The 266846-nt window shown below is 42.7% G+C and overlaps 6 protein-coding genes across 8 annotated transcripts; 4 read left to right on the top strand and 2 right to left on the bottom strand.

Annotated features, from left to right (window-relative positions):
- The first annotated feature begins 12388 nt into the window (after positions 1-12388).
- Positions 12389-20775, top strand: LOC146701102 (sterile alpha motif domain-containing protein 3-like). The gene is made up of 10 exons (XM_085467426.1): positions 12389-12509; positions 13532-13616; positions 16221-16335; positions 16670-16858; positions 16943-17030; positions 17886-18047; positions 18159-18368; positions 18836-19001; positions 19849-19928; positions 20080-20775. The coding sequence occupies exons 2-10, from the start codon at positions 13535-13537 to the stop codon at positions 20380-20382; spliced, it is 1395 nt and encodes a 464-aa protein (XP_085323552.1). The 5' UTR covers positions 12389-12509; positions 13532-13534; the 3' UTR covers positions 20383-20775.
- Positions 20776-32785: 12010 nt separating this feature from the next.
- Positions 32786-70814, top strand: snx7 (sorting nexin 7). The gene is made up of 9 exons (XM_085467427.1): positions 32786-32979; positions 49301-49489; positions 51087-51197; positions 51682-51840; positions 51935-52133; positions 53387-53586; positions 54208-54294; positions 63460-63612; positions 69335-70814. The coding sequence occupies exons 1-9, from the start codon at positions 32896-32898 to the stop codon at positions 69407-69409; spliced, it is 1257 nt and encodes a 418-aa protein (XP_085323553.1). The 5' UTR covers positions 32786-32895; the 3' UTR covers positions 69410-70814.
- Positions 70815-77601: 6787 nt separating this feature from the next.
- LOC146701104 (zinc finger BED domain-containing protein 4-like) lies at positions 77602-80608 on the top strand. The gene is made up of 4 exons (XM_085469290.1): positions 77602-77805; positions 78768-79828; positions 79974-80290; positions 80499-80608. The coding sequence occupies exons 1-4, from the start codon at positions 77602-77604 to the stop codon at positions 80606-80608; spliced, it is 1692 nt and encodes a 563-aa protein (XP_085325416.1).
- Positions 80609-96285: 15677 nt separating this feature from the next.
- On the bottom strand, positions 96286-229115 carry plppr5b (phospholipid phosphatase related 5b). Of its 2 annotated transcripts, XM_085467430.1 has the most exons (7): positions 228222-229115; positions 199799-199931; positions 179918-180168; positions 121937-122113; positions 120289-120423; positions 111260-111366; positions 96286-99996 (listed from the first exon to the last, which is right to left on the bottom strand). In XM_085467430.1, exons 1-7 carry the CDS (start codon positions 228423-228425, stop codon positions 99900-99902), a joined length of 1104 nt encoding a protein of 367 aa, XP_085323556.1. In that variant the 5' UTR covers positions 228426-229115; the 3' UTR covers positions 96286-99899. The 2 variants fall into 2 exon arrangements, with proteins under 2 accessions (XP_085323556.1, XP_085323555.1); XM_085467429.1 differs by lacking the exon at positions 111260-111366 and having other exon boundaries at positions 99903-99996; positions 228222-229112.
- Positions 146177-148275, top strand: LOC146701106 (uncharacterized). Its single transcript, XM_085467428.1, has one exon. The coding sequence runs from the start codon at positions 146376-146378 to the stop codon at positions 147069-147071; it is 696 nt and encodes a 231-aa protein (XP_085323554.1). The 5' UTR covers positions 146177-146375; the 3' UTR covers positions 147072-148275.
- A 21311-nt stretch (positions 229116-250426) lies between the features above and the next one.
- On the bottom strand, positions 250427-257005 carry LOC146701107 (plancitoxin-1-like). Of its 2 annotated transcripts, XM_085467432.1 has the most exons (8): positions 256911-257005; positions 256416-256462; positions 256088-256189; positions 252855-253056; positions 252256-252334; positions 251905-252069; positions 251627-251809; positions 250427-251036 (listed from the first exon to the last, which is right to left on the bottom strand). In XM_085467432.1, exons 3-8 carry the CDS (start codon positions 256186-256188, stop codon positions 250597-250599), a joined length of 1170 nt encoding a protein of 389 aa, XP_085323558.1. In that variant the 5' UTR covers position 256189; positions 256416-256462; positions 256911-257005; the 3' UTR covers positions 250427-250596. The 2 variants fall into 2 exon arrangements, with proteins under 2 accessions (XP_085323558.1, XP_085323557.1); XM_085467431.1 differs by lacking the exon at positions 256416-256462 and having other exon boundaries at positions 256911-257004.
- Between the last annotated feature and the right edge of the window lie 9841 nt (positions 257006-266846).

Consider the following 266846-nt stretch of genomic DNA (forward strand, 5'->3'; position numbering starts at 1 on the left):
GAAACGGTATTAACTGCAGTAGTGGTTGATCACAGAACCGTCATTTATAATTGATTTTTGCGATAGTTAATTGTGGTTAATTGCTTAATACTGAACCAAATATAATCACATATAAGTTTAATCGCTATAAGGAAAAAGAAAGTATGGTTCTAATGGTTCTAGTGAGAGGCCTCCCCCTCAGAGTCCGTATGAAGACAGCCTTGGATGTGTGTTTGTGGAAACGTTGGGCAGTGAGTGAGCGACACCAAGGTGCAACTAATCTTAGATAAATGTCTCAATTTAAACGTATGATTTAATAAAAGAAATTGTATCGAGTATATTGTGATCATCAAACACAGAGTTTTGAAGGGAAAAGGTTAAAGAAAGTATTCCTGGATTAAAAAGAGCAGAAATGGATGTTCATGTGAAAATGAACTGAAGATAAATTACACGAGCTGAATGAAACGTGAAGTATTAATATGTGAATTATTGACAAATTACAATAAGTATAACACAAAATAGAAGAAAATGTAATGAAGCTAATTCAAAGTTTAAACTGTGTTTTAAATTATGTCTATAAAAAGTCATATAAGGAGAGGATTATGTGGTGTTGCTGGACATTGGAAGATTATATGTCGACAACTGTGATTGGATGTCCAGAGGGGAGAAGAGGGAGGGGAGGAAATTGGGCAGATGAGTATAAAAGATAGAAACAGCACCTAGAAACATTCTGGGACACTTCCTCTAATTCTCACAATGAGCAGACTCCAGAGAGTCCACAATTATATCAAACAACGCTAGAGGGGTTACCGAAACTGTAAACCTGAAAAAGTTTTGTATTCATTCTTTTTTCTGTCTGCTCATTTTTTTTGCTGTATTTAAGTATAAATTTTCATTGGATTTTCATTGTTCCCTGCTGGACTTGTCTTCTCTCCTATTGGACAAAGAGAAGGGCATTGGTGGCCAAGGCGTGTTCATTCTCTCAACCTGTCTCCTCACAACAATAAGAACAAGGTCAACACTGAGTCAGAGTAAGTTCATTAGATAAGTATAATTCAGTTCAATTTTATTTATACAGCACCAAATCCCAACAACAGTCACTTCGAGGCGCTTTATATTGTAAGGTAGGCCGTACAATAATAAAAAGAAAAGGAGGAATCTCAACAATCACATAAATATTAGAAAGAGATATCGGGAGCTGAAATTAGCAAAGATGCTCTATATGCATATATATAGCGGGAGGTGCCCACAGCAGCACCTGCTGCTTGTTGAGAGTAAGAGCAATACCTGCTTTCACACCAGAAAGTCATCATAAGTCTCCAATAACACCAGCAAAAGTCGCCAGATTTGTCGCTAGTTGCTTTTTAGAAAGAAAATTGCTAAGGGTGTCTGAAAACTCGCTAAAGATAGCGACAAAGTTGCTAAGTTGGCAACACAGCTTGATGAGTTCCAAGACTTGGACAATATTATACAGACCGGAAAAACAAAAGTCAAACTTTTTGGAGTGTTTGAATCCCATTAGGAGGAATGGGAATTTTGTGCAACAGAATGGTATATAACATGGTTGCATCACCCCCACCGAGGTCTCCTGTGCGGACTTTGCTGCTGTGCAGGACAGTTTATCTTCATCACTGATTATCTCTGTCTTTGGTATTTTGGATACAGAAAATAGGTGATTTCTTTTTCTCTTTTTTGCCATGCTCTTACACCATCAGTCACAAGAGACACACACACAGAAACACACGCACACTTGTGTGTGTACCCGGCCCCCAAAAGGACATTGTTGCCCTTAATCATCACTAGTGATGCAACTCAGCTTTCATATCTTTTTATATAACCATTTAAACCTATTTACAGGTCAGTCAGGTGTTCTGCATCAAATAAGCAGTCACAAATCTAATTTTATTTTGCCTAAAACGCCAGAATCGCAGGTTAAACCTCACAAAATTTAACCTAAACAGCTAAAACAGTAAATGAGAGCAGGAACACGGATTCTGCACAAAGATGTAAACGCAAAGCACGGACCCACTGACGGATCAGAATCAGTGAGATGTCGCCTTTCTCACCCGATGGCACGGACATGGTCGGGGCTGAAAGCCGACAGCTTGCTGATTCTGATCCGTCAGCAGGACCGCACTTTGTGTTTACTCCCTTTTTGTGATAGATTCTGAAGCTGCAGGTTTTTATCTCTCTCCAAACAATATTGACTGAACCAGCAGCAAAAGAAGATCCAAACTACGCTTCACATAAACATCGTCATGAATTCACTCTAAGTTTTGCTGTTTTGCTTCCACCAGGATAAAATCACACTCCATGCAGAGCTCGCTGTCTCTCTGTACTTCAAGAACAGTTTTCCATCTAAAAATCTGTTTTCTGCATTATTCTCTTACTTATTACGCACCAGTCTACCGTTGTTTACAGGCTGTCGGCCGCGTTTTTTTTTTTCCTTTTACTTAATTCCGAAAAGAAAGCCTCATTTCTGCTGTTCAATAGGCTACTAAACAAATTTTAACTTTTTAAAATGATGCAAAATTTCAAAACGCTCAGCTGTGTCTCTAATCAAACCTTTATAACTTTGCTCTGCTTCTCTTCAGCTGCATCAAGTCATGTTCATATGTTGATTAATGACTTTCTTTCGTTTTGATCTACTGCAGAATATTTTTAAGGTAATCTGCTATAAAATCCCAGGCAAGGAACGTCGCCTTCATGTTTTTCTGTGTTTTATCCTCAGTTACTTTGACACAAAAGCATCTGCTGTGATGTTTACACTTTTGATAAAGTCTTGCAAGTGTCAGCTTTCTTTTTATAGATATAAATATACGGAAATGTACTGATACGTGATCGGAATTATAATATTTCTGACCTTGTGAATCAGAATCGGATTGATTCTAGAAATCAGTGACAATACCCAGCCCTACTTGCGGCCGCAGCACAATGCAGCGGCTTCAGCAATGGAGATGCTGAACATGGTCTATTCTATGTCCCCAGTCTCCCTCGTAGTACTGTTGAAGCTCTGCTGGAGGTGTGAGTTGAAGATCTCGCGGACCAGGGCCTCTGCTAGGCATTCCCAGCACACCCTCACTGTACGTTTAGGCACGCCAGGTCTGTCCAGCATCCTCCCCCTCCCACCTGATCCAACTCTCCACCAGGTGGTGATCAGTTGAAAGCTCGGCCCCTCTCCAAGTGCCCAAAACATATGGCCTTAGGTTTGATGATACGATTATAAAATCGAGTGTCCTGGTGCCACATGCACTTATGGACACTCTTATGTTCGAACATGGTGTTCGTTATGGCCAAACTGTGGTTTGCACAGAAGTCCAATAACAAAACACCGCTTGGGTTCAGAGCCGGGAGGCCGTTCCTCCCAATCACGCCCCTCCAGGTCCTGCTGTCATTGCCCATGTGAGCATTGAAGTCTCCCAGTTGGTCAAGAGAGTCCCCAGGTGGAGCACCTTATTCATAATTAAGAATAATTAAGTCATTCATTACGGAAACAGTGAAAAACAGCCGAAAACACATGAGCTGCTGCTACCAGCGCAGCAGAGCACCATGGTAACTAATTTTATACATTTGTTGTATCAAAGTAATTGTAAATTGCACCTTTTCACCCACTTCCCTTAAAGTGTGAGGGGGCTCAAACAGCAGTGTTCAGCTTGCCTCTTCCTTGTCTTCTATAGCAGTCTTTTTCAAACTGTGGTACGCGTAACACTAGTGGTACTTGGGTTCTCTCTGGTGGTATGCGGGAAATCTCCAATTTTTTTAAAGATTCAATAATACACCATTGTGGAGGTATGCAAGGACGATACAAGAGTTCCCAAGACTCTTCTGGGTAAGAAGATGATGGTAAAAACACAACCCTTTTCCACTGTGCCGTCGTGCTGCGATCCCAGCCACCATCGATGAGTCGGAGGCCCCCAGGAGAATCGTGGGGCCGCGGGAGATGCCGTCAGTGAGTCGGGAACTATTGCCTGGATGCCGAAGCTCCTAGTATCCAGGAGAATGCAATCCGCTTCTTCTGCGAGTGAGCAGTAATCCTTCACGGCAAGCACAAAGCCATGCAAAAACCACAAAGGAGGGTCATGAAGCCAAAAATCCGGCAGCTTAACTGCCACAGCACAAATTAAAACGTACAGCTCTGCTATCACTTCCAACATAAATGAAGACAGGAAACTAAGCAGCAGTGACGTTTGTAGGGTTACTGAAGTTGGGCTAGCTGGTATATCATGATGTGCTACGTGGTGGTTAGCTACACAGCTATGTTAGCATAACATAAACACAGTGAAGCTGGAGGATGAACGCTAACGTTTTCCCACTCAGTGAGGGTTCTCGATGGTTAGGAACAAATGTAATCACATGGCAAGATGCTGTAAACGGACCAAACTTCAGTCAGGAGAACAACTGCAATATAAGGTTAGTCATTCATATACTGCTGCATTGGCTGGGCTGTAGTTACATCGTAAGGTTTTAAAAATTGAGCTTTAAAATGATTAGTAGAGATAGGCCGACAGTGATCACTGACTTTTTTAGGGGCTTGTTGAGATTAAATAGAACAAGATAAAAAGCATTAAAACATGTTAAAAACACAACAGCCTTAATAAATGCAGAGTAGTTTAGACCCGGAAGCAGGATTCATCACATCATCACTTAAAGATTGGCTATCCCACCTAATATGAATGTTTCAATGCAGTACAGTTGTTATTATTATCACTCGTCACATCCTGTTTATGACACTTCAAACAAATAACATTCATATAAGAAACAAAATTCTCTTGTGTAAACTGTATGTGGTGTTTATTAGGCCTATACTACTGTACTTTAATGTCGGTCATAAGCCATATATTTTATGAAGTGGAACCACTGCTCTACAGTATGTATGTCAGAAAGCCTTTCTCCTGGAAATCAGCCTTGCTTGCCCACGTTAGGGCCCTCCAACTCTCCCTTTACCCAGCAACTTAGAGATGCAGTGAGCAGGTGGTTGAGCATTTGGATAAGATCTTAAAATCTATCATTCATAAGTTCATTTATAACAACAAACACAGTCAGAATCAATTGCTAGACCCTGTGTTGTTTGTAGCAAAAGAGATGAGCTGGTATTCAGTAGAAAATTCAAATTCAAATTTTATTTGTCACGTACACAGTCATACACAGTACGATATGTAGTGAAATGCTTGGACAACTGCTCGTGACCTAAAGAAAACAAAAAAGGAAAAGGCTATGAATAAGATAGGAAATAAATATGAAAAATTAAAAAGGGTAAATTTAACTATGAAGGAATAAAATATAAATTAAGGTTAAAAATGAAATAACTGTACAACACAAATTAGAATGAAGGGTAAATTTAACTGGGAGAATAAGATAAAATATATAAATTAAAGTTGAAAATAAAATAACTGTACAACAAAATACACAATATAGAACTATATAAGAATGTATGAAGAAATCTAAATATAAATAAATATATACACAATAACAGCAGCTGTACAAGTATTAACTGGAAATGAAGAATATAGTGACCAGTGTTGTGCAAAACCAAAGTCCAGAAAGTCCAGTGTGTGTGTAAGAACCATATGTGTGGATCAGTACTGTGTGGTGGTGTGATTGAGAGACCGTATCGCCTGCGGGAAGAAGCTCCTCCTCAGTCTCTCTGTGTTGGTCTTCAGGGAGCGGAATCGCTTTCCTGACCTCAGCAGAGAGAACAGTCTGTTGTTGGGATGGCTGAGGTCCTTCACGATCTTCCTGGCCTTGGTCCAGCACCGCCTGCTGTAGATTGAGTGCAGGTCAGGGAGCTCGGAGCGGATGGTGCGCTCAGCTGACCGCACAACCCTCTGTAGAGCTCGTCTGTCCTGCATGGTGCTGTTCCCGAACCAGGTTAAGATGTTTCCCGCCAGGATGCTCTCTATGGTGCACGAGTAAAAGTTCCTGAGCACCTTGGAGGGCAGTTGGAAGTCTCTCAAGCGTCTGAGGTGGTAGAGATGCTGTCGAGCCTTTTTCACCACGGTGTTGATGTGACAGGACCATGACAGGTCCTGCGTGATGTGAACTCCGAGGTATTTGAAGCTGTCCACTCTCTCCACTGGGCACTCGTTGATGACGGGGGTCTGGTAGTTCCTCTCCTGCTTAGTGCTGAAGTCCACTATCAGCTCCTTTGTCTTACTGACGTTTAGAAGGAGGTTGTTCCTCTGGCACCAGTTCTCCAGATTCCTAATCTCCTTCAGGTAGGCTGTCTCGTTGTTATCAGAGATCAGGCCCACCACGACGGTGTCGTCAGCAAACTTGATGATGGTGGTGGAGCTGGTAGTGGCCACACAGTCATATGTGTACAAAGAGTACAGCAGGGGGCTCAGAACACACCCCTGGGGGGCTCCAGTGCTGAGAGTGGTGGAGGCTGAGACATGTCCGCCCATCCTTACTGCCTGTGGTCTGCCAGTTAGGAAGTTGGAGATCCACTGACACATAGATGAGCTGAGTCCCAGATGCTCCAGCTTGGTGGTGAGTGTGGAGGGAATTATGGTGTTAAATGCAGAGCTGTAGTCTATGAAGAGCATTTTAACATAATTCCCCCTTCTAGTGTCCAAGTGAGTGAGTGATGTGTGGAGGAGATGAGAGATGGCATCGTCTGTGGAACGATTTGGACGGTAAGCGAACTGTAGTGGGTCCAGTGTGTCTGGTAGTGAAGAAATGATGAAGTCTCTGACCAGGCGTTCAAAGCACTTCATCACTACTGAGGTGAGGGCTACAGGGCGATAGTCATTGAGAGAAGCAGGGTGGGGTTTCTTCGGGACAGGAACAATGATGGACTCTTTGAAGCATGTGGGGATCACCGACTGAGATAAAGAGATGTTGAATATCTCAGTGAACACAGGAGCTAGCTGGTATGCGCAGTCTCTGAGGATACGACCTGGGATGCCGTCTGGTCCTGCTGCTTTCCTGGTGTTCACTCTCTTGAAGGCTCTCCTTACTTCATGCTCGGAGATGACGAGCACATTTCCGGTGCTGGCAGTATCTTCCTGTCTGCAGCCCTTAGCGCCGCTAACACTAGCATTGTTGGAGACCTTAGCTGCAGCCTCGAAGCGAGCATAGAAAGTGTTCAGCTCGTCTGCCAGAGTCACGGCCGCGTTCGTCATACCGGTTGTTGGTGCTTTATAGTCCGTTATTGTCCTTAGTCCCCGCCACAGGCTCCTAGAGTCACTCTGTTGGAGTTGTGACTCTAGTTTCCTCCCGTAGCGCTGCTTCGCCTCTTTCACCGCCCTCCGCACGTTATATGACGCGGCTTTGTACGGGTCCATGTCCCCCGTCATGAGTCCCGTGTTGTAGGCAGCGGTGCGGGATCTCAGAGCGTCGCGGATGGTTTTATCCACCCACGGCTTCTGGTTGGGAAACGTTGTGATAGTCTTTGTCTCCACGGTATCATCCGCTAGTTTCCCAATGAATCCCACAACAGCTTCCGTAAACACGTTGACGTCATCGTCGGAGCTGTTTCTGAACATGCCCCAGTCTGCGTCATCGAGTGCGTCCTGTAACGGGGCCACCGATTGATCCGTCCAGCGCGCGACCTTCCTCTGAACCGGAACTTCCTGTTTCAGCCTTTGTTTGTATTTTGGCATGAGGAAGATGGCAGCGTGATCAGATTTGCCAAACGGGGGGCGGGATTGTGCCTTGTAGCCGTCCTTGACCGTAGTGTAGCAGTGGTCCAGTGTCCTTTCACCCCTGGTGGGGCAGGTGATGTGTTGATAAAAGTTCGGCGCTGCGCGTTTGAGGTTGGCGCTATTAAAGTCCCCCGTCACAATAAGCGCAGCGTCCCGGTGTTGTGTCTGGTGCTGTGTGAGTGCCTCATGCAGCTCGCATAAGGCGGTGACCGTGTCCGCTTGTGGTGGAATATAAACGGCACTTACAATGACCGATGTAAATTCCCGAGGTAGATAAAAAGGACGACACATGATGGACAGTAGTTCCAGATTTGGTGTGCAGGAGCGTGTGAGAGGAACAACGTTCGCACTGTTGCACCAGTTGTTGTTCACCATTAAACACACGCCGCCTCCCCTTGACTTCCCCGAGTCCCGTGTCCTGTCCATGCGGTGAACCGAGAAGAACTCGGCCGGCTGGATGGCGTGGTCCGGCACCGCTGGGTTCAGCCATGTCTCGGTGAAGCAGAGGAGATTGCAGTCCCGAATGTCTCTCTGGAACTTTACCCTGGCCCTGAGGTCGTCAAGCTTGTTCTCCAGTGACTGGACGTTGGCGAGCAGGATGCTAGGCAGAGGTGTGCGGTGTGCACGAGCTCTCAGCCTGTTCCTGACGCTGGCTTGCTTCCCTCTAGGCCGCCGCCGCGGTGGCCTAGAGAAAACCTCGTGGGGCCTTTTTATGGCCTCTGACAGTGGACTGTGCTTGTCCTGCTAGATCTCATTTCGATACTGTTGACCATAACATTTTATTAAAACGATTAGAGCACGCTGTAGGTGTTGAAGGTACTTCACTACAGTGGTTTGAATCAAATGTATCTATAACAGACTTCAGTTTGTTTTTGTAAACACAGAGTCCTCTTCACACACTAAGGTTAATTATGGCGTTCCACAGGGTTCAATCAGAATCAGAAAGACTTTATTTATCCCCAAGGGGCAATTAACATACAGCAGAGCAGCATGGCATTGAAGGCAAAGATGCTAGAACCAATGCTGTTTACATTATACATGTAAACAGAATTATACATGCAGTATCATTAGAAGGCATAGCGTACATTTTACTGCTATGGAGATGACACCCAACTTTTTCTCTGCATGAAGCCAGATAACACACACCGGTTAGTTAAACAGCAGGGATGTCTTGGCTTGACTTGAATGATCTCCAATTTTCTGCTTCAAAATTCAGATAAAACTGAGGTTATTGCACTTGGCCCTAAAAGTCTTGTCAGATGCTTACTCTGGTTCCTGTTTTGATAAAGCATATGGTTAGGGATGGATATTGTTGATCTACTCTAATAGGCTGCTGGGGGATCCCAGTGATGCAATGAGTGTTTCTTCTTCTGTCACCTTTTTCAATCACTATGTATTTATACACCTCTCTACATTTTATCATTAGTTATTATCAATCTCTGGCTCTGTTCCACAGCGTGGCTTTGTCTTCCTTCTCTCACCCCAGCTGGTCGGGGCAGATGACCACGCCGCCCTGAGCCTGGCTCTGCTGGAGTTTTGTGCCTAGAGCAGGGGTCTCGAACTCCAGTCCTCGAGGGCCGGTGTCCTGAAACTTTTCCATGTGTCCTTGTTGCAACACACCTGAATAAAATTAGAAGGTCATTAGCAAGAGTCTATAGAACTTGACTGCATGCTGAAGTGGCAACCTCTAACCCTGCTCAAGTAAATTTAAGTAAATGTACGCGTTTGGAAAAATGTACTTCTAAAAGTACTTTTATTGGACCATGTTCATTCACTCATGAGCTGCTATAACAGGAATCAAATGGCTGAATTGCCACCTCAGCAGTCACGTTCTATAGTCTTGCTAATATCCTACAAATCGTATTCAGGTTTGCTGCAGCAAGGAAATATGGAAAAGTTTCAGGACAGCGGCCCTCGAGGACTGGAGTTTGAGACCCCTGGCCTAGAGGCAACTGTTGTTGTGATTAAGCACTATATTAATAAAATAAAATGGATGGATAAACACAGTGTATAGAAATAATAATAATAATAACAAATGCATGCTCAATCATCCAGGTAAGTAAATCCCAAAAAATTGACTTTCTTTATCCATCCTTTAACTTGTCTTTATCCTTCAAGCTTGGGTCCTCTAACAGAGGAGTTCCTCTTCTTGCCAGAGATCTTCGATGACGACAGGATATTAGCTTGGTTGTTATCAACCACCCTAGGGGGCACACTCAGAAAAATTATGGTTCTTAAATGGTTCTTCAGATGTCTTCATGGTTCTTTAAAGAACCATCATACGTCAAAGAACCTTTTTATTTTGTGGATGGTTCTTCAGCTATTACAAATGGTTCTTTAAAGAACAAAAGGTTCTTCATCCTTAGCAATCTAAGTTTGATGGTGTAAATGGCATAAATAATATTCACTTTAATGAGGGTTTAAATTATACTGTGTGTTTTGTTTGTGTGCGGGGGGGGACAGATGGTGGGATACTGAATATTCAAATTAAAGTTAGAAACACTTGCTTAAAAATATTCTGGTGGCAGGGGTGGGGGCCAAAGCCTGAAGACCCCCAGCACCCACCCTGCAAACCCACTGATCACAAATAATGTGGTAACAGAATATAGAATTTATTATTAAGCCGTTTATGAATATGGTGAATTTATAAATTAACAATCCATTCGGGGGATATTAGACAGATTCAGATACTGATCTATATCAGATCTCTCTCTCTCTCTCTCTCTCACATATATATATATATATATATATATATATATATATATATATATATATATATATATATATAAAACACCCAGCACGCCCCTGCGGGCGGTTTATCCTTCAAGCTCGGGTCCTCTACCAGAGGCCTGGGAGCTTGAGGGTCCTGCGCAGTATCTTAGCTGTTCCCAGGACTGCGCTCTTCTGGACAGAGATCTCCGATGTTATTCCCGGGATCTGCTGGAGCCACTCGCCTAGCTTGGGAGTCACCGCACCTAGTGCTCCGATTACCACGGGGACCACCGTTACCTTCACCCTCCACATCCTCTCGAGCTCTTCTCTGAGCCCTTGGTATTTCTCCAGCTTCTCGTGTTCCTTCTTCCTGATATTGCTGTCATTGGGAACCGCTACATCGATCACTACGGCCGTCTTCTTCTGTTTGTCTACCACCACTATGTCCGGTTGGTTACCCACCACCATTTTGTCCGTCTGTATCTGGAAGTCCCACAGGATCTTAGCTCGGTCATTCTCCACCACCCTTGGGGGTATCTCCCATTTTGACCTCGGGACTTCTAGGTTATACTCGGCACAGATGTTCCTGTACACTATGCCGGCCACTTGGTTATGGCGTTCCATGTATGCCTTGCCTGCTAGCATCTTGCACCCTGCTGTTATGTGCTGGATAGTCTCTGGGGCATCTTTACACAGCCTGCACCTGGGGTCTTGCCTGGTGTGATAGACCCCAGCCTCTATGGATCTTGTACTCAGAGCTTGTTCTTGTGCTGCCATGATTAGTGCCTCTGTGCTGTCTTTCAGTCCAGCTTTGTCCAGCCACTGGTAGGATTTCTGGATATCAGCCACCTCCTCTATCTGCCGGTGGTACATACCGTGCAGGGGCCTGTCCTTCCATGATGGTTCCTCGTCTCCCTCCTCATTCTTGGGTTTCTGCTGCCTGAGGTATTCACTGAGCACTCGGTCAGTTGGGGCCATCTTCCCAATGTATTCTTGGATGTTCCTTGTCTCATCCTGGACTGTGGTGCTGACACTCACCAGTCCCCGGCCCCCTTCCTTCCGCTTAGCGTACAGCCTCAGGGTGCTGGACTTGGGGTGAAACCCTCTATGCATGGTAAGGAGCTTTCTTGTCTTTATGTCAGTGGCTTCTATCTCCTCCTTTGGCCAGCTTATTACCCCAGCAGGGTACCTGATCACGGGCAGGGCGTATGTGTTGATGGCCCGGATCTTGTTCTTACCATTCAGCTGACTCCTCAGGACTTGCCTGACCCTCTGCAGGTACTTGGTGGTTGCAGCCTTTCTAGCGGCCTCTTCATGGTTCCCATTTGCCTGCGGGATCCCCAGGTACTTGTAACTGTCCTCTATGTCTGCAATGTTGCCTTCTGGTAGTTCAATCCCCTCAGTTCTGACTACCTTCCCTCTCAGCTGGATAGCGTAGTGGTTAAACTACACGCCTTTGGAACAGAGGATCGCAAGTTCGATTCCTGCCTGGGGCGTCTGTATCCAGTAAGGGTCCTAAGGCTAGACCCCCTATGCTAAGCAAGCCTACCGCAGACATGAGCGAGACAGATAAATATGAAGGCATGCCGGCTCGGACGTCGCCCGGATCAACAAGGTCCGCGTCAGGTGTTGAGGAACCAGGGCACCCTGACGAAAAGTGGGCTACTGGAACAAGAAGGCATCGGTGGGCAAGGGACGAAAACAGGGCGTTGTTGGAATGCTACTACGCAAGTAACCCCGGCGGAAGGGGCTACATGAATAGGATGAGGGACCTATGGATATATATATATCATAATGATAATACTAGTTACTGTGAACTTTACAAACCACCCAGCAGTATGTAAAGTCAAATTATAAAATAATATAAGTAAATAATAATTGCACATGTGATCTGAGTACTTGTTTATCACTGCGCAATTTATTATTATATGTGTCAAGCCAAATAAATGACAGGGAGAGAGAGAGACATGGAGAGTGAGAGAGACGTTAGAACACGTAGTACAACCAAAGGGGGGGGGGGGCAACTGTAGGGATGCGCATGCGCACACAGATCGCGCGAGCCTTGAACTTTCTAACGGAAAGAAAACTTTCTCTCGGACGTTGCCAGTGGATAACAGTCTTCAGTACCTGCTGGTCTTTAAAGGATTCTGGATTCCTGGACTGTTGGAAAAGGTAAAACATTTTCATAAAACCTTTTTATTGTTTTGTTTTTGTTACTCGTCATTGTAGCTTGCTGTTAATGTTGTGCTAACAGTAATGGTTAGATACGTTAGCCTTTGACGTTAACGCAGTTTAGTATCTGGTATAAAGACCTGTTTTCCTAACAAAACCACTGTTACAATTAAGTGAAGGTGCTCCCAATTAATTTGGCCTGTAAAATATGTGGCTATATTGCGTGCTGCGTACATAAACTAATGTCAGCTAGACAGATATTAAAATTAATAATATGGTTAAAGTCACCAAAATGGCGCCTGAAGCCTGTTGTGTGAGCTCTGTGTCTGGTCTAGAAACTCAGAAATTCAGTAGCCTGTACTTTGAATTGTGGAGTAGTTGTATAAAATACAGCAATGCATAAGTGTTTTGAATAAACAGAAATGTGACACATGAGAAGTTGTGTCTTTGACTGTTACTGTATAACTTATTTTCAGAGTAGTTGACAAATTATGCTCCAGTCATTTGATGTTACCAAGATAATGTCCGTTTTTATTATAGTTAAAATTTTTTTATGTACATTTCATTTATCCAACATCATATATTAGGCAAAAAAGAGGTCATTATACTAACAAGACCAGATAATCCAAAGCATAAAATAATCAATATTTATCTGAAGAAGGCTTAAAAGTTAGAATAAACGGTGGTATAGTGGTTAGCGCTGCTCCCTCACAGCTAGAAAGACTCTGTTCAATTCCCAGGGTCAACCGGGTGCCTTTTTGTGTGGAGTTTGCATGTTCTCCCTGTTTCTGTGTGGGTTTCCACCCACAATCCAAACATACATATCTGAATGACGACCCTGCCATGGACTGGCAACCTGTCCAGGGTCTACCCCGCCTAAAAAAAACAGCTGGGATAGGCTCCAGCACCCCTCCGATCCTTATGATGATAAAGCGGCTTGGAAAATGAATGAATAAAAAATAAATAAGTTTTTGATGTCACAGAATAAAACAATGTAATGGCATTTTGTTTTGTTTTAACAGATCATGGCTCAGCAGTGGACTGTTGGAGAAGTATCTCTTTGGCTTGGGGAAAATGAATTGGCAGATTATCAACAGGTCTTTGTAGGTGAGCATTTCTATGGATGTGCCATATCAGTGTCCACAGTGCTCCACAAGAAAACCAACATATGAAAAACTGCTGAAACATCAACAGATATACCATGAAAGTGAATGTGGATTCTTCATTGTCTGCAGACTAGAAGACTGTCCCAGAAAGTTTTTGTCTGTGAAATCTTTGAAAAATCACACAAGGAAGAAACATAAATATCAGAAACAAGGATTAGAGTCTGCCCCAGACTGTGACCCTGTCATCCAGGAAACTGTTGAATTTCCCCAATCATCTGAACAAACTCTGAGTGAACTTGTAGAGAACTTTACAGAGACTGTGAGAAAACAACTGGCATTGTTTTCCTTGAATCTTCAAGAGAAAAGTATTGTAAATAGAAAAGTTCAAACATTTGTTCTTAGTGAAGTAGAGTCACTTTTCAAGTATTTCATTGAAAACTATAGGGAGATATTTTCTAAATGTTTGCAGACTCTTAATTTTGATATATCAAGTTTTCATTATATTGATGACAATAGTTTGGTAGAACATTGCTTCAGTGCAGTCAGCAACACATATCAACTAGACAGATACTGTGTTGAGAAATTAAACCTGATTGAACCTGTTGAATGTATCCTGGGGATAGATCCTTTTACTGGGAAACAGGACACTTTTCAGTATATGTCACTTCTAAAAGTCTTAGAATTAATATGTAATGATCCTTACATTTTAAGACAAATTTTTAGGCCAGAATCCCGTGCTCCTGAAACCTTAACAGATTTTAGTGATGGGAAAATTTACAAAGAAAGTGATTTTTTTAACACAGACAACCCACATTTGAGAATTCAGTTGTACAGTGATGAATTTGAAGTTTCTAATCCATTAGGATCAAAGAAACGTCTACATAAAGTGTCTGCATTTTATTTTACTTTGGGAAATATTCCACCAAAAGACAGATCTGTTTTAAGACATATTCATCTGTTGATACTTGTCAAACATAGATTGGTGAAAACATATGGATTTGAGAAAATATTAGAACCATTAATTTGTGACCTACAGGTTTTGCAAGAATGTGGATTACGATTAAAATTTGAAGACAGACAGTACTGCATCAAAGGTGGTCTGGCCACAATATCTGCAGACAACCTAACCTCTCACACACTTGCAGGTTTTAGCTGCTCATTCAGTAATGGTAGAATATGCAGGTTTTGTATGTGTCATTACAAGGACCTGTCTAGGATCATTAGTGAGGGAGATTGTGTTCTTAGAACAAAGACTGTTCATGCATACCATCTGCAATGTGTTGAAGATGACCCCCACTGTAGGTCAGTGTATGGTGTAACTGGCCCATGTGCCTTCAACAAGCTGTCATATTTTGATACCACAAATGCATTCCCACCTGATGTAATGCATGATTTTCTTGAGGGGGTCATTCCTCTTGTTTTGAAGTCTGTTGTAAAAGCCTTGCACGAGGACAAAACCGTTACTATCCAAGAGGTGAATGACAGCATAAGGACTTTTAGTTTTGGACAGAATGACTGCACCTCCAAACCTGCTCTAATATCTGAGAAGGTAGCACTGGATGGAAATATCTCTGGAACTGCTGTTGAGAAATGGACATTATTTAGGACTCTGCCTTTCCTCATAGGCTCCAGGATTGAAAAGGGTAACAAGTTTTGGCAGCTTTATCTTTTGGTTCGAGAAATAGAAGAGATTATTCTTGCTCCAACCATCAGCACTGACTGGATTAGTAATCTACATGAACTGATCACTTACTTTTTGACAGATTTCATCAATCTGTTTCCTGGTGTGTTTACACCCAAGCTGCATTTTCTGCTACATTATCCTCAGCTCATCCTTGATTATGGGTCACTCCGCTCTCATTGGTGCATGAGGTTTGAAGCCAGACATCAAAATTTCAAGACAGTAGCATGAATCACCAATAACTATATTAATATTTGGAGCGATCATACACAAGCAGCAGTTAATAACTTATCACTTCAAGAACTTCCAGTGAACTTGCAGATTTGTTTGCAAAACTTGGAGACAGCCGTTACTGTGGATGAGAAACTCTGGACAAGTAAATGCATCATTTTAAACTCTGTAAAATATGCAGTTGGAGATTTCTTCATTTTGGAACTTGTGCATGCAGAGCAAATTCCACTGTTTGTGAAAATAGTCCTGATTGTGTATATCAGGGCCAACTGGTTTCTTGTTGGAAGACTTTTCACAACACTGGAGTTTATAAGACACCTTCAATCATACCACATCAGAGAGACTGATGATCTGTTGATATTCAAGCCTGGGGATGAGGTAGACTTTCATGCTTTGGACACATACAGATGTGATGGTCAAGACTTCATTACACTGATCCACCGACCTTTTAAGGCAGTCCATACCAAAGTTAGGTAAGATACATCCTAAACCATGACTTTTTAGTTAGGAGTTGTCAACCACTGTTAAAATGATTTTAACCACTTTTTGGCTATTCCACAGGTCTGTCATCATCTATAGTCACTAATGAACTCATAGCTGTTTTTTTAGTAATGTTTTATAATATTTTTATTCTTTATCTTCGACATGCTCATTTCTGTTTTGATCGTGTCTTATTGTTTTTCTGTGCCACAGACAATGAAATCGATGGATCGACACTTCTGCAGATGACTGAAAGAATGAGTGAGCGTCTTTTTCCAAAAGTGAAAGACCAAGTGAAATTTTTGTCTGCTGTAGAGAAGCTGAAAGAGTGAGTCTTAAGTTGACTGGTTGATTCACTGAATTGTACATTCATACAATCCAGTGTTTCCCCTCCCCTAGGTTTATGGTGTTGGAGGGTGGGGGGCAAGGGGTTGACGCAAGCCCTGTTCTGTTTCTCCAGCGTTGATGTGCATCACACACCCATTTACTTTCAAATTGAAATGTCACAGCCACTCTTACTCTCTGTTATGATTCTGTTTCTGTAGTTCAGCAGCTGTTATTGTACGTTTTAAATATGCGGATATTCCTGATGCAGGACACAAGGACACGTATATTCATGTCTTGTAACAAACTCTAAACATACTTCTTACTTCTTCTTGCAGTGGAAGGCAACACAAAGAAAAGCATACTGTGTCAGCACTCCAACCTATGTTTAACTGCAAAGTGCAGTTTCCTCCAGCTGTGCTCACTGCGTTGACCAATAAAGATGCAGCACTAAAGTCACCCACCAAGAACAGACTCAAAAACATGCTTATTCAAGCACTGTTTGACCACTTGAGTAATGAGACAATGTAAGTCTATATATAATTAAGATTTGATTCATTTAAAATACAGTATGTACATCAGAATTTAAGTTCATCATTCAAAATTTGCAGGTATCCCTCTCATGTGCAGTATGTAGACCTTCTGAGGACTGTCCTTCTGAGTTTTCCTTTTTTGAAGGAGAGTTATGGCTCTGGATATGTAAGTATTCCTGAAAAGCAAACATTGATACAATTGTCCAACAAATTGTCTTTGAATTGCCCAATTATTGGCTAATGAGTGTAACATGCTAACATTTTCATTGCTACATATTCAGAGGTTATCTGTTCCCTTGTGGCCACTACAATACAAGTATTAGTATTGTGATTTTTGAGGCAGATGTCGTGCAGTATGGTCAAACAATAAATAAAATATCAATTGCTCTTTTAAATTAATTGTTTCATTTCTCTGTGAATTCTCAAGTGAATGGTGTGAAATTCAGCATTATATTAGCTCTGTTTGCCTTTGTATCAGGATAGTGTAGTTTTTGTATTTAAAAAATTAAATTTGAAAATAGGGCAGGGATAGCTCAGTAGGTAGTGTGGTTATCCCATGATCGGAAGGTCGGGGGTTTGAATCAACTGAACGGCTACCCTGAGGTACCCTTGAGCAAGGTACCGTCCCTACACACTGAGTGAATGGGTTAAATGCAAAGAGAGAAATTTCCCTGTGGGGATCAATAAAGTATACATTATTATTAAAAGGTAGAGGTATTAACATATAGACTGAAAGATCATGACGAGTATGCTTGTAGGACATATTGCCATTAATACTTTATCTACCTTTTATAGTGTATTTAGCCAATCTAAAGTGCTCCAAACCTTTATATCATGTGTTCGATCAACTCCTAAGAGTTAAAGAAGAGATCTGTAAATAGGAACTAATTAGGTTATGACATGATTACAGCAAACCTACCAGCTTTATGTCACTCAAAGTTTTCTGGTAAATGTCTTGCATAAAGGGAGGACCTAGTTGCACCTATTTATGAATAATTAGTTACATTTTTATCATTTGTAGGATGCTCTGCATGAGTCTCTCAGGAACAAGTTTAAAAAGGAAAGAAGACCACTAGTAGACGTAGAGGAAATTGGAAAAATGAGACAGAAATACTCAGTTCCAAATTCAGGAAGAAAAAGATCATCAGATATCCAGCCCTGTATCCTTTTGAAAAAAACCAAGGCAAGTTAAATATGCTCAATGTTTGTTTGCCATTTTAAATTGTACATAAAAGTTAAAAGTATTGTTTGTTTGTTTTTTCTCTCAATATTTGCTAAACTTTTTAATAACCAGGATATCAATCCTCTTGACGATGGGGAGGATGAAAGGAGCACCGACCAACATGTATCAGTGATTAAGCAAGAGTGCCAAAAAACTAGGCCAAATGTGGATGTCATTCGAACGCACCTCAGGAAAATACAGAAGTACAGAACACACTACATTCTTCAGCATACTACTGAAGAGGTTCTACGAGAATTCCCATGTCTCACTATCCCTGTTGTGGTGAGTGTTTTATCAAAAACTGCAGCAAAAAACAACAATAACAATAGTGCACAGCAAAAACACGAATATGTACTGATGTGCTGCACATTTATACAGACTTCTAATAATCATGTACCTACAGGACAGGCAAAGTGACTGACTCAGCAGATTTCATGAGTAATAAAAGTACACTAACAGAACACTAACAGAAATTGCCACATTGACTATGTCTTTCTCTTTGGTTTTATTTTCATGCTACAGGATAATTTTGGACTAATCTGATGCCAATGATAGTTTTTTGGGAAGAATAGTCTAAACATCCCTTTTGCACAGCAATGTGTACTTGAGAATTAAAGTAAACAAATGCAAAATTATAATTTCTTCTCTAATGATAATTGATGTGTGAAATAATGATTGTTCTGGTTTGCTATATAATGGTATATATTATGGTACAAAGCTAATATGTATATGTTTATCCTTTAATTTAGCTTCTTGAAGAGGCTTCCATGTTACTTAAAACTGATGTGGACAAAAAAGTAATCCGAGGATTCAGTAAGTTGGCAGCGAAGCTTGTGTCAATAGCCCCAAACAGCAACCTTAAAAGCCTCTGCTTAAAATCTGTTGATGAGAGCCAGACAGACACTGAAAGAAAAGGTGAGGGCACTTGGCAATAATGAGCAAAAACAATTTTAACTCCTATCTCAGATACCACTTTTTAAGGTTTCACATACAGCACATTAGTAAACACAGTGTCCCTTACAACAGAGGTCCCCAACCCCCGGGCCTCGGACTGGTACCGGTCCGTGAGTCGTTTGGTACCGGGCCGCGAGAGTTGAGGCTCAGGTGTGAAATGTATAGTTTTTCAGGGTTTTTATCGGTTTTCAGCGTTATTTTGTTATCGTTTTTATCGTTTACTCGGTTTTCCTGGGTCTTTTCACGTGTGTTATGAATAAATTTTCTTTTTTTCGGTACCGGTACTAGTTTTATTTTGTTGCATTTATCCGCGACACCTTAAAGGCCAGTCCATGAAAATATTGTCAGGCATAAACCGGTCCGTGGCGCAAAAAAGGTTGGGGACCGCTGCTTTACAATATCCACAGACTGACATTTCTCCTGTCTCGTCTCTGCAATGATGTACTTTAAGATTTAACTGATATACCCTCGATGCTATATGTATCTCTATGAAGATTTTCAGTAATTCACACAATGTTTATCCCAAAAAATGTTCAGTGGCAGCTAGACTTGCTCTGCAAGTTCTTTAGGACTCAAATTATTTAAAGCTAGCAACTTACAGAACTGAACAACATTTTGGGGGTTTTGTATAAATGCTTAACATTTACACTGAATTACACTGAAAAGTTAATTAGGTATACATTTACTGCACTAATGCTTATGTTCTGCAAGACATTCAACTCCTGATAAAGGGACTCATATGGCCTTTACACCTTTGTATTAACAAAATTGGCCAGAAAATACTTACATATTTCTCTTTATTTTTCAGGTCAGATGGTAAACACAGCTGTTCTTCTCCTGCCATCTATTTTCAAAGAAAATGCCTCTCATCTCTTCGTCATAAATAAGGTAAATTTATATATTTTTTGGTATGGTGAGAGGGGGGGGGTCTTGAACAAATCCAGTATTTTACAGGAGTTTTATACTTTCATTGGGACAGCTGTTGTTTATACTTATTTAAACTATACTCCTCATTTCAAGAATTTAATTTCTGTTTCAGGATCCACACAGCCCGATACCTACAATCGTACTCAGCAGCAGTGACGGCAAGCCCTTGAGTGATTCAACTGAGGTCAATGTCCAGATGGATGGACAAAAAATGATTCTGGACAGTGGGGAAATGGACATTTCATTGGCGATGGGTATTGTCTTCTCCCTGTACCATGTCTACAATGTTGCCTATCCAAGTGAACTAAAAAAGACATTTTGCTTTTTGGAGGCATTTGTTCTCAACTTGGGAACTCTGACTACACCTGTACCAGTAGCTGTGCAAAGAATGGCAAATGCATTAAAGATCTCCTAGATTGCCAGCATAGTGCAGGTGAGAGACTGAAATTGTCCCAGTGTGGACTAACAAAGGACCATGAGTCTCACATTAAACTTAACTTACATAACTTAAGGCTGCAGTTCATTGATAATTTAAATAAAAAGATTGTTCTTGAAATAGTTTTACTGAAAATGCAAACATGCTGATGAAAATGTGTTGTTTAATTGTCTGTTATGAAAGTATTGCTATTTCTAATGTAAAAATTGTTGTTTTATCTATAGTATAATATTTATATGTATTTATAGTAAAGATATTTAATTATTACTGTTTAAATGACTTATATGCTATTATTAGTAGTGGTGTTGTGCTTAGCATTAAAATGTCTTTTTCTGTAATACAAAGTGCCAATAAACCATTAATATATGTCTATGTGCTTGTATTTATTTTACCCTACTCAAATTCAATTTATGATACATTTTATTTTGAAAGATTTAAAATGGTTCTTTAAAGAACCACCCAAAAAAGGTTATTTAAAATGGTTCTTTTAAAGAACCATTTGAAGGATCTTTTTAAAAATGGTTCTTTAAAGAACCCTTTCTTTCAGTGGTTCATTGAAGAACCTTTAAAGGTGCCCCAAAGAACCATTTCTTGATGGTTCTTTGGGGCACCTTTGAAGGTTCTTCAATGAACCACTGAAAGAAATGGTTCTTTAAAGAACTTTTGTTTGAAAGGTTCTTTGTGGCACCAAAAAAGGTTCTTCTATGGCATCAGTCTAAAGAACCACTTTTTGTTCCAGTTGGCACCTTTATTTTTCTGAGTGCATATCCCAATTTGACCTCAGGTCTTCAGGCAGAAAAAAACAAGAAACACGAGGAGCAAGAAGCATGAAGATACCAAAAGCATCTTGCTGAGGTGTTACTTGCTATGGGAAACTTATTAGTGTGGGAAAGGTATATAGTTGAGCCAGTATATATTTGATCCCATGTAGATTAGAGAAAACCCAAAATAAATTCAAGCTTGTGCACCCAGTTATTGTTTTTTTTATAATCCCCCTGGAAAGAGAAGAGTAGGATGAAATCATTAATAGTGGATGCTCATAAATGGTAAATAGTCTGATTCCTATATACGGCCTTTCTACTCTATACAACATACCACATTCACCCAGTCACACCCATTCACTTCCTTCTATTCCTTTAAGTGCTTACTAAGAGGCTAAAACAGCTTGTTTCATACAGTGGATGGTCTAATAAGCGGCACCAAAGCACAGAATAGAAATCATACAATGCTCTTCTACTCAAAATAAATACGGTGCCCTAACTTAATCATCTTAAGTAAACTCTACTCAATTTTTTGGAGGCAACGAGTTTGCATGGTTTTTTCCAGTCCTGTGAACTAATTAGATTTTACAGTGCAGAGTACAACAACACAAATATGAATCTGGGAAATTAAAAACTCGTTTGGCTCTCGGCGAAGGCAGTCACACTTTTTCTCCTCTCCTCTCCCTTATCTTCCCTGCTTAGCTTCTTATGTCCTTGTCTTGTCTCGTGTTTTTACTTTTCCCTGGAACACTCTCTCACAGTCTGTGTCTAAAACCTAAAAGAGAATTATGGATTTGATCAACTGGTCTCTGAATGCTATTGACACCCTTTTCTCAATGAGAAGTCTGGGCTCGGGAGAGCCTGAGTGCCCTGGAGGTATTTTCCCTGTCGGATACACGATGGACGGGTGACAGACATGGAGGATCGTGTGCCTGGCGGGACTGTCGATCGAGGACGCTGAAGATATCTATCTATTCGGAACCATGATAACAGGGTTCTTGCTGATCGGAGCTGGCTTGGCCCTGGCTTATCGGAGAATTAAGAGAGCGGAACCGGCTGTTCAAACCCCCACAAGGCTGCTCGCTGGGATTGAAACGATGGGACGAGGCACGACTTCTCAGAACGGGCTCACTGAGTGCAGCATGGTTAAGATCTTGGAGAAGCTTACGGCTGCCGTGAATACTCAGAATAAGACCTACATTGGATTACATCATGGAGAAGTTCACTCAGAATAACACCTCTGAGTGAAAGTTGGATCACATCTTGGAGCAGCTCACTGCAGTCGTGAGTTCTCAGAATCTGCATTTGAGCACAAGAATGACAAGACCACGGAGCGCAAGTCTGATAACATCATGGAGAAGCTTGCGGCTCTCCAACGGGAGATGGAGAGACCAGTGTCGGGGTCAACGTGTTAAAGAGCAACTTTGAAATTCTCATGAGTTGTTTGCACAAAATAAAAACCACCATTTTATTGCGACTACCCCTTCGGCGCCAGCTGTGTGCTCAAGGCTGGAGCTGAACAAAAACTCCCTGATAACAACTGTGTTGAGTCTGTTCTTCCCATTCCACGCAAGGCCACCTGGGTTGGCTGGAAGACTGTTTCCTTAGCCTGGCAGGGCGAAGGACGCTGTCTCAGCTGAACTCTGGACACACACACGTACACTGATAAGCACTCACTCATCCCCCTCCCCTTCCAACGCCTTCGATGCTTGATGCCTCCTGGGAACATGAGGCGAGTCTGGGCCCGCGCTGGAGAGTCGGTGCAGTGGCAGGATGGCTGCTGTGTTGCCTGGGATTACTCCTTTTCCCTACCCGACCCTGTTGCTGGCAGTGTTGGGAAGGTTACTTTTAAAATGTATTCCATTACAGAATACAGATTACATGCCCCAAAATGTATTCTGTAACGTATTCCGTTACGTTACTCAATGACAGTAACGTATTCTGAATACTTTGGATTACTTAATATATTATCGTGCTTTTTACAACAACATGAATGTACTATTGCTGTGTGATTTATTACTGTTACTGAAGGTCCGCGACTCCGAACTGTAGTAAAGGGACCTCTGACTAATACGGCGGGGTCCCTGTCGGCTCGTAGCCGAAAACTAGCTTTACTTTGTTGTGTGGGTCAACTTTGCTAGCGAGAGACAGAGAGAGGCGTTGAAAGGCTGCTCCAACGGAGCTTATTGTTTCAGAGGAAAACACGAACACAGTGTACAGTCGAGTCTTAATAGCTTACTTACAGCTGGGCTCGTCAGGCACTCTGTTTGGCTGCAGTGGTTATTATTATATTTACATGCTTCCAGCTCCCGTTTCTGCTCGATGACAACTCGTACCTTTCCACTCCCCTTTTTCTCCCTCCTCGCGCTCACAGACCCATAACGTGTATGGCAGTCCATTCTCCCAGCAACACGGACTACACTGCCCATGATGCTACATTCTTTAGAGCTATGCTTGTAGCATTCTGCCTGTTAGCTTAGCACAACAACAACAACAACGAAAAGGCGCTCTCTCACCCAGGAAGCACACAGTCGCAGAGAGAGAGAGAGAGCGTCGCCCTGTAACCATGGCAACCGTAACGCTGCCGCCTGGAACAACAGAACGTAGCTGTCAAACAAACCCAAACAGTCCTGACCCGCGACAAAATGAAACAGGAAAGTACCGCAGTGTAATCCATTTATTTCAACAAAGTAACTGTATTCTGAATACCACCTTTTTAAATGGTAACTGTAACGGAATACAGTTACTCATATTTTGTATTTTAAATACGTAACGCCGGTACATGTATTCCGTTACTCCCCAACACTGGTTGCTGGTCACGTGCTCTATAATGTTGTACTGTGGACATTTATGTGCTTTCTGTGCAGAGGAGTTTTTTTGTTTCCTGTTCTGATGCTGTCCTCTTGTAGCCCAGCATGAGCAGAGGTCTCTTTCTTTCCTCTTGTACTTTCCCATTGTAGTGTACATTTCAGTGTTATACTGTAATGCAACCGTTCTCTGTTTCTGAACATGCCCCATCCCCATGTGATGTCTGTGTTGTGTGTGTAAGGTCGGGGGGCGGGTTCATTCCACTGCAGGGCAACCTGTCACTGCCTGTGGCGAATAATAATAAAATAAAATTTTAACTTGAACTTGAATTATAGATTATGTCTGTGAGATCAGATGATTTTCAGAGCTCACATAAAGCTCCTTTTTTGCTTTTCTTCTTTAACGTTTATGCATTTGTTACTGCATGTGGTCAGAGTTTATACTCTATCAGGCATTGTACAGTTTTGTGCTTTATGAGATATTGTCATCTCCCTTTGGAACAGAGATGGGGCCCAGCCCTGCACACCTGCTGGGAATCAAAACAAATTTCTGTCCGTTTGGGCAGAAACATTTAGGCCTATTGTACTACAGTGGGCCTGAATAATACACTATTTGCGGCTGCATTATCATTATGTGGGCTTGTAAGCAGAGGATGAAAAAACAATGGGATAGTTAGGGAGGGGACAGCAATAGGAGTATGAAACAATTTGGTTTAGGAGAAAAAATGCCCTTCAACAGAAAAGGCCCTGTGGTCTGCATGTGGTCCTAATTAGAAGGCAACATTTTTTGACGGTAAATTGATTTTTAATTGTTCAGTCCCTGATTCATCCAGGTGGCCAAGTTCTCCTATTTTATCCCTCTCTGTATGTCTGTCTCCCTCCCTCTCTTTGAGTGGAACATGTTTGGAGCTGCCTGCCACGCTTAGCAGCAATTTCCTGAACAAGAGCAATTCATTCAGGATTAGACAGAGAGGAGGGTGCTAGGAGGGGGACACTGGAAACACACAAAAACAAGAGTTCATCCATAATTGTCAGTGATGCTTTTCTACTTTAGTCATTTTGGATGTGGTACAGGGGAAATAGTCACAGTGGATGTTTCCATTTACCTTCATTTTGTTGCCTTCTTACCAAGAAGCCACTCAGACTTGTGCAGGCTAATGGCTGTGATGGTGTGTAAAAGCAGTTTGACTGCACTGATCTACATCAGCCATTGTTGAAGCAGGCCTGGGGATTTTCTGATCTGATTACACTGCCACTGGCTGCGCATGAAATCTGGTGCTGTGCCAGTTCATCTGGTGAATGGAGGGGAACACTGGGAGTCTGTGACAGTGGGGTGACACCAGTATCTCCCTTTGTCAACTCCGCTTTTTATTAAGAATCAGCTCTTGTCACAAGGTGATCTGTGGTCAATACTTCTATTTTTGTGGTTATATACACACTATAGCGTGTAACTGCAGCCTGCTCAGTATTAACTATGAATTACATGTATTTTGTCAGCTGCAGCATAACAAGTGATATTAGGATTCACAGCAGTTTCATAAATATATGAAACATAAAAATGTTAAGTTCATTTTAAAGACTGGCAGCTTTTCCAGTCTGAATGTGATGTTGTGCCAAAGACGTTTTGCTTTTCCAACATGAGCTCTATAAATTCTCTTAGGCTCCTCTTGTTTGTGTGTTACTTTTATTTGGTTATTTATTCAATTCGTGTTTCAATTTCAATTCGCATTATTTCTGTTATTACGGTGCATGTGCAATACGGCAATATCCAAGCTGACAGGCAGGTTTCTCATGTTTCTCCTTCGGACTAAACCTAGCTGTACGGTTCAAAGGACTTAGTATGACATGGCTGCATACTCTACATTACAGCCTGGATTCCCATCTACCCGGATGTATAACTCCATGTCACAGTGACATAGTAACACTGCAGTATATTGATTAATACAGCCGTGAAACAGACTGTAAAATGAGGTGCATGCAAAAAGCTCCAGGAGCAGCTCTCTGAATATCAAAAGTCTTACTTTGTGGTAATCTTCTCAGCCACCTGTGGAACAGTATGACTTCTATTTTTAGATACAATCTGCGCATTTTCTCACTTTCAGTCTGCAGCTCTGAATACCCATGTGTTCAGTAACTGTTGTTAAATATTTATCGACCCCAAATCCAACATCACCTGCTCAGTATCCATTGCAATGGCTTTAAGTACTCGAAGGATCGAAGGAGGTGTGACCTTTCCCTCTGCTCGGACACACCGTGGCACCAAAATGAGGTTCATGACATCTGTGATCACTCATCTGCATGCATTCCCTGGTGTTTAGGCTGCAAGTCTATTCTTAATATCGCTTTTATGTTCCCACCAAGTCAACCTCCAGTACAGTTCCTCATCTCTTATTATCGCTTCAAAAGTCACAGTTTCATAGAAATTCACAGAAACTGTAACCCAGGTGCATTTTTCCTAACATCTGTCTTGTTGAACATTAGTTTATATGCAGTGTTGCTCCATTATGATAGCAAAGATGTTGAAATGGAGACATGATTAAAAAGTGAGAAAATCCTTAGCAACGGCCAAGCGAATGACCCAAATCACCAGCTGCTGTCATCACAAAGCAATATACGCACAATGCACAAACAAAAGAAATGAGTTCACACAACAGTTGGGAAAAAATGTCTGTAAAGCTGCGTTTCCATCTTGTCCTTCCACCACAACACATCTCTCACTTTTTACACACCAGTGTTGAAGCCAGAGCGCCAACTGATGTGATGTTTGATTTTTACACCTGCGCTGACGACGTTTCGTCAGCGCAGGTATTTACAGCGAAACAGTGAACCCTGACAAAGCTCATCCACCCATGCAGCAGGGAACGGTCATCACTGTCACCATCACAGGATTTCCAGTCTAACAGCCACAGAGCTACCCCCACGCAGACTGCCTGTTTTCACTGTGAGAGAAAAGCAGCCACGCTGAGCCTGGGAGGACGTGCAGCTTTATTTTAAAAATCAATCAGACAGACAAACTGGTATGAAATGGCAGGGAGATAATGTGATGGTGTGGCGTGGTGACCTTTAAACACGGCCTGCCGCTACAGCCCAACCACCACAAAACCCTGACCTTTGTAGAAGCATTACAGAAGCCTCTAATCTGAGAGCTGGTTGGGGGATGGGGACACATGGACACATATGTACCTAATTTGCACAGGCATGGACACCACCTTGTATTTGTTTCATGCATATTTATGGATAAAGGCTGACACACGCGCAGCCATGCATTTACAGGTAGACACACGGAAACATATCGTGCAGACACACACAAACAAACACACACTCAGCAGCCTTCCAGTTGGCTGCAAAGGCCAGATGTGATAATGGCTTCCTGTATGTTAATGCTGCCGGCTGGAACGCCTCTGTCTGCTCCTCAGTATTCCGCTCAGGTGACGCTCACATCATTTTGAATTGCAAAATGCCAGAAGTGGAATGACACATTGTTTTTAATGCCATTGCCAGTGTGCATTTAGAGAAAATACAGAAAAAATATCCTGTGGAGTGTTTGAATAGATAATTATGTGCGGCACTGTGTGTGCATATGTAAGTACGTACGTGTGCAGAGTGCAGACTGAGCAATCTGACCCAGGCAAGTGGAAGACTCGTGGTAATTGTTGGAAATGAGAAAATGGATCCATATATATTGATTATCTTCGTCCATTAGGAAAAATTGGTGATGTTTAAGCAAGTGATGTGATGACACATCAATACAAGAGAGCCAGGAATAAAAAAAATAACATCTATGATTCCAAAGGAAGTGCACATTCTGGCAGTCTGGTTGAATAGAGTCTTATCGAGAACTGCTTTGCTGAAGAGGAAATATATGACTTTTTCAGCTGAGTTATTTCTGCACAAACCGTCTGCAATTAAGAAACGGTAATTTATGGTTGGATGTCATTTGGCAGAGGAGGGAGAAGAAAGAAGAAGGTGGAGAAATGTTGTTTTACTATTTAAAAATGGGGATACTGATGCACATTGTTAGACAGTCTCCAAGGAGACATTGATAGTGCTGCAGTGTTATTCACATGAATAGTGTCATGGTGAAAATGAAGCAGGATATACGACCCTGAGTGAACTGCATGTGATCAGTGTGTAGAAGTGTCTTCCTGCACATTCCTGGCGTCATGGCAACATGACGCCAGTGCACTGCAAAAATGCCCAAGTGCTTAAATACAAATAATCTGAAGTATATTTATTCGTAATGGAAGAACGAACAAAGAATTTCTTTGTAGTGAAGCGAAACTGTGAGTTTAAAACAATGAAAACTTTCTAGTGAACTCCACTGCAATCAAGCTATTCTGCACATACTCTGGATACCTTCTCCACTTTTAATATTAGGCTGCAAGCTTTACATATCAATGAAGCTCATAGTTGGTGCAGGATCAGGTAAAACTGTCATCACTCATTGCTGGCTCTTTGGTTCGTTGATCCAGTTCAACACAGGGCTGTGCATAGCTTTCCATTTACTTCTGGTAGCTGGTAGATCACAACCAGGAAGTGTGAGCAACTACGATGAGGATGAAGAGTGGAGATGACACACCTGTGGATGGAGATGCCTATGAGAGAGAGCATGGACTGTTTATGTCTGTGAAGGTTCTCAGTCATCCAGGTCATCGTAGTCAAAGGAGCTTGCAAAGAAAAGCGTCTGGACTTCTTTAAGTTGCTTGAAGACGTTTCACCTCTCATCCGAGAAGCTTCTTCAGTTCTAAGGTCAAGTCAGTTTCACACCTTGGCTCAGGCGATTAGAGGATCATCAGGGGGTCCTTTTGTCCCTCTGTGGGGGGAAACTCCCACTAGGTTTATATCTGGGACTCTCCACCATTTGACCTTAGAACTGAAGAAGCTTCTCTGATGAGAGGTGAAACGTCTTCAAGCAACTTAAAGAAGTCCAGACGCTTTTCTTTGCAAGCTCCTTTGACATGGACTGTTTAATTCACGCATGGAGAGAGTTTGCACAGGTGTTCCCCTGCCAGTAGGAGGTTCTCTAACATGAATGGGTGGGAGTAGATTGCCTGTGGCCCACTTCCCCCAGTAGATCATGCTCTCACCCCATTGATTGCACTCGCTAGCTCCCTTCTTGTGAAGGCCACATGCCCGAGCAGAGACTCTAGGGTTATGGATTCCCTGCTGGCTAGGCTACACAGGGCCATGTCAACTACCTCCCCATTGACTTTTCTTCGGGCCAAGCCGGCCAGCCCTCTTCCCTGTCTGCCTTACAATGCAAGGCAGCTTGGTCTGCTCTGGGGGCAGAGCCTTGGTTTTAATTTTCCATGAACTGGGAGACCACCTGCAGTTCCTCCGCAGACCCCGCCGTCATGTCCATCCCAAACTTTACGATCCAGCGTCGACCAGAGCTCAGCCACTCTCCCCAGTAGTTCCCCAGACAAGGCTGAACAGCAGCAGGTGTGTGCCATCATCCCCCTTAGGTGTGACCGGCCTCCCGGGGGAACACACTCACCTGTGAGGACTGCTAGCCCAAGGCAAACCCATCAAATATATTCAAGTTCATAAACACTCATGAACCCTGGGTCACCAGACCCAGGCCCATGACACTCAGCTCTCCTGGGGAAATGTGCAATATGGGAGGTGGATGCTGGGGACCACCAAGCTGGGCTTTTCTCACACTATCTTTTGGTTCCCAAGCAGGATGCAGGACTGGGGACTCTGCCTGATTTTGGATCTCAGGGGCCTCAACCACTATCTTCAGTACCTGAGATGCAAGATGCTGAAGGTCCCCAAGGTAAGGCAGGCCATCAGTGCCCTGCATTCCTACTGAAGGCCCTGTCTGAATTCCACCTGTTCCATTCAGGTGAGCTTCGAACAGCTCCCACTGAGAGGTTGGCCCAGGAGGCAGCTCAGCACCAGGCTGCCTTGTGCTCTGGCCATGCTTTGGCAGTGTAGTCAGTACCCGGCAGTCCATTCAGGGATCCTGAGTCGACAGCTTTCTAGGACCTGGTTGTCCCACTAGATCGTGGACACCATTTAGGAGGCATATGCCTCTTCAGGGTTTCCCTTCTGGAGTGCGCGCCCACTCTACCCAGAGGGGTGGCCACATAGTGGGCCTCAGCCATTTGTGCGGCGGCAACATGGTCATCTGCATCAACCTTCCCCAGGTTTAACCACCTGAATGTGGCAGCCAGCCCCTCTGTCGGGGAGAACGTCCTGCCTCTTAGTGGTAGGTGGATAAGGGATCATTTGTGTCCAAAGCAGTCAGTATACTAAACAATGAGATGCTGTGACATATATTGTTTAATTGTTGTATTAAAGTTTTGTATATTAAAACTTATATTTCATTGTGTTTTTTATTATATATTTATGTTATTTTTGTTGGTTCGTATGAAGTAACTTGATTGCTTTATGACTTGGTGAAGCGAAGACAATTCTCCATTGATGTGAATAACAACGTTATTCTATTCTAGTCCTTTAGTCAGGGGTGCTATGAAGGATGGTTTGGAGATGGTGGCTCTGACAGAAAGACAGGAGGCCAGCTGACGATGTTCATGGCTTCATGGGGTGTAAAAAGCATGGACATGACTAGTGTAAAGAACACACGGCAGATCCGTCCACACATTCATGCTATTCAGCATCTTGCTTTTATTCACTGGTTGCTGTTCACACGTGGCTGCAGCTTTCCAGCCGCCAGCCGAACATACACACCAACAACAACAATTGTCACGACCCAGTACAGATTTTAAAGCCGGCAAGGTGTGATTGCAGATGCCGCGCTGGTGCGTTCGCCTCACTCGCAGCGGCACCTCAGACCACGCCCCGCCACAACTAGAAATTAATACAAGAGCTGAGGCTGAGTGCTTTGGAGACAAAGTTAGAGAGGCAAGGCTGAGGTGGTTTGGACATGTGCAGGGGATGAATAGTGGGTATGGTGGACAAAGGATGGTGAAAATGGTGCTGCAGGAGGAAAAGAGGAAGACCTCAGAGAGGTTCATGGATCTAGTGAAGGAAGACATGCAGAGGGTAGGTGTAAAACAGAAGAAGATGGTATAGAATGAGATGTGGGGACTATTAAAGGGAGCAGCTGAAAGAAGTGGTTGCAGATAACATATGACTCTGGCTCTTCCTGTAGAGTGCTATTGTGTCTCTACACAGACTCCAGGGATGGGCACGGTTCTGGTCCTCTTCCTGTCCACAGCCCACTTAGTCTTTGCCAGGGTAACCTGCAGATGCTTCTGTTTGTATCATGTAACAGAGCAGACTGCAGCAGTCCTGCAGAAAGGTGAAATTTGGATATTGTGGTCAGTTTTTCTGTACCCTTAAATTGTGTAGTGAAAGTAGACAGTAAAGGAGAAAATCGAATCACAAAGAAAAAAAAAATTGCAGAGAAACTTATTTTTCATTGTGAATAAATGAAGATTCTCTCACATTCAAAAGGAAAAAATAACTCTTTGTGCAGGAGCTCCTTTGCTTCTTTCAGGCACAGCGTTTGCTGTAAAGTGTAGGGAAGGTGACTGTGTGAGCGTGCAGTGGTGGTCCAGCCTGAGGTGTGACACATTGTTGCACAGCCTTATGCAACACTGACATCTTTTGGTGCTGGTGGGGCTGACTGTCAGTGCAGCCTGTGCGCCAGCCACACTCCCCTAAATAAACACACAGTTTGCCTGTTTGTTGACAAGATTGCAGGTAAGTGGAAGTGTCGCTCAGCCAAATATGCAGGAAATACGACCGTGTTCTGGGCGTAGTGCGGGTGTTAATTTTCACTGGTTCCTAAACACTGGATCCATAGTTCATAGAGGACAGAGGTACAGGAATATCAGGAGTGGAAGGTCTAACAGTATATCAGAGCTCACAACCTTTCTTCAACAGAATGATGACTTGAAATATATTTTGAAGCTAAGGCTTCTATATTGTTACTTAAGTAGAGTCATGGATGCAGAACTTACAGTAATAATTGTTCTTTCATAAACCGTATAAAATTCAAATATGTATGCACTTCAAATAAATCTTTAAAAATGTTTAAAAATCCATGTGAATGAAAATATAAATGGTATAAAAGTGTAAAAAAGGCTAAATACACAGAGACACATAAGCAAAGAAGACGTCATACAAATCAGGAGTCAAAGAGAAAACCTCTCTCTCTCTCTCTGGTAGACATGCGACAGCCCTGACCTTTATTATTATTATTATTATTATTATTATTATCATTATTATTATTATTATTAGCACTTTATACAAATTGTCTTGTTTACCCGTTCATACAAGCCATCAAAGAACAACTCGGAGTCAGTATCTTGCACAGGGATATTTGACATGCAGACTGGAGCAGCCAGGGATCAAACAAACAGGTTGCTGTCAGTATTTTTCTTTCCTAGTTTTAAGTTTGAGTTCACTGGAATGAATGAGAATAAAAGGCTAAAACGATACTGCAGTGTTGCAAAACTATAATCACATTATGGGGCAGCGCTTTTACACTTTGACTTTGTTGGATCTGTTAAGCTTAACATTTAATAATACATAATAAATAGCACATATGTCATCATAACAGAAAAACAAACTTTAAAACAAACAAACAGAAAATATAAAATGAAAAGAAAAATTAGAATGACCTAAAAATAAAAGAACTCCAGTGGTCCTGTTCAGACACGTTTCTGGCTAAATCATGCTCATGGCCTTTCTTTATGAGACAACACATGTACACTCAGCATTTTGGCCAAAAAACATGAACAATCTACAGCCAACACTCAACTTTACTGCGAACAACAAAGACGCACAACGAGAACTCAGCTTCCGGGCCAAAGTCAAACGTGACCGGTCGCAGCTTTTACTTTGAAAGCCGTTAGAGGAAGTGGCATCCTCGGCGGGCCTCTGAGTGCGGCTGCTGCGCGGAGTTGAGGTGGAAGTTTGTGTTTAGTTAGTCTCCGGAGCTGAGAGCGATGAGCGGGCACACGGTCCCTGCAGACTTCTCAGAACACATGCTGGACCTGGACGAGGACGAGGACCTGGAGGTTTTCACCAAGGTAACTCCCGCAGCCGCGGGACTGCGCTTCCAGCCGCTGCTCAAGTTTACTCTTTCCGAAGGTTCACCGCCCACACTCACACATACACTCGTCGGGTCGAGGGGCAGCTCTTCGGCGCGTGTTTGCGCAGGCGCAAGAGGTGAAGAGCTCGAGCTTGAAACATAAAGGATGAAAGGTGGGGCTGCTGAAAGTTTTCGCTGTCATGTTGTCATCAGGTTAAAGAGTAGGAGAGCTGTGGAGCCGGCTTTACGCGACTGAAGAAAACTTTTGTGATACTTCTCTCAAAATGTCGAGTTAAGATCTCAGACTTGATAGATAATAACTCAAAACCGAGAAACTATCTTGAAGTTTCGATTTAGAAGTCGAAGCTTTCAGCTTGGCTCTGTGTGTGTGGAAGCCTGTGAGTTCACTTCATTCATGCGTGCACACTTCCGGGCTCAGTCATGTGACATCACTGTAAAAGTGTGTGATCGTCCACGCCGACACATAAAGTGCGCTCACTGTTAAAAATTCACTCGCATGATTGGAGGAAATCTCAGGTCCACGGAAGCAGCAGGTTCCATCTTCACTCAGCAGTCACGTGATCGGAACCTCCCAGGTGTGTGTTTTCTGACGATCAGCTGAGTTTTGAAGATTTAGTGCTGCTGTGTGATGACTGCAATGTTATTCTCACAGCCACGAGAGCCTGAGTGGCAAGTCTGAAAGAAGTTCTATAACAACTCTTAGTTATTGTGTTTGCAGCTCTCTGTAGATTTCATTTCAAATAAGAGTGAAGCAAGATGTGTGTGGTGGTCTGTGCTCAGGTGGTCTGTGCTCAGGTAAACAGGGCTGTGTTCTAGTTGTGATGAAATCCATAGTAATAGTAGAACCCACTCCAGCTGTAACAGTGATAGTGCTGTGCACTCCAACCTCGATTCGTTGTACTAACCAGGTTCCAAAACAGTGAGACACTGTGCAATCTGTAAATAAAAACCACATTTGAACATCTCATACGTCCACATTTTATTCACAAGAAAACATAACAGATGTTTAAACTGGGAATTTTTTTCTCAGGGCCAGGGGCAGATCTAGAGGGTGTTTTGCATATGACAGTGTTGTTTATTGAAATAAGATTGCAATAACACTTTGAGCCTAGCTACAGTTAACACTGAATATATTGCATAGTGTTACCCCCCTCCATCATTAACAAATGGTTCAGCCCACAGCGCAGACCGCCTTTATTACTTGTTGTCAGTAGCAACCCATGCCTATGATTGTGCCAGAGCACATTTTGAATGAACACCATGGACATTTCAGATTTCACACAGGTGGTTGGTTGTTACACTCTGAAAAAAAAACCCTATAACTACTTATAGGAATTTATGTTTTTTGTGTGATTTTAGATCAGTTGTGTTACTACAGCATGTCAATGAAAGAAGTGTAAATTTGACACGTGAGGTTGAGCTGAAGCGAATGAGACCAAACAAGGCAAAAAAGATAAAATAATAATAATAGTAATGGATTGGATTTATATAGCGCTTTTCAAGGCACCCAAAGCGCTTTACAAAAATGAAACAATTTAAAGATGAAATACAAAATCAAAATTTAGAAAATCAAAACTGGCCCGTTATATTTTGGACCTCAGAGAGTGAACCCAACAAATCATGAAAATTTAGGCTTCATTTTTGTTGACGGTGCAGATCTCTGACACTTTGTGTAAATTAAGCAACAATTTGATTGTTGTTGTTGTGGTTGTTGTCCCGTTTGGATCTTTAGCCATCAGAATTGTTGTCTTAAGGCCAAGAAAGACGCCAAGCGGATTTATTTTACCAAGTGGATCATCATGGCCTTGCCATATTGGTCCATTTGATTGACCTTTATTATAATTATGTATTTATTTTATTTTCGGTTGCTATAAATGGGACAAACAATTTGATTATTTCTAACAAACAAAGTGTGAACTTCCGCCCCATGTTGTGTAGCTTTCTGGATTTTATACTTATTGGGCTACATATTTATTTATTATACAGGCTGTACAGTACATAGCATCAAAATACACATTTAATGCAACTGAAATGTTTAATTATGTGGGCTACAGAGAATAATTAAGTTATTGACTGTATTTATATGTAACGTGTATGAGCGACATGTATATATGTACACGTTACATATAAATGCTGTAAGTATACTTACGGCATTTAAATCATTTTAACCACATGTAACACCTGCGTATGTGTTTGTTTGTTTTAAAAAGGCTTTGATTTGCCACCCCATCTGATCTCCATGCCACCCTAAGAAAATTTCTTTACATCCAGCCCTGTCAGGGCCATGTTTCCTACTGTGCACTAGGCAGTCCTGGCTGGTTTCATGATGCTCTGGATCAGGGCTGTCCAAACTTTTTGCAAAGAGGGCCAAATTTTATAAAGTGAAGATGCCCAGGGGCCAATGGTTCCGTAACAAAGTTGTATGAAAATATAATGAAGAACAATTTTAATGGTCACAATTACCTTTATTTTTAAAATGGAACTGTACCTAAATAAAAGCCACTCAGGCAAGCAGGAACAACTCTAAAGACACAATTGTGCCTTTCATTTATATCTGGAGAGTCAGATAACATTGAACAAACTGTGAAGAATACCCTACATTTCCATGAGTTTGCAATATCTTTGCCTCATGAACATTTTAAACAGGAGTTATAAGTAATGAAAAGTGGTCTGTTATCAATAAAGTTAAACAAAAAGTGAATTTTGCCCTTCACTTTTACAAGATCTTTCAGGAAGCCAAAGTTTTTCACATCTACAGGAAGATTACACAACTGGGAAGTTCACTTGCACAAGAAATACACATATTTACACATATGTAAATATACACAATATGTACACAACACACACAACTATGAGTTAAGAGCATAACATCAACAGTTAAAGCCAAATCTTAAATGTTTAATAAAATGAGCCATCATTTGATTCAGCTGTGCTAAACCCGAAAGAGAACTAAAACATGCAGGGTAGCAGCTCTCCAGTAATTTGGACATCCCTGCACTACTGAGAGGGGTGATACTGAGATCGAGATTTTAGTAAAGCGATCAGGTCTGGTTTGAGGGCAGTGGTTGAGATGCGTAAAATATCGTGGGAGACACTCATCCTTGATCTCACAGGGTTCTTCTTTAAGTTCATGAGAGAGAATTTTGCTCACACAAATATGTGAAACGCGATAGCTGTTGCGTAACTCTTCATTTGGGCATTAATGTCCTCTGGGAAACTGTCAGTAACCTCTTTCAAAGCTGGGAAGTGTGCGGTACAGGGCTCTGTTAGGGACAAGTGTCTTTGGAAAAGTTGCCGTTTGCTTCCAAAGGCCTTGATGTGAGCGTATAGTTGGCTCCCCACTGCGTCGTTTCCTTGAAGATTAACATTCAGCGCATTCCGATGCTTCGTGATGTCGACCAAAAAGCCAGATTTGCCAGCCATACAGTATCAGACAGTTCTTCCACTGGTTGTCCCTTCTCATCCAAAAACTGTCTGATTCTGTCTGAGAGAGAAAAATCGCTGTAGTGCAGACCACCTCACATCGTTGTGATAAATTATGTCACCGTATTCAGCCTGGATGTCATGCAGAATCTGCTGAAACTGTCGGTGGTACGGAGCTTTAGAGCGAATACAGTTGATTGTCTTTGCTACTGGTTTCATAACATCATCAAATTTGAGATGTTTGGCACAGAGAGCCTGCTGATGATTGATACAGTGAAGTTTAACAGCGTTACCTGCTTCTTTGCTGACTTTATTGCAGATCCGCCACAGCAGGTGCACCATCAGTAATGATGCCTTTACTCCATGGTAGCGTCACATCATCAACAGCTTCACAAACAGAAGCCAATCCTCTGGTTTGACCCTTAAGGCTTTTGAGATCCAGCGGCTCCTCTGTCACGTTCATCTTGTCGTCGACTCCTCGTAAAAGAATCAGCAGTTGCGCGGTGTCAGATGCATCGGTGCTTTCATCGCAGTCTAATGAGTAATAATCAAAATCCACTCCTCTGTCCCCCAGCTGCCTGTCGAAGTCTGACGATATATCCTCAACTCTGCGTGCCACAGTGTTGCGTGCCAAGCAAACATTCAGAAATTCTTGCTTCCTCTCGGAGCAAATGTTCTCCACCATTTTCATGACACAGTCTTTGAGAGACGTACCTTCAGTGAAAGGTTTGCCATGTTTAGCTATTAACACTTCGTAGCTGGCTTTCCTGATATCTTCATGTGTCCCACAGGCCCGCGTGATTAATCGCTGTTGCGAACCCAGAGCAGCTTGGAGCTGCTTCAGCTTTTCAGCGCGCTCACTCCCTGTTAGCTTGTTATATGTTGCAGCAAGTTTAGTCTCGTAGTGTCTCCTAATGTTGAAATCCTTAAACAAGGCAACAGTCTCTTTACAAATCAGACAAACACAACTGCCTCGAGTTTCAGTAAAAAAATGCTGCTATTCCCACCGCTCCTGAAAGCGGCGGCCCTCACTGTCAACCTCTTTTTTTTTTTTGTACTGTCGCCATGGCAGAAATGAGCAGAGAAGGGCGGGCTCACAGCACAGGTGCAGGTAGCTGAAAAATGTGCTGCCACCATGTGGTGAAAAAAGGAATTGCATTTTTAAAGTCATGATTTATTTATTCGGACTAAGGAAGTGAGCCATAAATAATACATAATTAGACTGAAGCTGCGGGTCACGTGAAATCTGACTGTGGGCCAGACTTTGGGCATGCCTGCTCTAGATGTTCTCAGCTGGTGAAACTGGACTCTTACTATGAAGTAAGTGAATGGTCAAGTGTTCCAGGTCCTGGACGAAAGCTGCATTGTCTCATGTACATGTGAGGTTCAGCTAACAGACAAACTCTCCTTTGCAGTACCCCAGCATAGCCTTAAGGGTGAACCAGTGAATCGTCCCACTCATCCCCAGACAGTTTCATTTAAATAGCGCCAAATCACAACAACAGTTGTGTCAAGGTGCTTTATATTGAAAGGTAAAGACTAGTGATGGGAATGGCAATAATTCCATTATTGATATTATTTATCGATTTGATATTTTGTCAATTCTCACTGGGATCTCACTAGGTCTGCTTTAACAGTTACCACCATCAGTAAGCAACATATCAAAGACATGTGAACAAATTAACTGCATGTTTTTGGTCAAATGTTTGTCCATTTTGGATGTGTTTCCTCTCTTCATTGTGATCAGTGTCATTATTCAAAAAAGTAATGAACAATTTTATTAAAAGTAATGCAGTACCTTACTTAATTACTCCAAAGAGAAAATTATTCATTATACTCCTCATAACACAACCTGAAAAACAGTGTCTCATAATTGCCATTTAAATCTAAACGTACAGTCCCACACACCAAAACAAATCCCTGTCCTGATGAGGATCTTTCTCAGTGTTTAGGTCTGAGCACAAAGCCAGCAGCACAGTACAAAGATGAAAACCAGCAGAAAGACGCTTCGACGCCACAGTGATTCCACACATGAACAGGTAGAAATGAAGGCTGCTTCGTGACATCTGTTACCCGATGAGGTGGAGTGACGGCACACTTGACCGCGGTCCTATGCTGGCATTTACTCAGCTTTAGCGTCACTCTGGATTTTTGGCTAGCTTTAGCGTTAGCATGCTGTCTGTGCAGGTGTTTGCAAAGAGCCGAAGTTATGTTAGCAGTATAATAGTTTCTGTCCGTCATGCGGTTTACACTTTACCATTACATTCTTGACCTTCTGTGCAATAAAAGTAATGTCCACGCTGTAAACTGCCCTGCAAGAGCCGATATGCGCGGTCGATAGACAAGCAGACTGACGATGACTACTCAAATTCTCGATTACTACAATGATACAACTAAGGAGGTCCCAAAATATTCCTTCCACCCCCGAATATATCCCCAGTTGAGGTCAGCAGCACCTTCACCCCCACTTTACACCCTCTGAGTAAAGAACTGCCTTCCACTCCTGAGTCACGTGACAGTTTGCCAGCCCCTATGAAAGGAACTAAATTATGTCTAAACCAGTTTACCCGAGCTGGGATAGGGTTACTAGGGCCCCAACCTGGAGCAATGCCTGGGGAGGGAGCTCCAAGGAGAGTGTCTGGTGGCCGCAGCTTGAAGAGACAACATGGGCCCGCCTTCTATAGACCCACCACAGGAGGCACTGTAAGGTCGGCTGCAGTGTTGTGTCGGACTGCAGTCGGGGAGGAGGCCCTAGCAGTCAGATTCCTATCGGGACATGGAATGTCACTTCTTTGGTGGGAAAGGAGCATGAGCTAGTGCGTGAAGTTGAGAGATACTAGCTAGATATCGTTAGGCTCACCTCAGTGTAATCCTGGCGACTAATTTGTTAGCCGATTAACTGTGGAAAAGAAATTTGACTAATTTTCAGTCTGAAATGAAGAAACACTCAGAGATTAAGTTAAATTCAAGAACTGTTTAATGGAAAACGTCGAAAACTAATACGAAAGGTGTTTAAAAGGCATTATTACGTTCTTATAATGACACATGATGCTTGGCTGAATATGACAGAATATGACAACCACTTCAATAAAAGCTGAAGTAACAAAACAATAAATCATCTAGCAATTTTCTCTGGCTTATCTGAATGACTGGTAAGTCTGGTACTGAATAGTGACAGCAAAGATTAGTCGGCTAGTTGAGTAGTCATGTACATCCCTTTGGGTCGGGGGACAGGTCCTGACTATCAGTTGCAGTCTTCTTGGAGTCACTGAGTGGGGTGATGGAGGGTGCTCTGCCTGGTGACTCCATCGTCCTACTAGGGGACACCTTGGCAAGGGCGGTGTGACCTGGAGCCTAATGATGTCTCCACAACTCCAGTTTCATGTAGAGTCCACTCTGGTGTACAGAGGTAAAATGACACAAAATGTGTCATTGTCCAAAAACCTATGGACTTACCTGTGTGTTGCTTCAGTTATTTCACATGGGCGTTACCCATGCAGGTATTCGTGTTGGATGCTGCAGAAAGAAAGAACAGCAGTTTGCACAGGCTCACCTATAAGAACCTTTGAGATCTTTGATCCCCAAAGGCGGCTCCTGTCTTCTTGACTCTACACGAGCGAAACTGTGATTGTGAGCTTATAGGAGAGATGACAGCATGCCGTAGAGCAAAAAGGTGCAAAAGAGCCTAGTCCTGAACATAAACACGAGTCGACATACACACTGATATGAAAAGCGGTTTAATGGAGGGATTTCAGTCAGGACGAGCTGCGTGCATGAAAGAAATGAAGCTACCAACAGTCCTGTTACTATGACAACTGTTGCTGTCACAGTCCAGTGCTGCTGATGAGGATCTGAGCGTGTGCAGATGCGTCCTGCATGTGGCTCAGGTATTTTTACACATTTAACACACTGCACAGCTGTACGGTCCCTGCAGCCGAGCACACATCTATGCTTCCACATCATGTTACCATAACAACCAGTTCACTCACAAAGACATACAGGGAAGTAGTTGTGAATAGATGTTAGCCGAGGGCAGAAGCATCGCTGCTGCTGTTTCTGCTTTCTGCAGATGGAGATAATGTAGAACTATCAACCATCCAGAGACCAGAGCCATGCCACGTTTGTCACCACACACCATCACAGGAGCCCGACGCTGACCTCAGACTGCTGTTAGAGGAAACACACCTGTAGGCAAAGCGTGTACGCTTCACTACTATTTGCATAAAGTGGATCATTTGAATGCAGAAGCAATAATATCCATGGTGAAAGGGCGGAGCTTACAGATGACATGGTCTGTTGTGAGGTGACAGTTTGATGGAAGTGTGTAGATGCTGTTGATGTTGTTGCACTGTGTGGCTGAATTTGAAACCGGGAGCTGCAAAGCTCACTTCGTGATGTGAATATGAGTTTGTTGTTTGGACACCAGCTTCTCTGGTCTGGTGTCTGAACTGTGCGTGTGGAGCTGTAAAGGTAGCCAAACATGGAACGATGGCTTCTGCCTCCACACTGATGTCGGCATGTTTCAGGGGCCAGCTGTAGTACCAAGGACGTGTCTGTCTACTACACCCAGCTTTATTGTCATTCAACTACTGGACAAGATATGAATGAAACACACTTTTTAGTCTCATTATATGCACTATGCTACTAAACATAACATTGAGCCCCCTGTCTTACCCTCTAAATAAGGCTGCCACAAACGATTATTTTGATAGTCGACTAGTCAGATCATCATCCATTGGAAACAATGTGCCAGGAGTCCGACCCAGAAAGAATAATAAGAGTAACATTAACACTAAGTAGCTGCGGCCATTGCTGGAAACTGGAATTGGCTGGGCTGCGCTATGAATTCTGGGATAGGTTGGTCCATGACGGAAGATGCTGACCTTGAATTTGGACACAGCTAGGATACCGGACTCATCTTCTTCTTCTTCTTTGGTGTTTAACAGCAGCTGGCATCCTTGTGCTGCCACACTCTTAAATCCTACTAGTTATTCCTGCGTCTTACAAAGCTTCAAACGACGCCTCGACTATTAAATTAGTCGTTGACGATTCGTGACTAGTCGACTAATCGTGGCAGCCATAAATATAAAGAAGGAATCATTATGAAGCAGAATATTGCACAGCTGCTGTCAGGTGTGGGTGACATCAACACTTCACAGACTCATGTTCAGTAAGTCGTGTTGTTGAGGTGGAAGGTGTTGACTATTGAGGGTGGAGCAGTTTAACAGTCGGGCTGAAGGTTTTTTACTGGACGCAGCGCGGCCTCCTCCTACTAGGCATTAGAGCAAGCACCTGTGCTTACAGGTGGTGCTTGTTCTACATCTAATGGTGTTGGTGCCACTGATGCGTGGTAAGTCTGCAGACTTTTACCGTCTGCAGCTCCTTCCCCAGTGCGTCTGCCATGCCACACAGTGAAGGCGTAGGTCAGGACGCGCTCCACCACACAGCTGTCGAAGGACAACATTCAGTCCAGCACATGCTAGGTCGTCTTCTTAATAGGTGTAGTGTTGATGGTGTTAGTCAGAGGTACGTAATGGACGGGCCGTCTACTCTATCTAATTAGAGAGCAGGGGAAGTGCCAGGTTTGCAGAAGTCCACAACTATCTGCCTGGTTGTCTGGATGTTGAGGATGAGGTATTTGTCCCCACACCATGTGTCAGGTCCTCCACCTGCAGCATGAACAACATCTCATCCTGTAGCTCTTTCAGTCACAGGTCATCGGTGTGGGCAGCTGTGGGCTGAGCACAGTGGCTGTGCAGGCTCTGTGGCCTGCAGCTCAGGAAATGCACAACTGAGCTCCATAAACTTATGAGTCATTGTTGTCTATGTGAGAGGGGGCCTGATGTAGTACTGAGTACTGATAGGAGTCCTCTGCCCCAGGTGCTGTATGCGCTTCCTTATGTAGTCAGAAAAGACGACGTGTTTTCCTTCAGGTCCTCACTGCTGCCTGTCTGAACACCTGCCAGTCTGTAGTCTCTAACATGGACACAGCCCCTCACTGCATGTAGTCCTGCAGCTTGGACACAGAACCCGTTATGACACCATAGTTTGATGAGGAGCCTGTCTACACCTATACATGGTCCTTTATCAGAGCACTTGATCAACAAACTCCAACATGAAGAAAAGTGAACTTTGTAGCTGCTCCATCCACCGTCGTTTGTTTTACACAGGAAAAATATATGTCAATGCTTTTGCATTCTTTCAGAAATGTAGCTGGGTAATTATGTCATTGGGTGAGCCACTGTCAATATGTGACATATTGAAGTCGCGTTTGAATTTGCGCTTGTTTTTTGCTTTCACTTTGCAATCGTGCGAACTGTGTATAGAGAGCGACAGCACTGATCTGTGAGTGATGATAATTTGCGCACCAATTCCTCTGACATCGTCTTATTAATCGTTAGCTTACTATGCAAACATGACAAGTGAAATCTCTCGCAGCTTAAACATGTGAGAGGTTGATCGCGCAGAGAATCGCTGAGCTTATGTGAGTCCGTGTGTAAAACCAGCAGGACATATATTTCAGTTCTGCTGAGCCAAATAAGACAGGTCAGGGTGAAGAAGTGACAGCCAAAGAAAAGCTTACCACAAAACTGAGAAGTTATGACAAATGAGACTATAAGGCAAAAAGAAAGTGCAGCTTTATGGTTTCATGGACAAAATAATTTCTGTGGCTGCCATATGACGAGCTAAATAACATGATGTTCTGCCAGGTGTGTTGTGAGTTTCCCTCGATTTCTGAGTCGACAAGCGCCTTTGTTACTGGGACCAGTAATTTTAAGAAAGACCCCATCAGACCCCATGACAAATGCAAGAAATGCATTATTGCTCAGTCTGCACTATCTTTCCCAGAACAAACACCAATTGCAAATAACATACTGAAAATAAACCAAGCACAACAAGAAGTCCTGAAAAAGCTGTTTAGAGCAGCGTGCTATGTTGCAGAGTGAACTACCTTTGGGACAATTTAGCAGTCTTTGCAAACTTCAAAAAGCAAATGGCCTCGATCTTGGTTCCACTTGCCTCTTACCCGTGACTTCAGTGGAAATGTCAGATTCAGGATCTGACACAGACTGATTCATGTTCTGCACAGTTCTTACAAGTTCATAGAAGTTTCTGTTCAATTAGAACCAAGTATTTGAGTTGATGATTGTAATTTTTATACAATGTTGTAATTTGTGTTTTAACTATTTCTTGATTAATTTTAAAGGAAACAAAACATTTTTAATTTGGGCTACTTTAATTTATTTTGGGCTAACAAAAACTGAAGAGTGCCTGCCAGAAGGGCTACCAGGGATCTTGAAATTTTGCGAGCCCTGAGTCGTATGTTTTTTATTAGGTTTAGCTGTGGATCACTGGGAACTTAGAAGCAGCATCAGCTCATTTGACCAACTGTCCAAATGAGCTGATGCTGGAGGCAGAGCACAGCCCCACACATGTGCACACACACGCACACTGTGATAGCTTGTGTGTCAGCTTCTTTGTAGTTTTGTAATTGTAGTATATAATGGTTTTATGTAACTGAGTGTTGTGAATGTAAAAGCCCAACAAGGGACAAAGGTTGAAAATCAGCAGCAGCTATAAACTCTGTGTGGCAGCTTCATGCTCCGTGTTAAACTGTGTTGTTGACTAAAAATATAAAGTGTAAAAGTTTGTGTTTTTACTGGTTAGAGGTGCTCCACAGTTTGTCTGTCCTTCTCTTCCTCTCGAGTTTGACATTTTGTCATGTCGGGGAGCTCAATGGGAGCCCCGTCCTGTTTGTCAGGACCGTGTTTCTACCTTTGCTGCACAACGAGGTTACTTCTGATTGGATCACTTCCAGATTCATCCTGTCTTTTTACACAACTTAATTAGTTCTGATTAGAGCAGGGCGATATGGCCAAAAATATTTATCACGATATATATTTGAAAATTTGCGATAACGATATAACTGACGATATAATTGATGCGAGACAAAATACAACTCCACAACATTACTAGTGCAAAAAGACAACCTTCCATTTATTTTCACGTAAACAAGAAGCTGGTTTTTATGTACATTAAAGCTTTATAAAAATTTAACAGTGTAAATGCAAATTCCTTGCTGAAAGTTTAACCAAAAGGCATTTCCAGTAGAAATGGGCTGACATATCCTGAGCATAACCATGTATAATATCCACTGAAGTTAAAAAGAGGTGCTTTGCAACTAGGGCTGGGCCATATTATACCGTTCACGGTAATACCGTTATAATGTTAGGCAACGATAGGAAAATGAAATATCGCGATAGAATATGAGTAAAACGCGCATGCGCAGTGCCTTTGTTTTCATACGCACATGGCCGATTGTTGAGTGAAACAGATGAACCACAATTGGTTTGTAAAAATGGTGCAACTTCAGTGATGTGGAACTGGTTTGGTGTTTGTCCGTTAGATACACGACAAAGCACATTTTTTTGCAGAACATGCAAGCGGCCATTGTTATTGTCGTATTTGTCGGACTAAGATGCTCTTAAATCTGGGAGTAATCTGGGTCCTAAACTCCATATACTTCAGGTCAAACGAACACTGCAGCATCACTGAGAGTTAAAAACTGTCTAAATTCATCTTTAATAAAACGATCAGCATTGCTGCTTTACCAGGTGTAACTATGAAGTTTAACTTCCAGGCATCCATGAAAACAAAATGTATTACATATATCGGAGTTAGAAGTTAGCAGGAAGTTAGCAGGAAGTTAGCTCGCTAGTTTCGCTAGTTACCCAAGCATGATATAGCATGTTCTGACTGAGAGATTTCTGAAAACATTCAAACGTACAGCTCTGCTATCACTTCCAACATAGATGAAGACAGGAAACTAAACAGCAGTGACGTTTGTAGGGTTACTGAAGTTGGGCTAGCTGGTATATAATGATGTGCTACGTGATCGCTAGCGACACAGCTATGTTAGCATAACATAAACAGTGAAGCTGGAGGACGAACACTAACACTTTTCCACTTATAAAAGTTAACGTGAAGGTTCCTGATAGTTAGAGACAAATGCAATCGCATGGCAGGATGCTGTAAACGGACCAAACTTCAGTCAGGAGAACAACTGAGATAATCCATCCACAATACGAGGTTAGTCATTAATATACTGCAACAACATGGGAATAGAGCAGCTGCCAGAGAATTCAACATTAAGGAATCAATGGTACAGAAATGGAGGAAGCAAGAAGAATGAGTTTAATAAAGTTTGATTTATCTGACTGCTTTGTTTCGCTTAATGTGCCTTATAATCCCGTGCACCTTATGGTCCGAAAAATACGTACGTAATAGTCGAGTGTTTTGACCGATGCATGAAACGATACATTTTTAGGCAAAAGTTGTAACGGTCGCTATTGTCTTTGTATTTATTACATGGCGTGCTGTAGGGCTGGGCCATATCATACCGTTCACGGTAACACCGGTACAATGTTGGGCAACGATAGGAAAATGAAATATTTTATGTGAAAGGGACACAAGGGATGTGTTCCACATGTAAGAGTCCAATGTATTTATTTTATTTAGCTATAGATGGAAAAACTCCATGTGCTGACAGGTCGGAGAGAATTACATTGGGGCAAAAAAGTATTTAGTCAGCCACCGATTGTGCAAGTTCCCCCACCTAAAATGATGACAGAGGTCAGTAATTTGCACCAGAGGTACACTTCAACTGTGAGAGACAGAATGTGAAAAAAAATCCATGAATCCACATGGTAGGATTTGTAAAGAATTTATTTGTAAATCAGGGTGGAAAATAAGTATTTGGTCAATAACAAAAATACAACTCAATACTTTGTAACATAACCTTTGTTGGCAATAACAGAGGTCAAACGTTTACTATAGGTCTTTACCAGGTTTGCACACACAGTAGCTGGTATTTTGGCCCATTCCTCCATGCAGATCTTCTCGAGAGCAGTGATGTTTTGGGGCTGTCGCCGAGCAACACGGACTTTCAACTCCCGCCACAGATTTTCTATGGGGTTGAGGTCTGGAGACTGGCTAGGCCACTCCAGGACTTTCAAATGCTTCTTACGGAGCCACTCCTTTGTTGCCCGGGCGGTGTGTTTTGGATCATTGTCATGTTGGAAGACCCAGCCTCGTTTCATCTTCAAAGTTCTCACTGATGGAAGGAGGTTTTGGCTCAAAATCTCACGATACATGGCCCCATTCATTCTGTCCTTAACACGGATCAGTCGTCCTGTCCCCTTGGCAGAAAAACAGCCCCATAGCATGATGTTTCCACCCCCATGCTTCACAGTAGGTATGGTGTTCTTGGGATGCAACTCAGTATTCTTCTTCCTCCAAACACGACGAGTTGAGTTTATACCAAAAAGTTCTACTTTGGTTTCATCTGACCACATGACATTCTCCCAATCCTCTGCTGTATCATCCATGTGCTCTCTGGCAAACTTCAGACGGGCCTGGACATGCACTGGCTTCAGCAGCGGAACACGTCTGGCACTGCGGGATTTGATTCCCTGCCGTTGTAGTGTGTTACTGATGGTGACCTTTGTTACTTTGGTCCCAGCTCTCTGCAGGTCATTCACCAGGTCCCCCCGTGTGGTTCTGGGATCTTTGCTCACCGTTCTCATGATCATTTTGACCCCACGGGATGAGATCTTGCGTGGAGCCCCAGATCGAGGGAGATTATCAGTGGTCTTGTATGTCTTCCATTTTCTGATGATTGCTCCCACAGTTGATTTTTTCACACCAAGCTGCTTGCCTATTGTAGATTCACTCTTCCCAGTCTGGTGCAGGTCTACAATACTTTTCCTGGTGTCCTTCGAAAGCTCTTTGGTCTTGGCCATGGCGGAGTTTGGAGTCTGACTGTTTGAGGCTGTGGACAGGTGTCTTTTATACAGATGATGAGTTCAAACAGGTGCCATTCATACAGGTAACGAGTGGGGGACAGAAAAGCTTCTTACAGATGACGTTACAGGTCTGTGAGAGCCAGAGATTTTCCTTGTTTGAGGTGACCAAATACTTATTTTCCACCCTGATTTACGAATAAATTCTTTACAAATCCTACCATGTGGATTCATGGATTTTTTTTTTCCACATTCTGTGTCTCACAGTTGAAGTGTACCTCTGGTGCAAATTACTGACCTCTGTCATCATTTTAAGTGGGGGAACTTGCACAATCGGTGGCTGACTAAATACTTTTTTGCCCCACTGTATGTCAATAGAATATGGGTAAAACGCGCATGTGCAGTGCCTTTGTTTTCATACGCACATGGCGGAAAAAGCATGGCGGCGACGGAGAATGAGAAGGGCGAAAGGGGATCGTTGAATGAAACAGATGAAACAGATGAACCAGAACTGGTTTGTAAAAATGCTGCAACTTCAGTGGTGTGGAACTGGTTTAGCTTTCGTCCGTCAGATACACAACAAAGCACCTTTGACTTTTCTGAAAGTCGACAGAGCCCCTTATAATCCCGTGTGCCTTATGTGTGAACTCTGGTTGTGTTTACTGACCTCGAAATTTTATGTGCACGGTGCTCGGAAATCTGTCAAATGTTTCAGTAAGACTTTGCTAAGCTACGACGCCGCACCGCTTGATGGATTGTCGGAACATTACGGCTATTGTAGGCGGAGCCTCGCGGAGTGATACGTACTGTGCTTCAACATAATGTTACCGTATTGTGTGTGTTTAACCTCTTTTTCAGTTTTGTGGATATTATACATGGTTATGCTGAGTAGAGCAGGGCGATATGACCAAAAATATTTATCACGATATACATTTGAAAATTTGCGATAACGATATAACTGATGATATAATTGACACGAGACAAAATACTTTACAACTCCACAACTTTATTAGTGCAAAAAAACCCAACATCAATGTATTTTCACTTAAACAAGCAGCTGTTTTTATGTGCATTAAAGTTATATAAAAATGTAACAGTGCAAATTCTTTGCTGACAGTTTAACCAAAAGGCATTTCCAGTGGAAACTGGCCGACACATCCTCAGCACAACCATGTATAATATCCACACAACTTATCATACATATCCTCATTAAGAAATGAATATAGACACCACAGTGGCCATCAGAACCATGAAAAAAATATTGCTGTAAACAGTTTATTTTGCGACACCACGAAAGAAATGATAGCGTAAAATGAAACAATAGACGTTTTCATATCGTCATCAGATATATATCGTTATATTGAACAGCCCTACCAGCATGTGCAGCGACGATGAGGCAGAACCAGGTCGCTCTGCAGCATGGACATGGTTTGGTTCTGAAAAGTCTGACACGGACCAGAAAACTGTGCTGTTGTACAAATGATGGCACAAACCGACCCCACCTCAGACTCGAACACAAACCTCTTCTACCACCTACGCAAGAATCACTTGGAAGAGAAAGTAAACCTTAGACTCAAAGGTTGGAGCAGGCTTTTCCCCGCAGCACGCCGTGTAATAAATACTCACAAAGAAACAACTAAAAATACAAAGTTTCCAGACTCGACTCCAGGTACACGACGCCCAGCTGAAAACACGGCACACAGGTCGAGTTTCCTGAGATTCACTGATTTCACACAAAAAGCACAGGTTTGTGATCTACCTTGTTATTGGGATGAGAAATGTTTATATCAGGATCTGAGATTTTGGTCACATTGCACAGCCCTGTTTCTTCAGAAACTGCATAAATTGTTTACTTTCTACAAACATTCATTAAGGCTTTCATCGAGCAAAGCCTTGCGTCTATAACAACATTCAACATAAACATGTTCACCAGTTAAAAACTTCAGATGCTTTGGTGAAGAGAAAATCTCTCCTGAATTCATTTACTGACAGGAGTGCACACACAGCTGACACTGATGTGTTGTTGACATATAAAGTGAGTGAGGCTGTGTTTGCACTTTCTCTGTGCTCCAGAATACTTCCCTGCCAGATGGAAGCCCCTTGCCCAACTCTCCCAGCTCCATGGTCAACCAGTACAGACTGGAGGACGATGATGAGGGCAAAGAGGATGCCAACACTAAGGACATCTTCGTCACCGTCGACCACCCAGAGAGCCAAGTGACGGCGATCGAGACGTTCATCTTGTACAGAGTGGTGACCAGGGTGAGGTGGTGGTCCTACATCAGCGTGGTCACATTGTGTCTCACACACACTACTGCTGTTTGGATGCTTCCTGCCGTTAAAAGCATTTAGTCTCTGTAGCGTGAACAGTTTGTAAAGGCAGACTGCACAGGTGCTGCATTTTATCTATGTGAGGGAGCGGGACTGAAAACAGTTGAAGAGTTGGCATAGTGTGGCCCACACCGTTAAAGGGGTGGCCCACACAGTTATAGGGTTGGCCCACACCGTTAAAGGTGTGGCCCACACAGTTAAAGGGGTGGCCCACACAGTTATAGGGGTGGGGTGTTTTCAAAGTGTTGACCACAGAAAGATCCTTACTGTGACAGTACTGTCCACCTCTGTGGTTTTTATGATGCAGTTTGATGTCTGATTGCACTGTGAAATGAAAGCATGGCATGAATAAGCAATTGGAGTTCAAAAAGAAATCATGGAATCAGTTTATATTCTAAGCTTTTGACTCATCAAAGTCGCACCTTTGCAGATATAACAGCTGAACACAGCCGTGGCTTCTTTCTACGACAGAAATCAAATCTTCTCCCATTTCTGTGCAGAAGTTCCCATAAATGTGGACCTTGTAGGCTGCTGTGCTTTCACTCTTATGTCCAGTTCATCCCAAAGCAGCTCGATTCAATTCAATTCAATTCAATTTTATTTATATAGCGCCAAATCACAACATAAGTCGCCTCAAGGCGCTTCATAGATACAGAGAAAAACCCAACAATCATATGACCCCCTATGAGCAAGCACTTTGGCAACAGTGGGAAGGAAAAACTCCCTTTTAACAGGAAGAAACCTCCGGCAGAACCAGGCTCAGGGAGGGGCGGGGCCATCTGCTGCAACCGGTTGGGGTGAGAGAAGGAAGACAGGATAAAGACATGCTGTGGAAGAGAGACAGAGGTTAATAACAGATATGATTCAATGCAGAGAGGTCTGTTAATACATAGTGAGCGAGAAAGGTGACTGGAAAGGAAAAACTCAATGCATCATGGGAATCCCCTCGATGGGGTTTAAGTCTGCAGACTGTGCTGGACCTCCATGTTTTCAAGCTCACCATCTTGTTCTTCTTTCCTGAGGTGGTTCTGGCACAGCTTGGATTTATGTTTTGGGTCTTTATCCTGCTGTAGGATGAACGTCTGACCAACTAGGTCCATACCAGAGGGTCCTGCATGGTGCTGCAGAACGCTGTGGTTTTGGTTCAGGGAGCCTCTCACTCTGTACAAGTCACCGACCCAGCAAACAGCCCCAGACCATCACACTTCCTCCTCCAGGAATTAGTAGCAGAAGCTTTCAAGGCTCGATCAGCCTCCATTGCTGCAGAACACATTTAAACCCAAGTTGTGTTCCCTGAAAAAGGGCAATTTGTATAATTCTGAAATGTACATTATTTTTCAGTTTTGGGTGACCTTTGTTTAACTTCTGTCAGTTCACCACTTATGTTTGAACCATTTCAAGTAATTCGTTGGACTTGAACAACTTGAATTGCAGTAAAGAATTGGCATGTTCAAAAAGCTTTGAGCAGTAAATGTCTGTATATGTGTGTGTTAACAGATACTGTCTGTACTCATGTCTCTCTCTACAGACCACTCGGAGTGACTTTGACTCCAGTGAGTACGAGGTACGGCGACGCTACCAGGATTTTGTGTGGCTCCGTAGCAAACTAGAAGAAAAGCACCCCACACTAATCGTCCACGTACGTATCAGCTCACCAGGTCACTGCTCTACACAGCTGCAGGCTGCTGCACACTACTGCAAGGCATGTGCATGCGTCAGTTCATTCATTCACAGTCACAGGCTGCAGGACCATTTCTTTGCTTTCTGTGCTGTTGGAACATGAAAGATTGTTGAGGTCTGAAGTTCAAGCAAAGCCACCGTCCTCATTTCCAGCTCTGTATGTGTATGTTGGTTAGCTTACTGCTCTGCCAGGACAGAGCTACTCTTAGGTGTGTTTGTCATAGAGAGGATATCTCTCATGTGGTCGCCTCAGGCGTGTAGCCCCACCCACCTGCTGCTCATGCAAAGCTGCTCTGCTAGAATTGACCAATGAAAATAGACTGCTACGAGGAGTCTAATGCATCTCGCCCTCTTCTGCACTTTTCTGGACAAAATGGGGCGACGTGGAACAGCTCCCGGTCTGATATCGCCGTCTCTCATGCTTCTCTCGTTTCTGTCTCCAGCCCCTCCCAGAGAAGTTTGTTATGAAAGGCATGGTGGAGCGCTTCAACGATGACTTCATTGAGACGAGGAGGAGAGCCCTGCACCGCTTCCTCAACAAGATATCCGAGCATCCCATCCTGTCCTACAGCCAGCACTTCCAAGTCTTCCTCACTGCACAGGTGTGTGTCTGATGCACGGATGCACACACCACACACACACACTTCTGGTTTTAGAATGAATTGAATTGTGACTCGTGGTATTTTGACCCTCCAGGATCTGGCACCTCACAGGAAACAGGGACCGGGCTTCTTGAGCAGGATGGGGGAGACGGTGAGAGCAGTGGCCAACTCAGTCCGAGGCCTCAGAAGCCGGCCTGAGGAGTTCGCTGTGATGCAGGAGTACGTGGACGACTTCAGTAACAAGATGTGCTGCATGGACAAAGTCAGCCAGAGGATCATCAAGGAACAAAGAGGTATCCGCTGCAGGCTCTCCTCCCAGAAGGACATGGCTCTTATTCCTCCATATCAGAGGAGTCAGACTCAGATGCTTCCTGGCACCCTCTGTACATCTCATATAGTGTACACAGTTTAAGCTGCTTTAGCCTGCATACAGCTGCAAGCTGCTTTACAACCCAGCACAGCTCCTCCCCTCATGTTGACCCAATGAGTGATGTCTCTGTGGTCACTGATGGAGAGATGGCTGAGCCATGACTGCACATGACAACACGAGTCTTCTTTGGAGGAGAGTTCCTCTTACTGAGGGTACATTATCTCTGTAAACAACATATTCATGTGCACATATTGTTCCACACCTTGTTCCTCTGTTACAGTGTCACCAGTATCCACGGTATCACTGATCAGCTGTGTAGGTGAATTGTGGGTAATACGTGTTTTTGGTCCAAGTGAAAAACTCAATTTCTCATGCTCTGTTCAGACACTTTGTACTTGTTCAAACCGGTTTACTCACTTTAATACAGATTTTACTTGCTGTCAAATCGTGTTTTGTTTTTTGTATTTTAATTTATTAGAAACTATTTTAATCTACTGTTTTGTTGATGTCATTTTCTCTTTGTAAGGTGACCTTGGGTTTTAAAAAGGCGCCCTCAAATAAAATGTATTGTTAGTAGTAGTAGTATGGCATCAAGCCAATTAAACTGGCGTAGTGATCTGGTCCCATCTGCAGGGCTCCTCTGTGGCAGGACGAGCAGTGCCAGAGCTACAAATGACCTCCTGCAGGCCACCGTTGTCAGTGCCTCTAACCACACAATGAGAAACTAACTTCATGAGGGTTTTCCTCATGATTCTGCTCCAGTGTGTCTGCCAGATATCCTTGGGCAGCACGCTAACCCAAGTTACTGTCTGAGTGTAAGCGTGTGCGTTAGAGGGAAAAAGTGCTTATATGAACAGATGTCAGTGGGTTAGTGAGGTAAGTTATACTACAGGCGTCTGTGGGCATCCAAACCACCGAGCAGCATTTTGCCGCATCGTTTTCTCGCTTTGATCTTCAGGCTGTCAGAGTTGGACTCAGCCCTCTTTTCCATTTGCCACCCTCCTCTCCTAACACGTTACCCGCTCCGTGTCAGTACAGACAGCAGCCGCTCACGTGATGTGTTCACAGTGTCTCACCCTTTACTTCTTTGCAACGCTTCCTGTGACCTGCTTCTGTGTAGCTAACAGCACCTCCTGGTCTGAAAACGAGTCTTTGTGTTTTCCCCTGTGCTTCCAGAGTATGTGGACGACTTGAAGCAGTACAGCCCCACCTACGCCCGGTGGGGGGAGTTGGAGGAGGAGCTGACGGAGCCGTTGAAGGGCGTGGCCAGCTGTGTGGTGCAGTGCAGCAAGGAAGCAGAAGAGCACATCCAGCATCTGTCTGAGGTCCTGGTCCCTGCCCTGCACGAGTATGTCCTCTGCGCTGAAACGCTCAAGGTGAGGCATGAGCACGCTTCACCTGTGATGGTGCTCTGCAGGTGGGGCTTGATGCAGAGCAGCAGTAAGACAAGGTGTGATGTCAAAGTTGAACACCGAACACTCGAAGCGCTGTGCGCTCATTCAGGGGCTCGGGGGAACCACGGGGTTCCCTGTCTGGGACCAGTGATCCAGACTTAGGGGGACAGGCATTGAACCGACAACCTGTCCGACCTCCTGAGCAGCAGCTTCTCCTCATTGTGTTTCTCTTTAAAAGTGCAGTGTTAGTGGGCCTTAGCATGTAGCATGGAGGCGACACTCCTGCCACTAACAGCAGAGCAGACACAGCACCGTGTGTGGAGCAGATGCTGGCTGTGACTCAGCCACTCCACAGGTAACATCTGAGAATCACTGTGGAAGTGGAGCATGCAGCAGTGTGACCTTTAACCTAACAACTTAACCTTGTTCATCCAGCTCTGGGAAAGCAGGTGTGTGACAGAGAATATGGAGACAAGAACAAAGTGCTGCTCTGTGATGCCATGTGTGTATTTGCAAATGTCACATTCTTTGTGTCACCTGAGTGTGTGAGTGAAAACGTCACAGCGTGTGCGCTGACAGCAGGTCTCTGGTGGTTTGTGGCAGGCTGTGATGAGACGGAGAGACAACATCCAGGCAGAGTTTGAAGCCAAGAACGAGGCTCTGCTGACCAGGAAAGTGGAGCAGGAAGCAGTAAGTTTAATTTGATCCACACATGCTGATAAAAAAGCACGCACACACTTTCCTCCTCCCCTGCACCTGTCAGAGCCAGCCGTGCGTTTGCGGTCATCTCTGAGATTAGCTGTAATAAAGTGAGGTGTGCAGTGGGCCTCTCTCGCAGGGCCGCCCTCACCTCATATTGGGAAGGAGGAGAGGGCTCCCTGGGAGGATTATCTAAATATCCCTGCTTGGCTGGAAGTCTGTGCCGAGCTCAGAGTGAGTAAAAGCTGCTGATATTACTTCCTGCCGCGCACTGACAGCTGATCGTGGCAGGAGCAAACTTCCTTCTCAGATGACGCTTCGCTTCGTAATGTCAGGACGCAAAGACCCGAGAAGAAAGGCATCTTTGTCTGTGTGAGACCTGCAGGTGTCTGTCCCCCTCATCAGGCCGACATGCAGCCCCATCTGTTAGATGTTAATTAAGAAGCTGTGCTTCCCCCACCGTTGTACTCGTGCTTTGTGTGAGCTCTGATTTAATCCAGCCCTCCAGGTTCTGCTGTGTATCAGCCCGCTAATGCCCATGACAGACCTGCACTAATGAGAAGTGAATGTCAGAGGAAGACATCAATCAATCAGTCAATCTTTATTTATAAAGCACTTTTCATACAGAAAAAATGTAGCACAAAGTGCTTTACATAGTTAAAAGCAGCCCACCCCACCCTCCAACTCAGTCCCCACACTCTCAATACACATATATCCCCCCACCCACACACACATACACACACGCGCACACTTAAAGAGTAAAAATTGGGTAAAAATTCAGCTTCAAGGTGCTGTGGCGGCGTTACTGGGAGGGAAATGGGTCTCGCTGCTCTGTGGGCGTGGACCCGGCAGGTCTCTGCGGCTGCTGTCAGTCGTGCTTGTGTTGCTCTCTGCTCTGTCTCGCTCACAGCATAGTGTAACAAACGCTGCCTCTGTCTCTGCTGGGGTCTACTGGTGTAATGGGCGATGAAGGTGAGGAAGACGGAGAGCAGGACAGATTGCTCGTAAAGTTGGCACCGCCCACAAATTCAGACAATCAAGTCATATGTGCAGAATGTGTCCATGTAATTCCAAACAGCCAGTGTTGTGTAGCAGTGTTACCTCCAAGTACACACTTTAAAGTGCACATCGTCTCTCAGTGCGGCCCACAGTTCTCAGCACCTGCTCAGCATGTCTACGACCATGCCACCTGGTTGTAGACATGCACAACCACATAAGCATCCACACAAACATGCTGTGTGAGTGTGTGTACACACACACACTCACACAGTGCATCGTAGTGGACATACTGGCGTTGTGCGTTGGAGAGAAAGGTTTGATCAGATCATTGAGATCAGGTCTAATCACGCTGTTCAACTTCCCAACATTTGCTGTTCTCAACAGGAAGCACAAAACAGTCTGTGCATGCTGGGAAAGTGTTGTTCTAAATGTTTCTTCGTGGCAATCAAAGAGGACGTCAGAAGGAGTCCAGCTTGTGCGGGCTAGCACTGATCTTCACATCTGTCAGCACATCTGGTCCTGACAGCTGCTGACCCACTGGCTGTGCTTCCTCCATGTGGCTGCTTTACATTTGACCTAAAGCCTGCGTCATTATGACCAAATTTCATCAGTTAGTTAGCTGACAGCTGTTATGGTAAGGACTAACTCAAGGGTTCATGCAGCACCCTCTGGTGGTTGTGCCGTGTGTATTGTATGTTGCAGTTTGGCAATAAAGGGAGTCGCCACGATAAGACAGAGCTGTCCCAGTGTCGTTTATGGCGTTGCTATTAAAGTCACGAGAGCTACCAAAACATGGTGTCAGAAGTGCTCGGGAGAGAAGAAGAACATAACGGAACACGGAAACTTCCTCACCGGAGAGAACTCGCCCTGCAAGGTTGCAATAACAGCCACAGTAAGAGCTAAGCTAACAAATTAGCAAGAAGCGCTAACTAGCATCTCGCGACTAGCAACATGGCGGCCGCACCAGCAGCCTTTCAAGTATCACCGCCGTCGAAGTTTGATTTTTCAAAGCCGGAAGAGTGGCCGAAATGGATCCGACGCTTCGACAGGTTCAGGATAGCATCCGGACTCGAGCTACAATCGGACGAAAACCAGGTTAACACTGATATATACAATGGGCGATGAAGCTGAAGACGTGATCACCTCGTTGAACCTGACCGAAGAGGAGGCGAGTGAGTACCACACTCTCAAAGACAAACTCGAGGCACACTTTGTAGTCAGAAGAAATGTTATCTTTGAACGTGCAAAGTTCAACCAAAGGCAGCAAGAAGCAGGAGAGACTGCAGACGGGTTTATTACATCCCTATATGCCTTGGCTGAGCATTGTGGCTACGGGGCGCTGCACAGTGAAATGATAAGAGACAGACTCGTTGTCGGAATAAGAGACAAGAGACTCTCGGAGCAACTACAAATGGATGCGGAGCTCACATTAGAAAAAGCAGTGATACGGATTCGCCAAAGTGAACTTGTTAAGAAACAACAGGATCTTCTTAAAAACAACTTCAAGCAGGAGAATCTTTGCAACGTGGACATCGTTAAAGCAAAAACGAAACACTTCAAACCACGAAAGACTGTACCACAAACCACGGAGAGGAATGTGAAAAGCCAATGCAACCGATGTGGAAAGACACCCTTTCACAGCAAACACCAGTGCCCAGCCAGAGAGGTACTCTGCAATCAGTGCAAAAAGAAAGGTCACTACGCAAGAGTATGTAGGTCTGGGGCAGTGGGAGAAATACGTGCAGCGGGTGGTAACAGAGAAGAAAGAGAAATAGCATTTCTGGGAACGGTAGCCTCAGATAGAACAGAGGATGCGTGGTTGACTAAAGTAAAAGTTAACAATGCAGACTGCTGGCTAAAAATTGATACAGGAGCGGACGTAACCGTCTTGCCTGAAAAAGAGTACAACACTCTAGCACAAAAACCGCAGCTGCAACCCACAGATCTGAAACTATATGGGGTGGGAATGTCTCCATTAACAGTTAGAGGGAAATTTACTGCTAACTTGAGCACTCCAAGCAAAGCTACAGTACAGCCTGTGTATGTAGTAGCAGACCTGACACAAGGATTACTAAGCCGCATAGCGAGCGTAGCACTCGGGTTAGTGGCTAGAATAGAAACTGTGTCACTCACTTCAGTAGAAACAGTGAAGCAGCAGTTTCCAACACTATTCAGTGGGTTAGGCCGGATGGCGGGGGAATACAAAATTGAGCTTAAAGCAGACGCCAAACCGTTTGCCCTGTCAACTCCAAGAAGAGTCCCGCTTCCCCTGTTACCCAAAGTCAAAAGAGAGCTTGCTCGGATGGAAGAGTTAGGTGTAATCTCCAGAGTAGAGCAGCCTACCGACTGGTGTGCAGGAATGGTTCCAGTACCTAAACCAAACAGAGATGAAGTGCGTGTGTGCGTGGACTTGACCAAACTAAATAATTCTGTGAAAAGAGAAAGACACCTGTTGCCATCAGTTGAGCACACCCTAGGACAGCTAGAGGGCGCAAAGTTGTTCTCAAAACTCGACGCTAACTCAGGGTTTTGGCAAATACCTTTGTCCAAACAGTCAGCTCTTCTCACAACCTTCATCACGCCATTCGGAAGGTTCTGTTTTAATAGACTTTGTTTTGGCATATCTTCGGCCCCCGAACACTTCCAAAAACGAATGTCTCAGCTTTTAGAGGGGCTGGAAGGAGTCGTCTGCCAGATGGATGACATTCTGGTTTATGCTGACACACAAATCCAGCACGACAAGAGACTGATCGCAGTCCTGGAACGGCTCACAAAAGCTGGGGTGACATTGAAAAGTGAGAAGTGTGAGTTTGCAAAGGCCTCAATCAAGTTCCTCGGACAGATCATCGATGCTGCAGGAGTCAAAGCAGACCCGGAGAAAGTGAAAGCAGTCAGCAACATGGAAGCGCCCACGGATGTGGGTGGAGTGAGACGATTCCTAGGAATGGTTAATCATCTAGGCAAGTACCTTCCCCACTTAGCAGAGAAAACACAGCCGTTGAGAGAACTACTCAGTACCAAAAACATGTGGTGTTGGAGTGAGGCTCAACAAACAGCATTTGACAACATTAAGGCAGAACTGAGTAAACCACCGAACTTGGCACTCTACAACCCCAAAGCACAAACAACAGTATCAGCTGATGCATCCTCCTATGGACTAGGAGCGGTGCTACTTCAGAAACAAGAGGATGACGCAACCAAACCAGTGGCCTTCGCTTCAAGAGCATTAACCCCCACGGAACAGAGGTACGCTCAAATAGAGAAGGAAGCGTTAGCCATAACCTGGGCATGTGAGCGATTCTCTGATTTTCTTATAGGCATTGAGTTCCATGTTGAGACAGATCACAAGCCTTTAGTACCACTTTTGGGCTCCAAGAACTTAGACGAACTGCCACCACGAGTACAAAGACTGAGAATGAGATTAATGCGGTACTCTTTCACCATCTCACATGTCCCAGGCAAACACATCGCAACTGCAGACGTGCTGTCCAGAGCACCAGAAAAAACTGTTTGTGACGAGACATTAAGAGACGAAATGAACCTGTATGCACATCAGGTGATTTCAGGTCTTCCTGCAACAGAGGAGAGACTACAACAAATAAGGGAGCAGCAAGACAAAGACGAAACACTAAAACAAATCAAACTCTACTGCAAGAATGGCTGGCCGGACAAACTCAAAATACCAGGTCCATGTTTCCCATACCACCAGCATGCAGGGGACCTGACTGTTGAAGATGAACTTCTCCTAAAAGGTATGCGTATAGTTATCCCAAAAATATTACAAAAAGATGTTTTGACACGACTGCACACAGGTCACCAGGGCATTGTAAAGTCCAGGGAACGAGCCAAGCAGTCGGTATGGTGGCCAGGACTGAGCTCTCAACTACAACAGCTGGTAGCAGAATGTGAGACGTGTGCAAAGGTGAGACAGCAACCCAGAGAAACACTCATGCCAACTGAGTTTCCTACACGGCCGTGGGAGTTAGTTGGTGCTGATCTTTTTGAGTGGAGTAACAGCCAGTATTTGGTTGCAGTGGACTATTTCTCACGATACATAGAAATAGCTAAGCTGTCCTCTACCACATCAGCAGCAGTGATTGACCACTTAAAGTCCATATTCGCACGCCACGGCATTCCAACAGAGTTAAGGTCGGATAACGGTCCACAATTCTCCTCAGAACACTTCCAAAAGTTTGCTTCAGAGTGGGGCTTTGCCCACACCACTTCCAGCCCGAGATTCCCTCAGAGCAATGGTGAGGCTGAAAGAGCAGTGAGAACAGTAAAGAGCCTTCTACAGAAAGAAGGAGACCCATATCTTGCTCTCATGGCATATCGCGCCACACCACTTGCCAATGGACATAGCCCTGCAGAGCTTCTGATGGGGAGGAAACTTCGTACCACAGTTCCCATACTTCCATCCTGCCTCAACCCAGGCTGGACAAACATCACTAAACTGAGAGAGAGAGAAGGGAAGGAGAGAGAAAAACAGTAGAAATGGTTCAACAACAGACACAGAGCACAAGACCTCACAGGACTACACCCAGGAGATCAAGTCTGGATAACAGACATGAAAACAAATGGAACTATATCAGGCAGAGCAGAGACGCCGCGTTCTTACCTTGTTGAGACCCCGAGAGGACTTCTACGTCGAAACAGGAGCCATCTCATCACACTAAAAGAGACCAAGACGGAACCGACAGAACAGCAGATCCCTGTCATACCAGAAGACAGCAGCAGCCCGGTTTCGAACCAGGCACAGCAGTGTCTTACACCACCGAATGACCGGATTACTGAGAAAAGATATCCCACCAGAGACAGAAACCCACCGAGGTACCTTAAAGACTTTGAAGTAGGTAGTAGGTACTCTCGAGCACCTGAGTGACCAGCCAGGGGCAGAATAATCCCCTCACTCAGCGGAAGGATTGGGAAGTCTACCCCACCTTCACAGTTGGATAAGTTCACACAGTTAAATAAAATAATTGTTATAAAGTGGAAACAATAAATGTCCGTTACAGAATAAAGTTAACGTAACAGCATTGAAATATTCAGCTACAAGTTAAGTTGCAGTGAATGTAGTGTTGACATAAATGTGGATTAGCACAGGAAACATTATGGTTATAATGTACTCAGAAAGGGGGATGTTATGGTAAGGACTAACTCAAGGGTTCATGCAGCACCCTCTGGTGGTTGTGCCGTGTGTATTGTATGTTGCAGTTTGGCAATAAAGGGAGTCGCCACGATAAGACAGAGCTGTCCCAGTGTCGTTTATGGCGTTGCTATTAAAGTCACGAGAGCTACCAAAACAACAGCCAAATGCTGTGAGCGACTGGGCAGCAGCTGCGATACAGCCGAGCTCACTGCATCACTGTGCAGCTGGCTGAGTGAATCCAGACTCCCTCTGAGCTTCTGTGCAGTTTTATTGGCCTCATAGGAAACGAGGCCTTAATGCAGTTATGAATGTGCTTATTGAAGGAGACTCTTTAAACACTGTGGTTGTTTTAAACTGCGGCTCATCCTGCTGTGGGGTTGTTGGGCTTTCACTATACGTTGTTATTGCTCTTACATTCATTAACCCACTTCCACTGATGGCCTCAGTGGAAGTGGAACTCCAGAGCTGCAGGTTGTGATGAGCTCAGACTGGTCCACATGTAATCTAACAGCCTGCTCCTTCACCTCCCTTCAGTCACACAGGATGCTGCAGGAGCTGGCTCTTCGTCACCAAGGAAACCAGAACCTCCTGTGCACCCACTAATAATTTGCTCAACCAGCACCAGCAAAAGCAGTGAGGTCAAAACAGAGGCTTGAGCATAGAGCTGGGCGATAGAACGATAACGATATGTATCGCGATATAACTTTTACTCGATAGAGAAATTAAGCTATCGCGATAGACCTCGCCGTTCTTGTCCTCAAAAAAAAAAAAAAAAAAAAAAAGGTCAGCCAATCCAAATTAAGTAGCGCAGAGCCGAACCAATCACAGCCGCAGCGTCACGTCGCGTGACTTGTTACGTACAGCACAAGTGCCAAGCAGCACGTGTGTTTGTTTGGGAAGCAGCCAGCGGGTAATGGAGGAAATGAGTGTGCCGACTAGAAAAATCAACCGAGCGTGACCGAAGAGAAAACAGATGATGGTTCCAACGCCGGAGAGATTGTCGAACGGAAGAGCCATAGAAGCTCCGTAGTGTGAAGGTATTTCGGCTATTTCAAGTCTGACAAAAAACAGAGTAGCGTTCACTGTAAATGTGCCGAAAGCAAGTCTGGAAATACAATAAACTGGTGCATGCGTCACACTGTGCGCCACGTTATTGTTTCGGTGAAATGAATTTCTACAATACTGTTAATTCTACTCTCTGCAGTGTTTAAATGCTTACATATACACACAGTTACTGTCCCTCCACACATACGACTCTGTTCTGCTTCTATGCCCCAGCTTTGTTTACTTTTTCCCACCGAGGCTTCTAGACTTCTGATTGGCCAATATTTCTGCACGGTTAGGAATCTAGCGCCACCTGCTGCTTTGGCATGTTCATAGCAGCGTTTTCCTTCATTTCTGCCTTTATGTGTGGACGAGATTATTTTTTAAAACGAAAACGGAAAATCTCCGTTTTCAAAAACACCCGTGTACGTGTGGACGTAGCCTCAGTCTCTGACTGGAAGCGCTAATTCGTCATTCGGCTTTTGTCAGACTAAAGTAACTGTTAAAACTGTTTGAAAAGCTCAGCTATACAACAAGGAGAGATTGAGAATTTCCTTTTAGTTCTCAGTTTATTTGATATTGACAAAAGTTAGTCAGTTTTGTCTGTTCTTCTGTAAAACAAACTAAGATTTATTTTTAGAATTAATATTTTGTTTCTAAGTGGAATTGACAATTTAGTCTGTTTCGTTTGTTCTATTTTGAAACTTAAACGCTTTAGCGGCTGCCTTTTGTGTAGTTTGCAATATTTGCCTTTATTTATCTGAAAAAGTCTCATGTTCCTTAAGTACATCTACCCTGTTGAACTTATTATGGGAAATAAATATTTAAATCAAAACAAGCTGCTGATTATTTCACATTTTACTTGTGAGCAACGGCACATTTAAATCTTACAAATATAGTTATTTGGCTTATATCGTGATAGATATCGTTATCGCCTGAAATGAAAAAAACATATCGTGATATGAAAAAATCTCATATCGCCCAGCTCTACTTGAGCATCCAGCTATCATAAGCAGGCCCTTACCTCTCACATCCTTTAGGTCTTTTATTTTGAAAGTGAATGCTGTTATGCTCTTGATTTGTCTACTGTGAACCCAAAACCACTAACAGCTTTGGAGCGTTGCTGTTTGAACCCATCATACAGCTGCAGCGCTGAGAAGGGATCTGATTGGTTAGTGGAATCTGTAGTCACATGTGACTGAGCTGCTGGACACAGCACGCAGTCTGTGTGTGAGTCTGTGTCAGCTGACTACGCTGACCAATAAGACGAGAGGCTCCTCAGACATTAAACTTCCTTCTAGAACGTCACCTTTGATGGGAAGAAATGCTCGACTTTATGAGTCACGTATTCCACAGGCTGTGTGTGTGTGTGTGTGCGTGTGCGTGTGCGTGTGTGTGTGTGTGCGTGCGTGTGCGTGTGTGTGTGTGTGTGTGTGTACGTGTGTGTACGTATTGTGGCCAGGAGAGGGCACTGTTATCTAAGTGAAGCGCACACACTGACCTCTGGCTTTCATGTGCTTCACTGAGAGGTGAGTGTCTGTGGCAGGAAAACTCCCAGCATGCACTCTGCTCCCACAGTAATGCACCTAAATATAATTTCACAGTGACATGAAGTTGTGCTGTAACTGCTTCATCTTCTACACTGGTGTGTGTGTGTGCGTGTGCGTGTGTGTGTGTGTGTGCGTGTGTGTGTGTGTGTGCGCGTGCGTGTGTGCGTGTGTGTGTGTGTGTGTGTAAACGCTTTGCCAGGTGAAAATAGGTGTGGAATAAACAGCTTCACACAATTGCATACAAGCACACACGTACACAGGTACAAGTACATGTACCTGCATAGGTAAGTGTAGTAGGTGCTGTTGTGTTAGCACAGAGGCGTGCTGTGGGAGGAGCACAGGGATACATCAGGGCGTCGTGCTTCCATAATGAACAGTAATATGTCAATAAGCATAATGTGTGTTTGGCGGCAGCTTCAAGAGGAGGTGGATGTCCTGGCAGATCGGATGGAGCAGGCCAACAACAGCCTGAAGGGAGACTGGGTCCGCTGGCAGCACAGCATGAAGACTGACCTCAGATCAGCCTTCATCTCTGCTGCAGAGAAGAACGTGGAGTACTACGAGAAGGTGAGCTCACGCGAGAAGCTTAGACGCAGCACCTGACTTTGGTTTGTATCGAAGAGCGTTGTGTGTTCAGGTGAGTGTGAGAGCAGCCTGAGCTGCTGCTGTTGCAGTGTGTGCTCAGCAGCTGAGGCTCAGAGTCCATTTGTACCTACATGACTCTGACTGTACTGATGACAGACTTCCATTCATTTTCACATCTGGAGTCATTAAAATGTGTGTGGTGTTTGCCCAAGAGTGCATGCTGACTGAGTGCATGCTTGTGTAAACTGAGTGAAGAGCACGGAGATATTATTGCAGATGGCTGAAGCAGAGACGCTGGTGGAGCAGAAAGCTCTTACAGCACTCACTCAGTTGGTTGTAGCCCTGCAGCCTCCACCCAGACACGCCCCCAGCTCCTCTGTGCTCCAGCAGAGGGCAGCAGCTCTGCCTGCAGTCCCCTCTGTGCTTACGTCAGCTCTTTGACTTCATGGTGCCACATCCTGCAGGTAGAACGCTGACTCCACCTCTTTCATAGCTTTGGAGATGAAACTTCTCCCACTCGTCAATGTAACACGTCTTCTGTGGATTCTTCTCGGCTCCACTGAGCAGTGGAACAAAGGCTGGACTGGTCTTACTGCTGTAGAGCGCCGTGTGTGCTGCTGAGCGGACCGTACTGGTCCTGGATCAGATACCGGGCTGGATTCTCCCACATTGTTTAGTGTTAGATTAGACACAAGACCTGGACCTGACCTGGCTTTATGATTATTACACCTTACATGAAAGTAGACCCGAGTACTGGGAGGCCCAGTATAGAGAGCTGACGTGTGTGAGAGCCTGGACAAAAGTCCTTTTTCAGAATCCAGTGGAACCAGCAAGTCTGGATCAGGTCTCTGTTTAAAAAGTCCTGATGTCTGATCCTATCATAGGCAATGCAGCTGATAGGTGAAAGGAGCTGTAACTGCCTCCTGTCATCTACTCTAAGCTAGGAGTGAAACAGGCGCGTCTCTGTGTGGGTGTAATCCAAGAGGGAAGGAGCCAAGTTATGGGAAGTTGTTTTGCACTCAGAAACAGTGAGCAGAGAAAAAGTGCGTCCACAGTCTTGGACAGTGTTTGCCTCTTTGGCTCACACGTCTCATTGGCCTTGTTTTCTATATTTATTCCACATCAGAGGCCTCTTCAGCAGAAGTGCTACATCACTGCAAGCACAAGCTCCGCTGTGTAATAGCTGAGGCACGGTTTGGTTCGGTGTGAGAGCCGTTTGTGTTGTCTTGAACCGCAGCACGGGGAGGTGTTGAGAAAGTAATGACAGCTACTCTTTACAGGGCGGGAGAATAGCCCGAGTGAGGGCATCAGTGGACACGCAGTAATCAGAGTGGCAGTGGGATAAGTGGGCAGGCCTGAGCTTCCTGAGCTGGGATCGTTTCACTGGCTCATTCGTGACTTTGTGAAACTCTGCACAGCGACGTTTAAAGAGCTTGGTGTTTGCACACCGTGTGCTCTGGGGTGCACATCTGAGCAGAGGCTGCGTGCACATATTGTTATTCAGGTGCATATGTGGGCCAGTGTGGCCATGGGGGCTGTGAATGATTTATTGGTCTGGAGCCCAGAGAGGCTATAAGAGTCTAATAAGAAACCTCCACCTGGGAGGATTTGATGGCAGCTAAGAGCGATGCAGGCAGGACTCAGAAATAGATGGAAGTAAAGGAGTGAGGATGGAGAGATCAAGGAAAGAAGGGGTGGTGTTGCTACATCAGGTCAAAAACAGTCGATGTGATCCTTTAAAGCTGGGCTCACACTGTGCGATTTTGAGCCGCTTTTTGAGTCGTGCGACCGTTTTGGCGATCGGCCCGATTTTGGCCTTCATCGTGCGTCGTGTAGTATACGCGGCGTAACGAGAAGCGATTAACACCTCACGACCAGCTCCCGATCATCAATCGCTTGGTCGTGGTTTGAAATCCTCACGACCGTCGTGAGGGTGTCACCGCAACTTCTCACACTGCGCACGCCCAAACACAAATATCAGCGAAAAGGACAGCGCAGCACGGCTGTGCAGCGTGTGATCTGGACACAAGCGATGGAGGCACAACTTGTAGAACTTTGGAAAGCTCATCCGAGCCTTTTCGATGTGGCCTTGAAAAATTATCACGACCACAACAACCGTGAAAATAGTTGGATCTACATGCTGCTCAATCACAGCTGCCTGATCATGTTTTTCATTAGCAATTTAGCAAAGTTGATGGTGGTGGTGTGTGTGTGTGTGTGAAAGACAGAGCGATTTTCTGTTATAACCTTCATGTTATGGACGCACAGTGTGAGCACTCGGGTCGCATCAGAGCATCGGGCCGTATAGTGTGCGACCTGCATCGTGACCTAACAACGTGCAGTTCGAGCAGAAGCTGAATACGTGACTGAAAAAACCGCCCAGTGTCTGCCCAGCTTAATGCATCGAGTCCACTCAGTCATATGCAGGACAGGCAAGAGAATATCAAACAGAACAAGTTCACTCACGATCTGTTCATCAGAGTCAGAAGAAGTTACGTAGTCACACTAAGAATGTGACTAACTAGTTAAAGTTATTGTCTTATTACTGATACGCTGACTGTCATGGTGATACACAGTTATGAGCTCTGCCTTCATTGTGGATGGCAGAGCCCATTTCTATGGTTACCTCATAGCAACAGTGTGCTGGAGAAGTGCTGCTGTAAATAGAAATATCATGTCTGAGCCTGTGGTACTGCTGCAGCGTCTCGTCTTCCTGATGCTGCTGTCACTCTGTATCGCTATGTTTGGCACGACGGTCGTCTTCCTCTACTTGTCCGCTACCCTTTGACCCGTTTTGACTTCGGGATGTCCAGACGTACTCTGCACAGATCGCCATAAAAAATGTATATACATAAATATAATATTTAAAAAAAAATAACACCCTGAATCCATGGTTTCTGTGGGAGTACAAATTGAGCAAGTGCAAGCGATTAGTTGGGTGAAGTGTGCGCAGTGAAGGAGGGGATGACCATGTGACCTGATGAACAAACGCATGGAGATATTGAGATGACAGTTTGGTTTCTAAGTAGATTATCTTATTGGGCATCCTCTCTCTCTGCACTCACCAGGCATCTGGACAGGATGCATGATGGGAGAAATGAGAAGAATCTGGCAGAACTGTACTAAGTAGAGAGGTCAAAGGTTGCACACAGGTGAGAGAGGAGCTTTGGTGAGGAAGCTGCAGGTGGCCGAGTGTCTGCGGGGCACGTACGAGGGCTGCGGTAAGCGTAACAAGTGGTTCACAGCGGAGGTGGGATTACACTGAGGGACATGTCTAATTCCTGCTTCCAGTGGTGATGAACAGGCTGGCGAGCAGGTGGAGAGTGAGTAGGGGGGCAGCAGGGTGATGACGGCTCACCAGCTGGCCCCACGTTTGTTCCTGACACCAGCTGAATACCAGCCCGCTCTGAGTTCTGGTTCTTCTCTGTCTATGTTTTAAAGAATTATATGTTTTTGTGCTACGACAGGACCAACACACCCTGCCCATCTCTGTGTGTTCGTCCTGATTCTGGTCACCTGCTGAGCACCAATGAGTGTGGAGGAGAGCTGTCAGCTGATCAGGCTTTCCTAATGAGGTCAGAGTTGAGTCAGGGCCGTGTTTCTGACTGTGCACCGTCCTCTCGTCCCATTCATCAGACTCAACATGTGGTTTTAGTGTCAGGGTCACAGTTGGGTTATGGTTAGGTTAAAGGTTAAAGGGTAAGTGGCGAGGGAAAGCGTCATGCCAATTACATGTCCCCACAAGCTATGAATACCCGACGTGTGCGTGCACGCGTGGACAAGGTGATGTGTGTGGAAGTAGAAAGCAGCAGCAGCCTGTTAGGATTGGTTGTCATGACGCCGTTTGTCTGAGGCGACGGCGTGCTGCGCTGTCGCGAGGCTCTGACTCTGCCTCGCACAAACTTTATGTCCGCCTCACACGGGCGTTTGAGTGTGTCTGCTCGTGATGGTGTGTGCTTGGCATTTTCACTGTGTGGTTTCATGGCTTCTTGCTATCAAGGTAACTGCTTTTTTTTAGGGGGGGGGGGGCTGGGCAATATGGCCTAAAATTCATATCTCGATGTTTTTTAGCTGGATGGCGATATACGATATATATCTCGATGTTTTTTTAAAGCCATAAAGTAAGAACAAAGAGTTCTTAGTCAAAGCTGTGATCCAGATGTCACACAGGCATGAAAAAATTACTCCGAAATAAATGATCAGCATTTATTAAATAAGAATTCTCCAGAAATAAAAGAAAACAATGTTATTTTTGTGCATAACAAAGAGCTCACAACTGTGCAGTCAAATGTAAACTAACAGACGCTGAGCAGAATAACAAAGATTTCACAGCTGCTCTGTTCCCAAAGGTTCTGCTGCCGACAGCCTGGAGTTTGAAACCGTGTCTCTTACAGGAGCCATTTGTGCTCCTTATACACACACAGTACGGTAATATTACGTTGAAGCACAGTACGTATCACTCTGCGAGGCTCCCCCTACTACTGCAGCTGTAATGCTCCAATCCATCAAGCGGTGCGACTTCGTATTTTACCAAAGTCGTACTAAACATTTCTGACAGATTGCTGAGCGCCGTGTTCCACGTAAAATCGGTTCGCGGTCAGCAAGCACAACCAGAACTCATACATAAGGCGCGCTGTCGATTTTTGAGAAAATGAAAGGATTTTAGTGTGAGGTTATAGTCCGAAAAATACGGTGTAGGAGTTTGTAAGTAGTTTGTTTCGAGGCAGGAGGCCGGAGACTTGGCGGTCTGGGACACAGCACGCAGTTTCACACACTCTTCATTTTGCACTTTATGGCGCTGTTGGTGAAAATACTAGCAGTGCTAGCTGCACGGTGTCAACGAGGTAACCGCTAAGCATTGACGCCGTGCAGCCCCACGCACGGGGCGATCCGCGGTAACTTGTTAACGGAGATTTGCCGCGTTAATACAGCTTTGGCGTTAACGTCATTTTAACGAGTGTAACGCTGCAGCACTGAAATAGTCATCTCCTAATGTTTTCTTTTTACCGACCAGCTCCTCTTTGATAGCTGCCGTGATGCGCACACACACACACACACACACACACACACACACGAAATGATGAGGGCGTTCATCACACTGTTGGGTGTGACGGGGCTGCCAAGAACCAACAACACAGGTTTACTTTGGTTTCACAAACATGATGCAGGAGCAGGTCATGGATGACGAGCTTGAGTATTTCTTCTCTCTCTTGACTGTGTTTAAAGATGGGACACACTCTGGGGTCAAATTGAAACAAAGGCAGGTGTGACTTGAGGTCAGAGGTCAAATGCGATATCTTAAATCCGTGTTCAGTATGTTGAAGGACATAACTAAAGATTATCTCGGTGATTACTCGATGATCAGTCCCTCTGTCCATCTCTGCCTCCTGTGGTGCGCTGGGCTTACAAAAACACATTTATGTGGTTTTACAATATGACATGTAAACAATAAAAATCCACGTCGACCAATTTTTATAGTTAATGTCAAAGTGACAGTGAATATGTCAGTCATAGTTTCTACGTTCACGCTTTTTGTCAGTTTTCCACCAACAATGATGAAGCTGACTTTGAAGGCCTCGTGGATGGAAGGACCGTGAGTACGAGCTGCCGCTCCCTGTGCGCTGAAGACAAAGTTTCGTTCTCCACCCAGCGTTCACGTGGCTGCTGCTCGTAGTAATATTAACATTGTCCGTCTTTATTTCAGTGTCTGGCGGTGTGGGAGTCGTTCCTGGTGTCACAGAGAGCAGAGGCCGGCGGAGGCCAGGAAGACGTTGCTTAAAATGTGGAGTTCAAAGGTCGACGCCGCCCCCGCCCCCAACCCCCACATGACACACACCGCTCTCTCCAGCAAAACCTTCAGATGTACGAATGTACCACTGCCCACTGCTTTCTGTCTCTGCTCCTCTGACAGCAAACTGCTGAATCCCAGTCTGACCATTCCAACATTACTAAAACCAGCACTGTAATCCACACACACACACACGCACCAACCGTGTGATTGGCACAGGTTCTCTGTGTCGTTGTTGTGCTGCATGTTCCCTACAGTGGCGGCCACAGCTAGCAGCTGGCTCCTGTGTCAGGTGACAAGGATGCCCTCGGGTGTCCTTGGGTAACTCGTGGATTTGGCAGCAGGAGGCGTTTTCACACAAAGCAGGGACGATCAGGTAGAGCCTCAGAACATCCTGCTCAGTGATTTTGCCACAACAACAAAGTTGAAGTTTAATTTGTAATAAATGGTACATTGATACTGATTTCTACTTTAATATTTAAAGTTTATAATGAAATTCTGATGTTTATTAGTCTTTAGTGATGCAGTAGTTTTAGTAAGTTCTGAATTGTATAGAAGTGATGGTAGACAACAACAGACACACGGCTCATGATGGTGATGATGAGCCTGTGGCAGTCGTATTTGCTACATCAGCCCAACGTTGTTGTGCAGATTCACCAAAGAGTCGTGTTTCCTCACAGCTGCTGCTGTCTGCACGTGTGCAGCAGCGTGTTTAAGCCAGACGGGCATCTCGTACTGAAGCGACCAAAGGATCTGTGAGCTGAAACGTAATCAGTCAGTAATTGAAAAGCAAAGCCGTTTTCAGGCTCCGTCTTTACTCACCTGCTTCTGTCCTGTTACTATCAATCATTAAGATGAGGAAATGATGGGTTTGCAGGAAACATCCATACATAGCACTACAGTTTTACAGCCCTGTGTTAAAATAATAATAATGATAAAGCGTCAGTCTTTTGGAGATTATAAACATGATGGTCTGAGTCATGTGTCCATGCTAATGGTAACAATAGTGAACCAGAGACATAAAAGCACAGCTGCGATGAACTCGTCTACTTTTATCAAGACGAGCTACTGAAAGTTGAAAATCTGAGTCCTCATTGCCAACTTCGACTGCAGGTCGGGAGACAGCTCTCTGCCAAAGTTATGCACCAAACAAATGTCTCACATTTCATTAACAAACCTCACGTGTGATGCAAGTTGAATCAGATGCATGTGAGCTGCAGACAACACTGCTGGAGATGTCTGGAAGCTTTAGTCAAGTTTACTCATCTGCCCCGTTCCAGCTGTTCCACCCACCGTTTCATACTGTGGACCTTCTGCTCACTGCTTTTATCATTGTGAAAAATAATATGTAATAACACGATTTGAGATACTGACAATAAAGACTGATGTGACGCTACAGAGTTTGTCTTCTTTTTGGAGTGTAGAGCAGCAGCAGGAGTTCTGTTGGGTCATCAGTCGGTGGACCGTCCATTGACAGCATGGTCCCTGCATCATCTGGGCGTGCTCCTAAGTAGTTTTGTTCTCAGCAAATTAAAATGCATATCAATAAAGATTTTCAGCGTGAAAGTTCATCGCGATCCGGTGTGTGATTTCAGTTTAGACATGCTGCCCGTATCACTGAGGGAAGACGTGCAGGTTCAGTTCCCTGCATGCTCTCATCTCACATTGCTGGAGTTGCAGCATATTGAAGATTAAACCAGTCAGCAAAGTTTGTTTCATTGTGAGCAGGCCACAAGCTGAGGTGATGCCTACTTCTGTGTCATCAGGCTGGAGCAGCATCGCACATGAATGACTTTCCTGTGTTTAAATGGAAACATGTAACACTGAGAGTGCTGATGATGTACAGATAAAGTCAAAGATTGATGTCTTCCTGCTCCTGACTTGTGAAGTTTTTTAAATATAGTATAGATCTCTGTCACCCTTCCTCTGACGATGTCATGATGAATTAGCAGGGCCCTCTTCCTCTCCGTAGCAAAGTCATTGCCCCCGATCGCAAGCAAGTAGTTATCGAACAACTTTTTCCATGCAGCAAATGGAATTTTCGGTTCGCCCGGACAATCCAGGAACACAGCCGGGGGTTGCAAAGAGAGCAGAGCCATAACTTAATCACCACTACTCTCGTCGCCACTTGTTGTGTGGTGTTAGTTCAGCAGGCATTACACACACACGCAGGTAGGAACAGAGGATCACCGGAGATAACTCCTTTCTTTCTTTTTTCTTCTTCCAAAATACCACCACGACAAAAACATACTCACTAGCGCCCTCTAGCGCATCTGGTAAATGCATCTACAGAACAAATGCAATAGTATGTGGACACAACAAGTGCTGAGTATGTTTCAGTTTCAGTTCCAAAATATCCTCGTTAAAATCAGATTTTTTTTTTTTTTTGCCTGTCCCGTTTGGCTCTTTTGCCATCAGAATTATTGTCTAAAGCAGGGGTGTCAAACTCAAATACACAGTGGGCCAAACTTCAAAACTGGAACAAAGTCGCGGGCTAACGTTAATATTTATTGAAAAAAAACTTCCTCCAGATTTAAGAATGAATCTTTTCTTATGGACTCAAATAAGTTTTGCTGGAAAACTGAATATGGAACAAGCAAAGCTTAATACTGTATAATACCAGTAGGCCTGCTCTGATAGTAATTTGGTATGGCTTCACAGGCCAAATGTAATTAGGCTGCGGGCCAAATTTGGCCCGCGGGCCAGAGTTTGACACCTATGGTCTAAAGGCAAAGAAAGATGCCCAACGGATTTATTTGCTAAATACGGGACAGATTTGACTGGGGAAAAGAAAGGGGAGAAAGAAAGGGGGAAAGAAAAACAGCGGGGAAGAGGGACGGGGATAAAGGGCAAAAAAACCCCAAAACAATAAAATAAGCAGACAAAAAATATGTATATCAATCACCTGGATCACCTGTTGAGAAAGAAAAAAAGAGAAAACAAGCAGAAGAAAAAAAAAAGCAATACAATAAACAACATCACGATGATATATGGGAATATAACAGTAAAAACTAAATATTAAACATTATTGTGCAGCACATAAGATCAACAGAACACAGTGTGCTTTGAGGTAGGAGCCAAAAAGGGTGTAGTTTGTGGGTGTGATCACCCGTGTGTACACCTGTGAGCATGGACGCGCTTGTTTTTAAAAGTTTCTTCATGTAGTGATCTGCTAGAGGGTGTGGGGGGGCCACAGCCCCGTCCTCCAGGGCATGAAGCAGGTATGGAGGAGATCAAAACTCCAGACATCCAGAGGCCCCCAGAACACAAGAGACCAAGGAAGACCAACAGAGGGGCAGCCGCGCCACTGTCCCAGAAAGAGCTGAGGAGAGTCCCAGATGAGGGCTCACTCAGCAGCCGCGGAGCAGAAGCCAAGGGGGGTTGCAGTGACGCGCCCGTGAGCTCCGCCGGCAGCCAGCTGTGCCTGAGTGACCGAGCCCCAGGCCGAGAGGCCGGGGGCACCCCACCTCCGAAGGGGCCCGAGCGAGCCCCAGGCTCCAGGCCCCGATAAGCGGCCGCCAAGGAGTGAGCCGGTGTGTACCTGGACGCCCATCCCCAGACACAAAGAACCACCAACACACCGACACCTGAGGGAGTCCGCCGCTGGCAGGGGGAGTGGTGACGTCTGATACCCAACCTGACATATAGACACAGACATACAGGCACACACAGATACAAACATCCATCCCCACCCTCATGCTCTCATATGCACTTACTCCACACTCAACCAGCGTGGAGACAGACACAAAGAGTGTCACACAACAATCTCCCCAAACATACTCTATACCCCGGGTCTAGGTACCTTTGCCCCTGGAGGGGGAAACTGCACCCAGACCCAGGTGGTGTTACTCTTTTCCCTGTGGTGGAGAGAAGCAGACCGCCCCGACTCGGCAGCAGGAGGGAGGCCCCACATTCCAGACCTCAATTGGACAGCCAACTCCTCCTCCTGGCCCCCCGCTCCAACAGGCCGCAGGGAACAGGGGTGTGTGAAGACTCCAAACCTCGCTCCGCCCACTCATATGTAGTGTTGATGCATGTGTGTTCTAAGGTGCATTTAAAACCCAGGAGGGCATGGAGCTACCTGCCAGAGAGCAGCAGGTAAGCGCATAGTCCCTCCTGCTCCCCCCGCTGACCCCAGTAGGCACCCCCATACTCTGCAACCCGCCAGGAAAAGGGGGCCCAGGCCCATCCGGACCGGGGCCCAGTACACCAGCGCCGCCTGGCCCCACAGTGCCCGGGACAGCCCACCCGACCCCACCACAGAGAAAACTGCACCCACCCCGTCATCCACTCATCTTCCAGACTACACGAGACAATAGACGCCCAGGCTGAGATCTTCCTCCACCTCTCCTATATCGCCCCCTCCTGCAGAGAGAGTTCCTGAAGAGAGGAGACCTCCTGCAAGATGTAACAGCCTCCCCCACCAGTTGAAGAGCCCCCCAGGTGGCTCGATGCACTGGCGGCACCCTGCGCCAGGGCTGGGCCCCCATACACCCACCCGCCCACAACCCCGGCAACACACCAACCAGGACCCAAGCCCCCGAGGCCCGGCCAGGGCCCCAGCCCAGAGACGGAGCCACATCCGTCAGCACAGACCCTCCCCTAGCCCCGCTGCACGCAGCCACGAGGAAACCGTCACCTAAGAGCCAACAGAGCCCTTAATAGGCCATGACCGCTACCCCGGGTTGAGCCCTCCAAGGAAGATGCTCCTGGGGAATCCCCCAACTCCCTAAGCCTGTCCCTACCCCCACACCAATCACAACAGTGAAGGTGGGACCAAACTATGACCCCCCTACCCCCACCAGGTGATGGAGCTGATCAAAGGAGCCCAGAGCAATTGATCTGATGTGGTGGCAGAGGCTGTATCAAGACTAATGTAATCTAATAGATAATTTCTATATTGGTTAGAATTAAGATTATTTTTATTTTTCCAGTTCATGAGGACTGTTTTCTTGGCTATGCATAGGGCAGTGAAAACCATATGGGCTATATTCTTTTCTGAAGTGACATTATCTAAGCTGCCCAACAAACACACTAAGGGGGAAGTTGGAATGTTACATTTCAGACACTTTGATAAGTCTTCACATATCTCGCGCCAAAACTTCTGAACTGGTGGACAGAACCAAAGAGCGTGGATATAATTGTCCGGTGAATTGGTTTGACAGTGTGAGCAGTTGTTGGTAGACGTAAAGCCCATCTTGAACATCCGATGACCTGTATAGTGCACTCTATGTAATGTTTTGTATTGAATTAATTGAAGACTGGGATTTCTAATTAGATGAAAGGTTTTTAAGCAAATCTGAGACCAGAAGTTTAGGTCTAAGTTAACTGATAAATCCGCTTCCCATTTTGCAATAGGAAGTGATATTGATTCATCTGTTTTAGAAAGCATTCTGTATATTTTGGATAGTAATTTGGGGGGTTTAAGAGTAAGAAATTGAACCACACTTGGTGGCTGTGGTGTGGTTTTCATACAAGTCCAGACAAACCCCCATTTTTTTCCAGCCAATTTGCTTTCAAGAAGGTTTTTGTAGCTCTGTTTTGCTTTCAGGATTTTGGTTTTCAGGTCTTTGGTGGCTGCAAGAAAGTTAGTAACAGCCCCCTCTTTAAAAAAAGCCAGTCTCTTTTTCCTTAAATAGGATTTAATGCTTTTGGTGACCCGTGGCTTATTGTTAAGGCACACCTTAACACGATTAGGGGTATAATCATGTCTTTACAAAAAACTGCAGATGAGCTAGTAGCATCCACCAAAGATCATCTCCACAAGACTGGATAAAAACTTCCCAATTTGTACATTTAAAACATTCCTGCAAAGTAAGCACAGATTCTTCTGACCACATAACAACAGTTCAGCGGAGGAAGTGGGAGGGATTTAAGTATTAAGTATTCTTCACCGATCCATAACAAAGGTCCAAGATTTTAGCCTTAAAGCGCCTGTACCCCCTACGATAACTGAGAAAGTTCAGGGTCTTGCCAGTCATCAGGATTTTCTATACAGGCGCTGTGGAGAGCATCCTCACACAGGACATCTCATCCTGGTTTGGGAACAGCTGTGTTAAGGACCAAAAAGCTCTTCAGAGAGTGATCCGTACAGCAGAGCGCTGCTGCAGGACTGCTTCACCCCCTTCAGGACATCTACACCAGGAGTTTCTGGACCAGAACAGCTCAGACACTGAAGGACCCGTCCCATCCTGGCAACAAACTGCTCCAACTTCTGCAGTCAGGCAGAAGGTTCTGCACCAACCGGGGAAGGACAGAGAGCCTCAAGAGGAGCTTCTATCCCCAGGCCCTAAACCATAACACACACACACACATGTGACTGAGACAGGACTCTCTTCTAGACACTTTAACACACTTTAACAACAATGTACATTTCAGATTTTTAATTTAAAATTTTCACAATTCACCCACTTGCTGCACATAGTGATCCCGATGTATATATTCACTTAATGTATAAAATGTTCTTCTCGCCCCTTTTGCACAGTCGAGGAGTGTGTCAGGATACATTTCACTGCGCGTTGTACTTGTACATGTACATGTGACTGTTGAATCTTGAAAACAGAAAGAATCCAAGCGTATATACCAAACAAGTGAGAAAAACAACTAAGAGAGAGCTGTGTGAACAGACAAAATCACACAATTCAATACATGATACACTTTAGGTAAAGTAATAGTAAAAGTTTCTCTAATGATTAAAATTTTATTTGTGAAGAAGTTCACGAAGTCATTACTAGTTAACGTTAAAGGGATGGTTGGCTCAACTGAGCTCTGACTGTTTGTCAGCCTGGCTACAGTGCTGAAGAGAAACCTGGGGTTGTTCTTATTTTCTTCAATCAGTGATGAATAGTAAGATGTTCTGGCTTTGTGGAGGGCTTTCTTATAAAGCAACAACTATATTTCTAGGCTACAGTTTTCTCTAAATTAGTGAGACACTATTTAGTTTCCATCTAATGAGCTTATAGAAGGACGTAGTGTGTCTGAGTTCTGTTCCCCACTGCTTTACAGTCCAGAAAAGACAAAACAGGGTTTTCATGAAAACTGTTAAATGTTCAGTTTCTATGCCAGATGTCAAAAAAAGTCTCATTACTGTGGTGGGTGAGCTCTTTTACATTTTGAAAGAAGCCAATTGAGTCTAATAACAGATTAAATGTCTTTCTGCTTCCTGTTCCCAACACTGGATAGTCATGTTTTGGGTTGTGTAATAAAATTGACCAAATTCAGAGGTGTGATGGATGCCATCTTTCCTAACAAAAACTGCGTTTTCCCCAGAAATTTCCTAATTATCTAGAAATAATTTTTTGGACACCACTCAGACAGCCAGCAGTTTAAGGAGAACATGTGGCTAAACATGTCACTCCTGGTCTGATTGGGGAGGAGACCAGAGAAAACATTGTTTTGGCAAGGTTGCACACCGATTCAGTATTGATTTTAGTGACTTCCGACTGACGTAACCGGGTGTCATTACTGCCAATGTGAATTATGATTTTACTGAATTTACGTTTACCCTTAGCCAGCAGTTTTACATTTCCCTCAGTGTCGCCTGCTCTGGTCCCTGGAAGACAGTTGACTATGGTTGCTGGTGTCTCTAGTGTCTTGATGCATGCTCAGTCATCAACATTTTGGGACTTGTGTCGGAACAGATGTGCCGATTACCAGAGTTTGTTCCTCAGCCGGTGTGTTGCTGAGTGGGGATTACACGACCGTTCACTGACTGTACCACTGCAGCACAGTAATCTAAAACATTTGATCTTAGTGCCAAATGATTGAATGATGAACTGTTTAAAGTTGGATAACATATTTCATAAAACCAGGGGTGGAAGTAACGAATTACAAATACTCACGTTACTGTAATTAAGTACATTTTTTGGGTACTTGTACTTTTACGAGTAATTTTTCAAGTGTGTAATTTTACTCATACTTGAGTACAACTTACACCATGTAATCTACTTCGCTACTTATAAAATCAAAAGTCACTACTGAGTACGCCCACAATTTGAATTAATATTCAAACCTTTCGTCTGCATTTTTGCAGCCAATAAGGCCGTGCAATCGCAACCGCGCCAATTTAAGACGTAAGCAAAGAATAAACTCCGCTGCAGCAGCAGGCACAGGTGTCTGGAGGTGCTAAATGGTGGAGTATAAACTACTTTATAGACGAAAGATTTGGAGACAAAGAAGCCAAAATGGAGACAGAGGACAACACTGTCAACCATGAAAACGACGTAGAAAAGACGGAGGACGCGTGCCCGTGGCCATACCTGGAGGAATTTTTCGTGTACAGAGGAAGAAAAGGAGACAGCGTCCAGATGCAGTGCAAACTTTGTTTGACCTCTTCAGTCATTTCAGCTTACAAGACTTCAGCATCTAATCTAAAAAAACACATTGAGGTAAGAGGTTTTACAACTATACGTGTATGATATTGCTTTCTTATTTTTCATGTGTGTTAAGGTTACTAGTTTGGCTAAGATATTGTCACCGCCATTGGTTAGCCTGATATTAAAATAAGACGGAGCTAGCTAATATGCGTGTGTGCATGCATAACTGAGCTACAATTCGTAGGAATGTTTTAGCTTATTATTTGGATAACCACCGTCATTACAATAAATTAAACTTGTAGTCATTTAAAACTCACAGGCCTACAATCAGCTGGCCTATTTAAAAAAACAAACAAACAAAAAAACAAACAAACTTGAACACAGTGCTGAGCTGCATCTCAAATTAATCTTCCAGCTCTCAGCTGACATGTACCAGAGCCCGATTGATGGATCAGTTGATCAGTATCATTGGCCTGATATAGGTCTATCATAGTGACATGGCTCTTAATCAGTAGGGTTATATGTTTCCCAATATGATATCTTTTTTTAAAGAACATAATGTGGATTGTTTTTATTTGTTAGCTGTATGGGCAGCATTTTTGTGTATGTGATCCCTTTTCTTAAATTAGATTTGCTAGATACACATATTTTGCTCTCTTAGTATTTTTAGGACCTGACTAATACTGAAAACTTTAGGGTGATACTGATAAAAAGGAGTTAAAAATTTAGATACTGATACATTGGTCGATACTCTTTTTACAGATAGTATACATATTACAGAACTTAGAATGTATACAGAAATTCATGTTTTTTGCAATGATCGTTCAAAATTGGTTTACACTTGTGAATAAATACAGCAATATATCTGCAAAATTTGACCAATTCACCACTCTTTTATACTATGCTCAACAATCAAAGATTAGCTCAAGTCTAGTTGAATGATGTTTTAAAAATGTGTTTTCTTTTAGTGTTAATCACAGTGAGGTTATGAAGTAATTTATGAACCTGACGTATGATAATATTTATCTCTACAGAGGAAACATCCATCGAAGACTGAGCAGTACAATATCACTGTGGCATCAACATCTCGACAGCAAAAGACCACAGCCACACCAAACAAGCTCTCAGCAAATACACAAGCCAAGTTACCAGACCTGATGTTGAGAGCTGCAAACAAACATGTTCCACAAGCAACTGTTGACAAGCTTGTCATCAATTTCATATGTGAGGGTCTACAGCCATTTGCAGTGGTAGAACAGCCATTTTTCAAAGAATTGGTTACCACATTACAACCTCAAGCCAAAGTCATCTCCAGACCCACTGTCTGTGCCAGAATCTGTGAAGCTGCTGATCACATGAAGATGACTTTGGTTGCAGCATTGGATAAAGTCAAATTTGTTGCTACCACTACTGATTGTTGGTCAGCTCATCAGAAAAGTTACCTTGGAGTCACATGCCATTGGATAGAGGAAGCGTCCCTGGAAAGAAGATCTGCAGCACTAGCATGCAAAAGATTGAGAGGGTCTCACACATTTGACATGCTTGCTGGTGCGCTTGATGATATCCATTGCCAATACAAGATTAGAGGCAAAGTTGTAAGAACCACAACTGATAGTGGATCCAACTTTGTCAAGGCCTTCCACATGTTTGGGGCACAAAATGATGCAGATGAAGCTGAAGATGAAGCAGACCCAGAAACTATTGACCTGACTGACCATAGGGACTACCATGAGGCAAGTGCAATTCTTGATGAAGACTCTGGTTTGGAGTATCAACTTCCGCCTCATCAGCGATGTGCATGTCACCTGCTAAACCTTGTGGCAACATCTGATGCTGCCCTAGCAGAGAGCATGAATGAAACCTACAAGAGGCTCTCCCGTGCAACCTTTGCAAAATGCCAGGCCATTTGGAACAAAACTGGCCGATCTCATTTGGCTAATGAAGTGGTAGAGGACAAGTGTGAGCTACAGATCATTCGTCCCAATGCAACACGATGGAATTCAACCTACCTTGCCATTGAAAGGATAATACGCATCATTGATGAGAAGGGGGAAGATGCCATCAGGAGCATTTGTGAGGAGTTCAAGGTGAAAATGTGAGTAAAATTGGACACCTACCAATATGGTTTCAAATTTTGTGAATTTTCCTTAATGGATGGTTAAAAACGTGAGCAGACTCTTAATATTAAATCAGAAGATCCCTATTATAGTCATGGAGGGTTTTGTTGTTGTGTCTTACAGGTTGAGTCCTGCAGAAGTTGCATTCCTAAGGGAGTACTGTACCACCATGAAGCCACTGGTGAAAGCTTCAAACATCCTTCAGTCTGAGTCCACTTCCTTTATGGGATGGCTCCTGCCAGTAATCCAACAACTACTGTCCAAACTTAGCAGGCTGGAGACATCAAGCAAGACATGCGTGCCACTCATCAGAGCCCTGCAAAATGGCCTTCAAAAGCGTTTTGGAGCGATGATGGAGGATCCAGAGTTGGCTGCAGCTGCAGTCCTCTTACCCAAGTTCAAGACTTCCTGGACTGACAGAGCAGATGTAATAGAGGCTGGTAAGGATTCATGTGATCCCATTTTTGTGTATTTTTACATTTGAACACATGCTTAAGTGAGTATTTCACCTAATACATTGTAAGTTATTGATGGTCTGTCCTGAATACTAAACAATCCTTTTTGAGAATTTGCCGATTTTAAATTTGTGTTCAGGAATAATCACTGAAATTTAAATAACAAAATTGTGTTATCTACTTGCAATTACAGCCTTGACATACATCAAACAACATCTTGAAATGACAGAGCATGAGAGTGAGGATCAGCAAAGAGAGTCATCTGATGAAGATGAATTCTTCTCCAGACCAAAGTGCAGTTGAGCTTGATGGTTATCTTGCTTGTGCCACAGACACCATGGAGCTGCTGCACTCCTCAGCCATCAAAAACCTCTCTCTTAAACTAAACACAGCTCTGCCTGCTTCTGCTGCGTGTGAACGACTTTTTAGCTGTGCTGGTCTACTCTTCACTGCCAAACGAAGTTGGATTGCCTCTGTTAATTTAGAAAACCAGCTTGTGCTGAAACTGAACAAAAGGTTCAGAAAGTAAAGTGTGAAAGAAATGCTAAGACTTTAAGACACTTACCTGCCTGTTGTTCAGTGTATGGGGAAAAGTTTAAATGGTTCTACGCATGTTCAGAAACATTTTTGTCATTGTTTTAACAAACAAAATTCCTCCTTTTATATCTACATTTATTTACAAAACAAGTTACCTTTCTATACCTTGTTCATCTGAAAAATGTGCTTTGAACATAAATATTTATACTGGTGAATCGAGTTGAATGCCTGCTGTTGACAACAGAATAAAACATCAGTCTGTTAAAAAGTAATTAATACTCTGAGTAGTTTTTGAGAACAGTACTTTGTACTTTTACTCAAGTATTTTTTTAACACCAGTACTTTTACTTGTAATTGAGTACAATTTAACCAGTGTAACAGTACTTGTACTTGAGTACACATTTTGAGTACTCTTTCCACCTCTGCATAAAACCTATAAAGATTTGATCATTATTTCTAGAAGGCAGCCTGTTGATTCATTTCAGGATATTTTCCTTTTGCTTAAACAGGATCTGCATGACACTGTGACACCTGCAGCATATTAACCTCCACAAACTGTTTTTATCTCACAAACAGAGCCGCAGTCTGCAGGAAAACCACCCCAGGTAATGTTAGATCTCTGTGATCTGTTCTACTGTTGAGCTGAATGTTTTTTATTTTTATCCTCACACCTGATGCAACATAGTGTCAGCACAGCCCAGCTCTAGAGCAGCCTAACAGCTGCACTGCTGAACAGGGTTACATAATGCATTCTGCTGCAACAAGCACGATGCATGAAAAGTGGTGACGCATACGAAAATCTAACAAAATCCCTGAAATGTGATACAGACATGCTTTTCTTCATGATGCAATCTATTCAGTCTGCACCACGAAGAAAAGTGCATGCTGATGAGGAATCAAGCATTCATCATCATCTTCATCACAGGAAACACAGAGTCTGTACATTCACTGAGAGCCGCAGCTGCTACAGGCGTGTAGAACTGTCAGTTCAACAGAAACAACAAACCTGAATATCAGGTAGGAAAACCATTCAAACAGCTCTCCAACCCCCATAGAAGCCAACGATGTCCAAACCCACAGCCCGGCTGTGATTTTACCACACGGCAGTCTTGCAGAAGTCAGTGACAGAAAATATTTACAGAACACTGATTTAAAATAATCCTCTTCCCAAACTTTATGACAATGTTAAAATGAAGGAATTTTTCTTGTTCAGATGGGCAACATTTGCATTACATTGTATCTGTTGTCACCTTGAATAGGCTTCCTTCTACAGACAGCCAGCATAGGGCTCAGTACAACTCTGACATCAGAATGTGAGCCCCATTAAGACATACATGCACCCCACAGTCTATGCCTGTTATGACTCTATACTGGAGATGGATTCCAAAGATGAATAACTTTTACTACAGAGGTGGTTTAATGAGCCTGCTCTAACCTGGCCGGCTTTAAAACCTAAGAAGATGGGACTGCCACCTTCTGGTGACTCGCTTGGATTCTCCCAGATTATATTACCCTAAAAGCATCTTGATAAGAAGAGAATTTTGTACCATCAAAGGCACATTAACCTCCTTTTGTCCATGGTATGCAGGTAGAATTATGTGTTCTAACCCATACTGAATATGATGTATAAGAAAACCTTACGGTGGTCATTCAGGAAGTTTGAACCACATCTCCTGTTCTCTATAAACGTGTCATGGTATTTTAGGTTTTGAATTTTTTAATCTTGTTTACTCAAATCACTCCTCAAGATCAAAACAAGACTGTACCTGGTCTCTAATGGTATAGTTTGTTTCAAAGTCAAGTCAAAGTCAAAGTCAACTTTATTTGTCGATTCTGCCACATGTACAGGACATACGGAGAATAGAAATTGCGTTACTCTTCACTCCCTAGATAAATAGCAAATGAACATTTAAATATATTTAAATATAAAAGTGATTAAAAAATGCAAGTAAAATAATTAAAAAGTAAAAATTTAAATAAATACAATTTTACATATAACAAGAAAGCTATATAATATACAATATAATGGGTAAGTGACATTGAGTGTAAACCAGGCAGAGTTTCCTGTGCTTTTGAGTTTTCTGATTGTATTATGTGAAATTTAAATTATTTTAGGTGTAATTTCCTTTAGCATTCCCCTCCAGGGCTCTAACTTTTTGCCACAGTTGCACTGGTGTGCCTTGGATGCACCAGCACAAAAGTTAGGTGCACCCAAATTTTTCAACTGCATCCCTTAACTCCACTGCTTTACCTTTTTTATTTTTTATTGCTGTCCATACAGACAATATTGATTTGTAAATGATTTACTAATAATCTTGTCAACACAAAGTTCTTTATTTGGAGCACATTTCTACAAAAAAGATAAGTTACTGAAAAACTGCTTGTGCTTAAAGTGCGTTGGCACTCTTTGGTAATATTGTAGACAATGTTAAACATTAATCATCACATCGGCTCCTCTGACGACCTGTTTGCTGCTGCCTGCTGCTGAAAGGCCGTGGGGAGAGGGGACAGTTGGGCAGTGCATTTATCACTGCATATAATCTGTTTTCTGGATACACTATATTGGCTCAGAGTCAGAGCATTGGCTATGAATTTCAGACAGATCACGCCTTAACAAAAAGTTATCAATAGTTCTTTTCATCTTTTCTTATTACCCACAGCTACATCCCTTTCTGTCAGGCTTAGGCTACTCAGTAGTGCTGGGTATCATCACTGATTTCTATAATCGATTTGATTCAATTTTGACAGTCAGAAACAATGTTCCCTCTAATCTGCGCGCGTGCGCAATTGCGCACTGCTGGCATGGTCTCTGCCCACAGAAAATCTGCGTTGCGTACAAAAAAAAAAAAAATCTAACCTGAATTGAAATTAAAATTAAAACTTTAACAATTCTGTTTTGCACGCTGCAATGCATTGTGGGAGCACGGCACCATTTTCGGGGTCTACAAATCAAAACAAACACACTGTGTTGGAACGACGACGACAAGAAACATGCTTAAAAGCAGCTCAAAAGACGTCACAAATTTAGAGGATCATCATTTAGCCTGGAGAAATAGTTTGCTGCTTTATAAGAAAGCCCTCCGCAAAGCCAGAACATCTTACTATTCATCACTGATTGAAGAAAATAAGAACAACCCCAGGTTTCTCTTCAGCACTGTAGCCAGGCTGACAAACAGTCAGAGCTCTGTTGAGCCAACCATCCCTTTAACGTTAACTAGTAATGACTTCATGAACTTCTTCACAAATAAAATTTTTATCATTAGAGAAAAAATTACCAGTAATCATCCCACAGATGTACTATTATCTACAGCTACTCTTAGTACCATTGATGTTAAGTTAGACTCTTTTTCTCCAATTGATCTTTCTGAGTTAACTTCAATAATTAATTCCTCCAAACCATCAACGTGTCTTTTAGACCCCATTCCTACAAAACTGCTCAAAGAAGTCCTGCCATTAATTAATTCTTCGATCTTAAATATGATCAACCTATCTCTAATGATCGGCTATGTACCACAGGCCTTCAAGCTAGCTGTAGTTAAACCTTTACTCAAAAAGCATCTCTAGACCCAGCAGTCTTAGCTAATTATGGGCCAATCTCCAACCTTCCTTTCATATCAAAAATCCTTGAAAGAGTAGTTGTCAAACAGCTAACAGATCATCTGCAGAGGAATGGTTTATTTGAAGAGTTTCAGTCAGGTTTCAGAGCTCATCACAGCACAGAAACAGCTTTAGTGAAGGTTACAAATGATCTTCTTATGGCCTCTGACAGTGGACTCATCTCTGTGCTTGTCCTGCTAGACCTCAGTGCAGCGTTCGATACTGTCGACTATAATATCCTATTAGAGCGATTAGAACATGCTGTAGGTATTACAGGTACTGCACTGCAGTGGTTTGTATCATATCTATCTAATAGACTCCAGTTTGTGCATGTTAATGGAGAGTCCTCTTCACACACTGAGGTTAATTATGGAGTTCCACAGGGTTCAGTGCTAGGACCAATTCTGTTTACATTATACATGCTTCCCTTAGGCAGCATCATCAGAAGACATAGCATACATTTTCACTGTTATGCAGATGACACCCAGCTCTATCTGTCCATGAAGCCAGATAACACACACCAATTAGTTAAACTGCAGGAATGTCTTAAAGACATAAAGACCTGGATGGCCGCTAACTTTCTGCTTCTTAATTCAGATAAAACTGAGGTTATTGTACTCGGCCCTGAAAAGCCTAGAAATATGGTATCTAAGCAGATTCTTACCCTGGATGGCATTACCTTGGCCTCCAGTAACACTGTGAGGAACCTTGGAGTCATTTTTGACCAGGACATGTCCTTCAACGCACATATTAAACAAATATGTAAGACTGCTTTCTTCCATTTGCGCAACATCTCTAAAATTAGGAAAATATCCTGTCTCAGAGTGACGCTGAAAAACTAGTTCATGCATTTATTACTTCCAGGCTGGACGACTCTAATTCATTATTATCAGGATGTCCAAAAAACTCACTGAAAAGCCTTCAGCTAATCCAAAATGCTGCAGCAAGAGTCCTGACAGGGACTAGAAAGAGAGAGCATATTTCTCCTGTTTTGGCTTCCCTTCATTGGCTTCCTGTTAAATCCAGAATTGAATTCAAAATCCTGCTCCTCACATACAAGGTCTTAAATAATCAGGCCCCATCTTATCTTAATGACCTTGTAGTACCATATCACCCTATTAGAGCACTTCACTCTCGCTCTGCTGGCCTACTTGTTGTTCCTAGAGTATTTAAAAGTAGAATGGGAGGGAGAGCCTTCAGTTTTCAGGCCCCTCTTCTGTGGAACCAGCTTCCAGTTTGGATTCGGGAGACAGACACTATCTCTACTTTCAAGATTAGGCTTCAAACTTTCCTTTTTGCTAAAGCATATAGTTAGGGCTGGACCAGGTGACCCTGAATCCTCCCTTAGCTATGCTGCAATAGACGTAGGCTGCCGGGGGATTCCCATGATGCACTGAGTTTTTCCTTTCCAGTCACCTTTCTCACTCACTATGTATTAACAGACCTCTCTGCATTGAATCATATCTGTTATTAACCTCTGTCTCTCTTCCACAGCATGTCTTTTATCCTGTCTTCCTTCTCTCACCCCAACCGGTTGCAGCAGATGGCCCCGCCCCTCCCTGAGCCTGGTTCTGCTGCAGGTTTCTTCCTGTTAAAAGGGAGTTTTTCCTTCCCACTGTCGCCAAAGTGCTGCTCATAGGGGGTCATATGATTGTTGGGTTTTTCTCTGTATCTATGAAGCGCCTTGAGGCGACTTATGTTGTGATTTGGCGCTATATAAATAAAATTGAATTGAATTGAACAGAACATGCCTAACATTAACTTATCTTGGTAAGTCATGTATAATTTTCCATGAATGTTAAATTTATTTAAATAAAAGTTCAGGTTTATGCACACAAAACACTGGAGATGATGCTTTTCTTCTCTGTCTCTGAATCATGGACCATATAAATGTAATTCTGTCTTGATAGAGCAACTCTAACAGGGCCACACGTTATCAAATTCCATTATAAGGGGAAGTAACAAATTCTCTTGTTTTCTGTCTGCTCATCTAGATTTTCAGTGAGGTCATTTGTCCCCAAGAGCTCTGAGGCTGGTGAGTCACAGGCTGTATGTATTGATCTCACTCAGTAACATATCCAGTCTACACAATCTCACTTGTTTTGTCAACTGTCAAGGCTCTGAGGCTGATGATTTTTGCAGACGAGAGATGCAAATCTTATCACAGCTAAGAACAAAAGGCACGTTTTAGGTAGTGGAGATAGAGACTCACACACAAATAACACTGACACATGAACAGAAGAGGCAAATGAAATGAAAAGAAGATAACAGGGAGAAGCGGTGCTGCCTGAGTAGTATCAGAGTGGGCCACGGTCATTAAGCCCTATTATGTCACATTTGTTCTCAGTCTGGAACTCCACTGGTCTCAGGGCGCAGTGCGTGGGATGCAGTGTTCACATGATGTCAGGAATAGAAAGAACAGGCTAGCCCATCAGTGTTTGCGCTATGAGATAAAAAAAAAAAGTGATCATTCATTTCTGTGAACATTTTATCTCGTTCAGATTTAGACAACAAAGAAATCATATAATATACCTTCTGTTAATTTCCCCTGCTGTAGTATTTCAGAATATGTTTATGTACAACACTGACTGCCATTATTCTAATAATTTATTTATAAGGAGAGTGTTTTCTTACAAATATTTCTTTACAAGATTAGATAATAAAATAAAAATATAAAAAATAGCACCGATGACAGACGATATTTCAGCAAAGTAGTCTACCACAGTTATCACTGTTTCATAATGTTAATCATTTTAATCAATCAATCAATACTAAAACCCTAACTGTGAAGATTAAAGCTATTTTTTTCACCTCCTCAATTAAAGCTGAAGTGACATTTAAAAGTTTGGGTTTTTATGTTTTTCTTGTTAGATATGTAATGATGATGTCAGAGACAATGTTCAAACTTCATGGCCATGAGCCTACATGTTTTTTCTATGGAGTTCACTGTAAAAAAAATAAATAAATGTAAAATAACAGAAATGTAACATCATACAAAATACTACTACTGTAATACAACATTACTGTATTTCATTTTGTTATATTTGTCATTAAAAACATTTTTAAATAATTTTTTTTTTTAAATATACCGCTGCTGTAAGATGACTTTATCACTCTACATATTTTTTTCATTCCTTAAAACTCCACTGTGGTCGAAGGACACAAATTAGAGAATGATTAGATTTTAGACAAATCACTACTACAAAAACAAAAAGTGAAAACAAAAAACAGGAAGTGAGAATGATTTGAAACAGGAAGACGCAGAGACAATAATTTTACAGAATAATTACACTAAAGAACACTGAAGGACCACACAGAGGGAAGAACTTCAAATCTATTATCAGGCAGGACTAGAAGGTGAAAGCTGATGGCGACAGCAAAGGAGACTTGCAACCTGCTATACGACATCCACGTTTCATGATGTGATCCGAGTTGGAGAGTTGCTCCTTATCTCATTGTACATCTGTATAGTGACAATAATGGCATTCTTTTCGGTTCTGTTGATAGACTTTTAGGAGTTTCCAGTGAAAGGGAAATTCCTGAACTTCCTTAAAATGCTTGTGACTATATTTTTTATATGCAGTCTTATTTTTCAGTGTTGCCCAACCCTTTGAAGCTACAACACATATTTCACATCAGAAAAATCACAAGACACACCACCAAACACAAATGTCACAAAAAGTATATTTATTGAAATAGAATGAAAATTTACTCTGTTTACTTTGTGTTCAACTAAACAATCCCAGGTTTCACACTAAGCTGATATTCTTGGAGAAAGTGCAAGGCCCATAAACCGGCAAATCAGGATCTCCCCCATAGAAAAAACGTGAGTAGCAAAAATACAGTCACTCATCTCACGCTGCTGTAAGGAGCAGTGACAACTGGTCTGATGAATCATGTTTGCATTTATATCATGTGAATAGTATGTGCATCACTTACCTGGGGAACACCTGGAACCAAGAAGGCAATCTGATGGAGACAGTGTGATGATTTGTGCAATGTTCTGCTAGGAAATCTTGGGTTGTGCCAATTATGTGGATGCTAATTTGATAGGTACCAACTACCTCAGCACCGGTTCAGGCGATGTACACCCTTTCATGGAAATAGTATTTCCTAATGGCTATAGCCTCTTTCAGTGGGATTGTGCATCCTGTCACAAAGCAGAGTTGGTTCAGGAATGATGAGTACAACAATGAGTTTAAGCTGTTGACTTGGGCTCCAAATTACCCATATCTCAATCCAATCAAGCATTTGATAAGTCCACGCCATGGAGGCCCCACCTCACGATTTACAGGATTTAAAGAATCTGTTGCTGACATACCAAAGCACACCTTCAAAGCTTTACAGAGACAGCTACTTAATGTGGCCGCCTCGTCCTTGACAGGACCATGTTGGATCCTTGGTCCTGTCATCTATCCATCCATGAATCCATCTCGAGATGTTAAGCATTATCTCGGGTGATGTTTGACAGTAAAATAAATAAACAAATAAATAACTGCAAAGTGGGGTGTGCATAATTATTCAGCCCCCTGAGTCAATACTTTGTAGAACCACCTTTTGCTGCAGTTACAGCTGCCAGTCTTTTAGGGTCTGTCTCTACCAGCTTTGCACATCTACAGACTGAGATCTTTGCCCATTCTTCTTTGCAAAACAGCTCCAGCTCAGTCAGATTAGATGGACAGCGTTTGTAAACAGCAGTTTTCAGATCTTGCCACAGATTCTGGATTGGATTTAGATCTGGACTTTGACTGGGCCGTTCTAACACATGGATACGTTTTGTTTTAAACCATCCCATCGTTGCCCTGGCTTTATGTTTAATAATAATAATAATAATGGATTGGATTTATATAGCGCGTTTAGGGTCGTTGTCCTGCTGGAAGGTGAACCTCAAATTCAAATTCAAATTTTATTTGTCACACACACACAACCATACACAGTATGACATGGGGGTGAAATGCTTGTAGCTGTACAATGCCCGACCTCCGCCCCAGTCTCAAGTCTTTTGCAGAATCCAAGAGGTTTTCTTCCAAGATTGCCCCGTATTTGGCTCCATCCATCTTCCCATCAACTCTGACCAGCTTCCCTGTCCCTGCTGAAGAGAAGCACCCCCAGAGCATGATGCTGCCACCACCATATCTGACAGTGGGGATGGTGTGTTCAGAGTGATGTGCAGTGTTAGTTTTCCACACACAGCGTTTTGCATTTTGGTCTCATCTGACCAGAGCAGCTTCTTCCACATGTTTGCTGTGTCCCCCACATGGCTTGTGGCAAACTGCAAACGGGCCTTATTATGGTTTTCTGTTAACAATGGCTTTCTTCTTGCCACTCTTCCATAAAGGCCAACTTTGTGCAGTGCACGACTAATAGTTGTCCTACGGACAGATTCCCCCACCTGAGCTGTAGATCTCTGCAGCTCGTCCAGAGTCACCATGGGCCTCGTGGCTGCATTTCTGATCAGCGCTCTCCTTGTTCGGCCTGTGAGTTTAGGTGGACGGCCTTGTCTTGGTAGATTTACAGTTGTGCCATCCTCCTTCCATTTCTGAATGATGGCTTGAACAGTGCTCCGTGGGATGTTCAAGGCTTGGGAAATCTTTTTGTAGCCTAAGCCTGCTTTAAATTTCTCAATAACGTTATCCCTGACCTGTCTGGTGTGTTCTTTGTCAGTGCGCCCCAGGGTGGCTGTGGCTACAATGTAGCTTACCATCACCAGTGTGTGAATGTGTGTGTGAATGGGTGGATGACTGGATATGTAAAGCGCTTTGGGGTCCTTAGGGACTAGTAAAGCGCTATATAAATACAGGCCAAAAATACAGGCCATTCTTTGGACTTCATGGTGTTGTTGCTCCCAATATTCTCTTAGACAACCTCTGAGGCCGTCACAGAGCAGCTGTATTTGTACTGACATTAGATTACACACAGGTGCACTCTAATTAGTCAAAGGAGCTTGCAAAGAAAAGCGTCTGGACTTCTTTAAGTTGCTTGAAGACGTTTCACCTCTCATCCGAGAAGCTTCTTCAGTTCTAAGGTCAAATGGTGGAGAGTCCCAGATATAAACCCAGTGGGAGTTTCCCCCCACAGAGGGACAAAAGGACCCCCTGATGATCCTCTAATCACCTGAGCCAAGGTGTGAAACTGGGTGTGGGTCCCAATCAGCCAGAGTTTCGGGTGAGTTCATTGTGAAACCTGGCCCCACCTTATCATGCGAATTCCTGAGGTCAGATGGCCCAGGATGTGAGTGGGCGTTAAGGCGTCTGGGAAAGGATCTCAAAACTGGATTATAGATGGCAGACAGTTGGTGTCGTAAACCCCGCCTCTGTTCAAAGATGGTCGCTCACAGTGGACATAGATGGCTTCTTTCACTCCTCTTTCAAACCATCTGTCCTCTCTGTCCAAAATGGGAACATTGGCATCCTCGAAAGAGTGTCCTTTATCCTTAAGATGCAGATGGACTGCTGAGTCTTGTCCTGTGGAGGTGGCTCTTCTGTGTTGTGCCATGAAGTGGCTGTTTGGTCTCTCCAATGTAGAGGTCTGAGCATTCCTCGCTGCACTGTACAGCATACACCACATTGTTAAGTTTGTGTTTTGGCATTCTATGGCCATCTATGGCCATCTATGTCCACTGTGAGCGACCATCTTTGAACAGACACCAACTCTCTGCCATCTATAATCCAGTTTTGAGATCCTTTCCCAGACGCCTTAACGCCCACTCACATCCTGGGCCATCTGACCTCAGGAATTCGCATGATAAGGTGGGGCCAGGTTTCACAATGAACACACCCGAAACTCTGGCTGATTGGGACCCACACCCAGTTTCACACCTTGGCTCAGGCGATTAGAGGATCATCAGGGGGTCCTTTTGTCCCTCTGTGGGGGGGTTACTCCCACTAGGTTTATATCTGGGACTCTCCACCATTTGACCTTAGAACTGAAGAAGCTTCTCGGATGAGAGGTGAAACGTCTTCAAGCAACTTAAAGAAGTCCAGACGCTTTTCTTTGCAAGCTCCTTTGACTACGATGACCTGGATGACTGAGAACCTTCACAGACACTCTATTTAGTCATTAGCACTCATATGTGCAACTGACTGCACTCAGACCAAAGGGGGCTGAATAATTACGCACACCCCACTTTGCAGTTATTTATTTGTAAAAAATGTTTGGAGTCATGTCTGATTTTTGTTCCGCTTCTCACGTGTGCACCACTTTGTGTTGGTCTTTCACGTGGAATTCCAATAACATTGATTCATGTTTGTGGCTGTAATGTGACAAAATGTGGGAAAATTCAAGGGGGCCGAATACTTTTGCAAGCCACTGTATGTGGAGGGTTTCTGACTTAATGTTTTTTAGTCTTCAAACAACTGAGCTGCACATATTCCTCTGATGGTGAAAAGATCGCCTTCCTGGTGGAGCTGCTGTGTGGACATGCACTGAGGTGGGCTCAAGTGTTAAACTTGCATCCTAACCTTTTATTCGCAGATTTCATCTCCAAGTTTAAGGGTACGTTTGATAAATTTCAGAGTACAGTGGGGCAAAAAAGTATTTAGTCAGCCACCGATTGTGCAAGTTCCCCCACCTAAAATGATGACAGAGGTCAGTAATTTGCACCAGAGGTACACTTCAACTGTGAGAGACAGAATGTGAAAGAAAAATCCATGAATCCACATGGTAGGATTTGTAAAGAATTTATTGGTAAATCAGGGTGGAAAATAAGTATTTGGTCAATAACAAAAATACAACTCAATACTTTGTAACATAACCTTTGTTGGCAATAACAGAGGTCAAACGTTTACTATAGGTCTTTACCAGGTTTGCACACACAGTAGCTGGTATTTTGGCCCATTCCTCCATGCAGATCTTCTCGAGAGCAGTGATGTTTTGGGGCTGTCGCCGAGCAACACGGACTTTCAACTCCCGCCACAGATTTTCTATGGGGTTGAGGTCTGGAGACTGGCTAGGCCACTCCAGGACTTTCAAATGCTTCTTACGGAGCCACTCCTTTGTTGCCCGGGCGGTGTGTTTTGGATCATTGTCATGTTGGAAGACCCAGCCTCGTTTCATCTTCAAAGTTCTCACTGATGGAAGGAGGTTTTGGCTCAAAATCTCACGATACATGGCCCCATTCATTCTGTCCTTAACACGGATCGGTCGTCCTGTCCCCTTGGCAGAAAAACAGCCCATAGCATGATGTTTCCACCCCCATGCTTCACAGTAGGTATGGTGTTCTTGGGATGCAACTCAGTATTCTTCTTCCTCCAAACACGACGAGTTGAGTTTATACCAAAAAGTTCTACTTTGGTTTCATCTGACCACATGACATTCTCCCAATCCTCTGCTGTATCATCCATGTGCTCTCTGGCAAACTTCAGACGGGCCTGGACATGCACTGGCTTCAGCAGCGGAACACGTCTGGCACTGCGGGATTTGATTCCCTGCCGTTGTAGTGTGTTACTGATGGTGACCTTTGTTACTTTGGTCCCAGCTCTCTGCAGGTCATTCACCAGGTCCCCCCGTGTGGTTCTGGGATCTTTGCTCACCGTTCTCATGATCATTTTGACCCCACGGGATGAGATCTTGCGTGGAGCCCCAGATCGAGGGAGATTATCAGTGGTCTTGTATGTCTTCCATTTTCTGATGATTGCTCCCACAGTTGATTTTTTCACACCAAGCTGCTTGCCTATTGTAGATTCACTCTTCCCAGTCTGGTGCAGGTCTACAATACTTTTCCTGGTGTCCTTCCAAAGCTCTTTGGTCTTGGCCATGGCGGAGTTTGGAGTCTGACTGTTTGAGGCTGTGGACAGGTGTCTTTTATACAGATGATGAGTTCAAACAGGTGCCATTCATACAGGTAACGAGTGGGGGACAGAAAAGCTTCTTACAGAAGACGTTACAGGTCTGTGAGAGCCAGAGATTTTCCTTGTTTGAGGTGACCAAATACTTATTTTCCACCCTGATTTACGAGTAAATTCTTTACAAATCCTACCATGTGAATTCATGGATTTTTTTTTCACATTCTGTCTCTCACAGTTGAAGTGTACCTCTGGTGCAAATTACTGACCTCTGTCATCATTTTAAGTGGGGGAACTTGCACAATCGGTGGCTGACTAAATACTTTTTTGCCCCACTGTATGGATAGGGATTTGTCCTGGTGTGTGGGACTCTAGCATCAGGTTTAAAAAAACACCCAGCACGCCCCTGTGGGCGGTTTATCCTTCAAGCTCGGGTCCTCTACCAGAGGCCTGGGAGCTTGAGGGTCCTGCGCAGTATCTTAGCTGTTCCCAGGACTGCGCTCTTCTGGACAGAGATCTCCGATGTTATTCCCGGGATCTGCTGGAGCCACTCACCTAGCTTGGGAGTCACCACACCTAGTGCTCCGATTACCACGGGGACCACCGTTACCTTCACCCTCCACATCCTCTCGAGCTCTTCTCTGAGCCCTTGGTATTTCTCCAGCTTCTCGTGTTCCTTCTTCCTGATATTGCTGTCATTCGGCTGTTGGAGGGGCGCTTTTTTGAACTGCAGGTCCTTGAAGGGTAAGACGATTTGAAGCTGGAGGATCTCTATATTAATATCTGATAAAAGTTAGCTCCCCTAACTGTCAGTAGATGTTGAAAGGATAAAGTTGTGGTATATCAGTGGTTAGAAATACCATTATTACTTTAGGATTAGTTTAACACAAAGTCAGACCTGACCCGGGACCATTGCTGTGAGTCACAGTGCGCAGCATAAAGGTCCTTTGACATCGGACGCAGGATGTGCTGTTAATGCTAACTGCTAACTAAAAGCCAAGGATCCAGAATTTGTTGCGCTGGCTGCTGGGCTCTGTGGGTTTTTGCAGCAGCTCTACCTGTACTAGATGCACCTGCTCCTTGTCGTTTCTATCTCTGACTTTATGTTCTCTACAAGAGTTTGTTTTTTATCTTCAAATGTTCAATAAAAACATGAATCTTCTAATTCATAACGAAGAAAGCTTTGTAACTATCCCTACCAGTGTTGCCAACTTAGCGACTTTGTCGCTATATTTAGCGAGTTTTCAGACCCCCTTAGCGAAAAAGAAAAGAAAAGAAAAGAAAAGCGACAAATCTGGTGACTTTTTCTGGTGTTATTGGAGACTTATTTATGCCGACTTTTTGACGTGAAAGCGCATATCGCTCCTACTCTCAAAAAGCAGCGGGTGCTGCCGTGGGCACCTCGCCTGTGCCAAAGCGCTCACGGGCGGAGGACAGTCCTCCCCCAGCTGCTATCAGGGCAGGAGATGTTCACACCTATGCGTCCAAACTGCAAATGAATCGCGCATGAGCGAAGCCGCTGCTCCTGCACTGACTGTAACGCAGTCAGTTCTTCTTTTACTCTTATGCCGTTTTGTGGATCACAAGTTTTAAAACTACATATAAACACACACACACACACACACAAAGTAACTCCACCAGAGTGCCTATTTCGGGTCATCTTTGGTCGTCCAAGCCCGGATAAAGGAGCAGGGTTGGAATTGTGACATTAAAGAAAACAATAATTGCTAAAAGAAATTTAATTTGTAGTTCTAAATAAACTCTAAATGCATTTAGGACGTTTTTTACTCACTTTATGTCTCTTCCACGATGTTATTTCTCTCTCCAACAACGTAGGTTACAATTAGATTAGCATGATCAATTATGCAAATTAGGCGATGATGTCATTTAGCGGCTTCTAGCAACTTTTAGGACAGCCAATAGAGATTTTCCTTACTGAGGAGTTGGCAACACTGATCCCCACTAGTGAAGACTGTCATTTCCACAACAGTGAGTGCAGAGTTTCACACATAAGTCCACATACAAATCTTTTTTACACACACACAAATTCTTTTTACACATACAAATCCTGGTTTACAAGTACAAAATATTTATGACCACAATTTGAGTCCATACATATGACAAGGACGCACATATGATACTCCTACTCTTAGGCTGGGATCAACATTCACTCAGCTTTAGTGTCACTCTGGGTTTTGGCTAGCTTAGCTTTAGCGTGCTGACTGTACTTTCACAGAGCTGAAGTTGTCTTAGCAGCTTAATACAGTTGTTTCTGTCCTGGATGCAGTTTGCACTTTACCATTATGCTTTTGTGCAATAAAAATAAACGTAATATCCACTCTTCCCTACTATGTTTGATAACGATATCCTCTGATAACGGAAATCAGTAAATTGTAGCGCAAGCACAAGAACCGGTAAGTGAGATCGAAGCAGACTATCGATTCCAAGGATTTCAACTACCAGGAACTACCAGTTCGCTACAAAAACCAGTTCTCGATTCCCAGCATGACTGCTATGACAGCATGATCTCACTGTCCAGTTTCATACTGCAACAGCAATCTCCTGTCTCAGTCCCGGCTGCCCATCAATCACTCAGCAGTCTCACTGCTGGTACCTTTTGCAACGGAAATCCAACTGCCCAGCATGACAGAGGTCACACCTTCAGCTTGGATGCCGTGATGCCAGATCCCAGTCTGCCTCACTCCTCCCAGGCCGAAGCTATGCTGTAGCCTATGCCTTTAGTCATTAGCAAGTCCTTGATGCACACACATAGTCAAAATGTACACAGGAAGGACAAATGAAGAAAGTGGACAGAGAACATCCATATTTCCTGCACCCCCCTGCCTTCCTAGAGGTTAAACTCTGAATATAATTAATATTCGCTTGAAAACACTTTTTCTTGCAGATTCAAGGACTGGATGAAAAAAGAATTATCAGTTAAGTGTCTTTAAAAATTAAAGCTTTGAAGGAAAGTCTTAATCAAGTATGATTAATCAAGTATGATTATTAATACTTTATTAAGAACGATTAAGACCTAACAGAAAAAAAGAGATGGGATTTGAGTCCTTTTAGTGTTTTTTATTCAAAGGCTGTAAACAACTTCTTCTATAGTGTAAAAGGTCACAGTTTTAACTTAAAATTTGAAAAGAATTGAATAGAATTTTGAAAAGCAGAACATGAATAATATAAAAAAATAACTTGGTCAGAAGAGGTGCAATGACATCCATACAAAGTAGTCCACCAGAAGTAAAGAATCACTACAGCATGGAGGAAAAAGGTAAAAATCACAAGTTTAGAAAAGGTTGCAACCCTTGTCAGAAAAAGGTCATTTAAGGAATGGGATACACAGTAGAACTGAAATATAAATAGAACAGAGAGTATAAAAATGTAAGTGTAATTGTGAACATTAACATGAAACATACTCTGTTTTACTTAAATAAGATAAAGAAGCAATAACAGTTATCTGAGAGATAAAATAAACATCTATTGTGAACGCACCCACACACAATGCACAGTCATAAGAAAATAGATAAGCAGTAATGTACAATATGACTGAAAGGATATACATATAAGCATTTTTTGTAGTTTTAACATATACGTTTTTACAGTTCTCTTTTGTTTTGAATATGCTGGGATAGTCTTGATGCATGCTCAATCATCCAGGTAAGTAAATCCCAAAAGGTTGATTTTGTTCATCTGGATGTTTTCAGTGGGAGAAACATTTCGTCATCATCCAGGTGACGTCTTCAGTCTCAGCTGACTGCAGGTTTCCCCAATCTTATAAACAGTACATTTGCACAATGATTGAAACCAGCCCACCAATGAACAATAGGCTGGGAGGTCAGTACCTTGATCATTAATATGCAAATTTTCATGAGCATTGATCAACAACCACTGATCAGAGACCACTGACCAATAGCCATGAGAGTTGGGGAATATCAGTAATGGGGGACATCTAAACGCTGATGTGTACCGTAAACCTACACATACGGATCAGTATCTAAGGTTTGACTCTCATCATCCACTGGAGTACAAACTGGGAGTCATCAGGACGCTACAACACAGAGCGAACACCATCCCCACTGACACAGCAGCCAGGGAGGCAGAAGAACATCAAGAAGAGTAAATGTGGTTATCCCAGCTGGACTTTTGTCAAAGCTGGAAAGGCGCCTAAAGAAAGCTCCAGATGATCCAGTAGAGAAGATGAGAGATAAGATAAGATAAGATAAGACTTTATTGATCCCACGACGGGGAAATGTTTGCGTTAACTCAGCTCAGGTACAGATATCAGAAGGAAAATACAAAAAATACAAATAAAATACAAACAAATAAAAAAAGAGAAGGACAACCGCTGCCTATGCAAAAACCCTTTATGTGTCAGGAGTATCACAACATTTGAGTTTTTTTGTCTTTGAAACCCCAAAACACGCTGCGCCAAAAAATTGGCCCACCCCTGCAGTCAGCTGAGACTGAAGAAGTCATTTGGATGAGTGATGAAATGTTTCTCCCACTGAAAACGTCCAGATGAACAGAATCAACCTTTTGGCATACTGGGACAGTGTTGCAGCTCTTCTGATACACATTTGAGCAGGTTTTGTTCCTCAAAATCTCAAATATTCTGTGTGATTTGTTTTCAAGCAGTTATGAAATTTGTGGCCATTTCATTAGCAATGAGGGAAGTCATAGCTTGATTTAAAGTGCTGTTTTGCGAACATTCTTATTCACAGTCTTCATCAATAAGTGCTTTAGTTGTCACTACAAAAATAGAGATTTGAAGGGCCAAAAGATTTTCTCTGTGTTTTAATGCCAAAGAAAGCCCAAAATGGTTTTGCTACAAAGAAGAACGAGTCCCAATACAAATGACACCGCAATGACAACACAGATGAAAGTAGTGTTAAGGAAAACAGATATCTTTAGATATTTTATCATTTCAAGTATGTCTTTATCAAAAATTTCATGTGACAGTCTTTTTCTGATGTAAGCAGTTAATGCAGATGCACGCCATTCATTAAACCTAAATGCCAAATATTTACTGCTTAATCATCAATCATTACCATCCATTTTCTTCTACTTATCCAATCTTGTAATTACATGTTGCTTTTGCTTTGGTGGCTGATTTTGCTATGAAATAAATGGAGTCACCATACTAAATTTGGTTACTATTACAAGAAACAAAGAAAAACTTGGGAACTTTTAAAGTATGGGCAACATTCAACAATAATAACTTAAAATTTAGTTTGCTCATCATCTTAGTCAGTTATGGACTAAGTCTTTTTGGAACTCTTCTGCTTTGTATATCAGCTCCTGGGCACTTTTCAAGTGTTGAGGGCAGGTTTGAAAACTATATCACAAACTTTTATAGGAGAAAGTCAAAGCAGCAGTCTCGAATTCGAAGGCAAACAGACACAAAACAAAAACAGAGGGAGGGGTGATTGTCTGGTGCAGCTAAGAAAGCCTAAATACTTTTGTCAAAGTATAGTCAGAGTGTATATTGTTGTCATTGGTTGCAGCTGACTGTATACTGTATAAACACATAGACTGTTGTACCCTAAACCCTTAGTGAGATGGCTGGAGAAGTCAGACATGATGAAAAACACTTCAGTTTTCCTTATTTGCTCCTTTGACTTCAGCCTGTATTTATCAAAGTTCTGAGAATTTTCATGTGTGGTCCAACAAAACACTGGACTTCCCAAATGTTGGAAACTAGCATGAGAGAACATCCCCCAAACACCATTACCCTGCTTTTTAGACACTGTGGGGGCTACGTTAGCAGTTTTATGCTGCATCTGTCAATCGTTCTAGTCTACCACTGCTGCTTTCTGTCTTACGGGTGATCGTGGCTCAAGAGTTGGGCGTTCGCCTTGTAATCCGAAGGTTGCTGGTTCGCGCCCCGGCTTGGACAGTCTCGGTCGTTGTGTCCTTGGGCAAGACACTTCACCCGTTGCCTACTGGTGGTGGTCAGAGGGCCCGGTGGCGCCAGTGTCCGGCAGCCTCGCCTCTGTCAGTGCGCCCCAGGGTGGCTGTGGCTACAATGTAGCTGCCATCACCAGTGTGTGAATGTGTGTGTGAATGGGTGGATGACTGGATGTGTAAAGTGCTTTGGGGTCCTTAGGGACTAGTAAAGCGCTATATAAATACAGGCCATTTACCATTTAAATACTCAGAAACTCTGTTTATGCAATCAGAATTGGTAAAGTATACCTTTCCTCTTTAGTCTGTTTATTTTCTATCACTGATTTAAGTTGAAATTTTCACTGTGATTAATTTGATAAATACAGGCTCAGTAGTTACATTCTAATACTCACAGCATTGCTTTAGAAATGTGATGCAACACAAGGAAGTAATAAAATATAGAAAGAGAGAGTTTTTCCTTATAACCATCTTATTGGAAAAATACTTTTTCACATATAAAATAATAATGTACTTGACTTGAGCAGCACTGATGTTGTATCCAGTCCAGTCCTTCACATGATCATCTAGTCTCCCAGTCTGCTTGGCTTCATTTGGGAGGCGAGAGTCCAACAACGATTCAGAATAAGTGCATAGATGGAAGCAGAAGAAACCTTTTTTCTTTGAGTACAAGAAATTGCGAGTTAAATCAGGGGCCTGATAAAGACAACAAAGAACAACATACCACAGACCAGACACACACTAAGAATGGGTTTAGCGCTGCACTCTTAATAATTGGATTGGACGGTGAAGAGAGTGGACGTCCAGTGGGTCTGCCGCACAGCCGATTCCACATCATGTGACCTCAGCGAAGGCGATGTGATTCTATAAAGAGGCAGGAAGAGCAAAAAAACAAAATCAGGACAAAAGACATAAAAAATTGGCGAATGCCTCAAAAATAAACCTGGTTTGGCATTCCTAAATACACATGTAGAAATCTGAGAAGACATCACCAATGGCATTTGACCTGAATGTAAGTAAATGCCTGTGAAGTTAGCCATTATATGTGATCATTTAAGCATGTTTATTTTGGGTCATATTCATTAGGTGGTTGACATTGTGGGACGTCTACTACTCAGAAGGCTTGATCCCTGGCTCACCGCGTCCATGTGTCGAAGCAATTGGAGAGCTCCAATTGAGTAAAAGAGTTATTTCAGTAGCAATTAATTTACCATGATTAGTAAATGACTGATTCATGAGCCTGCAAAGCTTTTCCTAGTGTAGGATGTTTAGGTTGTTCTCTTAAAATGACCTCATTAACTCCAATCAAAGCAGCACTCCAATACTTCTCATTAGGTTCTAAATGTGTATCATAGAGTCCTGCACTGTTTAGGAACCACTGAAGCACTAAAACGATTAAGTAGTGGATGGTTGAGATTAGATTTAGATAATTAGTTTCTCCACAAGCAAAGTGGATTTTCTAATGTTTAGTTATGGAGCACCGGAAAAAGTGGACGGCTACATAATGATTTTTTTCCACACAGGTAATCAGGGGAAAGGATGCACAACTCAGACTTTCATAGTCAGGAAAATGATTTCACTAACTATTAATCCAGATGTTAAACTAAACCTTCTCCTACAGTAATGATTTTCCTCCACGCCTTTAAGCTAACCACACCTCAGCTATCCAGGCTGATGAGCCACAGTGGTTGTAAAGGTCAGGTGAGTTCAGGCAGGTCACAAAGTCAGTTTAGTGCACAGTGCAGAACAGCTCAGTGCAAGTCTGCAGAAGCTGATGGTTCAGCTGATACCCGTCTATACATTCAATTGCCAAATTCCATACACAGCATGCTATTTAAGCTGTGTTAGCTTGCATACAAATGTTGCACATCTGCAAACTGCTTTGCAACCCACCCACCCCCCACATTCATTGCCTGGTGTGTACTGTGCTAGGCTTTTGCTACTGCTCTCTCCAGAACAGAGCTACGTCCCCAAAGACACATTTCTATAGTTGGGGAAAAAACTATTTTCTTTTGTCTATAGTGGTTCTGACTAAATGATTTTCTCTTCTGTGTTTAAGGCTGGGTTTGTTAGAGCAAATTTCTTTTGCATTAAAGACTCACCAAACACAGTGGATATACAGAATTACATGTTTCTCATCTAAACAAAAAGAGATGCTGCTCTATAAATGATTCTCCATCAGTCTTGCAGATCTGATAGAACAGATGGTATATTTGCATGACGTGACACGAGATTAGTGCAACAGGGCTGTAATTCCAAACTCCTAATTTTTAGCAGTAGCAGTCGGGATTTTATCCTTTCCTGACTTTTCCTGACTTCAAACACGTGTCACTCCAACAAGTGAATACAAAAATCCAAAAACCAAAACCAACCAATTTTAAAAAAAGCTGCTGCTCCTATTAGAATAAACAGTATGTATTTACTGATATCTTCAGCTCAGAGTTTTAATATTATCCTCCTTGTTCTTTAATTACCATTTCCATATGTTCGTAATATAGCCTGTATATGAACATCTGGTATCATTCCACTGTGTTTTAGAGGTGGGATCACACCAGTGTAATAATATTTTGATTTGTGCAGTGATGGTAGACCACAGCTTCCTTCCTTTGGACTGTTTCAGAGCCCATCACAGCACAGAAACAGCTTTAGTGAAGGTTACAAATGATCTTTTTATGGCCTCTAACAGAGACTCATCTCTGTGCTTATCCTAATACTGTTGGCCATAATATTTTAATACGGTGATTAGCATATGCTTTAGATATTAAAGGTACTACGCTGCAGTGGTTTGAAACATATCCAAAAAGATGCCAAAGTGCTCGCTTATACAGGGTCATCTGATTGTTACAGGTTTCTCTGTTTTCTGTGTATTATTGTAGAGTGTTTACCTTACAAAATTAATATAACTGTTGTTATTTGGTGTTATATAAATAAAACAGAATTGAATTGAATCAAATTTAAAAAACACTCATTGTGTAACTGAATACACCAGTAGGTTGGTTGGGGGATAGTGCTCCCAGGAAAACAGCATTATTGGCTAGCTTATTATTGAGAAGAACAATAGAAAAGAAAAAAGGCAGAAGATTAGGACAACAGGTGTTTTGATAGACACCTTGACATTATCGCAGCGAATGGATTGCTTTATGCTAAAAGCAGGAAAAATAAAGCCTAAATGTAAAGAGACTAATGTGTCTTTTCTTCTTCCCTTTGAAGATGCGGATGGATATTATGATACCCAGTGTGTCGGGATAAGAAACTTATGACAACTATGGTAACCTTTGACCTATTATCTTGTAAACCCGTTTGGTGTGCTTGGGGAAAAAAAGACTTCACCTAAAGATAAAGTGGGGTTGAATTGCACTTAAATGCACCAACTCTTGAAATGTTTAAATCACTTTAAAAACACACCTTTTTTCAAAGGCTTTTAGGAGTAGTACCAGAGTCAACCTGTAGTCAGTTTTAGTCAGCTGTTGGTCACTCTTAATCCTTTTATTTTGTTAATCATATTCATTGTATATCTTATTGTCTACTTTACTCATGTTTTATTATTTAATATATATACTGATTTATTTTAATCTTCTTTTTCATTCATGTATTTATTTTATTGTTATTTATATTTGCTTCTTTGTCTGCTTAGTGTTTTTAACTGCTATCTCTGTTTTATTATTGGAAAGCACTTTGGTCAACTTTGTTGTTTTTAAAGTGCTATATAAATAAAGTTGGATTGGACTAATATTATATCAAAAGTCAGTCTGATACCAGAGGACTGGTTGTTATGAAGTGTGAAAACAAAACTGTTCCATATGCTTAGAACATTACTGCTGAGACTTCTTGTTACTGTCCAGGAGAGCTTTAAGAAAGTAGACTATGACACAGAGCCTAAGCCAGTCATTCCTACAGATGCATTTCTACTGTACAGCTAATATGGTTCTCTTTTATCCTCCTTGACTGCAGAGACCTATGAGCATTTATATTGGAGGAGATATTTGGTAGTTTTCTCCAGTCAGGTTTCTAATAAAATTAGGATTCCCCTTGTATACTGTACTAAAGGTAATCTGCTTTCGTAGATTTAGAGGTCAGGACAAAATATTAGCCTGTTCCACTCATTTATCTTTGAGGTAAATTATTCTCTGTGTTGGAGACTTAAAGTGATGTCACTGCTTTAAAGATTCAAGCAAAAGAGAAGAGAGAAGCGTGGGTCTCATTTTTGCGACTCAAAGGTTGCTTCCTGCAGTGGCATTTCGTTTATTGTGGCTCGTTTAGCTTCCAGGCATCTTTAGACTGTGCTATTTTTAGAGCAGGCAATTTTCCGCAGAGGCTGTCATAGCTGAGGTGAGAGAGTGAGATTTGGTGCTCTTTCTCAGGCAGCCAAGTGCAAGCTCTCAGCTGGAAATTGTGAACTGAATCATCAGATAGGGGTGGTGTATATTCCATATTTCACTCTTAAATGAGTGTCTTAGAGGAAATGAAAAGACACAGCAAGCTCAGTGAGTGCACTTCAACACGTGCCCATGTTTGTAAATTTTCTCCCCAACAAACACAACAGTGTCGATGAAACGTTTGCACCATCAAAGGCAGCCGTGGGTGCCTTTTTGGTTTCATTCTCTAACAGTGGACTTCGTGGATTCAACCCATCGAGGGTTATTTTTAGAACGTAACTACAGCGATAAACGAGGAACCACTGTGTGTGTGTATATATATATATATATATATATATATATATATATATATATATATATATATATGCAGCAGCATATATCACTGAATCACTGAGATGCTTGGCTACAAGTTAAACAGCCACAAGAAGCAGTACCCTCCATGGAGAAGGAGACTAGAGGCTAGGATCAAAGTAGCACGGTGGAGGTTATCCAAATATCGGCGCTGCAGAAAGGTGCGACAAAGAAGGTGCCTAAGAAGTACAGGAAGCTGTCCATACCTGAGGCCTTGGAAACTGCCAAGCACCGACTCACAGCCTTGGCCAGCCGCTTGAAGAGGTACACCAGAGAGGTCGAAGGCAGTAGAATAAACCATCTGTTTTCCAAAGAGCCATCCAAAGTATACTCTCAGTGGCAGGGTAACAATATGAGAACAGCACCACCAAGGCTGGAGACGGAACAATACTGGAAGAGCATATGGGAGAAGGATGCAACCCATAACAGCAATGCTCAGTGGCTAGTGGATCTGAGGGCAGATCACAGCGACCTCCCTGAACAGGGTCCAGTAACCATCACAGTGGCAGATATCTAAGAACGGTTCTCCAGTATGAAGAGTTGGATAGCACCAGGCACCCACATGATTTGCGCCTACTGGCTGAAGAAGCTGACTGTATTCCTTGAGTGCTGAGCGGCACAAATGAACCAGTTACTAGTTGACGATCATCATTCATCAGGAACTCAATGGGGATGTGGCGGACAAACTGGAGGCCAACTTCAAGCCCATAGCACAAGTCACCATCAAGTGCGCGATCTACCAAGGAGATGCTCTGTCCCCACTGCTGTTCTGCATAGGCCTGAACCCCCTCAGTGAGGTCATTGACAAGACTGGCTACAAGTCCAGCACCCTGAGGCTGTACGCTAAGCGGAAGGAAGGAGGCCGGGGACTGGTGAGTGTCAGCACCATGGTCCAGGATGAGACAACGAACATCCACGAATACATCATGAAGATGGCCCCAACTGACTACGTGCTCAGTGAATACCTCAGGCAGCAGAAACCCAAGAATGAGGAAGAAGAGGAGGAACCATCATGGAAGGACAGGCCCCTGCACAGTATGTAACACCAGCAAATAGAGGAGGTGGCTGACAGAAATCTTACCAGTGGCTGGACAAAGCTGGATTGAAAGACAGCACAGAGGCACTAATCATGGCAGCACAGACCCCAGCCTCTATGGAGCTTGTGCTCAGAGCTTGTTCCTATCACACCTGGCCAGACCCCAGGTGCAGGCTGTGTAAAGATGCTCCTGAGACAATCCAGCACATAACAGCAGGGTGCAAGATGCTAGCAGGCAGGGCATACATGGAACGCCATAACCAAGTGGCCAGCATAGTGTACAGAAACATAAGATGACATATCTTATAGCTATTCCTTGTTGTCCTTGTTGCCATCGTGGCGTGAAGCACTCCACAGTGAAGCACCTGTGCAGGTTGCTTCAATTTTGAAGGGACCTGTTGCTCCCTCCTGGCTGTTTTTTTTTTTTAAATCAACTTCCACAGTGCTCTGGGCACCTGGGGGCAGTTTTTATAAAACTTGTGAAACTTTCCTCCACTTCTTTTTCTGGCACAACTTCACCTGTTTCCAAGGTGCATGGAGAGGATGAAAGAATTCACAAAGCAGGAACTCCAGCAACACTTGAGGGAAGATGAACAACTTTAATAATTGACCAACGCGTTTCGGCTTGTGGCCTTCATCAGGGTCATAGTAAAGCATTGTAAAAAATGCTTAAATACAAGACAGGAAACAGAAAAAAATTCAAATTAACCAGTCAAAACTTCATAGATAGGTCAGCTGACATATAATAGGTAGGTATTGGTTAATTGGCTCACGCCCAAGTAAATACCGGACTAGATCATTACTGATGAGGAGGAGGGGGGTGACATAACCCCCATATGCCTGAAAATAACACATGCATGAAATGCATTAGAAGGAGTGCTATGAATATACACAGAAGAAAGAAAAAAAAAAGGGCAGTCTTTAATGGTAAAAGCACGTTTGAACTTAGAAAACAAGATTACATCATAACATGGGAACACATTTGTTAAAAGATCCTTATTTATGTCTCTAAAATGTAAAATCTAGACTTAAAATGTGGACTTAAAGTGAGATGTCTAGAACGCTACTCCTTCTTTGGTTGAAATGATAATAATTTTTTTTTTAAAAAAGCGTGCATTTCCTTGAGACTAGGTCTACTAAACTACCATCTAGTTCCATCCTAACAAGGCTGGCTGCCTTTGTCCTTAAAAGGAACTATTTCTTTTTTAACAACACACCATACCTTCAGATCTCTGGCACTGCAATGGGAACCAAAATGGCCCCCAGTTTTGCCTGCCTTTTTGTTGGTCATCTGGAAGAACAAATTCTATATAATCACCAAAATAACCCTTATTTATCATTCATTGTGTCTTGGAAACATTATATAGATGACGTGTTTCTACTCTGGAAAGGACCAGTCTCTATATTACTAAAGTTTGTAGAATTCCTTAATGGACACTTTGCAGGCTTACGTTTCACCCTCAATTACAGTACTGAAGAAATTAACTTTCTGGACATGGCATTAATTGTCAATACACCAAAAATGTTAAATCATTCAAAGACCCTATAGGTGACAAAACCATTGCCATAAAGGGCTTTATCACATGCAGAACTAAAAATGTAATCTACATGATACAGTGCCCATGCAATAAAATATATATAGCATCCCACCCTCTGAAGGATCGAATTAACAAACACAGAAGCTCGATCAAGAGGAATGATTTAACCAGCCCTGTTGCAAGACACTTCAATGATAAACATCCAAATTCACCATTATTTTTCCTAGGCATAGAAGCCATTAAACTAAACCAAAGAGGTGCCAATAGAAATTTTATCTGAAAAAAGAGAAGCATTTTGGATATTCTGTTTTAAGAGTCTGCACCCCTGAGGTATGAATGAGGACTTTTCTATCAATGAGTTTTTATGAACAACACCCCTTTTTTTTTTTTTTTTTTAATTATTTTAACCAAAGAAGGAGTAGCGTTCTAGACATCTCACTTTAAGTCCACATTTTAAGTTTAGATTTTACATTTTAGAGACATAAATAAGGATCTTTTAACAAATGTGTTCCCATGTTATGATGTAATCTTGTTTTCTAAGTTCAAACTCAAAAAAATAACTCTTTGAATGAACATAAAAAAAATCAAAGAATTTCCACGTAATTAAATTGCTTTATTTTATCATTATGCAATTCTGTTATTCCAACTTAATGTACTTGAGTTGGACTAACTTGATTAATTAATGATGAATCAACTGTTTTACTACAGTTGTGTCCAACTTAATTTAATTGATTTGATCCAACCCATGCAAATGACGTTAGTGCAACAAAACATGCTTATTCGTAATAGAAATCCATTTATTAATCCATTTATATTAAGTTCATTTAAAGAGTTATTTTTTTGGAGTGTTCAACAAAGTCTAGAGTCTGGTTAACATAAAATGTTAATGGATTTATAATAACTTGCACTCCATCCGTCCTCTTATCTTTACCAGGGTTGCAGTGAGGCTGGGACCTATCCCAGATGTGACAGGGTGGGAGTCAGAATACTGGACAGGTCACCAGTCTATCACAGAGAGACAGACAACCATTTGCCCTCATGTTCACAGATATTTTAGAAACACCAATTAACTTAACCCTAATTACTGCATGACTTTAACTGTGGCAGGAAACCAGAGTACCCAGAGAGAACCCACTGCAAACTTGGCCAGATTGCAGATTTGAACCCAAGACCTTCTTGGGTGCTTTGACAGCGCAGTGCAGTGAATTTTGTAAATTTAACAACCATCCAATTTCATTTTTTGAGTGTATTTCAGCTGACCTATCTATGAAGTTTTGACTGGTTAATTAGAATTTTTTTCTGTTTCCTGTCTTATATTTAAGCAATTTTTTACAATGTTTTACTATGACCCTGATGAAGGCCACAAGCCGAAACGCGTTGGTCAATTATTAAAGTTGTTCATCTTCCCTCAAGTGTTGCTGGAGTTCCTGCTTCTTGATGTATCACTCCAGCGCCTCCTTATTGATGATTAGGTTGCCAATCCTCTTTTCATCCAGCAACTCTCAAGCAAGCCCAAAGGGATCCCTGATGAAGCTCTAGTTCTCTCTTTCTCTTATTTTGTCCTTCTCTTTCCAATTCTCTCCACTCTCTGCAACCTGGCGTGATTTTGTTTGAGCTTGTCCCACAGCTCCTTCAAGCTGGCTTTGTCATGGTGTGCCGCTTTCCTACAGTTGCGACGGAGTTGGCGTCAGTCTTTGGTCAGTTGTTCCATCTCTCTCTCTTCTGCCTTTCCTTGGGGCTGTGGGCTCACTCCTCCTAAGCTCATCAAACATCTCTCTGCAGACCTCGAAGATGAACTTCCAAAGGCTGTTGAGCTTGCTCTTGGCAGTTCCCTTATATATCACCTCCAACAGTTGCTGCAAAGCATTAAGGTTTTGCCGTTTGCCTCGGTCATCTGTTTGGGTACCTTCTCCATCCCAGGGTTTTCCTCACCTGTTTCAGATGATTCAGCTCGGTCCTGCAGCACTGTGGTTGCTCCCCCAGCTTTTGGAGCCCCTCGTCTGACCTGCTTCTCGTCTATCTGGTTTCTGCATTTTCTACCATATTGCATATTTCTATCTTGATGGATGCATATCCCCTGCTCGACATTACCTTCTCCCACCGACAAGCACACTTCTCTTGTTGTCCTTATTCATTCAGTCAATTTGAGGCAGTAACATGTCTCTAAAAGTCGAATTGGGATTATGTTTCCCACTGTGCAGCATCACGGCCCAGACGGTGTGTCTCCTGCCACCCTCAGACACTGTGCAAACGAGCTGGCCCCAGTGTTTTCTGGCATTTTCAACTCCTCACTGCAGGCATGTCATGTGCCTGCCTGCTTCAAGTCCTCCACCATAATCCCTGTCCCCAAGAAACCTAGGATCACTGGACTAAATGACTACAGACCCGTGGCTCTGACATCTGTGGTCATGAAGTCTTTTGAGCGCCTAGTTCTCTCCCATCTCAGGACCCTCACGGCCCCCCTCCTGGACCCCCTGCAGTTTGCATATAGAGCCAACAGGTCTGTAGATGACGCCATCAACATGGCCCTACACTTCATCCTGCAGCATCTGGACTCCCCAGGAACCTACGCCAGGATCCTGTTTGTGGACTTCAGCTCTGCCTTCAACACCATCCTTCCAGACCATCTCCGACACAAGCTTTCCCAGATGAATGTGCCTGATCCCATCTGCCGGTGGATCACTGACTTCCTGACGGACAGGAAGCAGCATGTGAGGCTGGGAAAGAATGTCTTGGACTCCCGGACCATCAGCACCGGCTCCCCTCAGGGCTGTGTTCTTTCTCCTCTGCTCTTCTCCCTGTACACCAACTGCTGCACCTCCACCCACCAGTCTGTCAAGCTAATCAAGTTTGCAGATGACACCACCGTTATTGGGCTCATCTCTGACGGGGATGAGTCTGCCTACAGGAGGGAGGTTGAACGTCTGGTGTCCTGGTGCAGCCACAACAACCTGGTGCTGAATGCCCAGAAGACAGTGGAGATTATTGTGGACTTCAGGAAGCACACAGCCCCACTCCCCCCCATCATCCTGACTGACACCCCCATCACCTCTGTGGACTCATTCCGCTTCCTGGGTACCACCATCACCCAGGACCTGAAGTGGGAGCCCACCATCACCTCCGTCATCAAGAAAGCCCAGCAGAGGATGTACTTCCTGAGGCAGCTGAAGAAATTCAACCTGCCAACACGGACGATGATGCAATTCTACACTGCAATCATCGAGTCCATCCTCACCTCCTCCATCACCGTGTGGTACGCTGGAGCCACTATCAGGGACAAACAGAGACTGCAGCGTGTTGTGCGCTCTGCTGAGAAGGTGATTGGCTGCAGACTCCCATCTCTGCAGGACCTGTACACCTCCAGGACACTGCGGCGTGCAGTTCAGATCTCAGCTGACCCTTCTCAGCCTGGACACAGTCTGTTTGACCTGCTCCCCTCAGGCAGGAGGCTCCGGTCCATCCGCACCAGAACCTCTCGCCATAAGAACAGTTTCTTCCCCTCTGCTGTTGGACACATGAACAATAACCATATGACTGTTCCCACCACTAACACATGACCCTACGCTGTGTCACTGCATCATTCCATGTTTGGCACTGATCACCACCTGCACTCATGTATATATCTTTCAACGTAGCACTCTTAATTCTTATTCTCATGTATATATCTCATGTATAGCTCATGCACATATCTTTCTACGTAGCACTTTTAATTCTTATTCTTTTATTTTTTCATGTCTATTTAAGTGTTATTTATGACACTATGTTTGCACTGAAGCACCGCAGCAATTTCCTAATGTTGTAAACCTGCTCAACATTTGGCAATAAACCCCTTTCTGATTCTGATTCTGATTCATGGCAGAATCGTGCCTTTTAAATGAATTGCTGCCTGAGGGAGCCCTGAAGATCATGGGGGCTCCAAAAGTTTTTGGTTTTTGGCACATGTGCAACAGGGCCAAAAATATTGAATACCATAAAATACCTCTGAGAAGTATTTTATGGTATTAAAAAAAATCACCGCACTCTACTATTTTTATTTTCTTTTAATTTTAAGTTTCTGGAACTGGGGTTGTAGCAACTCCTAAATTTCTTCCTCAGTAAATTATTCCGACTGCTGTCATGCTTCAGTTTTAAACAGCTTCTGTGGGCTGAAAATGGTTCAGCTTTGTAAATCCTTGAAAACTTCTGTTGGGACACCACTAATTTTTTGTAATACAATGATTTTCAGTGTACTTGGGATAGCCACTTATGTATAATATCTACTATGGTACTTAATCCTGCATATTTGTGACCACATTATTCACAAGAACCACTATGTTATAAATAAATCCAATAACAGCATTTAGAGGGATTTATGAGGGTTATGGAGGTCAGCAATAATAATGCTGAACATTGTGTGTTACATGATTCAATATGCAACTTTTCTAAATATAAGTACCAGAGAACTTTGTAACATTTAAGACAGAAAAAAAACACCAGACACTTTTCATATGAGTGAGCGACCAAAGAAGGCCAAGTGGCCCATAGAAAGATGTGGGTATGGGCCACATTTGGAGAAGCATCTAAACAGATCCAAGTTCAAACAGTAGCATAAGGAAAAGCCCAAACATACAGTCAGACACATAAAACATGCAGAGTGACCCCTTGTGACAGGGGGCAGCCAAAAGTAAGTTCTCTTATTGTAGGTGTAAAACAGAAAGCACTCAGACTGAACGATAGCTACAGCAAAATATCAGCCAGTTGTATGACATATTGCAAAGAAAGAACAGAAGGAAGTGTGACATTGAATCTGGCAGAGCTCACATCACTTCACAGAGTAATTTATTTGCCTTTTGTTCCTGAGCCACTTGAACCAGCTGAGACCTCGCAGCCAGCGCAGGAAGGCCTCGAGGCACTCCTTAATGTTGCAAGAGCCTTCATCTTCATCATCCGTCTCCTGCAGCAGCAGCAATGTGTTCATGAGTGTGTGTCTGTGTGGCAACAAGTGGCAACAAATGGCAAAAAAACAAACAAACAAAAAAACAAAACAAATGGCAACATCCAACATTGCGATTTTGATACTAGTTTGTGTATCAAAATGTACAACTAATGGGTCACAGTGTAAACATCTACTAATTCTGTCAATGCTGCTGATTATTTTATGATTTCTGGATTTTGAATTCCTTATTTAATATGTTCTCTGTTTGGTTCTTAGTTTGGTTCTTGTTAATTGTTAGATTTTCATATATGCTGAGCCTTATTAGTTTATTAGTTCCAGTTTACACTACAGTTTATATTGTTCCCTCAGTGTTTTCTGTCTTATCCTAATGAGTCAGGTTTGCCCACTCCCCCACCCCAAATCTCATTTGATTATCTTCAGCTGCACCTTGTTACCCTCCCTTGTCCAATTCTCTGATTATCCTTTTGTGTATAAATAACGTTGTCTTCAACTCAGTCTTTGTCTCAGTTTCTGTTATCAAACCCACATGTCCCTGCCTGTTAAAGAAATGCTGTGTATTTTGGTTTCCTTACAATGGATTCTGTAATTCTGGAATCTGAAAATAGCCTACCTAAAGCTTTGCATTTTTGTTCACACCTGTCTGCAAATCTGCCCTTTGCTTTCAATTTCCAACATTAGTTTAAAAATTAATTAGTTAGTAGTTAACTACTGTAACAGGTTTTGGTGACAGTAGTGCTGGAAGTGGTAGCTTTTCCTTTAATTATTCATTAAGTGTCTTTAAGAAACGAAAAATATACTACTCTCATTTGATTTGAGGACATTAAAGATCAGTTACTATTAACCCTCTGGTTGTGTTCACCCCCACCCCTTACTTTAATGTTCCCGGTCACAATTCACCGGTCAGTTTTAACAGCTCTAAAAAAACATAAGAGACATTTTTCACCACCAAGCTCAGTTCAATGGGTCGTTCAATGAGTCGTTCAGCGGTCATTCAGTGGGACATTCAGTGGGTTGTTTAGTAGGTCGTAAAAGTGGGTCTTTCATTTTATCATTCAGTGACCCATTCAGGGGGTCAGAGGCCAAAGGGGGGGGGGGGGGGGGGGGATTCCCATTCATTTTCTATGGCGGTGACCTTAGACCAGGAACACCACGGGTGTGACACAATTGATTAAACCACTCAAAATTCAACGAAAGAGGTGCTCATCACTTTTATATGTTCAAGTGCATAGTTTGGAGGACGTCATAAGGCCTCGAGGCAATCGGATGTAAAACACAATGTTTATGAGTTTTTTCAGATTTGACCCGAACACGACAGGATGTGCAGGGGGTTTATGTTTCCCTGGGATGCCAGTTCGGGGGGCTTTTGCCCCCTGGTAGGGTCCAGGGTGAGGGGCCAGACAAACAGTGATTATATGTGTCACATCAAGACAACAGTTGGCCCTGCCTGGGATAGTGTTACCAGTGCCAGGCCTTGGAGATGGGCCTGGAGAGGTGAGCGCCTGTTGGCTGGGCCTCATCCCATGGGGCCCAGTCAGGTGCAGAAGGGTCATAGGCCCACCCTCCTATAGGCCCACCCCCTGCAGAAGGCGCTGTAGGGATCAGGTGCAACGTGTGCCAGGCAGCAAAGCGCAGAGCCCCTGGCGGACCAATCCCAACTACAGATCACAAATCCTTGCGGGCAAAACCCCTGTGGTGGCCAAGCCCCTGGGGTGCATGAGGGCTTGCGATTGAGATATGGAATGTCACCTTTCTGTTGGGGAAAGAGCCTGAGCTAGTGTGTTAGGATGTGAGTCTGGGGCTTGACTCTGTCCTAGTCTGAAGATGCCCTTGGTGAGAACCCAAGCGGTGTTCTGTTATTGGACTTCTGTGCAAACCACAGTTTTCCCACGAATGCACATATCACCAGGATACCCCATGCCGCAGGTCGTTGATTGATTTTGCATTCTTATTATCAGATCTGTGGCCGAATGTTCGGGATACTTTGGTGAAGAGAGGGACTGAACTGTCAGCAGATCACCACCTGGTGGTGAGTTGGATCAGGTGGCGGGGCAGGATGCTGGACAGACCTGGCACATCTAAACATACAGTGAAGGTACACTTCGAATGCCTAGCAGAGCCCCTGGTCCGAGACATCTTTAACTCCCACCTCCAGCAGAGCTTCAACAGTATTGTGATGTAGACTGAACTGAGTCTGAATGGACCATGGACCATGTTTAGCACCTTACTGATGTACTGCTGCACTGAGCTGCGACCGCAAGGTGGTTGGTGCCTGTTGAGGTGGTAACCCCTGAACCAGATTAAGGGCAGCATCAGGTGGAGAAAGGCTAATCTGTGGGACTTCGGAGGCAGCCGATGTGTACCAGCAGGCCAAGCGCACCTTGCTCGGGCAGGACTTAATGCAGAAACTCGGGGTGGGGGGAAGTTTTGTGAGGCCACAGAAACTTTTGGAGTGACTCAAAGTGATTCAGGCAAACTGTCAGGTGACTCCAGAGAGTAAAGCGGTGCTGTATCCATATTGTGCATAGTGTGGTTGGAGCGCTTCTGACTTCAATTGAGGATTGGATGTTGTAGGGCTGTTGTGGTTGACACACCTCCACAATGTTGTGTGGAGATATGGGGCAGTATCTCTGGATTGACACACTGGGATTGTGGTTCCTATCTTTAAAATGGGGGACTGCAGGGTTTGCTTCAACTATAAGGGGATCAGTGTGCAAATACTGTACATAACTCTTTTTTTTTAAGTGCAAAATATAAATACAAATAATAGGTTTATGTGATTTTAAAATTATTCTATCTTCTTTTCACAATTAAACATAGAACATTTACCATAAAAAAATATTAGCATCATTTTTGAACAAGGCTTCTTCTTTGTGTGACAGAGCTTTAACCTTTGAATGGCACAGCGAACCATAGACAATGATTTCTGGAAATGCAGTGATATGCAGTGATATCCACAACAGGATCATGCCTGTTTTTAATGCAATGCTGCCTGAAGATTACAAGAACCTCTGGCCATCTTTCCTCCTAAGAAACGTTTGCTCTCTAAGGGTGCATTTTTCTTTAAATACCTAGGTATCCTCCTAAAGGTAGATGTTCAAACAGTACATGACCAGGGTAAGTTGGGTCTCTTTAATAAAGGATTTTATTAATGTTCTTGAGACCTCTGCAGTTCTTCAAGTGAGAGCAGAAGATGGCTGACTATATCTGGTAGGGCTGCACGATTAATCGTTAGAAAATCCCGATCTCGATTCATACTTATGTGCGATCTCATTTCCAAATGACAACGATTAAAAAAAAAAAAAAAACGACGATGATTGTACCGCATTTTGATCCGGGACGTAATCTGCATGAAAACAAGCGCTCACTCTTCCTGCTCAACAAATGACAAGGGCGGAGCCTTATACCACGTGATACAGAAGCTGTGCCGTGTGATGCTAAAATTAGCAGGGAAAAAACAACGGAGAGCACGTCAGGGATGACGAGAAAGTGACAGGAGAAAATCCGTCCCGGTCAACCACCCAAACATCAATAACGGGAACCTTATACAGCGCTTCCCTATACCCATCGAACTCCCGCAGGCACAAAGACATTACGGAGGCTATCACTTATCACCTGACCACAGATATGGCTCCATCAACACTGTGCAAAACGAGGGATTTAGGAAAACGATCAACACCCCAGACAAACGCTGCACAGTGCCGTCCCGCAACTATTTTTCTATTGTTGCACTACCTGCTCTATACACGCAGTGTCGAGCAACGGTGGAGACGGAATTTCAAGCAGTACAACATTTTGCGGCAACAACAAAACGTGAGACATTTGTTGTTTTTATGTTTATTTATTGTTTTTATGTTCAGTCTCAACTGTTACGAAGTTGATGTGCAGTTAATAAGTGCAATAAATATTTATACTGGAAAAGAAAATCGTGAGAGAATCGTGATCTCAATTCTAAGCCAAGAAATCGTGATTCTCATTTTATGCAAAATTGTGCAGCCCTAATATCTGGATAACCCTGTGGAGCTCTTTCTTCTGTGCTACTGTGCAGCTGGAAAAAATGCCAGGATTCTTTCTACTGTGCAGCAATAGAAGGACACCCACCATTTTTCAGGGATGTTATTCTTTGTGAGAATGCTCAGAAAGCAGTCTCTTCTTCATTACCTCAGCAGTGTGCATTTCCCAGATCAGATCCTCGCTGATGTTGACTCCCAAAAAGCGGAAGTCCACAACAGGCCCCTTGGTTTTTGCAGTGTACAGGAACAAGTTGTGTTTTCTACACCACACTGTCAGATGCTCCACCTCATCCCTGTAGGTGGTCTCATTGGCCAAAGGCAAGTGGAGTGTGGCCAGTGGGACAGAACAGCATGGAGAGCTGTGGCCACAGTAACATCAGTAGACCTATTATCTCTGTAGGCAAATTGGTATGGATTGAATGTGGTAGAAATGAAGAACATAATGTGGTTCCTGATGAGTACTTCATCACCACAGGAGTCAAAGCTACTGGCCTGTAGTCATTGAAACTGGTGATGGTTTGATTTTTGGCCAGAGGGACGATGACAGACAACTTCAAGCAGGGTTGGACAACCGACTAACAGAGGGACTGATTGAATATCCTCGCGAAGACCCCAGCCAGTTTGCCTGTACAGTCCTTCAGTACGTGAGATGCCGTCAGATCCAGCTGCCTTCCGAGGTTTGACGGCATGCAGCGTGCACCTCACATTGTGCTCCTCCACTGTGAGAATGGGACTTTTGATGGTATCAGGATAGGATCCAGCTGCCTCTTATGATCCCACCTCAAACCGGACAAAGTAGAGGGTCAGTTCCTCTGCCAGACCTGCTTGCTTTAATTGCTGTCCATGTGTTCTTCAATCTTTTTCTTGTAGTCTGACTTTGCCTCATGGATGCTTCTCTTCTGGTTGGCACAGGCTTTGATGTACAGAGCCGCGTCACCAGACTTGAAGGCGGTGTTCCTCTCCTTCAACAGGCTCTGGACCTCCCAGATCATCCAGGGCTTCTGGTTGGGATGGATTTAAATGTGTTTATCCTCTGTGACAATGTCTATGCAGTTGCTGATGTAGCATAGTACACTGTCACAAAACACTTCCAGGTCCAGGTGTTCTAAAATATCCCAGTATGTCTTGCTGAAACATTCCTACAACTGCTAAGAGGCTCCGTCTGGCCAAGTTTTGACTGTCTTTGTGCTATTTTTGTAGCAGTTTTGATGAGTGGGATACATTCCAGGATCAAAAACAGTAATGTGTGGTTAGACTTCCCCAGGTGTGGTAGTGGTTTAACCCTATAGCCCTGTTTGATGTCCACTGTGTTGTCTGTCAGTAACTGCTGGGATACTGGTGGGCAAAATAAACAGTGACACTTCCCTACCAAGACTTTTGGTGCCTGCTAAACTAGTTGTCAACAATTGCACCCATTTAGTCCAAGAATTTGGTGACTGAGACACCGAACAGAATTTTATTGATCAGTCTCTGTCTCGCTTTGTCTGGCAATCATGTTCAAAAAAGGAGTGGCTGTAGCTCAGGAAGTAGAGGTTATCTAGTAATCACAAGGTTGGTAGTTCATTTCCTGGCTGCATCCATTGGAGCATAAATATTAGATAGAAAGCACATATTTATAACAACAACAAAAAAGCATATGAAGAAGTGCATGAGTGAATGGGGCAAGTTGCTTCGAGTGCTCAGGTAGAGTAAAAAAAGTGCCAAGTTAGAGCTAGAGCATTCTACCAAATTAGTCTCTTCCTTTTCAATGATCCTAGCACTCCCCTGGTTCTTGAAGGCTCTTGGCTTAGCACTCATAGCCCAAATATAGATTGGAACAATAATTGTATCTCTGGCTGGAGTCTCAGTAGTCACCAAAACTGTTTAAAGTTAGTTTGTGTTCCTAGCCTGTCTACCTGCCTGATCTGTCTTTTGTCCCTGGTGTATATCATGGGCTAGCTGACATTTTCAGTAAACACAGCTCTTTCTCTCTCTCCCTCCATACCGGCCATATGACTGCTCTATTGATCTGCTTCCTGATGCTCTGTTGTTTTCAAGATGTGTGTACAGTCTCATAAAACATGAACGAGAGGCTTTGGAGAAAGTACCACAGACTCACTAGCTGCTCGTATAATCCGTCCCTATTCTCCGCCCGCTGGATTTCTTCTTTGTAGAAAAAAAAGAGGATAAATCAGATTTTCTTGATTTCCATGGTCTGAACATGGAGTCAGAATTTCAGAAGTACCCCCAAAACAGGATACAGCTTCAGCAATTCCTGGGGTTTGCAAACCTTTAGGGAACAGAGGAGCAGAACATTCACTGATTGCTGTGATTGAGTAAATGAACCTTGCCTAACTCCACTCTGCCAAACACCTCAGCTGATTCTCTTTTGCCAGTAGATTCAACCTAAGCATAACCACCAGCCAAAGGTGCTGATCATGCTGTGGATTAGGATATGATGTAGTAAAGAATGCCGGTCGAGGATAAGCTGCAAGTGGACAGAAGCCAGCATGGAGCCCCTGACCACAGAGGAGGGTGCAGCAATTTAACTGCTGAGAACTTTTTTTTATATGATGTTTCATGTTTTCCCTTTAATGTTATTTTTTTTATTATAGGATTGGTGGGTCGCCTGGAGGCTCTCACTGGGAGGGGGAAATGCCATGGTTCCTCAGTCCTCAGTGCGTGTGTGTGAATGTATGGATGTCTGTTAGTTTGCATTGGGTGGGATGGGCCTCATCCCACGTTCCTGCCCTTTATCTCCACACAGCTGCTAGTGATCACTCACCTTTTCCTGGTATCTTGGTTTGGCTGCCAATACTTAAGAGAATGAACCCTTGGAAAAATGTGCCCCGTGGAAACATCACTAAGTTCTTATGCTTTGGGTTGGGCTTCAATCCTCACTTCAATAAACTTTCTGAACTGTCATGTGATGGAGTCCTGGTGGTTCCCTTGATACAGCTAGCATTTGCTGATGTACGCATGTTAACAATAAACGGAGATGATGCAAATAGTTTTCAAAAATCATTACATGAAATAACTTTTATGTATTATGTAATGTCGCAACTTTACTCATTTATGTATGGTTAACCAGGATTTTCAACATGGGCATCATGGCAGTGAGGTATGATTAGTGGTGTGGCTGTAGAAGGGAAATAAGTGCCCGCTCATGCAGGATGGCCAGGTGGTGCAGGTCTCCAGGTCTCAGATATCTTCCCTTGATCCAGGAGAGATATCCAGCGTTCAAGAAAGAATACAAGGTGGTAAAGGCAATCCCTGAGTCAACAGAACCTGGTTCCCAGAGGGTCTTTGGTAGGGGCATTTGTAGGTGGATATTAAGTGTGTACATTGGGGATGTTCACTGATATCCTGTAGTACCAGTGGAAATGAAGTACAAGGGCAGAAAGCACAGAATTGAGGCTGCTGCTAGCTCCCAAACGCTTGCCCTGTTTCTGGGAATAGATTGGCCAGGGTTTAATAAGTTGATGGGACAATGTATGGAGGTGTGTGGACGACAGACAGGGAAATATGGTATATGTGCTGCATGTGGGGGTGACACAAGGTTGTCCATACTGTGGAGAGGGAAGAGGAACCTGTAGAGCCTCTGATGGCTCCCGTAACACACTTCATGGAATAGTTTCCACTTGAGCTGTGTCATCCTGATTAAAATTTACTGTCAGTTGGTGCAGCCTGATGCACCACGAACCCACACACAGAATTCACCCAATCGGTGACTGTGACCTGTTGCACTACAGTGTACTGACTGTTAGCAGCATAACATGTTTTTCATTTGATACTTTGATGCATTTACTCTGCAGAGTGATTGTAGATGACTCCTCTCATGTCACATTTAACTCTTATTAAGCAGACCAGATGTACCAAATCAACAGTCTGAGTTTCAGTGGAGATTTTTAGATTCTGTCTCCTTCATTAATTTATTTCTTATGGAAATGGCAGATCAATATAGGATGAAACATTGCTGCCAGAATGTTGTTTGCATTATTTTAATGCAAATACATGTTGTAAATACAAAATGTTTTTAAATGATGATTGATTTATTCATGGAAAGAAGCTCAGGTATGCAAGCCTATGAGACTCTACGTGAAAAAGTGAAAATTGCTTGATATGCATCAGTGACACAACCAGTTATTAATTTTAGGGGGGGGGGGGGGGGTGCTTTTTCATATAGGCCAGTTGTACAAACTGCTTTTTGCATTTACCTGTGTTATCTTTGTATAATATTATACATTTCTTTGGTGATCTGAAACATGTGTGATCAGCTACGGGACTTTTCACGGCACTGTACGATCCAGAACACTGTAGTAGAAGTTAGATCAAAGTGTCCTAACATTGGAATCATGCTCCACATGACTTGTATTTTTGCTTGGTATGCAGACTGAGTCAAATATGTTTTCTACACTAATACATACATCAGATACAGTGGATTTAAATGCATCAGCTTTTGCACACATTCCAACGTTCTACCAATGATGGTTGAAGACACTAGTCCCATTATCACTGTATTTAAAATCTAACACACATGCTTGATTTGATGTTCAGCATTTACCCAGGGTGTCATATATGATTGTATTTAAGTTCCTGACTTTATCTAAGTGGTATCTTTAAAAGTCACACAGCCTAACTCTTTAGATTTTTATAGCGTTTGTATAATCCAACATTGTGTCTTGACAGTTTTTACAACTCTTAAGGTTACCTTAGCATATTAAACTTCTCCTTTCCCCATTTGAGGCTGATGTTTGACTTCGGAGGTAATATTTCTTGATCACACAAGTCTTTAACTAAGACACCAACATTTATTCCTATCCATTGATTTATAAACTTATTTCTTTTTTTAAACAACTAGCTTCAATTTCTTAAAGTGTGAAATTGTGATGAAGTATTTTAGCAGTGTGCTCTGTTGGGCAGTACCAACCTGTGAGGTGATGTACTTCTCCAGCGGACTCTCCCCTTGGCCTATGTTTAACATGGCTATATTGGGCCGCTGCTCCACTAGTGACTCCTCGCTCAGTAGTAACTTCCCTTTGAAGTTATGGACCACACACACCACCTACAAGCGCAAATATAACACATCTTTAAATTAGTATGGTTCTATGGCCAATGTGGCACATACACACAGTACCAACAAAATATATAGTTGTTGCGTTCGTCTTTCTGATCCTCCCCAGTTGGTGTCTGGTCTTCTTTTCTGTGCATCTTTTAAGAAAAGTAATGGTCCACCATGCCTATGCTAGTTCCATTCCCTGCTTCAGAGAGTCCTGCATCCCAGGTTGCTGTCTCCACTGAGCCTCAGGTATTACCCCTGTTCTGTGGCGGTGTGTCCCCAGGACCTGAACCATTTTCCAGGGGGCAGGATTGCTGGAGGGGAGTTTTCCTCCAGGGTGATCTTGTGTTTGGCTGTTCTCCACACTTATTCCCCAACGATGCCAATGATGGCAGACAGTTGGTGTCGTAAACCCCGCCTCTGTTCAAAGATGGTCGCTCACAGTGGACATAGATGGCTTCTTTCACTCCTCTTTCAAACCATCTGTCCTCTCTGTCCAAAATGTGAACATTGGCATCCTCGAAAGAGTGTCCTTTGACCTTTAGATGCAGATGGACTGCTGAGTCTTGTCCTGTGGAGATGGCTCTTCTATGTTGTGCCATGCGCTTGTGAAGTGGCTGTTTGGTCTCTCCAATGTAGAGGTCTGGGCATTCCTCAGTGCACTGCACAGCATATACTATGTTGTTAAGTTTGTGTTTAGGAGTTTTGTCTTTGGGATGAACCAGTTTGTGTGTTGCTGGGTCTGATGTACCTCGGAGTACCTCGTGCTTGGAGAAAACTCTCCTTTTTTCTGATACACCGGCTACATAGGGGATGACAATGTTGTTGCGTTTGTCTTTCTTATCCTCCCTCGCTGGTGTCTGATCTTCTTTTCTGTGCCTCTTTGCTGACTTGATAAAAGCCCAGTTAGGATAACCGCATGTTTTAAGAGTTTCCTTTACATTCCTTCTTCTTCTTCCCTTCAGGCTTAGAAGGAACATGTTCTGCCCGGTGGTGTAGGGTCCTGATTACTGAAAGGTAGTGTTCCAGAGGGTGGTGGGAGTCAAAGAGGAGGTACTGGTCCATGTGTGTGGGCTTTCTGACCTACCATTCATTAGCTCAAGCATCAAACAACATGTATGCTTTAAAAGCATCAATGTAAGAGAAACCTAAGGTAAGATAAACCTTTATAAGTCCCACATGTGGGAAATTTGTTATATATCAGCTCCTTTCTGACAGCATGGTGGAAGTTTCTAAAAATGACGGAGTCTCCATTAATCCCACACAAATGTACACCCATTTGAAACAACCCTGATATACTACAAACACTAATATGTTTAACTTTCCAGATTGGAGTTGTAAAGGAATTAAATATATTTGAAGGAACAGACTTTATTCCATTTGACAGACTAGTTATTTATTTTTATTGCATTCACAAACTCCAATCAGCCTTTTATGGCTGAGGAGTAATAAAAAACTTTCTTAAATCAGTTATTTCAATCAGTTTACAGTACACATGAGCTTTGGGTATGAGTCTCACCAGGAAAGTGGCAATGGCAGTGCCAATGATAAAGCCAGCGATGACATCTGACCAGTGGTTGCGGTATTCAGCCACACGGTTCAAACCAGTGAGGAAGGCCAGACACATTAGCCCGAGAGACAACACTGGCTTAGCCAGACGAGTGCCTTTTGCCTGCACGGTATACGTCACATACATCTGCAGGGAAAGAGACATACAAGGACAGAGAGAAGCAAGCATTAAATCATCAGAAATGTCTTGTAACATCACTGGCTTCACTCCATTCTATATTATCCCAAAATGCAGCTAAACATGGAACAAAAAGTACGGAAGTTTGTATTTGGTTGATCATTTCTTTCTTGTAAGAACTTTTTTTTCACAGTAAAGCATACTTGTGGGAAAGCCTGTATATTTCCTCTTAGTGGGTGGTTGAGTATGTGTGCTGCACCCATGAAAAACTTGCCAAATCTGCCAATGCCAAACAGCTTATTCTGTTACTGACTCTTGTTTGATGTTGTTTATTGGATTAGCTGATTGAAGTCTGAAGAAACAAGTCATACTGGCAATTTAACAATCTATCCATTTAACAAACAAAAGCCTGAGTAGTATGTGGAAGAAACACTCACGTGGCATCCTATTCTTCAATCAGGATTTATGGCAAGTTGGCTAGGAGAAACTCAAAACGAGTCAATAGCAGTATCAGGTGTTTGGCATTGCCACAGAAGATTTGGCAAGTTTTTCATGGGCACAAACAACATAATTTATTTAAAACCTACAAATGCATTTTTTCTGACAGATGTAGCACCATTAAGGGGAAATAAACAGGCTTTCCATGAGATTTATTTACAACAAAGAAACTACAGAACAAAAAAGTTTATATTTCTGTCAGTATTTGAAAACAAACTTAATAAAAAGAATACTAAATCAGATTCTTTACTTTTAAAGTTGTCTGTAGGTAAATATTTGCTCAAAATGAAGAATGGAACATAATCGCATTAACGCGGCAAATCTCCATTAGCCAATTACCGCAGATCACCCTGTGCGAGGGGCTGCACGGCGCTAACGAGCTAACCACGCTAATCCGTTGATGCCATGCAGCCCCACATAGCCCCCCAAACATAAAATGCTATGTACAGATATGTAAATGGTAAATGGCCTGTATTTGTATAGCGCTTTACTAGTCCCTAAGGACCCCAAACACAACCAGTCATCCACCCATTCACACACACATTCACACACTGGTGATGGCAGCCACCCTGGGGCGCATTGACAGAGGCGAGGCTGCTGGACACTGGCGCCACCAGGCCCTCTGTACTCTCTACCACTTCATTAGTACAGGGTTGGACCCCCTCAGACTTGCCTTGCTTCATAGTGTAACTCAGGGGTCAGCAACCCTGGGCACACGTGCCACAGCTGGCACACGAAGGGTTAACTGATGGCAGTGATGGCAAGACCATAGCTGGGCATTTGCCTGGTGGGCCGATGGTGATTTTTCGTTTTTATGGGCCGATGATTTTTTTTTTTTTTTTTTTACTAACAGTATAAACAATGAAAGGTGATGGATTGGCCAGACGTTGGCAGATGTGTAAAAATAAGTCAGTTGTTTGGTGGTGGCTATGGCGGAGCTTCCACAGAGGCCAGCAGGTGGATGAGGGAAGGGGAGGCAGGAGGGGGAGGCAGGAGGAGGAGACACCCGAGGTCCGAGTGTCAGGTGAACTGAACTTCAGGTAAGAAGTTATGACCTGCAGTCTATCTGGGTCAGATATAAACCAAGTTTAGGTGGAGTTTATTTTCGTTGTGCTGACTTTTTACAGTCAGTTACAATAACACGTACTCCGTACTAGCTAGCATGACGGAGTTTCTATACAGCTGGGTGGTGCTATGATGTTACTGATAGTGAACTTTATTTTATTCATAAGGTTACCCAGATAGCAAGGAGACATTGAACTGATGTTTATTTTTAGTTATTCGTTATTTGAAGGTTGACGTATGTATGATATTACTAAAGCTGACTTAAACAGAAGGAGAAAAGCATAAATTTCACATAAATTTCAAAGCATAAATACCAACGCTGAACAAAGAAAACATTTTCATGTCATACCCTACCTGGAACTTATCTAGAATATCATGTTTTTCCTCTTTTTATTGACATTGTGCTTTTTTTTTCATTTTCTCAATTCAGATCAGTGTCTTCAAATTATTGTTAGTTTTTAACCATTTTTGTGTGATGTTGTAAATTTTACTATAACTTAAGGCAAAATAAGCAAAAAACACAATGCAGTTCAATACTAATGTTTTGTTTTGTTTTCTTTCAGACCTTTCAAACCTTTTATTTTGGAGGTTGCTCATCATCAGAGTCAGTTACAGACTCTGATGATGAGCAACCTCCAAAATAAAAGGTTTCCCCAGGCACCATGTGTGAAAGTACCACGTAATAATGTAATGTTTAGTGTGTGTGTGTGTGTATATATGTGTGTGTGAGAACAGGAACCTTTGTAGACGAGTTGTATGTAATCTTTAATTTTATGTTTTTTTTCTAAACAGCCTCCACCACTCTGCAGTCTGCCCCCCAACCCACTACTAGTAAACATCCTGATGCCTTGGCCAGCTACCGGCTCCTTTCGCCAACCTACACAGCTATGCAACCTCCCCAGCAAATACAGGGAGTACAGAATTATCAGGCAAGTTGTATTTTTGAGGAATAATTTTATTATTGAACAACAACCATGTTCTCAATGAACCCAAAAAACTCATTAATATCAAAGCTGAATGTTCTTGGAAGTAGTCTTTAGTTTGTTTTTAGTTTTAGCTATTTTAGGGGGATATCTGTGTGTGCAGGTGACTATTACTGTGCAGAATTATTAGGCAACTTAACAAAAAACAAATATATACCCATTTCAATTATTTATTTTTACCAGTGAAACCAATATAACATCTCCACATTCACAAATATACATTTCTGACATTCAAAAACAAAAACAAATCAGCGACCAATATAGCCACCTTTCTTTGCAAGGACACTCAAAAGCCTGCCATCCATGGATTCTGTCAGTGTTTTGATCTGTTCACCATCAACATTGTGTGCAGCAGCAACCACAGCCTCCCAGACACTGTTCAGAGAGGTGTACTGTTTTCCCTCCTTGTAAATCTCACATTTGATGATGGACCACAGGTTCTCAATGGGGTTCAGATCAGGTGAACAAGGAGGCCATGTCATTAGTTTTTCTTCTTTTATACCCTTTCTTGCCAGCCACGCTGTGGAGTACTTGGACGCGTGTGATGGAGCATTGTCCTGCATGAAAATCATGTTTTTCTTGAAGGATGCAGACTTCTTCCTGTACCACTGCTTGAAAAAGGTGTCTTCCAGAAACTGGCAGTAGGACTGGGAGTTGAGCTTGACTCCATCCTCAACCCGAAAAGGCCCCACAAGCTCATCTTTGATGATACCAGCCCAAACCAGTACTCCACCTCCACCTTGCTGGCGTCTGAGTTGGACTGGAGCTCTCTGCCCTTTACCAATCCAGCCACGGGCCCATCCATCTGGCCCATCAAGACTCACTCTCATTTCATCAGTCCATAAAACCTTAGAAAAACCAGTCTTGAGATATTTCTTGGCCCAGTCTTGACGTTTCAGCTTGTGTGTCTTGTTCAGTGGTGGTCGTCTTTCAGCCTTTCTTACCTTGGCCATGTCTCTGAGTATTGCACACCTTGTGCTTTTGGGCACTCCAGTGATGTTGCAGCTCTGAAATATGGCCAAACTGGTGGCAAGTGGCATCTTGGCAGCTGCACGCTTGACTTTTCTCAGTTCATGGGCAGTTATTTTGCGCCTTGGTTTTTCCACACGCTTCTTGCGACCCTGTTGACTATTTTGAATGAAACGCTTGATTGTTCGATGATCACGCTTCAGAAGCTTTGCAATTTTGAGACTGCTGCATCCCTCTGCAAGATATCTCACTATTTTTGACTTTTCTGAGCCTGTCAAGTCCTTCTTTTGACCCATTTTGCCAAAGGAAAGGACGTTGCCTAATAATTATGCACACCTGATATAGGGTGTTGATGTCATTAGACCACACCCCTTCTCATTACAGAGATGCACATCACCTAATATGCTTAATTGGTAGTAGGCTTTCGAGCCTATACAGCTTGGAGTAAGACAACATGCATGAAGAGGATGATGTGGACAAAACACTCATTTGCCTAATAATTCTACACTCCCTGTAGTCTGCGTTCAGTGCGTTCTCTAACGACGGTATGCTTTGAAACAATGAGCTGCATCACAATTTCATTGTAATCTTAACTTCAAAACACTAATTTATGCTATTAAATATCATATTTAGCTTTTTTAGATTCCAGAGAGTCTGAGGCAAATTCTAAAATATTCTACTTTGAGATTTTATATAGGATTTCATTTGTATGTTAAAAGGCTAAATTGTAAACAGTTTTAACAGATTGAACTACTTAAACCTGAATGCAAAATGTGAAGCCATCACTTATGGATATAGTTGTTTTTCTCATCACAATGCTTATCCAGTTTATCACAAGCCAGTATTCTTTGTGTTATTGTTCTTTTGAACAGATTCAGCCTTCCAAAAACGTATAATCATGATAACAGAGCTGATCAGAGAAGTCGGGACCCTCCGTGAAGAGTTCAGAGCCTTTGGTTAATCCTGCAGCACTGAACCTGTTGATGCTGGGGTATTGCCTCTGGATTAGCCTTTTAACATAGATGAGATGAACTGCAATGACCGGAGGTGAATAAAGCAATGGTAAGTTCTTAAAGGTTCTGGGAAATTTGTAACCCAGAACTTTAGAGATTATCAAATTCGGTTAAACTGCATAAAAATGGCCTTCTCCTGTATGTTCTGCTTGAATATACAACAGCAGGCTATCGTTGGAAGATCCAATAAATAGGAATAGAAATGCATTTCACTGCAAATAGTTTGGTTTATTCATTTGATCTCTAGAAAATTAGGCTTTGAGCCTTTCAGCTAATGGCTCTTTGAGAATCAAAGTGAGGCAGCAGTTTGCTGATTTCTGCCTTGTGACTTTCATATTAATCAGCCTAGTAGTTTAGATGCTTTCTCCCTGCTGAAGACAATTGACAAGAGGTTATTCATATTTAAGATCTAACTTGGCCTATTGTTCTTCTTCTTTTTGTTTGTTTGTGTCCTAGATGACCTGACTCAGCAGGTTGGGGGGTGGGTGGGGGGTGGGTGGGGGGGGGGGGGGTGGTGCAGAATGCCTGATATCCAGCTCGATCCCAGAGTAAGCTTAAAAAAAAAGTGTCCTGTAACCAATACATGTAACAAAGAAGCTTTTTTAAATATAATAAATTACTTTGTTATTGATACAGAGATGTCTGTCATTTTTTTTATTATTACATAATGCCAGATGCTTCATATTATATGGATATTATTATGGACATCAGCATATAATGGTTTCCTATTTGTGGATCATACACATGTCTTTTTTGCAGGTTTAAGTATTGATTGTAATTTGCAGCCGTTTAGTATTGATACAAATACCTGTTAAGTACTGATTTTTAATCATGACGTTATTGTTGTTGCAATAGTAACCAAGGGTGCAGTGATTCAATATCAGAATCTGACACTGTTTCAACATTAACAGTGTTTGAAAATTTGGCGTCGAATCAATGTCAGCGTTCAACATTGATTCAATATTGGGTAGTTGATTGATTGGGTAGTTCGTAGAGTTGCCAACCGTCCCGTAAAAAGCGGAATCGTCCCGCGTTCAGAGAAAATATTACGCATTTCGTATTGAGCTGAAAAGGAACATAGTTTGTCTCGGACTTCAGCTACAATGGAAAAAGACACAAAGCTGGAGTTATTCTGTCGTTACGCTGTCAGCTGCTTCTCCTCTCATTCTCTCTCCCTCCCTCTCCAGTTTCTTCTTCAATCATGAAACTGATCAGTGATCAGCTGATCGTCTCTCTTGTTTGTTTATCGCCCACTTTGCGCCAGAAAGAGGAAAACAGTGCAGGTCGCGCTAAACAACAGCAGCACGTTTAAGCTTGATCAGCTGTTGTTAGAATTTATTTAATATTAATTTCTAGTATCAGCTGATGTTTGCTGGAGCCACAGCTGTAAAGCTGCTGGTCATGATGTTGGTTTGGATATGTGGTGAGAGGGAAACATGAAGATGAAACCAGGAGATGTCCTTACTGGATCATCAGAGCTGAACAGGTGATGGAGAAACAGGTTTACCTTTTAGGTGACATGGATGAGTTGAAGTTATGAACTGTTTCTGAGAGACAAATAACACCAGGATCCTTTTCTAAGTAGCTGACAGCTGGTAACTGTGCAGGGGCGGGTCTAGCAAAGTTTAGCCAGGGGGCCAGGTAGGGCATTAACAGGGAGAGGGGGGGCACAAAGACATACTTTCTTATTCTCATTTAAAATGTCTAGGTTTTAATAAATAATTATCTGAATCTTACAACCAAAGTTTTTATCTGATGTAATATATATAGAAATCATACATATACCAACAAGACTGTACATCACTGTCACCACAGCGTTTGTTTTCATTCAAAGGCTTTATGGCTTTAATACCTGGGGGGCCGGTCTCTAGTCAAAATGCCCGGGCCGATGTTTTGTCCCAGTCCAGCCCTGGGCACGACACGCAGTGAATTAATCTGAGTGTCATGTTTCGGCTGTGTACAGGCAGGAGAAGGACCCAAACACAAAACTTACCACGCAGGAATAAAACTCAAAAAGCTGCTTTATTGCAGAATGGCACAAAAATATAACAAAACTAAACTGGGGCATGGATAAACTGACACACAGGGAAACGCAGCCATGAGGGAGACTACGACACTGACAAAGAGAAACACAGGGCTTAAATACACAGAGGGATAACGAGGGAATGAGACACAGAAGGGGAGCAATCAGGCTGGACGAGACAGAGACGCAAAACTAGAAACACTCACATGAGGCATGGACCTACAAAGTAAAACAGGAAACACACTGACTGAATTCTAAACATGCAAACTTAACAGCAACAGGGGAGACATAACATGGAACACAGGGAAAACCCTCTCCTGTCTGATCATTTCCTGATAACATTTACATTTACAATAATTGATTACACAGCAGTGGAGAGTAGACTTTATCACAGTAGATGTCTTTCTGAAAGCGCTGTAACTAAGTTTAAGAATATAATCCACCCACTGTTATCATCTTCAATGCCCTGTACCAACATAGAGCAGAGCAGCTATCTGAACGCTACCCCAACAGAGGTCGATTATCTTGTTAATAATTTCACCTCCTCACTACGTACGACTCTGGATACTGTAGCTCCTGTGAAAACTAAGGTCTCTAATCAGAAGTATTTGACTCCGTGGTATAATTCTCAAACACGTACCCTAAAGCAGATGACTCGTAAGCTGGAGAGGAAATGGCGTGTCACAAATTTAGAGGATCATCATTTAGCCTGGAGAAATAGTTTGCTGCTTTATAAGAAAGCCCTCCACAAAGCCAGAACATCTTACTATTCGTCATTGATTGAAGAAAATAAGAACAACCCCAGGTTTCTCTTCAGCTCTGTAGCCAGGCTGACAAACAGTCAGAGCTCTGTTGAGCCAACAATCCCTTTAACGTTAACTAGTAATGACTTCATGAACTTCTTCACAAATAAAATTTTAATCATTAGAGAAAAAATTACCAGTAATCATCCCACAGATGTAATATTATCTACAGCTACTCTTAGTACCATTGATGTTAAGTTAGACTCTTTTTCTCCAATTGATCTTTCTGAGTTAACTTCAATAATTACTTCCTCCAAGCCATCAACGTGTCTTTTAGACCCCATTCCTACAAAACTGCTCAAAGAAGTCCTGCCATTAATTAATTCTTCGATCTTAAATATGATCAACCTATCTCTAATGATCAGCTATGTACCACAGGCCTTCAAGCTGGCTGTAGTTAAACCTTTACTCAAAAAGCATCTCTAGACCCAGCAGTCTTAGCTAATTATAGGCCAATCTCCAACCTTCCTTTCATATCAAAAATCCTTGAAAGAGTAGTTGTCAAACAGCTAACAGATCATCTGCAGAGGAATGGTTTATTTGAAGAGTTTCAGTCAGGTTTCAGAGCTCATCACAGCACAGAAACAGCTTTAGTGAAGGTTACAAATGATCTTCTTATGGCCTCTGACAGTGGACTCATCTCTGTGCTTGTCCTGCTAGACCTCAGTGCAGCATTCGATACTGTCGACCATAATATCCTATTAGAGCGATTAGAACATGCTGTAGGTATTACAGGTACTGCACTGCAGTGGTTTGTATCATATCTATCTAATAGACTCCAGTTTGTGCATGTAAATGGAGAGTCCTCTTCACACACTGAGGTTAATTATGGAGTTCCACAGGGTTCAGTGCTAGGACCAATTCTGTTTACATTATACATGCTTCCCTTAGGCAGTATCATTAGAAGACATAGCATACATTTACACTGCTATGCAGATGACACCCAGCTCTATCTGTCCATGAAGCCAGATAACACACACCAATGAGTTAAACTGCAGGAATGTCTTAAAGACATAAAGACCTGGATGGCTGCTAACTTCATGCTTCTTAATTCAGATAAAACTGAGGTTATTGTACTCGGCCCTGAAAAGCTTAGAAATATGGTATCTAACCAGATCCTTACTCTGGATGGCATTACCTTGGCCTCCAGTAACACTGTGAGGAACCTTGGAGTCATTTTTGACCAGGACATGTCCTTCAATGCACATATCAAACAAATATGTAAGACTGCTTTCTTCCATTTGCGCAACATCTCTAAAATTAGAAATATCCTGTCTCAGAGTGACGCTGAAAAACTAGTTCATGCATTTATTACTTCCAGGCTGCACTACTGTAATTCATTATTATCAGGATGTCCAAAAAACTCACTGAAAAGCCTTCAGCTAATCCAAAATGCTGCAGCAAGAGTCCTGACAGGGACTAGAAAGAGAGAGCATATTTCTCCTGTTTTGGCTTCCCTTCATTGGCTTCCTGTTAAATCCAGAATTGAATTCAAAATCCTGCTCCTCACATACAAGGTCTTAAATAATCAGGCCCCATCTTATCTCAATGACCTTGTAGTACCATATCACCCTATTAGAGCACTTCGCTCTCGCTCTGCACGCCTACTTGTTGTTCCTAGAGTATTTAAAAGTAGAATGGGAGGCAGAGCCTTCAGTTTTCAGGCCCCTCTTCTGTCGAACCAGCTTCCAGTTTGGATTCAGGAGACAGACACTATCTCTACTTTCAAGATTAGGCTTAAAACTTTCCTGTTTGCTAAAGCATATAGTTAGGGCTGGACCAGGTGACCCTGGATCCTCCCTTAGCTATGCTGCAATAGACATAGGCTGCCGGGGGATTCCCATGATGCATTGAGTTTTTCCTTTCCAGTCACCTTTCTCACTCACTATGTATTAACAGACCTCTCTGCATTGAATCATATCTGTTATTAACCTCTGTCTCTCTTCCACAGCATGTCTTTTATCCTGTCTTCCTTCTCTCACCCCAACCGGTTGCAGCAGATGGCCCCGCCCCTCCCTGAGCCTGGTTCTGCCGGAGGTTTCTTCCTGTTAAAAGGGAGTTTTTCCTTCCCACTGTTGCCAAAGTGCTTGCTCATAGGGGGTCATATGATTGTTGGGTTTTTTTCTCTGTATCTATGAAGCGCCTTGAGGCGACTTATGTTGTGATTTGGCGCTATATAAATAAAATTGAATTGAATTGAATTGGGGGATTCCCATGATGCATTGAGTGTTTCTTATTCACTCACTATGTATTAACAGACCTCTCTGCATTGAATCATACCTGTTATTAATCTCTGTCTCTCTTCCACAACATATCTTTTATCCTGTCTTCCTTCTCTCACCCCAACCAATCACAGCAGATGGCCCCGCCCCTCCCTGAGCCTGGTTCTGCCGGAGGTTTCTTCCTGTTAAAAGCGAGTTTTTCCTTCCCACTGTCGCCAAAGTGCTGCTCATAGGGGGTCATATGATTGTTGGGTTTTCTCTGTATGTATTATTATAGGGTCTACCTTACAATATAATGTGCCTTTGGGTGACTGTTTTTGTGATTTGGTGCTGTTTAAATAAATTGAATTAATTCCCATTGGTAATTTTGAGTCTTAATCTACATACGTACTGGAAGTGATAGACAGTGATGTAGTGATGAAAGACCATAGAAAGAGAATGATGTTCCACGACTTCCGAAGACTGTGTGGAAAAAAACATGGGTGACGGGAAGTGGGTGGGGTACTGTCAATGAAAGTGAGGACTATAGGTGATTTACATATGACCTGGTGATAAATACATAGACCGTTACCTAAGCAACCTGAGCCTGAAAGTGACAAACTATAACCTTCACCACAATGGTGAAATGCATACAGAGTTTTAGTGTTTAGTTTCAATCCCTGTTTATTTTAAATTAATTTTCTGGTTAGGGGTTATTTTCACATTTATTTCTATATTTATTTTGCTTGTGTAGTGGTGTTATCATGGAGATAACTGAGGGCAAGGCTGGACAGAGGGTTGCTGGGAATGAGGCTGAAGCTTGTGGCTATGATTGACATGGTAGAGATTGTGGGCGACACTGAGTTTTGCTTTCTCTCATAATGCTGTTGAGCTAGTTCAGCTTTTGAACCTTAACACAGTTTGTGTGTGGTTGTGGTGTTTTTTTTAGTTAGTTTGTTTTTTTTATCGAGTTTGAGGGTATTGAGGTCTTGTCTCTGTGTTACTAAGTTACTGTAGTGGCTTCCCAATTCCTGCTGCATCCTTCAAAGGATCTGAAGACTGCAAAGGCCCAAACTAAGGGGCTGTTAAATGGGATTGTCCAGCCTTCAATTCAATGCTCCAGTTGCCTAGCAACTGCTAAACTATCAGCTAGAGACATTTTTAACAGCATCATTTTACAGAGATGAGGTGAAAAATCTTCTATCTTCTAATTCGCTTTACTTTTACTGGGGTAAACTGCTATGTTTCATGGGTATGTGATGTATCTACTGCTACGAGACCATGACCCTATAAAAACAAGATTGTTAGGCTGTGTACCTTTAGCTGAAAGACAGTTTGTGTTCTGCTCTCCGCGTGAGAGGATGAAAATGTTTGAGAGGTGTTGTAAACCACAGTGCCACCTTCTGGTGTTAAGAATGTGCAATCAGTTGTAGTCAGTGGTATGGAAGACAACATTGTGTGACTAGCTTGTTCCTCTGTGAATTAGTATTTTACATTGTTGCCTTGTAAACAATCTGTCTGAGAGTATTCTTTGGTATACCTAGTATTTTAAATGTTATTAAACTAACATTTTTAGTTTGTTAAAATTTAATTGAAGCCTAAATAACTGATATTTGGGGTACAATGACTGTATTTTTTTGTCATTCAAGTCAAAGTATTTTGGCTTTAGATCAATTGGAGACTGTTAATGTTAATACGGATCTTTGCAACAATTAGTTATGAGAAGCGTCAAGAAAGTCAAGAAAAGTTACGCCTTGTTTTTATTGGACAAGTGTGAAGTGTCTGACTTTGAAGATGGAAACTGGCTGCAAGAACAGAGCAGTTAGCCAGTGTGGTTCATGCTTATTTCACATTAAGAATATAAACATGATGGCAAGGCCTACACTGAAGATAATATATGAAATATATTTCATAAAAAATTACAAGTGGTGAAATGTCATTCACTGATGCATCACAGCCTACTCCCACAGAAGTCAGTCATCTTAATAATTTTACCTCCTCACTATGTACGACTCTGGATACTTTAGTTCCTGTGAAAAATGAGGCCTCAAATCAGAAGTACTTGACTCCCTGGTATAACTGTCAAAATGCCCACTGAGATAACTCATCGGCTCGAGAGGAAATGGCGTGTCACAAATTTAGAGGATCATCATTTAGCCTGGAGAAATAGTTTGCTGCTTTATAAGAAAGCCCTCCGCAAAGCCAGAACATCTTACTATTCATCACTGATTGAAGAAAATAAGAACAACCCCAGGTTTCTCTTCAGCTCTGTAGCCAGGCTGACAAACAGTCAGAGCTCTGTTGAGCCAACCATCCCTTTAACGTTAACTAGTAATGACTTCATGAACTTCTTCACAAATAAAATTTTAATCATTAGAGAAAAAATTACCAGTAATCATCCCACAGATGTAATATTATCTACAGCTACTCTTAGTACCATTAATGTTAAGTTAGACTCTTTTTCTCCAATTGATCTTTCTGAGTTAACTTCAATAATTACTTCCTCCAAACCATCAACGTGTCTTTTAGACCCCATTCCTACAAAACTGCTCAAAGAAGTCCTGCCATTAATTAATGCTTCAGTCATGATCATGATTGAAGCTGTAGTTGGACTACAAAATCCACTTCTTACTTCACCACATGTTGTGTCTCCATTGTCTGTGAAAAATATCGCTGGAATTTGAAAGAAGGAGGAACACTTAGGGCCTTATTTGCTAAAGTCGACAGCAGCACAAAACCTGCTTTAGATGTAAAAAAAAATGCTGGATTTATTAAAGAGGCACAGTATTAGTTTGGCGACTGACAGTTGTGAACATATGTGACATATGTATTTGTAAGTTTCACTATCATTTAAATGAGTCACACACATGTAAATGACAAAGTCTGTAAGACACAATTTACTGCAAATCGCATGAAATCCAAGTTTTATGCCTCTTGTGTTTTTGATAGTTGAAAATAAACTGTCCTATTAGCAAGAAGGGAAGATGTTATTGGAACAAGTGCATAATCACACTTTGCGTGGATGGCTCAAAAACCAAAACTTTGGCACTCTGAGTGTTTCGAGGTGAGTCCACTTACTGTTCCTCAGTAATGCTGCTTTCATGAAACAAAGCAGAAAAGTCATTTTCTCAGCACACAGCCAGTGTATTCCCTCTGCTGCATGTGTAACAAATACAACTGTTACTGTGTCAGGTCCAAGCCTGAATGTTGCGCACAGCACAGTAACATAGTAACTGAGATGGCTTGTAATCTGACAATAATGTAAAAACATTATTCAGCTGTTCCACACACATTTCATGTTTACAGGGTGCAAGAGCTTGTAAAGAAATGCTACCTGATGAATCTTGCTCTGTGCCCGATGTCCTAATAACCCTTTACTCAGTCGTTTCTATCAGAAGTTGTTACTTATATTAAAAGCATATTGATTTTCCTTCAGCCTCATCTCATTTATCTGAGTTGCCTCGCTGTTTGCAGAGAGAAAGACGTGCGTAACCTGAGCTCACTCTGGATTACTTTGGTTAGCAGCGTTCTCCATCATGCTCAGGATTTTGAGCCACGTAAATCACATCCTGCAATTGTGACATCACAGTAATTTGCCTATCATATTAAATCTTTCCCATGGAATATAAAATTAACCTTATTTTCTTAAATTTAGCTGCTGTGTGACTCTGTGACTGCACAAAATTCCCTCCATTCATCATTTATCCGAGTTGAACTGCACTGAAGTAAAAACTCATCCTAAGGACATTACAAATGAACACTGATTAACCTTAGCATACCTTTAACAGTTAATATAGATCATGATCTTAGGCTGATAAAGCCTTCTGTGTTCTTCGTGCAGTAACAACTCAACAGGAAGTAGTTTTGATTCCAGCTGTGTGATGTTCAGCTGTGAGTTTAACAGGCTGCTGTTAAAAATAATATCAGCATCTCCCCCCACCACTCCCCCTGCCAGTGGCGGACTCCCTCAGGTATCGGTGCGTTGGTGGTTCTTTGTGTCTGGATGGGCGTCCAGGTACACAGCGGCTCACTCCTTGGTGGCTGCTTGTCGGGGCCTGGAGCCTGGGGCTCGCTCTGGCCCCTGTGGGGGGGTGGGGTGCCCCCGGCCTCTCGGCCTGGGGCTCGGTCACTCAGGCACAGCTGGCTGCCGGCGGAGCTCACGGGCGCGTCACTGCAACTCCCCCTGGCTTCTGCTCCGCGGCTGCTGAGTGAGCCCTCATCTGGGACTCTCCTCAGCTCTTTCCGGGACAGTGGCGCGGCTGCCCCTCTGTTGGTCTTCCTTGGTCTCTTGTGTTCTGGGGGCCTCTGGATGTCTGGAGTTTTGATCTCCTCCACACCTGCTTCACGCCCTGGAGGACGGGGCTGTGGCCCCCCCACACCCTCTAGCAGATTATTACATGAAGGAACCTTTTAAAAAACAAAAAACAAGCGCGTCCATGCTCACAGGTGTACACACGGGTGATCACACCCACAAACTACACCCTTTTTGGCTCCTACCTCAAAGCACACTGTGTTCTGTTGATCTTATGTGCTGCACAATAATGTTTAATATTTAGTATTTACTGTCATATTCCCATATATCATTGTGATGTTGTTTATTCTATTACTCTTGTTCTCTTCTGCTTGTTTTCTTTTTTCTTTCTCAGCAGGTGACCCAGGTGATTGATATATGCATTTTTTTTCTCTGCCCGTTCTGTTGGTTTTTGTCTTTTGCCCTTCTCCCCCGTCCCTCTTCTCAGCTGTTTCTCTTTCCCTCTTTCTTTCTCCCCTTCTTTCCCCCAGTCAAGTCTGTCCCGTATTCAGTAAGTGAAAATAAAATAAACATTTTTCATACAGTTCCAAGATCCAACCAAGTGGATCTAAAGACATGAGGATTTAATAAAACATACCAAGATTTGGCAGACAGTCACCATTTAAATAAGGCAGGATTATAAAGATGGAGCACGCTGGTAGCGGTGAGATCCTTGCTGCCTGAGGCTGTCATAGAAGAAAGATTTACCCCACAGAGGTCTTTCTGACAGGGAATGAAGAAAATAATACCTCCTTCACATTTCACATGTGCATGTATATTGCAAACCAAGAAATGGGGCATTCACTGGTTGCATGCAACATCTCCTCTCAGTGGAGAAAAAAGAATTTCTCTATATGAGAGTACAGCAGCAGATAAGGGCATGGTTATACTAGATATGTGTTGACTGAAGATAGCAATTGTTTACATGTTTAGCATATTGTATTTCTCCTAGATAGAATTTTCAGCTTTGCATATTTCTGTAAACATGAACATGACAAAAAGGAACAGACATCGTTCTAAATGTTGTAATGAATTAATGTGAATAATGAATCAATTTGTTTTCTTTGCACTCACCTTTTTTCACTCACTATGTGCTTAAACACCACTCTACATTTAATCATTAGTTGTGTGGATGCTTTAAGCATCCACACTATTGAGTTCCTGTTTCTCTTTATTGTGTGGATGCTTTAAGCATCCACACTATTGAGTTCCTGTTTCTCTTTATTCTTTATTATTATTATTCTTCAAGTTGCTTCCGTACACTTTTCGCCGTAGAACTACTTCCACAATTTTCAGCCGATTTTCACCGTTCAAATTTTAAACTATTCTGCTATTTTTGCTCAAAGCATCCACACTATTGAGTTCCTGTTTCTCTTTATTCTTTATTATTATTGTGTGGATGCTTTAAGCATCCACACTATTGAGTTCCTGTTTCTCTTTATTCTTTATACTTTATTATTATTCCAGTTGCTTCCGTACACTTTTTGGCACTTAACTACTTCCACAATTTTCAGCCGATTTTCACCGTTCAAATTTTAAACTATTCTGCTATTTTTGCTCTTTCTTGCTATGATTTTTGCTATTTTTAACTATTATACTTTTTAAAATATTCCACTTTTTTCCTTTAATTTGTCCCATTGAAATGAATGGGAAACTTCTGCAATTCTGCTAAAATTTGCTTGTTTTTGAAACTTAACTACTTCCTCATATTTTCACCTAGAACAACCATTCAAACTTTAAAATGTTCATAAATTATTGGGCTATTCAGGTATGATTCAGCTTTTTTAAATCTTTTACTGTTTTACTTTTATGCCTCTTAAAGTTTTGAGTTGCAAAATTGTGATTTTTCACAAAATACATGCGTTGTTATGGTTGCTATGCTCTTGGCTTCCAGTGTGTCACTGAAGGTTTTGCAGTCTTCTCTTCATGTCCGAACAACTGTTTGCTACTTGCTCAATTTTCACTCAACTTCCACAAATTATACATCAAAACGTAGGTATTTTTGCTGGCTTTCAGGAAATGTCACTATCATTGTTGTGGGATTTATAGAATTTTCGCAAATCTCCTCAGACCAACACAATGTCAGAAAACTCTCCATATAAAGTCAATGGAGAGCTTGTTCAAAATCACCGCTGGATTTCTGTAATGAGAGGCATATTCGAATCGTCATATCTCCTTAACGAAGCAAAGTTAAGACATGAGGCTTGTCCCCGAATATCTTCAGACACCCCTGACGCTCACAATTCAAGAATTTCTTTCTCACCTATTACCGTTCTGAAATGAGTTGGACTTGTTTGAGGGTAGGAAATTTGTCCTTCGCTCAGATTTCTTCAGATTTCAAACTGTGGAAATAAACCACTTTTTTCTCTCGTCATAACTTTTTGTTGGATTTCCACAGAGACCTGAAAATTTCTATGACTGTTCACCAAAGCCTGCTGTCTCTTACGGTGAAAGAATGATATCGATACTCCAAATAGATTTATAGTTAGAAAGCGTTGTTTGAGGGCAAGTCAAGGCAGTTTTTGCTTCGCTCTGCTCAGTTATGGTGCATTAGAAGTCTAATATCTTTAATAATTCATATTTTAATGATAAATTGTTAACACTGGAAGATTCCCCCATCTCTTCTGAACAAAACGGTGTAAGAATGACCGCTCTAGCCCCTACGGTTAGGAAATTATGGTCATTTGTTTGAGGGGAGTCCTCACTATGAGAAATAGGCTGCAATAATCCTGTGCCTCTCTGTCCTGCGTGTGTAAAAAGATGCACCTGTTTTGGCGGGAAAACGTAAACAGCCACTCTGATTGGTGGATTTAAATTCGGCAGCTCTCTCCCTCTGTGTCTGTGTGTGTGTGTGTGTGTGTGTGTGTGTGTGTGTGTGTGTTTAGTGGGAGAGAGAGGACCCTGCCCTTATTTGACAGCATGTCATTGTAGGATTTAAATTGAACATAGTTAGACTGGTTGACTGGATTAGAGCCTGTGTTTGTGTGTCCCTCTGTGCATTTGTGTTTCAATAAGTTATTACTATTCTGCTAAATCATAGTATTTCTGGTACTTTTCGGTACTTGTGCTAAATACAGTATTTCTGCTAAATCATACTATTTCTGCTTTTCATAGGATTTATGCCTAATATAGTATTTCTGCTAAATTATAGTATTTCTGCTTTTTATAGGATTTGTGCCTAACATAGTATTTCTGCTAAATTATAGTATTTCTGCTTTTTATAGGATTTGTGCCTAACATAGTATTTCTGCTAAATTATACTATTTCTGCTTTTCATAGGATTTATGCCTAATATAGTATTTCTGCTAAATTATAGTATTTCTGCTATTTTATAGGATTTGTGCCTAACATAGTATTTCTGCTAAATTATAGTATTTCTGCTTTTTATAGGATTTGTGCCTAACATAGTATTTCTGCTAAATTATAGTATTTCTGCTTTTTATACTATTTGTTCTAAATTATAGTATTTCTGCTTTTTATAGGATTTGTGCTTAATATAGTATTTCTGCTAAATTAGTTTTTCTTCTTTTTATAGTATTTGTGCTAAAACATAGTATTTCTACTAAATGTAGTATTTATGCTTAATAATAGTATTTCTATATATTTCTGCCAGGTCCCCAGGCAGCCAATCCTCTGTGAGGACTGAGACATTCAAATTTTCAAATCAGGGCCTGCACAGTTTCCCAGCCAATCAAATAAGTGTCCTGAGGCATTCAAATTTGCATATTGGGGCCTTCGTGGCTTCTAAGCCAGCCAATCATATCTGAGGGCTGAGGAATTCAAATCCACAAATCAGGGCCTGCACGGCTTCCCAGCCAGCCAATCACATATGTGGTCTCAGGCATTCAAATTTGCATATTTGGGAATTCGTGGCTTCTAAGTCAACAAGTCATCCATGTCATATATCTCTAAAAATTCATATTTTAATATTAAATTGTCAACACTTGAAGATTCCCCCATCTCTTCTGAACAAAACGGTGTAAGAATGACCGTTCTAGCCCCTACGGTTAGGAAATTACGGTCATTTGTTTGAGGGGAGTCCTAACTATGAGAAATAGGCTGCAATAATCCTGTGCCTCTCTCTGCTGCGTGTGTAAAAAGATGCACCTGTTTTGGCGGGAAAAAGTACACAGGCTCTCTGATTGGTGGATTCAAATTCAGCAGCTCCCAGGCTGACCTAGAAACTTACTTCTCTCTCCCTGTGTGTGTGTGTGTGTGTGTGTGTGTGTGTGTGTGTGTGTGTGTGTGTGTGTGTGTGTGACAGAGAGAGAGAGAGAGAGAGAGAGAAAGGCTTTTAATGGGATGATCTCATTCTAAGATTTAAATTCAATATATTTAGACTGGTTGACTGAATTGGATCTTGTGTGTGGGTCTCCCTGTGCATGTGTGTTTCCTCATGTGTACATATTTGTGATTGTGTGGCTGTAATAAATTTTTTTGCAGATTTTTGTCATTTAACAAGTATATTTGAGGGACCCTCAGCATGTTCAGCATTTTTTCAGCTGTCCATTTTGCTTTTCCAATTTTTCTGTTTAACTTATTACTATTGTGCTAAATCATACTATTTCTGCTATTTTATAAGATTTGTGCTTAATATACTATTTCTGCTTTTATAGGATTTGTGCTTAATATAGTATTTCTGCTAAATGTAGTATTTATGCTTAATCATACTATTTCTGCTTTTCATAGTATTTGTGCTTAATATAGTATTTCTGCTAAATTTAGTATTTCTGATTAATTATAGTTTTTCTACTAAATCATAGTACAGTATTTCTGCTTTTTATGGGATTTGTGCTAAAACAAAGTATTTCTACTAAATGTAGTATTTGTGCTTAATCATACCATTTCTGCTTTTTATAGGATTTGTGCTTAATATAGTATTTCTGCTAAATTATAGTATTTCTGCCAAATTATAATATTTGTGCTAAAACATAGTCTCAATTTAAAATTACAATATTCATAGTTCATCACAGTGTCTCTGGTAAATCACAATATTTCTGCTCTGTTGTACTATTTTTCTAAATCATAGTGTTTCTGTAATGTTTAAGTATTTTTGGCTAAATATATTCTTTCTGTTATCTTATACTATTTCTCCTAAATTCTTGTATTTTTGAGAAGTTATCATGTTTCTGGTAAGTTACAATATTTCTGCTAAATTCTGCTATGCTATTGTATTTCTGCCAAGTATTATGTTTCCTCTAAGATATTGCAGTTCTGCTAAGTTATTCCATTTTAGCAAACTTCTTTTGCTTCTGTAAAGTTTTTACAATTTCTGCAACTTTTCAGCTTTTTCAGCTACTTTTTGCATACAGCTTCAGCTTTAAGCATCCACACTGCATTTTCGCAGGAAATGCAAATTTTTCTAGTTGTGTGGATGCTTTAAGCATCCACACTATTGAGTTCCTGTTTCTCTTTATTCTTTATTATTATTGTGTGGATGCTTTAAGCATCCACACTATTGAGTTCCTGTTTCTCTTTATTCTTTATTTTTATTATTATTATTCTTCAAGTTGCTTCCGTACACTTTTCGCCGTAGAACTACTTCCACAATTTTCAGCCGATTTTCACCGTTCAAATTTTAAACTATTCAGCTATTTTTGCTCTTTCCGGCTATGACTTTTGCTATTTTTAACTATTATACTTTTTAAAATATTCCACTTTTTTCCTTTAATTTGTCCCATTGAAATGAATGGGAAACTTCCAAAATTCTGCTAAAATTTGCTTGTTTTTGAAACTTAACTACTTCCTCATACTTTCACCTAGAACAACCATTCAAATTTTAAAATGTTCACAAATTATTGGGCTATTCAGGTATGATTCAGCTTTTTCAAATCTTTTACTGTTTTACTTTTATGCCTCTTAAAGTTTTGAGTTGCAAAATTGTGATTTTTCACAAAATACATGCGTTGTTATGGTTGCTATGCTCTTGGCTTCCAGTGTGCCACTAAAGCTTTTGCAGTCTTCTCTTCATGTCCGAACAACTGTTTGCTACTTGCTCAATTTTCACTCAACTTCCACAAATTATACATCAAAACGTAGGTATTTTTGCTGGCTTTCAGAAAATGTCACTATCATTGTTGTGGTATTCATAGAACTTTCGCAAATCTCCTCAGACTAACACAAGGTCAGAAAACTCTCCATATAAAGTCAATGGAGAGTTTGTTCAAAACCACCGCTGCATTTCTGTAATGAGAGGCATATTCGAATCGTCATATCTCCTTAACGAAGCAAAGTTAAGACATGAGGCTTGTCCCCGAATATCTTCAGACACTCCTGACGCTCACAATTCAAGAATTTCTTTCTCAACTATTACCGTTCTGAAATGAGTTGGACTTGTTTGAGGGTAGGAAATTCGTCCTTCGCTCAGATTTCTTCAGATTTCAAAGTCTGGAAATGAACCACTTTTTTCTCTTGTCATAACTTTTTGTTGGATTTCCACAGAGACCTGAAAATTTCCATGATTGTTCACCAAAGCCTGCTGTCTCTTACGGTGAAAGAATGATATTGATACTCCAAACAGATTTCAAGTTACAAAGCGTTGTTTGAGGGCAAGTCAAGGCAGTTTTTGCTTCGCTCTACTCAGTTATGGTGCATTAGAAGTCAAATATCTTTAATAATTCATATTTTAATGATAAATTGTAAACACTGGAAGATTCCCCCATGTCTTCTGAACAAAACGGTGTAAGAATGACCGTTCTAGCCCCTACGGTTAGGAAATTATGGTCATTTGTTTGAGGGGAGTCGTCACTATGAGAAATAGACTGCAATAATCCTGTGCCTCTCTCTGCTGCGTGTGTAAAAAGATGCACCTGTTTTGGCGGGAAAACGTAAACAGCCACTCTGATTGGTGGATTTAAATTCGGCAGCTCTCTCCCTCTGTGTCTGTCTGTCTGTGTGTGTGTGTGTGTGTGTGTGTGTGTGTGTGTGTGTGTGTGTGTGTTTAGTGGGAGAGAGAGAACCCTACCCTTATTTGGCAGCATGTCATTGTAGGATTTAAATTGAATATAGTTAGACTGATTGACTGGATTAGAGCCTGTCTTTGTGTGTCCCTCTCTGCATTTCTGTTTCAATATGCCTCCATATTTGTAATTTTGTAAGTTATTGCTATTCTGCTAAATCATAGTATTTCTGGTACTTTTCGGTACTTGTGCTAAATACAGTATTTCTGCTAAATTATAGTATTTCTAATTTATTATACTATTTGTGCTAAAACATAGTATTTCTACTAAATGTAGTATTTCTGCTTTTTATACTATTTGTGCTAAATTATAATATTTCTGCTTTTTATACTATTTGTGCTAAATTATAATATTTCTGCTTTTTATACTATTTGTGCTAAAACATAGTATTTCTACTAAATGTAGTATTTATGCTTAATCATACTATTTCTGCTTTTTATAGGATTTGTGCCTAATATAGTATTTCTGCTTTTTATAGGATTTGTGCTTAATATAGTATTTCTGCTAAATTATAGTATTTCTGCTTTTTATAGTATTTGTGCTAAAACATAGTATTTCTACTAAATGTAGTATTTATGCTTAATCATAGTATTTCTATATATTTCTGCCAGGTCCCCAGGCAGCCAATCCTCTGTGAGGACTTAGACATTCAAATTTTCAAATCAGGGCCTGCACGGTTTCCCAGCCAATCATATAAGTGTCCTGAGGCATTCAAATTTGCATATTGGGGCCTTCATGGCTTCTAAGCCAGCCAATCATATCTGAGGGCTGAGGAATTCAAATCCACAAATCAGGGCCTGCACGGCTTCCCAGGCAGCCAATCATATATGTGGCCTCAGGCATTCAAATTTGCATATTGGGGGAATTCGTGGCTTCTAAGTCAACAAGTCATCCATGTCGTATATCTCTAAAAATTCACATTTTAATGATAAATTGTTAACACTGGAAGATTCCCCCATCTCTTCTGAACAAAACGGTGTAAGAATGACCGCTCTAGCCCCTACGGTTTGGAAATTATGGTCATTTGTTTGAGGGGAGTCCTCACTATGAGAAATAGGCTGCAATAATCCTGTGCCTCTCTCTGCTGCGTGTGTAAAAAGATGCACCTGTTTTGGCGGGAAAAAGTACACAGGCTCTCTGATTGGTGGATTCAAATTCAGCAGCTCCCAGGCTGACCTAGAAACTTACTTCTCTCTCCCTGTGCATTTTTTTGCTGATTTTTTCATTTAACAAGTATATTTGAGGGACCCTCAGCATGTTCAGCATTTTTTCAGCTGTCCATTTTGCTTTTCCAATTTTTCTGTTTAACTTATTACTATTATGCTAAATCATACTGTTTCTGCTATTTCATAAGATTTGTGCTTAATATAGTATTTCTGCTTTTTATAGAATTTGTGCTTAATATAGTATTTCTGCTTTTTATATGATTTGTGCTTAATATAGTATTTCTGCTAAATTATAGTATTTCTGCTTTTTATAGTATTTGTGCTAAAACATAGTATTTCTACTAAATGTAGTATTTATGCTTAATCATACTATTTCTATATATTTCTGCCAGGTCCCCAGGCAGCCAATCCTCTGTGAGGACTGAGACATTCAAATTTTCAAATCAGGGCCTGCACGGTTTCCCAGCCAATCATATAAGTGTCCTGAGGCATTCAAATTTGCATATTGGGGCCTTCATGGCTTCTAAGCCAGCCAATCATATCTGAGGGCTGAGGAATTCAAATCCACAAATCAGGGCCTGCACAGCTTCCCAGCCAGCCAATCATATATGTGGCCTCAGGCATTCAAATTTGCATATTGGGGAATTCGTGGCTTCTAAGTCAACAAGTCATCCATGTCGTATATCTCTAAAAATTCACATTTTAATGATAAATTGTTAACACTGGAAGATTCCCCCATCTCTTCTGAACAAAACGGTGTAAGAATGACCGCTCTAGCCCCTACGGTTTGGAAATTATGGTCATTTGTTTGAGGGGAGTCCTCACTATGAGAAATAGGCTGCAATAATCCTGTGCCTCTCTCTGCTGCGTGTGTAAAAAGATGCACCTGTTTTGGCGGGAAAAAGTACACAGGCTCTCTGATTGGTGGATTCAAATTCAGCAGCTCCCAGGCTGACCTAGAAACTTACTTCTCTCTCCCTGTGCATTTTTTTGCTGATTTTTTCATTTAACAAGTATATTTGAGGGACCCTCAGCATGTTCAGCATTTTTTCAGCTGTCCATTTTGCTTTTCCAATTTTTCTGTTTAACTTATTACTATTGTGCTAAATCATACTGTTTCTGCTATTTCATAAGATTTGTGCTTAATATAGTATTTCTGCTTTTTATATGATTTGTGCTTAATATAGTATTTCTGCTAAATTATAGTATTTCTGCTTTTTATAGTATTTGTGCTAAAACATAGTATTTCTACTAAATGTAGTATTTATGCTTAATCATACTATTTCTATATATTTCTGCCAGGTCCCCAGGCAGCCAATCCTCTGTGAGGACTGAGACATTCAAATTTTCAAATCAGGGCCTGCACGGTTTCCCAGCCAATCATATAAGTGTCCTGAGGCATTCAAATTTGCATATTGGGGCCTTCATGGCTTCTAAGCCAGCCAATCATATCTGAGGGCTGAGGAATTCAAATCCACAAATCAGGGCCTGCACAGCTTCCCAGCCAGCAATTTGATGAACTCAAAGCTGCCCAGGCTCTTCCAGCAGCCACCAGGCCCTTCCAGCAGCCACCAGGCCCAGGCTCTTCCAGCAGCCACCAGGCCCAGGCTCTTCCAGCAGCCACCAGGCCCAGGATCCTCCAGCAGCCATCAGGCCCAGGATCCTCCAGCAGCCACTAGGCCCAGGATCCTACTTGCTCCACCAGGCCCAGGATCCTCCAGCAGCCACTGGGCCCAGGATCCTCCAGCAGCCACCAGGCCCAGGCTCTTCCAGCAGCCACCAGGCCCAGGATCCTACTGCTCCACCAGGCCCAGGCTCTTCCAGCAGCCACCAGGCCCAGGATCCTCCAGCAGCCACTAGGCCCAGGATCCTCCAGCAGCCACTAGGCCCAGGATCCTACTGCTCCACCAGGCCCAGGATCCTCCAGCAGCCACTGGGCCCAGGATCCTCCAGCAGCCACCAGGCCCAGGCTCTTCCAGCAGCCACCAGGCCCAGGCTCTTCCAGCAGCCACTAGGCCCAGGATCCTACTGCTCCACCAGGCCCAGGCTCTTCCAGCAGCCACCAGGCCCAGGATCCTCCTGCTCCACCAGGCCCAGGCTCTTCCAGCAGCCACCAGGCCCAGGATCCTCCAGCAGCCACCAGGCCCAGGCTCTTCCAGCAGCCACTAGGCCCAGGATCCTACTGCTCCACCAGGCCCAGGATCCTCCAGCAGCCACTGGGCCCAGGATCCTCTAGCAAGGCACCACCAAGTAAATCAACAGTGACAAGACGGTGAACGGAGCGAGCAAGACAACAAGCAATGGGGCCTAAGAGAACACCGAACGCCGATGAAATTGAGGACATCAAAAAGTCATTGGACTTTCTAACTGAGGAAACATCGGCTATCAAGCTACAACAGAAATATATCCTAGACTTAGTCGAGGAAATAAGGTCGCTACGTAACCAGAATGCAGAGAAGGAGAAACGGATCGTCTATCTGGAGAGCAGGGTCGCGGACCTGGAGCAATATACCAGAATGAACGACGTGATCATCACAGGGCTGTACATAAAACCCCGGTCATATGCTCGGGCTGTGACTGCTGGCAGTAAAGAGGAGCAAGGAGATCTGGATGGGAGCTCTGCGGAGCAACAAGTAGCTGGTTTCTTGCAGTCGAAAGGGATCGACCTGGACTGTAATAACATCGAGGCATGCCACCCCTTGCCCAGGAGAAATGCTAGTGATAAACCAGCTATCATCATAAGATTTGTAAACAGGAAACACAAGAATGCACTGCTGAAGCAGGGGAGGAAACTAAAAGGATCGAACGTCTACATGAATGACCATCTAACCAAATCCAATGCTGACATAGCGAAGAAAGCACGATACCTAAAGAAACTGGGTAAAATTCAGAACACCTGGACTGCAAACTGTAAAATATTTATAAAGCTCAACGGTACACCGGAGGAAGCCAAGGTGCTGGTCATCAAATGCATCCAGGATCTGGAAAAATATTAACAGGTCACTTGACTACAAAGGCAAGGAGCGGGACAAACAATCTACAGTCATCAAAGCAGGTAATAGAAGACAACAACGGAAGCTAAAGCGTAACGTATTCAAGGATGAAACAATCAATTAATTCATTATCTGGGAATTATACATTGCTACCACAAAGGATTGCTAATCAGGAGATAAATTCACCAGTAAACACGGAATACAAAACACACTTCACAGAGCAGGACATTGATCCAGAACTGAACTTTTTTAACATCAAAAATACCTGCTACTATCATACTGAAGAACAATTCAACAAAACTGTCAAGGTCGACGGCAAAATATCTATAATCCACTTTAATAGTAGAAGTTTATATGCAAATTTTCACAAAATAAGGGAATATTTAAGCAAATTTACACATCCATTCAGTGTGATTGCAGTATCTGAAACATGGATTAATAAACAGAAAGGAGAGGACTTTGTAATAGATGGATATGAATTAAATCTTACAAATAGAAAGAATAAGAATGGCGGTGGTGTGGCCTTGTTTGTGGATAAAAATTTAAAATACAAGATGGTAGAAAAAATGACGGTGGCGGTAGATAATATATTAGAGTGTGTAACAATAGAAATTAGTATGGGAAAAGAGAAAAATGTCATTGTAAGCTGTATATATAGAACACCAGGTTCTAATATTGAAATTTTTAAGGAGTGGGTAGATAAAACATTCATTAGGACAAATCAAAAAGTCATGTTCATTTGTGGGGATTTTAACATAGATCTACTAAATCCAAACAAGCAGAGAGCGACAGAGGAATTTATTAATACAATGTATAGCTTGGGACTTTTTCCAGTGATCACTAAGCCCAGCAGGATTACAGCACAGTCGGCAACCCTAATAGACAATATATTTACTAATGAAATAGAAAATAGAACCATAAGTGGTCTCCTAATTAATGACATCAGTGATCATCTACCTGTTTTTATAGTGTATAACAGCAATTACAGGAAGGTTAAACAGCAAAACACAATAAAATACAAACGAGTGAGAACAGAAGAGTCAATAAACGCATTCAAAAGTGATTTACTCAAGCAAGAATGGGAGATGCTGTATAAGGAAAAAAATATTGATAAAGCTTATGAGATTTTTTTAGGAAAATTTAAACTGTTATATAATAGTCATTGCCCAGTAAAGAAATATAGTAAAAAACAAAAATATGCAGAGTGCCCATGGATTACAAAAGGATTGCAAAATGCATGTAAGAAGAAAAATACCTTATACAGAGAATTTATAATGAACAGAAGCACGGAAGCTGAAAATAAATACAAGAAATATAAAAATAAATTAACGAGTATTTTAAGGTCATGTAAAAAGGAATACTATGAAAAATTACTGATTATGAATAAAAATAATATTAAAGGGATCTGGAAAACATTAAATACCATCATCAAAAAGGGCTCGGGGCAGGCAGACTATCCTTCGTATTTCGCAAATAATGATAGAAACATTACTAATATGAGAGATGTGGTAAATGAGTTCAATAAATTCTTTGTAAGTGTTGGGCCAGACTTGGCTGAAACAATTCCTGATATAACAGATTCTGTAGAGAAAGAAACTAGACTCATTGACCGCAATCCTCATTCAATGTTCTTAACGGTGGTGGAAGAAATGGAAATCATTGATATTGTTGGGAAATCACAAACAAAAAACTCTACAGACTCTGACGACATTGATATGGAAATCGTTAAGAGAGTGATAGAGGGCATTTCCAAACCCTTAACACACATTTGCAATTTGTCCTTACAAACTGGTGCATTCCCAAAACAAATGAAAACAGCTAAAGTAACACCACTGTTTAAAAATGGTGACAGACACCAATTCACAAATTATAGGCCTGTCTCTCTACTTTCTCAATTTTCAAAAATACTGGAAAAAGTCTTTAGTAATAGACTTGACAAATTTATAGATAAACACAAAATAATAACGGATAGTCAGTATGGTTTCAGATCAAATAGATCAACATCATTGGCATTAATGGAACTGATCGAAAATATCACCAACAATATAGATAAAAGACAATGTATAGTTAGTGTATTCATTGACCTAAAAAAAGCTTTTGACACAATTAATCATGACATATTACTTGATAAACTGGAGTACTACGGCATTAGAGGAGTGGTGTTAGAATGGGTAAAGAGTTATTTGAGAGACAGGCAGCAATTTGTGAAAATTGGGGAATATCAATCAGAGTGTATGGACATTGTTTGTGGAGTTCCGCAGGGGTCAGTATTGGGACCAAAGCTGTTTATCCTCTATATCAATGATATATGCAGAACATCAGATATACTACAGTTTATTCTATTTGCAGATGATACAAATATTTTTTGTGCTGGAGAGAACTTACATCAGCTTTTGGAAATTGTCACACAAGAAATGATTAAACTGAAAACATGGTTTGATAGAAATAAGCTATCATTAAATTTGGAAAAAACTACATTTATGTTATTCGGAAATTGTAAAAAAGATGCAGGAGCAAAATTATTAGTAAACAATGTTGAAATAGAGCAAGTTTCGGATACAAAATTTCTGGGTGTGATAATAGATAACAAAATCTGCTGGAAACCTCACATAAAGCATATACAAGCCAAACTGTCAAGAAGCATCTCCGTACTAAGTAAAGTTAAATATTTTTTGCCTTCCAAATCACTCCGGGTACTTTATTGTTCACTTATATTGCCATATTTGGAATACTGTGTGGAAATTTGGGGAAACACATATAAAACTGCACTTCAACCAATATGTAAAATTCAAAAAAAAGCAATCAGGATGATTAATAAAGCAGGATTTAGAGACCATACTAACATCATGTTTTTGAAATTAAAAATACTGAAGTTTATGGATCTTATAAAATATAAAACTGCAAAAATTATGTACAAGGCCAGATACAATATGTTACCAGGAAATATACAGAGGATGTTCTATGACAGAGAAGGAGACTATGAATTGAGGGGGAAATTGAATCTAAGGATTCTTAAAGCACGGTCAAAGGTTAAAACCTTTTGTGTCACTATTTATGGGGTAAAACTGTGGAATAGTTTTACTATAGATCTACAGCAATGCTCAGGAATTAGTAAGTTCATGAAAATACTTCGAAAACTGATTTTGGAAGAATATGATACCGATAAAGATGATCACCCATTGTATGTATAAAAATATCAAATTATATCCAAATTATATCAGTCACGGTAGCCAAGTTTATATAGGTTCTCCTCGTGTATCGTGTGGAGTATGTGATGATGGGAATTAGGTGAATTATGTGGGATCAATAAGATGTTGAGCAGGGGTAGGAATTAATAAGTATGTTCATACTTCTTCCTACTCCTTTTCAGACCAAACATTGTTACATTATGTCAGACGATTTTGTTTTATTTCATTATATATTTTTTGTTTATCTGAACACATACGTGTGTGTGTGTATATCTACATATATATTCGTATCTGTAAATGAAAATATATGTAGTGTGTATATATTGTTTTTTGTTTTATATGTCTGAAACAAATAAAGATACAATACAATACAATACAATACAATCATATATGTGGCCTCAGGCATTCAAATTTGCATATTGGGGAATTCGTGGCTTCTAAGTCAACAAGTCATCCATGTCATATATCTCTAAAAATTCATATTTTAATGATAAATTGTCAACACTTGAAGATTCCCCCATCTCTTCTGAACAAAACGGTGTAAGAATGACCGTTCTAGCCCCTACGGTTAGGAAATTATGGTCATTTGTTTGAGGGGAGTCGTCACTATGAGAAATAGACTGCAATAATCCAGTGTCTCTCTCTGTGCTGCGTGTGTAAACAGAAGCACCCGTTTTGGTGGGGAAAAGTGCACAGCCTCTCTGATTGGTGGATTCAAATTCAGCAGCTCCCAGGCTGACCTAGAAACTTACTTCTCTCTCCCTGTGTGTGTGTGTGTGTGTCTGTGTGTGACAGGGAGAGAGAGAGAGAGAGAGAGAGAGAGAGAGAGAGAGAGAGAGAGAGAGAGAGAGAGAGAGAGAGAGAGAGAAAGCCTTTTAATGGGATGATCTCATTGTAAGATTCAAATTCAATATATTTAGACTGGGTGACTGAATTTGATCTTGTGTGTGTGTCTCTCTGTGCATGTGTGTTTCCTTATGTGTAGATATTTGTGATTGTGTGGCTGTTATAGATTTTTTTGCTGATTTTTTTCATTTAACAAGTATAGTTGAGGGACCTTCAGCACGTTCAGCATTTTTTCAGCTGTCCATTTTGCTTTTCCAATTTTTCTGTTTAAGTTATTACTATTGTGCTAAATCATACTATTTCTGCTATTTCATAAGATTTCTGCTTAATATACTAGTTCTGCTTTTTATAGGATTTGTGCTTAATATACTATTTCTGCTTTTTTATAGGATTTGTGCTTAATATACTATTTCTGCTTTTTATAGGATTTATGCTTAATCATACTATTTCTATATATTTCTGCCAGGTCCCCAGGCAGCCAATCCTCTGTGAGGACTCAGACATTCAAGTATACAGATCACAGCCTGCACGGCTTCCCAGCCAGCCAATCATATCTGAGGTCTCCCGTTTCCTCTCTCGTCATATCTCAGCGACAGATGTACAGAGAGCAATGAAAATCGCAGTCAAAGTACACCAAAGTCCGCTGATTCAGCCAATAGAAGAATTATTTTTCTAGTCCACCTAGTTTTTGAGTTACACAACGTTTTGTAACTCCAAAAATGGCATTTTTCGCCTCTCACCGCGATCTAATTCTGACTCCTCATCAGCCTGTTTTTCAAAACGCCTGCTCTCTTTCCCAGTGGCGCAGTTGGTAATGACACGGGTCTGCAAGCCAAAGATCGTGGGTTCGATTCCACCTTGGTCAACATGTTTTTTTTTTCCCTACAACTTAATACACTGTCACAGACCAGTAATTCATATTCATCATTTATTACAATTCTGCAAACTTTTATGATTTTACCAGCTTTTCTAATATAGACCTCACATTCTTGTTAACACTCCATGGCACAAATACTCTTCCCTTTACGCTCTGTGTATGAGTGTGTGTGTGTGTGTATCAATATTTCTCCCATTTTAAAGTATTACTCCTCCATAATTGTATTTCTGTTAAATCAAAGTACTTTTATTACATCTTAGTACTTCTGCTCAATCATAGTATTTCTGCTAAATGATAGTATTTCTGCTACTTTGTGGTACTTGTGCTAAACACAGTATTTCTGCTAAATCATACTATTTCTACTATATTATATTTTTCTTTCTAAATATAGCATTTCTGCTATATAATAGTATTTCTGCTATGTTATAATATTTGTGCTAAACCAGAGTATTTGTGCTGAAACATAGTATTTCTGCCAAATGATAGTATTTCTGTCAAATTATAGTATTTGTGCTAAAAAATAGTCTTAATTTAAAATTACAATATTCATAGTTCATCACAGTGTCTCTGGTAAATCACAGTATTTGTGCTATGTTGTACTATTTTTCTAAATCATAGTGTTTCTGTAGTGTTTAAGTATTTTTGGCTAAATATATTCTTTCTGTTATCTTATACTATTTCTCCTAAATTCTTGTATTTTTGAGAAGTTATGTTTCTGGCAAGTTACAATATTTCTGCTAAGTTCTGCTATGCTATTGTATTTCTGCCAAGTATTATGTTTCCTCTAAGATATTGCAGTTCTGCTAAATTATTACATTTTAGCAATGTTCCTTTGCTTCTGCAAAGTTATTACAATTTCTGCAACTTTTCAGCTTTTTCAGCTACTTTTTGCATACAGCTTCAGCTTTAAGCATCCACACTGCATTTTCGCAGGAAATGCGAATTTTTCTAGTTATTTTTAATCTTTGGCTCTATTCCTATACTACCTGCCATCACCCACAACCTGTCCCACAATATGGCCATCCCCCCCAGCCTGTTTCTGTTGGAGGTTTCTTTCTGTTAAAAGGGAATTTTTCCTCTCTACTGTTGCCAAATATTTGCTCGTACGGGGTTGTTTAATTATCGATTGGATTACTGTACGGTCTTGACTTTATAATATAAGGTACCTTGAGGCGACTACTTTTGTGAATGATGCTATATAAAAAAACTGAATTGAATTAAATTTTAAAAAGAAAGAATTTAAAATAGAAACAGACTTTGATTTGCATTATCAGCAAGAACTGATCATTTCTTTTTTAAGTGGGGATCAATCAATTTGCAGTTCCACCAGCCAGCAACCTTACCTGGAGAGGCCAGTAAAAAAATTAATCTGACGGTTCCATTTTTAGGCCAGATCTAAATTGTTAAATTAGATTCTTGTTTGTGAAAAGACTTTGTTTAAATTTGTAAAAAAGGAGGAGTGGAGTTTTCTTTTTTTTTACACAGGAAGTTGAATGTCACATTGTGAAGGCTTAGTGTCATAGTCGTAGAAAGTTGAGTGTGATAATAGGTCATCAGATAATAGAGCTACATCCGTTATGTTATATATTCGTTTTTGGGTAATAAAGCTACTCTATTAGATTGACTAGATTAATTAAACTGAGCTAATGATTGTGATTTGGGTTCCAATAAACCCCTTTACAAAGTTATCCACACAAGCTTTTTTGGTAGAAAGCTCTCTGGTTTAAAGGAGACAAGGTTCTCTGAGAGAACGCCCTGAAGTCAAAATTCTTCAATGTGCATTAGGGGTACACCTGATCCTCTTGTGGTGTGAAATCAATATTACAGAAACAACCTCTTATTTTAAGCACCTGCATCTTTTTTCTTATCTTTCTCTCATTCTTTTTTTTTAAACTTTTTTTCTATTCATTTCATTCATTCTTACAGCTTCCACAGTCATGAGACCGAAATTTGGTAAAAGCTGCTGTTTTGAATACTCTGTGCTAACTACCACAGCAGTGTTGGTTTAAATTAAGATTGTGGCTATGCAAAAGTAGTTATACTAAAAATGTGTTCAGGTTTAATCATTTAGAACACTTTAAATAACAATTTTAAGTGTGTGCTTAAAGTGCTTGTGGCCTTCATCAGGGGTCATCGACCCTGATGAAGGCCACAAGCCGAAACGCGTTGGTTAATTATTAAAGTTGTTCATCTTCCCTTAAGTGTTGCTGGAGTGCCTGCATTGTGAATTCTTTCATCCTCTCCATGCACCTTGGAAGTAGGTGAAGTTGTACCAGAAATTTTTGCCGTGAACACTTTAAATAAAAATGGTTAAGGCTTTTAAATATAAACAAATGCTACAAAGGCTATTACAGGAAAATGTGATGTTTGTAGCCCCGAGTATGTCAGGAACACAGTAAGCTGCACAATCAGCCAACATTTGCTTCTCTCAAAAACATCTTTCCTTGTCAATATTTAGCAGTGATAAAAGGGCCCAAGCAAGAAAAGGTAAGAATGAGCCACACATTTCAATGCCAAAGACCAGTATTAGATATCATGTAATTTGAGTCAAGTAGTAGACACAAGCACAAATGACAAAAAGGTTAAAGACAATGGCAGCACTCAGTGTTAGGAAGTTCAGTAGCTTGCTGTGTCACAAGAATTCTAGCAGAAATATATATTTGAAGTAAAAGCAGAAAGACGGGTCTACGACTTGCCCTCAGGGACTAAAGTTTGTAGGATCAAAGATCCACAATTCTTTACTCTATGGCTTTTGTGTCAGCTTTCACTGTAGCTGGGGATTTTTAGATTGAGTTTCTGGGCTTTACCAGCGACACTGTTAGACACATAAGTTTACAGCTTTGATTTAAATTTGTGAATCATTTGCAGATATCTTAAACTTTTCTAGGAATAATATATGCATTGCTGTTAAGAATGCAGTTTGAGCAAATCAAGATTAAACCATTTGATCAGAAATCCAAAAAGGCAAAACCAGTCAAATCAGAAGAATTATTTTAAGGATCTGTCTGGAAAGGAAAGATCTGCACTGTATCTGTCCTTCAGAGGAAATGTATTTTGAGAATATTCATTAAAATGTCCAGATGATGTTTAGATCGCACCTGCAATGGTTAGGATGCGTTGTACAGTATGTGTCAAATTATTTGAGATGAAGGTGGATAACAGCTTTAATCTCCATAGTGGATTAAAATGCCAGGAACAGAGCCTGGGCAAATCCATAGCTCTCTATTCACCGAGGTGTGCTGGCCCCTGTGAATATGTATAATCTGTTTAGTATTCTTAGACAGATCCAGTGCATTTTCTTTAGATGCTCACCCCTTTCTCTCCATTTATTGAATCGTAATAGGATATTTAAATTTAAAGAATCATGTTGAAGAAATAATTCCATGTTGTCCCCATTAATCCACACACAAAAGGGATGAGCCCCGTGCTGAGGTCTACACTATACTGTTATCTGGGGGAAAAAGTAAATAAATAAATATTTGTTTTCTGTATTGCTATATCTGCATTTGATCATTATTGAACAACAGTGATTAACCTTATGAAATATGACATTTAGAGATCAGATAAAATAGACTTAATAACCAATTTTCTATCTATGCAAAAATATTCTTGCAGAAACAATAAAAAACAATCTGGCTGTTTTTATCTGTCTAGGGCATTTTCCTAGAAGATAGATGATTTATCCAGTCATTCAAGGTCGTCTACTTGGGCATGTCCACACGAACTCAATTTCGGTTGCTATTTTATGCTCACTTGCTGGAGTCGCCTTGACCACTTGCACATTACTGTTTCACCAATGGACTTGCACATGTGTCTTCCAAGCTGAACTGAATTTCAGGTGATGAGACCTTGGTCTCTTGCAATGACTGTCCTGTTTACAGTATTTTTCAGTTGCAGGCTCCACACTTAAGGCATAGCATCAGGTAAGGAGTAAAGCCATTCATTCATTCTTTTAACATTCATCAGGATGTGCATTATGTCTTCCCTATAGTTCAGGGCTGGGGAACCTGTCCTGCAGGTTTTAGATATCACCTAAATCCTGCAGATGATGTTTAATCAAATGATTTGTTCTTTACCAGGCCTCTGGAGAACTTCAAGACATGTTGAGGAGGTAATTTAGCTATTTAAATCAGCTGTCTTGGATCAAGGGCACATCTAAAACCTGCAGGACACCAGTTCTTGAGGCCTGGAGTTTCCAACCCCTTCTATAGTGAGACTGCAACTTGTCAACTTGGCTGTATTGTCCCGAGGTCTAAAGAAGAACATTCAGAGGAAATAAGCTGAACTGCTATGCATGCTGTCTTTTGCATGTCAGAGAGCAGTGATAATGTGACATTTTCTTGTCCACATAAATATACTCTTCATTCACCACCTAGAACACTTGTCAACACTTTTTCCACTTCCCAAAAATGAAAATCAAGTTAAAGAATTTCCATTTTGACACACTAGAGGAAAGCCAGTACTCATGGGAGAAGCATAGATGTAAAGGATTTTACAAAAGGATTCTAGAAGAAGAGGCCATTCTGAAAATGGTCCAGAGGCACACGAGCTGATAACACTGAACATGATATTAGGCAAATGATCTTTTCTGAGAACTTTTTCCTCACACCTTCCAAGAACATTTATTTCTATTGGTCTGTTATCTTAACTCATCATCCTTAATTCTGTTTTTCTTCCAGACATCTGTTCATATGTCTGTGAATTGTTCACTGTTTGGAATTCTTCTTCCTCTCTCTATTACCAGCTGTATGGCTGCCTAACAGTCTAAGTACTGTTTTTCCTGCACCTGTTTTGTCTCCTCATCCTTCCTCAAAGTTTAATACTATGCATGACTTTTAAAAATGGAGCCAGAATGATGAACATAGAGCTGCCAGGTATTGACAGTTAACAATCTAGTAGAAACTATGCTTCAGTTACCTGCTAATGATGGCTAAAATCACATCAATATGCTATACTGTGGTTGATATAAAAACTTCAAGGATATATGAGATTCTTACTTTAAGAATATATTTAAAGAAAACGTGGCGGTGCTAAGTGGAGTGTGGCTTGGACAAAAGTTGAAAGAGAACCTGGATGTGGGAAGAGTTTCTTAAGGCCATGGAGCAAGATTTTCTGTTGGTCTCTAAGTAGTTTGGAGAAACTGTCTGGTGCCTCAGGAGAGTAAAGCAGCTTCCAGCTCATGTTATATCTGGCTGGATTGGACTCCTGCTGAGTTCAACTAAGGATATAGTTTGACCGTGGAAGGAATTCTTTGAGGATCTGCTAACTCCAGTGACACACCTCCTATAGCAGAAACAGAGTGTGGCGATAAAGGGGATGACCCATTCATTACTTTGTGTGAGGTCACTGAGGTATTTAAACATTGGCCTCTACAACATCAAGTGGAGGTCGGGGCCAATGGGTTGGAAAGTCTGTCCATTAGTTAAACCTCAAAGGAACAAATTTTGACTAATCCTGGTCGTGGAAAAAATTCCTCTTTTCCCTCTAGAGGATATTTGAGGGTTCATGCAAGTTTGCCCAACAGTCTACATGTGTTTTGTATACATGGAAGGCTGCAGGGTGGCCTCTCAGGATGTCCTTTTGGGGGTGCTTTGGGACAATGGGGTATCTGGCACATTGTTGCGGGTTATCCAGTCCCCGACAGTGACAGTGGTCAGCAATACATTAGACTCCCTTTTTAGCATACAACAAGGAGGTCTTTTAAACCAGAAAATTATTTACTGTTTCACCTAGTTTAAAATTAACAGTGTATTTGCCACGTTACTCAGTAGCCTTATCAGTTGAGTCACTGTCAAGATGAAGAGGTCACCAATCTCAGCATGTTGTGCTCCAAATGTGTCATGACCAAAACATCAGGGAGACATCACATCCCTCTCCTACACAGGAGTCCACAAAACTACAAGGAAGCTTTGTAAATTTATCAGCAAAGTAAGAAACAGAAACAGAATTTTTCACTGGGAGAATACATGATGATAAATGTATAAAAGATAAACTGTCTTTTGTGAAACAATCTAAAATGCTTGTGTGAAAAAAGAGAGTCTGTCTGTCAGCACTCCAACGTTACCCCTGTGTTTACTCTAACATTTGTGAAGAATAAAAAAAAAAAAGAAAAAAGAATATATTGAGGAGTAATCTTTGCAGCACAGCAATGCTTTATGTCTGCATCCTATATTGTATGATGCAAAGTAAATGCACATATCTATGTGACAATTATCATTTCCTGTGCCTTTTTTTTTAAAATGATGGAAACATTGCAAAAAAAAAAAAAAAAGAAAAAAAAAAAAAGAAAATAAAATAAACAATAAAAGGTGAATCAAATGGACCATTACGGCAAGGCTGGGATGGTCAGTTTGGTAAAGTAAATCCGTTGGGCATCTTTCTTTGCCTTTAGACAACAATTCTGATGCAAAAGAGCCAAACGGGACAGGCCAAAAAAAAAAAAAAAAAAAAAAAAAAAAAAAAAAAAAATTATATCAGCAGGTTATGTCATGAACAGAAAATGCAGTTACAATGAACATTTACACGTTCTGCACCACTTTGCTTATTCCGTTGCAATGAATTATGGGATGGCGTTTTCTCCTCTCCTTTCAGGATGGTCCAGAGTATCCTCTATAGGATGAAAACTTTGAAACTTTCTTTAGAATTTTGAGAATTCGAACAGATCTTATTCTGGCCACCACGCAGATACTTCTGCGGCACGCCTCTCACTTAGGAACCCTTCAAATCAGAATGCACTGAATGCATCCTCAGGTTGGTGGTGTGCTTTGTTGTGTCATACTGTGCAGATGTCTGCTTTCCTACTTCTTGATGTCTTTATTTTGGATTTTCTGTTAGTGTTCAGAGGTTTTCTTCCTATGCTGTCAACATTTTATTAACCTGTGTGGTGAAACCCGAGCAGACAGCTATGACTGCATGTAAATATGAGCTGATAGGTTAAATCTGTCTTTCTATTTGTTTCCCTGTATTTAGAGATGTGCTGGCAGAACAACAGTACTACTGAAAAAAAGAAAAAAAAAGAAAAAGAAAAAAAAGAGGAAACAGCCAAACACAACAGATATACAGGATAGGAAGTAGAGACAGACAGTAATGGCCAAATAAAACAAATAAGTGAGGTAACAAGCAAAGGGTGTCGGGAAACGAGTGAGAGGAGAGCTGAAGACAGAAGAAGAAAACAGAGAAGAGTGAGGAGAGATAAAAATGTGTTCTGTTATTTTACATTTTCCTGCTTTTCTTTAATTGGTTTATTTATTTTAATTAATCAACGTATTTGTTTGTAACCAGGTTAAAACTGAAATTTATTAAAATGTGTTGAAATATTCAAAACGTGTAAATCCATGTTAAAATATAAAATATAACATTCTGGGTCACAATGTGTTACGTTTAAAAGCGCATTTGCACTTGTTTTAGTGAGGCTGGCATCCTGTTTTATTGTGAAAAGCTTTGTAAGAGAAAGGAAATGTTGTCACTGCTAGACTGCTATGAAAGATGTTGCAACAGAAAGTATGAGAAGTTGTGCAAGTGTGTACGTATGACCTAGACTATGTGCTCGACACGCTTTGTCAGTGCATGCATTTTACAAACTGTCGGTGAGAAGCTGGGGACATCCACCGTGCAGCTGCAACCGCCATCATGGAGATGTTCGCTAATCATCTGCAGAAAACATGGCCTCTACCCATACAGAGCCTATACATAAAATTTGGACTATAAATAGCCCTTACACAGAGGTCCTATGGACGTCATTATTTGACGACCAGCTGGCAGTTCAACCTCTCCCTGAGTCATGTCACGTTTCCCCCCCGTCTGAAGGCCTCCGCTATCATTCCCATCCCCCATGGACCCACAACCCCAGAAGGCCCAGCAGCAGCTGCAGTTCCTCTGTGTGCTGAAGTAGTATAAAGACATAATAATTGCCTTGTAAAAGCATCTTGTTACATCGTGTTGTATTCAGTGTTGTAAATCCACAGAGAGCAGCAGGTCAGCTCTAACGTGGAGCTCACATTAGAGTGATTGTAAGTTGTGGTTCTTCTCTCCATGTTTAGCCACTACAACTGATCTCAGGGTTCACCCAACCGCTGAATCTCAGTTTAACCCCTTACTGCTCTCATTTCACTGCTTAGTGGATGCAAAGTCACCCTCTACAATGTAGGGAACAGAAAATTTTGTTTTTTTCTTCAAAATTCTCTTTCATTTCTTCCTACATAACAGATTCTGTCATGAACTGGCTGTGTGGAGGCAGATGAGGACCCAAACGCAAGACAAAAAGCTGAACTCAAAATTACTGCTTTATTGCAGGCTTCACAAAGAAACAGAACTAAACTGGGAATGCTAACTGAGGACCGAGGGAACACATAAAAACACACAGGTTCGGGGAGGAGACATTGACAACGCGACACCGAACTGAGGGAGACATGCACATAAATACACAGAGGGTTAACGAGGGAAGTGGGAGCACACGGGTAACACAGCTGACACAGATAATCATAACGAGACAGGGCAGGAGTAATACAACACTGACGGGACACTGTCAAAGTAAAACAGGAAGTACACAGAGGTGCAGACAGGAGGAGAGAGACAGGAGAGCACAGGCATAGCGGGCTGGGGAAACATGGAATAAAACACAAGGAGGGGAGGGGAGGGCTCACAGATACAGAGGGGCACACAGGGGGTAAAAGTCACAAGGAGGAAATCAAATAAGGAACAACTTAACAGAGCAACCCAGGAACCATGGCCTAAATAAAGAACAAAATACAAAAATACATGAAAACTAAGAATGCTGGGCCAACATGGCCCAGGATCATGACAGATTCAGTACATTTCAGTGTCATCAGCTGCTACTTAGCCAGTACTTTTTATGTAAGACAGTGGACTGGTTACAATGGTTAAAACAGATCAAACTTGTCAAGAATGTAATGTTTCAAAAATGAATTGTTGAGCACAGGGTTCTTATCTGAACCTGTGAAGCCCACTGCAGCTACTAATTTGCAGGGCAAAGAGAAACAAGCTCAGAAACATTGCTCTGGTGGGCCAACAATTGTTCTTATTTAACCATAAACCAGACAAAAGAAGTGAACATCGAGCTTTACCGTCTCTAATCACAACTGAAGAGAAAGAATCAAGTGGAGTGACACAGCCTGGAGCTTCTGTCCTTCCCTTCCTCCTAACCATCTGGGCTTCAGAGGAATTGCTGTAAATAATATATCATATGGCCTGCTGACTGAGTTACAACAGACTGTAAAGCCACATTATTTTTAATCATTACACCAGTGCTAGGTCAGCAATCTGAACATTTAACACAGCTGATGATATTGAAACCATCTGAGGAATTCACTGTATTTCTGTTACAAATATTCAGAAACCTTTACAATCTGTGATTCATACAGCAGCAGTTCACAACAGCAATTATCTAAAGGGACTTTCTACTGTAAGGTAAAGAACCTGGAGATTTTAAACCTAACAATCACATGACCCCCAATGGCAACGCCTCCAGAACCAGGCTTAAGGAGGGTTGTGGGTGAGGGGTGGAAGACAGGCTAAGAGTTAAATTATGACTAATAATTAAACACAGTGGTGGTGTATAAAACACACAGAGTGTGTAATAAGTTGAGTGAAGAAGTAAACATTAAGCCTGCCTCCCAAATCCAAACTGGGAGCTGCTCAAATGAATAAAGGCAGTGCTTACAGTTGCACACTGTAGGAAGCAGCCTGGTTAAAACATATTCCAAGATTCTTTATAGTGTTACTGGAGGATGAAGTATGCAGTCTAAAGTAAGTATTTGGTTAGACATCATCTTTCTAAGACACCATATTTCCAGTCAATTTGACTAGTATACAAACTGGAACGGGTTAATTGCAGAAGGGTGTGAAAACAATGTGGTCTTAAAATGCTTCAACATACTAGGGGTGAGAACCAGAGGTAGGTCAGAACATTCCTTTAATCCAATGTATTTAGGAATGGCTGACCTGGTCAAAATGTCTCCTGAAGTTCAAAACTGAGAAAAGGTTATTTAAATAAACGTGATTTAAATAATCGAACATAGTTTTTGCTGTTCGACATGCTGGTCTGAGTATTCCAGAAACGGCTTAGCTACTCAGATTTTCCTACATACCAACTTCAGAGTTTACAAAGAACGGTCTGAAAAAGAGAAAAGATCCAGCGAGCAGCAGTTCTGTTTGCAAAGATGCCGGACTGATCCCAGAAGTCAGAGGGGAATAGCCAGACCTGAACTCAAATAACCACGTGTTAAAACTAATGCATGCGGAACAGCATCTTAAACAGATGAGCGACAGCAACAGAAGACCAAACAGTGTACAACTCGTGTCAGTCAACAACAAGAAACTGAGGCTACCATTTCTGGTACAACAGTGGAATGGTAGGGTCAGAAATGGGCATAATCACTATGAAAGTATGGACCTATCCTGCCTTGTGTCAACGGTTCAGGCTGCTGGTGGTGTAGTGATGTAAGAAGAGATATTTCCTTGGCAGACTTTGTGCTCTTTGGTTACAGTTCAGTTCAGTCAGTACTAAATAAATGTATAGTGTATAGGATTATAATTGGACTGTTGAAGAAGCTAGGGTACCTCAGAGGTACAAGTAGAATATACAAACTCCTCACAACCAGCCCCAGCTAGAGCTTGAATCATGACCCCTCTTTCTCTGAGGTGACAGTATGTAACAAATCCACGACCCGACCACATCTCACCGCTCTTCGGCATACTTTCTTCATTACGGTTGCTTGTTCACACGCGGCTGCAGCTTTTCAGGCACCAGCCAAACACACACCAACAACAACAAAGCTCAAGACCCAGTACAGACGTTTAAGCTGGCGAGTGGATGCCGCTCAAGTGCGTCCTCCTCCACCGCAGCTGCGCCGCTGACCGCGCCGCTGACCGCGCCCCGACACACAATACTAAGCAGTGCACCACCATACTATAGGGAACTGATTTGAAATGTGCAGTCTCGAAGTGTGTGAGAAATCACTTGACATTTTAGGAGCACAAAGGTGAGGAGCCTCTGGCACCGTTAGCCAGAGCTGATGCTCTGTCTGCAGAAATGCCACCAACAGCCTGCAGCTCTGTAGGTGGAACAACTCCACCACAGAAAACGGACACACATTACTTTACTGTTTAGTCACTTAAGCATTTGCAAAATGTATTTTGTCAAATAGCTGTACTCCTGACTGGGATGACTTCCTATATACTAAGCAGAGCCAGACTGGGTAGCATGTCTTACAGATCCAAATCTGAATGGCTTCAGCCAGAAATGTTGCCAACCCTGCCCTCACACACCTCTTTTAAACTGTTAAACTGTATTTTGTTTTAATAAATGTAGAAGTCTGTTTTTTTCGAATCCAGTTACTTAAATGAGGACAGCCTAAAGATATTTGAGCACCCATACACACTGGAGCTGTTTCCTGGACAACAACCGTGTAACATATGTATGTTAATATCTAATTATGGCCTTGTTTTGGTGCCACCATCACCCTTGGATCAGACAGGAAAATGATGGGTAGAGAGAAAGAGAGAAACAAACTCGTATAGATGAGAGGAGGCGTGTCTGTGTTTAGCTTCACTCTCGCATGTCAGGGTTTCTGGGTCGTTGACCCAGCATTTTCAGTTCATGTCCACTGTTTATCCTCTGTACGTTCCACTTCCTGTTTTGTGTTACGTTACTCTGTGTGCATTATGTTCTAGTTCTTATTCCATGCATCGTTAGTTCAATTGTGTTCAGCTGCTCACTCACCTGTCACCTATCAGTCATTGTTCAGCCAGTATATTTAAGTCCTCAGTTCTCTCCTGGTCGGCGTCGCGTCATTGATGTTGTCACTGCTGTCTATGCCCCATGTTTGCCTTCCAAGTCCAGATCAGTCAGCCGTTCATTCAGTCAGCCAGCCAGCCAGCCATCTCCTGTTTTCGTCATTCCTCCCTCACAATAACGTAACACAAAACAGGAAGTGGAACGTACAGAGGATAAACAGTGGACATGAACTGAAAATGCTGGGTCAACGACCCAGAAACCCTGACAGTACCCCCCCCTTCAAAGGCCGGCACCCGACGGCCAAAAGAAAGAAAAACCAGAACAGGGTGGGCGGAGGGGGCCCAGGACGGAGGGACGGAGTCCGAAACAAAAACAGTTCAGGTGGGCGGCCACGTGGCCCGTGGCCGAGACGAGACATTTCAGGTGGGCGGCCGCGAGGAAGGCGGCGGCAGTCGAGACGAGACGGGTCCGGTGGGCAGGAGGAGACTGGACTACAGGGGACTGGGCAGGAACAGGCTGGACGGGAGCGGGCTGGACTACAGGCTGGACGGGAGCAGGAGGGTGAACTGATTGGACTGAGGAGGCTAATGGATAAACAGGGGTCGGTGAGGCTAATGGCTGAGCTGAGGTTGGTACGGCTAAATGCTGAGCTAAAGACTGAGCTAGTGAGGGGGATAAAGCTGCAGCTTGGGCTAGTAAGGCTGGTGTCTGAGCAGGGGACACCCTGCATCGTCACCGTGAGTCCTGCGTTTGAGTCCTTCTCTCCACATCCACTCAGCAACCCCTGACACACATCTGTTAGCCTCCAAGGGTCTAACTGTACTTTCTATTAACCACGCAAACACACGATGGACCAAACAGTTCTATTTCTCTCTCTTTCATTATTCTTCATCTTTTTCTTTTTTTTTTTTATTAATCAGGACTTTAAAAATCTCATGCTTTCCAACTTTGAGTATAAAATATTTGCATAGTAGAGTGGTGTTTTGCTAGGCTATGTTGTGCAGTTCTTTTCTATGACTGGATAAATGAAGACATTTTTGATCAACAACCACTGATCAATGTCCATGAGTACCTTTCACAGAGAGTTGGGGAATGGCTGCAATCACAGCATTGTAAGATGGTGACAGATGTACCCTTAGGCCCCCTCCTCGATTCAGAGATGGTCTTTCCCGTTTCATGTAAATGGCCTCCTTGACTCCGCCCACAAACCAGCGTTCCTCCCTGTCCAGGATGTTACATCCTCATCATTGAAAGAGTGTCCACTGGCCTGTAGGTGTAAATAGACTGCAGAGTCCTGGCCTGACGAGGTAGCTCTTTTGTGTTGTGCCATCCGCTTCACCAGAGGTTGTTTGGTTTCCTCGATGTATAAATCCTGGTAATCCTCCTGCACTTAACAGCGTACACTATGTTACTCTGTTTGTGTCGGGGACCCGATCCTTGGGGTGGACCAGTTTTTGGTGCGGCGTGTTTTGGGCTTTTTTTTTTTTTAGAGAAAACGTGTCTTAACTATTCCAATATTCCTGACACATAAGGGATCACTGTGGGTTTTCGCTTAGTCGGCAGTTGTTCTTCTGTCCTGGATCGGCTGGAGCTTTCTTGAAACGTTTCTCGACTGAAAAACCTACTTCCAGATGAACAGAATCAACGTTTTGGGATATTAACAACAAATTTTACTTCTAACTCATCCACTGCAGAATGATAAATTGAATTTGGATTATTTCAAATTAAATAAATGTCACCATAACCTGGCCACAACCAGGTGCTCTCCAGGAGATTTCAGACAGAGTGACAAGAATTATCAGAAGAGTTGTGTGAGATCCAAGGACCACTTGTAGGGAGCTACAGAAAGGTAGCTCTTCACAGTTCTCCTGAAATCAGCAGGTACCATTGTTTCAAAGAGAACAATAGTAATGGACTCAACCACAATGGCCTGTTTAACATAGTCTGGTCAGACGGGCCAAACTTGAACTCTTTGGATGGCATAATACACACCATGTTTGGAGAACAAAAGGTGCTGCATATCACTCCAAAAACATCATATGAACAGTGAAGTCTGGAGGTGGGAACAACATGGTAAGGGGCTGTTTTTTTAAGAAACGGCACTGACATGTACAGAGACGGTCTTGATCAAAATCTGATGCCATCTTCCAGGATTATGAAGTTGAAATCGGGATGGTTCGGCAAGACAATGATCCCGAAAACACAGGCAAGAAAACTCTGAATTGGTTTCCAAGAAAGAAAATTTCTTGACCTGAATCCAACTGAAAATCTATGGAAAGAACTAACAGTCAAATCTCATAGAAGAGGCCTACTGACTGTTTGTGTGGAAGAATGGGCCGAATTCACACCTGAGCAGTGCATGCGACTAGTTTCTTCATACAGGAGGGGTCTTGAAGCTGTTTTTGTACGCAGTATTAAATAAATTTCAGCTTTTTCAATACTTATTTTACCTGCTGAATGTGTATGCCTGTCCTTCACTGAGTTAGGGTGATTTTCCATCACACAAAATACTATCAACTTTATAATTATATCAACAGAACAACCTGCTATCCATCCATCCATCTTCATCCGCTTTATCCGAGGCCGGGTCGCGGCGGCAGCAGCCTAAGCGTTCCTCCGTTCCAACCTGCTATCTCTACTGTAAAATACATACACCCTGTATAATATAACTTAGGTGTCTGGGTGCAGGTTTCCTTCTTTATTTGATTACTCTGAAGTGTCTTGGTGAGTGTTTCATTGTCAAGCCCTATATTTCCTTTTTAATCACAGACATTGACAGCTGTCTGCAGAGGCCTGTCAGCAAAATGGAGAGTGTGACATGACATCAATCTCTCTGCCTTGCCAAGTTTAAATGGCTTCCTGTGTTATTACTTAGGGGGATCTGTTCATTTGTGTTTGGCATTTCATATCTAATGTTATTACTGAAGCATTCATCAAACAGACTGCCAGAAATCTGAGTGAGAGTATTAACTGTGAACTCTATTAAAAATAGACCTTTTTTTGTGCATGAAAAATTAGACACAACACTGCAATGGGATGATACCACTTAATCTGACTTTGCTTCCATTCTGGTGTCAGCTACACACCAGTATGGCCTCAGTAGCTTCCATGGTTGGAATGTTATCATGTTAACAGTACAGGGGTGACTGCAGCTCAGTAGGCAGCGCACCCCACCTACTAATCAGAAGGTTAGTGTTTTGATACCTGGCTGCTCCAGTCTGCATGCCCAGGAATAACTTGGGCATAACCCCAGGTTGCTCTACGATGTGTTCTTCGGGTGTGAGTGTGAATGTTAGACAGAAAGCATTCTTCTGAGGGTAGACAAGTACACTATTAAAAAGTGTCCAATACAGAAGGACAGACATATATAAACTTACCACCAAAAGTAAGAAAATTTGTGTTCACTCAGTTATTTATTTGTTGTAACAATTCTTCTTGGCAACAAATCTTAAACCATTGGAAAGCCTGTTTCTTTCCCCTGAAATGGTGCTGCATTTGTAAAGATAATTCATCTGTGGGTTAAACAGCCTGCGACAGACTGGCGACCTGTCCAGGGTATGCCCCGCCTCGCGCCCTGTGACAGCTGGGGTAGGCTCCAGCGCCCCCCGCAACACTGAAAAGGAGATGCAGAAGCGAATGGATGGATGGATGGATGGGTTAAACAGCAGAGTTGAATGCACCCTGTTCTGACACCCTGACAATCAGGTGCCTGATTGGTGCCTATTTAGTAGCACCTGTGAGCATGGACCCTGCTACAGCGATCAGACAGCGTCTGCTCTAAGCATGCCACATTTGACAGGGCCTGTGCCATAAGGCAACTTCAAGCTAGAGTTCTTCAAAATGAAGTTGCAGCATTATTTAGAGGGAAGGCTAGTACCATCTTCAAATTGAAGGCCAAGGGCATGACAAGGTGAAAAAGGTTTGCTTAAAATTATTGCAAATTTATTAAAAATAAAAAAAATAAAAATATAACATGCACAAAAGTATTCACAGCCTTTGCTCAATGTTTCAATTCAATTCAATTTTACTTACACAGCGCCAAATCACAGCAACAGTCGCCCCAAGGTGCTTTATATTGTAAGGTGACCCTAGGATAATACATACAGAGAAAAACCCAACAATCATATGACCCCTTATGAGCAGCACTTTGGTGACAGTGGGAAGGAAAAACTCCCTTTTAACAGGAAGAAACCTCCGGCAGACCCACACAGCAGGTGTGGACGTGAGCTGGGGCTCACAGGTGCCATGAAAGGCAGGCGGTGTGCAGGACCCCACTGCATGCTGGCCTCTGGTGGAGATGGGGCAGGTCCCGAAAGCATGCTGGACTCTGGCACGGTGACCCCAGGCTTTATCTGCGGAGGGCTCTCCCTTGCTCTGACCGCCAGCTCCAGCCAAGTAGGTTTCTGGCGTGCTTCGACCTCCACCTGGTCAGGCTGATCATGTCCCTCTGGTGCTTCAACCTCCGGCTCAGGCCAAGCCGGTCCCCCGGACGCCTCCACCTCAGCTTTCCAGCCGCCAGCCTCTTTATGCTTGCGAGGCGTGATTGCATATGGCGCTTAGGTGCATCTGCCTCCCCTGCAGCGGCACTGCAGACCACACAATATACAGATTGTACTGTACTATAGTGTTCAATGGGAATCATCCTAAATAAACACAGTGACTATGCAAGCAAAAGTGTTCTGCTGTTATTGTGTCTGTGGAAATGCTAGAGAAGTTTTGTGAAATATTATGTGTAAAATAAATATTTTATAGAAAATCGCGATTTTGTGTAAATGTTAATTAGTTTAAGCTAAGCTATGACACAGAAACTAAAGGAAGTGTGTGAAGTTACTCTATGGAAATTATAAATACTTCACAAATAAAGAACATGGAACAAACTGAGTAGCTACTTCTTGAGTATCAAGTACTAATGAAGCAGACAGCACTCATCTTTAAATTTGGCCGTCGCTTGTATATTAAAACAAACCCTAGAAAGATGCCAGAGCACAGTACAGTATCACTCCTGGGTAAAAAAGTGAGATTTTAAAAGACAAACAGTCTGTCACAGCTGGAGAGAAATCCTTCCCGCTCCACCACAATCACCCACACATGCAGGGCCTTGGGGTAAAGGTATGTCACCAGGGTGCAGGGGAGGCACCCCCGTCGCCTACTGGCTGCCTGTGCCTTAATTTTATCTCACAACTTAGACATTCATGGCTCCCCCCACTGCAGGGAAAAGGGTAACACCACCTGGGTCTGGGTGCAGTTCCCCCTCCAGGGGCAAGGGTACCTAGACCTGGGGTATAGAGTACGCTTGGGGAGTGTGATCGTGTGTACAGCGTCTCTTTATATCTGTCTCCATGTTGGTTGAGTGTGGAGTAAGTGCATATGAGAGCATGAGGGTGGGAATGGATGTTTGTATCTGTGTGTGCCTGTATGTCTGTGTCTATATGTCAGGTTGGGTGTCAGACGCCACCTCTCTGGGGACATCTCAGGCCCTCCAAGATATGCAGGCCTATCTCCCCCCACCACTTCCCCTGCCAGTGGCGGACTCCCTCAGGTATCGGTGCGTTGGTGGTTCTTTGTGTCTGGATGGGCGTCCAGGTACACAGCGGCTCACTCCTTGGTGGCTGCTTGTCGGGGCCTGGAGCCTGGGGCTCGCTCGGGCCCCTGTGGGGGGGTGGGGTGCCCCCGGCCTCTCGGCCTGGGGCTCGGTCACTCAGGCACAGCTGGCTGCCGGCGGAGCTCAAGGGCACGTCACTGCAACTCCCCCTGGCTTCTGCTCCGCGGCTGCTGGGTGAGCCCTCATCTGGGACTCTCCTCAGCTCTTTCCGGGACAGTGGCGCGGCTGCCCCTCTGTTGGTCTTCCTTGGTCTCTTGTGTTCTGGGGGCCTCTGGATGTCTGGAGTTTTGATCTCCTCCATACCTGCTTCATGCCCTGGAGGACGGGGCTGTGGCCCCCCCACACCCTCTAGCAGATCATTACATGAAGGAACCTTTAAAAAAACAAAAAACAAGCGCGTCCATGCTCACAGGTGTACACACGGGTGATCACACCCACAAACTACACCCTTTTTGGCTCCTACCTCAAAGCACACTGTGTTCTGTTGATCTTATGTGCTGCACAATAATGTTTAATATTTAGTATTTACTGTCATATTCCCATATATCATTGTGATGTTGTTTATTCTATTACTCTTGTTCTCTTCTGCTTGCTTTCTTTTTTCTTTCTCTTTCTTTCTTTGGTTTTTGTTTTTTTTGCCCTTTATCCCCGTCCCTCTTCTCCACTGTTTTTCCCCTTCTTCCTTTCTCCCTTTTCTTTTCCTCATTCAAGTCTGTCCCATATCTAGCAAGTGAAAATAAAAAATAAATAAAATAAACAATAAAAGGTGGATCAAACAGACCATTACGGCAAGGCTGGGATGGTCCATTTGGTAAAGTAAATCCGTTGGGCATCTTTCTTTGCCTTTAGATAATAATTCTGATGGCGAAAGAACCAAACGGGACAGGCAAAAAAAAAACAAAACCAAAAAACAAAAGCAATGCCAGGAGGCCAAGCAGGGGGGAACATGTACAATAAATTGCCTTGGAGCAGACTTGAACCCAGGCCTCTGCTTAAGCCCTCCAGCATGTGGGTTACCCACTCAACTTTGTGAGCTATGCCAGCACCTGATCTTGCTGCACTATATTACTATACATGATCAGTGTTGGTCAAGTTACTTCAAAAAAGTAATCAGTAACTAATTACTGATTAGTTCCCCCAAAAAGTAATCCCGTTACTTTACTGATTACTTATTTTCAAAAGTAATTAGTTACTTAGTTACTTTTTAAAAACACGATTTACAACCTGAAGAGGTGATAAAGCGATAGATCTTTCAGCCCAATTCTACTTTTTCTGCATAATCCATCATACAAAATGTAATCAAATGGAAAAGTCTCTTTTTAAAACTTGTTTTATTAGTTTTAATCTTTTAACTTTATGCATCAAGCAAAGATTTAATTATATGCAACATTCTCTGACTGGAAGAAATTAGTTTACCATTTAAACCTATTTTCTGCACATTCCAGCACATAAAATAAAATATTTTTTGTGTTTACACTCAGTCTTTCAAATAGATGCAAGTAAAACACAGCGGAAAATAAATAAAGTCAAAGACTCAGCGGTCCTGTTGCTCTATTTTCTTTTTTTCACCTGTTATATATTTTCACCTGTAAAGCAGGAGTGGGGTAGGCGGAGGTTTACCCTGGTGCAGGTGTGCCGCGGTCAGTGGAAGAATCCGCGAGTTTCTCTGTGAGGTTCCCATTACGTTGTAGCTACTCGGTGCTTGCTTGGAAGTTTAGGGTTTTTTTTCGCTGTAAAAAGAAGTTTTCTTCCCACGCACAGCGGACACTAATGTTTTTGTCACTTTTTATGGAATCAAACTCAAAGTAAGGTCAGTACTTCCACGCTTTAAACGCTGCACGCTCATACTCTCTCCCACAATCGATATATGATCCATTGTTGATCTGCACACAGCTGTTGTCACGAACGTCGCACTCGCTTACGTCACTGTCGTGAGACATTCTCGCAAAAAATCACGGTTTTAGTAACGCAGTAACGCAGCGTTCCTACGGGAAAGTAACGGTAATCTAATTACCGTTTTTGCAATAGTAATCCCTTACTTTACTCGTTACTTGAAAAAAGTAATCAGATTACAGTAACGCGTTACTGCCCATCTCTGTACATGATAATCAAAAGAGACACCAATTAATTCTCATCAGTGCTAATGCTAATGCTAGCTATCTTACAGTGGCAGGAACCTGTTTCAAATGCACAAGATTTTAGTGTTATTTGTGTTAGAGCTTTGCCAAGTTCAAGCAAAATAAATTTTTTTGCTAGAACGATGATTAAGGACAAATGTCCCAATCCAAATTTTGGCACTTCCACAACTTGACGACTACCCACTGTTTATCTGAAACAGCACAGCCTGGAACTGGTTACTATGAATGTAAGCAAGTAATGAGAATTTCATGGAAAAATAAATTTGCCCCTTCCTGATGTCTTCTGTTTTTGCATATGTGTCACGCTTACATTTTTCAGATCAACAAATTTTAACATTAGGCAAAGAAAACAAAGTCAAATAAAAAACACCTGGAACTAAAAATGTTACCAGGAAAATGTAATTGCCCACTACACCTTATAACTGGTTGTGGGGTTATCAAGCATTTGCAATAACAGGACATGTGTCTTTTATATCACTGTGAAAGGAATTTGGCCCACTCTGCTGAATTCCTTTAACCACATTTTCCTTCAGGATTTTCTGTTAGAGAGCAGGATTCATGTTTCCATTAATTACAACAAATGATTCAGGTTCTGGAGCAGGAAAACAGCCCCAGACTATTACACTACCACCACCATGTTTGACCGCTAGTATGATGATTGTTTTTATAAAATGTTGTGTTAGTGTTATGCTGAATGCAACAGGAACAAACCTCCCAAAAAGTTCAACTTTCGTCTTGTCATTCTAGAGAATATTTTTATCATCAAGATATTTTTCGCCGCCATCTTCCTTGTGGCCGCCCACCGGACCTGCTCAGTAGTCGCCATTGCCACCAGCGTGGCCGCCCACCAGAACTGCTTTGGCTCAGCCGCAGGCCGCGTGGCCACCCCCCCGAACTGTTTTGTTTCGGACTCTGTCCCTCCGTCCTGGACCCCGTCCGCCAACTTTGTTCTGTTTTGTTTTTTTCTTTCGGCCATCGGGTGCCGGCCTTTGAAGGGGGGTACTGTCAAGGTTCCTGGGTCGTTGAGTGATTTCAGTTTGTTGATGTTCAGTTTAGTTTGCCACATTAATGTTCTCATTTCCTGTTTTTTCCCATGTCAGCTTGTCTCTTGTGTCATTAGTCAGATTATGTTCAGCCCTGTACTCATCTGTTTCCAATCATTGTCATCATTCGACCTGTGTATTTAAGTTCCTTGGTTTCACCAGTTCTTTGTCGTGTCATTGATGTTGATGTTGCCAGTATTGTCGTTCCCGTTTGTATTCAGTTATTCAGTCAGTTAGTCAGTCTTGCCATTCCTGCTTTGTTCATTCACCCGCTCCAATAAATCCTCGTCATTCCGCACCGTGAGGCGGTTTAATGTTGCAAAGCACCTCTTTTTAACTTCAGTGGATATTATACATGGTTATGCTCAGGATATGTCAGCCCATTTCTACTGGAAATGCCTTTTGGTTAAACTTTCAGCAAGGAATTTGCATTTGCACTGTTAAATATTTATATAACTTTAATGCACATAAACAGCTTCTTGTTTAAGTGAAAATAAATGGATGTTTTTTTTTTGTTTTTTGCGCTAATAAAGTTGTGGAGTTGTATTTTTTTCCGCATCAATTATATCATCAGTTATATCGTTATCACAAATTTTCAAATATGTATCGTGATAAATATTTTTGGCCATATCACCCTGCTCTACAACAAAGCACTATTTTTGGTAGAGCATGCTAGCGGGCCGTCATTATTACCGTGTTTTTTGGAAAATACGGCACACTTGAAATCAATCCTTTGACTTTTCTGAAAATCGTCAGTGCCCCTTATAATCCCGTGTGCCTTATGTATGAATTCTGGTTGTGTTTACTGACCTCGAAACGATTTTATGTGCACGGCGCTCGAAAATCTGTCAAATGCTTTAGTACGACTTTGCTAAGCTACGAAGCCGCACCGCTTGATGGATTGTCGGAGCATTACGGCTATCGTAGGCGGAGCCTCGTGGAGTGATACGTACTGTGCTTCAACATAATATTACCATATTGTGTGTGTATAACCTCTTTTTAAGTTTTGTGGATATTATACATGGTTATGCTGAGGATATGTCGGCCAGTTTCCACTGGAAATGACTTTTGGTTAAACTGTCAGCGAGGAATTTGCATTTGCAGTGTTACATTTTTATATAACTTTAATGCACTTAAAAAACAGCTGCTTGTTTAAGTGAAAATACATTGATGGGTTGGTTTTTTTTGCACTAATAAAGTTGTGGAGTTGTAAAGTATTTTGTCTAGTGTCAATTATATCGTCAGTTATAATGTATGGTGATAAATATTTTTGGTCATATCGCCCTGCTCTAGGAGCAATTACAGCTGATTCAACAGACTCTGGATTGCTGTGTTTGACCCTGGCATTGCTGTAATGACTAAGACAACAAGAGGGATAATTTTCATCATCTTCTTGGAGTTGCAGTATTGTGTGTGTCAGTGTGTGCAAACTGCATGTATGTCCTGGACACACACATTGGCCTGTGCTAAATGACCTATATAACAGAGACAATCTGTTCTCCTCACCATGCAGGCAGGCAGTGATCGTCCAAAGCCATGCATCGATCACTTATGGGCACTTGGGTACACATTGGTTCTGACACAGAAAATCAAACAAATCAGATCATCAGAAAGCATTGGAAGCTTTTTTGAAAAGGTTTCATTGTTGTGCTTTACTTAAAGGATAAATCAACAGTCACACAGGATGGCTGTAGGAGGTAGAGCAGGTCATCTAGTAATTGGAAGGTTGTTGTTGCTGCTTCAGTCTCCAGGACCAACTATTCTTTGGTCACATACTAACCCCAAGTTGCTCTCCGATGCATCTATCAGTGTATGTATGTGTGTGAATGTCAGACTGAAAGCACTTGAGCAAAAAAGCATGGAAAAAAGTGTTTGTATGAGGTAAGTTTGATAAACAATAAACTGGACTGGTAAAAAAGCATCACTGCACAGTGCAGGACAGGCCAGAGCCAAGGTAGCTGAGGTCTTTTAACATCGGACCATGCTCAGGATATTCTTTGAGTCTGTGTGATCAATGCCATCCTCTATGCTGTTTCATGGTTTCCAAGATAAGGACAATGCTGCAAAATGCCTCCCACCCACTCCATGAGGTGCTAGCCAGTCACAGGGGCATGTTCACTTAAAGATAGGGCTGGGCGATATATCGAGTTTTTTAAAAATATCGATATATTTTTATACGAGATGTAAGATGTGACAATATCTTTTATATCAATATAGTCTATGTTACGTTATAATTATAGTTGTGGAGCCACAAGTTTGCCTCTCTTTCGTCCACTTTTGTCTTTACGCAATGTTACTCGACCTCACCTCTCCTTCACTGAACACAACTCCCCCTCCTCCCCCATCGCTTCACCTGCAGGCAGCGACAAGATGGGCACGGCAAATCTCCGTTAACGAGTTACTGCGCATCGCCCCGTGCGTGGGGCTGGATGGCGTCAATGTGTTAATGAGCTAACCACGCTAACGAGCTAACCACGCTAACGCCATGCACGGCCTGAAATCCTTTCATTTTCTCAAAAATCGACAGTGCGCCTTATGTATGAATTCTAGTTGTTCAGGGTCAAAAATGTTTTAGTACGACTTTGCTAAGCTACGGAGCTGCACCGGCTTGATGGATAGTCGGAGCATTACGGCTACCGAGGAGCCTCGCGAAGTGATACGTACTATGCTTCAGCGTAATATTACCGTATTGTGTGTGTGTATAAGGACCATAAATGGCACCTGTAAGAGACACGGTTATGAAGCAGATTTCAAACTCCAGGCTGTCAGTCACGAACTGTCATGGTCCTGCGACCATGACTCAGTGACTTTATGTTTATGTACTTATTGTTATTACTTTCATTATTATTCATGGCTGTTTTGGGATGGTTTGTGTTTGGGATTTTAGACACTGGGTTCTGGGTTTGTGCTCCCTCTGTTGGTCCCTGGTGTTAGTGTTCCCCTGTCTCGTCAGGTTAATCAGGTCCAGCTGTTTCCCCCATCTGTGTGTGATTTCCCAGTGTCTCTTTGTGTATTTATAGCGTGTGATTTCCTCTGCTCCTCGTCGCGTCGTCTGTGTTCCTACCTGTGGTCATCCTCTGTGTTACCCTGCGTACTCTGCATCTACCCTGTGAAATCCTCTGCGTGCTCTCCCTGCTGTTCTCCCTTCATGTTCAGGTTTGCCATTCCTTTGTGTAGTTTCACCCAGTTTAGTTCATCCGTAGTTCTGTTTTGCCATCTCCTCTTTATGTTTGTTATTATCAATAAATCACCCTCACACCTGAATGAGTGCTGCGCTTTGAGTCCTCCTTCCACTCTCCACACGGCCGCTGCCCCGGACCGTGACAGTACGACGCGACCACAACATGGACCCAGCAGCGCTTAATCCATCCAGGGAACTACGGGAAAATCTCATCGATGCCACACAGGAGCTGATCGACCTGTGGCTGGAAAGCCCGGGTGGCACGTCCCAGCGCGCTGTAGAGAGGCGGCTACAGCGTCTGGTGACCGGTCTCCCATGGCTTCTGGGCTCGCTTTGTTCGTGGGAGCGGGAGTTCCTCCTTCTGGACCTCGGTCTTCACCCCCCGTCTGCTTTTACTTCCGAGCAGTCCGAGGCGGTGAGCGAGCGACATGTTCTGGCTTCCCCAGATTCCGAGACTCTGTTTTCTGGGGCTATCCAGAGCGGGATGGGAGACTGTTCGGATCGCTTACCCACCTTCGTGGTAACGGACCCTTCGCAAGTGGGCGTGTACAGACCCTCTGTGAAACCGAGAGACTGTTTCTCTGCCGCTCCTTCTGAGCCAGGACTCTATCACCATTCTCCGGCTCAGTTCTGTGTCCAGCCACAAGCTTCCCAGTCTGTAGCTCAACCATTAGCCTCCCTTAAGCCACAATTTTCACACTGTTTTTCCACCGCCGTTTCTGAGCAGGGAGACAAACTGTTACATTACGGACCTGTTCCTCAACAGCTGGCAACATTAGTGACTGTTACTCACTCCGGGGCTTCCCCAGAGGCGGGGTTGCTGCCCTCAGCTTACTCTGGACCCCTGGTGGCCAAGATGCCAGCTGTGAACTGCACCGGGCTGTCACTGCCTGAGCAGGGTCAGTGCTCTGCGCAGCTGCAGCCCTCCGTATGTGTGCCAGAGGCCCACGTGCCTACTGGTTTTGTTTCACATGTGCCAGAGGCCCACGTGCCTACTGGTTTTGTTTCACATGTGCCAGAGGCCCACGTGCCTACTGGTTTTGTTTCACGTGTGCCAGAGGCCCACGTGCCTGCTGGTTTTGTTTCATGTGTGCCAGAGGCCCACGTGCCTACTGGCTTTGTTTCATGTGTGCCGGGGGCCCCGGTGCCCACTGGTTCTGCGGCTGTTTTCGCTGGGGGGCCCGAGGAGCCCGTCCAGCCTCCCGCTTCGCCTGCTGGGGGGCCCGAGGAGCCCGTCCAGCCTCCTGCTTCGCCTGCTGGGGGGCCCGAGGATCCCGTCCCGCCACCTGTGGCTGCTTCTCCACCTGTGGCTGCTTCTCCACCTGTGGCTGCTTCTCCACCTGTGGCTGCAGCGCCGCCTCCTGCAGTATCATCACCTGCAGCGCTACCACCTGCTACTGCCACGCCTCAGCCTGAAGCTTCAGCCTCGCCTGGTTCTGGTCCAGCTTCATCCTCACCTGGCCCAGCTTCAGCTTCAGCGTCTGCTTCGCCTAGCCCAGCTTCAGCTACAGCTTCATCCACGCCTGGCCCGGTTTCATCCACGCCTGGCCCGGTTTCATCCTCGCCTGGCCCGGTTCCATCTTCATCTTCGCCTGGCCCGGTTTCATCCTCGCCTGGCCCGGCTTCATCTTCGTCTGGTCCGGCTTCATCTTCATCTTCGTCTGGTCCGGCTTCATCTTCATCTTCGTCTGGTCCATCATCAGCATCATCAGCATCGTCTGGTCCAGCCTCCGTGTCTGCATCATCGTCTGGTCCAGCCTCCATGTCTGCATCCTCGCCTGGTCCAGCCTTTGTGTCTGCATCATCATCTCCGCCTGCTGCGGTCCCGGCTTCCGTGCCCTCAGCCTCGCCTGGCCCAGCCTCGTTTGGGTCTGGAGCTAAACGGCCGTTTTCTGGACCGCTGGCTAGGCTACTGGCCGAGCGCCGTCGCCTGACTGGCCGCCGTTGCCTTCCGCACGGCCGGCCCCCGGACCGCCATCGCCTGAGTAGCCGCCGTTGCCTTCCGCACGGCCGGCCCCCGGACCGCCATCGCCTGTGTGGCCGCCGCTGCCTTCCGCACGGCCGGCCTCCTGAACTCTTTACGCGCCGCCATTGCCTTCCGCACGGCCGGCCTCCTGAACTCTTTACGCGCCGCCGTTGCCTTCCGCACGGCTGGCCTCCTGAACTCTTTACGCGCCGCCGTTGCCTTCCGCACGGCCGGCCTCCTGAACTCTTTACGCGCCGCCGTTGCCTTCCGCACGGCCGGCCTCCTGAACTCTTTACGCGCCGCCGCTGCCTTCCGCACGGCCGGCCTCCTGAACTGTGCTTTGGACTCTGCTCCCCTGTGGGTTTTGTGTTCATCTTTGTTTTGGGACTCTGGGGCCTCCGTCCGTGGTCGTGGTCCGGTCCCTCCGTCCTGGGCCCCCTGCCGCCCGCCCGGATCTGGTGGTGTGTTTCTGTGGCTGTCGGGGGCCAGCCCTTGAGGGGGGGGTACTGTCATGGTCCTGCGACCATGACTCAGTGACTTTATGTTTATGTACTTATTGTTATTACTTTCATTATTATTCATGGCTGTTTTGGGATGGTTTGTGTTTGGGATTTTAGACACTGGGTTCTGGGTTTGTGCTCCCTCTGTTGGTCCCTGGTGTTAGTGTTCCCCTGTCTCGTCAGGTTAATCAGGTCCAGCTGTTTCCCCCATCTGTGTGTGATTTCCCAGTGTCTCTTTGTGTATTTATAGCGTGTGATTTCCTCTGCTCCTCGTCGCGTCGTCTGTGTTCCTACCTGTGGTCATCCTCTGTGTTACCCTGCGTACTCTGCATCTACCCTGTGAAATCCTCTGCGTGCTCTCCCTGCTGTTCTCCCTTCGTGTTCAGGTTTGCCATTCCTTTGTGTAGTTTCACCCAGTTTAGTTCATCCGTAGTTCTGTTTTGCCATCTCCTCTTTATGTTTGTTATTATCAATAAATCACCCTCACACCTGAATGAGTGCTGCGCTTTGAGTCCTCCTTCCACTCTCCACACGGCCGCTGCCCCGGACCGTGACACGAACTGTGAAATCTGTCTCTGTTATTATGCTCAGCGTCTTTAAGTTTACATTTTGACTGCACAATTGTGAGCTCTTTGTTATGCACAAAAACAACAGTTTTGTTTTATTTATGGAGCACTTTTATTATATAATAAATGCTCATAATTTATTTTTGAGTAGTTTTTTTTATGTACATCTATGTATGTTAATAAAAGTGCCTGTGTGACATCTGGGACACAGCTTTGACTAAGAACTCTCTTTTTGTTCGTACCTTATGGCTTTAAAAAAAATATCGAGATATATATATCTTATATCGCCATCCTGCTAAAAAATATCGAGATATGAATTTTGGTTCATATCGCCCAGCCCTACTTAAAGACTAAGATTGCCCAAATGCACCACTCAACAACACAGGAAATCATTCCTGCCTGTGGCTATCTCACTACACAAGCACCTTGAGGCAACCGTTGTGATTTAGCGCTATATAAATAAAATGTGAGTGATCTACCAAAATTACTCCAAGAGCACGTCAAACAATCATCCAGGAGGTCACAAAAGAACCCAGAACATAATTAAGGAACCGCAGGCTTCACATGTCTAAGTTAAGGTCAGAGGTCATGATTCAACAATAAGAAAGAGACTGGGCAAAATGGGATCCATGGGAGAGCTCAAAGAGAAAACCACTGCTAACCAAAAAGAACACAACAGTGTTACATGTGCCAAAAAACATCTTGATTATCTCCAAGACTTTTGGGGAAAATATTCTGTGGACTGACGAGACAAAGCTGAACTTTTTGGAAGTCACCTCTTCACAAAAGGACCATCATACCAACAGTAACATATGGTGGTGGTATTGTGATGATCTGGGGCTGTTTTGCTGGCTCAGGACCTAGAAGACTTGCTGTGGTAAATGGAACCATGAATTCTGCTGCATAGCAGTAACCCACCTGAGATTGTGAGACTACCAGGCACCCTGTGGGTTACTGTTGGGAACAGCAAGCGACACAGACTGTGCAGAGATAGGTGACACGGAAACAAAAGCAGGGATGCAGAGCAGGGCTATCACGTCCAGCAGCAAAAACAACAAAACAAACCCTATTTCCATCCATCTTTCTCACCAACACCAGCTCCCTCGCAAACAAAACGGAGGTGATACAATCAGAGACAACAAAAAGATTTTACTAAACACATATGGCTGGATGTAAGAAAAACTCACAGCTAGGTAGAGTGCAGCATAGACGCTAAGCGCAGCCTCTTTGGATGGGAAAGTCTTGCGGGCACGTAGGATGTCGTCCTGGTTTCCTGTGCAGGCCTCCTGGTGGCTGATGTAGCGCAGGGCCTGCTGGCAACCCAGTGCTGTGTAGTTTGGCTTACAGACAGTCAGGAAGTACGGTGCCAGGTTTCCTGTCACTACCTGCCCTGCGTTGACAAAGATGTCAACAGTGAAGAGGCCAAAGGTGTAGACTCCTGGAAACAAACAAAAAAATGTTAAGACTGACGAGAGAAATGCTGCTGTTAGCAGCAACATAGTACTGAGACTGAAAAGTGAGGTGCTAATTAATATTAATGAGATACAGTCAGATTTTGTGAAACTTGATATTCCTCAGTTCAACACAACTCAATATAATTTTATTTATATAGCATCAAATCACAACAAGAGCTTTTCAAGGCGCTTTATATTGTAAGGTGACCCTACAACATTACAAAAAAAAAACAGAGAAAACCCCAACAATCAAATGAACCCTTTGAGCATATGGGAATGAGAAAACTCCCTTTTCACAGAAAGACACCTTCAGCAGAACCAGGCTGAGGGAGGGACGGACATTTGCCGCGACCGGGTAGGGTTCAGGGAGGAAGACAGGACAAAGACATGCTGTGGAAGAGAGCCAGAGATTAATAATAACTAATAATTAAATGCAGAGAGGTGTATAAACACATAGTGAATGAAACACTCAGTGCATCATGGGAGTCCCCCAGCATCCTACAGTGGGGCAAAAAAGTATTTAGTCAGCCACCGATTGTGCAAGTTCCCCCACCTAAAATGATGACAGAGGTCAGTAATTTGCACCAGAGGTACACTTCAACTGTGAGAGACAGAATGTGAAAAAAAAATCCATGAATTCACATGGTAGGATTTGTAAAGAATTTATTCGTAAATTAGGGTGGAAAATAAGTATTTGGTCACCTCAAACATGGAAAATCTCTGGCTCTCACAGACCTGTAACGTCTTCTGTAAGAAGTTTTTCTGTCCCCCACTCGTTACCTGTATGAATGGCACCTGTTTGAACTCATCATCTGTATAAAAGACAGCTGTCCACAGCCTCAAACAGTCAGACTCCAAACTCCGCCATGGCCAAGACCAAAGAGCTTTCGAAGGACACCAGGAAAAGTATTGTAGACCTGCACCAGACTGGGAAGAGTGAATCTACAATAGGCAAGCAGCTTGGTGTGAAAAAATCAACTGTGGGAGCAATCATCAGAAAATGGAAGACATACAAGACCACTGACAATCTCCCTCCATCTGGGGCTCCACGCAAGATCTCATCCCGTGGGGTCAAAATGATCATGAGAACGGTGAGCAAAGATCCCAGAACCACACGGGGGGACCTGGTGAATGACCTGCAGAGAGCTGGGACCAAAGTAACAAAGGTCACCATCAGTAACACACTACAACGGCAGGGAATCAAATCCCGCAGTGCCAGACGTGTTCCGCTGCTGAAGCCAGTGCATGTCCAGGCCCGTCTGAAGTTTGCCAGAGAGCACATGGATGATACAGCAGAGGATTGGGAGAATGTCATGTGGTCAGATGAAACCAAAGTAGAACGTTTTGGTATAAACTCAACTCGTCGTGTTTGGAGGAAGAAGAATACTGAGTTGCATCCCAAGAACACCATACCTACTGTGAAGCATGGGGGTGGAAACATCATGCTATGGGGCTGTTTTTCTGCCAAGGGGACAGGACGACTGATCCGTGTTAAGGACAGAATGAATGGGGCCATGTATCGTGAGATTTTGAGCCAAAACCTCCTTCCATCAGTGAGAACTTTGAAGATGAAACGAGGCTGGGTCTTCCAACATGACAATGATCCAAAACACACCGCCCGGGCAACAAAGGAGTGGCTCCGTAAGAAGCATTTGAAAGTCCTGGAGTGGCCTAGCCAGTATCCAGACCTCAACCCCATAGAAAATCTGTGGCGGGAGTTGAAAGTCCGTGTTGCTCGGCGACAGCCCCAAAACATCACTGCTCTCGAGAAGATCTGCATGGAGGAATGGGCCAAAATACCAGCTACTGTGTGTGCAAACCTGGTAAAGACCTATAGTAAACGTTTGACCTCTGTTATTGCCAACAAAGGTTATGTTACAAAGTATTGAGTTGTATTTTTGTTATTGACCAAATACTTATTTTCCACCCTGATTTACGAATAAATTCTTTACAAATCCTACCATGTGAATTCATGGATTTTTCTTTCACATTCTGTCTCTCACAGTTGAAGTGTACCTCTGGTGCAAATTACTGACCTCTGTCATCATTTTAGGTGGGGGAACTTGCACAATCGGTGGCTGACTAAATACTTTTTTGCCCCACTGTACGTTTATTACAACATCACCTGGTCCAGCCCTAACTATATTCTTTAGCAAAAAGGAAAGTTTGAAGCCTAATCTTGAAAGTAGAGATAGTGTCTGTCTCCTGAATCCAAACTGGAAGCTGGTTCCACAGAAGAGGGGCCTGAAAACTGAAGGTCATGAAGATATGTTGGGACCTGATTATTCAAGACCTTATATATGATGAGAAGAATTTTAAATTCAATTCTGGATTTAACAGGAAGCCAATGAAGGGAAGCCAATACAAGAGAAATCTGCTCTCTCTTTCTAGTCCCTGTCAGTACACTAGCTGCAGCATTTTGGATTAACTAAAGGTTGGTTTTTAGGACATCCCAATAATAATGAATTACAGTAGTCCATAAGAAGTAATAAATGCATGAACTTTAAATTTAAATTTATTTTATTATTTTACATTTAAAAATTTTTTCCTGGGGACCCTGTGACACCCCATTGAAGAGCCGTAGGCTGGATCTCTTAAGATCTCACTGTTGGGTTTGTAAGGCCATGTTACTCCTAAATTTCTCTTGTTCAAAGAGAAGATATAAAACAAAGTTCTAAGCTAATCGACCTTAGTGTTCTCCTTTTTAAAAGAATCGATAAAGAATCGAAAATGGAATCGGAATCGTGAAAATCTTATCAATACCCATCCCTACATATACACACATACATATATATACACTGTAACATGCCTCTGTGGGATAGGCATTTATCCTGGCTAATGCTATAGCTCCCAATGACAATGATTTTGTTTCTCAGAACTACTTTAACAATGAGAGATAGAAACTATTTTTATACAGCAAAACATAATAAATGGCATTTGCAATAAGAAAAATGTGTGATTCGCACAAGTAACCTCGTTGTGCTGCCTCTTCTGTCTGTGCTTTATCTTCCAACAGAATGATGGTGTTGCGACACTGGCAAAGTGCTCCATAAAATAACAAGGACAGGACATAAATCATTCAGCTTACTTGTACTTTCAGTGTGAATAATTCCCTCTGTAAGCAGCCTGTTCATCTCCTCTGTTCCTCACTCCTATGTGAGTCTGCACACAGCCGGCCTTGAACAAAATCCCCTGCTGCTCACCATCACACACCCACTGTGACCATCACCCAGGTGCCACTGTCCATTCACGCTGCTCCTAACCAAACCAACCAAGCATGGAGAGCTTTAACGGAAATAACAGCTTCCCTCGTACAGGAGCCCAGCCCGCTGACGCGCTAAATTACCTACTGACACCGAGTCGGACAATCGCTTCTTACACACACACTGAAAGAGGTGTTTACCACACAAAAACACACACATATGTATATGAGGTTCCATGATGTGTTGCTGGGTCAACCACAGAAGCTTTTCCAATCACTGTCAAGCGTCTGTGCTGCTGCAAAACTAATTCAGCCAAGGCTATGAAGTGTGCTGCGAGACATTAACAGACAGGCGGCACTGCAACAGTTTAGTGTGGCATATCTTTCTTCTTCTTTCACGGATTCTAGTTTTAAATGTCACTGCGTGACTCATTGCTGTTCCTTTGTCATCCCCCAAGAGCCACTGAGGCTTACTGCCGACAGGTCATTTTCTTAATAAGCATCAAATAGGTTTTGTCAGGCATCATGTGACTCAGTCACCAAGTGCTCGCCGCACAACGCATCGTTTTGACTCTGTCCCACTTTCTGAAGCGAGTGTGGAAAATGTGGAGGCGCTTACAGCGAACCCATCCCCCTCTTCCTCTTTGTTGTAGGGAACACAGAGAGAGATGATCAAAATTGCTTATTAGGGCATAAATCTAATGCCTGCTTCAAACAATGCCATGATCTGCCGCAGAGCCGCTGTATAGTTTGTTTGTTCTGTGTAGTCGCTCCTCTCTTGGTGCATATCTGTGTGTCGGAGGGTGAGGACGGGTGAGGCAGTGTGATGTGCAGCAGAGTCACTGTTATCACAGTTTCCCAGATCCCCCCCAAGTTCATAAGCAACACTTTGGAGTGCTCAGCTGTAGTAAGCTGTAAGTAAGTCCTAATACTGGACACAGTGTTAAATACAAAGATGCAACAGCAATACGCAGTGTGAAAGTGTTGATTTAACTGTGAAATGTATTTATTGGACAGAGACTGAACTTCAGTTTCATTTTCCCCCGTGGAGCTCGTTGAGTAATTGCGAAGAATTCGTCAGTACTGAAGAACACATAAGCACGGAAGCTCGTTAACATTTACGTTAGCAACTTCTACTTATATGTCCTGTTTTTCTCCCCAATGTTGAACAGCTTTTTTTTTTGTCTAGGCAATTCAACTAACCAGCAGATACGACACCTTCAAGGCATTGACTTTAACTGAGTTAGAGGGCTTGTGGAAAACATTGTTCAAGCTAAACAAAGGGTTAGAGTTAGCAAAGAATCTAAGAATGCAGGAGTAAGGGCAAAGTAAACAGTATCTGCCAGGTCTGGTCCAGTCAGACCAACATCTACTTTCATGTTCCTACACTAAATTAAACACAAATGAGGAAGCAGTTTAAGAACCTGAATGCTCGGAAAGCTCCCGGCCCAGACGGCGTGTCTCCTGCCACCCTCAGACACTGTGCAAACGAGCTGGCCCCAGTGTTTTCTGGCATTTTCAACTCCTCACTGCAGGCATGTCATGTGCCTGCCTGCTTCAAGTCCTCCACCATAATCCCTGTCCCCAAGAAACCTAGGATCACTGAACTAAATGACTACAGACCCGTGGCTCTGACATCTGTGGTCATGAAGTCTTTTGAGTGCCTAGTTCTCTCCCATCTCAGGACCCTCACGGCCCCCCTCCTGGACCCCCTGCAGTTTGCATATAGAGCCAACAGGTCTGTAGACGACGCCATCAACATGGCCCTACACTTCATCCTGCAGCATCTGGACTCCCCAGGAACCTACGCCAGGATCCTGTTTGTGGACTTCAGCTCTGCCTTCAACACCATCCTTCCAGACCATCTCCGACACAAGCTTTCCCAGATGAATGTGCCTGATCCCATCTGCCGGTGGATCACTGACTTCCTGACGGACAGGAAGCAGCATGTGAGGCTGGGAAAGAATGTCTCGGACTCCCGGACCATCAGCACCGGCTCCCCTCAGGGCTGTGTTCTTTCTCCTCTGCTCTTCTCCCTGTACACCAACTGCTGTACCTCCACCCACCAGTCTGTCAAGCTAATCAAGTTTGCAGATGACACCACCGTTATTGGGCTCATCTCTGACGGGGATGAGTCTGCCTACAGGAGGGAGGTTGAACGTCTGGTGTCCTGGTGCAGCCACAACAACCTGGTGCTGAATGCCCAGAAGACAGTGGAGATTATTGTGGACTTCAGGAAGCACACAGCCCCACTCCCCCCCATCATCCTGACTGACACCCCCATCACCTCTGTGGACTCATTCCGCTTCCTGGGTACCACCATCACCCAGGACCTGAAGTGGGAGCCCACCATCACCTCCGTCATCAAGAAAGCCCAGCAGAGGATGTACTTCCTGAGGCAGCTGAAGAAATTCAACCTGCCAACACGGACGATGATGCAATTCTACACTGCAATCATCGAGTCCATCCTCACCTCCTCCATCACCGTGTGGTACGCTGGAGCCACTATCAGGGACAAACAGAGACTGCAGCGTGTTGTGCACTCTGCTGAGAAGGTGATTGGCTGCAGACTCCCATCTCTGCAGGACCTGTACACCTCCAGGACACTGGGGCATGCAGCTCGGATCTCAGCTGACCCCTCTCACCCTGGATACAGTCTGTTTGACCTGCTCCCCTCAGGCAGGAGGCTCCAGTCCATTCGCACCAGAACCTCTCGCCATAAGAACAGTTTCTTCCCCTCTGCTGTTGGACACATGAACACTAACCGTATGACTGTTCCCACCACTAACACATGACCCTACGCTGTGTTCACTGCATCATTCCATGTTTGGCACTGATCACCACCTGCACTCATGTATATATCTTTCAACGTAGCACTCTTAATTCTTATTCTCATGTATATATCTCATGTATAGCTCATGCACATATCTTTCTACGTAGCACTTTTAATTCTTATCCCTACTTTTATTTTTTCATGTCTATTTAAGTGCTATTTATGACACTATGTTTGCACTGAAGCACCGCAGCAATTTCCTAATGTTGTAAACCTGCTCAACATTTGGCAATAAACCCCTTTCTGATTCTGATTCTGATTCTGACAAATCAAACTAGGGGCTGCTCACTACACAATTACTCTTTACAACGCACAGTAAGGAGACAGTCCTCTAATTTGAATAAAGTTCTAATAAATAGCATAAGCATAATGTTTTTCTTATTGTGTTTCCGACCCGCTGCAGGTGATATCACATTCTAAACAGCGTTTAATCTTTGAAAATGAGTTTTTCCACAGCAGCAACAATATCACAAATCTCTCTGAGGGCTCTTTTACTCTCCTATTTGTGTTTCTATAGCTGCTTTTGAGAACAGCCCCTTACAATTCAAACTGCTGATAAGCTTCACCAGCAGGCATTATTAAGACAATCAGCCCTTCTGGTCTGATATGAAAGAATTAGTGCACAAATCCTTTGCACTGGCAAGGGAAAGAAAAGCAACAATGTTCACTGAAGACATGCAGGAAAGCTGCTAAAGGATCAGAAAACATCAAAAGCTGAATAGAAAACAATGATTATTTGTATGAATGAATAACACTACATACATAATAGGGAAGAGGCCCAAGGTTTGAAAATAATCTCAGTGTGTGTCAAATAACACACACTACAGAAACAAGGAGCTCAGACAGCAGCAGCATCTTCTTCAACCAGTTAGAAGAAAAAAAACGAAGAAAGGAAAGACCATAAACAGCAAACAACACACAATGCAGGAGAGTTTAGACAAAAGTTAATTACATGCAATAGTGGGAATCAAAAGTCTAGAGTAGAGGTGTCCAACTCCAGGCCTCCTTGTCCTGCTAGACCTCAGTGCAGCGTTCGATACTGTCGACCATAATATTCTATTAGAGCGGTTAGAACATGCTGTAGGTATTACAGGTACTGCACTGCAGTGGTTTGTATCATATCTATCTAATAGACTCCAGTTTGTTCATGTAAATGGAGAGTCCTCTTCACACACTGAGGTTAATTATGGAGTTCCACAGGGTTCAGTGCTAGGACCAATTCTGTTTACATTATACATGCTTCCCTTAGGCAGCATCATTAGAAGACATAGCATACATTTACACTGCTATGCTGATGACACCCAGCTCTATCTGTCCATGAAGCCAGATAACACACACCAATTAGTTAAACTGCAGGAATGTCTTAAAGACATAAAGACCTGGATGGCCGCTGGTTTTCAGGCCCCTCTTCTGTGGAACCAGCTTTTTTTCTATCTCTACTTTCAAGTGCCTTGAGACAACTGTTGTTGTGATTTGGCACTGTATAAATAAAATTGAATTGAATTGAATTCAGGTGTGTTGACCCAGGGTGAGATCGAAAACCTGCAGGACACCAGCCCTCGAGGCCTTGAGTTGGACACCCCATGTCTAGAGTGAAGAAGAAACACTCAGTGCATCATGGGAAGCCCCTAACAGCCTAGGCCTATTGCAGTGTAACTAGCAGGGGTCACCTGATCCAGCCCTAACTATACGTTTTAGCAAAAAGGAAAGCCTAATCTTGAAAGTAGAGATAGTGTCTGTCTCCTAAATCCAAACTGGAAGCTGGTTCCACAGAAAACTGAAAGCTCTTCCTCCCATTCTACGTTTAATTATCTCAATGAGCGCTCAAAGTGCTGAAGTAAAGAAGAAAAAATATTATATAGCAACCATTAACCACTTACCATCTAGGAACCATGAGTAAGCCTAAGAGCAAATTGCTCTATTAGGAAAATTAGGTACTGTGAGGTCTTTAGAGTATGATCGCGTGACACTCGGATGAGCCACTGACAACGTCTAGATGAACAGAATCAACAGTACCATGTCTGAGCAATGTTTTAGCCGATACTAATTCATCGTGTGAGTGTGAGCAGCACACAAACATGAACAATACTGCAGTCCGCCCAACAGCTACAGATGATGCTGACATCAGTGCTTTTTTCAGGTTACACATTGCTCCATCAAATTCCAGAAGCTTAGGGAAGACTTCAAGAGACTTTAGCTGAAAAGAAAATACCTTTGTAAGCAGCAGTGGTGCACTTAAAAAAAAGGTTAAAGCTGCAGTGCAGTGTGCTCCCAACGGGCTCAAAACTTTTAAATATTGATGTTATCTGGACTGTTTTACATAATGTCACTTACAGAGTAGGCTGAGCACGAACTTTATAAATGTAAAGTTCAACAAGCAAAGCAACAGAGGTAAAACAGACTCCTGAAGATGAGTGCACAAGTGCCCCACGACCCTCGGCTGTGTTCTAAATATAATCTTCCCTGAGCAGCACAGCCTGTGAGTCATTATGCAAAGCTACGCCTGGCCTGAGTGTTAAGGGAAGGCTATGGAGCTGCAAGACGGCTTGGTTCACATCATGCAAATGTTGGCTACAAACATGTGTGAGCATGCATACTTATGCACATGAACAGATACACTCAGGCACACATGCAGAAATGCAAACACATGGAATGTGTCAGGTGTGAATACTAGCACGCTCTAATATTTGTAAAGACGCAAGAATACCAAAGAAAACGTGCAGGAGCCACTGTGGTGACCAAAGTGAGCTGGTCTGTGACAAACACAGAGGAAACTGATGCTACTTCATCGTTTTTCTTCATCACACTACAAACGCAGGTGTACAGTGCATCAAAGCGCTTCATTTGTTCCACATTTGGTCTTGTTACAGCCAAAATGGATTTGACTTAGTGTTGTGTGTGTGTGTGCTCTCTCATCCACAAGCTCTCCTTGAGTCTGTGTTTTCAGTTTGTTTGTTCCTGCCCTGACCCGTGATTGGATTGTTTACCTGTGAATCACCATCAGTAAGAGCTAAGTTTTAAACTTGTGTCTGGCTTGCTGAATTCTGCATTATGGGTCCTAATCTTGCCTGTCAGTGGTGCACAATAAAGGTGCCATCATGGTCCCCTTTGACAAGAGGACAGAGCCTCAAAATAATATCCCAATATTTCAAGGAAAATGTTATTGTGTCCTTTTCAAATAAGCTATTGTCACTGATGGCACTCTGCCTAATTTGCAGCAATATAGTGCCACAGCACAAGCCAAATGTGAGCAGAAAGTAATGATTTCCCTGGACACTGTTTGGAAGGAGGCCCCGGGGCAGACCAAGGAAACACTGGAGAGGTTGTATGTCTCGGTTGGTCTGGGAATCTTTCCATCCATTTCTTTAGCTTATCCGGGGGTTAAGTGGAAGAAAATGGATGGATGGATGGAGAAGTACAAACGTAACTGTGTAACACTTCAGTTTAACAACTTCTAAAGTAACCTTGCAACTCATCAGGAGCTGCACAATAAAACTGAAAAATGTGTGTTAGTTTTGTCCCTGCTTAGTTTAGCTCCTGTCCCAGTTTTTTCTTCCATCGCTGTATTTAGTCTAATCTTGTGTGTGTTACCGTTCCACTTCAGTCATATTTATTGTCCCAGACTCTCTTTGTCTCTTGCTCAAACTTCAGCTTATCCTCCCTTCATTTTTCTAAGTTCCTATGCTTCCTGGCTGTTATTCCAGTTGCTTTCGGTTTCCTTTTAAGGCATTCATCAGCTAGTAAAGGCTCACTCAGAGTCCAGCCCAGTCTGCTGAGGGTGTCTACTTTTGGGTCCTCTCTCTCCCTGCACTCCATTGATGAAAGTTTGCTGTTTCCAGATTTACCAGAAAGACTTTTCTCACATATTGTACAGATCACTGCTTTGTTGAAGTAGCTCCCTTTTTACTGAACCTTTATCAGAGGTGGACACACAGTTGTCAATGTCAGACATCTCTGGGTTTGTCTCGTGTGTTCACATTAACACATGGTGTTGCTACAGAAATATCATCATGATATGAGGCTTTCCTTAAATCATGTAAAATTTATACAGAGATCGTCGCAGGAGATTAGTTGTGCTATGCTATATTGGAATAGATCTCTTAAACTTTAAATCCAGGTGTTTTGAGTCAAGCATCCAGCCAAGCATGTAAATAATGAGTCCTAACCCCCCTGGAAGCATTTAGGAACCACAGCATGGAGACCATGGAAAATCACCGAGCGGTTTCACCAACTGCTGAGGTGGAAAATGCCAAAAAGTCACCAAAGCCTCAAAGACCAAAAACCATTGAGACCAAATGGGTCTCCATAGTCCAACAGTCCTTTTGTAGGTGTAAGGTGTAGTAAGCATAGGACAACCAGTCAGAGTGTACTTATTATTCTTCATTCAACTTAGATAATATAGTGTTACTGTTTCCTTATGTATTTAAGATTCATATTTACCTAATTTCTTTCTTTATTTGACTCGTCCCTGATATCGCACTTTAAAATCTCAAAAAAACGTTGCAAATACGGACTTTTTACAGCTAAGGAAGATACACGTGTGGTTTAAAGTGAAGTTAGGGATCCAGTGATTTATAGTCAGTAACATGTGCCTAGATCAGTTTTACAGCAGGTGCTGTGAATGAATGTTTCAAGGAGGCAAACTGCTAGAGATGGGAGGTGATGTCCCATACAACACACAGCTGTTCATTTGCCCATCTGCCATCCCATCTGTGTGAATGTGAGGTTCACTCAGACTTTTATCACCAAACTTGCTATATTATGCATCGTCTTGTTTTGGAAACAAGTGTTGGTTGTTATAGAATAATTCAAGCTGAAAGATGCTTCAGCATTCGCTGCAGTCCGAGATGGAAGCCTTTCATGCTGACACTGACTAATCAGAAATGTGGCTCTTTCAGTAATGTGAAGACACATGTCATATATCTTGACACTATTTATGTATCATAACCAAAATAAAAAAGTGGAAAACTACAACAGCGGAGCTAACAGGTCTCTATCTTGCTTCACTTTTTAACACTTTGTGCTGATACCTTTTAACACCCCAAAGCAACTCCTCAGCTTAAAAGTCAAATCAACTCAGGAATCTTTTGGCGTTGAGGCTCAGAGATTCAGGCAGGCCCAAGCAAACAGGCGACGTGGAGCCTTCATTACTCCACACAGCACAGCACAGTCTTTCTGGGATTCATTCATCTGTGCTCACTCACTGTGCCAACAAGCCTGCCCAAAGTACTTATCCATAGTCATGCATAAATGCACCATAATCGACACAGGCAGGCATGCTGCATAAAATGGGATTTCCAGATTGTGTATTTTAAAGAGTACTTTATAATTTGGAATAACAGCTGCTACTAATGTTACTGTAAAGAGAAACTGACAGCCCTGACACCCATTAGATGATAGTAGCAAAAACCTTATTTCTACCCTTTAAAAAAATAAATAGATTTTTAGGGTGCCAGCCACAGGATTTTTTTGGCAAAGGAGGAAATGTAGCTCCTGAGTCAATCCACAACCTAGATTGTAGAAAGTACTACCAGCTCAAGTCAGCTAAGGACAGATGGTAACCAAACTGTCATGTTTCGGCTGTGTGCAGGCAGGAATTGGACCCAAACGCAAACTCACTAGAAACGGGATTGAACTCCAAATGGGAGCTTTAATTGCTAAACAAAGAACGTCTACAAATCCTAAACTGAGAAGAATCTAATAAAACACACACACAGGGAGAAACACACAGCATGACGGAGATCACAACACTGACACAGAGAAACACAGGGCTCAAATACACTGGGAAGTAACGAGGGGAATGAGACACAGAAGGGGAGCACAGCTGGAGAAATCAGAACTGACGAGACAAGTGAGCAAAGTAGGATACACTCACATGAGACACAGACCTTCAAAGTATAACAGGAAGTAGCACAGATGCAAACTAGACTAGGGGAGACAGGAACTAAGAAACACAGAGAACAACAACAAAGAGACACAGAGGGCAGCTACTAACTACTCAGAGAACTAAACAGGATACAAGAAGGCCAAACTAAGACAATAGACTATAGAATAACAACAAAGAACTAAGAGCATAATACAAAAACTCAGAGACACAAGAAACTCAAAGCACTGGCTCACCGACCCAGGACCGTGACACAAACGACCTGCAGAGGACATATTGGAACACTAGATATACAAGTCAGAAACATGTTGGGTTGATTGTCTTTAATAAAGTCCCACGGAAGAATTGTTTACATCAAAGTGTAATCACAATCACAATAACGTCATTTATCTGACACCAGCGATGTCTCCCAGTGTCCATAAGGGGTCACTGTAGACCATAAATTTGCTTCATAGCACGTCATACAAGTTGCTAATAGTAAGGCACGGATATGGCAAAGCTAGCAACAGTTAAACTAAACAGCAAAAAAGTCCTTTAACTTAATTCCTGATACAACTGGATGTAATTATTCAATAGATTATGGCCACTGCTGTTATCTCAGTGCTAAATAATCTTACCAACATAGTATCAATGTACTGAGACACATAATTTTAACATGCACAAACAGTTACAACCAGCATCATGCCAATTAACTTGCCAAGGGAATAACACTTACTGATTCATTACGGCACAACTCAATCACACTAACTCAGTTACAGCTGCAGCAGCTCCTTTAGGTATATCCACTCTGCATGCTCAGCACATGGTGCGCTTGATTCTTGCCTCTAGACACCCCGAGGCAGAGCAGGTAAATTTGAACACGACCTATAATAAACCTAATTCCTTCAACTAAAACAACAGTCTGCAAGTTTCATACCCAAGTGAATCATATTCCCAGAACAATCCAGAGGATCTCTGTCACCTATATTAAAGGGTGCCCAGCATTATTAATTATTAGATAACCACTCTCTATACCCCATCACAGGCCAAGGTCACCACTAATGGGATCATCTCTCAATGTTTAAGCGTGGAGAGAGGGACAAGACAAGGATCCCCACTCTCACCCTAATAATTCGCAGTTTTCTTAGAACCACTTGCCATTCCACAAAAATATCAAAGGTAATCAAACCTCTATATTAGAACACAAAATTCATTTATATGCTGATGATATATTACTGTATTTACAAGAACCAACAAATTCAGTAAAGGACATATTTCATCTCATTACAAATTTTTCACGAACATCAGATTGGTCAAAATGAATTACTAATAATACTTCCAATAATGAAGAACTCAATGATTCCTGCAGACCAAGATTTGAACTTTTGAGCTATCAAAAGCTAGGTATAATTACCTCCCCCAAATTATCACTCACTTATTCCAAATTAATAATTTTTCCTTAATGATTGCATCAAAATGTTTTCAGTCCTTAGACTATTTAGCTAACCGAATAAAATACATCATAAGATGGATTCACCAGAATGAAGCACACAATCGATGGAATGAAACTTTCAGACTTCCCCTTTATTACCGCTTCAGTTATACGCCATAACTGCCTCAAAAACCCTTTGAGCTTCTGCACCTTAACGGCCTGGTGAAAACCCTTGAAATCACAAACTCAAAATAAAACCTCTGTAAGGTTCTATCAGCCAGTCATCTGTTTAACAACAACAACTAAAGAACACAGTTAAGACAAAAATGTCCAACCCACAGCCCTTTACAACCACTAACACATGTAAAAGATGTTTCAATTTCAATTCAATCTGGCATTTGGAGGTGATGAGGCAGGAGATTGGCGGATCCCGCCTACTCCCCCCCTCCTGTCCTTTCTCTTCCCTTTATCTCTGCCTTGTGCTGGGGTCCTCCTGGCAGGCCCAATGCCTGGTCCCTGCATCCGGCTGTCTGGGGTGGGCACCTTCTGCTCTATCGGGGGATGGCAGGAGTGGTGGGGGTGGGTGGCTGGGTGGCTGGGTGGGCCCATGCAACTGGGGTTGTGCTTCAGCGCCCTGGTTGTGCTGGCAGGTGTCCTCTGTGGGTCTTTTTGCAGTACATCGGCTCCTGCAGGCTCCTTCCAGTCTTTATGTTGCTATGGTGGGTCTGGGATGAGCCATCTATTTTCTGTTAGACCTTGGTTGATGAGCTGTGGGCTCTGGTAGAGACCTTCCTGTACATTTTGTGATTCTACATGCTGGTGCACTGTGGCTTGATCTTGACCTTCATTGTTGCGGCTGCTTAGGGTCTCTGAGTTCATGGGTCATTCTCTCACCACCATAGGTGTTGGTGTTTGGGCTCTGGTGAGTCAGGTGCCTGTGACGAGAGTGGGGGGTGTCCTCACTGCATGAACCACCATACTGCCTGTTGTCATTTCCTCGTTCCTGTTTTTCTTTTTTGGGATGTTGCTATGGTACATTTTCCCTTCATAGATAGCAGATGGTTGTTTGCGGCCGAAACACCCAATGAATCGGGGTTACACAAGTGATGATGTCTCGTATTGGTGGCAAGTGGTAGTTCATGTCAGTCTAAATGAAGAATCATATTGTCACATAAGGGCTGAAACACCAAAGTAGTTTGAGTGCTTCTCCCACCTGACTGAGAACCTTCACAGACATATTCTCCCACCTCCAACCCACTCAAAAATTGTGCTAGTTATTCTAGGGATTCTAGTTCTATCAAGCCCTCTGATTAAGATGTGGGTTTATGAGATTGGGAAATCTTTTATTTACATTTTCCAACTGTTTTGGAAATAGGATTGTGCTATAATTTTCACTGTTCACAAGTGTAGCTGTTCTAAATTTTACTATGAGATTGAGCTGAGAAAGGAACCAAATAGGCTTAATTCAAAATAACAGCATGTCATATTTTCACCCTCTCAGCCCTCCATGGATTTATATTTCATTTGATCTTATTTTACTTTTGGTTGAGTTCCTTGCTGCTTCCTCTGACAAGCCTGTCTTTTTCTTTTGCCAGGCTCAGTGATTAGTAGTTTTTCAGAGGGCAAAGCACTATCCTCGTCTTGTTTTATTTGTATAATTGAGCTGCCATTTGCTTAAGACACTTTTGTACCTTGTAGCAGAGAAAATTACAGAGTTAAAGTGAGGCTTTTAGTTAAGCTATCTATCTCCGTTCTATAGCCTCTACATTGTGCTAATGACGTGTGCTTCATAATGATGAAGTTCTTCCTTCTTGCTTTTAGAATAGCTTTTCCTTTGTTGGATAAAATATTGTTTTTGTGGCAGTTCTCCTCTTCGAGCCAGAGCCTCGGTTTTAGGGTAAAGCAATTCTGAATCTGCATTAAAGTCATTCTTCTAGCGGGGATGGTGTTGATTCTTAATGTGGCACACTTTCATTACTTTACAAAACCCCTCTGCAGCTAAAGCTCTTCATCCTTCTTCTCCATGTTGCTGGGAAAAGACAACTTTATCATAAAGTCACTGTGGAGCACTTTCATAACTGACATCAATTAACACTAAGACATGAGCTTTATTCTGATACACTCTGGCACTGTTTAATGCAAGACAACCAATTCCAATATAAGATAAAGGGATAAAAGGAGCTTTAGTCTGCAATGAGAGGACTGTTAATGTTAAGGAGCAGCATGAATAGTGTGCTGAATGTGTAAATGCAAGGATAAAGCCAGGCCCCCAAGTGGATTCATCCCTAAGGAACTATGTAATACTCCTCAGTCTTATCTCCATCTCTCAATTACCCATCAGAGAGAAGAGGCCAACCTGCAGTGAATGATTCTTACACACTGACTCTGTTACTCTGATCTTCTCCTTAGCCCTTTTGTGTGACGTGTGAGAAAAATATTGCATTGAAGTTGGATATTATCGCATGGGCTCTTCTTCTTCTTCTTCTCTTTCGCTGCATCCTTTAGTGGCCATCCCTCTGTATGTCCTCCTTCACTACATCCATGAACCTCCTCTGAGGTCTTCCCCTCCTGCCCTTCAGGTCCATCTTCATCATCCTTTGTCCACCATTCAGTATCCTTCCTCTGCACATCTCCAAACCATCTCAACCTCTTTAACTTTGAGCTGTCCCTCTGATGTCCTCTTTGCTTATCCTGCCCGTGCTGCTCAGTCCAAATGAACATCTTCAGCTCATGTTGGGATCTTGGTGTCTGTCTAAGAAAGCAGCTGATCGAGGCAGCTAACAGGAGTGCAATGGGAATCAAGCTGCCAGAGAGACACTGAAAATTGCAAAAAGGTTTTGGAAGAAGCCATGTATGGGTCGTGCCAGGTTCTTTTTACAGTGGTGTTGAAACCCAGGCTGGCATGACAGAGCCCCAACCTGTGTAGCTGATGGGGGCACTGGCCCAGATGGTGTCTGAGCTGGCAGCTGTGCATCTGAAGCAGTTGGAGGAGGTACATGCCTGGAGCAAGCAGCAGACAGAAGTATTGGAAAACCTCATCACTTGTTCTGGCTCCTTGCTGACTGGAGGAGGCCCAGGTGGCAGTTATGAGCCTCCACGCAACAGCAAGGGCACCCTTCCTACATTAGATGGACCATCCTAGACTGGATAGACCATTGGTGCTGGTTCCGGAACAGTTTGATAGGGTTGCAGACAGCCCTTCGCTTAAGTGAGGTGACTGCATGAAGCCACGGCCAGGAAGCTGCAGCCCTAAGTAAACCTCAGCTGCTCGACACTGTCGTCCAGGAGCAGTTTGTCTCGGTCAGAACAGTGGAGTGAGTTCACTGTCACTGGCTGGCGAGCCTCAAGCAGCTTGGGTGGAACCACCATGGGAGCAGCTGGGGCAAGCAGCGACCAACTGACCAGTCCTGGCCCAAAGGAAGAGGCACCCGGTGGCATCACCAGCCCGGCCAGTGGTTATGGAGCTCTAGCCATTTCCTCCCACTGGAAATGGATACTAACCCCTTCTCTAACCCCTTCTCCTCTGTTGTTTCTCTGCAGGTCATGAGGGCTATGGAAGTTGTGCTCAGCTCATCGGAGCAGCACAAGCATCAGAGCAAGAGTGCTGGAGATGTGGGCGACTAGTGCACATCCGCCAGGACTGCCCGTTATTGGAGGTGAAGTGGGTGTTCCGCGTCGCCCATCCTGAGACATCCTGCCCCAGTCCAGGAGACGAGGGTGCCAATGGTCACAACAAACGCGATAAACTGATCTGGAAAGCCAGCAATGTTGTGGGGATGGAGCTGGACTCCCTTATGATGTCCAAGGCGAGCACAATGGTGGACAATACCTCCCGCCCACACTATGACATCCTGGCCTGTCACAGGAGGGTGTTCAGTGAGAGACTGAACTTACCCAAATGCACCACTGAACGGCACAGGAAATCATTCCTGCCGGTCCATACGGGTCAAACCGCCAAATCAATGATGTAATTTTAACTGCCTTCAATCAGCCCTCACACATCTGACTCATATGTTAGAGTGCTGTTCATTGACTTCAGCATTCAACACAATCATTCCCCAGCAACTCATTAACAAACTAGATCTGGTGGGGCTCAGCACCTCGCTGTGTAACTGGCTGCTGGATTTCCTGACAGGAAGACAGCAGATAGTACGGGTCGGCAACAACACCTTTAGCTCAAGAACACTGAATACGTGGGCTCCCAACGATGTATGTTGAGCCCCCTTCTCAACTGCACACCATCACACAGCTACATCAAGTTGGCCTCAGACACAGCTGTGTCACATCAGCAACAACGATGAGACATAGAGGAGTGAAGTTAACCATCTGGCTGAGTGGTGCAGCAACAACAACCTTTCCCTGAATGTGGAGAAGACTACGGAGATCACCACAGACCTCAGGAGAACTCACACCCTGCACACCCCACTAACCATCAACAGTGCTGCTGTGGAGAGGGTAAGCAGCACCAAGTTCCTGTGTGTGCACATCTCAGAAGATCTCTCCTGGTCAAAGAACACAGCATCACAGCCTCAACCGCCATTATTGGAAAATCTCGGAAAAAATAGTCCTTCATAAATTGCTGACCTTGTTAGAGACTAATGGAATCAGCGAGAAATTCCAATCTGGGTTTAAACCACGCCACAGTACCGAGACAGCGCTATTAAGAGTTTTTAATGACCTCCTTTTAACTGCTGATTCAGGGCGCTCAGTGGTCCTAGTTTTATTTGACTTAACGATACGGTTGATTAGGGCTGTTCGATATAACGATATATATCAGCTGACGATATAAAAACGTCCATCGTTTCATTTTATGCTATCGTTTGTTTCGTGGTGTCGCAAAAGAAACTGTTTACGTCAATATTTGTGTGGATGCCCTTGAGGGCATCCACACTATTGAGATCCTGTTTCTCTTTATTCTTTATTCCACTATATTCCAGTTGCTTCCGTACACTTTTTGGCACTTAACTACTCCCACAGTTTTCATCAGATTTTCACCGTTCAAACTTTAAAAAATTCTGCTCTTTCTGCTAATGCCGGCTATAACTTTTGGTGTTCATAACTTCTATACTTTTTGAGATATTGAATTTTTTTTGCAATATTTTTTGCCCATTTCTGCCATATCATCAGTGGCCTCACTGATTTTCCTTGCCGGGCTGACCTGTTCTCTCTTTGTCTTATATTTAATATAACCACACTACGGACGGACAAGTGCCTGTTTTTACACGTTGTCGTTAGCAACCAAGACGGTAAAAAAATGGCGTGGCTCCGCCGTCTGCTTGTTTGTTTTGCATACCTTTTACAATAAAGCTCAAAATCCTGTTGAGACTTTTCAAAATAAACTAAATCCCATGAAAGAGTATGGAGAGCATTTATGGATGAGAAGCAAAAAAGAGCCATCGGGGTGCTAAAAAATAAACCTTAGACTCAAACGTTAGAGCAGGCTTTTCCCGGCAGCACGCCGTGTAATAAATACTCACAAAGAAAACAACGGCCGTTACAACTTATGTCTAAAAATGTATCGTTTCATGCATCGGTTAAAAGTCTCAACTCCAGGTACATGACGCCCAGCTGGAAACACTTCAATGCAAGTCAATCTGCCTGAGATTCACAGAATTTACAGAAAATGTTAAATTCTTGTGATTTATATCGTTATCGGGATGATAGATGTCTTATATCGGGATATGAGATTTTGGTCATATCGCACAGCCCTACGGTTGATCACAATATTCTCCTGGCAAGGCTAGAACAAGTAGTTGGACTTAAAGGTAATGAATGTCCTTTCATGGTTTAAATAATACTTATCCAAGAGGTCTTTCTCTTCGTTTAAGGCATGGCTCTGTAGAGCACCACTGTCACTGTGGAAATGCAAACGCACCCACATTTGCCACTAAAAACAGACCTGCAACACAAACGTATTCAGGAGCCCCCAGTTTTAATCAGAAACACTGATAACCCAACAGCAGCAGCAATGATGACGCTGGCACAGTTACACAATGCAAAGAGCAAACAGGTGGAGCTTTACTGAGACGATTAGTTCAGGTTGAGTGAAAGAAAAGTTGTTTCTAGCGTCCAAAACATCAGTGCTGTTCCTGTAGTCGATCTTAGTTTTTCAATTTAGTGGGAAAAAGTGTGTTTGTTGATCAAAGGACCTGATCAACAAACTCAACTAACTAGTTTATTATGTGAATGTCACATGTGGCCAGTTTTCTCACAGACTTATAGAAAAACATTCAGCTTTGACAGGTGAAGTAACAGAAACAAGCATACACACGCCTAAAACTTACCGAGGAAGCGGAATGTCCTGCGTACCAGCGGGTTGAGGTAACAGCAGTCTCCGGTGGCCACCGTCTTCTCTAAACGGTCAAACTCCTTGGACGTGTACTGGACCAGAAACAGCACAGTCTCTGTCACTGTGATCTAGGAGAAATAGGGGCCACATACACAAAGAAAACAGATTACTGAAAGGAGCAGCACTTTACCTGTGAGTGGGTGCTGCTAGTGTGGGTGGTGTTATTTTGTCAGTCATTCGTACCAGTGCTCTCTCAGTGGGCTCCATCACTAGTGACACAGCTGCTGAATACACAAAAGGACTCAAGCCTGTCTATGTGCAAATATGTATGCTTTTGAAAACAGGACCGAGCCCACTTTCTATACAACTCTCTAAAGTTGACTATTAGCCAAAGAAAGCTGCTACAGACAAACATGGCAGGCCACTGATCCTTACACTATAGAAGTCTTCCAGTCCCCAGGGTGAGGTCTGAAGAGCTGGAGCAAACGTCTAAATCAGGGACGGATGGAAACCTTTCAAACAAGTAATTTTCTAAACAGCTGTTTACGTCAGGCAGCTTCAATGCAACATTAAAATTAATTATAAATAAACTGTATTTATTATTGTTTTCAGACACTGATGCCAGTGAGCAGCAGAATGGTGAATGTGTAACTGATGCAAAAGAAGCCAGTGTGTGTTTGTGGAATGAAAGAACAGTGTAACAGTGTAACAGTCAGTGAATCACTGACATGTGTGTGGCACCGAGTAATATCACACTTTATTAAACACACAGTTCCTGTTAGCAGACACACTCATGTTTGGGTCTGGATGTGGGATTTCTCTTCATGAGGAGAAAAATATGAAAGATCATGCCACTAGAGAACATAATAGCTTTTAGACACAAAAACTACGGTGGCTTAGGGAACCAGTGAAAAGTGATAGAAACCCGAGGTGACCAGTAAAAACAGGTACGGTGGTTGACGCAGTCACTCCTCTTCAGCTAAGGCAGTGTTTCCCAACCACTGCACCGCGGCACATAGGTGTGCCGTGAGAAATGATCAGGTGTGCCGTGGAAGATTATCTGGTTCCACCTGATTAGTAATCTAAGCGATCGGTGTGGGTATCGGGCAGAACAATTACATTCTCTTCCACTAGAGGGCAGTACAACTACCTGCTCTAATTAAATGGGTTGCCAGCTGTCAGTAAAACAGAAGAAGACGAAGAAGAAATTACATAACAGCCATGCTGTGAGTGAGCCGATGCAGCGTAATAGTAATAGATACATATGTGAAAGGACAAAGTAGTCAGTGGGACCTGGTGCTGGAGAAAACTCTGACCCCGATGAGGACCTAGCACAAGCACTGGTCAGAAGAAAGCAAAAAAGGTATACTGGGGACAAACCAAGCCAATTTTTTTCTTACTTCCCCTGTCATAAATCATAGCGCCATAACTCACTTTCTCTCATATGTCCAAGTTTTTCCCTGCAAATACTTTATTTCCCAGTCTGTTGGGACAGTTAACTAAGCAGTGTATTTGGTTCCTCCAGGGATCAAACCAGGCTGCTTTCACTCATTAGGTGAATGTAAAGCATCGCACTCTGGAGCCACTGAAAGAGTCCACACGATAGATCTCTTACATTAGACAACTGATAAAATATAACCAAATAAAACTCAACACCAACGCGACTGGCACCAGGTGGAGTGGAAGTGATGACCCTACCACGTCAGCTACTCATCATTGATATGAGGAGCTGTATTTCCATGGTGACACTGGTAGGGATGTACTGGGATGAAATACACTGCACACCGTGATAGTCGTAACATCAGTAAAAGAATGCAGGGCCTGCACTGTGCTCAGTAACACTGCACTGACCACTTTAAAGCCTGTTTTTCAAACAGAGCCACATGAGCCTATCTGACGATGATGAGGATCAAACTATGCTGGCTAAAAGTCACTGTTTTATCCTTTATTGTACACATATATGTATTGTATATGTGTGAATGTGTGCGTGAATGGGTGGATGGATGACTGGATATGTAAAGCGCTTTGGGGTCCTTAGGGACTAGTAAAAGCGCTATATAAATACAGGCCATTTACCATTTACCATTGTAGAATAGACCGTTGCACTCAGACACTAACAGCAGGGAGAATTCCCCCTCTCTGAGGAATTTGAGGGGGATGATCTGCCTGGACTGTTGTTGGCACCGGAAGGTACAAAACTTTGATGTTGATTCTGCTAGACCGAAAGTTCTCCCCCAAGTTTTTGACCAATCAATCCTGTTTTTATAACTTACAATAAAAAGTGATTACCTGGAAAGAGAAGAGCTCAAAGAAATCATTAAAAGACTCAAATTACCATGACATTCATGCCCATTGTGACTGTATGGAAACCTTTAACCACACCAGTATAGTTAGTAATTAAAACCTCAAGATGTCTTCTACAAGCCAGTACATTGTAGTAATGATACTATTTTTAGAGCCTCATCTCCTGACTTCGGTGCAGAAGATGAAGCTTGAAGAGGAAGACAATGAGGTGGAAATGAGAGAGGAGAAAGAGTAGTGGAGGAGAAGGCATGAAGAAAGACACAATAAGGAAAGAGATCATGTACAAATGCTAAATAGTCAAATATAATCTGAAAGAACTATTTGTGATCCTAAAATCAAAAGTTACTTATACGGTCTCTTGCATACATAAACACATAAAAAGTGAATAGAAGGGAAAGCAATGTTCATTTCAGCCGCTGTACTAAAGATGGTGGGGAAACAAGGCAAGCTGGGGAAACTAAACTAAAACCTAAACTGTAATAAACTCAAATTAACAAATATAAATATATATATATAGCAGCGTGTGGCTGCTATAATGCGGTTATGGCATTAACGTCATTTTAACGAGATTAACGCTAACAGCACGAATATATATATATATATATATATATATATATATATATATATATATATATATATATATATATATATCCATCCATTCGCTTCTGCTTATCCTTTTCAGGGTCGGGAGGGTGCTGGAGCCTACGCCAGCTGTCATAGGGTGAGAGGCGGGGTAGACCCTGGACAGGTCGCCAGTCTGTCGCAGGGCCAACACACAGACACAAACAACCATTGGGCAATTTAGATTGATCAGTTAACCTATCCCCACAAACTGCATGTCATTGGACTGTTGGAGGAAGCGGGAGTACCCGGGGAGAAATGTGGTGACGTTCCATCCGTCCATTTATTTTTGCATTTTTACTGCCATCTCAGATGTCATCAGGTGCCGTTGCTAGGCTGCAAATGTCACAGTAAAGCAGTGTGACAAGTAAAAAAGGGACAAAGGATAAATCTTCTGCTGTTTTTATTATGGGAGAAACTTGTGCTGTTGCCATGGTTTCATTCATTTTATTATGAGGAACAACAAAAGACATGGAGGAGTAGGCTCCACATGCTCAGCACAGCTCTGTTCTTACATGTCCCCCACATACATGTGTGCTGTCAGGACTACAACACGGTTCTTACACGACTGCGACAGACCTTAGAGTTTCCATCTGATTTCATGTTTAATGTTAAATGTATTCTGCATACATGGCCACACTACTGCATCGCGGGTGGATCACTTTGCTTTACGGCTACAAGCACACTTTAAGTAGTGACAGAATCACTTTCCAAGGAATCAAACATCATTAGAATATCAGCAAAGAACACAAACAAGCTTCTCGCTGTGCTACACACGGAGTAAGGCTGCTACAATATCATATCTCCACTACATCATTTTTGTAGCCCATGCATAATTATCTAGGTTATGAAATAGTTTAAAGTATTATCTTAGAATAATCTACAGTAAGAAATACCATTCACAAGTTGGAAAATTAAAGATGGTTCAAGTCCCAGAAATTCACCTGAGCTCAGCTCACCATGCAATGCTAAGAGAAACTGCGAAATCCCAAGAACTCCATCTCAGACCCTGTGGGCTGTAATTAGCACATTAAATATTAAAGTTCATGACAGTACAGTTAGAAAGACTCTGAAGAAATATGATTGGAGGTGTTCCCATGGGAAGCTGAACAAACAAGACTTTTGGAGCAAAGTTCTCTGAACAGATGAGACATGAGTGGAGATGCTGGTCACCTGGTACTCCACATTCACTGAGTCAACCACAAACTCTTATATATGCCAAACTATTCTAGAGTCAGAGGTGAGGCCCAGTCAATGTCCAGACCTTGAAATGCTGTGGTAGGACCTCAAGAGAGCTGTGCATAAAGGAATGACCACAAACGCCACACAACTGAAGCATTTGTGGAAAAACAGTGGGCCAGAATTCCTTACATTTAGTTAAATAAATAATGGCACTGTGTATTATTTCATGTGTTCTTCTGGTTTTATTTGACTACATTTACCTGGTAAGGATCAGATGATTTATTTTTTTTAATGTTAGAACTATTTACTCTCTACCTTCAGATTGTTGATCATGGACATGTTATTACCGTAAGTTACCACTTCAGGGGTTATTATTAAAAGTCTTGCATGCTAGGGTTAGCCAGACCCTTTAGCAACCCCAGTGTATTGCCTGTGATCATCATTGAGAATGGCAAGAAATGGCTAAGGGGCTGCCTGATTTCCAAAAAGCCTGAGCAGCACTTTGTCCCACTTTCTCACTGGCTGTAACACAAGCTGACAGGTCCACAGTGACAATGTGCTACTTGTTTAGTCCCTTAACCACCTCTCTGCCCTCTCTCTGTCCTTATCGTCCTCACTGTAGAGCTATACGCCATTGGTTAAGTCATGCTGACAAGGCCAGGGTGACCTCAGCAGCTCCTCAGTCAGGGATGAACTTGCTCACTTCTTTCAGTCTCTTCTCTTTGAATCTTGCTTATTTAATTTCACACCAGTCTATATCAAAGCACTGAGCTCTGTTCATCAGTAAGACAGAATCCACTTACACTGAACCAGCGTCTCAATACGTCTCAATTCTCAAGCCAATAATTGGGTTTGCAGTGGCAATCCATTTTACCAGAACAGTGAGACCTAGCTAGTAAATTGAAGAAGATTTGAGCATGCTGACACCAAGAGATTCCCAGGACATTTTTAGACACTGAAGCCTCTCGTCTGTGTGGTATGCATCTGTACACAGCAGTCATTTAAAAGGAGGCTCTGAACAGTGGCCCAAAACAAGCAGCCCCATCAATGACTGGCCACCACGGTGCATGATAAAGTACTCATGGCATGAAGAGCTGTTGATGCTCATCTTGCTAGAAAATCCAATCCAATCCAACTTTATTTACTGTATATAGCACTTTTAAAAACAACAAAGTTGACCAAAGTGCTTTCCAATAATAAAACAGAGATAGAAAAGGTTGCAGAACCCTCTCTTAAGACATATTTTAAGCATAGAAGCATGCAGGAATTTAGAAACGCCTGTGTGGTTCAGAATGATGATGGCTGTGCTGATCAGGGGCAGGGAGTGTTTTCATGTGTAAGGTTGTGCATTCAAAACGTTTCCTTTTAACAGAAAACAGACACACAGAGTAAGATGGCTAGAGATAAATAATAACTAATGATTAAATGCAGAGTGGTGTATAAATACATAATGAGTGAAAAAAGGTGAGTGAGGTCTAAATATTGGCATCAAACTAAGTTATGTGCTCAGATTCATATATTGAAGAAAAAAGTTCCAAATCTATCCAAAGCAGATGTCGCTTCAACCAAACCAAGTCTCCTAACAATGACACAACTGTTCTCTCAGTTTTAAGCACATTTGTTTTCTCTCCAACATAAGCAACAGTGTTTTCCTTTTTGTTCCTTTGTAAGATGAATTATGAAAGAGATTGTTATGGCTGCTCAGGGGTCTGTGAACCTTTTTAATAGACTAAAACACACCCCAACCACAGCATGGTTACACACTCACTTATTCAGTCATTTATATTTCTGTGGGGACAAGCACAGCATGAAGAGTAGCATAAAACTTATATGAATGAAATTAAAATTAAAATCAACCTTTAAGATTTAATATTGAATCTTTAAACTATGATGAGTTTGCATTTTCAACCCAAACAGCAGGACATGGGACCAGTGCAGAAACAGAAGGAGAGCCTTTCCCCATTATGAAACTGGAAGTGCCTGCAACATATCAAACAACCGTGTTTGATATGTCAAAATCTTAAAATTCAGGTGTTTTCAGTCCGACAGGTACACCACCTGTCAAACGTTTTATAACACCCTCATTTTTCTGTTTTTATTGCTATTCAAGTGGTTCAAATCCAATGAATAGCTTGATGGTACAAAGGTAAGTGGTGACTTAACTGGTTTAACTGCCAGAGGTTACAAAAGGGTAGGGTTACCCAAAACTGAAAAATAATGTACATTTCAGAATTATACAACAGGTCTTTTTCAGAGAACAGAGCGTCAGAGCGTCAGTGCCCATAGGTGTGAATGTGAGTCCGAACGGTTGTCTGTCTCTATGTGTTAGTGTAACCGGTGTGATTCTGCGTTGTGTCTGATAAAAAAGGTAAAAGAAAGAAAGACCTCCAAGTAAATAATTTGCCCACTCCAGCTCCTCTCCCACAGGGGAATTGTAGAAAAAGGGCATTTATTTTTACATTAAACATAAAATATGCATTTACACGTAACATATTTGACATAAGATAAAACAAAAACATCAACATGAAATCCGACATACCTGATAAAAAAAGGTAAAAGAAAGAAAGACCTCCAAGTAAATAATTTGCCCACTCCAGCTCAACCCACCACAGCTCCCAAGCTAGCAAGGAGTATATATTCATGCTAGCATTTATGGAGCCTAAAACACATTTATGATACACACATACTACACACTTATCACATCTTACAAAAACAGGCTTAATAATGACAATAACTGAACTAACATCGCAATCATAAACATCAGGGTGGCTAAATATGAATTATGTGTGTTTTTAAGGTGTTGGAAAGAAATGACACCCACCTCTCCCACAGGGGAATTGTAGAAAAAGGGGAGAGGCAAAAGGGGTACACTGTATTTATAGTATTGCACCAAAGAAGAAGAAGAAAACAATAAGGAGGGGCTCTAACTGATAATGAACATAACTACAGGCTTGGAGGTCCTAAAAGTCAGGTATGATAGGAGCAGTTTGGGGGTTTAGAATACATTTTGTGTAATTATAACAATGTGATTTATGACTCTGTTACATTAGTCCTGCGACAGACTGGCGACCTGTCCAGGGGGTCTGCTTCATCTCCCTCCCGCCAACAGGGATAAGAAGGGAATGGATGCAAAAGAAATGGCTGTTGCAAACTACCGTAGGCTGTAAATGGCATGTTGTGTGGCATGGTACACCCCCGCCCACCACCACTACCAGAAAAAATAACATAAACAAAAAAACTATTAATAACTATTCCGACCTGTCTAATATGTAATATTAACAGGAGGCTGAGGGTCTGTGTGCAGCATGAAACCAGCTGCACCACCTCTGGGCTGATATGCAGAGCATGGGGCTTTCTGGCTAAGCCCAGTGAGCATCAGAGCAAATCTGTCTAAAAGCCAGACTGTACAACACCAAACATAGCAGTGTTACCCAGATCTGTGACAAGCATCAGTGTTGGAAAAACATCTTGTTTGTTCCTTACACCTCTATGCAAACTCACTGGGATGGCTTCATGGAGATGAATGCCAGCACTCTGTGCTGGGACAACTGAAAATAACAACTAACAAATCACTTTACTTTCCAAGTCACAGTCTCTACAGATCTGCCTTTAACACTGAGAACACTGGATATGTCACAGATATTGGAAATATCCTTGCTTCAATAGATAGTCCACTTACGTTTCTGGATTAAAAGGTGTAAGAAGCACACAGAGGCCTGCCTCCCAGCACAATTCAACCCCATACAGGATCGACCCTTCCACTGCGGATGCTATTGCCATCACTCTTCATACCACGCTGACCCTCCTGGAACACTCAGGTAAATAGGTTACAGGTAAGCATTCAGTATGCCGGCCATCGTAGTGCAGTGAGTGCTGGACCTGAAGCTCCCACATTCAGCCTGTACCTGGATTAAAGACTTGGAGATTATGTATCGGAATTTCAGGAGCAGGACCACACCTCCAAACACGCTCCTTCCGGTTGTCATCTACAGAGGTTCCCCCAGTTCTGCAAGCTGTACATTCTCATTTACATTCCCCACCCTCCCTCCCTCCTTGTTCTCAATTCTTTAACTTCCTCATTTCTGTTTAGTACATGGGGATCAGAATCAGAATCAGAATCAGAATCAGAAAGGGTTTTATTGCCAAATGTTGAGCAGGTTTACAACATTAGGAAATTGCTGCGGTGCTTCAGTGCAAACATACTGTCATAAATTGCGCTTAAATAGACATGAAAAAATAAAAGTAAGAATAAGAATTAAAAGTGCTACGTAGAAAGATATATGCATGAGATATACATGAGATATATACATGAGAATAAGAATTAAAAGTGCTACGTAGAAAGATATATACATGAGTGCAGGTGGTGATCAGTGCCAAACATGGAATGATGCAGTGAACACAGCGTAGGGTCATGTGTTAGTGGTGGGAACAGTCGTACGTTTATTGTTCATGTGTTCAACAGCAGAGGGGAAGAAACTGTTCTTATGGCGAGAGGTTCTGGTGCGAATGGACCGGAGCCTCCTGCCTGAGGGGAGCAGGTCAAACAGACTGTGTCCAGGGTGAGAGGGGTCAGCTGAGATCCGAGCTGCACGCCCCAGTGTCCTGGAGGTGTACAGGTCCTGCAGAGATGGGAGTCTGCAGCCAATCACCTTCTCAGCAGAGCGCACAACACGCTGCAGTCTCTGTTTGTCCCTGATAGTGGCTCCAGCGTACCACACGGTGATGGAGGAGGTGAGGATGGACTCGATGATTGCGGTGTAGAATTGCATCATCGTCCGTGTTGGCAGGTTGAATTTCTTCAGCTGCCTCAGGAAGTACATCCTCTGCTGGGCTTTCTTGATGACGGAGGTGATGGTGGGCTCCCACTTCAGGTCCTGGGTGATGGTGGTACCCAGGAAGCGGAATGAGTCCACAGAGGTGATGGGGGTGTCAGTCAGGATGATGGGGGGGAGTGGGGCTGTGTGCTTCCTGAAGTCCACAATAATCTCCACTGTCTTCTGGGCATTCAGAACCAGGTTGTTGTGGCTGCACCAGGACACCAGACGTTCAACCTCCCTCCTGTAGGCAGACTCATCCCCGTCCGAGATGAGCCCAATAACGGTGGTGTCATCTGCAAACTTGATTAGCTTGACAGACTGGTGGGTGGAGGTGCAGCAGTTGGTGTACAGGGAGAAGAGCAGAGGAGAAAGAACACAGCCCTGAGGGGAGCCGGTGCTGATGGTCCGGGAGTCCGAGACATTCTTTCCCAGCCTCACATGCTGCTTCCTGTCCGTCAGGAAGTCAGTGATCCACCGGCAGATGGGATCAGGCACATTCATCTGGGAAAGCTTGCCTCGGAGATGATCTGCCAGGCCCGGGAGCCGCCGCCAGTCCCCTTCGAGGCCTTCCCCAAACCACAGCTCAGTTCATGTCCAAGCATCACCTTTACCTACTAAAACGCTGTCAAACCTCAAATGAGGACGTGGGCCCAGCGAGTGAAATTCTTTTAAACAGACCACAGCGTGTAAAACTTGCCCCCAGTTATCGATCTACAAGCTCGTAGCATGCGTGATAATCTGGTATTTTCTGGTATTCCAGAAGCCGCTGGAGAGGACGCGGAGACCACGGTAAAAAGCTTCATCAAAACCCACCTGAAGCTGCCGGAGGACACTGTGAAGAACATCGTCTTCGATAGGGTACATCGCCTCGGCCCCATTCGGGCTACGGCCGGGAGACCACGTCCTATCGTGGCCAAATTCGGCCACTTCAAACAAAAGCAACATGTGAAAAGCCGCGGCAGGGAATTAAAAGGAACGGACTTCAGCGTGAACGACCAGTTCCCCAAAGAGATCTTGGAACGACGCAGGGTCCTCTTCCCAATCCGACGCGGCTTCATCCAGAAGGGCTCCCGCGCTGTCATCGCTGTGGACCGGCTGTACGTGGACGGACAGCTCCACCGCGACCCCAACATCACTCCGTGGCTGTATTAACCTCACACCAGATAAGAATCAGCTACACCATTTCCCTATCCACTCACACTAACTTGCATTAACATCTGTTTAACTTACCAGTATCAAATCGCATCTTAAAGTGTGATTTCATAGCAGAATTAACACCGTCACTCTCCGTCAGTGATTTAATTGGAATGTTTACGTTTTGTTTCTGTTTTTTTTTTCTTCTCGTTTTTTTTTTTTTTTTCCTCCTCTCTTTTCCCCCTCTTGGTTTTATGCTGCTCACCCCTGTCCTTGGTTTCTTTCTTTATTCCTTTCACTGCCTCGATCACCTGCTTCGACACTCATCCACAAACATCCTTTATTTCGACACATACGCACCATGCACCACACTTAAGCCAAGCCTACTCATATTAGTAACTATGCATACACAAAGTCAGACTCAGGGAGCATCTCGCCACACATTTTTTCTCTCTCTCCTTCTCTTTATTTATGAACAAGTGACGTATTCTCTCCACCTGTCTAAGCGACGCACACAGCATACATCCCTAGTTATACACAAACATCTATGGGTACACTGAGGTTCATTACATGGAATATAAATGGAGCTGGCTCCAGAGAAAAGAGGTTAAAAATATTTAACCAACTCAAAAAACTACAGGCAGATGTTGTCCTATTACAAGAGACCCACAGACCTCTTAGAGGTTCGAATGAACTTAAAACACCTGAGTTTCCTAATGTGTTCTCAGCTTGTTATAATTCTAGACAAAGGGGAGCAGCAATTTTAATACATAAAAATATTAATTTCACAGTACTCGATACAGTTATAGATCCAGAGGGCAGATTCTTAATCATTAAACTATCTATACGTGATAAAAATCTATATATTGCAAGTGTATATGGTCCAAATGTTGATGATCCCTCATTCTTTCACGGTTTTTTCAGTGCACTCTCTGAACACTTAGATGGCACACTTGTTCTTGGAGGCGACCTCAACCTTGGACTAAATGAAGACATGGATAGGCTCAATACAGCGGGAACTCAGCGTAATTGGCAGTCCACAAATATAATCAAACAGTATATGAGTGACTTTGGTCTTTGCGATGCATGGCGCTCCCTTCACCCCACCAGTAAGGAATATACTTTTTTCTCACATGTTCATCACTCCTACTCTCGTCTGGATTATTTTTTGGTCAGCAGCTCACTGCTGAACGACATTTCAGACACTGAGATTCACCCTATAGCTGTCAGCGATCATGCTCCTGTATCTTTAACACTAATGCACAAGAATAATACTACGCCAAGAAAAAACTGGAGATTTAATATATCACTACTTAAAGATGAAGACTTTATTAAATATTTTAAAAAAGAGTGGACTTCATATTTGGACTATAATGACACTCCCGAAACATCAGCTTCTGTTCTATGGGAAGCAGGGAAAGCTGTGATGAGAGGTAAAATAATTTCTTTCTCATCACATAAAAAGAAAAAAGAAAACAAAAATATTCAGGAATTAGAAAAAAACATCAAATCACTAGAAGAAGCCTACGCGTCCCACCAAGATCAGGAAACATTGAACAAAATACGCAAAACAAAACTAGAATTAAATGAGATAATTGATAAAAAAACAAAATTCTTAGTACAAAGACTACGCCTACAAAATTATGAACATGGTAATAAATCCGGTCAATTTCTAGCAAACCAGCTAAAAATAAATAAAGAAAAAACAACTATATGTGCTGTTCAAGATTCATCTGGGAACACATTATATGAACCGATACAAATAAACAACATTTTCAGGGATTTCTATAAAACGTTGTATTCACCACAAATAAACCCATCTAAAAAAGAAATTGATCAGTTTTTGGACAACATAACTCTTCCAAAATTATTGGACACTCAAGCAATGGCACTGGATTCACCACTGACACCAGGTGAACTCCAGGAAGCCCTGATAAGTATGCACAATAATAAGGCTCCAGGTCCAGATGGCTTTCCTGCAGAATTCTACAAAGAATTCTGGTCGATTCTAGCACCAGTTTTCTACAGAACGTTGTTGGAAATTAAAGAAAAGGGCAGACTTCCATCAAATATGAATTCTGCAAACATTAATCTCCTGCTAAAACCAGGCAAAGACCCTGTATATCCCTCAAGCTATCGTCCAATATCCCTTATAAATGTAGACCTTAAAATAATCTGCAAAGCTCTCTCAAAGAGACTGGAGAAAATAACCCCCCTCTTAATTCATCCTGACCAAACTGGTTTCATAAAAGGTAGGCACTCATCAACAAATACACGTAGATTACTTAATTTGATAGACTACTCATACAGTAAAAACCTAGAAACTACAATATTCTCTTTAGACGCAGAAAAAGCATTTGACAGAGTTAACTGGAAATTTCTATTTGCAACTTTACACAAATTTGGTTTTGGATCCTCTTTCATAAACTGGTTAAAAATATTATATAATTCCCCAACAGCTTGTGTTAGAACAAATGACCAGACATCCTCCAGCTTCTGTCTCTTGAGGGGCACCAGGCAGGGATGCCCACTCTCCCCTTCACTATTTGCAATTTTTATTGAACCACTAGCAGCAGCAATTAGACAGAATTCAGTAATTAAGGGCATAAAATGCAAGAACGTGGAACATAAAATCAGCCTTTATGCGGATGATGTGTTACTCTTTCTCCAAAATTCACAAACCAATATCTCTGGGGTGATTGAATTGATAAACTCTTTTGCAAGAATATCAGATTACTCAATTAACTGGTCAAAATCTACAGTCCTACCGATTAATTGCTCCTTCCATAATTCCTCTTCTACACCACTGCAATCGGGAAATATAAAATATTTAGGTATTAATGTTTCTCCCAAGCTTGCAGATCTAACTAAATTAAACCATATCCCACTTTTAAAGAAGGTAGAAGATGATCTGGCTAGATGGAAATGTCTACCCATATCACTCATGGGAAGGGTTGCCGCTATAAAAATGATGGTCTTACCAAAAATAAATGATTTATTCTCAATGATCCCAACTAAACCGCCACAAGATTGGTTCAGATCTCTAGATTCATGTATGTCCAAATTCCTTTGGAAAAATAAACCCCCACGTATAAGCTTAAAAACACTACAAAAGACCAAGGATAAAGGAGGACTAGAACTGCCTAACTTTCAGCACTACTTCTTAGCCAACAGGCTTCAGTTTATCTCAGGATGGCTAAAACACACCCTCTTAGATGAACCTTGGCTAGATGTAGAACAAGCACTCTGCAATAATCTAGAGATCTCAGACCTACCATTTATCAGCTCAAACATCCAACGACATGAATGCTTTAAAAGCATCAACATCAGCTCTTCTCTGACAGCATGGTGGGAGTTTCTAAAATTGACGGCGTCTTCATTAATCCCATGCAAACGTACACCTATCTGGAACAACCCTGACATATTACAAAACAATAATATGATAAACTTTTCAGATTGGAGTGATAAAGGAATCAAATATTTAGAACATATACTAGAAGGAACAGAATTTATTTCATTTGACGGACTAGTTACACAATATGGGATCAACAAGAAAAGATTTTTAGAATATCAACAAATTAAATCCATAGTAAAAAAGAAATTTAAACCGGGTCAAGTTGAACTACAAACACCACCAAGTGTGGTTCAATTTCTTACTCTTAAAATCCCCCAAATTACTATCCAAAATATACAGAATGCTTTCTAAAACAGATGAATCAATATCACTTCCTATTGCAAAATGGGAAGCGGATTTATCAGTTAACTTAGACCTAAACTTCTGGTCTCAGATTTGCTTAAAAACCTTTCATCTAATTAGAAATCCCAGTCTTCAATTAATTCAATACAAAATATTACATAGAGTGCACTATACAGGTCATCGGATGTTCAAGATGGGCTTTACGTCTACCAACAACTGCTCACACTGCCAAACCAATTCACCGGACAATTATATCCACGCTCTTTGGTTCTGTCCACCAGTTCAGAAGTTTTGGCGCGAGATATGTGAAGACTTATCAAAGTGTCTGAAATGTAACATTCCAACTTCCCCCTTAGTGTGTTTGTTGGGCAGCTTAGATAATGTCACTTCAGAAAAGAATATCGCCCATATGGTTTTCACTGCCCTATGCATAGCCAAGAAAACAGTCCTCATGAACTGGAAAAATAAAAATAATCTTAATTCTAACCAATATAGAAATTATCTATTAGATTACATTAGTCTTGATACAGCCTCTGCCACCACATCAGATCAATTGCTCTGGGCTCCTTTGATAAGCTCCATCACCTAGTGGGGGTGGGGGGGTCATAGTTTGGTCCCGCCTTCACTGTTGTGATTGGTGTGGGGGTAGGGACAGGCTTAGGGCGTCGGGGGGTTCCCCGGAGGCATCTTCCTTGGGGGGCTCAACCCGGGGTAGCGGTCATGTCCGGTTAGGGGCTCTGTTGGCTCTCAGGTGACTGTTTCCTCGCGGCTGCGTGCAGCGGGGCTAGGGGAGGGTCTGTGCTGACGGACGTGGGTTACTGACCTGGTAGCCTGGCTGCCCCTGGGTGGGTCCGGGATGGGCGTGAGGTTCTGGGGGCGCTCCGTCTCTGGGCTGGGACCCGGACCGGGCCTCGGGGGCTTGGGTCCTGGTTGGTGTGTTGCCGGGGTTGTGGGCGGGTGGGTGCATGGGGGCCCAGCCCTGGAGCAGGGTGCCGCCGGTGCGTCGAGCCACCTGGGGGGCTCTTCAACTGGTGGGGGAGGTTGTCACATCTTGCAGGAGCTTTCCTCTCCTCAGGAGCTCCCTCTGCAGGAGGGGGAGATACAGGAGAGGTGGAGGAAGATCTCAGCCTGGGTGTTTATTGTCTTATGTAGTCTGGAAGATGAGTGGATGGTGGGGTGGGTGCAGTTTTCTCTGTGGTGGGGTTGGGTGGACTGTCCCGGGCTCTCTGGGGCCGGGCGGCGCTGCTGCACTGGGCCCGGTCTGGATGGGCCTGGGCCCCCTTTCCCTGGCGGGTCGCGGAGTATGGGGGTGCCTACTGGGGTCAGCGGGGGAGCTGGCCCCAGGGAGGGGTCACTTGTCCCTCCCTTCCTTCCCTCCCCATCTCCAGCTGCCTCCCTCTTCCCGCTCCACCACAACCACCCACACATGCAGGGCCTTGGAGTAGGGGTATGTCACCAGGGTGCAGAGGAGGCTACCCCCCCCCCCCCCCCCCTCTGTCCCCTTCTGGCTGCCTCTGCCTCAATTTTATCCCACAACTTAGACATTCACATTACTCACACTCTCATTACACATACATATAGGATCTTGGGGGTGGGCACGATACACGGAGTCCAAAGTACCATCAGGGTGTACACCCCACCCCTGGCATCGTTGCCCACCTCTCAATTTTAAATACACGTAGACATTGAGGGCTAGCAGGAGGGACCATGCGCTTACCTGCTGCTCTCTGGCAGGTAGCTCCAAGCCCTCCTGGGTTTTAAATGCACCTTAGAACACACATGCATCAACATTACAATGAGCGGGTGGAGGGAGGTTTGGAGTCTTCTCTCACCCCCATTCTCTGCGACCTGCTGGAGCAGGGGGGCTAGGACTAGGAGGAGGAGTTGGCCGTCCGACTGCGGTCTGGAGTGTGGAGCCTTCCTGCTGCTGCGGAGTCGGGGCGGTCTGCCTCCCCCCACCGCAGGGAAAAGGGAAACACCACCTGGGTCTGGGTGCAGTTCCCCCCTCCAGGGGCGGGGGCACCTAGACCCGGTTTGTAGAGTACGCTTGGGGAGTGTGATCGTGTGTACAACGTCTCTTTATGTCTGTCTCCACGTTGGTTGAGTGTGGAGTAAGTGCATATGAGAGCATGAGGGTGGGAATGGATGTTTGTATCTGTGTGTGCCTGTATGTCTGTGTCTATATGTCAGGTTGGGTGTCAGGCGCCACCTCTCTGGGGACATCTCAGGCCCTCCAAGGTTTGGAGGCCTATCTCCCCCTACCACCACTTCCCCTGCCAGTGGCGGACCCCCTCAGACATCGGTGCGTTGGTGGTTCTTTGTGTCCGGGGATGGGCGTCCAGGTACACACCGGCTCACTCCTTGGCGGCCGCTTATCGGGGCCTGGAGCCTGGGGCTCGCTCGGGCCACTTCGGAGGTGGGGTGCCCCCGGCCTCTCGGCCTGGGGCTCGGTCACTCAGGCACAGCTGGCTGCCGGCGGAGCTCACGGGCGCGTCACTGCAACTCCCCCTGGCTTCTGCTCCGCGGCTGCTGAGTGAGCCCTCATCCGGGACTCTCCTCAGCTCTTTCCAGGACAGTGGCGCAGCTGCCCCTCTGTTGGTCTTCCTTGGTCTCTTGTGTTCTGGGGGCCTCTGGATGTCTGGAGTTTTGATCTCCTCCACACCTGCTTCACGCCCTGGAGGACGGGGCTGTGGCCCCCCCACACCCTCTAGCAGATTATTACATGAAGGAACCTTTTAAAAAACAAAAAACAAGCACGTCCATGCTCACAGGTGTACACACGGGTGATCACACCCACAAACTACACCCTTTTTGGCTCCTACCTCAAAGCACACTGTGTTCTGTTGATCTTATGTGCTGCACAATAATGTTTAACATTTAGTATTTACTGTCATATTCCCATATATCATTGTGATGTTGTTTATTCTATTACTCTTGTTCTCTTCTGCTTGCTTTCTTTTTTCTTTCTCAGCAGGTGACCCAGGTGATTGATATATGCATTTTTTTTCTCTGCCCGTTCTGTTGGTTTTTGTCTTTTGCCCTTCTCCCCCGTCCCTCTTCTCAGCTGTTTCTCTTTCCCTCTTTCTTTCTCCCCTTCTTTCCCCCAGTCAAGTCTGTCCCGTATTCAGTAAGTGAAAATAAAATAAACAATAAAAGGTGAATCAAATGGACCATTACGGCAAGGCTGGGATGGTCAGTTTGGTAAAGTAAATCCGTTGGGCATCTTTCTTTGCCTTTAGACAACAATTCTGATGGCAAAAGAGCCAAACGGGACAGGCCAAAAAAAAAACAAAAAAAAAACTTGCCCCCCCAACTCACTCCCCCCTCACACTTTCTGAGGGTCCTGAAGCAGAGGCTACTGGTGGCGTTCTACAGAATAACCATTGAGAGTGTACTCACATACTGCATCATAGCCTTGCAGGAAGTTCAGCTAGCCAAAAAAAACAAAACAATTAGCTGCCCCCTGCCCCACCTGGAGGAGATCGCCACCTCTTGCTGCCTTAGATGGGTCAAAGTCACCCTTTCAGTTTATTGAATCACAAAGATTAAAGACAACACTGGATATCGTGTTAGGTGGGGTGTATGGTCCAGCACTGCTGGTGCGTTCATTGTGTGCTCCAGTCCAGGGATGGCCATTCTGCTTTAGTACAAGTGAAGAGAACTGAAGTGAAACCAAGTGTTAAAAACAACGACTGCAGCCGCTGTCTGTGCTTTTCATGCTGTCATTTCTGATCTCTCACGTTTCTTGCTTCTCTGTCTCTCCTCTTTTTGACAAGCTCAAACATCTTGTTTTGTTTATTATTTCCTACTCTTCTTAGCAAAGACAGATCAATAGATCAGCTGTCAGGTTATCGTTTCACTTTACATAGTAGCTGAGAATTTAGTGATTCCGATTCCATTATTCGATTCCTTATCAATTCTCTTATTGATTCTCATTGTGTTCTAACTAGCTCCAGTCTGAGAGCTACCAGCATCACTAAGACATTACATTTGTGCAAATTAACTACATGTTTATACACGTTGGAGGGATTTCCTCTCTTTGTTGTGATCAGTGTTGGGTCATTATTCAAAAAAAGTAATCTATTACACATATTACACAGAACACTTTTATTAAAAGTAATACAGTACATTACTTAATTACTGTGTTTGGCCTGTTTGCATCCATTCTTTGCATTGCTGCAATCTAGGGGCTGCGGGAAGGATAATGTTTCTGGAATCTGGATGGTGCCAGCTGAAGCTGCAGAGGCTTCAAAATCCTGAAATCACTTCATGAAGTAATGGTAGTGACGCCCATCTTTTTTATGCTGTGTTTTTAAAGAGGGGTGCATATCCAAGTGTGTGCATGATGGATCAGGGAGTACAGAAAAGCATCACGTGTATATACTCACCAGTCTACTGCAAACCACTAAATCTCATCTGATTTGAACCAGAATTATACAAATAAGCATGTTATTTCCAAACTGGTAGCTTTGCAAAATGTAACATTTATTGTAACATCATCTGCTGTCCTTGTCCAATCCAAAAAATTAGACAAGCAATTGGTACATCAACAGCAGATTCAGAATATGTACTGTGTCCACCAAAAAACTGTTCAAACACCATGAAACAGTTTCATCCTATTAACAGCAAAGACCTGGAGGACATCTTAGGTCAACTGAACTCCTCCTCCTGCTGTTTAGATGTCCTGCCAACAAGTTCTTTCAAAAAGGTCTCAAAGACTTTAGAGTCAGACCTGTTACAGATCGTCAACTTTTCTTTAATGTCAGGTGTGTTTCCAGAACCACTAAAAACTGCTGTAATAAAACCTATACTGAAAAAGGACAATCTTGACAAGACACAAATGAACAACTACAGGCCGATCTCAAATCTCCCATTTTTAAGTAAGATCATTGAAAAAGCAGTTTCTCAACAGGTCAGTTACTTCTTAACACAGAATAACTGCTATGATGTCTTCCAGTCAGAACCACAGCACTGAAACTGCTCTGACCAAAGTGTTTAATGACATATGTCTGAATACAGACAGTGGAAAAATGTCAGTCTTAGTTTTACTGGATCTCAGTGCAGCATTTGATACAGTTGACCACAACATATTACTCAAACGACTGGAGAACTGGGCAGGTCTTTCAGGAACTGTACTAAACTGGTTCAAAACATACTTAGAAAACAATAGGTAACTTCACATCTGAGCAGACAAGTATCACATGTGGAGTTCCCCAAGGTTCCATCTTGGGACCCCCTCTGTTTAACATCTACATGCTCCCACTGGCACAGATTATAAAGAACAACAAAATAAACTATCATAGCTATGCAGATGACACACAAATATATATCACAATGTCACCAGGAGACCGAGGCCCTGTACAGGCTCTTGGTAAATGCATTGAAGAAAATTAATGACTGGCTGTGCCACAATTTTCTCCAGCTAAACAAAAACAAACTGAGGTAATAGTCTTTGGCGCCAAAGAAAAACGATTACAGGTCACCAGAGAACTTCAATCTATACATCTAAAAACCACAAACCAGGCGAGAAATTTGGGTGTAGTGATGGATGCAGACCTAAACTTAGAAAAACACATTAAGACAATAACAAAGTCAGCTTACTATCACCTCAAGAATATTTCAAGGATAAAAGATCTGATGTCTCAACAGGACCTGGAAAAACTAGTCCATGCATTCATCTTTAGTAGGCTTGATTACTGTAACAGCATCTTTACAGGTCTACCTAAAAAATCAGTCAGACAACTACAGCTCATTCAGAACTCTGCTGCTCGAGTCCTCACTAAGACCAAAAAAGTGGACCACATCAGTCCAGCTCTGAGGTCTTTACACTGGCTGCCTGTCCATCAGAGGATAGACTTTAAAGTTCTGATGCTGGTCTATAAAGCTCTGAATGGTTTAGGACCAAAATACATCAGTGACCTCCTGACCCAGTATGAACCTTCCAGATCCCTCAGGTCATCTGGATCCAGTCTTTTATCAGTTCCCAGAGTCAGAACCAGACACGGAGAAGCTGCATTCAGCTTTTATGCTACTTATATCTGGAACAAACTCCCAGAAAGCCTCAGATCAGCTGAAACACTAAGTTTATTTAAACCCAGGTTGAAGACTCACCTATTCTCAGCTGCATTTGAATAAAGCACCAAATCCACACTTTTAAGCTTAAATTTCAAAACTTACATTTAACTACTGATTTTATCTATTGTTCTGATTTTATCTGTTTTGATTTTATATACTGTTTTGTTTGTTTGTTAATTAGTTTGTTTGTTTGCTTGTTTTAATCAATTTTAAATCATGCTTTTTATTTGTTTTTATTTCTAATGTCTCTGTAAAGCACTTTGAATCACCTTGTTGTTGAATTGTGCTATACAAATAAACTTGCCTTGCCTTGTCTTCTTTCTGTTCCCCTGGCCAGAAATTCCTTTTGTGTTACTCTCTTCTGGAGAAGTAACACAAAAGGAAATGTCATAATAAACAACCTGAGCTGTTGCAAATACCATGTGATCTGTCAAAGAGGCTTTTCTTTTTTTCTTCTGATGCCTGACACAATCAACAGGTTCCAGTCTGTTTGACTGTTTTTCCTCTGGTGCATTTTGAGAGGAAGCATCTTCATCCACACAAGTTTAACATTACACAAATCTGCTTGTCCTTATGTACTGTGAACCCATTAATAGTATTTATCTGCATCAAGTAGAGGAAAATCAATTAGTTGAATGCCTTCATATAGAAAAACATTACCGGTTTCCTTCCTCTGAGTGAAAACTACACTTATGCAATACGTTTCTGAAAAGATTTTTTCTTGTTAGAGACACCAAACAGAATGAAATTCATAAATAAATAAAGATGGTTTACAGATGGCTCCTTCTAGTGGCAGCCTGCTGTAGCAGTTCTCTGTCTTTGTAACGTTCTTTAGTGTCTTTGATGTTTCTGTTGCTTTTTTTTCCTTTTCTTTTTCATCTCCATCACCCAGACTGGCCTGCACATTACATCCACGTAAATGAGAAGAGAGCTAGACAGGCTCAGAGAGGGGAAAGCAGCAGGACCCGACGACGGCCTGTGCTAGCCAGCTGTGTGGAGCACTCCTACGCCTATACAACCTGAGCCTGCACCTCCAGAGAGAGAACACATGCCTGGTCCCAGTGTTAAGAAGAATGAGAAGTGGGCTACTGGAACAAGATGGAGATGCATAAGTGGGCAAGAGATGAAAACAGGGCGTTGTTGGAATGCTACTCACAAGTAACCCCAGGGGAAGGGGTTACATGAATAGGATGTGGGACCTATGGAGTCTTTGATACCTCCATCCAGACATTCAGAAGAAGGAACTGCTCTCACAGCTAGAGACTGGCGAGTTGCAACACAAATGCTACAGCAAGGGGGAGCCAGGACGACAGGTTAGGGGGAGATATCATCACCCCCACCTGAGATTGGGTACCAAGCCCCAAGTGCGATGGAAGAAGGGTCGTTGAGTATGAGAAAAACTGACCTGAAAAACAGAATCATGATGAAGCTTGAAACCTGCACCCTCCATTACCAAGATTACATGAAGTACCCTCTGAAGATCTAGTAGAGGATGTGAATGAAACACTACAGACAATACCTACTGCGACCATTACTGAGACTAATCAGCTGATCTACCCTACGGCAGCCGTGGTCAGTGAGATGCTTGGCTACAAGATGAACAAACAGCCACGAAGAGGAGTATCCTCCATGGAGAAGGAGACTAGAGGCTAAGATCAAGGCAGCAGGAAGGAGTCTAGACAACCATCGGAGCTGCAGAAAGGTGCAACAAAGACGGTGCCTAAGAAGTACAGGAACCTGTCCATACCTGAAGCCTTGGAAACTGTCAAACAAAAACTCACAGCTTTGGCCACCTCCAAGGGCAACTGGCAGCACAAATGAACCAGCTGCTACTTGACGAGAGACACCCAGAATGGCTAACTGAAGGCCGGACAGTCCTGATCCTCAAGGACCCGTAGAAGGGACCCGTCCCCTCCAATTACCTACTACCGACCAATAACCTGCCTCAGCACCACTTGGAAGCTCCTGTCAGGCATCATAGCAGCTAAGATGAACAGGCACATGAGTCAATACATGAGTGGGGCACAGAAAGGGATTGGTAGGAATACCAGAGAAGTAAAACACCAGCTATATATATTTGTGTTGTACCTCGTCAATCTCTAGCTGTGAGAGCAGTCCCTTCTTTCGAATGTTGGAACACTGAGCTACTAGTTGTTTCGCCGTCATTGTGGATGTTGGGTATCGAAGAATCCATAGGTCCCTCATCCTATTCATGTAGCCCCTTCCGCCGGGGTTACTTGCGTAGTAGCATTCCAACAACGCCCTGTTTTCGTCTCTTGCCCACCGATGCCTTCTTGTTCCAGTAGCCCACTTTTCGTCAGGGTGCCCTGGTTCCTCAACACCTGACGCGGACCTTGTTGATCCGGGCGACGTCCGAGCCGGCATGCCTTCATATTTATCTGTCTCGCTCATGTCTTAGGACCCTTACTGGATACAGACGCCCCAGGCAGGAATCGAACTGGAAGAGCATATGGGAGAAGGATGCAACCCATAACGGCAATGCTCAGTGGCTAGAGGATCTGAGGGCAGACCACAGCGACCTCCCTGAACAGGGTCCAGTAACCATCACAGTGGCAGATATCCAAGAAAGGGTCTCCAGTATGAAGAGTTGGACAGCACCAGGGCCCGACATGGTTCACGCCTACTGGCTGAAGAAGCTGACTGCACTCCACGAGCGTCTGGCAGCACAAATGAACCAGCTGCTAGTTAACGAGAGACACCCGGAATGGCTAACTGAAGGCCGGACGGTCCTGATCCCCAAGGACCCCAAGAAGGGACCGGTCCCCTCCAACTACCGACCAATAACCTGCCTCAGTACTACATGGAAGCTCCTGTCAGGCATCATATCGGCTAAGATGAACAGGCACATGGGTCAATACATGAGCGGGACACAGAAAGGAATTGGCAAGAATACCAGAGGCGCAAAACACCAGCTACTGGTAGACAGAACAATCAGCCGAGACTGCAAGACCAGACTGACCAACCTGTGCACTGCCTGGATTGATTACAAGAAGGCCTATGACTCAATGCCCCACAGCTGGATACTGGAATGCCTAGAATTGTACAAGATCAATGGGACCCTAAGAGCCTTCATCAGGAACTCAATGGGGATGTGCCGTACAACACTAGAGGCCAACTCCAAGCCCATAGCACAAGTCACCATCAAGTGCGCGATCTACCAAGGAGATGCTCTGTCCCCACTGCTGTTCTGCATAGGCCTGAACCCCCTCAGTGAGATCATTAACAAGACTGGCTACGGATACCGACTACGGAACGGAGCAGTTGTCAGCCACCTCCTGTACATGGATGACATCAAGCTGTATGCCAAGAGTGAATGAGACATCGATTCACTGATCCACACTACCAGGCTATACAGCAATGACATTGGAATGTCGTTCGGACTGGAGAAGTGTAGCCGGATGGTAACAAAGAGAGGGAAGGTAGTCAGAACTGAGGGGATTGAACTACCAGAAGGCAACATTGCAGACATAGAGGACAGTTACAAGTACTTGGGGATCCCACAGGCAAATGGGAACCATGAAGAGGCCGCTAGAAAAGCTGCAACCACCAAGTACCTGCAGAGGGTCAGGCAAGTCCTGAGGAGTCAGCTGAATGGTAAGAACAAGATCCGGGCCATCAACACGTACGCCCTGCCCGTGATCAGGTACCCTGCTGGGGTAATAGGCTGGCCAAAGGAGAAGATAGAAGCCACTGACATAAAGACAAGAAAGCTCCTTACCATGCATGGAGGGTTTCACCCCAAGTCCAGCACCCTGAGGCTGTACGCTAAGCGGAAGGAAGGGGGCCGGGGACTGGTGAGTGTCAGCACCACAGTCCAGGATGAGACAACGAACATCCAAGAATACATTGGGAAGATGGCCCCAACTGACCGAGTGCTCAGTGAATACCTCAGGCAGCAGAAACCCAAGAAAGAGGAGGGAGACGAGGAACCATCATGGAAGGACAGGCCCCTGCACGGTATGTACCACCGGCAGATAGAGGAGGTGGCTGATATCCAGAAATCCTACCAGTGGCTGGACAAAGCTGGACTGAAAGACAGCATGGAGGCACTAATCATGGCAGCACAAGAACAAGCTCTGAGCACAAGATCCATAGAGGCTGGGGTCTATCACACCAGGCAAGACCCCAGGTGCAGGCTGTGTAAAGATGCCCCAGAGACAATCCAGCACATAACAGCAGGGTGCAAGATGCTAGCAGGCAAGGCATACATGGAACGCCATAACCAAGTGGCCGGCAAGTGGCCAAGGGTGGTGGAGAATGACCGAGCTAAGATCCTGTGGGACTTCCAGATACAGACGGACAAAATGGTGGTGGCTAACCAACCGGACATAGTGGTGGTAGACAAACAGAAGAAGACGGCAGTAGTGATCGATGTAGCGGTTCCGAATGACAGCAATATCAGGAAGAAGGAACACGAGAAGCTGGAGAAATACCAAGGGCTCAGAGAAGAGCTCGAGAGGATGTGGAGGGTGAAGGTAACGGTGGTCCCCGTGGTAATCGGAGCACTAGGTGTGGTGACTCCCAAGCTAGGCGAGTGGCTCCAGCAGATCCCGGGAATAACATCGGAGATCTCTGTCCAGAAGAGCGCAGTCCTGGGAACAGCTAAGATACTGCGCAGGACCCTCAAGCTCCCAGGCCTCTGGTAGAGGACCCGAGCTTGAAGGATAAACCGCCCACAGGGGCGTGCTGGGTGTTTTTTTAAACCTGATGCTAGAGTCCCACACACCAGGACAAATCCCTATCCATACAGTGGGGCAAAAAAGTATTTAGTCAGCCACCGATTGTGCAAGTTCTCCCACTTAAAATGATGACAGAGGTCAGTAATTTGCACCAGAGGTACACTTCAACTGTGAGAGACAGAATGTGAAAAAAAAATCCATGAATCCACATGGTAGGATTTGTAAAGAATTTATTCGTAAATTAGGGTGGAAAATAAGTATTTGGTCACCTCAAACAAGGAAAATCTCTGGCTCTCACAGACCTGTAACGTCTTCTGTAAGAAGCTTTTCTGTCCCCCACTCGTTACCTGTATGAATGGCACCTGTTTGAACTCATCATCTGTATAAAAGACACCTGTCCACAGCCTCAAACAGTCAGACTCCAAACCCCGCCATGGCCAAGACCAAAGACCTTTCGAAGGACACCAGGAAAAGTATTGTAGACCTGCACCAGACTGGGAAGAGTGAATCTACAATAGGCAAGCAGCTTGGTGTGAAAAAATCAACTGTGGGAGCAATCATCAGAAAATGGAAGACATACAAGACCACTGATAATCTCCCTCGATCTGGGGCTCCACGCAAGATCTCATCCCGTGGGGTCAAAATGATCATGAGAACGGTGAGCAAAGATCCCAGAACCACACGGGGGGACCTGGTGAATGACCTGCAGAGAGCTGGGACCAAAGTAACAAAGGTCACCATCAGTAACACACTACAACGGCAGGGAATCAAATCCCGCAGTGCCAGACGTGTTCCGCTGCTGAAGCCAGTGCATGTCCAGGCCCGTCTGAAGTTTGCCAGAGAGCACATGGATGATACAGCAGAGGATTGGGAGAATGTCATGTGGTCAGATGAAACCAAAGTAGAACTTTTTGGTATAAACTCAACTCGTCGTGTTTGGAGGAAGAAGAATACTGAGTTGCATCCCAAGAACACCATACCTACTGTGAAGCATGGGGGTGGAAACATCATGCTATGGGGCTGTTTTTCTGCCAAGGGGACAGGACGACTGATCCGTGTTAAGGACAGAATGAATGGGGCCATGTATCGTGAGATTTTGAGCCAAAACCTCCTTCCATCAGTGAGAACTTTGAAGATGAAACGAGGCTGGGTCTTCCAACATGACAATGATCCAAAACACACCGCCCGGGCAACAAAGGAGTGGCTCCGTAAGAAGCATTTGAAAGTCCTGGAGTGGCCTAGCCAGTCTCCAGACCTCAACCCCATAGAAAATCTGTGGCGGGAGTTGAAAGTCCGTGTTGCTCGGCGACAGCCCCAAAACATCACTGCTCTCGAGAAGATCTGCATGGAGGAATGGGCCAAAATACCAGCTACTGTGTGTGCAAACCTGGTAAAGACCTATAGTAAACGTTTGACCTCTGTTATTGCCAACAAAGGTTATGTTACAAAGTATTGAGTTGTATTTTTGTTATTGACCAAATACTTATTTTCCACCCTGATTTACGAATAAATTCTTTACAAATCCTACCATGTGGATTCATGGATTTTTTTTTCACATTCTGTCTCTCACAGTTGAAGTGTACCTCTGGTGCAAATTACTGACCTCTGTCATCATTTTAGGTGGGGGAACTTGCACAATCGGTGGCTGACTAAATACTTTTTTGCCCCACTGTATACACACACATTTTATAGCAGAAAATCACAGACTCCTTTTAAACATTTTGTGTGTGTGTGTGTGTGTGTGTGTGTCTGTGTGTGTGTGTGTGTGTGTGTGTGTGTGCGTCTGTGTGTGTGTGTGTGTGTGCGTGTGTGCGTGTGTGTGTGTGTGTCTGTGTGTGCGTGTGTGTGTGTCTGTGTGTGTGTGTGTGTGTGTGTGTGTGTGTGTGTGCGTCTGTGTGTGCGTGTGTGTGTGTCTGTGTGTGTGTGTGTGTGTGTGTGTGTGCGTCTGTGTGTGTGTGTGTGTGTGCGTGTGTGTGTGTGTGTGTGTCTGTGTGTGTGTGTGTGTGTGTGTGTGTGTGTGTGTGTCTGTGTGTGCGTGTGTGTGTGTCTGTGTGTGTGTGTGTGTGTGTGTGTGTGTGTGTGTGTGCGTCTGTGTGTGTGTGTGTGTGTGCGTGTGTGCGTGTGTGTGTGTGTGTCTGTGTGTGCGTGTGTGTGTGTGTGTGTCTGTGTGTGCGTGTGTGTGTGTGTGTGTGTGTGTGTGTGTGTGTGTGCGCGTGCGTGTGTGCGTGTGTGTGTGTGTGTAGGCTAGCAGCTGAAGCAGAGTTCGGGGCTTGCAGACAGTCCTGCGTGTATCGAGCTATGTAAGCTCAGCCTGCACTGTCAGCGACTGCAGCAGTAATAACTGCACTTAACATTCAAGCTGCACTGCACTGCTCAGGCTTGCATTTGAACTTCAGTGCACAGTCGGCTTGTAATTGGAAAAGCTGATGAGAGAGCCGTTGGACATTAGCCAGGAAGCACGGTAGAGTGTACTGTGAGTCAGATACTAAGGAAAGGTTAAGATCAAACAGGAAGCTGCAGGAGCTGCATCTGAGACGTGAGAGCATCAAAGAGTGAAGTATGTATCATCTCCTTCTCTCCCAGATGATTCCCAGGTTTAATAAACCCGCAAAATTGTCACCTTTTAACTTTCTGACTGAGTTCTGACAGGGATAATCATCTATGATGTTGTTATATACTGTATCTCAGTGAACATCAAGCAGATTAGTCTTAAAGCTACACCAGTCTGTAATTCAAAGACAGATAAAATGACTGTGTAAACTATAAATAAATAATAATAAATGCAATTTCATTTATATAGCACCTTTCTACACAGAATCACAAAGTTCTGCACATAAGATAACAAATAACTATTTATATTTACTATGTTATTCACAGGGTGAGCTTGTTTGTCTTTTTTTTTACCAACCTCAGTTCCAGCATCAGCGGTCAGTACACTACAGAGTTACAGTGTCAATCTAGCTGAGCATGCAGCAGCCAAAGAGGTACGCTAGCATAACGCTATAAGCTGATAAGAGTTCATCACACTGATGGTTGTGATGCGGGTAGAGAGGAACTGCAGCAACTGCTATATTTGAGTCTGTTGACTCCACAGGGATTTCTCACTTCAGCTTCTTTATTACGCTTTAGCTTTTGCTTATTTCAGACATCCCAGCAGACGTGGCTGAAACAGTCAAAAGTAGCAACGATAAGATAAAAAAATCGGCACCATAAACATCAAAGTCGGGTCCACACACAACACTGAGCGTTTGTCCTTGGTGTGAGTGTTATAACATTTCTAACCTTCATGATGTTCAATGTTTTGTTTGCTTTCTTTCTTCTAATTAATAACACCATTTAAATTTGTAAATAAATAAAATACCCACGCTGAGAAAAGGTGGCCCGATGGTCATTCATTCTATGATGAGATGTAATAAACATGAAAGAATCTTCAGTCTGGAGTGATGGAAAACAATGACTCAAATGCTGCATTTTATGATTTGGGGAACCGCTTCTTTCACATTTTGTGTTATAATTTGCACTAAAGATGAAGCTGTAGACGGTGCATGCTACATGGAAGCTGAAAACACCAAAAACTTGTTACATCTCGTTCTGTGAATACTACGAATACTGAATCAGACTGATCAGTGTGCGTTAGTGGGCAGATCTCATTAGTGTATATTCTAATAATCCTTGATTATCTTGAAAGTCCCATAAGCTAGAGTGACTTTCTAAAGGCTCTTATTCTGCTCCAGCCACAGAGAAACAAACGGCACTGATGCATTTCATCCTGCACTGCATGACTCCAGCGTACAGCTACAGCAGCACAGCAGCAGCCAGCCGTCGACAGTGTGACAGCACAATCAGTGTCAGTGAGGCTTGATGCGGCCAGGTCAGGTGTGCACTCACCAGCAGCGTGGGCAGCCCGGCCACCGCGGCGTACAGCAGCACGGGTGGGACGGCGCTGCTGTCCTCCGGCCCCAGGTACGGTTTGGTGTACGTGGTGTCGTAGCAGAAGAAGCCCTGCACGTGCACGGTGAAGGTGTCGGTGTATTCGAAGTAGTAGGCCAACATGACGGTCCCGGCCATGATCACCAGCTGGAAATACAGCATGATGCACACGGAGAGCGTGAGACATTTAATTAGAACACAGTCTCTCTCTCTCTTCTATTCAGCCCCCTCCTCCTCCGCAGCGGCGTCCACTTCCGCTGAGCGGCTCATGACGGCTCGGCTGTGCGCCAGAAGCCTCCGTGACTGCGTTCAGCACGTCCTCCACCCTCCGCTGCTGCCGCTGCACACTGACTGAGACAGAAGGGGAGGTGTGGGGGCGAGCGACGTGTGTGAGGGTGTGTCTGCGCGTAAGAGCTGAGAAGGCTTGGCTAAAAGCTTGACGTGATCCACGTGTGTGTGTGTGTGTGTGGGTGTGCGTATGTGTGTGCGTGTGTGTGTGGGTGTGTGTGTGTGTAAACCATATGTGTGCGTAAACCCGGACGTGTGTTTAGCAGCAGAGAAAGGATCAGCTGGAGAGAACGGAGAGACGGGATTATGCGCAGGGAGGGGCCATGGACGTCATATGAGTGCTCAGGGAAATGAGGAGATGAATAGAAGTGAATGAGAAGAAGGTGCATGATGCAGAGTCTCCATCTGGAGGGATGCAGATGCTCTCTGTGGCACATATGGCAGGTCACTTCCTGTTGGCGCTGCTGAAAGAAAGATTCAGAACTTTAGTGAAAGAGTGCAAATCACTGGCTTTATGAGTCACAGGAGGCGCCTTCTTCACAGGAGTCTGCTGTAGCAACATGTAACAGCACAGGTGTGTCAGTGTTTTATCTGTTTATAATTATATGATGAATAAAAAATGACATATAACACATGAATGCATTTTTGTTTTACAGAACTGTTCAGCTAAACTTTAAAATTCAACAGCTAACAAAAGGAGAAAACGGAGACTTATCAGCAACACCGTTCAGTAAGGGGGGAGTCGTGTAATTGTTATGATTATGTAGTGGCTTTAAAAAATAACTGTAATCAGCCAAGATTGTTATTTTTCTCAGACGCTCCTGGACAAAAGAGCTCATCTCCACTTTGAACGAGCCAAACTAAATATCTGTCATCTTTAAAAACCTGATGCAGAGCAGGAGAAAAACACCATCATGATGGAGGCAACAAACACTCGTGGATCATATAAGACTCACCATCGAGTGTTATATGTGATTTATAAAGTGTTAAAGCACTCTTGTCTGTGTGTGCTTTTGCTAATAGTAACTTTATTCTTTATTGTTAATCAAGGATATAATCAAATGTAATTTGAGTAGTAAAAATTTTTGGATTTTGAGGTGTGGACATGATCGATCACTGACCTTTATATTCATCTCTGGGAGTAAGAAGATCAGAACTGTGCAACCAACCTGTCAGTAGTTTTAAATGTTGTAATGGTTAAACACGATTATGATTCACATGTGGTTTTGCTGACAGTTTACTATACTTAGTGCCAATCAGAATATACTCAGGTAGATATAATTGTGTTTAAGTTGAGCAATGCAAAAATGTAATAACGATTCTAAAGACAGGCCTAACTGAAACTTGAGAGTTGTGATGCTGCGAGGCGATGCACAGGACACTCTGACCTCTGACTTTAGTAAAACGACGACTGCATTGAGTAAACTGTGATTAACTAACACAGAGTTTTAAAGAAAACGTATTGCTTTAACTGCTTTAAAAGGGATTGTGCTAAGATGACTGCTCTTGTGAGAATTTGCTAAAGACAAATCCAACTGAAGTAAAATAGCATAAAATTAAAAGCTGAACTTAAATACCTTAAATTAGCTGAACGTTCGGTGATGGAGAGGATAATGTGGTCTGGGTAGATATCAGCGTCTTTTAAGATCAGAGCATAAACTGGGAATTTCTGGAGACGTTCTGTGTCGTTCGCTTCGTCTTCTGGGAACGAGCAGTTCACAAGACGTCCACCATTGGAAATTCCAGCAGAGACATGAAGAAGGATCAAACTCCGCCCAAGTTTTAGAGTTCTTGGCTTTTTCTGCTCATTTTGCTGAGTTGAATGATTCATTGGGAAGGACCAAAGTACTACATTGTGCTCTACAAGGGCCTGATATCCACTTACGAGGACGTTATGCTGCCACTGCTCTATCAAAATTGACAGCAAATGTCCTCATATGTGGATCTCATTTTTCTCAGAAACAAAAATCAGGTAATGTTTTGTTTTTACATTCATCAGGCCCCAGTCAGCCCAAGTAGTGAAGAGAAATTAGAAAAGCATGCCATGAAAGAGTTCAGGTCTCAGGAGGTTCAGGAGGTTCAAGTCTCAGGAACACTACAACACTAAAGAGAACTAATATGATCCTCTATAACTAGACACAAATCCTAAAACAGGAAATTATACAGTGTTTAGAAAAAACTAATAAGCACAAGGAAACAAAACTTAATGAGACACTAAACTGCATAATTTTCAATAAAAAACTGGAAAAAATGGGGCGTCCTAAAACGTTTGGCAGTGTACATAAAATCAAACTGTAGCCATGCAGTCTGTATCTGCTGTGCTGTCTGTCTGTGTTTTGAGTGTTGTGTCTCTTAATGTGCATATTGATTGTATTGATTGTCAATGTTTTTCTTCTGCATGTGTTGTTTTTTATGTGTGGCCTCATAATAATGTAATAATAATAATACGCAGGTTTTTACCTTTATTGTTTCACAAAAGTTTAAAAAGGGAATGTCCACAGTTTGGATACACAATATTTGAAAACAATTTATCAGGAGCAAAGCAAAAGCCAAATGAAAAAATAGAAAACTTATTTCTGTGTAATATACTGGGAATCACTATGGAAAGTACCTGATTCAATGGTTTATAAGGAAGTGAATCACTGGCAGGATTTGTGGAGTGTTTTGATGATGAGCCACGACTACAGATGTGTCCAGCTGTTATATGCCGTGGCTACTTTGATGAGTGAAAAGTCTGAATACATTTTGGTCTATAAATTGATTCCTTGACTTCTTTTTAAACTCCAATTGCTAATCTGCACTATGCTAATCTAGTGTAAAGATTATGTTCAGTCAGGAATCCATCAGCATCCTTGAGCTGTAATGCAGGCTTTCTCATGTCCTGTCCTTCGCCTACACCTTGCCTTATCACAGGCTCTGTATCTGCCTTATCTTAGACTCTGCTCTCTCCTGCCCTGAAGTGGCCCCTGAGCTGTACTGCAGGCTCAGGCTCTGCTTTGCTTTATGCCTTTGCTATCCAGAGCCCTCCCTAAGTTTTCTAACTCATCATGATGCATGTTTATTCATGTTATGTCTGACCGTGTGCCTCTGCGATGCTGCTGCTAACATACATCTGTTCTTTAACAGGAAGGAACTTCCTACAACAGCAAGACTGCTGTTTCTTTTCTTCTGCTGTAATTTCTATCACTGCTTGGATTTCATTCTGCTGTGAGGGGCCATCAGAGTCCAGTTGGCAAAAAGCATAATTGAATTTTGTATATCAGCAAATCATGTTCACTTTCTTCACTCATCTGTCTGCTTTCCCACGTGTTTGGCTGTCAGACTATTCTTTTACATCACTTCCACTTTCCAATGCTGTAAAATTCAATGATGACATCATTGTCCACCTTCCTTTCAACACTTCACATCAGAGAGAGCAGCTAAACAAGACCACACAGTGAAAGGCCAATACGTTCGATTGTTGCTGTTTTACACCCAGTTATGGACAATGAGTAGTGATGACATCCTTTGTGGAGTTCAGGAAGCAGAAGAGATATGGGCATAGTTCTTTCTGGGTCTATACTTTTTATTTGATGCTTTCAAATCAAATAAAATCACTTTTTATTGTCACATCACATGTGCTGGCACACTGGCACAGCACATGCGAGTGAAATTCTTGTGTGCGAGCCCCACAAGCAACAGAGATGTGCAAACACAACAACACAAACGAGCAAAATACAAGAATGGCCAACCTGAAACTAATAAATATATGTACAATATATAATAGTGTATGCATTTCTGGATGTGTATACTAAATATTTTCCTACGTGTGTGTGTGTGTGTGTGTGTGTGTGTGTGTGCATACACATTTTTACAAATTAAATAGTAAAAAAATAAAATAAAATAATAATAATAAAATATATAAAATATACAGAGTTGAATATGTGCAAAACAGTGGCATTACTGTACAGTATGGAGTGCATAATGTTAAAGTTCCAGTAGTGAAGCTGAGGTGTCTATGACGTGTTCAGCAGTCTGATGGCCTGGTGGAAGAAGCTGTCTCTCAGTCTGCTGGTACGGGACCGGATGCTGCAGAACCTCCTTCCTGATGGAAGCAGTCTGAACAGTTTATGGCTGGGGTGACTGGAGTCCTTGATGATCCTCCCCGCTTTCCTCAGGCACCGCTTCCTGTAGATGTCTTGGAGGGAGGGAAGCTCACCTCCAATTATCCGTTCAGAGCACCGCACTACTCGCTGGAGAGCTTTGCAGTTGTAGGCGGTGCTGTTGCCATACCAGGTGGTGATGCATCCAGTGAGGATGCTCTCAATGGCACAGTGATAGAAGGTCCTGAGGATGCGGGGGCTCATGCCGAATCTTTTCAGTCTCCTGAGAAAGAAGAGGCGCTGCTGGGCCTTCTTCACTGTTTTGTTTGTGTGTACTGACCACGTAAGATCCTCAGCCAGGTGTACGCCAAGGAACCGGAAGCTGCTCACTCTCTCCACAGCAGCGCCGTTGATGGTGATGGGGGTGTGTACTTCTCTGCACCTCCGGAAGTCCACTATCAACTCCTTTGTCTTTGCGACGTTGAGGGTGAGATGGTTGTCTTGACACCAGTGGGTCAGGGCGCTGACCTCCTCCCTGTAAGCCGTCTCATCACCGTTGGTGATAAGACCCACCACTGTAGTGTCGTCCGCAAACTTCACAATGATGTTGGAGCTGTTAGTGGCTGTGCAGTCGTAGGTGTAGAGTGAGTACAGGAGAGGGCTCAGTACACACCCCTGTGGAGCACCAGTGTTCAGTGTGATGGGGGATGAGGTGATGCTGCCCAGTCTGACCACCTGGCGTCTGTCAGACGCCAGGTGGTTGCTTTAATGCTTTAATGGTCAGTAAGCTTTCCTAGTAAGTATAAGTATATAAATGTTAAGTATACTTCTAACATTTATAAGTACAGCAGTCCCTCGTTTATCGCGGGGGTTACATTCTAAAAATAGGTGAAATCCACGAAGTAGCCAACTTTATTTTTTACAATTATTATAGATGTTTTACGGCTGTGAAACCCGTCACTACACACTCTATACACTTTTCTCAGACAGGCATGAACATTTTCACACTTTTCTCTCTTGTTTAAACTCTCAAAGTTCAAACCTTTGTAGAAAAATAAGTCCAGTATTATAGAAACCAAAGATCAAACCCTGTTTTCAGGTCCAGAACATGGGAATAGAGCAGCTGCCAGAGAATTCAGCATTAATGAATCAATGGTACGGGAGTAGAGGAAGCAAGAAGAATGAGTTGAGTAAAGTTTGACTTATCTGACTGTTACAGGAGACACAAGATTAACTGACAACGGTCTACAGCCAATCAGGATGCAGAACACAATGCACTGTAAGAAAAAAATCATGCAAAATTGCAGAGAAAACAAATCCGCGAAACAGTGAGGCTGCGAAAAGTGAACCGCGTTATAGCGAGGGACTGCTGTGTATACAAATGTTAGCAGTATTCACTTTCTTTATTCTGTACAGTTCTCTCTGTTCAGACAGCAGATGTTTCACGGCTTACGCGCCTGTGTTAATTACTATCTGCCTTCAAAAGCAGAAACTTAAAAATAATATTATATATATATTATCCATTCGCTTCACTTCTGCTTATCCTTTTCAGGGGCGCTGGAGCCTATCCCAGCTGTCATAGGGCGAGAGGCGGGTACACCCTGGACAGGTCGCCAGTCTGTCGCAGGGCCAACACACAGGGACAGACAACCATTCGCACTCACATTCATTCGCACATTCACACCCAGTGACAATTTGGATTATCCAATTAACCTATCCCCACAAGATGCACGTCTTTGGACGGTGGGAGGAAGCCGGAGTACCCGGAGGGAACCCACGCAGACACGGGGAGAACATGCAAACTCCACACAGAAAGACCCCGGCCTGATGGTGGAATTGAACTCAGGACCTTCTTGCTGTGCGGCAACAGTGCTAACCACCGCGCCACCGTGCTGCCTTGTATTATATTATAATTAATATAATTATAATTATACTATAATTATATAATTGTAATTATTATTAGATTATAATTATAACTATAATAATTAAATAAGTCCATGACCAGTACAAGTAACTCACTATATTACTTCTTCCACAGCAAAAAAATAAAATAAAATAAAAAGAAATAGAAATGTCTGATCAAAGCTGCTAAATCTGTTCAAAGTTAATCACAGGGTTCTGTTTTACTGAAAGGAGTCCCAACACACCGATAAAAGCAAACGAGTAAGCTCTATACAAATTCACAAAGACTATCAGTTGCCGAATTGCTGAGATGTGTGATCTGATTCTGTTGCCACCAGAGGGTGACAGAACACTATTCTGTAACACCAAAGACCCACACCTGGCACAAAAGGAGCACTGTAGCTACAACAGTATCAACAAAAGCTGCAGATCATGAAAGTTGTTACTTCCAATCTGAGTGAAATGCAAAGATCATCTTTGGATTGTGTTAGAAAGGTACAAAGTCTCAGTACTGAATAGCCATAATAAAGCAACCAAGCCAGACATACTGATTCACAACTCTCCAGTAATTTGACTCAGGTATCGTTGAAAGAAAGAAAGAAAGAAAGAAAGAAAGAAAGAAAGAAAGAAAGAAAGAAAGAAAGAAAGAAAGAAAGAAAGAAAGAAAGAAAGAAAGAAAGAAAGAAAGAAAGAAAGAAAGAAAGAAAGAAAGAAAGAAAGAAAGATAGATAGATAGATAGATAGATAGATAGATAGATAGATAGATAGATAGATAGATAGATAGATAGATAGAAACATACATACATACATACATACATACATACATACATACACTGGTGAGATTGTGAACAACACGCACTCAAACTAGTTAGAGTAGTCTCATTGTTTTAATAGGACAACACTTAAAACAAAGTTTTCTGATGCAACTGAAAGTATCCATCAATCCCATCTACTCGTACCTCATGAAACACGTCTTACCTCCCCCGTCAGAGAGGTGAACCACTTCTTTCGCTCTTTTCTACTTGGTGGTTTTGAAGGCATGTTGACTTCTCTTCTTACCAGGGCAGCTAAAGAGAGACAAACGAGATCAGAGAAGAAATGATTCAATTTTTTTTCATTACAAAGCTTCAGAAACATTTCAACATATTGCATCTACAGTTCTAAAGCCTGGAGCAGCTGTACTCCATGGAGAAACCTGACCACTGTGAGAAAGTATCTGGGAACTAGATAAAAGCATTTCAGAGTGAAATTTGCAATATGATTGGTGAAAGCCCAAAACTTTGCCATCAAGACAACAAGAATGTTTCCAAAACTACAGCAATTAGTTTCAGTTCCATTAAATGCAGTAAAGTGAGATAAACCTGTGCTAACTTTTTTGAAATATTACTGTTTCAAAGGTTACAAGACCCACAGGCACACATGCAGACAGCTTCAGTGAAGCTCCACGTATGTGGAGCTGGTTCCAAAGGAAAAAAGGCTTAAAATGACAGGCAGACATTGTCTTTCTATGAGGGTCCTCGCAAAGACTAAGAACGCTCTCTCATCTGCTGACGTCGAGAAAGTAATTCATGCCTTCATTTCATCCAAGCTTGATTATTGCAATAGCCTTTCTTTTGGAATTGGACAGGCTCCGCATTCTTGACCTGTCTGAAATGTGACAGGCGCACATAAAAAGACCATTTATACCCCGTTCTAGCTTCTCTAAACTCTTTTGAGTCATTAAAATTAAACACCTGATTACCTTTCTGAAGTTTGCTGACTTTGCCTTTTTTATTTACGCTCCCCTGCTATGTGTTATTCTTTTTAGTTGCACAGGACTTTGGTCAACTCTTGTTGTTTTTAAATATACTTTAAAAAAAATTAGACTTGACTTCACCAGATTTGCAATAAATGAGAACACCCCTGCAATAAGAGGCGATCTTCACCCGGGCTGATGTCTGTAAAAGCCAGAGGAGACTGACTGTTCCGCAGGCACCAACAGCACACGTCCTTTTGGACACCATGCTGGAGTAGGATGTTGTTTCATCGTGTTTCAAGTCTGCCACTGATTCAAGCTGCCCCAAAAATCCACCATTACATTTGGTAATGACTACCACCCTGAAGAAGTGCTTCGAGAGGCTGGCAAAGGACCACAGCATCCCTTTTGCTGCATCATGTATTCATCGCATTCAAGTTTGCTTACTGGCCAAACCTCTCCACAGAGGACACCATTTCCTGTGCTCTTCACCTGAGCTTGGCACATCTGGAAGAGTTACGTCCAAATGCTGATTGTTCACTTAAGCTCAGCAGCTGGTGAGCAAACTGACCTCCCGGGTATCAGCACCCCTCATGCAGGGACCTCCTCAGTGACAGAGCTCAGCATCTCTAAATGAAACATTTCATGTAACACATTCACTGTCCAGTTCATTAGGTATACCTGTGAACATCTCATTAGCACAAATTAATCAGCCAATCACAAGGCAGCAACTTATTTGTATTTTTGCATTTGGGCAGAGAGAATATTAACTGACTGATGTTAGAATTTATTTTTATTGTAAAGGCTATATACCTCATAATTGTTAGGTGATGGCTGTGTGCGGACAGGGATAGGACCCAAGGTGCAGACTCCGGAGACAGAACTTAAACCAAAACAGCTTTAATGCTGAACGCAAACATAACATAACTGGAACAAAACTCAAAATAAACTAACACCGGTGGATGGGCAAAACACACAGCAAAATAAACGGTAGATCGCGACACCGACATAGAGAAACACAGGGCTTAAGTACACAGAGGGAGCAATCAGGGAATGGGTAACAGGAGGGAAACACAGCTGGGGCAAATCAGAACTGACGAGACAAAAGGAAGCGTAAACTGAACACACTGAGATAAGACAGAGACCTTCAAAGTAAAACAGGAAACACATAACACAGACTCACATGCAGGCACTACAGAGGGAACAGAGACGTGTGACCAGGGCAGACACAAACACTGACTGAACACGGGGATATAGGAACTAAGGATACACAGAGACGCGAACTAGACAAGGGGATACAGGTGAAAGGGGAGACAGAGCAACTAAAGAAGACAGAGACATAAACCATAAGACAGAACTCAAAGAAACCAAAGACTAAAAAGTGTAAATAATATAATAAACTCAAATACCCTGGGTCAACGACCCAGGCATCCTAACAATAATTTGTGTGTCTGTGTTTTGTCCTGTGTTGTACACAGATGTGCACTGTAGTCTGGTTTTGGATTTAATTCAATTCAATGTTATTTATACAGCCCCAAATCACAACAACAGTCGCCTCAAGGTGCTTTATATTGTACAGTAGATCCTACAATGATATATACAGAGAAAAACCCAACAATCATATGACCCCCTATGAGCAGCACTTTGGCAACAGTGGGAAGGAAAAACTCCCTTTTAACAGGAAGAAACTTCCAGCAGAACCAGGCTCAGGGAGGGGCGGGGCCATCTGCTGCGATTGGTTGGGGTGAGAGAAGGAAGACAGGATAAAGACATGCTGTGGAAGAGAGACAGAGGTTAATAACAGATATGATTCAATGCAGAGAGGTCTGTTAATACATAGTGAGTGAGAAAGGTGACTGGAAAGGAAAAACTCAATGCATCATGGGAATCCCCCGGCAGCCTACGTCTATTGCGGCATAACTAAGGGAGGATTCAGGGTCACCTGGTCCAGCCCTAACTATATGCTTTAGCAAAAAGGAAAGTTTGAAGCCTAATCTTAAAAGTAGAGATAGTGTCTGCCTCCCATTCTACTTTTAAATACTCTAGGAACAACAAGTAGGCCTGCAGAGCGAGAGCGAAGTGCTCTAATAGGGTGATATGGTACTACAAGGTCATTAAGATAAGATGGGGCCTGATTATTTAGGACCTTGTATGTGAGGAGCAGGATTTTGAATTCTGGATTTAACAGGAAGCCAATGAAGGGAAGCCAAAACAGGAGAAATCTGCTCTCTCTTTCTAGTCCCTGTCAGGACTCTTGCTGCAGCATTTTGGATCAGCTGAAGGCTTTTCAGTGAGTTTTTTGGACATCCTGATAATAATGAATTACAGTCGTCCAGCCTGGAAGTAATAAATGCATGAACTAGTTTTTCAGAGGGGCAAATTTTGGAAGAGAGCCGGAGATTGATAACATGATTTAGACTGCTACACACAGATACTTCCAGACACAAACAGAGAGAAGTCTCTGAGGTCTGCCTGCTCTAGAGATGGCACCAAGTTACAAAACTTCAAGGCTGACTTAAAACTTTAATAGAAATGGGAGTGTTGCCTTCAAAAGGCTGATCTCTATATAAGGAGATGTCAACTGAGGTGCAGAGGAAGACACGTGAGCTCAGACCTAAGGCCACCCTTTCAATCAATCATGTTAACGTTCGGTTGCCTGGGTGCAGCAGTCTTTGTCTCTGAGCCACAGAGGTCCGAGGTGCCATGTAAAACTAATTTCTAACAGTTTGATAATAAATCTATGAATAAATTGATGATAAAATTGAGCATATGTGTCTTCTCTCATAAAAAACCAACAGTGGTAGTTCTCTGGGCAAAAATTCAAAATGTCAAAGCAGAAAGACTAGACTGCTTCAAGCTAACAGGAAGGACCATGAAGTCAAAGAACCACTTCATACGACCCAAGTGTACAAAAGAGCATCTATCAGGGCTCTAGAGTGCGACCAAAATTGCGTTGAAAATACGACCTAATTTCTCAGTGGTGCGACTAAAAAAAATCCTAGGTGGCACTGGTGTGACCAGCCGTTAGAGATAACAAAAAGTGTCCGCAACTCGGAAAGCCTCCATGTGGTCAACAACTGACACACATTATGCCCCTATCGTGATCTAAACCAATCAGAGACAGTCAGGGGTGGGACCTCTCTGATTGGCTGTGGTCCAGACATTCCTGTCGATGTCGATGTATGTTTGAAAGTGCAGGCGGATAGAAAGAGGTGAGCACGGGGGGGGTTTCAACAATCGATTTTCCGATTAAAATGGATTTTAGCTTGAATGATGTGATATTGATTCATTAAATCCTGAATCGATTTTTAAATATAAATGTATTTTGCCAGAAACGCCAGAAGCTCACAAAACGATTTCAACAGCCACCAAACAGCTAAAACAGTAAATGAGAGCAGGTACACGGATTCCAGACAAAGACGTGAACACACAGCGTGGACCTGACGCGTCAGTGAGATGTCAGCTTTCTCGTACACAGACACGCCGTCGGGGCTGAAGGTCAACGGCTCACACCAAAATGTACTTCAAGAACAGTTTCTCGAATCTGTTTTCTGCATTATTTGTTTGCTTATTGCGCACCAGTCTGCTGTTCAATACTGAAGAAATGTAAACTTTTTAAAATGATGACAATTTGCAAAACACTCAGCTGTGTCTGTAATCAAACCTCTGTAACTTTGCTTCACTTCAGCAGCATCAGGTAATGTTCATACGTTGATTCATGGTTTTCTTTGTTTTTGTTCTACTGCAGAATATTTTTGAGGTCATCTGCTATAAAAAGCCAGAACAGGAAAATCTGCTTCTTGTTTTTCTGTTTTATTCACAGTTACTTTGACACAAAGACCTCTGCTGTGATGCTCACACCTCTGATGAAGTCTCACAGCGTCAGTACTGATAAATGATCAGAATGATGATATTTCTGACTGTCTGAGTCAAAATTGAATTGAAGTGAATGGATTATAGAAATCAGCGATGATACCCAGCCCGAGTGGCTGACAGAAGAAGATGTAGCTGTGGGTAACGAGAAAAGATGAAAAGAACGATTGATAACTTTTTTGTTAAGGCCTGATTCATGGCTCTGACACACAGCCATCAACCTCTCAGGTTATGTCTAACACTGGTTCGGACACAGCATCACATAATGATCCACATACGATCGACTCCGAGCCAGAGCCCACTGAAAGTAAAAGAAGGAAAGTGTATACATTTGGAAGAGAGCGGCTTGACCAGTTTCCCTGGCTAAGATACAGTAAAGCTGACAACATGATGCACTGCATTTACTGCTGTGGGTGTGGACAGACCGCGGCCGGCAATACTGCATTTGTGACTGGTGCTAACACGTTTTAAACTGAAACGCTGAAAAAGCACAGCGTATCCAGAAAACACATTACATGCTGTGATAAATGCACTGCCCAAGTGTCCCCTCTGCCCACGGCCTTTCAGCAGCAGGCAGCAGCAAACAGGTCGTCAGAGGAGCCGATGTGATGATTAAGTTTAACATTGCTTACAATATTACCAAAGAGTGCCAACGCACTTTAAGCACTTTTTCAGTAACGTATCTTTATTGTAGAACTGTGATAAATAATAATAGACTGCATTTTTATGGCGCTTTTTGAGACCCTCAAAGCGCTTTACAATGTCACTATTCAGTCACTCTCACATTCACACACTGGTGGAGGCAGCTACAGGTGTAGCCACAGCTGCCCTGGGGCAGACTGACAGGAGCGAGGCTGCCGGACACTGGCGCCACCACCAGTAGAATGTAGTGATGGGATTTCTGGCTCTTTTTAGAGAACCCACTCTTTCAGCTCGGCTCACTAAAAAGAGCCAGCTCTTTTAATTAAATAATAATTAAAAAATTAATTAATTTAATTTAATTAAAATAATAAAAAAAAACTTCATTTCCCTGTTACTACCACAAACCCAATCCGATTGTTGGTACTTCCTGGCTTGTGTAGCCACTAGGTAACAAAAGCTCAACACGGCCCCTAGCATCCTGGAGCACTTCTGTTGTGTTTTGGAGTTTGTACGTGCTTTGTCTCTAGGGGCCACTGTAAATATACTGTGATTTATTCACTCCACATAAAATGTAATAAATAAATTATAAAATACACAAACCAACTATTTACATTTAACTTTTAACTACTTAAATTTTCAGCTTTTTCCTGTTAAACAAATTTAAAGTGAAACAACACAAAACACTGCAAACCACAACACAATTAAATATAAATTAAAATATGGAAAAAAAAGGGAAAAAAAGAAAAAAAAAGAACGCCCAGATCTTTAATTAAGGCAAAGGTTGGCATTTAGAAATATTAATATCACACTCAACTGACTGCGTTTTATCTTCCCATTGCACTGATGGGTGGACAGTTCTCAGGTGCCTGCGCGTGCTGTTTGTGGAGCCGGCTCTATATGATATCCTTTTCTTGTACACTCTGCCTTTGTTTTGTCAGTAAGATTGAAATGGTTCCAGACTTTGCTTCTTTTCTTGGCGTCACTCATTTTCTTTACTGTACCTTTCCAATGTGACGGTGTTGTCTCTTGTTGCTCCCGGCTCTCTTTCTTTCCCTCTCCCTCCTGCTCTTGTTGTGTGCTACTGCTGTTGCGAGTGTAACTACCGCCCCGCCCCCTCAGCTCAGCGCTGAGCAGAGGGGGGCTTTGCAGATGTCAAAGCTCTGAACAGAGCTGCAGAAAACTTTTTAGAGGTGAGTGTACAGTACAATTTTCAAAATGAGTCATACAGAATTTAATTATCAAAAGTTACATTTTTATATTCACTAATATATACAATGATGAATCAGCCACAGTGTCCTAATTATATCTGAGTATGATATCCATCCTTTCAACATGCTTTTACAACCTAAATAAATAATCTAATGGATGCCTAATTATTTCCGACCCTCATCAAAAACTTGTGAAACGGCGTTGAATAACATTTTCTGGTAAAGTTCACTGTTAAAGTTTTATGTGCCAAGTTGAGACTTTTTTGTTCAGCATTGTGTAAAAGTGCTGAACGCGCTGAGCCACCATCCTCAAACATCAGTGGAAGACACTGACATCCAAAGTGGATAAAAGAGGTCCCATCGATCCCTGCCACAGGTCTCGGTGATGACATAATATTACTGGTTTGAACACACAGGTGTGATCTGTTAAGTATGATGTTATCAAGGCTGTCGCAGATACCGACAGAACCGTCAGCTTTCTGTCACCTCGGAGGAGACCAGCGGCAGCAGACGCGGAGACTCGTACCTTGGCCAGCTCCAAGAGTTCGCGCAGTCTCTCTGCAGTCTCTGTGGTTAACCGTCTGAGCGCAGCGCTGTCCGGTGTCTGTAGCTGACACAACGCCAGGCCCACCGGGTCCGTCAGCCACCTTATCCCGTCACACTTCCTGGGATTTTCCTTTTAGTAACGGGACCCACAGTGCTGCACGATCGCAGATTCTGGTGATGAGCCGCATGCGCGGTTTACTTAAGCGCTCGTGGGGGAGATCAATGTTGCATTAAGGTGTCAGAAAAGCTAAAAGAGAGAGATGCGTAGAAAAAGAAAATAAATGAGCTCATTATATTATAGCAAAAACAAACAAAAAAGGAAAAATAAACAAAAAAACATGTTGTTTTAATGCAAAAGTCGTCCTTTTGCGTTTCTACCATTTAAATCAAAAATAATACGGAGGTGGTTCTGGTGGTTACCACTTAACTATATTCTGCTTTTTTTTCGCATCTAATGTCATAAAACAATTATAATGCTGAATGCTGAGGAGCCATAATCATAAAAGGTGCACTGATAACGTCAATTATATTATTTTTTCATGAAAACATACTCATTCATAGCTTTTATGATAAGTAATGTTTTATTGTAACCATTGCTTTCAAAGACTCTGCATAAAAAACTACATATTTACATGCAATCTATGTTTATTGGCTTTCAAACTCTGTCCTGCATTAAATTCATTTTCCTCTCCAAAACATGTTGTTTATTACAAACTCAAAAAGTTTTCACTTCAAAAAGTCGAAGGTTTGGTGTTTTCTTTGGACATGAAGGCAGCATTACCTTTGCTGTAACTTGTATCTGTTCCAACAACAGTAACAGGAGTTCTGGTGACACAGTCTCACACAGTGTGCATGTGGTGTCAGCTTACCAAGCCAGCAGTCATGTAACGCTGGGAAGAAGCTGAAGTATCATTGCTGAGAGTCTCATTATGTAACTCTGTAATGCAACCTGCTCTCATTACAACAACAGCATACACACACTGTTAAAGAGTCTAACTAGCATATGGTGTCCTATTGTTCTGTTCAGATTAGAAGAATCCTAGAAATTAGAATCTGACAATACTAAATGTTAATTTACTCAAACTCATTTATAATACCACATCAGCAGTAAAAAGAAACCCAGTAAATTTGCAGCTGTTTAGTGTCCCCAGAGGTTTCACATGGTTTGTGTTCTGTTAGTCTAACAACAGAGACTTACTTAGACTTAGGTCCTGCTGTTTGCATTGGGCGGCAGATCTCCGCCAGCATAATCGATCAGCTGCGGCGGTGTGTAACTCACCGATGAAAGTCCTCCGCCATGTTGTACGGGGGCGGCCTGGATTGTGTCTTCCAAGGGGTGGGTTCCATGGGATGGTGATCTTGGGCAGTTGGTGCGGGAGTTGGCATAGAGTTTGACCCCCAAAACGCCAGTCAGTCACAATGTCATTGAGGGGACATGTGGCAGTTCGGCGGTGGACTTCTTCATTGGTGACATGGTCTGAGTAAGAAACAGGGAGGATCCGTCTTAGACATGAGTGTTGAGCTACATTGAGTCTTTGGCGATTTTGGCTGATGTTTTCCATGTATCACAAGTGCAGATCGCGGTAGGTATAATGATGGAGTTGAGCAGATGGATCTTTGTAGCCCGGTCGATCTTCGGGATCAACCAGATCAGCCAGCGTCACTGGAACTCCGCACCCGCTTTCACAATCTGACACACGACTAATGATCAGCATCTCTGTCGCCTGCAAGGATGCTGCCCAGGGTGGTCCATTGGTTCACCTCCTCCAGACATTGCTGTCCTACCTGTGGGATCCTGTGCCATCACGTAACCAATTCTCATGACCTTGGCCTGGTTCCCGCTAATCCGGAAGCCCAGTTTTCATGTCATGGTCTTCATGTTTTCCCAGACGTCAGCCAACAAAACAATGCCATCTGCGAAGTTGAGGTCTGTCTGGCGTGTTGATGGACGCCAAGGTATCCCAAAGCCATCTTGGTCCATAGAAGTCTGCATAATAATAATAATACTAATAATAATAATAATAATAATAATAATAATACTAATAATAATAATAATAATAATAATAATAATAATAATACATTTTCTTTAAGGGCGCCTTTCTAAAACCCAAGTTCACCTTACAAAGAGAAAAAATGTATCAATAAAACAGTAGATAAAAAATAGATCAAAATAAATTAAAATTGCAAAGCAATACACAAGATTTGACAACAAGTAAAATCTATATTAAAGTCAGTAAGCCAGTTTACACAAGTATGTTTTGATCTGTGACTTAAATAAGGGAACGGAATCTATATTTCTTATAACTGGAGGAAGTGAGTTCCTGAGCCGAGGAGCAGAGCAACTGAAAGACAAGATGAGCAGAAGGAACAACACGATGAGTGGCAGATGAAGATCTGAGAGAGCAGGAAACAGAGGTTATTTGAAGCAGATCACACAGATAAGGAGGGACAAGGTTATGGATGCACTTAAACGTGAGAATTTAATATTTAAAGTTTATCTGAGCTTCTATGGGCAACCAGCTGTTGAAGAATTGGGGTAATATGGTCTCTTAATGGAGTATGAGTTATGACCTGAGCTGCAGAAAGAAGAAGTTGAAGTTTATGGAGGGACTTATTGGGGAGACCAAATAAGAGGGAGTTGTAGTAATTGATCTGGGAAGTAATAATAGGATGGCAGCAGCACGGGGAGTAAGGAAGGGACGAAGTCGGTTAATGTTAGGTAAGTGAAAGTATGTGTAACGATGTAAAATAATGAACATGGTTTTGTTGTGGTTAAATTCCTGTTAAACTTGGGATCGCAACCATGGGTTTATTTTGAAAGATTTGATTTTAAAACTTCACAGCAGAAAATCCGCAGTGAAAGTCTGCTACTGGTAAACGGGCTTTCCCTAAGCTTATCCCTTTAGTAGCAATGAAGCTTTTGCTGTGGTAAGTTCTTCCTCAGTCCGCCCTGACTGAACATGAGTTTAAAACATATTTGAAAATCCTGAGGTTAACATGACAGTGCATTAACAGCATGAACTGCCCATACAGTAGCATCTGAGTAGATTTCAGTTTTATGATCTTGTTTTGCAATTAATGGGTTAGACTGAGCTAGCAGCTAACAGCTAGAGGAGACTGTCGTGTCTAATAATTTGAAACTTCTCTTGATAGTTGGGCGGAATCCTGTTGCTGGAAACCCATGGTTACTCATGTCCCATGTTATTGCAGGTATGTGTATTTTGTGCTGCAGGCTAATTCTGTTTAAGAAGTACTGCTTATTAAGTTTTGCCCAGTAGATGGCAGCATTGTTCCATTTACTATTGTACATGAAAGGAAATTTTGGCTTTGGTCTGGAAGTTTATTTGTTTTCACATGAATGTGCATTTAAGTGAATTAATTTCTCTTTTTTTTTTTATCTAAACCACAATGCAGTAATATTTTTATTTTATTTTCCGTAATAAGTTTTGTTGCCATTTTATTTTTCAATCAATATTTGGTTTTAATTTATTTTAAGAAAACTAAGAGTTCCACTATACGATCATTTGTTTATCCGTGAGTAGCAATGAAGCTTTTGCTGTGTTGGGCAGAATCCTGTTGCTGGAAACCCATGGTTACTCATGTCCCATGTTATTGCAGAGACCCACCAAAGGGGAATAAACCATGCCTGAGCTCTACCCATCTCGAGTCCAGAGAGTTTTACTCATACAACACTGGGCATAGAGACTGAGGGGGGTTACATATGCAAGCCAGGTTGTGTAACTAATGTGAGACTGAAATGAGAGTTTGCAGAACAAAGTCAATGGCAAGGAGGAAGAGGAAGGGAGAGAGAATGCACCCTTTCCTCATATCGGTCTCAGTGGTGATGTAGCGATCCTCTGTGAGGACGCAGCAACTGGATCGAAGGTAGAGGGTTCAGAATATTTTGATGAACTGTTCAGGGATGCCATATGACGCTATCAAATGTCTATGTGAAATCGACAAAATTAATCGAGAGATGCTGCTGGTATTCCAAAGTCTGTTCGGTGATTGTGAACAGGATTAAATTCTGCTCTGTGCACGACCAGCCACTGCAGAATCCGGCTTGTTCTTCCTGGAATTCCTGGTCCAGGGCCTTATGAAGTCTTCGGCTATAGTGTGATTCCTCAGTTGTTGCAGTCCGCCAGGTTGCCTTTCTTGGGGAGCTTTACTGTAACTCCTCTTAGCCAATCTTCCTGCACTTGTGCCAATGACCAACATAAGCTGACGGGGCACTGATGTGCTTCAGCATTTCTGCAGACACCATGTACATGCCCAACACATTGCCATTCTCAAGGAGTTTGATCACGGCTGCAGTTTCTTCAGTGGTTGTGGCGTCTGTCCTAATGTCCAAGTCATTCAGAGTCTTTTTGAAGTGTTCCACCCCTGACAACAGAGGTCCACCCCTGACAACAGAGGCCTCTAGTATAAGAGGAGATTTTGTCACATCCAGGTAACTTCAGGGTTAACCCCGGGTTTTCTTCTTCAAATGTGATTCACTTTTTACTGAGTTAAATCAGGACTTAACTTATGCCCTAATCTGGAAACTAGCCTGCTTGTTATGCCATTCCATGCTAAAACCACCAACTGTAGTTCACATTTTGTATCACATTGTTGCAGGAATGTGCATGTACTAATTGGTAATTTAGAAAATGTATAAATGTAGTTATACGTGATTCTATTCTGCTGCTGAGTGTATGTTCTTTAAGGCTCAGAACTGAAGGCTGCATTCAGGACTTTATCACACTGGTACATAACGAGAGGGACCTTGAACAAGTGTGCACACACGTACACACACAAACAGCATCTCACTTCATGCTTGCTCTTTCCCTAGCCTCTTATGTCACTTATATGTTTGGTCTTATTATTGTCTTATTTGTTGTGATTTAGGGTCTCTGAGCACATGCAGAGGTTTTTGCTTGGGAAGCAACTGTCACCTTGTTTTCAGGGTCTTATGTAACATTCAGTGGTATTGAACTATGTAAAACTTTTCTGCTCTACCTAAAGCTAAACAGCTGAGAGCATCTTGAGGACTGCAGAGAAAAAGGTTTGCACTTTGAACTGTGGTGTTTCCACTGCTGAGGACTTTTGGACACAGGAGTCACAGATCCTTATTGACTTAGCTGCTGTTCACAGTTTTAAAAAGTCTTCATCAGAAAAAGCACTTGTAATTGTTAGAATTGATATTTTTTAGGTTGTCATTTGTGCTTAGAAACATATAATTATTTATGCTTGGAGATATATAATCATTTATATGTTGATAAAATATCTTAACCTTATTAGGTCTGATAAGGACTGTGTACACTCTGTGTACCATGAGATGAGAGGAAGTGGTCTCGAGTTGGCCATGTCATCAGAGAATTTCTGGAGGAGACAGTCACAGATGGTGAAGAGGAAAGGGGACAGAACAGGGTGCTCAGTTGCTGCAGTCTCACAAACTGTGGTCTGCCTGTCAGGAAGTCACTGATCCACTGGACCTGTGTATTGTTGAAAACAAGCAGTTCTTTTAATCTTTGGGCTGAAGGAAGGACAATACTCGGTGTATAAATGCTCAATCAACAATCATTTATTTCCATACAATTCAACACGTAAGAGCATTTGAACCATCATGATGGGGAGCTGCTGGCGGAGGGTACGCAGCAGATCTCAAAATGGTAGCCACTTTCACAGACTTTTATAGCTAGTAACAGCCCCCCTCCTTGTCATAAAAGCCCAAGCATTCACATTCTTTCTCTCACGGCGCCTAAATTATGACCTCGGCTCCTTGCTCCTCTGCTCTCTGTAAGGTGGGGGGGCATGGAATGTGGTCTATCTCTCCTGCCCTAGACACAAAGTCTCCTGGTTACAACTTTCTTCATATGATTCAGCAATAAAGCATTTAAAGAAAACAGTGTAAGACATTCACAGCCGATCAAGGATACAGAGTGATGCATATTTATCTAATGAACTACAAAATGATTATGTTCCTTTAACTCAAGAATATAATGAAAACTAAACTACATACAGATCACACACTCTATTTTAAAGGGTATAATATGATCTATAGCAACATCATAATTCAACTATTTTGATTACATAAATAAGGTAACATATGATAACAGAATAATCTGATAGTATTCTCCACCTGCATGTCTTCCAACTTCTCCCTCAGCATCCTGGACTGGATCATGTTATCGGGGCCAGAGAAGTCGAAGAAAATTATCCGAATTGTGGTGCTCGTTGTTATTAAAGCTTTAGCTTGAGTGTAGAAAGGAGCTCTTCTCTTCTGTGGTGGTTAAGAGAAAGTGATGTATGGTTCTAATGAAAACATTAGACAGTAGAACTCTTTTGCTTAGATTTTTTTTTCAGTCACATTCTGTTTACATAATTTTTATTTAGACGATGTGTTCTCAAACTTCTACTTGCAAATGCATTTCTGTCTGATTCATCTTTTTAACACTCCTCATAGCATGAAAAATAGAAAACAGCGTTCACCTGGCGTGTTCTTTATTTGATTAGACATTTACAGGAACAGGTCTCTGTTTACAGCTTATCATCCTCAAACTTTCAGACCAGTCAATATTTGCGTGGACTTTGTCCCTTAAAAATACATGACATAAACAGAACTGACCTAAACAGCTGTTTTCTCTCTTCTCAGTAATTTGGTCACTCTGTTATTGCCTCAGAGGTAATTTGTTGTTATGCATATCTCAGGACATCTGACTTTTCAGATGTTAAATGGATTTCCTGCAGGTGCTCCAGTAGCATACCGGCCCACAGTTTGTAGGATTCTCATGTATTTTTAAAACATGTCTGAGAATCACATTATATTTCGTATAATTACTATACATGTGTCTGGAGCTTCTTCTTTTCTTTTTGCCATAACATCTCAAAAATGTTGCGATGGGGGCAACAGAACCCTGGAACAGAAAGTAATACTAAGAAAGAAAGAACTGTTGGAACATTTTACACATGATTAGTTGATAACAGGTTAGTAAGATGATTCAGTCTAAAAACAGCATCTCTGATGGTATGGTGCTGCATTAGTGCCTAATGCCATAGCAGCTTTCACATCTGAAAAGGCGTACATGTTAAACAGTATGTACAGGTTGTAGAGCAGGAAATGCTCTGATCCAGACATCCTTTTTAGGGAAGGCCTTCATGTGTCAGCATGATGATGCTAAACCACATACTGCATTTATCCCAGCAGCATGGCTTCATAGCAGGCGAATGTAAAATGGCACGATTACTCAGTTCAAACATTTGATGTGTTTCTGTGTTCTATTGAGGATAAAATACAATTGTATGGAATTGTAATTGAAATTGATTCTATTTCTTGTAGTTCAAATACACTAAACCTTGAGCTTATTAAGCAATAAAATGGGGAGCAAATAGTAAGGGATACAATATCTGAGAGATCTTCAGTTTTTCCTTTTTATCCTGTTTTTTCTGGGAAAATCTAATTTGTGTTGACACAGTATTTCATTAATGTTTCAAACTAATGTACACACAAAGTTCACACAGTCCTGTGTGGTCTCCTGTTTTTCTGTTTCTCCTGAGAATCTTCACTTATCAGCAAAATGTTAACGAACTTCTTCTAGGAAAACCTTAATTTTTAAATGAAAAAAACAATAAAAGGGAAATATAAATTACACTATTTTGTGTGCATGTAGTGTTTAATTTATTTTGACTTTGCATGTTTCAAAGTGAGTACTGTGTTATTGTTCAAAAACACAAGTTAATTGAAGCTGTATTTGTATCCTTTTAATTAAGCAATTAATTCATCTTCTTAGGTATGAAAGAAAATTAAAGAAGCAGAAATTCAAACACCAGGAGGCACTGCAGAAAGGGTCAACAACTGCAGAATAAATGACAATGAGTGAAAGCATAACAAACATAACATAAACCAGATGTATTTTATCCAGATTTATTATTTTATTGTTTGTCATATTGTAATACTTGTCACACATCTTTTCAGAATGATAATTAAACTAACACTTGCGAATCTTTCCTTTCCCTTATGTTTTTAATATTTAACGGCAGGATTGGTAAAGTCCACAGTGAAGTAAGTTGAGCTGTATTCAGCCTATCACTGACGGATCCAAGTGGATTCTTTTGCCCTGGACAGGGTCAGAGTCAGGCTCACAGTCAATGTCCATGTTGGTTGGGGTCGTACTACATTCATCAAACTCTCTAGCAAACTCCCAGAACTTGTCTCTTACGTCTCTGTTCACAATGCACAGCGCCCCGCCTCGTCTCTGATACTGGGTTTCAGCCCTGTTGACATCAGCTATACAGGTCCATTCACTGCTGGATTCACTGTTGGTCACACACCACTTTGAATGGTCCTTTGTAGGACTCCATGTACTAGCAGGACCCAGAACCTTTTTTATAGTTTTAATGTTGTACACATGATTGGGGCCTGAGCAGTCAGAATCGGCCCGATCTTTCTGGCAGCCCCACGTCTGCACATACACATGACTCCGAACTGCCCGGGCAATAGTGCGGTACAGGTCTCCATCTGCAAAAGGATCAAGGAGCATTTAAAGCATTTCCTGTCTTTTTGAAACATTGAACATTTTAAAACCCGTTTACACTCACACTCTCTTCTCAGACACTGCATTTCAGCCATTGATGAAGACATAACGTCAGTAACAAAGTGAATAACAGTACGTGGATTTCAGATATGCAGCAGCTGTCGGCAGCTATAGGCAGCATAAATATCATCGCCTAAATTTCTATTTGGATGTAAATACATATATGTTAACTGGCATTGAGCTAGGCTGATCCTAAAACCTGTCCTCTCTTTAAAGATTCCAAGTCATCCATTCTCATCCCCAATGATATTTGTCTGGTTTAAGACCAGACAAATATCACTGTAACCATTAAAAGCTTAACCAACAAAAACGGGTGTTATGGCAGCCAACTAGGGGGCTCCACTCACACCCAGGTTGCTGGGAGGTTTGTTGTCAAGTGTGTGGCGCAAAGTTATGTGGAGACGGATAAAGTCGGAGTGAAAAGCTGGAGTTCCTGTGTCGTCTGTGCCATACCTCCACAGTGTAATTTAAAGGATGATTATTACTTTAACCTTTAAACATGCAGACATCTCACCTGGCTCTTGCAACTGTTGTTTAGCAATGCTATAAAACCTCAGACCTCCTCTTGATGTGAGTGTTTGGTAATCACTCGATGGGGGAACTTCAACCCATTTTGTTGCATCTATGAGCTCTTGATGGAAATCATCTGGAATATCATGTTCAAATGGAAAAGCTCTGATGTACTGCAGATGTTTGCCTGGAAAGAGTTAAACAAGATCTTTACTGTGAGGTTTAGATCAGCCTCTGGGCTTTAAATTGTGAAAGGTCCAGAGTTCGAATTGAGCTTTTTACCGATCCGTGTGAACTGGTTATAGTTGAAAGTTACACAGATGAACGTCTGAGCAAATTTGAATCCAGTTTCAGGCCAGAAATTGTTTTGGTCTCTTCTGAAGGGGAATTGAGGTGTGCTGTGCAAGAGCCAGACCCCAGCTCTCTCTCTTTCCACCATGATCACCCCTGTGGACAGTAAACAGTTACAGTGCTGGTCATAAAATAAGGAATAGGATTTATTCAAAGCACTTTAATCCTGCCTTCATAATAATGATTCAGTCATTTTATAAGATCAATAGTCTAACAAACTTTTTCCAGTGTTTGTTTTATATGTTTGACAATGTGTTGTCTGTAAAAAGAAGCTTTCTTTACCTTTACTGTGGCCAAACTTGGTATCTGAGGAACATCCTGGAGGTTGATCACTGTAGCTGATGAATCCAAAGTCTGGCTGCTGTAAATCATGCAAAAAAAGAAATAATCTGCATTAACACTTTCACGAGACTTCCTCGGCCTACATGACAGCACAGTCTCATAGACGTTTGTGAAAAGGTGAAAACACTGAATCTAATCTAATTCCTGCTTCTGGATGTGGATTTTTTTCTCCTGGTAATCAAAATTCCTCAGTTGCCTGAAGCTGTCTCATGTGATGCGCTTTTGCTTCTTCGACTAAAGTGGGCATGTTGTTTTTTTCACTTGTCCACTGACAGCACTACCCAGCCATTGTTTTTCTTCAATCCCTTGCATGCGCTTGTAATAGTTTCAACTGGATATGTCAGAACTACTGTTAAGCACCTAGAATTTAAGCAAATCATTATTTCTCTCCATTTCATGGAGCTAAAATTAAAAACTCATGATAAAACAGCATTCACACTTTAAATCTGCACGTGTACCTGTATTGAGTGTTTCCAGCAAATGCATTAAATCATGTGTTCTGGTAGAGGACCATTACTGGACCAAACTAATGGTCTCACCATGTTTCTAATTTTCTTCAAGATTGGTCTCAGGGTGTTGGCCAAGGCACCAGATGGATCTTTGAGGTTCTTGTAGTCGGGTCTATTGTGCATGTAGGACTTGCTGTTTGCTGAATCAATGTACAAGTAGTTCATCTCGTTTTTATATCTTCTAGGGTTAGATCTAGGGATAATCTCTCCAGGTGCTTTGTAAATGATGAACCTGATGAGAAACAAACAAAACATGACATGAAAAGAAACAAACTCCAAAGTGAAAATGTTAACCTGTTAGATGCACCGGTTCACCCAACATCAGCAGAGGTTTGATCACAAACCCCTTCGTATCATATTTTGATGCTCTCCGTACACTCTTAGTGGCATTTTCCAACATGAGGAAGAATGAAAACTTCTTATTGGGAGGTAAAAAATTAAGTCACATACAGTCGGGCAAAAAAGCATTTAGTCAGCCACCAATTGTGCAAGTTCTCCCACTTAAAAAGATGAGAGAGGCCTGTAATTTTCATCTTGGGTATACCTCAACTATGAGAGACAAAATGAGAAAAGAAAATCCAAAAAAATCACATTGTCTGATTGAGGTGGGGGTGTGGTCTCTGGCCTGCTGCAGTATGGTGAGCTCTCAGGGCAGCGTTGAGGTGGCAGAGGAAATAGGTGTGGACTAAAATTAATCATGCTCTTTCTGCTCTATTTATGTACAGTGATGAAGGAGGTGAGGAGAAGAGTGTGAGGAGTCGTGAGAGCAGGGGATGCTCCTGGAGTAGGGATGGGTACCGGTATCCGGTGCCATGATGGCACCGGTTCTGACATAAACGGTAGTAACCAGACCGAAAAGCAGCACATATATCGGTGCTTTTTTTTCCTGAGCTGTGATACACTTCTAGCCAATCATTTTACGTTTCCGAGGATAGTAGGCGGGTCCAGGTACGTACGTTCTTTTATGCAGAGCTACAGATTAAAAATGTCCAAGGCGAAGCGGCCAAAAGTCTGGCTGTACTTCACAGCAAAATATGCAAACTCAGCAGCAACAAGTGCTTTAAGGTGATACTGTCAAAGGAGGTAACACCTCGAATCTGATGAAACACCTGGCGACGCATAGCGTTTTTTTAAAAGCCCAGAAATGCGCCGTATTTGATAGCTTGCTGCGAGACCTCACACCGAGCGCATCTACTGCGGGTGTGGTGCCTGTTATGCAACATCCCCCAAAAACGCGAAGAGGAGAGTCCTGGCCCCTAGCCCTGCCAGTGTAGCAGAAATGATGAGGATGATGATGCAGCAGCAGCCGTTCTTCTCTGTTGTTCGTGTGTAATTTACGTTGAGTAGGCTAACCACATTATTACATTAATGCACGTAAGGTGAACTAGCAAACATCATCATAGCTACATGCGGCTGTCTTCTTGTTTGATGGCAGATGCTCCCTTCACCCTGGCCAAAAAGGCTAAAATGACCAAAGAAAAAGAGGGAAACAGCTAAACATGAGAGGTTTTGGACAAAGTTTGTGTTTTTTCCATTGTTTAAGCACTGCTTCCAGCCAAGAGTGATACCATATATGCCCCATAGCTGCAGAAAAGGCTAACATTGTTATCTTTTTACAAAAAAACAGCTGAACATGAGAGGACAAAGTTTGTGTTCTCCATTCTTTAAGAACCGGTTTGAGCACCGTTTAAGCACCAGCACCGTTTCAAAAGTACCGGTTTGGCACCGGTATCGGATAAAACCTAAACGATACCCATCCCTATCCTGGAGTTACCTGTGCTGTCACGTTGAAAAGTGAAACAGCTGAAAGTCGCAAAGAGTTATGAGCACAGAAATCCTGTGTGTGTGTGTGTGTGTGTGTGTGTGTGTGTGTGTGTGTGTGTGTGTGTGTGTGTGTGTGTGTGTGTGTGTGTGTGTGTGTGGAGTCCGTGCCACACCAATTACTAAAGAATTTTTTGCTAATTATGGTGGAAAATAAGTATTTGATCAGTAAGAAAAGTTAATCACAAAACTTTGTTATATACTATTTGTTTTCAATGGCAGAGGTCAGGAGGGGAAATCTGAACTGTGTATAATGTGGGTGGAGCGCTGCTGACTTCGACTTCCTTTCAGTTCTTATGAAACCATTGAGAGAGCTTGGTCCGCATAGCCGGCAATACGTCGAACTCGTTCCTGGTGGGTGATGGGCTTCGCCAGGGCTGCCCTTTGTCACAGATTCTGTTAATAATTTTTATGGACAGAACTTCTGGGCGTAGCCAAGTGGCGGAAGGCTTTCTCAGGATCTCATCTCTGCTTTTTGCAGATGATGTGGTTCTGTTGGCTTTATTGGGTGATGGCCTCCAGCTAGCCTTGAAATGGTTCGTAGCCGAGTCTGAAGCAGTGGGAATGAGAATCAGCACCTCTAAAATTTGAGACCATGGTCCTCAGTCGGAAAAGAGTGGAGTGCCCACTCCCAGTCAGGGACGAGTTTCTGCCCCAAGTGGAGGAGTTTAAGTATCTCGGGGTCTTGTTCACAAGTGATGGAAGAAGGGAGCCGGAGAGCGACAGACGGATTGGTGCTGCAGCTGCAGTGATGTAGACGCTGTACCGGTCCTTTGAGGTGAAGAGAGAGCTCAGTGTAACAGCAAAGCTCTCAACTTACCTGTTGATCTACGGTAGATTGGGTCCCGGGACCACCACTACCTATGGGTAGTGACCGAAAGAACAAGATTGTGGATACAAGCGGTGGAAATGGGCTTCCTCCAAAGGGTGGCTGGTCTCTCCCTCAGAGATAGGGTGAGAAGTTTGGCCATCCGGGAGGGGCTCAGAGTAGAGCAGCTGCTGCTCCACATCGAAAGGAGCCAGCTGAGGTGGTTCGGGCATCTGACAAGGATGCCTCCTGGGCGCCTCCTGGGTGAGGTGTTCCAGGCCCCGAGGCAGACCCAGGACACGCTGGAGAGATTATATCTTTCGGCTGGCCTGGGAACGCCTGAGTGTTCTCTCGGACAAGCTGGAGGAGAGGTGGAGGAGAGGGAGGTCTGGGCTTCTCTGCTGGGCCTGCTGCTCCCGCAACTTGGCCCCAGATAAGTGGAAGAAAATGAATGGATGAACGGTCTCAGATGAATAAACACTACTGAACTATTGGACTGTCCTGCAGATTGAGAGGGTACCAAGTGTGTCAAGGCATGAAACCCAGGGGACTTTGTTAATATGCAGGATGTGATTAGAATGAGCGCAAATGACTTCATTACAGACTTGTAAAGTGTAAAGTTTTAAAAACATACCAGTCCACTGGACCATTATTGTTATTTTTGCAGGTCACTGTCTGCAGCTGGACTTCAGATCCCCCCAAAAACAGAGTGAAAGTCAGCACGAGCCTCCACATCCTGAAACACACACAGCACATTACCTGGTTTATGTTGGCACCTTTCAAAGACATTTTCCTATTTATCCTAACTTCATTAATATTTTAAAATCATTTTAGAAGCTTGTGGGGATAGGTTAATTGGATAATCCAAATTGCCACTAGGTGTGAATGTGAGTGCGAATGGTTGTCTGTCCCTGTGTGTTGGCCCTGCGACAGACTGGCGACCTGTCCAGGGTGTACCCCACCTTTCGCCCTATGACAGCTGGGATAGGCTCCAGCGCCCCCCGCGACCCTGAAAAGGATAAGCGGAAGCGAATGGATGGATGGATTTTAGAAGTGGGTTGACCCCCAAATATTTTTAACAGCACCATGTGCACTAAAGATGCCATACTGAATGATTTGGTATTTCAGATTCATTTAGTGTCAATAAGCACTCACTTTTCAGCCTCACTCACCTATTCACACACACACACACATAAGCACACACACACACAAGAATCACATGCACACTCACACTCTGATGGCTGTATCAGAGCAATGATGGAGTTCAGTCTCTTGCATGAGGACATTCAGGCGTGCAGACCCACTCCTCCTGAGCCCTGTGTCATATTTTAGTAAGTTCTGCTGTGCAGACTGCACATACTGGGGTACAAGCAGAGTGCTTCTTTTGGCCTAAGACATTTTAATTACTAAGCCTTTTCTCTCCCTGTCAGCACATCAGGAGCAGTGAAGCTTCTTACCTTCCACCGCTTCAGTCGTCTCAGTGTTTCTGACAGAGCATGATCTTCACCTCAGATCTGTCCACCTCTCTTTGTGTATTCCTCTCTTCCCCCTCACTTAAATCCTCTCCAGCAGGCTGCTGATCAGAGGTTGGATGGAGTTTCCATTTATGGTCATTTAAATGAAGAAAGAAAACAAACTGCTGTTTGATTTTTAGCAGTCAGCATGAATTTGGACTTTGTGCCTCACAAACACAATAAACTGAACTAAAGTGCACCTTTATTTATTTTAGAAGTTGTTTTTATCTCTCTACATGTACAAAATGGAGACTGGGTGAGAATTAATGGTTGGGCCAAACGAGGTCAGAAGTTTTATGTATCTAAACTCACACTCACATCACCTCTGCAGTTTTATTGCGTTCATGCACTTTATGAGCTGACTTTGATCACGGTCTGTGATGCCCTGCAGCCACTGCCTGTAAATCAGTTGGTGAAGTTATTTGAACTATTCTATTCAGCCTAAAAGCCGTACGAGGTTTGTGTGAAGTAATTACCCCTTTACAACAGAATCAGTGATCTGTTAGTTAATGTTTCCTTTTACATAACTTCTGCCTGTACTTAATGTTAGAATCCAGCCACCTATCAGGTGAACCCTAGTTTAACGAGAGAGGGTATATTGTGTTTAAACCAGGTTTCTGGAGTTCTCAGGAACTGCATTGGTGCCTGAAAAATGTAAAACATTTCAAGCATTTCTTGGCTTTACAAGCGTTTTTGTTTTCTTATTGTTTATTCAAATATGAGAAAGAGAAAAAAGGTCTGTAGTGCTGACTCGCATTTTCACTTTGCCTTTGAGAACAGGTCTGATTCCTTACTCAAGTTATTCCTCCGTTTAACACAGGTGATCCACACTGTTTTAATAAATATATAGACACTTTTTATATTTTGCCATGGTTTCCAAAAACATTATAAAAGATTACTGTAAAAAAACAACAACTTTATTAACCTCCTAGGACCTGGCGTCCACATATGTGGACATCACATTTTGGTTCACCGAAAGCAAATGGTGTGTCTTCAGCTTTCGGATGGAAAAGTGACCACGGATCCGGCTGAGATGAGACGGCATGCAGTGGCCTTTTACACGGACTTGTTTAGTGCGGATTGCTGTGATGTGGACTCTGCTTCGGACCTTCTGCAGGGGCTTCCTCAGCTGAGCCCAGGGGATTGGGACGTTTTGAACAGGGATATAACCTTGGATGAGCTGTCTGCGGCGGTGTCTCAGATGGCTTCAGGCAAAGCTCCAGGAATAGATGGTTTACCATCAGACTTTTTTAAGCACTTCTGGAGTCTTCTGGGTCGGGACCTGCTGGATGTGTTTAAGGAATGTTTTATAGAAGGGATACTTCCAGCTTCCTGCAGGCGTGCAGTTATCTCTCTCATACCAAAGAAGGGAGATTTAGCCCTTCTTAAAAACTGGAGACCAGCGGCCCTTTTATGTGCAGACTATAAGATTCTTTCCAGGGTTTTATCGAACAGACTGAAAATGGTCATTGACCTGCTGATTGGTGTGGATCAATCTTACTGTATTCCAGATATGTCTGTGATTGATAACTTATTTTTAATGAGAGATGTGTTTGATATTTGTAAAGTGTACAATGCTAAAGTTGGCATCGTTTCTCTTGATTAGGAGAAGGCTTTTGACCGTGTGGACCATGATTTTCTTTTTTCCACCTTGAAGACCTTTGGTGTTGGGCAGGGGTTTCTCACTTGGGTGAAGCTGTTGTATAGCGATGCTTGCTGTGTTGTGAAGGTAACTGCAGAAGGAAAATGACTGAATTCATTTCATTAAGTGATTTTAAATCTAAACTACGAATCCTTGAGGCCAAGTCCATAACATGCAACTGTTTCAATTAGATTGATTGTCATTTTAACTGACTTTTTATTTTATTTGAATTTTATTTTTTATTTTATTTGTATGCTTTCATTTATTGTTGCATGTGTGTTGTTGCTGCCTGTGTTTGAGTAATTTCTGTAACTGTGAGACATCTGCTGCTGCCTATCTTGGCCAGGTCTCTCTTGAAAAATAGGTTTTTAATCTCAATGGGATCTTCCTGGTTAAATAAAGGTTAATAATAATAATAATAATAATAAAGGTGGGAGGGTTTAGTTGTCCTGTGCCGGTTCGGAGAGGGATTAGACAAGGTTGCCCTATCTCTGGACAGCTTTATAGCATTGCCATTGAGCCTTTTCTCTGCAGACTGAGAAGCAAGTTGAGGGGTTTCTCTTTGCCAGATATGGTTCAGAGCCCTCCTGTCATTGTGTCGGCATATGCTGATGATGTTAATGTTTTTATTACGGATCAGAAGGATGTGCAGGAATTGCAGGAGGGCCTGTATCTTCCTGTGGCGGAGGGGGGACAAGGCCTGATAGATGTTTTGTCCAGAACAGCAGCCTTTAGACTACAGACGGCACAGAGGCTGCTGTGTGGCTGTGGTCACAGCTGGCTGGCTTCTGCTCAGTTGCTGCTTAGGAGAGTGGGCCGGCTTGGATTGGATAAACACCTCTTTCTTCTGAAGTTGGATCAAGTGGATCTGTCTGGACTTGTGCCATTTTACAGCTCGGTGGTGAACGCCTGGCGGACGCTGAAGGTCACATGTGCTCCTGACCCCAGACCTGGGATGTGGCTTTTCGAGGAGCCGCTGTTTTTTAATGACTTTTTTCCCAGCACTGTGTTTTCTTCTGCTACAATAAGGTCCAAGTTTGTGGAGGCTGGCGTTGTCAAACTGGGTCATCTTACAAGGATGTCTATGGGTGCACTTGGTGGTGTCACAGGCATTAAGTCCTACAGAGTGCTGGAGAGGATTATGGAGGAAGTTTGGCAATCTCTGTCGCCATCACTGAGAGACTTTGCTGGAGACCGTGTCCTGGCTGATCGATGGGCTGATGACAGCGAATATGTTTTCCCTTCATTGACGGTCAGTCCTGCCTTTGAGGAGCAGCCTGAGGGGAGTGGCATGCTGCTCTCCCTGGGGACACCAGTGCTGGATAGTTTCAGCTCTTGTGGCAGGAAGCAGCTTTATTTCTGCTGTGTTAAGGTGCTGAATTTCCTCTCTCTGGTTGGAATCAGGGAGTCAAGATGGACTGAGTTTTTTGCTTCGGTTTCTAACCCTAAAGGCAGGTGGAGGGTCCTGTATAAGCCTCCTGTTGAAAAACGGATGGCTGACCTCCAGTGGAGGATTATACATGGAGCAATAGCCACGAACAGACACAGAGCCCACCTGGACCCAAGCACTGGGGAGGGTTGTCCTTTTTGTTCAGAGAGGGAGACGCTGGAGCACTTAGTGGTCTGTTGTCCGCGGTTAGTGGGTTTACTTTCTTTGTTGCAGGAGTGGGTGGAATCTTTAGGGGAGACTTTCTCTGTACCTTTGTTTGTCTTTGGCCCGAAGTATTCAGTGCAGAAGAGACAGACCTTGGTTCTGATTAATTTTTTGTTTGGCACAGCTAAGCTGGCAATATGGAAGACTAGGAAGAACCAGATGCTGGGTCAGGGTTGGACTGATGTTGTGCAAAGTCTAAAGGGCCTGTTGGCATCCCGTCTGAGAGCAGAGCATGCTTTTTACTCTCTGACTAACAGTCTGGACTCCTTTGACACTGTGTGGGGCATTGGAAGGGTTTTGTGTTCAGTAGGAGCGGATGGGACACTTGTGCTTAACTTTTAAGTGTGTGTGCTGGGTACCTTAGTTAATGTTTGGTGTACAATGGATGTTGTGATTATGTGGTAGCATTTTTGTGTTAGTTTTTTTTGTTTTTGTTTTTAATTCGGTGTAAATAAAGTTGTGTGAAAAGTCAAAAGTCTCTCTCCCTCTCTGTTCCTCTCTCTCTCTCTGTGCTGACAATCAAGCCAATCACCAACATCATCAAATCTACAGTTGAAACCAGATATTTACAAACTCTTCAGATAAAAACACTTTTTTAATTGTAACATCAAATCAGACTGATTGTTTATTTTTTTAGATAAATATAAAAACATATTTGTTAACTTTAAGAGTAAAGAGAGAAACTGTCTGTATTTCTTAATTGTAAATGGCACCAAATTGTATTCAAACTGAGCCACACTTATGGAGCTCCACAGTTCTCTTCCTGGTGTTTTGTTGACATCTCTTGATGTTCCCATGTCACAGAAACAGGCTCTGTGTTTTGCCTTATATGCATCCACAGCTGTGCCACCAGTTTACTCACATGGACTCTACGAACCAATCAGAAGCTTCTTCAGCTCAGAATGGAATCGTCTGGAGTTTTCTTATTAATTAACAATAAACTTAGTGTATATGTACTCCTAAACTTAATTTGTTCTTGTTGAGATGACATTATACAATCTAGTAAGAGTGGCTGGATCCAGGCAACTAACCGTATGATGTCATCTCAACAAGAACAAATTAAGTTGCTGAATTTCATGCAGATGCTACATGATTTAATTACGTTCACCATAGAAACATGGAATTATTTAGTTCAAATTACAAGTTTGGATCTTATGCATGTCACACCCATCCAATTTCATTTTTTTGAGCCTGCATCTTTTGCTCGTTTCTCCTCCTCTTCTTTTCTCTTTTTTCTAAACTGAGCACCTGATGGCTTTGAACTTTTCTTGTCCATCTTCCATTGGTTTTAATTTTGCCCTCCAGTATGAACACCCATCCCCTACAACCTACACCTTAGTTCACAGATTCACTTTGTCTATGGTTTATTTCGAGGATTTCGCACAACCCAGGATTCAAATCATGAATCCATGATGGGCTTGGATTTTCATCATTATGAATGAAATATGCTCTATCTGGAAGCAGCTGGCCCCTCCCCTTTCGATGTGTTGTGTGCGAGACTTTAAATCATCAAACTGTAAATTATAAATTTTTATTGATCCTTTACCCCGAGTCCTAAAGTGCATATTCATTTTCTTACTCTTCTTATATTTATTGTTTGTTTACTTGAACTGCTGTAACTGCAGCCTCGTCGTCTCGTCTCTCTATATGCTGGACTGTCTGTAGCGGAGATGACATTAAAGTTTACTTTGACTTCAGCAGCGCGCAGGCGCACCGAGGGCTCTCGCGCTCACTTTATAGAATGTAGAACAAACATCGGTGCAGATTATAAGTCTGTATCATAATATCTGTTTGTTGTTTTTATTTTGTTTTGCGAGTTGGTTATTAGACGCCGCCCCAGCCAGAGACTCCCCGCCGCCCCGCCCTCTCCTCCCTGTGCCGCCAGCAGCAGGCGGAGGGCGCTCTTACTCCCAGCAAGTGGGCGATAGAAAACCGATCGGTGCCTGTGACATTCCCGATACGCGCTGGCTGACGTCGGGGCAGCATGAGTACGAGCAATTTTTTTTTTTGCCGATGCCCGTGATGCCGCCCCCCACCACGATGCCGCCCCGGGCAACCGCCCGTGTCGCCCGTATCAAAAACCGCTACTGGCTGGGCTCAGTCGCCTATAGTGCCTGATCGCGGCAGGTATAATGATGGAGTTGAGCAGACGAATCTTCGTCATCAGGTCGGTCTTTGGAGTGAAGCAGATCAGCCAGAGCCGCTGGAAGACCGCACCCACCTTCACAATCCGACATACTGATCAGTATCTCCGTCGCTTGCAAGGATGCTGGTTGGGGAATTGGTTAACCTCCTCCAGACATTGCTGTCCTACCTGTGGGATCCTGTACCGTCATGTAACCAATCCTCATAACCTTGATCTGGTTCCCGCTAATCCACAAGCCCACTTTGGCTGCCTCTTGCTCCAAGTTTTCATGTCACGGTCTTCATATTCTTCCAGATATCAGCAAACAAAGCGATGTCATCCGCAAAGCTGAGGTCCGTCAGGCATGTTGGTGGATGCCAAAGTCATCTTGGTCCATGACAGTCCGCATAATAATAATAATAATAATAATAATAATAATACATTATATTTGAGGGCGCCTTTCTGAAACCCAAGGTCACCTTACAAAGAGAAAAATGTATCAATAAAGCAGTAGATTAAAAATAGATTAAAATAAATAAAAATAGCAAAACAATAAACAAGATTTGACAACATCTGTATTAAAGTGAGTAAGCCGTACAAGTATGTTTTGAGCTGTGACTTAAATAAGGGAAGAGAATCTAGGGACACTTATTCAGGGTCTCTTTGAAGTGTTCCACCCCTGACACAACAAATCCAGTAAACGTGTTTTTATGGTTTGGTGTAGTAATCTGTCCTCATCTCTTTTGATTTAAATGTTTTTTTCTCTGTACTTTATGTTTATTTTGTGGGTAAAAGTCCTGTCAGCCTTCTGCTGAGATCTGTTCTGTTCTAATAAACCCAAATTTCAGGAACACCTTTGGAGCTGTTCAGTTTAGCACCACTTAGCAGTCAACAAATGTTGTCTGAAGGTAAAGACCCTACAGTGTTAATCTAGCACACATGCTCAGTCTGATTTCATTTGGGAAGAAAAGGTGAGTTTAAAAAAAAACTTTGACCATAACTGACTACATATACTGTATCATCAGCTCAGCAACCACAAGGCAGCGATCCTATAGCTACTCTGGATGTTATTATGTCTATAGTATATTATTTTTATTATATTGGTAAATGTTGGGATTGTCGGGTATCCTGTTTGAAGAAAACACGTCGCAGCCACTTAAATGAATGTATATCAACATATTCACATAAAGAAACATTTGTTTCAAGGAACATAAAAATGCTCAAATTTTAACGATGACTTATTTTGTTCACGTGTTAGCTGTTTACTCGTTTTATGACGAGGTGGATGTTGTCGTTAGTATCCCAGATATCAAATACTGATTGAAACAAAGTTAAATCAGTATCAGGCAATTCTGTTGAATCAACACTGAAATCTGATATCTGCAACTCAAGAACTATATTAGGATATTTAACATTAATTGTACAAATGTTGCTGTTTACAAAGCACAGATTATTTTAAGAAGTTTACATTTAAGAATTTGTGAGCAAATGGTGCATTAGGTTGTAATTGTGTGGAAATATGTGTTTAATCACACTCTAAAAAATGATTCATGGGGTTAGTAAGTAAAGCTTAAAATTAATAGCTTTTTCTGCATAAAAAATTAAGTTTGTTGCATGTACACATTGTAATCAGTTGATAACTTAATTTAATGAGTTGGTCGAAATGAAAATAAAGAAAACAGTCTTAGCTCAGTAATATATCGATTTTGAACAGACATTTCTGTGTTAACTTAACATGGAAGTGTATTCAGTTAATACAACTTAAAAATCTCGTAAGCGTCCTTTAAAAGCTGAGTACAAGGCTGACTTGCCCGGACATGTTGTGCTCTCAGACCACTGATCGAAAGAAACGGAGGCAAAGAGAGAAAGCAGAGAAGCGGCATTTTGTACGGAACATTATCAAACGTTAAAGCTTTGTGGTGAGTACAATTTTTTGCCTTGTTTTATTCACAGCAGCTAATAACTCTAACTTTAACTCTATCAACACGCACTGCAAGAAATCCTTTTTACACAACACTAAACTCTTCCTCGGCGAGTGGTGGTGATAAGCTAGTAACGTTACACTTCTGGCTAACTTGTGAAGTAATTCGACCGTAACATTAGTCTTTGTTAAGTTTTGTTTTACGGTGGCAGCCAAATGGTGTTAATTGACACTGAGCTTCTGTAGCAGTAGTTTTAACTCTGCAAAGACAGGGTAATACACGTTTTTCTTCTTTCTACTTTGAAATCGTTGCAGCGTTGATGAAGGTTTGACCAGCAAAAGGCTGGGCCATTTTACATTCATGACTAAACAAATGTAGGTTACTGAGTATACATTCGGTTTAACATCGATGCATTTTGATGTTTAAGTCCTAGAGTTATTTTTATGTGAGATTGAAGTTTGTTAATTGAGCCCTAGCTGAAGAACAGCCTGTGTCAAAGTTCAGTCAAAAAACGCGGGCGAGGAAGCGAACGCCATGTTGTAGAAACGCCACAGGAAAGATCTTAAGTAACATTCATAAACTAGTTGTTTTAATGACATTACATTGAGTGTGCATTAGCACATAAAATATAATTTTGCTCTTTTGGGTGTTAACTGCAGATACATAAGCGTAGTTGTATCACTTAAGAAAAAATATCTTTGATTTGGAAACATAACATAACATTCTCCATTCGCAGGCAGGAAGTTGTCAATCAAGCACCAAAAATCAATGACCTGAAAGAAAGATGGCCTGCTCTTTTTGATGCAGTTCAGGTAAATATTTTTCCATAAGATAATTTGCAGTATGTATTCTTTTAAAGTAAATTGTATACATTAACATGTTGTGCCTATTTGTGCCTTTTTTTTTTTATACAGATAAACCAAGAATTCAGAAGGATCACCACTGTTAACCTGGAGACAACATTCATGGCAAAGCTGGACCAGTACTCTCAGAAAATAATGTCCTTGCTGTCCTCAAGAGGAGGGGCTGCAAAAATGTGCATTCGGCGCATCCAGAACATGCTGCTAGAGGTATGAATGAATGAAATGTAGTTTATTTCAAATAGGATAATCCACTTTTTTTTTTCCAATAGGTGATATTGAGTCTTAAAAGGTAGCTGTTTACAACTCAACTATGTCAAATTATTGTTTAGAGCTTGAGGCACAAATATCAATTAAAACTATAAATACTTAATAATAAAACAAATTATAGGTGATGTGGATCATGATTGGCAGAGTAATTTGCAAGATTTTGCAGTTTTTCTATTTGTTACCTGGATTTTTCAAGTTCATGAATTGATCATTTCAGAGAAATGGCTCTTTGAAATGATCAATTCATTATTTTGATTATCACTGGAAATCTATAATTGGTACAGTTCAGGCCATATAAAGTCAATCCTTTTTTTTTTTTTTTTTTTTGGATGTAATTATCAAAAACCCATCCTCCTCGAAGAGCAGTTCGACATTCTTTTTCTTATTCACAGGACGATTCTGTGGAGAGAAGGCGAGAGGTCGCTATCCGTGGCTTAGTGGTGTATCTCAGGGAAAAGGAGGAGGATCTCTTCAAAGAGCAGGTAAATCAGACATGACTATACTTTGTATTAGAGCTACGATCTAATCTATTATTAATTGATTTCTAAATTAATCGGCAACTATTTTGATAATTGATTGATCGGTTTAAGTAATTATTTTAGAAAAAGAAGTCCAAATTCTCTGGTTTCAGCTTCATAAATGTGAATCGTTTCTGGTTTCTTTACTCCTCTATGACAGCAAACTGAATATGTTTGACATTTGAGGTCATCATATTGGGCTCTGAGAAACATTGACATTTTTCACCATTTTCTGACATTTTCTGGACCAAACAACTAATCAGATAATCGTCAAAGGAGCTTGCAAAGAGAACCTTCACAGACATAATCAGATAACTAAAATTGTTAGTTGCAGCCCTATTTTGTGTTACTCTCATGTATAAGTATGATTACTTAAAACATTTATATTGATTCTGATCTACCAGGATGGTGGCGGCGATATTACCAATGAAGTGATGAAGATTGTAACCAGAGGTGCCACAACGTCTGATCCAGCCAACGCAAGGATCATACTTGAAGGAACAGAAGTCCTAGCAGACCTGGATGTACCCAGAGCCTGTGCCTTGCTAATGGGGCTGATATATGCACTCAACCTCAGCTACCCAAAAGAACTGAAAAACACTTTTGAAAAACACTTTTGAAGTGTTTCAAAAGATATTCCTCGAGCTGGATGATCTGAAAGCCAGTCCTAAGGTAATGTCACTAAAAAGTAAACTGTTGTACTAAAAAATGTGAAGAGTGAGGCTATCCTCAAATTAAACGGGAAATGTTCCACTGTTGTTTGCAATGTGTTGTGTTACATACTGTACAGTAGGCAGTAGGTGTAAAGTTGAGCGTTGAGCATTAAGTACACCTAGTTAAAAATAATGCACTTTAAAAGGATAGCTCGGGTCTTTTGAAGTGAGGCTG

The sequence above is a fragment of the Copadichromis virginalis genome, linkage group LG9 (assembly GCF_057382275.1).
Source record: "Copadichromis virginalis isolate Kocher_CV1m ecotype Utaka linkage group LG9, C_Virginalis_male_GT1.1, whole genome shotgun sequence".
Classification (NCBI taxonomy): Eukaryota; Metazoa; Chordata; class Actinopteri; order Cichliformes; family Cichlidae; genus Copadichromis; species Copadichromis virginalis.

What these genes read in the sequence shown, in the direction of transcription:
- LOC146701102 (XM_085467426.1), top strand. Translation starts at nt 13,535, where the DNA reads ATGGCTCAGCAGTGGACTGTTGGAGAAGTATCTCTTTGGCTTGGGGAA. An exon ending in TTATCAACAGGTCTTTGTAG is followed by an intron (nt 13,617 to 16,220) that starts GTGAGCATTTCT and finishes TCTGTGCCACAG; the next exon opens with ACAATGAAATCGATGGATCG. An exon ending in CACTTGAGTAATGAGACAAT is followed by an intron (nt 16,859 to 16,942) that starts GTAAGTCTATAT and finishes CAAAATTTGCAG; the next exon opens with GTATCCCTCTCATGTGCAGT.
- snx7 (XM_085467427.1), top strand. Translation starts at nt 32,896, where the DNA reads ATGAGCGGGCACACGGTCCCTGCAGACTTCTCAGAACACATGCTGGAC. An exon ending in GATCATCAAGGAACAAAGAG is followed by an intron (nt 52,134 to 53,386) that starts GTATCCGCTGCA and finishes CTGTGCTTCCAG; the next exon opens with AGTATGTGGACGACTTGAAG. An exon ending in ACGTGGAGTACTACGAGAAG is followed by an intron (nt 63,613 to 69,334) that starts GTGAGCTCACGC and finishes TCTTTATTTCAG; the next exon opens with TGTCTGGCGGTGTGGGAGTC.
- LOC146701104 (XM_085469290.1), top strand. Translation starts at nt 77,602, where the DNA reads ATGGAGACAGAGGACAACACTGTCAACCATGAAAACGACGTAGAAAAG. An exon ending in GAGGAGTTCAAGGTGAAAAT is followed by an intron (nt 79,829 to 79,973) that starts GTGAGTAAAATT and finishes TGTGTCTTACAG; the next exon opens with GTTGAGTCCTGCAGAAGTTG. An exon ending in AGCAGATGTAATAGAGGCTG is followed by an intron (nt 80,291 to 80,498) that starts GTAAGGATTCAT and finishes TTGCAATTACAG; the next exon opens with CCTTGACATACATCAAACAA.
- LOC146701106 (XM_085467428.1), top strand. Translation starts at nt 146,376, where the DNA reads ATGGGGCCTAAGAGAACACCGAACGCCGATGAAATTGAGGACATCAAA.
- plppr5b (XM_085467430.1), bottom strand. Translation starts at nt 228,425, where the DNA reads ATGCTGTATTTCCAGCTGGTGATCATGGCCGGGACCGTCATGTTGGCC. An exon ending in CCGGGCTGCCCACGCTGCTG is followed by an intron (nt 199,932 to 228,221) that starts GTGAGTGCACAC and finishes TATTTCTCCTAG; the next exon opens with ATCACAGTGACAGAGACTGT. An exon ending in AAGTGGCTCAGGAACAAAAG is followed by an intron (nt 99,997 to 111,259) that starts GCAAATAAATTA and finishes GCCTCTTTATAG; the next exon opens with AATCACATCGCCTTCGCTGA.
- LOC146701107 (XM_085467432.1), bottom strand. Translation starts at nt 256,188, where the DNA reads ATGTGGAGGCTCGTGCTGACTTTCACTCTGTTTTTGGGGGGATCTGAA. An exon ending in AATAATGGTCCAGTGGACTG is followed by an intron (nt 253,057 to 256,087) that starts GTATGTTTTTAA and finishes GTTTCTCATCAG; the next exon opens with GTTCATCATTTACAAAGCAC. An exon ending in TAACCAGTTCACACGGATCG is followed by an intron (nt 251,810 to 251,904) that starts GTAAAAAGCTCA and finishes AACTCTTTCCAG; the next exon opens with GCAAACATCTGCAGTACATC.